The sequence below is a fragment of the Lycorma delicatula genome, chromosome 1 (genome assembly GCF_047948215.1).
Source record: "Lycorma delicatula isolate Av1 chromosome 1, ASM4794821v1, whole genome shotgun sequence".
NCBI lineage: Eukaryota > Metazoa > Arthropoda > Insecta > Hemiptera > Fulgoridae > Lycorma > Lycorma delicatula.
This window is the reverse complement of record NC_134455.1, coordinates 45545611-45785172: the sequence shown is the minus strand read 5'-3', so window position 1 is coordinate 45785172 and position 239562 is coordinate 45545611. Positions and strand designations below refer to the sequence as shown.

Below are 239562 nucleotides of genomic sequence, written 5' to 3'. Positions count from 1 at the left end.
AGGTGGGCAATAACAACTGATCAACAATTAAGTTTAGTGTTTAGCATTTGAATATTTATTTGAACAGTGTTTGCGCTGTTATTGTTCAGTAATCATTCACAATGGGTGAATTTGTTTTCATTTGGAGAGTTGACAGACGTGGGTTAAAGTATATAAAAGTGAATCAGCTGCTGTGCATAAATACCAGGAAATTATCCAGATCAAAGAGTACCAGATCGTAAAACATTTGGAGGCTTTGGAGAGGCAAGTTCAAGAAAGAGGTATGTTTAAACCACAATGATTCGATGCTGGTCATGAACTTTTTGTGAGAAATGCCAACACTGAAGAAACAATATGGAATGTAGTACAAGTAATTCCCACCTCGAGGACTAGAAGGTTGTCTCTTTGATTTCATGTTTCACAACCAAGTTTGTGGTGAACATCACAGGGCAACAATTATACCCATTCCATACTATTTGTGTACAAGAGTTATTACCACCTGATTTTGATAAACCGATGAAATTTTGTCTATGGTTAATTAAAAAATGTGAACACCATCCCGACTTCCTAAGTAATATTCTATTTAATGATGAAAACTGTTTTACAATATATGACATTATAAATTATAACACTCACCCTTGGGCAGAAGAGAATCCCCATGAGACTTCTACAAGTCATTGCCAACACACTTTTTTGTTTAATGAGTGAGGTCTTCTTGGTGATAATTTCATAGACCCTTTTTTCTTACCGCCAATGGAGAGCAGTACTTGCATTTTTTGCAAACAAATCTGATGGAACTCTTGGAAGCTATACCACTTGCAGATAAAATCCAGATGTGGTTTTTCAATAATGGTGCACCTGCTCACTACTATTGTGATGCGATGAATCATTTAAATAACACATTTAGTACCAATGGATTGGTTGAAATGGACCAGTAAAATTGCCACCTCAATCTCCTGATCTCATGCCAGCAGACGTTTTCCTTTGGGGTTGAATCAAGTTGTTAGTCTATTCTGCTCATAATGGCACACAAGAAGAATTCAGACACTGTATAACAGAAGCTGGAGCAACTATTAGGAGTAATAATGACACTATTAGACATGCATGACTAGCTTAAATTCGCTAAGCTGTACTATGCATTGAACAGTATGGCGGCCATATTGAGCAACTGCTTTGAAGAAATGTTTGCAGCTTTATCAAGTAATCATTTTGATATTTAATAATTTTTAGAAAAAACAGAAAAGTATGTGAGATTTTTATTTTCTAAATATATATTTTTTCTGTAATTTATAAGTTTTCTATTTATTTTCATTTACATTATGTTATTCAAACAATGATAATTGTTCTGTTTAAAATCATATCACTTTTCCAATCATGTTTATGTGTTTTGTTTCTAATTAAAATTGAACTCAAATTTGTGTTTAATTTTAATTTTAATTCTCTACAAAATTAAACTAGAAATTTTTATTTGTTTATTGGTAAATTAGCAAAGTTATTTTATTCCAAACCTAAAAAAGAGCATTTTCAGAATGTTTTTGTATTTTACAAAAGTGGGACACTTTTAAACAATTTGTTAGATAAAAAACCACAAATTTACCCCTTAATTTGTTGTGGGAACAGAAAGCCAAATGTTTTGTAAGCCGAAACATAATAACTCACTAATGAGCCATTTTCTGACCTGTGTTTATACATTTTTTTTCTTGTTTTTGGCTATAGAATCATCTCCCAAGAGATTTTCGTGCAATTTTGAATCACTCTGTTTACACAAAATATAATTTCAATAATATTAAAAAATAAAGTAAATTGCTATGCTAAATTTGAAATAATACAAGAATTATTTACAATAAATTTTACCTAAAATTAAACACAGATGGCTGCAAGGTGGCAATCACACCAGAAACTCTAAACAAAATGGTAATTTGTGAAGAGTAGTATTTGAATAATAACACACAAATACATAACTGCTCATTTACAAACCTTGAATTGATAACATGCTTCTTATTTTTTAGTTTATTACAAAACAAATTTTGTTAAAATGAAGGTTACACTGATTTCTTTTTAACATGAAAAAGAACACAAAAAATATACATAAAAAACAAGTGGGTTTAATTTTGTTCTATTAATTTTTTATTTTTGTCAAGTTATCTGAGTTAATGCCAAAATTTCTTTTTCATGGTGTGATTCAAATAAATATTTAAAGTGAATAAGTAACAGATGGATAAGAATTTGAATTTTAAATTATTGTAATAATACATGGAATGAAATTGTATTATAAAATATTTTTTAACAACTTTTTTCAAAACATTTTCATTTTTCAACCATCTTTCAGTGCTGCTGTTTTTATGTTAGTATTAGAATCAGCATAATTTAATTAATATATTCAGGTGCATGGTGGTTTTTGTGATTGGTTCTCTAAGTAATTAATTGTTTTTTGTTCTAAAGGTGACACAGTAAAGTTCCGAGCTATTTTTTTTTTTTTTTTTTTTGTATTGTTTGCTAATAATTTGATGTATTTTATTGTTCATGTTTGTTTCCATTCTACACATAATAAAAAATATACATATAAATAAAAAAACAAAGTATTTTTATTTTCAGTATTTTCTTTAATTTTATTCTTTTGGCTTTCTGCCAGATAAGTTGTATCACAAAAAAGTGCAAAAGAACAAAAGAAGAATTGCTTTATATATAAAAAAAACCAATAAAACAGCATAAAAATTGACTATCTCCATGAATATTCAATTAAATTCTGCTTTTTAACTGGGAAAAAACATTACTAATCAAACTGCATTGGCCCTACCTTACTACCATCACTTTGGTAAAAACAATAGGTAATACCTTCACTCCAGGTAACTACTAACTCCCCAAAAAATTACATCTAAACATTTTTAAAAATTATTAATGTTTGCTTTCAACATATTTTTATAAAAAAGCTAGACACTGAGAAAGTACTGTGTACAATACAAAACCCACCACACCATATTGTACTAACTTGACATGTGAGAACATTGAAAATTTTCCACATGAAATGGCGCAAAGGATAATCTAAAACTTCCAAAATCATAGTTTTCTATGTAAGCATTTGAGTAATAGTATTTAAGCAATTTTTAGTAATTAATATCTTTATCTTCAATGTAAATCAACTTTGTTTGTAGATTATTATACATAAAGCAATTTTCTTTAATTAATATTATTGCCTCTATTTCATTTTTAAACTTGCCACACATTTCAGCACTTCAGTCGTGTGCAACGTTCCCTAGATACTGAAATGTATTGTAGTATAGTTTACTGTGATAATGGTTTTCCTCGCATGTACGAAAGGTCTTAAAATACAAATATTTTAAAAATCCGCGATCGGCACAACTCTGCGACGTTCAGCTATGTGTAGATAACAAGCAATTTTCTTAATATATTGTTTATTAAAATTTAAACTAATAACGTTATTGTTGTAAAATAGGATTTTAATATCCACTTTAATTATAAAGTGAAAACGCTTATTTATTAAAAATAATAAATATTGAAAATAAAGCCACCATTAATAGCTTCATTATATTATATTACAAATAAAATAATATCTAAGTGGCAGAGTGAAATCCTATCACGTGTTCGTGTGGTTGAATGTCAGCTTGTTGCTGGAAGTAAGGTTAAATTTTGATTTAAAAAATGGAATATGTGTCCACTGACAATTTTATCACAGAAGCTACAATGTAAGTATGATTGAAATATAACGAATTATTTAGTATTGTTGTGTCTGTATTCTTGGAATTCTTCTGGCATTGGTGTTAGTTAAACTTTGAAGACTACCTAATCCACGCCATAAGGTAGTTATTCTATCTTAGCTCCATCACCCCCAAAAAGTAAAAAATTATTTAATGAATATTTCGCAATCCCCTACCCCAACCCAGTTAAAACCTGTTAGCTGCGTTGATAGCGACAGATATGAACATGCACGTATGAAGTGTACAGACATCAGCTTATGCCAACTTATTGTGTAATGTTCCTTTTAATTTAATATGCTTGCATAATATTCGCTTGAAATTTAATCACAGAAGCATTAAAAATAATAATTCCTTCACCACATCGTACCCCTATGAAAAGAGTTTTTCGTTTATGGTTGTGCAAAAAACTAAATTTAGGAATCGTTTTTTATCACCTGAAAAGAATTTGTTTTTTTGTGTTTTTGACATAGATCCATGTGTGGAGAAACTTTTAAATGAAAAAACGCAACTATCTCATTAATTTATTTTCTTTACATTTATACTTATAAATTTAAATAAAATGTTTGTAATAAAAGATTTTCTTTCACGTAAAATGATTTCATTATTGTTTACATGTAAAGTTGTAGGCTAATTTTGTGACCCCCTCCATGGAAGTCACAAGCCGCAGGTTGAGAAATGCTGCCTTAAGGTAATACTTATTGTTGAAACTTGATTATGTTTTCTGTTCGGCCGTTTTAGTTTGTTGTCCCATTTTTTGTGTTTGTTAGCATGTTTTGACATAGATCTTACTGTTATGCAAATGTTGTTTAATTTATATGTAATTGGAAGTGTGCTTGCTTGTGTATTTTTATTCCTATTGTGTATGTTGCCTTCCATCTGTTCAGCTAGTGAACAATAAGCAATCCCCCATTCCCCAATGATATGAGAAAGATGTTTATGACTTGTAATTTAGGTGTAGTCTTTATAGACTCTGGCCAACTATTCCTCAAATGTGAATTTCACATCCATTTCAATTATGGACCCCAACCACCAAAGTATACTGGTATCCTCTGTCTAGCATTCAAATCCATATAAAAGCAACCAATGTTTACTAGGCTTTGAACCTCAGAATATTTGACTTCAAAAATCAGCTGTTAAACAATTGATTTGCGACTATGAGTTTAATCACCAGACTAGACTGGTGGGCTATGTATATGAAGAACAAAATTGCCAACATTTTCAGGATAGAAGTTAATGAGTTATTTCAAAACTACAGACCAAATATGCTAGGTCATATGTCTAGTTAACAAATGATTATTGATAAACCACAATAGCTCAGTATTATACTAATGGAACCAAAGTAAATACTCTAAATATCATGAATTAGATGCTTTCCTAACCCCCAATAGAAAAAATACAAGCTCTATAGAAAATTAGGTTTATAAAGTTAATTTTATCATTTTATATTCTACACCTCATAGATACAGGACTCGCGTGAAGATATTTACCTAAATGTGCAATTATTATTTGTTGTAAGTTTATTTAAATAAAGTAAACTTTATTTAAATGTTTTGAAATGTGAAATAAACAAACATTCTCAATTTGATAAAAAAATAATTTTATAAGAAAAAATATACCCAGAATAAAAACACTATTCAACCACTTGCTTAAGGAGTCTCCTAACCTCATTGAAAATTGTTGCCATAAGCAGCAATGCAACAAACACCACCACGAGTGAAGAACCTTTTACTGTAATTCCCATAACATCTTCTGGAAGTATGTCTACACATAATAACAAAAAATGTAATCTTTTTTATATATATTAATAAATAAATATTTAAATCCAAAAATACAGTTCAATAAAAGCTAAGAACAAAAAATAAATGTTAAAATTTAAAAGCATTTAAATCGTTATTATGTATGTACTATTGTCATATTTAAAAACTTCCTGTATCAATCATGGTAAGATAATGAATGATGATTAAGATGAACCATGGTAGTATGATTCTTTAATTTACCTTTGTGGATAATAGGAAGTTTTTAAATATATGGCAATACCTAACAATTTTAACTATTAAAAAGAAAAATTATGCACTCAAGTATTACAGCAAGTGTTTATTAGGTATATAATAATCCTTTCTGTATCTACTGATACTGGTAGTTTAAAATCAAAATATGCATGTAATTATAGGATTTTTATTTCAAATTATGTTTTAGTCTTTTCTGTGCAGTTAGTGGAATTATTTATGTTGCATTATGTCACTGATGATTAAATATCCCAGTAATCATATACTTATAAGATGGTAACATTATGAACCATTTATGATGATAAAATGACAAAAAAAAATTAGACTTGCTCATATACACTGTCAGTCAGTTTTCAATAGCTAAAGTGTTTTCAAATTCTTATTTAATTCTATTTTCAGATTATGTTGCCAGTGTGGAACTTCAATTAAGCCAAATCCTGCAAATATGTGTGTTGCTTGCCTTCGAACACAGTATGATATAACTGAGGGTATACCTAAACAAGGTACACTTTATTTTTGCCGTGGCTGTGAAAGGTATATTTATTTGAATAAATTCTTTCTTTTCAATTTTTTTATTATATAAGAAAATAAGGTTATAATTGAAGACAATTTCCCATAAAGTTTTCCAATTTATGTAATAGGGAGAAGAACAGTTAATGAGAATAAAAATACAAGGCAAGTTCAAAAGTTACTGGAATTGCCTCATGCAGTTAAAAATAGCAATCGTAATTTTAAAAAAAAGCTGACGACAAAGTTGTAGGACTTTCCCATCACACAGCTAAAGGCGCGTTCTGTGAAAGTCCTACAGTTGTGGCTTGTTTCTGATGCACGGCTTACACACACAACTTAATTAAAAATGTTTATGATTTTATTTAAATAGTATTTTTTTGTTAATAATTCTAACTAAAACGTGCACACATACCGTATTTAATTTGCACAGGTGTGGCGGTACTGGTGGTGATGGTCGGCACTAACTGAACTAATTAATTTCATAACTTATATAGAACAAATTTTGCTTGTATGGTCAGAAGACTGGTATAGCCGCAAGGCTTAATCATCAGGTAACAAGTCAACTGAGCAATCAAGACCCATCCGGGCTGAGTTACTTTTTTATACTTTAAATATTGTTGATTTATTTAATTCATAATTTCATATCGCTTATTTAAGTCACAACGTAGCAGATGACTACAACAACTGTACATTAGTGCTACCAACCTTTGTAATATTAAATAAAATAATATTTAAAGTGTAAAAAATAATTTGGTTGGCAACCCTGTGGAATTTCATATTTACCAGTCCAAGAGAATGAGGGAAAAGGGAATTTATCACAGGAAAAAGGGAGATTCCAAGATGGCAGACTGTAACAATAGTGCCCCTTGTGCTGACAGAGGGTACTATTGACACTATATGCCCCTTAGCCATTAGTTAGAGCATTTTTTTGGGGTGGGAGATGCGACTTTGTAAAAAGACCTATTTGCAAATATTGTTATTTTTTAATAAGGTGATTTAGAAGCCAGCACTGAACACACACATGTACATACAAACATTAACATCTGGGTTTTTGGGTACCTTAGTAATCAAAACATCAATATCCAGTGAAAACCATTTATGACCAAATTGGATTACAATACTTTCCTTCTAGAGCTACAATGCTATCTAGATGGAAAAGTAAAAGTTTTAGTTCTTATATTGGCAGCATTCATGATGTCATGATATGCCACATCATGTGTTTTCCATTTTGAGTACAACAAAACTAAAGCCATGTGTTTATATTGTGCATGTAATACTAAAAATTGTCCACCATTGAACAGCATACAAATAACACATTTTGCGTTTGCTTAAAAAAATATCCATCAGAGACATTAATGCTGCTTGAACAAGCATATGGAAAATCTTTTCAAAATAAAACATCAGATTTTGATACTTAGGATATCTATTTTAGGTTGTGAGGACCTATAGTTACTGGTAGAGTTAACAGAAATTTTTACAAAATTCCAAAGAAAAACTAGTTTAATGATGATTAATTAAACTGAAGACCATCCATAGTTATAATATGTTTACAGCTAACATGTCACAAATGTTGTGCAACCATGCATGAAAAGATTTTTCAGAATTTGAAGGAATTTTTTTCTTTCAGTGCCGGTTTCAATATTTTGAAACCATGAAAAAATCCTACTAATTTTTTATCATAATTTAATTAAATTTATATGTAGTAATTGTATTTATGTATAAACAATATATATTTGTTTGGTTTAAAACAATAACAAAGTTACATACAATTATGATACATCTGTGGGGTGGTGATTGATAAGGTGGAGTGGTGTGTACAGTGTCAGTGGTCAAACTTATTCTTTATTATTACTTCATTTCTGCTTATTATTATTATCACTAGTCAAAGCTTGTTTATGTTTTTATTTGCCATTATGACTAATCTACAGATAAAACAAACACTTTTATTTTTAGTTTTTTTTTATCTTCAGTCATTTGACTGGTTTGATGCAGCTCTCCAAGATTCCTTATCTAGTGCTAGTCATTTCATTTCGGTATACCCCCTACATCCTCCATCCCTAACAATTTGTTTTACATATTCCAAACGTTGCCTCCTGCACAATATTTTTCTTTTACCTGTCCCTCCAATATTAAAGCGACTATTCCAGGTTGCCTTAATATATGGCCTATAAGTCTATCTCTTCTTTTAACTATTTTTTCCAAATGCTTCTTTCGTCATCGATTTGTTGCAACACCTCTTCATTTGTCACTTTATCCACCCATCTGATTTTTAACATTCTCCTATAGCACCACATTTCAAAAGCTTCTAATCTTTTCTTCTCAGGTACTCCGATCGTCCAAGTTTCACTTCCATATAAAGCTACGCTCCAAACATATACTTTCAGAAATGTTTTCCTGACATTTAAATTAATTTTTGATGTAAACAAATTATATTTCTGACTGAAAGCTCGTTTTCCTGTGCTGTTCGGCATTTTATATGCCGAACATATAAAAGATAAAAGATAAAGATAAAAGATCGGCATTTTATATCGTTCCTGCTTCGTCCATCTTTAGTAATTCTACTTCCCAAATAACAAAATTCGTCTACCTCCATAATCTTTTCTCCTCCTATTTTCACATTCATTGGTCCATCTTTGTTATTTCTAATACATTTCATTTTGTTTTGTATTTGTTTATTTTCATGCGATAGTTCTTGCGTAGGACCTTCATCTATGCCATTCATTGTTTCTTCTAAATCCTTTTTACTCTCTGCTAGAATTACTGTATCATCAGCAAATCGTAGCATCTTTATCTTTTCACCTTGTACTGTTACTCTGGATCTAAATTATTCTTTAACATCATTAACTGCTAGTTCTATATAAAGATTAAAAAGTAACAAGGATAGGGAACATCCTTGTCAGACTCCCTTTCTTATTACGGCTTCTTCCTTATGTTCTTCAATTATTACTGTTGCTGTTTGGTTCCTGTAAATGTTAGCAATCATTCTTCTATCTCTGTATTTGAACCTTAATTTTTTAAAAATGCTGAACATTTTATTCCATTCTACGTTGTCGAATGCCTTTTCTAGGAATATAATTGCCAAGTTTGTTGGTTTGTTTTTCTTTAATCTTCCTTCTACTATTAATCTGAGCCCTAAAATTGCTTCCCTTGTCCCTATACTTTTCCTGAAACCAAATTGGTCTTCTCCTAACACTTTTTCCACTTCTCTCAATTCTTCTGTTCAGAATTCTAGTTAAGATTTTTGATACATGGCTAGTTAGTTCTGTATTCATCACATTTATCTGCTCCTGCTTTCTTTGGTATCATGACTAGAACACACTTTTTGAAGTCTGATGGAACTTCTCTTTTTCGTAAATATTACACACCATTTTGCATAGTCTATCAATCGCTTCCTCACCTGCACTGCGCAGTAATTCTACAGGTATTCGGTCTATTCTAGGAGCCTTTCTCCCATTCAAATCTTTTGAATGCTCTCTTAAATTCAGATCTCAGTATTGTTTTTTCCCTTTCATCCTCTTTGACTTCCTTTTCTCTATAACACCATTTTCTAATTCATTTCCTCCATATAACTCTTCAATATACTCCACCCACTTATCGACTTAGCCTTTTGTATTATAAATCGGTGTACCAACTTTGTTTAACACATTATTAGATTTTAATCCAAATGTACCCCAAAATTTTCCTTAACTTTCCTGTATGCTCCATCTATTTTACCAATGTTCATTTCTCTTTCCACTTCTGAAAACTTTTCTTTAATCCACTCTTCTTTTGCTAGTTTGCACTTCCTGTTTATAGAATCTCTTAATTGTCGATAGTTCCAATTACCTTCTTCATCACTAGCATTCTTATATCTTCTACGTTCATCCAACAGCTGCAATATATGGGCTTTGATATCCAGGGGTTTCTTCCAGTTCTCTTTGTTCCGTCTAAGTTTGCTTCTGCTAATTTAAGAATTTCCTTTTTAACATTCTCCTGTTCTTCTTCTACATTTTCTACCTTATCTTTTTTACTCAGACCTCTTGCGATATCCTCCTCAAAAATCTTTTTTACCTCCTGTTCCTCAAACTTCTCTAAATTCCACAGATTCATCTGACACCTTTTCTTCAGGTTTTTAAACCCAAATCTACATTTCATTATCACTTAATTATAGTTGCTATCAATGTCTGCTCCAGGATAAGCTTTGCAGTCGATGAGTTGATTTCTAAATCTTTGCTTAACCCTAATCTATCTGATATCTTGCAGCATCACCTGGCTTTTTCCATGCGTATATTCTTCTATTATGATTTTTAAACTGGGTGTTTGCAATTACTGAAGTATGCAAAACTCTATAAGTCGGTCCCCTCTTTCATTCCTTTTGCCTAACCCGTTTTCATGCACTATATTTTCTTCCTTGCCTTTTCCAATGATTGCATTCCAATTTCCAACTATTATTAAATTTTCATCTCCTTTTATGTGTTTAATTACTTCGTCAATTTCTTCGTATACACACTCTACCTCATCATCATCATCGGCACTTGTAGGCACATAGACGTTAACAATTGTTATTGGTTTAGGTTTTGAATCTATGATTATATCGCTATGCATTTTGAAATACTCTACTCTCTTCCCTATCTTCTTGTTTATTATGAAACCTACTCCTGCCTGCCCATAATTTGAAGTTGAGTTATTTATTTTAAAATCACCTGACCAAAAATCGTTATTCTCTTCCCACTGAACCTCGCTAATTCCTACTACATCTACATTTATCCTATTCATTTCTCTTTTTAAATTTTCTAACCTACCAACCTTTTTTAGACTTCTAACATTCCACGCTGTGACTCTTAGAATGTTATTTTTTAATCTTCTGGTAACCCCTTCCGTAGCAGTAGTCCCCACCTGGAGATCCAATCGGGGGGACTAATTTACTTCCGGAAAATTTTACCACGGAAGGCGCCTCCATATTTGTTATATGAAAATGCAGAGAGCTACATTTTCTTGGAAAAAAGCAGCTGTAGTTTTCCATTGCTTTCAGCTGCGCAGTACTCAGAGGATTGAGTGATGTTGATATGGCCATTTAAATCGTCCTTAACAACTATTGAAAGAGCTGCTGCCCTCTTCCAGGAATCATTCCTTAGTCTGGCTTTCAACAGATACCTCTACGATATGGTTGCACCTTTGGTCCAGCTATTCTGTATCACTGAGCATACAAGCCCTGTCACTATCGCCAAGGTCTCATGATTCATAGAGGGAGTTTTTTTTTTTTTTTTAACTATTACACAAAATACTGTTACCCAAAAAAATCAAAAATACATAAAATTATAGATACATAGTATTATTTTTATTATTTATTCATTATGTTCAAAATTCTTCAAATTTTTTATACAAATCCTAATTAAAAGATTGAATATAAGAATTAAAAATAAATTTAACCATTCTAATAAAAGTAATGAATCAAAAAGTAAACTCACAAAAAAAGTAAATAAAATTATTGCCTTATTATTAAAATGTGTTTTTTGTATGTATAATTTTAATTTTGTAAAAGTTCGTATGATAATGGTTTGAAACATTCAAAACACAATCTGGGGAAATCTTTGCAGGTCTTACAATAAAACATAGCATCTTTACGTTGATTATTTTTTGCACAAAAGCGGCATCTTTTACAGAGAGTTTGCCCTTTTTCACTTGCTTCACATCTGCCCATGTAGTGCATCCCTTTAACAGCTGGGACTGCTGATTTTTGTTCCTGTGAAGCATTCTCCGGCAAGAGTTCTTCTATAACTGTGAATCCGGAAATCATGGCATGGTATTTTCAAGTTTCCAGTTTTGCTGTAAAGTTTGAATGCATTGAGCATCATCATATCAGTCATATGAAATGCTAGTTTTTTTATATGAGCGGATTGTTTTTCTCTCACATGGGTAGTAAAATAAGAATTGATCTTGGTAATCAATACTGAACTTATTATAATTAATCAAAACTCCCAAAACAATAAAATTGTTAAGTTTTCGGCTAGAGTTTGCCCCGTCAGTTGAAAACATCAAAAATCGAAAATCAGAATTCAACAATTTATTTATAGTTCTTCAAAAAGACATTGTCCGAATCAAAAAAGTACAGATATGTATGAAAGGCGAGATAATAATTCTTATATATTTTTCATACTTAATTTTCTCAATTACAAAAATATGCACTGTTAAATATACAAGGGTTATTTTTTTCAAGGTCCAATTGGTCGCGAAATAAAAACCCGCCCAAAAATTGGCTGAACCTTTTTGCATATGTGTTGCGCAGCGTCTCTAGTCTGGCCTTCAATCATGCTGCGTCACTTTGTTTAGTTCTGAACACGTAGCTAGCATGTAACACCCACCGGGTTGGTCTAGTAGTTAACGCGTCTTCCCAAATCAGCTGATTTGGAAGTCGAGAGTTACAGCGTTCAAGTCCTAGTAAAGCCAGATATCTTTACATGGATTTGAATACTAGATCGTGGACACCGGTGTTCTTTGTTGGTTGGGTTTCAATTAACCACACATCTCAGGAATGGTCGAACTGAGAATGTACAAGACTACACTTCATTTACACACTCATACATATCATCCTCACTCATCCTCTGAAGAATTATCTAAACGGTAGTTACCGGAGGCTAAACAGGAAAAAACATGTCTACAACAATAGCATCTCCCGCCAAGTGTGAAATGCATACGGTAATTCGATTTCAGGCTGACGGGTGTAATGCAGCTGAAATTCATCGATGAATAAATAATGTGTACAGTGAAACTTCAATGAGTGACAGCAAAGTGCGATTGTGGTGCAGGAACTTTAAAGCAGGACATACAGATGATCATGATGCAGGCGGTCAGGGAAGGAAGCGAGTGTCAACTGACGATCTCGTTGAGCGAGTGGATGAGGCAATTCAAGAAAATCGTTGGTTCAGAATTTCTGTATTGAGTGATTTGTTTCCTAAAATCTCAAGGTCAGCTCTCTATACCATTTTGAGTGAGAGACTTCAGTACCGCAAACTGTATACAAGATGGGTTCCCAAGATGCTGTCCGACCATCACAAAACAATGAGAATGGACTCCTCCCTAACATTTCTCCAGCCCTACCACAATGAAGGAGAAGATTTTGAGAACAAAATTGTCACAGGGGACGAGACATGAGTTCATTTTGAAACTGAAGAAACAAAAGAACAATCCAAACAGTGGATGCATTCTCATTCTCCCAGTAAACCAAAATAAGCAGAGAGGAATATTGTCATTAGGCATTGTCTTTCTCCATGACAATGCTTGGCCGCACACTGCAGCTGTAACAAAGAAGCTCCTGCAGCGTTTTCATTGGGAAGTGTTTGATTACCCACCATACAGCCTGGACTTGACTCCATCCGATTTTCTCCTCTTTGCTCACATGAAATGCTGAATGCTGGCTAGAACAACATTTTGGCACAGAGATTGAGCTGCAGACCAGCGTAGAAACATGGCTGAAAACACAGGCGGCTCCGTTCTATGACGAGGGTATTGGAAATTTGGTACCACCCTACGACAAATGTCTAAATTGGAGTGGCGACTATGTAGAGAAATAGTGTAACTATGTAAGTACTTGTTACAAATAAAAAATTTTAAAATTTTATTTCACTGTGGTTTTAATTTCATGACCAATCAGACCTTGAAAGAAAAATAACTCTCACATTTTCTTCCTGTTCTACTAATATTGTAACTAAATGATAGAACTTTTTTAATATAAAACAAATATGAAATCATCAAGAAATAATTGGATAAACAATTTTTTAAATTACTTGTATATACTTAATAACACAATCACATAATAAAGAATTCGTCAAATTTTCTCAAATATATTTAATGAAAATGCAAAGGCTCTTGCTGGCCCAATTTCATTCTTTAAACAACTTAATAAATCCTAATAATTCACGATTCATAAGTGAGTGTTCTACTTCTTGACTTGCTTTTGAAAGACGATAATTCACAATGCAAATCATGAGTGATCATTCTCTAGTTCTAAATTATGACAGTATCAAATGATTTAATCATTGAATATAATTAATTAATTAGCTGAAAAAATATTAACAGTTCGTAATTTTCTTTGCTCCAAGCAAAACAAAACGTGAATTTTGTTCACAAAATTGAACTATGTTTCAATAATTTTTTTATTCAGTAAGTTAATTTTTTCCAAGCTAATTAATACACAGTTAGAGGCAGTAGTGAAACTTATGATACTTTAGAGTTAAGGTGACATTAGAAGTGATTTTGTCACTTTGAATTTTCAAAATATCAGGGAAACAGTTTATTAAATTACATATGATTAATATTGTGTGACTTTTTCACCATTAGGAACATGTGATAAATATATCAATTGAAACCTGCGAATGATAATTAGTTCACAAAATAAGGTGTGTAACATTCACTTCAAATTGTCACCACAACCCATACTGCCCCTAATGTTGATTTTTGATCAACACTTGATCTATTCATTAAGTGATTTTTTTTATTGAAATCAGAAATTGACTGTAGTTCTTTATAGAATTTTTTCACTGTAACAGATAAAGTTGAACTTATTGTTGAGATCATAATGCATTTGCGTAGAACAATAAATAATAATGTTAAGCTTATAATATTGAAGTTTCATTCAAATTTATTCTTAAAAGTATGAAATTGGGCTGGCAAGAATTATTGCATTTTCAATCAACATATTTCAGAAAATTTGACGAATTTTTTATTATGTGATTTGTGTTATTGAAGTACATTGTATAAAAAAATTGTTTATCTCCAATTATTTCTCGAATTTCGTATTTCTTTTATATAAAAAAACTGTCATTTAGTTACAGTATTATTAGAACAGGAAGAAAATATTTAACAGTGTATATTTTTGTGTTTGAGAAAATGAAGTAGGAAAAACATATAACAATTATTATCTTGCGATTCAGACAATGTCTTTTTGAAGAACTATAAATAAATAAATTGTTGAATTTTGATTTTCGATTTTTGACATTTTCAATTGATGGCAAACTCTCCCTGAAACTTTTAACAGTTTTATTATTTTGTGAGTTTTGATATTATTTATTTTTTGTTTTCTGTTCATTCATTAAATTCTATGAAATTTTATAGGATATATCAAGTCTAGTCATCAACTAGACATCTATTAATAATAAGATTCTTATTTTTATGAAAAAACAACTTCAAAATTCTCATAAAATAAAGCACTCGATCTTCATAAATGAAAATCTTTATTTCACTACAGTAAAAATGAAATTAATACTAATCTAGTTCATATCAGTTTCTAGTCGATATCTAGTCATCTATTAGTATTTAGGATTTTATTTTCATTGATTTGAGCAATTACAATAATGTGAAAACAGTTCAGCACTATTAAAAAAATTGTTTTAATTGTGTTGACACAAAGTTATCAAAAATATACAGGTTTGAAAACTGTAAAAAAGTTGAATATTAATTCTAAATAAATATAAAGTATATCTAAATATATGTTTGTATAGACATATACAGGGCCGCCCCTAGCTTTTGCAGGGCCTGGGGCAAATCTGAAATTGCAGAGCCCTTTCTAAAAATAAACTAAGTATTAGTAAAAAAAACCTATCGAATAAAATAATTAACTTTAATTTTAAAAAAAATTATTTAAACAAAATTGTGGAAATTATAAAACAAAAAATGTAAAACATTTTTTGTTTTAAAATTTTTTGTTTGTAAAAATTTTTTTTAAGATTGTATGTTTGTAATTATTTATTTTTATCTTAATTTTTTTTTAATGAACCTTTTGTACTATTTTATAAAATATTAATTTTGTAAGCACTTATTTGCAGCAAAATGTGTTATTAAATCAGCAATTTAATTTTTCTCATTATGTGCTCAATAGATAAAAGTGTTAGATTTTTAATTGTTCCTGTGTCTGTAAAAATTGTAAAACTTTAATTGTCTGTAAAAATTTTTAATTACGTTTAATTTAGAAAAAGTTCATTCTGCTGATGCTGTTGAAATAAGAATTGTTAATAATATTCTTAAACTAATGGCCAGATTTGGAAAAAAACTCATGCATATTTCTCAGCATATTAAAGCACTGTACTGGTGTTGCATTTTCAAGATTAGTGCAGATCAAACAAAAAATTTTAATTTCTTCGTTTAAATCAGCTCCATTTATATCACAATTATCATCTTGCCTTAATTTTAAATCTAAATCCGTGCAAAATTTTTTAATTTGGTTGTCTTCCATTGTTCATAATAGTGGAATATTGTAAAGAAAACTGAAAATATTAATATGATTTTCAATTTGTTCAAATCTTTCTTGTAATGAAGATACTTAATCTATTATTGCTAAGAAATAATTTCTGTAGAGGTTTCTTTCTGGATCATTTACACATTCATCTGCTCCTCCTCCTTCATAATCAAATAAATGCTTATGTTTTCTTATTCTTATGATTTTTAATTTGTTTGAAGTATTAGATTTTTCTAAAATATTATTTGCTTCCATCTTAAGATTTTAAAAAACCGTTCTCTCTAGATTCTTTAAAAAATCCATCAATCTTTTTAAAAGCTTAGTTACTAAACTTAAATCACAATTAGGTTTTTGTTCAGTTTTACTTACAGTCAATACTTACTATATTGACTGTCAATAATAATTCATACTAAATAACTATAGTTAAAATAAATTCAAAATTAATTGCATGCTCCAGTAAGGAATCTGTTTCACTTTTCACACTAGAATCCTCTGTCATGTCATTTAATTCTTTTTATCTATATATTTTCATTATATGTACAATTTTTCGAAATATCAGTACCCCAGCACTACCTAACAGGTCCATTTCTTGCAAAAATATTTCGTTCTCATAAGAAATATATATTCTGAATACGAGCCAAATGAGACCATAAAAACAATTTTTTGAAACATCACGACCCCAGCACCACCTAGCAGGTCAATTTTTTTGCAGAATTATGTCTTTTCATGTAACTAAAATATATTCTGAATACGAGCCATGGTCTGAATCAGACCATAAATACAATTTTTTGAAATGTCATGACCCCAGTGCCACCAAATAGTTGTAATTTTAGAATAAAAATTTTACCAATTTATTTTTGTTTTATTTATTCCTTTTTTAATAAAACTGGTATAATTTCTTCTAAAATAATATTTTTTTTTTTAATGAAATGATGGGGCTTAAAAAATTGTTTCATCTTCAGTACTTTCATTTACATAAGATTATTTACTATTAAAACAAGCTGTAATGTATTTTCTTTTAAAATTTTATTATTTTAAGTGTACATTATCAAGTTTCAGTTCGCTATCTAGTACTATCAAGTACTGTTATCTAGCGGCGTGATTTGTAAATGAGTTAAGAGAAAAAATCAGGGTTAGAACAAAAATGTCACTTTTTAAAATTAAGAAACGTGAAATTATGAAGATTATCACATATTTATAAAAAAAAAAAAACAAAAAAACTATATTCATTAAGAACATACGTTTCTGCGATGATATGTAGCTCTATTTCATCAAAATTATTATTTTTTTTAAATATTTTAAACAATCTTAAAAATTTTGAAATGTTGATTTGCAAATTGGTCAGAGTAAATAAGTCTTCGGTGTTTCTGCCGTCGGACAAACTTGCCGGCGTCATTCTACCAAACGACTTGATGATAGGCACTGGTTTAATTTTTGTCTGACCTCTTTTATTTTTTGTTTCTGCAAGCTTATTTATCCTGCCACTTCCCAATTCCTACTCCTTGCGAATATTGGTGTACCGTTCATGCCACTTCCCAATTCCTACTCCTTGCGAATATTGGTGTACCGACTCACGATTTTCAGTTTCGCTTTAGAAATATCAGAAGGTGTTTCTTTTCTATTATTGCGGAGAGTACCAGTGGTGTATTGTCCAGTTCCAACAGTTTCTTGGGTATATGGAATGAATTATAAAAATTATCCATGTACAAAGAGTGCCCTGCCATTAATTTACCACCCATTAAATGAAGTACATTATTTGCTGCATGACCCTTTCTCCCCATATCATCCATAACACTAGTGCACACGTTAAGTTTTAAAACTGTACAATCAGGTTCGGTTAGAAGATACAGTTTTATTATGTATGTATGCTTTCTATTTTTTATATATTGTCTTATTACTAATCAACCTTGCCATAACAACATTGACTCGTCTATGCATAATTCTGTACCAGGATAATTCAAAGTGTTCATTTTATTATTAAAAATATTAAGCAATAGTTATTTTCTATAAGCGGTCAGTAGGTCTATAGCCAAGATCCTCTGGCTGATTTTGACAAGAATGGAGGCATCTTAAAATTGTCATAAATCTATTTTGTCCCATAAAATCATGGTAACATGGTATATTACATAAACAGTGAGTAAGCCAGTTTTCCTTCAATCCATTCAGTTTAATGTTACCCATGTGACTGACTAGCCCTAAAAATATTTGTAGCTCATCTCTGTTCAGCTGTTTTTTCCATAAGAGCATATGTGACTTGGGAGAAACAGTTTTGACTTTCACATTGTCCGCATACCAATTTGCTTCAAGCAACAGAAGATTAAAAAATTCATCAGCAAGCAATTAAAAAAAATCAATTGGCTTACTTCATTAGGAATCAATATACATAAACCTGGATTTCTGGTAAATGGGATATTTTTCAAATTTGGCGGTACTGATACCCACAAAATATTAGAAGGTAAATCTGTAGCTGTTTGGTTATTAGGAACAGAATTCTTTGTTTTTTAATTCAAACTCTGACATTACTTTTTTTTACGTTTAGTCATTGCCTCTTCGGTTGTGAAGGTATTTTATGGTATTTATGGTTGTGGTATGGTTTATGGTATTTCATCATCTACCTTAATAAGTAATTAAAAAAAAAAACTGAAACCAAACACAAATTCATGTTGTTTATGTATCAAACGACACGCTTCTAAAATATAAAGGATGTGAGTGGAGGTCTGACTGCTACAACATAGAATGTAATGACTGCAGTTAACGCACACATGGTGCATGCGGGCTGGGACTGAACAATAAGAAGCCATCACTTATGTGTCATTGGCGCCAAACATGTTAACTCCTCATCAGTATTTAGATTCTGGTAATACTAGTATTCCTTCAAATTTTCCCATAAAAGAGATCACAAACCATAAAATCTGGCAATCTCTGGAACAGCAAGATGCAGGATAATATGATAATTTAGCTCATTTTAACATTTGTTAAAATGAGCTAACATGAGCTGACATGTTGTGAGACAAAATACTATTACATAATTGTTGATATTATTATTAAATATTGGATTATCTTTTGATTTATTAAATTCTGTAAATGTAAAATTTTTCTTGTAGGAATATAGGTTTTTAAGTATAATAATACCTTGCACATACCATTATTAACCAACAAAAGTTGTTAGATGATATTATTAAATGAATAAACTGCTTTGTAAACATATTATATTTTTGAGTGAACATCACCTGTTCTTGTAAAAAAGAAAACACTGTACTATATCCGTATGCAATTTTTTAAAACGCAACTTATTTGCCAAGAATGATTTTATAACTTATAGCTGTAGATTTACTTGCTCTTGTTTTATTTTATTTACTGATCCAAAATTTTATCCATATAAACAGGATTATTCCTGTTTGATGTAAAAATCTGCAGCTTTTTATTATTGGTAATAAACTGTTTTTCTGTCATGGTAACATTGAAAATAATGAAATTAAATGTAGAGCATGCATAATTTAGTTCCTGGGTGTAAAGTGCTTTCTTGTTAGAGATAACTTAAAATTTATAATGAATATGTTATGAATTTATAAATATGAATATTTATAATTCAGTAGGTAAACTGTGATGTGTGAAAAATGAAATTTTATTATTATTATGCCAAATGTTCATTAAATAAATTATGTGTTTGATATACTGATATGTAAATAATTGTGTTTAATAATTTTAAAACTAATACTTCATTGATACCACTCTTCATTGATTGTGTGTGTTATTAGTCTATTGCATTGAAGGCTATGAAAATCCTTATAGCTTTTACTCTCTATTTGTGATTAATGATCTGTTGTAACATCTTGGCCACCTTTTTAGTACAAAAACAACCTTAAAAAATACTTGTAATCATTAAATGGTGTTAGATGGCAAGAAATTACTTAAATATTTTTACAACAAACTTGTTTCAATCTAAAAATCATAAACTATTAATGGGGCTAAACATTAAAATATACTCTTTTTCTATTATTATGTAAATGTACTTGCAACAGCCCCATATATTTGTTCCTTTTTTATTGTAATTAATAACATTGTTTTTTAATTAAGCTGTTTATTAAGAAAACTAAAATGATTGATTGGTCAGTATTTATGGATACATGATTTATATAGGTACCTGCAACCTCCAGGTGAATGGGTGAGGTGTTCATTGGAATCTAGGGAACTTCTAGCACTGTGTTTGAGGAAATTAAAAGGTTTAAATAAAGTCAAATTAGTTGATGCAGGTTTTGTTTGGACGGAACCACATTCAAAGAGAATAAAGGTAGTTATTCATAGCAGTCAATGATAAGAATAATAATTATTTTTATTGATATGATTAATTAATGTTAATTTCATTTTTTGTAGTAAAGACTTTCAACAGTAAGTCATAAAACCCTTTTATGGCTGTCTTTTAAAGAGGTATTCTCTGTGTACTTATTGTATTTTACTGCTTGCAATTAAGTGATATTAATTTGTAAATGTTTCTTTCATCCTTAATTCTCATTCAAAATGTTTGAAAAAAAATTTTTTTCATCGAACAGAATTGTAACACACAATTCTGTTAATGTAGTCATTAACTAATTGTAACTACTAGAGTTTTTCTTGCTTGTTTTTCTGATTGTTAGAATCGTTATAAATGTTTAAATAAATAGAAAACTACCAGAACTGCACAGATTAAATCTTTGACAATTTTTTTTTGTCATATTTAATTATTAGAAAATTAAAAGACTGGAAAGTTCAAGGAGTGAAGTAATGTAATATAAAGTGAATTTAAACATAACATTTTATTTAATTGGAATGTCTACTCAGTCAAAAAGTCAAGAAATTTGAGCAATATTCTTAAATGTCATCAAAAGTCTCAAAACTTTAATTTTGGGAATAGAAAATAATGACCTAAACCCTAAAGTTGCATTCACAGAAGATTCAATGTGTTTTGAATGAACATATTTAATATTGCTTTCCCACTCTTTTCCCCTCTTCCTAATCAATAACTATATCATTAATTGCTTTGTGTTACTAGTGTTTTTGAAAAAATAATTAATTACGTAAAATTAAAATTAATAAATTTTTCATTAAAATAATATATAATAAAAAAATATAATAATATGAATAATGTTAGTAATTTTCCACAATAATGTTACTGTACAGTGCAGATCTTCCTTTTCAAACAAGGTTAATTGACTTGTGCTTCTGGAATCTCAATGCTTGTGTACAGAGCTGTTACATCTGTTGGAAATACTGCCTGTGTAAAAATTTCAATGAAATGATTTTATTGCTAAAAACTATTTGGTTTAACATAGAAAACCTTAACCAGTAAGAGAGCAGAAAGAAATGTAAAGAGTAAAAACAAAGTATACATTGGAAAATGAGTTTATGAAAAAATATTTTAGGTGGAACATATAAAAATACTAGATGGGTAAGTGTAGTAAATTTTTAATATGTGAATTAAACAAGAAAGTTCATGTAAGTGATAAACATCATTTTAACATTATATTGTTTGTGCTTGTTTTGTAACAATTTTAAATAAAATTTGTATTACAATCCCAAGTTGTACTTTACTACAACTTTTGTGATGACTTTATTGTATTAAATTGTATTTTTTAATAACCACAAAACTACAGTTTAGTGTTTATTAAGTATTTGTTTATAATTTTGATAATATTATGATTTATTGTTTGAGATTATGATTTTATTGTTAAAAATATTAAATCACTTTTCTAGCTATCTGAATAAAAGAAATTGCATCAGCCTTTTTCACTTATAAATTGTGTATTAATTTTGTTTTATTAGTATGTGTCAATTCGTTGTGTTCAGCAGTTTCATTCAATATATTCAGTACAGCGATTCATATGGTAAAATTTAATTCATAATACATACATAAAGCATAATTTACATTGTGCATCTTTTCTGAGTGACACAGATAGCATATAAAGAACTGTAAATATTTAATTTGTTTGTGGGTATAGGCTTGCTTAGTATATATACAGCTTTGCAACTTTATAATAAGGCATTACAGATAATATTGTTATATGAGGTACATGATTTTGAAGGTCATACAATAAAAATTAAATTCAATATGCCATTGTGATTCAATGGCATATTTATATTCCAGGCCATTTATCTCGCAAACTATGGAAAAGAGCATAAAAATGACTAAACACAATTACAGTGTTTCTCAACCTTTTTTTATGGTGGACCAGTAAAATTATAGAAAAATATACAGGGACCAGCAGACCCTCAGCTTAGATTTTTTGATGAGCAAAAAAAAAACTTATCATATTATTATTTTATTAGTAATTAAATTTACATATATATAATATAGATTGATATAATTTCTGTCTACAAAGAACAAAACAATATATAAATGAAAATCAAAAAATAAATAACAAAACTAAATGTATGTTTTATTTAAAAATAGGAATTACAAACTAATTGTAAGTAATGAAAGTTAGTGAAAGATTTGTTTTTGCTCATTTTGCACAATTGTTTCAATGTTGGGTTGTAAATTACTTAAACCTAATCAAATAAATGAATTTATTGATAAGCAATTTCTTGTTTTGGTTTTAGTGTCATTGCTGAGAATCTCTTCATATAGCGTTTTCCTCATGGCTTTGTTATGTAAATTTTGATATTCATTTTTTATTGCAATCCAAAATTTAATTAAATTCATTGTTGAAAATTTGTTTAATGTTCTGTCTAAACTTTCCAAAAAATTTCCTTTGTATTCATTACTTAAATTTATATTATTGTAATTATTCTCAATAAAAGGATTAGTTTTATCCATAAATTCATCTCTTAAAGTTTATATTTTAGGTAAATATTTTTCAAATCCATCATATAATGACTGTAAATGTTGACTTATTACTACATTCAGATATCAACTATTCCTTTTGTGTAGTAATAAAATCGTAATAAGAATTAAATACATCAGAATTATTTTCTTCTATTCTTTTTAACCAAAATTTATTTTTTTTTTTAAATGCATCAATTTTGTTAAATAAATTAAATGTAATTGTCATACTTCCCTGCAAACTTTAATTTAAGTCGTTTATGTAAGAAAATATGTCACTTAACTATGTCAGTTTCGCAATCCAAAACATATTGGGAAAACATTTTGATAATGGAGATTGTTTTTCTACCAAAAATATCTCCACTTTCGTCCTTAATTCGTAATGTCTGGTTAGCACTTTTCCTTGTGAGAGCCATCTTATTTCAGCGTGAAGTAACAGATGTTTGTGTTCTGCTCTTACTTCTTGACAAAAAAATGGCAAATAATTGAGAATTAAGATCAATTTTCTTTACGAAATTAACAATTTTTGTCAATTCCAGGAGAACATCGTCTAATTCAGGTGACATATTTCTGGCTGCTAATTGCTGGCGATGTATTATGCAATTTTTCCAGTGTAAGGAATGGGTATTAATATATGAATTCAATTAATAAAAAATTTTGTAACTTGTCTTGTGGGGATCTAAATCTTTGCAAAATAATAATTCTTTAATTTCTTAAGAATAGTCAATGTACCATTTGTAGCAAAGGGGTCAAAAATAAGTTATTCCATTTGAAAAAAATTGTGTTAACCTTGAAATAAGATCAGGGTCAAATTAAAGGTCAAATCCAAGGTTACCGTGAGGTGTCCCTCTCTAATGTGAGTAACTTTTGTTTAGGTAATTTTTTTGTATTGTGCATAGTTTACAAGGAAATCGACTGAGCCTATTAACATGAAACACCATGTTTATTCCCATACACATAGTCATTTTCAACTAAACAAATTTTTATAAAATTAACTGATGAAGTATTTTTTTAACATTCAATCGTATTTGTATGCAAATAAATGTCAGTTATGTAAAACATTGAAGATTCTGGAGGGTGAAAGCTGAAAGCAAAAGAGAAAGAGGAAGGTTTGTGATGCTAGTGAACATTGACAATTAGAAGGTACTAATTACTAGTAAAAATTAAGAATATCCAATTGACAAATGTTGCTAACTTTCTGGTGACAAATTATTTCTTCCAGGTAAATAAAATAATCTATACGCTATATACTACTATAGTTATTTTATTGAATAATTAATTTATTTTCAGGTTAAATTAACTGTTCATGCTGAAGTTATTGGAAAAACAATGCTTGAACAAGTCTTCATTGTGGAGTTCACTGTAAATCATCAGATGTGTGATGATTGTCATCGTACTGAAGCCAAGGATTACTGGCGTGCTTTGGTATTTCTATATTTTTATACAAATTAGAATATCTATATGTGTGTATGTTTACTTAAACTGTAGAACTGATAGGCTGATCCTAACCGATTTTTTACCAGTGTTTTTATTAAAATTTCTGGTTGGTTTTAGGAATGTATTTAACTCCATTTTTAGGTGAACAGTAATGTTTAAATGAAGAGCATGTCACTTGATAGTATCACTTTTCACATCACATTTTGAGTCCTCAATAAAATGTGTTTTGTTAGAGACAGATATATGGTTCCTGCTACAAAATTAAAAAAAAGAGTGGGCTATTATAAACTGAATTTATAAAAGTCAGGTAAATTGAAAATTAAAAAGAGCAGTTCGCTTCATTGGCCTGGTCCATTTCAATCTATGGCTCATTATTTCAATTTTTATTTGTTTTGCTGTTTGTGTACGATTAAGCATGAATGATATAATTTATTTTAATTTAACTTGAACTAATTTGTTTTAATTAGTTATATGCGGTTGACAAGACCATGATATATTTTAATTAACATCTTCATTTAAGAAATTTAATTTAATAATAAAGATAAATAAGTACGAGGGATGTTCAATAATTTACAAGACAAATTGATGTAGAGAAAAAAGAATTTATTTAATTGCAATGAAACTTACACTACTTTTCAACATAACCTTCAGCAACATTTAGACACATCCCACCATTCTGTGAGATTTCTGATTCCCGCAGCATGGAAGTCTTTACCTTGCTTTTTGAACCATTTGTGTTCATTTTTTTTGACTGCTTCATTGTTGTGGAACTTCTTGCCATGTAAAAAGACTTTGAGTAGGCTGAACAAATGAAAATCAGATGGGCACGGTCTGGGCTGTAAGGGGGTGTGGCAACACCTCCCGACCCAAGTTCTCAAGCATTTCTCCCATTATCTCTCTGGGCTTGAGTCAACTGTCTTGGAACCCATCATGAATATATTTTGTGATAATTCAGCATGTCGTGAATGATTGAATGCATGGTTCCAACATTAATATTACAGAAACTAGCAATTTGAGAAATTTTGACTCGCCTGTCTCTGCGAATAATATCATTTATGCGATTTTGCAGCAGGGTAGTTGAAACTTCAACTGGTCTTCTAGAGCAATGGAGATCAGTCACACTTGTTTTGCCTAAATTAAACTGTTCCACCCACTTATTCACATTAGTGCAGTTTAAACATGTTTCACAATACTGTTTCAACATTCTTGAGTAAATTTCCACCAGTTTCACACCTTCTGATAGCAAAAATCTTGTTACTGAATGTTGCTCTTCTGGCCAACTGAATGTTGTTGTTCTGTTTCAAGCCAAGCTGACATTCTGAAATCAACAAAAGAGGTTATGTTTAAATTAATTATAATCAAACAGCTGATTAAATGTGTTGCCAAGGTTGCCAACTTGACCTTCAAAAAGTTTCATTGTCATTGAATGAACTGTTCTTTTTTCTCTATATCAATTTGTCTCATTAATTATTAAAAGTCTCTTGTATTATACTGTTAATAATATACTGTTTCTTTTCACATAACTAATTCCCTTAAATATTTTGCATAATGCACACTGTTTAAAACTGTAATATCTCTTCAGTTTTAAGTAAAATTAGCTAATTACTTCAGATGATATTATACATTTTCACATCTTGTCTTTTACCTATGTTAATTAAAAACAAATTTTAATAAAACTTGACAACGTTTTGTCTGAGAATGAAAATACGTTATCAGCCTTATTATTTACGATTATTGATATACATTACAAAAAAATACTACTACCAATATACTAATACTTAACTGTATATGATCTTTTTAAAGTGTCTTAACACATTTTAATTAATTTATCATTTTCAAAGTTATATTAAATTAATCTGAGGTCTGCTTGACATTTATTTTAAAAATTCTTGTTTCTGAGAATTTTTCTGAGGTAGGATTTAGTCAAATTTTGAATGGTTCATATAGACAAGGTTTCTAGTTTAAATCTCTGCAAAAGCTGTTACTTTTTAAATAACTTTTAACTTTTCAAGGTCATACAGTATTTTATCTTTTGTTGATGTGTTTCATCAATAGTTTTATTTAACAATAAATTTTTATTCTGGTAAACAAACCATAATATCAATTAATTACACTGGTCAACATAAAATTTGGAACTGAAATGGGTGATCTATATAGTATTTTATATGCTGAATCTGATTATGTATTCTAAAATAATCCGTCATGTAATGTTCTAAGTTACAACCTCCTTAAATCTATTTGTTCCATCATTCATGGAACAAACAATACAAATAAGTTAGTACGTCTGTATGTTTACTTATTCACATCTGATTAATATTGTGATGTATACTGTAGACGTATATTTGATACATAACAGTTGAATGATGTCATTTCATGTCAAAAAAAAAAAAAAAAAAAAAACCAGACATGTATAGACACATCAGTGAGTGAGTCAAATAATGAGTAATTCAACGTGATGAAATTTTCTTCAGTATGAGTTCAGCTCTTGGTATAAGTTGCTGTATTCTTTAGTTGGAGTAGTGTTGTTATCATACACATATAAAGATTGTTTTACAAGTGATGCCATAAATTTAGTGAAAGATTTTTTTTGACAGAACAACTTTTGGTATTTTATTGAACATCAAGATTTGTTAAGGGTGTGGTGTGCATGTGTGTTTTATTGCACTCCATGGTGAAACAATTTTATGAAGTATTTTAATAAGTACTTATAAATTAAAATGTCAGTTATTTTTATAATTAAATAAGTATTTCTGTAATATTTCAGTTTACTTTCATTTATTAAAACATTTTGAATATTAATAATGAATAAAAATCGGGCTTATAAAAATCTCCTAATATTTTTTGTTGCGTTTGCAGAGAATTCATCACGAAAAGTCCACTAAACCAGTATCGAATCTACTGAAAACTGCTTACAAATATTTTGACTGTCCCTTGGGAGACCAAGATAAAACCTGGGCTCCACATATAGCATGCATCAAGTGCTACTTTAAACTAACACAGTGGTTGAGAGGAAAAGAAAAGCATTTGTCATTTGGCGTACCTATTATTTGGTGAGAGCCTACTAACTATTATGATGACTGCTATTTTTGCTTAACAAATGTTACTGATTTCAATTCAAACATAAAAGCAGGATTGTATACCAAATGTTTGTTCAGCTATGAGCCAGTGCTTCATCACCTCATCAAACAAGTAGAACTAAGCAACCTAATTTGTGATTTGTATTTGTCAAAACAACATGCAGAACTCCTAAGTTCATGTCTTCTTAACAATGGAATTTATCAAACAAGGATACTAAAATTTCAGTATATAGAAATTTAAACAAAAATTTACTTTAGAAATAATACTTTAGAAGAGATGATTCAATTTGTTCCTACCATGATGTTAGGGAGCTACACTGAATTGGAGATTGAATATGTTGTTCATGATTGGTGTTTATTTATAGACTCATAAAAAAAAACTTAAAGGTAATGTTGTTGCATAACTTGATAAGTTTTGTTCTATATCGGTAGCATATGCTATAGAAATGAAAGAAACATGAAAATATGTCAAAAATTTTAAAAGCTATTAAGTATGATGAACAGTCATGGCAAATCATTGCTGGCTGGAAAGTGATAGGGCTTTTTCTTGGTCTCCAGGGTGGCTTTACAAAATATATGTTTTTCGTGTGTTTGTGGGATTGTCAGGCTATAGATAAACACTATGCAGTTAAAGGATGGCTAAAAAGAAATCAGTTTACCCCAGGAAAGAAAAATGTTGTCAATATTTCCCTTGTTTTAGCAGATCGTATTATTTTACCTCCTCAACACATAAAAATAGGCCTGATGAAGAATTTTGTAAAAGCACTAGATAAGATGGAGATGGCTTTAAAAATTTAGCTGAGATTCTTTCACAATTAAGTGAGGATAAATTAAAAGAGTGAATATTCTTTGAGGTACAAATAAGAAAATTAATTTGTGAAAATATATTTGATAGCAAACTGAATCCTAAACAACTACTAGCAGGGTAGTCATTAAAGATATTGTTACTGGTTTTCTGGAAAAAAAAGACTGAAAACCATGATCAGCTTATAAGAACTCTTAGTGAACTACAAAGATTTAGGCTGCAGAATGTCATTGAAAATTCATTTTTTACATTCTTATTTGGACTTTTCCTCATTAAACTTGGGGGACATCAGCAATGAACAATGAGAAAGGTTCTACCCATATTTATTGCAGATTGAATGAATCTATGATGATTGACGACTACTGTTGGGTGATAAGACTTCACTGAAAACAAAAGGAAAATAAGAAAAAAGAAATTAAGATAAACCTAAAAAATATCTGTAAAATAAAAGTAGGAATTTTAATTATAATTATTTATTATCCTTGTATTCTATTATTTAAGAAATTTTGTAAGGTCATAGCTAAAAATCTAAGGATGATGAAAAACTGATTTCATTTTAAGATTCAGTATAAAACATATATTCTAATTCTCTTCTTATATCTCAGTTCCAAATTATTATTATTTTTTTTTTGTTGACCTATTGTAATTTGGAACAATCTGAGCTAACTAGTGTTGATTTCAAGGATTATATACATCCTCTTGTTAGATTTAAGTACTTGTATCTTTCATGAATAACTTTAGTTTAGTCCTAAAAAAAGGAAAATATAAATTTAATTATCAGTGGTGAAATTAGATTTTATATCTAAAAAAATCTTGTGCTAAGGATAGTTATTGCAGGTAAGATGGATATAACTATAGTGTTAATTAATGTAAATGAAAATTATTTATTTCTACTTCATCTTAGGTTCAAGTTCGCCAAAAATCAGAGAACAAAAAGACATTTTATTACTTGGAACAGCTGATATTGAAACACAAAGCACATGATCAGGCACTTGGAATCAAACCAATTCATGGTTAGTAGTTAAATGTATTAATTACTGATAAAACTTTTTGTATTGTACAGAGGTTTCTTCAGAGTTTGTCTTGGCATAACTTATTATGTTTTATTGGGTAAAAAAATAGTCCTGAGGTATGGTTTGCTGGATACCTGGGTAACCCTTTGGAGATTTTTTGCTCTTATTATGTTAACTATTAATTGCTATTAGAAATTCTAAATGAATTAGTTCCAGGGTTACTTACTTGACAGCAATTAGTATTCTTATATAATATGTATGAAAAGAAATTATTTGTTTTTCTGGGGTAATCTTAGGAACTGCAGCATAGATTGTAGAATTGTAGATTCTATTGTAATAATACAATGGATAATATACAAGTGATTGTTGAATATCTGTTTGCAAGTAAACTATGGAGAAGTTACATCCTCTGGAAACCCTTCATTTAATAGGGAGAGAAGTTCAATTAACAGTATTGAGTTATTCAAACTTCATTACTATTCAATATGTTCTATTTAAATCCATTCTTTTCTTTCAAAAGAGATGGATTTCAAAGAACTTCTTTGAATAAGTTTCCTTTTATTTATAAAAACTAACTATTGCAATATGTACAAACGGAGTTATTATTTAAAAGTGAATTATTTCAATTACTTTTTTTATATGAGTATGTATTTCTGCAGCTACTCTTTATTTCCTTACCCAAACAATGAAGGTTTAGTAAGTAGTACTTCAACTGTATGTAATGTTTTGATTTCTCATTTAATTATTTAGAATCTTTTAAAAGGTGAGCCTGATATTTTCAGTAGAGATATGTTCTCTGTGTCATTCAAGGAGAGCATACAAGGTGGCAAATTAATTTACATGGAATATCTAAGAATTACTTCTGGCACTATGGTTAATTGAGTGTATTGTACATCAGTTGAACATGTTAACCTGATCTTTTTACTTTTGGTTGAATTAAAATTTTTACTGTTACTTTCATTATGGTTTGAAATATTTTTTGTACTATTTGAATCAATTCATTTCTTATTCCATTTTTTTATGAAGATGTATACAACATATTCTGAAATATTGCTAAAGAACTATGATTTTGTGAAGAAGAAACTAGTTTATTAACATAAATCCTCTTTAAGCGACTACCATATGTACTGCAAGATACAGATACTGAATTTGGTACAAGTATGGTTATAGTAATGTGAAAACAATTTCTAAAATTTAAAAGTTAAAATTTAATTCCAATTGTTAATCTTGGAAAACAATCCTTGAAAAATACAAATATCCTCTTGAATTTAAATTAATTAAAGGAATTACAGACCTTTTCTGAGTGAGTTTTAAGTGTTTTTTAATTAAGTTTACCTCAAAATTATTTTTATTAGATAGCAATTAGTTCATTCTCATACTAATTCTAAGAAATGAAACTACTTTTTTTTTATGAAAATCTTCTCATTAAATTAAAAAATTATTAAAAGTTTGAACCGAAAAAAGCAAAATATTTTATTAATTTCTTTTATATTTTATTTATGATTGTACGATTAAGAGCTGAGAACCGTTAAACTTGTTTAAAAAAAATTCATTTGATTTTGAAAATATTTCAATTTTTTTCTGGTGAAAACCTTTTTTTATATACATAATTCTTGCTTCTCTTTTAGAAAAAAACTAATGCATTTTTTTTATAGTTTCATATACTTTGTATTTTGGAATATTGAAAAAGGCAATTAATTCTATACAACTACATATTTGTCAAAGTTTTTGTGTAGTGTTTCTATGAAAGGCTTGAAGATTAGTATTCATTTTTTAGGGAAGTTTTTTACAAAGTTCTACTGAGGTTTCTAAAGATACATATTTCAGTTTAAAATTTATTAAAGACAGGTTTGGCATCCTGGCTTCTTGGCTATTCTTTCTGTGATAATGCAATACACTTCTATGCAAGTTCTTCTTCTACTACATGAAATCATTTCTAGTGGTTTGTGCTTTGTAATTGATTGGGTATATTTGCGATAAAATTACATTTTTTTGATCCTATTTGCTGATTTCATTAAATGTATGAATCTGTGCAAATTATTGTATTTTTCTGTTCTATAGTAATGTAAAACATTTATTATATTTAATCTCTACTGTAAGCCTAATTTAAGAAAAACCTTTAACATGCTAAAACATTAGTGGATAATGTTGATGGAACTGTAATTATTTACTGTATTTGATTAATTTTGATTTAAAGAAGATTTTTTCTTTTGTTTGTAACTTAGTGTTAGGTGATTTAATTTATATTTATATGTTTGGTGGTGGACAAGTGTAAGGTGCCTTCAGAAAAGTTTTTTACAAATGAAAAAGAAAATGTTACAAATCAATGTCATTTAAAAGTGTATTCTGCATAATTTGTGAAAGTGCTTATCACCAAACTGGTTTTGATCAATTAGATAATGGTTTTAATGTTGTGTAGTTACATGCAGATTCATATATTATTATTAAAAAAAAAAAAAAAAAAAGTAGTAAATGATCTATGTAGGACATCAAAGATGTAGAGCAATTAATGATCCTAACATTTCAGCAAATAGTGTACAAATTGGTCATAATGCAGAAAAATGCACTAATAAAATTAGAAACATCTTCCTAAAATACAATGGCAAACATAAAATTAATGACTGCTAGCAATTTTTTGTGATGTGTCACTGCAAATACAGTACTGATACTGTATTGTACTGCAAATACAGTAATGATAAATAAATAATATTACAAAACTTTTTAAAAACTTGCTTTACACTTTTTATACATACTTAATCAAATTATTATCATACATTGCATGAGTTTAATTAGTAGGTTGTTTGGATTTCAAAAGATAACATCTTATATTGAAATTTCTAATGCATTTATAAAATATCAAACAAATTTTCAATCAAACTTTTATTATACAGGGTCATTCACGGGAACTGGATGTTTTTAAAATAATCATAAATAATTGAATATTTACTTTAAAAAAGTTTTATTGGTAATGAAACACTTGTTAAATCAAAGCATTTGTTACTTACTCACGAACGAAAAATTATGTCCGGCAAGTGATGTCCATTTCGGGCAATACATTGTTGTAGCCTTTCACGGTAACTGGCCTCAATTCTTTGCAGCATGTCTACATCAATCTGGGTGACGTGATGACAAATTGCGATCTTTAGGTCCTCCAATGTACGCGGTTTATTCTGTTCGCAGTTCCGTACACATGCGATTTCAGAAACCCCCACAGAAAAAAATCACAACTACTCAAGTCGGGGGACCGAGGGGGCCAAGGAATGTCGCCGAATCTGGAAATGATCCGTCCCGGAAACAAGTTACGGAGATCAGCCATCGTTGCCCTCGCTGTGTGTGCTGTAGCTCCATCCTGCTGGAATAACACATTTTGAAAATCGATTCCCCAGTTTCGTAACTCAGGTATTCAACTTCGCAATGTAACGATCAGCTGTTACAGTTACGGCGTCATTTTCTTAAAAAAAATATGGTCCAATAACACCGACCTTTCCTATTGCGCACCAGACAGTCACCTTTGGGCTATGAAGTGGTCTCTCGTGAAGCTGATGTGGGTTTCTTTCTGCCCAATACCGGCAATTCTGTTTGTTGACAAGCCATTCAGATGAAAATGGGCTTCGTCACTCATTAACAAATAACAAATTTTCATTTTCTTCAAAAACGGTAAGCATTTGTCGACAAAATTGTAATCGCTGTGTGAAATCTTGCTCGTTTAACTGCTGCACAACGGCTATCTTGTAAGGATGGAAATGCAGGTCTGTATGCAGAATTCGTCTTACCGTACTTGTGCGCTGCTGAATGCCTCTGAATAGAGTGGCGTGGGCTTCTGACAATGGCTTCCCTTGTCAACTGCTAGCACTCCGGATGTTCTCCGGAGTGCTAGCAATTCGTCGGGGACCCGGTGGTTTTTTCTTCAATATTGAACCGCTTGTTCGAAGGTTGTTTACCCATCGCAATATTGTATTACGAGAAGGGACACTTGCATTACGATGGATATTAAACTGGCGGCGGAAATCTCGCTGAACAGCAGTTACGGATTCATCATTTCGCACAAAACTGTCATACGCGTACAGGCGTTGGTCTAGCGTCCACGGCTTCATCTCAACTACTAAAAATGTAAATGCTATGAACAAAGGAAACGTCAGACACCAGCCACGTGCCCCTCCCACCACGTACGCCCGAGTACAACCCACTTCAAAAACAACCGGTTCCCATGAATGACCCTGTACAAATTAACAAAATAGTAAGGTTTTTATTTCATTTACTTAATTAACTATCACAATTTTCAACTAACGTTTTTATGAGGTTTTATAAAAGATTTCTCATTCAATCCACTTCTGATAATGCATTATTATTGATGCTAATTAATTGAATTATTAAATGCATTATTAATTTCCACCCTGAATTTATCTCTGTACAGGGAAATGTTTGCAAAATAATGGTGGAATGTTGTATTGTCACCCAACCCTTAGTAACTGCAAAATTTCATCTGCAAAAACATTGTGAGTTAAAGAAAAGCAAGTAAAAATAGAGACAATCATACTGCTACAGATGCTGCAAATTGTGACTGGTTGAAATGTAATATAAATAGATTGATTGAGTTGACTGATTATCCAATGAGACCTGAAGTACCAAACCTCCAGGTTTTATCAAGACAAGTAGTATTTTATCTGATATAAAGCAGGTGACATTCTCAAAAGCAACAAGCTTCCTTGACAAATATGCAGTATACAGTAAAACAGCAAGAGAATCAACTTCCTGCTACCAAAACTCAACCTAGTGTGAACAGTTAATGATACACAACTGGACTTATCTAGCAAGATGTTTTGAGATGAACAAGAAGATTTCATGGATGAGATTATTGAAGAAGAGATTGCAGCTGAAAGTTTAACTCATTTAAATTCATTAGACAATGTACAAAACATTACAATTTTATATATAAATATAGAGTCTGAAACATAATTTAGAAAAATTAGAAACATTGCATATTCTTAAATATACGTAAAGCTCTGTGATTGTATGTTTGGAAACATCTGAAAGTTTAACTCATCTAATTCATTAAATAATGTACAAAACTGTACAGTTATATATAAATATAAAGAGTGTAAAACATAATTTAGAAATATTAGAAGAATTATTGCATATTCTTATTATAAAGCTCTGTAATTGTATGTTTGGACTCCCTTTTTTATTACTGGTTCTTTCGCACGCTTTTCGATTATTACTGTTGCAGTTTGGTTTTTGTAAATGTTAACAGTTGTTCTTCTATTTCCATTCTTAAACCCTAAATATTCTAAAATGCTGAACATTTTATTCCAGTCAACATTATCAAATGCCTTTTCTAAGTGTATAAATGCCATGTATGTTGGTTTTTTCCCTTAATCTTCTTTCTATTAATCTAACCACTAAAATTGCTTCCCTTATCCCTATAATTTTCCTGAAACCAGATTGGTCTTCTCCTAACATTTCTTCCACTCTCCTCTCAATTCTATACAGAATTCTAGTTAAAATTTTTGATGCATGACTGTTTAAGCTAATTGTCCTGTATTCACATTTTTCTGCTCCTGTTTTCTTTGGTATCATAACAATAACATTCTTGCAATAAGGATTTTCCGATGCTTGCATTTCAATATCCGACTATTATTAAATTTTTGTTGCCTTTTATGTGTTTAATTGCTTCATCAATCTTTTCGTATACAACTTCTGCCTCATCATCATCATCATAGCACATGTAGGCATATAGACGTTAACAATCATTGATGGCTTAAGTTTTGATTTTATCCTGATTACAATGATTCTATCGCAATGCTTTTTGAAATACTCTATTCTCTTCCCTATCTTCTTCATTATGAAATGTATTCTGCCTGCCCTTTATTTGATGCTGAGTCAATTATTCTAAAGTCACCTGACCAAAAGTCATTTTTCCTCTTCCCACCAAACCTTGTTAATTCCTACTACATCTACATTTTACCTACCCTTTACCCTTTTTAAATTTTCTAACCTACCAACCTTTTTTAGGCTTTTAATATGCCAAGCTTCGATTCGTAGAATGTTATTTTTTAATCTTCTTGTGACTCCTTCCTTAGCAGTCCCCACCCGGAGATCCAAACAGGGGACTAGTTTACCAAGGAAGGCGCCTCCATCTTTGTTACATGAAAATGAAGAGAGCTACAAACAGCTGTAGTTTTCCAATGCATTCAGCTATGCAGTACTCAGAAGACTGAGTGATGTTGATGTGGTCGTTTAAGTCTTCCTGACCTGCACCCATAACAGCTACTGAAAGAGCTGCTGTGCTCTTTCAGAAATCACTCCTTAGTCTGGCTCTCAACAGATACCACTCTGATATGGATGTACCTTCAGTTCAGCTACTCTGTATCATTGAACACTCAAGAGTCCTCACCATTGGCAAAGTCCTGTGATTCATAGAGGGGGCTGACTAGTTTAAATAATAGTAAAATATACATAAGTAGCTTATATCGTTCTCATGCACATAACAAAAAGGTTTTTAAAAATTATTTACATAATTTCTTAAACGGAAACCAAAATTTAAAAATTCATATTGTGCTGGTGATTTCAACATAAACATAATGAAGATTAATCAAAACAGTGAATTTTCATTTATATTTTTAAAATGGGTCAAAACCATGCTTTAAAAAGATTTACTAGATTGGGTCTTACACTATCCACTTTTTTTTTTAGATTTTTCAAATAATATAAAGCAGTTCTTTTTTGCAATATTCTGAAACTAAATTAATTAATTATAAAAAGTTTGCTAAACTCAATAGTGAAATACACTTTCATATCATATCTAATCATTGCATGACATTAATTTTGCGACAAACATTTTAATAAACTCAGTTGATGAAATTATAATCAAGTCAACCATCAGAGTAAAAAAAAAGAAGTAAACCTAGGAAGACTTGGATAAGCAAAGGTCATATTCAGTGAACAAAAACTAAAGAAAAATTGCATAAAGTGGAAAAATAACCATAATAATAAAAAATTGAAAAATGAATGCAGTATATATAAAATTAAACTATACAAACTACTTAGAATTGTTAGATTTAATTATGATAAAAATAAATTAAGAAGTTGTACTAAAGATATTAGAAAAATCTGAAAGTTTGTTAATAATAAAACTAATTTTTTTTTTTAAGGCAAAACATAGAGCTGAATTAAATAATGTAATAAATTATAAAAACCAAAATGTACATATGACTATTAATAATGAAATAACTATTTTAATGATTATTTTGGAAGTGTTGGTAAAGAGATTGTGAGTAAAGTTAATTAGATTTCATCAACCAACTTATCAGTGAAAACAAATATAACATTAACAAATAGTATATTTTTAAAACCTGCATCTGCATTCAGTAAAATATTAAACAGAATTCTACAATTAAAAAACACATATGGAGGATTAGATGTTATATATGCAAAATTATTGACTTAGAGATTTTGCTGTATATTGTTAAACTTTAATGTATATAAATTCATATTTTTGAAACTGGGAGATGTCCAATTTATTTTAAATTAGCTAATTAGCTCAATCTCCTTAGTTTCCTTAGTCAATCTCTAATTTTTTAACAGAATTGTTAAATTCTTGGATAAACAGAATATTTTCTAAGTTGCAATTTAGCTTCAGTAAATGTATAGGACTAAAGATGTAATTGTAAAATAGTACAATATGTTATTGAATGTTTAGATGGGAAAAAGTCTGTTGCTGCTGCATTTATTGGCTTAAGGTCTTTGATACAGTCAGTCATTCACTTTTACTTAAAAAAAACTTTATAAAATTGGTATAAGAGGAGTTACTCTAGAATTGATAAAGGATTATTTTTTTTAAAAACCGACAAAATGTATTAAAAATAAAAAATACTAAAAATGAGTATTACAATGAACATTGGAGTACCTGAGGGCACCATGTTACTATTTATTATTAATATAATAACATATGTTATATATTATTATTTATTATTCATATAGATGACTAGTTTATTGTAAACTGATGATGATTACATAATTACTTCCCATGCAGATGACAGTAGTATTATGCTCATTTAACAACTGGAATAATCTAAAATATAAGTTACATCTTGTATTTCTTGAACGGTATAAAAATTTGGTTAGTTATAAATATGTTATCTTTAAATGTAGATAAGACAGTTTGCACAACTTTTTCCAATCACAATAATCTTTTACTATTAGATTTTAAATTAAAATAATTTAGGAGTGAGTTTTTGTGGATCAACATCTGAGATAGGACTTTCAAAAAATAGCAAGTATATTACAAAGGGCAAAATACAAAACTTATATAATATATATTATATAGGCTAAAAAAGATAATTAATACAGATAAGTTTTTTTTATGGTCATGTATGGACTTTAATATAGCATTGTAACATTTGGGATAATTGCATGGGAAAGTGCAACCAAATCATTTTTAAAAGTTTTATGTAACGTACATGTCAAAGTTATCAAAACAATATCTGAAGTAAATACTACCAATAGGATTATTCCTCCATATCTTAAATAAAAATAAGCTCTTGAAGCTTTATATCTTCATTATACTAGTTTGCCTAACTTATATCTACAAAATATTTTTGATTACAAGATATAAATCTTTACAGTTACCTAATTTCTACTGAAAAAGGAAAAAAAGAAACATTGTATTATTAAACTTTGATAATATTAAAAAAAGGTTAGAGAATTGTTCAGAATAAATAAAGTATTTGAAGAATAGCTGTGTTTTGTTAATTGGTAATAGATAATTCTCATATTCAACTATCTAATAAACTAGAAAATTATATTTTGTTGACTTCACTTGTATGTAGATTAAGTATTAGTCTGTCTTTATTTTGTTAAGTTACTTGTGATGTTATTATTTTTTTGTACATCAGTCTCCATATGATGCTTATTGCATCTCTGCAGGATAAATATGTATGTTTATATGTGTACTTATGATCTGATCTAATAAATAAGTAAATAAATCTTAAAAGTATTTTGGGTGATTGTAATTTCAAAATGTTCAATTGAGTTTATTTTTTCTTGCTGTTCACTGAATGAATGACTTTTTTTTTTACTTAGCAAAACTATCTTTTTAAATTGATAAGATGGTATAAATAATAATGAGTTATAGTAATGGAATATTAATTATCTTAAGATTATTGACATGTAATAGTTAAGGCTATTTCATACCAATATTGAATCAGTTATTTTCTTTCTTTTTTTTTATTATTTAATAAGACCATTATTATTACTTGTATTATTATTTATTTAAATTCTGACTTTGCATTGCAGAGGGACTAGATTTCTTTTTTGCCACTGAATCACATGCTCGGAAATTTTTGGATTTTTTATCAGCAGTTTTGCCTTGCAAGTACCAACACTCAAAGAAACTTCTTTCTCACGACATTCATAGCAATGTGTATAATTATAAATTTACTTACAGGTAAATGTTTTTGTAGATTATAGATTAAATTCATCGTTAATTTTATTTGCATGCAGTGAAATAATTAAAATGTTTTTAATGGGAATGAAGAAAAAATTAACAAAACGTTTTAAAAAATTTATTGTATTAAGAAAAAAAATTGCATATGTTTGGATTATTTATTCTACTTAGTAGTTCTTGCACTGCTGCTGTTATTTGTAAAAACTTACTGTCATCATGATTAAATGAATTTTAAATATTGTTAACAGTTATTAAAACAGGCATGATAATTTAAAATAATAAGAAGCCTGTGAAAATAACATCAATTTTTTTTGTCCAAAAGATTTGTACTGTGACAGAATTATATTTTACCTCAAAAATGGGGAAAAGGTGATCGTTCAAAACATCACAAATTGGTAATTCATCATGATCAAAATTTATCTGTTTATTCATTAGTTTGTGTTAATGTTTATATTTGTAAATCCAATATATATTTTTTATTATTCAGTTTTATTATTATAATTATTTACTTCTAATATTAATTTTTTTTTGTTATTGTGTCCATGTACATTCACAGGCTGATCAGAACATTTGAAAAATGTTTCATATTTGCACATACTTTAATGTTCTTAAAGCTATTTTTTTTAAAGAACCTACTAGTCTTAACAAAGTATATTTATTTAGAATCATTAATATTCCACAAATACCACTACTTTCGAGTTTATATTGTGATGCAATTTGTTTTGATTAAAATATTTCATAATCTTATTTAAAGCTTATAAAGTGTTTCTAAAATGGTAGATTGTCTATACTTTTTCAGTGTGTACTTGTAAAACTAAACAAAAATTATCCTTAGGAAAAATGGCAATGTCTCCTTTGTTCTTCCCCCTGTTCGCCACTTTGTTATTTTTATATTAAAATTTATATCTCAGGTTTGGATAGAGGAATCACATTAATATTTGGTAAGCATCTTGGTAATAAACTTTAAAAATATCAAAAATCAGGACTTAAATGCCTTTGCAAATTACAAAATGGTGGCCATGTTTATTTTTCAATCCATAATATCTCCATAAATATTAGTTTTATCAAAATGTATGTTATTGATAAAATATTAACCCATTTATTTTGAACAAAATGACATTTCATGTTTTTAAATCTGTTAATAAATAGCCAAGTTATGGTAGGAAATTGATATAATTTTGTGTCTGCTTTCATGTCCTCTACTTTACATTTGATTAAATTTTTTATTTATTATTAATTCTAGTATTTTAAATTAGTATCAAATTAATAATTTTCTAAAAAAAAAAATTAATTAAAAATAATAAAACAATTGATATTAATTTTTCACTTTTGAATAATTTTACACAGCGACTATTACTGTTGATCTTGTTAGCAATTTAAAAATGCAATGCACATTATTTAAAAATAAAACCATATAATTTTCAAGTAATTTAAACTCATTATTTACTTGTGAGTGTTTGTTTAAAATTCAGTGTCATTGGTTTATTTTTTAAGTTTTGTTGTATTATCATCATGGAGTTTGAATATACTTTTGTGGCATGTGAGACATGCATTTAGTATGTGGCTTAGCAAACTGTAACAAGACAGAAGCAAAAATACTGTATGAAAACAGGTTTCCTAATAGACGTGTGCCAAATGAAAACAATTTTAACACCAGTTCATTTACAGCAGGTAATCATGATCATGGTAGACTAAGGAGTACTAGGAATATTGAATTAGAAAATGTGTTCTAAATTGTGTGGAAGAATCTCCTGATAAAAGTACATGTTTTCTGGCAATACAAGAAGTTGTGAACCACGTGACTGTGGTTGATTTTAAATGGTAACTGTCTTTACCCTTATCACTTGCAGCATGTACTGGGGCTGACTGCCGATGATTTTTCATGTAGATTGGCTTTCTGTAACTAGTTTCGAAGGACACTAATTAAAGGCCCTTTACTTTTGACAAGGATTCTGTTCACAGATGAAGCTTCTTTCAACAGGAATGGTGTTCAAAACCATCAACATGCACATATCTGGAGTGACAAGAATCCGCATGGTATCTTCCAAAGTAGTCATCAACAAAGATTTTTCTGAAAATATGGGGAGGTATTTTTAATGACTATCTTTTGGATCCTGTCATTCTACCAATCGTTTAAATAGAGAAAATTATTTTGCTTATTTGACCGAAAATCTTCCACATTTGTTGGAAGACCTACCTCTACAATAAGAGAAAATATGTGGTTTCATCACACTGTAGCTCCAGCACATTTCAGTCACATGGTATCAAATTTCCTGCATGAAACTTTCCATGAAAAACGGATAAGCCACGGAGGGCCAGTGCCCTGGCCTGACTTAACCCTTTTGTCTTTTACCTGTGGGGCCATTTGAAGCATATTGTTTATTCAACTCCAATATTCAACATTGAGGATCTTCAACAAAGGATCCAAAATGGATTTCAAGAAATTAGGAATACTCCTGAAATTTTTGAACGGTTAAGAAATCTCTCCAAAAAAGACTGGAGACTTGTGTAATTTCTAATGGTGGACACTATTGGGACATATTTTATAACTTTTAACAATTGTTAACTGTTTATTTAAAAACAATAAAAAAATACATCTTACATTTTACAATAAGTAACATAAAATTGTCACAGGTAGTTATTTTAATTATTAGGTTTATTACTGTGAGAAAATTACTAGTTAAATTGATACTAATTTACAATACTAGAATTAGCAGTAAATAAAAACAATATTTAATCGAATTGAACGTAAAGTGGAGGACATGAGTCTCTTTGATTTGTGGAAATATTTATTTATAATGAAGATAATACTGTCGGGAAAAAGAAAATCAACAAGTGTACATAGGTTATTTTATTGGTGTGTATGTGTATGGTGCCACAAATCAAAGAGAGGTTTATGGTACTTCTCAAGGCAAACAAGACACAATACACTGGTCAAGACAAACACACAAGACACATTTATACAGTTATTTTAATAAAATTTTATCATAAATTACGCAGAAATATGTATCATAGTTTTAAAAAAAATTTTATATAATCTAAAAGTAGCACACTTACTCTTTAAACATAATGCACCTCGATGTACTTTTGGTATTAAAAATGGTTAAATTTAATTTTGAGATATTTCGACGTGAGTTTCAGATAGGATTTTAATTCAAACAGATTTTAGATCTATGTTAGTGTTCAAATACAGTCACAAAAGCCATTTTTGGTGACATTTTAGTCAGACCTATCAGTCCTGCAAAAGCTCTGTGTCAGGGAGCTAAATTTTTTCAAATAATTTTGAAAGTATGGATGATAATGAAGTTAATATATAATTTTATAAATCAGTTGTAGAACCTTTCTTATAGAGGAGAATAACAATGGAAGTCTTGTGAAATAGGATATTAGTAGAAGGTCCTTCAGCCCAAATTTTAAGAGGAACAGTAATAACATATGTTACTTCTTTTATTAATCTTATCAATACCAACTGAATAATTACTTTAATATTTAAAACAAATTTTTACTTTTTATGGATGAACATCAACCTGAAACAAAGATTCAGTAAAATTAGTTAAAATAATAAAACTTGTAATTAGTTAAAACTAGTAAATTTGTTAATCAAATAAAAAAAATACATTCCAGAATAGACAAGGATTTCAAATACAATTAGGAAATAAGAGTTTTATGGACACATTCTCAGAATGGACAGTAATAGACTAACAAAAAAAATCTTTGATACAATGAATAAACTAAAAAACAGTTCTATATGGGTGTTTAAAAAAAATAAATTACAGAAGTAAATTTTATTGATGAAGTGATTAATGACGGAGATTCCTTTAGTAAACATATTCAGAATTATAAAGGTTTTCCAGAAAAAACCAGAAGATTTGGTAGAGAGTGGTCTGGACATAAACAACTACAGTCACAGAAAATGAAAAAAATACTGAGCCAAACATAAAACTGAAACATCCAAAAAGAAGAAACTAAAGAAGTGACTATTCTCTGTTGATTAACATGGCCTCTTAATGGCTTAATAAAAAAAAAAGAATTAGTTAAGGTGTGTGATGAAAGCAAAGTATTATGCAATTTTAAGTTAGGATAACCTGTAATAAGTTCCCAACAACCATCTCTAATAAAACCTATTTAATTTTAGCAAGAACAGTTAGATGCAGTTGACTGTTACTTGACTATCAGTAGCTGTGATAAGAGGTTTTATTAATGATTATTGAATTACTCGTCAAAAGTTTAGAAAGCTCATTTGACACATCCTGTGGTTGGAATAAGTTGCTGGACTGGTAACTAACTTCTTGCTACCTGTGATGTTCCATCATGGTACACTATTTCACATTGTACACATTCCACATTGTACAATTGAAGTGATTAATACTATTTCATACACCCCAGGCAGAACTACTTGGCAAATATACGTTTATGCGTTATGTATTTTATAAACTTTGACAGGTAATAATAATGCATTAAAGAAAATTTAAAGAATTTCCTTTAAATTTAAGATATTAAAGAACTTTAAATTTTTATATTTTTTTTTTTTAAATTTTGATCTGATAATTTTAATAATTAGTTCTTTAATAATGATAATAATTATCACATATTATGTGTGGATAAATAAAATAACCCTTTTGCATTTTCTGTTTTAATGTATGTTATTTTTTCTAATACAAAAATTACTAAGAGCATGTATGGAGGTTATATCTCATGATTTGAATTCATGTTTTTTATTTTTATTATTATTTATCTATGTTATTCTGTTGCAGCGTTGAAATAGTTCCATTGTCAAAAGATAGTGTTGTATGTCTTCCCAAAAAACTTACTCAGCAGCTTGGAGGTATAAATCCTATTTGCTTGGTTCATAGAGTGACCAGTGCTGTGCATCTCATAGATCCTGCTTCTGGTCAAAGTAATAATATAATTTTTTATCTTTTAGATAACTAATTGGTTCTTTTTTTTTTAAGCTCATAGACTACTAGGTTCAAATCCCGTAGTAAATGCAGTTACTTTTATACGGATTTAAATACTAGATCGTGAATACTGTTGTTCTTTGGTGATTGAGTTTCAGTTAACCACACATCTCAGGAATGGTCAAACTGGGACTGTCCAAGACTACACTTCATTTACATTCATACATATCATCCTCATTCATCCTGTGAAGTAATATCTTACAGGCTTCCAGAGTCTAAACAAAAAATGGAAAGAAAAGATAAGATGGACACACAGTAATAGTTATTGTTTTTTAAGAGAAAAACTATAAGTTTTATGAAAAACTCTAATTGGGGAACCTTCCCTAAATTTTTCTGTTCATTAAAAATACAATAATATCATTTTTTAAATCTTCGCTCTTTTTCTAGTATGGCACCCAACTTTATTATTTCAACTGGAAACCTCTTGCTTTTATTGCATTTTTAGGTAGAATATAGTATTTTAATACATTTTTATTATTGGATATTTTTTCTCTAAACATATCTGTTATGGAGCTACTGGCTGAAATTGTAAAATCAAATATCTCAGCCAACATCATTATTTCAAACAGAAACCTCATGTTTTTATTGTATTTTTGGTTAGGAAATATTTTAAGACATTTTTATTCTTTGGTATTTTTCTCTAAACGCAGCTATTACGGAGCAATAGGTTGACAGTTGTAATTTTACCAAAACAATAAATATAATTTTAAATCTAAATAATTAAAAAATTATTTCATTGTATTTTGTATTTCTGAAAAATTTATTGAATTTCACAGTATACTCATTGATGGTTGATCCTCTTATTCATTAGTTAGAATTGTTACCAAGAAGTTAATAAATATTTTAGTTTTTAATAACCCTTATTTGTATCACTTTTTTAAGTTTTATTTTAATAATGCAGTTTGATAATCACGAAAGAGTGGATATAGTAGAAATTTATTTTTTAAGTGACAGGAATTCAACATTACCAAGAAATACATATGTAGAGTGTTACCCTGATTGACATCCACCTCGCCTTAAACTATTTGAAAAATTAGTTGGAAATCTACCAAGTATTGGATTTCAGAAAAAAAGATGTCAGGACAGAGTTGTTAATGAAAATAATGGGGCAGACATTCTAGCTTTCTTTGAAGCATATCCTACAGCTTCTGTAAGAGAAGGAGCAGAATTTCTACCTGTATCTTTTGACTCAATAGCAAGTGTGTTGGGGAAGCACAGTTAATATGCATATAAACCTGCGGTTCTTCATACTATGATGCCTGGTGATTAAGGAAGAAGGCTTGAATTCAGCAGCTGGATTGCAGAACAGGTTGTAATTTATCCTAATCTTTTGTCTAAAATTATTTTGTTATGAAACTGGAAACGACTTCCTCCAGTAATGGAATGCATAATCAAAAATACATCCATTATTGGTAAAAAAAAAAATCCATCAATTCTCAGAGAAGGACACAGACAAGTGAGATTTTCCATTAACTACTGATGGGCCTTCATCAACAATCAAATTTTGGCCTTGGATTTCTACAAGGAAAATGTTGTGGGAGCTCAGCACCATCCATTGCTGGAAGATTTTTTACTGCCACCTATTGATGACTTGCCTTTAGATTTGCAAATGCAAATGTATTTCCAACAAGATGGAGCTTTAGTACACAACTATCACGAGGTAAAGGAGTTTTTAAATGCTCATTTCTAAAGCAGGTGGACTGCTAACCAAGAAGCTATTGCTTGTGAGAAGTCCAGACCTTTCCCCATTAAATGGTCTTTCCTCTTGAAAGACCAGTTGTATATACTTTAGTAGAAGAAATAACAGCTAAGCTAGTCAAAATTTTGTACAACATCCATCACAATATATTGTCAAAAGCTGTTAATACATTTTAACAGGAAAGCGACTGCCTGCATTTTTACTAATTGTGGCCATTTTGATAATCTGTTATAATTGACACTACAATTCTGTTATAATTCTTCCTTCCTAATAAATAAAACTACAACCACACAAGGCAAAAGTTTTAATCTTATTTTTACTTTATTTTCCACTTTACTGATTTTCAAGCTTTGAAAATATTATTTGACAACCACGTACTAATACATTAGGTTTCCATTTAAAGTAATACAGGTGACCACCATATTTGATTTTACAATTGTCAGCATATAGCTCCATAACAACTGCATTTAGAGAAAAATACCAACGAATAATAATGTCATAAAATAGTATTTTCTACCCAAAAATGCAATGAAACCATGAGGTTTCAATTTCAAATAATAAAGTTGGCTGCCATATTGGTAAAAGTGTGAAAATTTAAAAAATGGTAAATTTTTTTTTTTTAATTTGGGAAAATCTAAAGGAAGGTTTGCACAGTTTATCATAAAACTAATAATTTCTGAAATCCCAATGGTGTGCTCCATTTTGATTTGATCACTTTGTATATGAATTATCTTTTACATCATTATCTTTTACTGGATTCTTAATATTAAATTTAAGAAGCTGTATCAGAAAAAGGTCACCTTTTTAAATTTAAATGAATAAAAGTAACTAAAACTACTAAAAATGCTCAGAATCCAACCTCAAGAGGCAGATAAATATGATTCTGATATTACAAGGGTTGCCTTAGTGTAATGTATGGTTGCTAATAACTCTCAAATGACAAATATGATATAAAAGTACATTTTATTTGCTAAAAAAAGTTTACATTTATTTTTGTTTCCACATAGTCACCATTTACAGCTACACTTTTCTTCCAATGGTGAACCAGATTTCTTATTCGTTCAGTGAAGAATGCTGGCAGTCTTTCCTTGATCCACAACTTCACTCCATCAAGTTCCCATATTATTCTTGTAAAACCACAAATAGTAATAAATCTCAATGGGTTCAACATTTCCATCATAATATCATCTTCTTTAAGTTGCTTTTTTTATTGTAATTTTTGTTTACTATCCCTTCTATTTTTGATTCACTTAAAACTATCTTGGTTCGTTATTTATTTCCCTTTTCCTTACTGGCTTTAGAATTATATAAAAAGTCTATGAAAAATATTTCTTAACTTAATAATATTTTAGATTTAATTAGTGTAAATTTTTAATTAATTGTTGCTGATTTTAAAAATCAACTACAATAATGTTTTTAAAAAGGGAAAATTATAGAATTCTTTTCCTTTGCTTGAGTTGCTGTCACTGCAAATTAAGCTTCTAATATAAGTATTTACGTGTAATAAACTTAAGATCAGTACTTGACTATAGACTTGCAAGATAAAAGTATTTGAATGACTTTTTTACAATTATTTCATTTAAAAGAGTGCATGCAGTGGATTTTTAAAAAACTGGACTTCTAAAGAAACTGGGGACTAAAAAAGTGTTTGTGTGTGTGTGTGTATATATATATATATATATATACACGAGGTGCTACCCAAAAGTTCAGGGAATTTTACCATACAAATAAAATAGCCTTACCATAACTTATAATTTCCACTGTTTCCTTCAAAGTAATCCCCTTGGGCATTGATACAGTGATCCCAGCGTTTTTTCCATGATTCCATGCATCCCTGGAAGTCTGCAGGTGTAGGTGTTCGAAGCATGTTCTGCATTTCTTTCTGAATCTCCTCAATTGTGTTAAAACGACGACCTTTCAATTGAAATTTTATTTTCGGAAAGAGAAAAAAGTCGCACGGGGCAAGGTCAGGCAAATAGGGTGGGTGGGGAATCATTACCGTCTTTCTGGAAGCCAAGAAATTCCAAACGGCTTGCGGATGTGTGCGTTGTCATGGTGCAAAACCCAGCTGTTGTTACCCCACAGATCTGAACATTTGCGCCTAATGCTTCCATGTAACTGCTTCAGAACTTCACAATAGAACTTCCCATTGACAGTATGACCAAGAGGAACAAATTCCTTATGGATAATGCCTTTGATGTCGAAAAAAACAATTATCATGGACTTCACGTTCCTGCAAACTTGGCATGCTTTTTTTGGCCGCAGTGAACTTTGCGACTTCCACTGTGACGACTGCTGCTTAGTTTCAGGGTCATACCCATACACCCAAGTCTCATCACCTGTTATAATGTTGGAGATGAACATAGGGTCATCTCTTGCAAAATTTTTCAATTCACTACAGACAGACAGCTACGCGATTTTGTTTCTGGTCACTGTTCAACAGTCTCGGTATTTTGCAGCAATGCGTCTCATGTTCAAATTGTCCGACAAGATACATTGCACGGACCCACGTGACATTTGTACAATTGCACAAACATCATGGATTGTTTGTCTACAATCTGCAACAATAGTCTCTCGCACTTTCGCGATGTTTTCCAGTGTTACGCTTGTTGATGGTCTTCCTGAACGCTCATCGTCATCGACTGTTGTTTGCCCATCTTTGAATCGTTTGTACCACAAAAAAGTTTTACTTTTACTCATAGCATTGTCACCAAATGCTTCCACAAGCATGCGATGGGTTTCTGCACCAGTTTTTTTAAGCATGAAGCAAAATTTGATGCAGATTCTTTGCTCTTTAAATCTGCCATTTAGAACTTTGCCGAAGCAGTACAACACAACGTTACACAACCGCACGAAAGTCAAATTTAAATTAAATAACAAAGAGTACTGTTAGCCACATCTAGCGGCAGCAGGTCGTACCAGCAATGGTTCGTGCGTGAAATTCAAATTCCCTGAACTTTTGGGTAGCACCTCGTATATACATATTTATGTTTTATAAACCTTAAAATAAATTTAACTTTAAGATTGTTCAAGTATTAAGCACTTTTACCTTTTGTTTCTTCTTTATTGGGTGTGAATTCCTCTTCTGTAAAATATTTAATCGTTGGAAAAAAAAATCATAAATTTAATTCTTATTCAGGATAAGAATTAATTTTTTCTTAAAACTCCCGATAGATTCGTGTAGTCTTTATTTCTAGTTCTATTGTCTTATAGATTTATCTGTCTTTACCTTGTAAGCTGAGATTTTTCATCAAGTAAGAAAAAAAACCAGGAAAGTAATCAATTCTTGAAACTTGTTTTGAATCTTATAAAATGTCAAGAAGGGGTGCGCTAATTTGATATCCAACAACTGAAGAAAGAGGACAGTTTCCCACCTAAAATCCTATACAGTTTGAGCATTTTTCTTGTACGCAGCATGGGCTTAGGAAGGACTGAAAATTCTTATTTAATTTCCCAAATAGCTTATCATTATAGTTAATGCAGTGATAAGGGATGATGTGATTTTTAATTTTTCACTTCCTGAAATTAAGACAAAACGTTTTTCAGATAAAAAATAGAGCATGATTTTTTTAAGAGGATTTTTTTGTACAAAATTCTCTTTATATTATATTTCTAAATTGTGTACAAAAATGAACAGATAATGGGAATAGAGATGTAAATACACAACTATAAAAAGTAATACAGGACTATCAAAAAAAAGAAAACATAAATATCAGTTTGGGAAAATAATTTTATTAAATACTGTTAGTATATTCTGATGATCCCAAAGAAGTTGAATAAATCAACCCAATAATAAGTACAAAAATAAAGCCAATAAAAAACCTCCATACACAAAACTATAGCATTAAGTTTCAAGTATTTTAAGATAATTTTAATATGTTTTATAAAAATTGCTCAAAAATTGAAAAATGAACCACATATTAATATAAATGTCACTTAATGAATAAATAAGTAAATTTTATTCAGTATATTAGCATTAAATAAAATACATAAAAAATATTGCTTTCAAACCTGTATCAAATCTGGCGTAAGAACTGTTTTTATGTAACTGAACATAATACTTTGGCTTTTGAAAAAGGGTCATATTTTGCTTCCCTTGCAACTTTTAATTAGTGACCAAACCATTTTAAAAAATCTTTACCCCAATTTTCTTAAAATGTCGTTAAAAAATTTAGTAAAAACATTATTACTCAGTCAATGAATTTTAAAATTATAATTAAAAAGTTTAAAAACCTTGAATTTCTTCCACATCCTGTTTATTTTGTCCATAATTATGTGCTTCAATAATTTTCATTAATGCCTTATGAATTTTGATGTAGCTATTTTTTATATTTTAATATTTTATGCTAACTTTTAACATTTATTTTTTATTTATAATTATGTATCAAAATACACAATCATCCCAAATGATGTTGTTCTTACCAAGGTCATACCAGATTTTCCCTTGATCCATTCAGGCAAGAGGTGAGTAGTTTCTTTTTTTATTTGTAGAGTAGCATATTTTCTCATCTCTGATATGATTTATCTAATGAATTATGTACCAATCGGAATAAAAGATTTCTTTATTCTCAAATATGTGGAAAAATCTAAAATAAATGTAGAAAAGAAAATAACTGTTGAGCTACTATATTTTTAACAAAAGCTAAAAGTGGCTGGCTGTTTTGATAAACAATATAGAGCAAAAAACAAGAACCTGTTGCTACCATTTAGACCAAAAGTGTATATATATAATCAGATATCCTCACAAGTAGATATTTGAGTAGTTAAAGTGAGGAGAGTGTCTTCAGTGTGTTAGGGTATGAAAATGTTAATAAATTTTCTTGTTCATAATTTATTTAATGGTTCATTATTTTGTGTTTGAATTTAGATTTGTGTTTTCTGATTATTCTAATCGGTTATTATGTATATTATCATTGTTCTTAACATTCTCAAGTATTTATAAAGTATTTTCTGTATTTTTTGTGCTTACAAAAAAATTATTTGTTTTAATGTGATGAATTATTTTAAGCAGGCATTTGTAGATTGTGCTACATTCAGAGAAATATTGCTTAAAAAATCAATTTTCTTAACCTTTTGTTTATTTCTTTTTTTTCTTTTTTTTTGTATTTTTAGCTATGTTTTATTTATCCCTGTTATATGCATTAATTCATGTATTAACTTTATTATTTACATATTACTTTAATTAATTGTTTTTATTCATAATTTTTTTTCTTTTTGCAGTAGCAGAAGTTAGCAGCAATTTATATTGGAGATATCAATTTAAGACCATATGTAATCCAAAACAATTAGTAGAATTTATTGTTATGGACATTGAATCCATGAAAAACAATGAGCGTTTGGTGTTTCCTGGGCAAGGTTCTATTTCAAATAAGGTAATTCTCCACTCCTACTAACTTGTATATTATGTATGACTTGTAAATTTGTCATTCCCTGATCATGATTGCATTTGGAAATTTGATTATATGTCTAAAATTATATACCACTACTTACTATTGTCTATTGTCTAAAACAGATATTTTGGAGTGTTTTTATTCACAACTTCAATCCCAAACAAAGAAGAACAATCGTACAATCATTTTTTAATCTAATCACTAAGAAATTGGCTTGTGCAATACAAAAAATAAATATGGGAATTGCAACTTCTGGGAAAATGTGCAACATATCATGGCTTGTCAACAATGAGGATTTATTTGGTATGCTGAATTGCCAGACTCAAAGGTATGTTGTAAAACAGTTGATTTAGCGGCCTCAAGTTTCTTCTCTTTCTTTGATGGATTGTTGCTATTGTCATGTCATTTTTGTTGCTGCTATGACACATTCCTGAACTTTGATAGAGGAGTTATTAGCTTCCCTTGAACTACGTCTTGCATAAATTTCAATACTCAAGTGATAATTTTATAGGTTTATGAACGTAATGTTTTTACATTATTAGCAAAGCTCATCCTGTTAGTTTTAATACCTTAGTAACAAACAAAATATTCTGTATTTATACTTTACTGTAAAAAAATATGTTAAAATATAAAAGTGATAAAACAGTACTTTACTAAAATGAGTTACTGGTAGAAATTAAACTACTGCCTCCACTAGCTGAATTATTTTAATTACTTTTTTGAATAATGATCTACTTCTTCACTTGAGAAGGAGACTGTGATTCAACCACTACTTCTCACTGTTGACTGAATCAGTGTCACTTTACAGCTATTAGCAATATTAAATCATTCAGATTGTAGTAAATAATAGTTATTGCCATTTTGTCATTCGAATGTAATTTAATGCAATGAATAAGAATGTTATGTAATTTTCATAACATTTTGAACAACTTTAATTAAAAAATTTGTTAGATAAATTTGATTCTTCCCTGTTATTAATATTGTGCTTTTCAAAATTGGATATAGTCCTTCAATCCTGACTCACACTATAATTGTGTCTAACACATCTGAAAAAAAAGAAGACATATTTATTTATTATAAAAAAAGAGAAAATAGAAAATTATTCAACTTTAATTAAATTCTACAGTCTAGTATATTATTAGAATCTTCAAATTGTATATTCTTAATAGTAAACTTTTTTAAATTGTATTTTACAAGTTTTCTGTAAATTCAATACCAAATACTCACTATATCTAAACTAACAGAATTTAGAAAAGAATGCTTTATTTATAAAAATTAATAATTTTGTAATAACAATATTTCTTAAACGATTCTTGTATTATAACATAAGTTGAGGTAATTTTCTTGTTTGTGTGTTCCAATTAATAATCCATACATCTATTCAAAACTGTCATACTCGATCATATTTCGGCAGTCGGTTATTAATAAATCTGAACCTGAATGCACTGTTGGAGGCTATTGGTACAGCACCTACTGAATATCTAAATATTAAATTTAAGAAGGATATATATATATATATATATACACATACAAGGTGTGTGAAAAAAATAATGAGATTGGTAACACTGCGTGCGATATAGCAATGCTGTGTCTACAACCGGTAGACACTGCTTTGTCAGATCGCTGGCAACGAGTTTCAATTCCGTTCAGCAAACTCATTATTTTTGACAATGCCATCAGTGAAGTTGTGTTTTTGTTGTGTGTTATGAAAATGGAGCATCGGAATTTAGAGCGACGTTGTGCAATCAAGTTTTGTGTTGGGGAATCAACTTGGGGAATCCACAAGTGTGACCTTTGAAAAGTTGAAAAAGACCTATGGGGAACATTGCTTATCAAGAGTACAAGTTTTCCACTGGCACAAGTCATTTTTGGAAGGCTGAGAACACATTGAAGATCAACCTTGCTCAAGGAAACCTTCAACTTCAAAATCTGACAAAAACGTTGAGCGTGTGAGGGTTCTTGTGAGATCAGACCATCCTTTAACAATAAGAATGATGAGTGAACAGTTAAATTTAAACATTTCACCATACATCAAATTTTGACAGACAGTTTGGACATGCAAAATTGGTGCCGAAAAACCTCACAACGGAACAGAAGGACAATCGAAGAAACGTGTGCGTTGATCTTCTTGAGAGGATTGACAATGACCAAGAATTCTTCAATCGTGTGATCACAGATGATGAATCCTGGATATTTGAGTACGATCCTGAAACAAAGCGGCAAAGCAAAGAGTGGCACACTCAGTCATCTCCTCAACCGAGAAAAGTCATATGAGCAAATCAAAGATCAAAACCGTGCTGATTTGCTTTTTTGACAGTAGGGGTATCGTGCCTAAAGAATTTGTTCCTCCAGGACAAACTGTCTATCAAGTGTTTTACAAAGGTGTCCTTGAAAGGCTCAGGAAAAGAGTGATTCGCATGAGATCAGACATTGCAGACATGTGGGTGCTTCATCATGACAATGCTCCATGTGACACAGCCATTTCCATCAGGGAATTTTTGACATCAAAACGCATTCCTACAGTTTCTCAACTCCCCTGTTCACCTGATTTGAGTCCTTGTGACTTTTTCCTTTTCTCGAAATTGAAACATGTCTTAAAAGGATGTCATTTTGGAACTCTGGAGAACATTCAAAGACTGTGACCAACCAGTTAAAAGCCCTACCAGTTGAAGCATTCCAGCGCTGTTACCAGGAGTGGGAATGTCTCCGCCGGTATATAGCTGCCCAAGAGTACTACTTTGAAGGGGATATTATAACAACTTTGGGGGGATATTGTTATTTGTTGAAAAAAATAAAAACTTTGGTAAGTGCGAGGGTTATTTTTTTTCAAGGTCCGATCGGTTGCGAAATAAAAACCCGCGAAAAATCAGATGAACCTTTGTGCATATGTGTTGTGCAGCGTCTCTAGTATGGCCTTCAATCACGCCGCGCCACTTCTTTTAGTTCTGAACACGCATATAGCACGTAAACATGTCTACTACAATAGCATCTCCCGCCAAGTGTGAAGTGCGTGTGGTAATTCGATTTCTTCAGGCTGAGGGGTGTAATGCAGCTGAAATTCATAGACGAATAAGTAATGTGTACGGTGTAACTTCAATGAGTGACAGCAAAGTGCGACAATGGTGCAGGAACTTTAAAGCAGGACGTACAGATGTTCATAATGCAGGCGGTCAGGGAAGGAAGCGAGTGTCAACCGATGATCTCATTGAGCGAGTGGATGAGGCAATTCAAGAAAATCATCGGTTCACAATTTCTGTATGAGTGATAAGTTTTTCTGAAATTTCAAGGTCAGCTCTCTACACCATTGTGAGTGAGAGACTTCAGTACCGCAAACTTTGTGCAAGATGGGTTCCCCAGATGCTGTCCGACCATCACAAAACAATGAGAATGGACCTCTCCCTAACACATCTCCAGCGCTACCACAATGAAGGAGAAGATTTTGTGACCAAAATTATCACAGGGGACGAGACATGGGTCCATTTCGAAACTGAAGAAACAAAAGAACAATTCAAACAGTGGATGCATTCTCATTCTCCCAGTAAACCAAAGAAGTTCAAGTGAACCTTCTCCAACAGAAAGTGTATGGCTACTATGTTCTGGGACCGGAATGGAGTTCTCTTGGTGGAATTCATGGAACATGGCACGACCATCACTGCAGCCTCATTCTGCGTGACTCTTCAACGTCTATGAAGGGCAATTCAGAATAAGCAGAGAGGAATGTTGTCATCAGGCATTGTCTTTCTCCATGACAATGCTCGGCCGCACACTGCAGCTCTAACAAAGAAGCTCCTGCAGCATTTTCATTGCGAAATGTTTGATCACCCACAGCCTGAACTTGGCTCCATCCGATTTTCACCTCTTTGCTCACATGAAACGCTGGTTAGGAGGACAACATTTTGGTACAGACATCGAGCTGCAGACCAGCATAGAAACATGGCTGAAAACACAGGTGGCTCCGCTCTATGATGAGGGTATTGGAAAGTTGATACCACGCTACGACAAATGTCTTAATCGAAGTGGCGACTATGTAGAGAAATAGCGTAACTATGTAAGTACTTGTTACAAATAAAAAATTTTTATTTTCACTGTGGTTTTAATTTCATGACCGATTGGACCTTGAAAAAAAATAACCTTTGTAAAAAATCAGCCTCATTACTTTTCTCACACACCTCGTGTATATATATATATATATATATATATATTCTAGGTGTGTTTTCCTATCACAATTATCCGCGGTTGATTAGCGTTCCACGAAAATATGTTGGTATCTGATTGCCTCCCTTCATAGTCTTATGCTACCCTCTTGTGAAAAAAATTTCAAAAAATTACAGTATATTAAAGAGATTTAAAACAGATTTTGACAAAAAAAATCAGTATGATTGGATATTTTTTATGCCTGTAACAACAAAAAAATTGAAACAGTACAAAAATTACGATAATTTAATTGCAGATTTTTTTTGCACATTTCTACCGCGTTTTTTATTAGCGAATTTTTTTTTATTTGCTTTGTGTTTATGAAACATAGTTTGCTGATTTTAAAAATAATACTTTTAAGCAAATTGGTTGAAAATTGGGCAAAATATGATGAAAAAGCCGTGTCATAAATCACAGATTAGTAGCATATGTTAGTATAAGTGAAAGTAGATTCAGTAAACTACGTTTTATAAAAATTCCCACCACGCAAAAGCCTATTCAGATTGTCAAAAAACCATTTTTCCTGTATACTCTTATTCATTACGAATCGATATGTGTTACATGTTTATCAATATCATTTGTCAGAAAAGATATTTATAGACCTCAAGTAAAAGTGACGTATTTATGACCACAAATTCCTTTTCTTTTTTGTGTGCCATATATCATAATTTATTATGTGTTTCAATACATCAATATGTTGCTAGTAAGATAAGCTATTTTTTTAAATAATAAATAAATCTGTAATCCTCATAGCAATTATAATACACTAATCACACACACACATACACACACACACACACAAGCACATTTCTGAGAAAAAATGGTCATATTCTTTCTAATCTAAATAAAACATTTTACATCGTATAAACGTCGTTCAAATTGTTTAATAAAACTGATTCCTTTGTGAATATAAAACAAAATAACAGACTTAGATGCCATATAAAATGATTTTGTAACAGCGTTTTAAAACTGACGCCGTACATAGCCAGTTCCAAGGCTACATGATTTGAAAAGGTTAAAGTAACGAGAATTTTGAAATTTCACAGGTTATATTAGTTCGATTCTCTGGATTTTTTCATTGTTGTGTTGGTAAACATGTCTAAAAAATATCTGTACATTTTTAGCCATATTGGATGTTTAGTTTGTTGTCAGCTGTCAAAAGGATATCATGTGTTTTGGTATGATCGGCGATTTTTTATTTTATTTAAATAATGGATCAGAGAATTTGTATTAAATTTTGTTATAAGAATGGAATAAAGTGTAGCAATGTTTTAAAAATGTTAAATATTGCTTTTAGTGAGTCTCCTGTGAGTAATGCAAGGGTTTACTAGTGGTATAAGTGTTACAAAGAAGGTCATGAACACGTTGAAGTTGATGAGCACCCTGGATGCCCCCGCACATCAACAACCAATGAAAACATGGAAAAAATGAAAGAAATGATTATGAATGATCAACGAATCACAATCAGAGAAGTCGCTGATGATGTCAATTGGGATATCAATTGGCTCATGCCATGAATTTTTTTCAGATGTTTTGGGTATGAAACGTTTGACAGCAAAATTTGTTCCAAAATTGTTGAATTTTGAAGAAAAACAGCGGTGAATGGAAGTTGCTCAGTAGTCACTAAATGAAGTCAACAACGATGCAGAACTACTGAAACTTCTGAAACAGGTGATGAAACATGGGTTTACGGAAATGACATCGAAACTAAGTCTCAGTAGTCCCAGTGGAGGCATTCTGGATCACCAAGCCGAAAAAAAGCTCGACAAGTACGGTCAAATGTGGAAGTTATGCTCACCTTGTTCTTCAATTTTAACAGCGTAGTGCATAATAACGATCAATAAGAAGTATTATCTACAAGTTCAACGACGTTTGCGTGAAGCAATCCAAAAAATGCCTGGATTTGTGGCAAAACAATTCATGGCTTCTGCACCACGATAGTACGCCTGCTCACACTTAATTGCTTGTTCGTCAATTTTAGCCAAAAACAACACTGTAGTGATACCCCAGCTGTCATATTCACCAGACATGGCCCCATGTGACTTTTTTCTATTCCCAAAAATAAGAAAACCTTAAAGGGCTGTCATTTTACAAGCATAGATGAGAGATTAAAAGCAAATAGTTAAAAGAGCTAAACACTATTCCAAAGATCGAGTTCCAGAAGTTTTTTGGGGATTGGAAAAAGCGATGGCATAAGTGTATAATATCTAATGGGAACTATTTTGAAGGGGATAACATTAATATAGATGAATAAATAAAATTCTTTCCAAAAAACAAAAATTCTCATTACTTTTTGAACATACCTCATGAATATATATAAAATTATACAAAAAAAGATACACAAGTAATAATTTGTATCCTTTTAAGTTACATATTATTAATCTGTAAAATTATATTTTAAATTGTATAATATAAACCACCTAGTACAGAAGATGGAGATAAGATGTACCTTGCCCTAATTTTAACATGAAAGTATTTTCGCAGGATCTGTGTATCCTCAGTCATGATTAAATTACACATTAAAAATACTAAAATAAACTATGTACATGGTTAATCTGCAATTTTCATTTTAATATTACAGTAATGTAATAAACATTTTATCATGTACATAGTTTATTTTAACATTTTTAATATGAAATTTAATAAAATAGTTCAATCATGACTGAGGATGAAGGATCCGACAAAAGTATTTCAATGATAAAATTAAGGTAAGATATGTCTTATCTCAATATTCTATACAAGCTGGTTCAAGCACTGATGCATGATTTTTGCAGATCTTACTATAAGAGGTCCTTGATTTAAATTTCAGCCGTAAACGTTTCATCTAAAAAAAGTGCTCTCTTTTCAAGAGACAACTACTGACTCTGCTTTGCTTATATAAGCAATCTGCAACTGCTTTGTAATATAAGAATAATTTATAATAGGTAAGTGAATCCTACACGTTTTAAGAAAATCAGTGTGCTGTAAGTTACTTACTTTCTTTTTCTTTACAGCATGTGTTAGCAGATGTATGGTTGGTTAAATCATCTGAACTTGGAATGACAGAGAACACAATTCACACTCGAACACATCTAGGACATATCCTGAAGCCTGGTGATTCTGCTTTAGGGTAAATTATATTATTATTTTGACACAGAAGAAAATTGTATTAACTGAAGATTAATGATTTTTTTTTGTATCTTTTAAATGGTTCAAATTAAATTTAAACTGATTACTTCATAGCTTTACGTAGCTGTATTCCACTATAGAATACAAATTTACTTTTATTTGTATTGTTAATTTTTTTCTTTATTTTTTGCTCGATGTGTTAATTCACCGCAGAAGGTTATACATGAAAGTATGGAAGTGAAATTTTGTAATGTATGAAAACTAGCATGCCTGACCAGAATTCGAACCTTTGGCCCCCCTCCCACCAGATGAAAGGACAAGACGCCTCACCACTTAGCACTGGAGATCAGCAATTTTATTTATTTACATTAAAATGTTTATTTTACATCCACATGTCTCAGGTGGGATCACTCTATACTATGCCTGTTATTCTGTAGTCTTGGGTATTTCTGTTTTTATCTGCCTTGGTTAAAAGAGAGTCATTTCTCGTATGTTATAGTGCTATTTGTTTCTAGGGTTTTTATATAATTTTGCAAGTTTTTTAATTTGATTTGATATTCTTTACTAGTTATTTTTTTTATAATTTTCAAGTACTAAATTTAATTATTTTTTCTCAATTTTTGCTGTATTATAAATTTTAAGTGAGATTTATTTCCTTATATTGTGGATTTATTCTTGTTTAGTGCATTTTACTTTGTAAATTTCTCTATTTCCATAAATAGTATATGTATACTTTGTAAGTAAAGTATTTACCTATGTATTTATGAAGTAAATTTTCAAATATTTTCTCCTAAAGATTATTTAACGAATTAAAAGATTTTTTTTTGTCTTCAGTCATTTGACTGGTTTGATGCAGCTCTCCAAGATTCCCTATCCAGTGCTAGTCGTTTCATTTCAGTATACCCCCTACATTCTACATCCCTAACGATTTGTTTTAAATAAAGATAAAATCTCAATAATTATAATTACTAAATTACGAAGTGCTACCCAAAAGTTCAGGGAATTTGAATTTCGCAGGCGAACCATTGCTGGTACGACCTGCTGCCGCTAGATGTGTCTAACAGTACTCTTTGTGAATCAGTGTTCCAACAGCTGTGACGGTGAGAGGCTGCATTGTTTACTTTCGTGCGGTTGTGTAATGCTGTGTTTTACTGTTTCGGTGAAGTTCTAAATGGCAGATTTTAAACAGCAAAGAACCTGCATCAAATTTTACTTCACGTTTAAAAAAACTGGTGAGAAACCCATCGCATGCTTGTGGAAGCGTTTGGTGACAATGCTATAAGTAAAAGTAAAACTTTTTTGTGGTACAAACGATTCAAAGATGGACGAACGACAGTCGATGATGATGAGCGTTCAGGAAGACCGTCAACAAGCGCAACACCGGAAAACATTGTCAAAGTGCAAGAAGCTATTGTTGCAGATCGTAGACAAACAATCCATGATGTTTGTGCAATCGTACAAATGTCGTATGGGTCCGTGCAACGCATCTTGTTGGACAATTTGAACATGAGACGCATTGCTACAAAATTCGTTCCGAGACTGTTGAACAGCGACCAGAAACAAAATAAGCTATTTTATTTTTATGGTAAAATTCCCCAAACTTTTGGCTAGCACCTCGTATATATTTTTTATAGCTAAGTAAATTTTTATTTTATGTTTTTTATGTAAAATTGAGTGAGTACACAGTGAAATTTATATCATTCAAGTACAGTATAGGAGTTTTCTTCGATCTCTTACTCCAGGTGGTTGATGAGATATACATCCAATATTTGCAGTACTTTTTTGTGTTTACAGTTTTGATTGTATTTGTTTCGTTATTATTTTTGTGAGTTGGTTGTTTAGTTTTATTGTTTCATTTGTTACTGGTGTTATTTGTTCATTTTGTTGTTTATTTTATATTTTTTATGTGAATTTGTAGTCTAAGAGCCTGTTGTTTGAGGTTACTAGGGTTACCTAGCAACCGTTTGTAAGTACCACATTTCAGGTTGTTCAAGTGTTGTTTGGAGTTTTTGCACGGTCATTTGACTTTTATTGTGTATTTTGTACTGGGGATTATTTATTTGATATTCTCTATGGTAGCTGTATTTGTTCTGATACATAAATTACATTTGGCTTGCAGTTGTTTCTTTACATAACATCAGCTGATCCTTGTTTGTATTAACTTACAAACTTTTTCTTGTTTTTGGCTTTGAATTTTTGCTGTTATGTTCGGCTCTGGTGGGTCACGGGGAATGACCCAACTTGCAGGCAAAAGATCTCTCACCCCCATTGGCAGCAGGAGGACATGTGGGGAAGACTAGGCAGTCTCAGGGACACATTCTGGAGACAATGTGAAGGACAATCTAAAGCCTCTGGATGAGAGGCGAGTCAGTTATTGGAGTCTTCACATCCGGAATAGGAAGTGAAAAGACTGATATGTGATGCACTTCTTAAGGTGGCAATATGGGGAAGCTATCTCCACGCTGACTGACAGTGACGATTCAACTGGTGCTGGGAGTGATTTTTCTGAGGAGATGGGGCCTGCCTTGCCCCCTTGGCGAGTCAAGATATTTGGGGTGAGGGGTGGCTGTTGGACAGGTCACTTGATTAGAGATGAGCCAGTCGGGAAAGATAAAAGAAAACATTCACTGAGTGATGAAGAGGGTAGAAATAAGAATGGGGATGAACTAGTCGTGCTGATCAAATGGACAGGTCACTTGATATGAGAGGTGAACCAGAGTCGGGAAAGCTGAGAAAAGAATACATACACTGAGTAATGAAGAAGTAAATGATAATGAGGATGAACTAGTTGAACATGTTGATCGAATGCTTGAAGAGAGTTAGTGAGCACTTTGGTAGGACAGCTGACAAACGTACTAAAAGGGAGATAAAACGCATCCAGGTAGAGATGTCAGAGTCGGTCAATAAGTTTGCTCGGCACAAGGTGGATTGACAAGTTGGGCAGTATTGGGGTGACAATGGATTGGCCTCAGGCTGATGGGCTGGCACCACAGACGGACTGTGGTGTTTGCAGAGCCGATGCTCAGTCATGAGTTGACAGGGCTACACAGACCATCAGGCAAGTGGATGGTGATGAAATAATCAGAAAGCTGGATGAGGGAGTCATAGTTGAGGAGATTCCTAAACTGGTTACCACTCATTGAGTGGAGGGAGCATTCCAGAAGATAAGGAAGATGGATGGCTCCTTTCCTGGTAAAGAAGAAGGTAATGTGATACTAATTCATGATTTGCATGCTGACGTGGTTGGTTTTAAGGCAAGCTCTACAGGTGGGCTCCTGGGGTTAGGAGGCTATCTGAACAAAGTAGGTTATGGAGTGGACAGCTTCTGATAGATGATCACGGAACCAGAAACATTTTCAATGAGGAAATAATTAAAGTCGCTGGCTTAATTTACACAAGAGTTGTAGATTCTACCAACGAAGAGGGCTTGATTTTGAGCATATTCAAGTGCATTCGTAAGCTCAGTGATATGGACATTGATGCATCTTACGTGTCATCTGGTAGGAGAACAGGTGCAATTTTGAAGAGATTACATGAATGTGATTGGAAGAGAGTGAGCAAGGAAAGGCAACTTTACCTAACCAACACCACCTTGAAGCAGAAAGAAATGGTTTGATGAGCCGACACATGGTGTTGGTTAAGGTGGAAGGGTGTAGCTTTGCTCAAACTCTCCAAGGATGTCAAGGAAGAGGTAAACAAAGCTGTTGCTGCAGTGCTATCTGTTAGGAAAGGTAGCAATAATGAAGTACACATAAGGTGAGAGCAAAGTGTGCAGAGGCACTGAAGCAGGAAATTAATCAGAAAGTGGAGGGAGTTGTGGTCAAAGATGTTGGTGGTTGCATCCGTTTTTTTCCCCATATAGAGGACCTGGCGAAGGGAATTACCTCTGACAAAGTTGCTGCAGTGGTAGTGGCAGGCTGCACCACTGGGGAGTTACGAGTAACCTCCTTGTGGCTGGCATATGGGAACACTCAGAATGCAACCATGTTGGTTCCCGGGGCAGTGGCTCACAAGTTGGCTTCACTGAGAAGGATCTGGATTGGCTGGGTTAATTGTTGGGTGATTAAGCGAGAAGATGAATTACAATCCTATAAATATGTTGAGGGTGGCCATATAGCGATAAGGTGCAAGAGTCCAGACTGCATCAAACTGTGCTTTCAGTGTCACGGAGAGGGCCACAAGAAAGGAGAGTGTCCTCAGCGAAGCAGAAGCAAGGAAGACGAAGCAGACTCGTGAGTCAGGGGTAGTGGTGTCGGAAAAGGAAAAAGCTTGTCACACTGATGGGTCTGCTGCACTTCAACGCAATCTGAAGTAGTGTGGTGCTGAGTGTCCGTAGGGAGGTGACCTCTAGACTGGCGGCAGATATTATTATAGTCAGCTGAACATATCACATTTTCATGTAATAGGTGGAGGAGTCTGAGGGCTCTGTCTATGGTCCAAGATGATATACAAGGTGGGAACATCATTGAAATGATGTTCCTTCGAAGAACGATGAGCCTGAATTTCTGAGGCAGTGACAACCATGCTCCAGTCCAAAGCAGCAGAGGAGAGGATTGGACAAGCTGGCAGTTTTTCGGCTGCTTGAGGAATACCGGCCCCTGGGCCAACACAGATAGCTACTGAGGGATGGTGGTGGATGGCAGAGGCTCCTCAGAGTTGTCATCTGTCTACTGCCTCCTGGGAACATCATCACCGCTTGTTCTGAGTTAACGCAAGTGTGCCCGAGCAGTTGTACAGGGACTGTGTACATGCCACAGGGATTAGGTCCGACCCCTGTGTGACTAGAGGGGGAGATTTTTTAGTGGGTGCAAGCCCCACACTGCCATCAGAGCAGGCCTGGTGGCAACTGGTAGAGCTTTCCCCTCCTCCTATAGAAAAAAATTACAGTATAAATAATAATATACAAATGAATAATATATACGTTAATTATAATTTAATATTTGTTTAAAATGAGAACTGAGCGAGTAAAGTAGGGTTACTCTTAATGCTTTTTTATTATTTTCATTATAACATTTATATCTGTGTTTATTTACTTTAAAAAGAAGGATTTTCCTTTTCAGGATTGTTTTTATTTTGTCTTCGGTGCTGTTGGTGTTATGCTATTGCACTTTCTCACCAATTTGCCCAAAAACACTTGCCTATGTTTCATTTGGTAGCTCTGTCAGCATAAGGCAATATTGCTTTCCTTCATCTACTCAGTTGAGTGACTAATTTTTATTATTGAGCTAATTTTTATTATTGTTTTTAGGGATTAGAAAACATTACATATATGGTATCCTTCTTTTATAGTAGCAGTAATAAAAATAGTGTCCATTTAAACAAAAAGAAAACATTTAAAATTATACTGTTTGTTCTATTTTACAGAATAAAAAGTACTCTGTAAACAACAAAAATATTCTTGTGCGTGCATAATTATCATAATTCAAAAATACTTTTATACAATAAGCAGTGTTTAGAATTTTCAGGTATTTCCGTAGATGTGCAATGTATGAAAAATTAAAATTTTGTAAACTTGTATATTGTTGTTGTGAGTTGTATATTTTTACAATTAAAAGAAAAATTTATATCATCTACATACATTTATTTTCTTGTAAGTGTACATATAATAATACATGTAAATCTAAAAAAAGTAACATTTGTTTATACATAGAGAATAAAAATATAATTATATTATTCTTCTTTTTTTTTGTTAATATAACTATTTAAAATACAACTTTTTCGAAATAAAAATATTTGTAAATAGATTTATATAATAGTGGTCTAGATTTCTTGTTAAACATGTTTTAAATCAGATCAATATGCAATTTAATTAATAAGTTTACTACATAGGAATTTTTTAACAAATAAAATTCGTCATTTATCTAGGCAAACTTTACTACTGAAAAAATTTATAAACATTATGAAGAAAAAGAAATTTAGAAAGACTAATTAAACTGTATAAATATGCTAACAAACAAATCTTGTTAAGAGAGCTAAGTCAAATCACTTAAAGATATCAATACAGAATAATCCCATTTTATTTTTTGTAACATTGCAATTACTAAGAAATAATTACTAAGATGAAAAAGACAACAGTAACTTTAAATGTCATATAAAAATACATTTTAGAAACAGATGATTGTTTTTCCATATGTCCTTAAAAATTTCTGAGAAGAATATATTAACTACAATCTATCTCAATCTCAAAATTTGTAAAGTCCTGTATTTATCAAGTGGCATCGTAAATAGACTGAAGCTTAGTGAAATGACTAAAATATAATTAATCAAATTCATAGTGGTAATAAATATTTTTATTTTAGTTTTTGTTTTGTCTAAAATAAGAATTTTAGGAGTTTAATTACTTGGATTGTCATCTTCCAGGATTTAAGTAGAATGATACGTAATACTAATTAGAGAACTTTCAAAATTTGCATTTGAAGGACTTTGATAAAAGTATAGAGAAGTAAATGAATCATGTAGATACAGTGTAATTTATACCATAGCAAATATTTTACTGAATTATAAGGTTGATTGCAGAAATTCTGCGATTGGAGTGTTTTATTAAGAAACCCTTACTTAAAGAGACTGAGAAATTTAAACTGTCAGTTATTTAGAATATTTGTAATTAAGGTGTGCATTAATAGAACTTCATTATATCTATATATATATAAAAAATTATACCAATTCTGTCTAACTGCTTTATGGTCGCATTACTAAACATATATTAATCAAATTTTACAGGGCCCATATCCACACTTTCAGAATTGTTTTGAAACAAAAATTCAAAAATTACTACTAAAAAAAGGTCAAAAATGCCCCTTTTTTCACCATTTGGCAAATCAAGGTATATATATATATATATAAAATTATCTCCTCTATGTTTGTCATCGCCTAGCAGTCGCATTACTTACCATCGAAAATCAAAATTTTAAAGGGTCATTATTCAGGGCTACAAGTTGTATATAAGTCAAAATAAGTTTTAATTAATTTGATTTTATCCATGGCTAAAAAATAAATTAAAATAATCTACACTTAGAAATTAAATAAAATAATTGGTAAATTAGTTGGCAACGGACTTTTTTTGAGAAGCAGCCATCTGCAGTCACCTGGTGCAACAAAATATATATATATATATATATAAATTATATAAAGTTTATCAACCAAGTTTCTAACATTTATCTTTGCTGTTTTATGTAATGCATTATATTAAACAGATGATTAAAAATTAAATGGTCAGACGTGTCAAAACAATCTCTATCAAATGCTTTGGGTTACCAGCTTTTCTTATTATAATTATTTACGAATTTAGTTCCTCTGTTCTTTATTATGGTATAAGTATGATCATCTTTAAAGTTAAACAGCAAAATATTGAATAGCTTTTGACAGTTTTCTTAGAATGCCAAGAAGTCAATTGGTTATCGTAGTAGCAGAACAGCTGCTAAAAGACTAGGTAACTTCAGAATGGGTGAAGAGGGTGGAAGATCGGCTTTGCACATCTTCTCGGCAAGAGCATCAAAAAAGAAGTAAAAACCTTTTTAAAAGTGCATTTAAGTACAATTACAGATACAACTATAAGGATAACTGAAAAGTAATAATTGGATTAATGGACAATGTTTGTGATTATTGTCAAGCTCTTTGATTCGCAAATGAATCTGAAGGAATTTGTTGCAACAAAGGATAGGTTATTTTACCAACTCTTGAGACACCTCCAGAACCACTTAAATCATTAATATTTGGAACTGACCCTCATTCAAATCAGTTATTAAGCAATATCAGAAAGTACAATTCATGCTTTCAAATGACAACTTTCGGTGCAAAAAATCAATTGTCAGCAGAATTCCAATCAACATTTCACATTAATTTATCAGTAGATGGGACCTTTGTTCTTATAAGTGGTGAAAATTCAGATTTTTTTTTTACAGATTTACTCTATTGGTGACCTTGAATTACAAGCCTCAAGAAGATATCCAGACTCAGCAGAGAAATAGTAATGTGCTTACAATCTTTTCTTCATGAACATCATCAGTCAGTTCATTCATTCAAATTAGCTTTGGAACAAATGACGTCTGATTCTTTCCAAGTAGTTATTCAGCTGTGAAAAAGGTTCAATGCCCCAACAGCAGACAAATGTGTGATGGTAGCAATTGGAAATGAATGTAAACCCAGAGATATTGTTCTACATTGACAAGACAGAACTTTACAGCAAATTTCAGAAATACACACATGCAATTTTCTGCCTTAAACGCACATATTTTCTGCCTTCAATACCCATTAATTTTTTGGAACGGTTCTGACAGATACCACTTCAATTATGTTCAAAGTGACCCTTCCAGTGAATCCTTCAGTGAATAACAGATGTAGAAAGCGCTTCCCGCGAATGTCTTTAAATTCAACAAAAACAGGAACAGATGGGAACCTGTTATATCGTTGACGCTGTCATAATAATGGAGGGTTTATGGCCAAATTACATACCTGAATCAGCAATGTTCATTAAAATTGAATTGTAGATAAAAAGTGATTGTACCATATAATCCACTATTATCAAAGATGTCTAATGCTTATATCAATGTGGAATACTGTAACTCAGTGAGATCAATCAAATATATTTGCAAGTACATGAACAAAGAATAAGGCTGTTCTTCAAATCTTCAAATACGTAATGAAAACTTGCATGATGAAGTGCTTCATTATCAGACAGGACATTATATAAGCTTCAATGAAGCTTTTTGGTGTATTTTTGGATTTCCCATTCATGAAAGATATCTAGCGGTAACCCATTTTAGTGTTCACCTTGAAAATGGTCAAAGAGTTTACTTTTCATTTGATAATATTCATTGTGTTTTAGAAAAACTGTCAGATACAACATTTAACGCTTCTTTAAACTATGCCAGAGCAACAGTTTTGCAAATCCTCTATTAATATATTGCCAAGTACCCACATATTATACATGGAGTAACTCTAGGAAAAAATTTTTACAACGCTGTAGAGGAACACTGGTACCTGTTTTTTCAAACATTTTTTCATCCAACAGTAAGTCATGTGTTTATACTGTACATCCAAGTCAATCACAGTGTTTTTATTTGAGGATGCTTCTTCATCATTCAAGGACCTGGAAAATTAGCAGACTTACATATTGTAAACATGAGAGTTTGGTGTATATTCCAAGAAGCTTGCTTTAAACTGTGACTTTTAGAAAATGATGACCACTGGAAAGAGACAATGATTGAAGCCATTCTTATAAAATCCCCTTCCAAACTTCGACAACAATTACTTGTAATTATATTAATATGTTGTAAACCAAGTGATCCACAATATCTATGGAATCCGTTTAAGGATAAACTTTCAGAAGATGTTCTGAATGAAAAAAAATTCTTAATCCAGATGCATTTTTTGACCGTGAAATTTATAATCATGGATTTATTTTGTTGGAAAATGTTTGCAGTGATGTTGAAAACATTATTGGCTCTAAGCACCTTAATGTGATGCTTTCAGTGTGATAGTTGCTAGTTGATATTGACCATGTAGAAAAAGTTACATGCAATATTTCTAAATCATCAGGAAGAGTGAAATTATTGAAAGAATGCAGTCTTATTGTTTGGGATGAATGCACAATGTCTCATCAAAAAGCTTTAGAAGCACTTAACAAAACCTTACAGGATTTTCAAAATAACACATCTCTTTTTTGAGAGAAAGTATTATTACTTGCAGGAGATTTCCGACAAACCCTTCCTGTTATATACCAAAATCAACAGCGGCCGATGAAATTGATGCATAAAAAGTTCATGTCTTTGGAAAGAAGTTATGGTACTACTGCTTACAACTAACATGAGAGTTCATCTTTGAAATAACTGTGAGGCTAAATAATTTGCTGATTAACTACTAAGAATGAAATATGGAATTTATCTGTTTGATAATAATCCTATCACCTTTCCCAATAATTTTTGTGTTTATGTATAATCATCAAATAAATTAACTAAAAGAGTTTTTCTGAATTTCACTGAAAACTACAAAATCATCACTGGATTCGAAAAAGGGCAATTTCGGCACCTTACAATAAAGATGTAAACATTATAAATTTTAATATTATGAAACTCATTCTGGGACCATCAAAGAGTTTTCTTTCTATGGATACTGAAATGGGCAAGATGAGACAGTTCTACATCCAACAGAGTTTTTGAATTCCATCATCAACAGAATGCTGCTGCCACATCACCTGCAGCTAAAGATAGGAACTGTTGTTACGCTCTTGCGGAATCTGAAGCCACTGAAACTTTGCAGTGGTACATAACTATATATAAAAAATTTCATAGAAGCAACATTTCTTAATGGGGAAAAATATAGGAGATGTTTTCATACCAAGGATTCAAATAATTTCAGTCAATCTTCCATTTCAATTTAAACATTTGCAATTCCTTTTAGAATATCATACGCAATGACCATCAACAAATCACAAGGACAGTCCATAAACACTGCTGGATTACTGTTGGAAAGTAGTTGTTTTGGTCACAATCATGTGTGACGTGCTCAAGAGTTGGTTTACCAAGAAATGTATTCATTCAAGCTGAGAATCACCAGACAAACATCATAGTTTACAAACTGCCTAATTAACTATGTGGGATAATAAACTTTTAATCTTTTTCTACAATAATGTATTGTACTATATTTTATTTTATTTTTTTATTGTTTGACAACATTATCCAACATCCATATGGTGTCGCTGGTAACATGAATATAAGTCAAAATAAGTTTTAATTAATTTGATTATATTCATGGCTATCGGATAGAATATCAATAAAAGAATCGTATAGAAATTAGAAATGAATCTTATAGAAATTAGAAAAGAATCTTATAGAATTATTGTGGTTTAAATTTTTCTTCAATATGTAAATCATTTACTCCACAAAAATAACTACTGCCAGGACAGCAAAGCCGGCCCAGTCAACTTTAACAATAAAAATATAACCCTTTCCCTCTCCAAAGGCCTATCGACCAGGGCTAAGTGGCCCAGGTGCCTAGTATATATAAACATATTAACTACAGTGTTAATAAAATTTGTTATTATAAATATAAACCACCAAAACATAGTAATTACCTAAGTTGAATGTACCATATTATCATCTCATATCATCTCATATATCATCTCCAAGAACCAATTTTCACAGCTTCTTGCATATTCAGTTGTGTTGAATTCTGTAATTACATTATAATTCTATTAAAAAATGTATTTTAGTTTTATTTTAGATTGTTCTTTATTTTGAAATTTTGAAGTGTTATGAATGCAAATTTTGCTGCCCAGTACTGGAAAAACGTAATTTTTGAAATGTAGAATTTTCCTTTGCTTTATTGTCATTATTGCCAACTGTTACATTGTCATTTTATTATGATTTTAATAAAATCATCATCTTTGAATGTGATGTGGTGGTTTTATATTTTTGTTTTTATTTATATATGTAATATATAAATTATTATTATTATATATAAATTAGATATATTTCTGTATATTCATTTTTTAATGAATACCTCTAAAGTCTCTAAATTGTTTTTGCAATCAGCAATACTAAATTTGTATTCTAATATATGGTCAGCTCTTTTTTTTTTTGTATGCTGTGTAATGTTATGTAAATCTTTCTTTAAATGATCTATTGGTTTTACCAATATAAGTGTCATAGACAAGTGATTGGATTTTCTCTGATTGCTTGTGTGTGCGTGCGCACGCGAGTGCATTTTTTGTAATTAACTAAAACCAGCAATGAACAAACTAAAGTATCAAGCTTAAATGTAAAATTAATAATTTATGTAAAAAGCTTTTCATAGATTTAAAATTATTTTTATATAAACTGTTAAACTTGTTACTTGGCTGTATTTATAGGTGATTTTTATAATCAATTTTAGCATGTTATGTATATACTTAATAAAATTATACAAATTAAAATATTTTTTTATAGTATATAATTTATGTACAATAGAAGATTAGTACATTTTGCATTGTAAATAATTGTGGCACTAGATTTTTGTTTATTTATTTCATTAAATAACCGTTGGCAGAAGCTTCATTGAATATTTATTTTTAATATGTTTCTAGGCTTAATACAGGAAGTGATGCTGTTGTAGATTTTTTTTATAAAACAATTTCATATAATCAGGTAACTCAGAGAATTTTGCATTCTATATTTTTGAATTAGGTTTTAATAGTTTTGTTTGAAATTTTTGTAATGTATAATTAAAGTTATGTTTTCATCAGTATATTACATTCTTCAGGTATGTTTATTTGCTTTAATCCACGATACGCTTATCTTTTTCTAATTTAAAAAATACTTTATTAGGTACACAATGAGGGATAGCAACATTAATGACAGCAACTTTGATAGTTTGAATCAGGAATATGTCCCTGACGTGATACTTGTAAAGAAACATTATGGAGATCGTGCAGCTCGTAGAAGAGCACGAAACTGGAAGTTGAAGCACATTGCTGCTGATAATGATGTGGATTCTACTAACAAGTATGCTCTATTATATTATATTACATCTTTTCCGTATGTATTTTATTATTGGAGCCTTTCAGTTTCTTGTTGAACTTTTTTATGTTAAATTGTGTGTTTCATTGGAAAATACAAAAAACGTTAATATAAAATTAATTATAAGCTGATTTTTAATTTGGCACATTAATCTATTACAAAATAACTAAATTTAGCCAAAAATATCTTATATAGTCTCATTTGAAATTGCTTGCTTTACAACAATTTTTACCCATTTGAGGTATTGATTTTTTTCTGTCTCATATCAGTCGCTCTATAAATAATGCCCAAATTGATTTTCATTGAATCAGGTAATCTGATAATTATAACACAGGTAGTCAAATTCAGGAAGGTTAACAACATGTTCAATGCCCAACTGAATTGATGTCATTGGTTCATATAATGAACTGCTACATATGTGCTTTCCAGAAATAAAACGGTTTTTTCTTATCTTTTACCATTTTTCTTTTATTAATCTGTGAAATGTCAGACTCCATTTTGCTACACTTTGTATTTTCTATCCATACAATATTACACAAATGTTTTTATTTATTATGCATGAAGTAATTAACTTAATATTTAATTTTATTGTATTTTGATGTTTTATTTTAAGTAAAATAATATTATTTATTAGTTTACTTAAAAATATTTTTACTGGAATGAATATTAACTGGATACTTAACTGGATGTCAATACTTAACAATACTTAACAATACTTAACTGGATGTCCGGCCCAGTCACGTAGGGGAAAACAAAAAAAATAGAAAAGAATATTCTGAACTACAGTGAACCAGAAGAGAGAAGGATATAAGACTTGCTTTGAAATTAGAGGAAATATATTTCTAAACTACCTTTCATTGCTAATTTGAAACAGTACAACACTGTTGTACTGTTATTAAACTAGCAAAATACTTGCTGACTAACACAGCCACAGTAAGTATATAAATTAAAATCGAATGGTTGCATTAAATGCTTCAGAGGAGAGAGTGGTTTTACCATCACGAAAGCATGAAACAGCATGCAGGCTAGCGTAGTACACACTTTTTTTTGTAAAGTATGTACGCTTTTTCACGCTTGTGCAAAAGCATGTAAGCACAAGCCTGCACATTTAATTCTTTTACTACAATATGTCCTATTCAAAGTATAACACTTAGTCTAATGATGTTGTATCCATAAGTTATCAACACCAACACTTTGTTAACATCATATGGTATCTGCACCACTTAAATCTAAAGGCTAAAGGCGTTAATACCACATGGTATTTGCACCAACTAAAATTTACAAATTTCACACCATAATCCACACTGTTTTTTTAATCACCTTTGTGGTTGATCTTCTCGCGAATAGTAACTCTGTTATTATTTGTCAAACGCATGCTCTCACCAAAAACTGTTCTCTATTTATACTCATTTCTTCCCTTCCAACACATCAACACCTGACTTCTAGTCTGACATTTGACCTTGACTGATGTTGCCTTTCAAAATACATGTGACCTTTGACCTTGTCCTGACTTTTTGACTTTGATCCATGACTTTCATCTGGCCTTTGGTCTTGACCTGTGACTTTGAACTTTGTCCCAGACTCCCCACTTTTATCCTACTACTACAACAAGTTATTTTTTATATGTATCATACAAAAAACAAATACGAGGGTTAATCAAATATAAACAGGATTTTTGTTCCTGAGCGTTATGGTTTGTAGGATTGGGCCTGCGCTTCTAGTATGCTTGGGTGGGATCATTAGCAGTAGGGAGCCAGCCATTCCACACTCCCAACCAATTTTTCAGTAACACACGATGTCGGAGCAACAGGTGCGGCTCCACTGCGCAATGCATAGTTATAAAACTTCTTGCTCGTGAAGTAGTTATAGTGATGGAAATCTGGAGATTGACTGTACAGTTCAGGGACCAAACATTGTTAAGAACTTGTGTGTTTGCCTGGCAATAAAAGTTCAAGGAAGGATGAGAACGAGTGGAAAATCAGGAATATGATGACTGTCCTTGAACCAGCATTATAGACAAAAACATTCACATGGTTCACGACATTCTTGAAGACGATCAGTAGTGAAAGTATCTGAAATTGCGGAACAGTTCGGAATAAGTTATGGGAGCTATCAAGAAATCATCACAAACGACCTACAGTTCCGTAAAGTGTGTGCCAAATGGGACCCTCGCCTTTTGACCGCAGATCAGAAGTAGAGATGTTTGGAGGTTTTTCAGAGGCTTACAGCAAGATTTGCAAAAGAAGGTAATGCATTTTTGAGTTGGATCGTCACCTGTGATGAAACATGGGCCCACTACTACACTCTGCAGTCAAAACAAGCCAGTATGGAATGGTGGAGGAAAGGGAAGGCATCCCCAGTGAAAACCAAGACTTGACTGTCAACTGGCAAGGTTCTTTCAACCATTCTTTTCAACCGACAAGGCATTTTGTTTGTTGACTTTTTGCATGAGCAATGCACAATCAATGCCGCTTACTACTGTGAGCTGTTGAATGAGGTGAGGGCTGCTATTGCTGCAAAAGACAAGACAAACCGATTTGAGAGGCTCCTCCATAACAATACCAGGCCCCATAATGCAGCTCTAACAGTCTCAAAATTAGAAGAAAGGCATTAGACTTAACTTGATCATCCTCCCTACAGCCTGGACCTATCGCCCTGCGATTTTCATATGTTTGGGCCGCTTAAAGAAGCTCTAGGAGGACAATGATTTGAAGATGATGAGGGCGTGGAGGGATTCGTGTGCAATTGGCACCTGATGTAACCAGCTTCCATTCTACGATTATGCGATAAAAAACCTTCCTTCTTGCTAGGAGAAATGTATTTCTAAAGCAGGAAACTATGTAGAAAAATAAATTATATTTGCCTTTTCTTTTTAATAAATAAATTTAAAAAAGAAATAAATCCCATTTATATTTGATTTACCCTTGTATTTTAGTACATGTGTTCAATATGAAATTTACGTGCCCATTAAATTTAACAAAAATAATATATTAAATGAACAAACATTGCTTATATTGATAATATATTTTACTTTATAAAATCCAGATCATATAATTTTATCCATTGGCCTATAGTTTTAGATCCTTGACATATGTTTCAAATCAGTCCACATTTTCATTTAAATTTGCACAGTGCCTCAGGTGAGAAGAGTACTGGATTAAACTCACATAGTTAAAGAATCGCCAGGATATCCCCATTTATACAACTATCACCAGATATTCCCATCTACATCTTATTGCATAAAGCTCAAATCCATTTAAGAGATCACCACCTGGATATAATTGTTATGATTTTTGAATATTTTTTCAATACAATGTATTCCCTGTTAAAGGTAGTATTTGCTTTGTTTGAGATTGAATATGTTATATTCAATTATATACAAAAGGGATTTCATAACTTTTCTTAAAACGAGGACCATAAACAATAGTATAATGAATTAATCCACTGAAGCAAAAATTATTAACTAGTTACTGAAGGTCCTTTGCTAGAAAGATTTCCATGTAATTTGAAAGTGAACATTAATTTTAAAAGGTTTATTTTTACAAAAGTAAGTAAGTAAATAAGAATAACGAGTATTACTTTGTAATATTGTTCATCTTGATATAAATTTTATTGTCCAATTAAAATCTCCATGTTAAATTTCAATGTAAAATTTAAATTAGATTAAATGTAATTCTAATCTACATTTGTTGATACAATTTATTATTTTTCATTAGTTCTTGTTTGCCTTACTGTCTTCCTAATTACTTGAGTTCATATTTATCAGAATTTTAAAACTTGTGCGTCTAGCATTTAATTGTTTTTTTTCTAAATATACATAATTTAGCTTAGAGCTCTTAAAATGTACATCTTTAAGTATGAATAACCTGGTCGTTGCCAAACTAACTGATGACTACTCCTTTCATCTATTTATTGATCTGTTTGGGTTAATATTTTTTATTATTTCTAAAAGTTCACACTACAGTGAATATTTAATTTCAAAGATTAGATCAATTAAGAACAATAAAATAAAATGTCAAAATGTTAAGTTGTTTATCTACATGAAAAACTAATACTTGTTCACATTTTATGTTTAATAATATTTTGGTTGCTGTTTATCATTTAGTTTTTTGGCATCAACTTCTATCAATAAAAATTTAAAGAAATGAAAAGTAGTATTTTTTAATGTAGTCTTGGTTTTAATTTTTTTTTAAGTAACTAAGTTGACCCCAGCGGGTTGGTCTAGTGGTAAACGCGTCTTCCCAAATCAGCTGATTTGGAAGTCGAGCATTCAAGTCCTAGTAAAGTCAGTTATTATTACACAGATTTGAGTACTAGATATCGTGGATACCAGTGTTCTTTGGTGGTTGGGTTTCAATTAACCACACATCTCAGGAATGGTCGAACTGAGACTGTACAAAACTACACTTCATTTACACTCATACATATCTCATCCTTATTCATCCTCTGAAGTATTATCTGAAAGGTAATTACCGGAGGCTAAACAGGAAAAAGAAGTTAACTAAGTTGATGCAGTCAACTTAATTTGAATGGTTAGTATTTCTTTCCTTAACTTTTTCAACTTTGTTTTTTCTTATCCATTTTATATCTTAGATTTGAACTGTTTGTCCCTGAAGTTAGATAAGACAAATAATTCTTTATACTCATCTGTTAAAGTTAGTAATCCCTGCTCTAATGACAATTTAAGTGACTCTTTTATTTATAATTTTACTACAGAAGTAAATTAGTATGGCATTTTGCAATGTTTTTATGGCATTTTTCAATTTTTCAATTAAACAAACTCATTTTGTTGAACAACATGTTGCAAATTATTTTATTTTTGTGTAGCGACTATAATGACTTCTTGAATGATCTGGAAGAGGACCCAACTTATCGTCAGAATGTGAATATCTTTAAGGATTCAAGAAAGCAGATCTCTATTCCTGTAGATTCTGATTGTATTGATGATCCCAATATGCCTCATATCACTCTTGAAGAAATGCTGGATGATCTACATATTGATGATACTGAAATGGCTGAAGTTTATGAGTAAAAAATAATAATTTGTATTTTTTATTGTTACTGTTATCTTTTTTTTAATTTCAGATTAAAATAATTATTGAATTATATTAATGTATTTTATATTAACCTTTTTTCTTTTTTCTGTCTGATTCATTGTAGTTTTATCACTCTTGATATCATTTCAAGGAATAAACTTTACTCTGTTCCTGTTATCAAAATTTCTGCTACTTGCTGCACAGCATTGTTTGTAATCAATACTCTGCAGTCAGTAATATATATGTATTTTTTGTAACTCCAAGATCAGTGATTAAAAAATTGTAGGTTTATACTTGAACAGTTTTAACATTAAAAAGAAATTGTATGATGCATTTGTTGCAACTAATTATTGTAGGAAAATAGGGTGAAGATTTTACAGGATGTGAAACCATAGCCTTTTTATACATTAGTATAACTTTATGATCTTTAATGTTATGACACTGTATGTAAAAACAAAATTATATTAAGTCTATAAGTCAGTGAGATAAACAAGCGAGCCATAATTTTGAAATCAGTCATGAAATAATCTAAGCCGTTTTGCATAGGCTACTGCTTGCTCTGATTGCTCCTTAAATAAGTTAAAAAGGATCCTTTGTAACAAGGGTTACAATTATAAATTATCAATTATCAATTCAAGATAGCTTACCATTCATTGTAGGCTATTGAGTTTATTTTTTTAAAAGGGATTCTTTATTGTTCTAGAAAACAGATTTCGTTAGAATAAAACTATTAGAAATTTTTTTACTCATTGAAATTAAATAAATGAAGAAAGGGACTTACAGTCTCCACAAATTATTTTTATACTGATTATGTAAATTTACTACAAAAGATATTTTATTATTTAATTGTCTACCAGAGAAACACAGTGATTGTACTTCTTTCCAATCAGTTTCAACAAGGAAATAAATTTTATGGGTAAAAATAAAATAAACATAAACTCCAGTCCTTCATTGCAGCTATGTATCATTGCACCTTCTAGTTCATATCAAGTAAGCTAGAACACATAAAGGTATCATTAAGCCAATTAGATATAGTTTTTATGGAGAACAAAATTTAGGTTATAAATTATCTAATATGTCTGTCCAGTTAGTTTAAAATTGTTTCACCTTTTGTGAAAGATAAAAATTGAAGTTAAATATTTATTAATTTTACTGATGTGAACTGGGTATTTCCCAGTTCAGTTTTTTTCTGAACTTACCTTTATTTTGGGTTTATATTAATATTTTTTTTGTAACTAGGATATTTTTCAAAATAATTTAGTCATCATTTTAGAAGAACTTATTACAAGAATATTTTATTCTTTTGAGTAATTTACTAATATTAATATTAATTTGAATAGTAAATATACCACAGGTTTTGAATTATAAAAATCTGTAGCCTAAAATTTGAAGGAAATGAGTTTACAAGAATTGTTCCATCCTCCAAAACTAACTACATTGTATGATAATTTTCCAGAAACTGAAATTATTATCAATGATTGTTGGATCTCATTTGGGAAATATTATAAAAAAGTGATATAAACTTATAATAATAACAGATGTAATTTATCTGTATAAAATAATGAATTATTAGTAATCTTTCATAAAGAACTTGGTTTGGTGTTTACAAATCTATCAAGATAAGATTTTAAATAAGAAATATTTTTAAATACAGTCACATAGAGTTTACAAGATTGCTACCCAAATACTGGGATTTGAATTTTTGAACTATTCATATATTTATTTTATTATTTTACAAAAGATGTTGAGAAGTAATTTTGTGTAATCTGGATGTAGGTTTTTACCCATTTGATATTTGTAGACATCCTTTGTAATTCAAGTTTGTGAGGATTGTTCTGAACAATTTAATTTGCCATCTAACTTAGCTGTAATGTGAATGACTTATGATATTCACTGATAACAGAGATATCTCCAGAGGTATTAAGAAATGCTCATCCTTTGAATACAACATGCTTGACTTAAGCTGCTGCATGCAGGTAACCTTTGTATAGTTATGCTGTTTGAAAAATAGAATAGTGTAAAATTCACTCATGCAAAAGTTATACACCCTTATTTTAAGGGTTCCATTTTTTAATGCTTGTTGTTTGACAAAATTATTAAAAGTAGAAACACAGTTGGTGATCTCTGAGCTAACAAAGAATTAAATAAATAAATAAAAATAATCAGCTAAACGATTGCAAGTTAAAAGTAAGTATACAATTATAAAAGTCTTCAATGGCATTGAAGATGTGGAGTACAAACAAGAGGTGTAAATAAGATGTCAGGATGAGAAAGAAATGAGAATAGTGGATGTCAGGGTGAGAATACTGGGTACTATTGTAAAGAAATAAAAAAAGGAAAAAGAGAAAATTTCTGTCACCTATTTGAAATAAGTTACTTTAGAAAAGTCCTTCAACAAACTTCAGATTATAGCATCTGTGAAATTTATAATCTTAATCTTAAAATACTTTACATTTAGGTAGTATCTCCATATCAGTTCTTAAAATTTTTAAAAGATTCTAAATTGTGCTTTTCTCTATTTCACATATATTTCCTTTAATAAGGAAAAATATTCCGATAAGCTAAAGTTATAAAAAAAAATTAAAGTATCTGAAGTCAGAAATTAAAGACCATAAACTAGATACGAAGCTTACTAAGATACAATTACCTCATAACCCTGTGAATGGATGGATGGTTTCAGAAAAGTTTGGCGATGATTTGTTTGGTAGAAAATATACTTCAAGTTTTAATCATTGGAGTTAAAACAGTTTGAGTGTTATTAAATCTTACAAAAAAGATCTTTATGAAATCTTGTGAAGATCTTGATGTACTGATGAAGAAATTAAGATCAGTTATAAATGCTTAATATAAGTGATATTCAGTACATTATCATCAGGTGCTTTTCAGAATTATTTTCCTCTGTATATGTGAATATACACACACCAATACAGTTGTCACAGTTAGGATATAATTATTATAACAATCTTCTTTGTGTCCATTCAGTTGACATAATTAAAAAAGGTACTTTTAATAAATTTGGTTCAGTTTGTTAAAAAAATGATGATGTTTTCAATAGATTAAATACCTTTCATTTCAAAGAGTTTAAAATTGATTACTTGCCTGCTAACTTAGCTGTAATGTGAATGACTTATGATATTCACTGATAACAGAAGTTGATTGGGCATGATCACTCTATTTCTTGCACTGTGGTAACTGATATTTGTACAGCACAAGGGATTTAGACCACAACTCTGATATCCGAGAGCATCTCTTCTGAGCATGATAGGTCACGTGACATTTGTATGTTAGTAACTGAAAAATAACTTGCTTTTTTCCCTCATTGCTGAACCTAATTGTCTACTCATAAAATATAGCCTTTTGTTTAAGGAATAACCTGTAAATTTGAAGCTGATACTGAAAAATTACAATTATTTTATTTTATTTCAGATAATAGAAAAATTTATTTACTGTTGGTAAATAAAGTTGGCAAATAGTAATAATTGCAGTAACAGTTATGTTAGCCAATTATCTTGTATCTACTCTGGAAGAACGAAAAGTAAATTCAAAGAAGTGTTCACATCTTATTTCAAACTTTTTAGTCAGTTTATGAATCTATCAATATTAAATTTTTTCATAGCAATTCTACTAAAGTTTAGCTGTTAACATAATATGAATTTTACATTGTGATAATATTCATGAATAAATATTAATTCGGCTACTGTTGTTTAAATTTAATTGTGTAATTTACTCATTAGTATGGCAACAAAGTATAGATAATATCGTCTACAGAATGACTTGGCAATATGATTGACATGCAGACATATTTATCATTGTTTTAAATGATAAAAAATGTGTGTTAATATTTTGTAATTGTTAGCTTACACCTTCTCTGCATAATTTTTTGCTAAAATATTTAAGTATTTGTTATTCATTAAAACCAATTCTTTTTTTATTGAACTTAGTGTGTGTTAATTCTGAGCGTATTTAGATCAATGATTGCATTACTTAAATGAGTTTAAAGTTTGGTATGGTTTTCATCAAATCACAGTTTATTGCTGTTTCCCTCCATTCACAATTATATTTATTGATTTTTATGGATATCAGAAATCAAATGGGTATCATCTGAGGTTGTGTGTTGAATTTAGAAAAAAAGTAATTGTAACGTAATTAGTCAGCAGTAAACAATATAATCATAATGAAATAATGGTTAAGGAATGAATATTTTAGGAGAGGGTCAAGGGTCAGTTGCCTACAGGATCACACAGAAGCATAGTATTAAGAAACAGTTAAGTGGGAAGAAAATACTCAATCGTGTTTATTCTTTTGTTCTACAGTTAATATGGTGAAAATGTGTGGTAACTAGGAGGAATGTTAGTGATTTTTTTTTACTATATTTTAGGAGGAATATGTAACTTATCACTCTGGAGTTTGGGACTGTTGTTAGAGTATAGATTTCCAATATTTTTTTCTCTCATCAGCATGTTGTGGTGCAAAAAGATTCATAAAAGGACTGTCTTTCATGCACAGTTATTGTATGTAGGCAATACATTTTAATGTAGCCCATTTCAAAAAGACAGATCTTAAACAAATCACAGAATGAGGAATATATTGCTCATTCTTCCACTATGAAACAAACTAGGGATATCTCTAAAGTAAAAACCGCTGGGAAATTTCTGTCCTTAAGGTTGGCGAACCTGTATCATTCATGGTCACACTAGTAATGTACATACTGCATTGTTGTTTGTAAGTTGTAGTATCTTTGATTATGTGTGAGTTATTACATTAGAAAATGAATAGGAAAATTGATGTTGCCACCAACGGTGAATTATGTGGAGTCATATGTTTTTTAGTCCATCAAATCATTAAGCCGGCTGAAATTCAAAGGCAGTTGGTTGCTGTGTAAGGTGACATAATGGTTAAGGTAATGAATGAAAGAAAAGTTTGAAAATGGTGTGAAAGGTTTAGAAATAACAGAATTAATGTGCATGATGAAGAATGTTTGGGGAGGCCCATGATAATCACCGAGGACTTGTTGAAACGCGTTGAGATGAAATCAGAAAAGATCGTCACTCAGTGATTTCCAACCTGGCCCTTCTTTTTCCTGATGTTTCAAGAGCTGTAGTTGCATCATTCAAGACCATTTAGGCTTTAGAAAGGTTTGTGCATGTTGCATGCTGCACGTCTTAACAGAACATCACAAAAAAATTAGAATGTGATCTGCTTTGGAATTTTTTATGTGCTACACAGAAAAGTGTGATGAGTTCCTTAATTCAATTGTTACCGGTGATGAAACATGGATTTCATATTACACCCCAGAGAGAAAAGGGCAGTCAAGTGAATGGCGTCATCCTCAATCACCAACCAGACCAACAAAGGTCAAGCCACAGCTATTTGGATGCAAACTGATGGCCATAGTCATTTGGAATCGGTTTGGCATACTGCTGATTGATTTCATGTCACATGCAATGACTATAAATGCAGAAACCTACTGCAAAACTAAGTTACAACGTGCTATTCAAAATCAGTGACATGGATGGACGACATCATCCTGCTGCACGAAATGCACGTCCAAATGTTGCGGGTCTGACATGTGATTTACTGAGAACATTTAGATGGGAATTTACAATCACCCACCGTATAGTCCAGATTCAGCTCCGTCTGATTACCATTTGTTTGGGAAATTAAAAGAAGTTTTGAGTGGTAAGCAATTCACGAGTGACGATGAACTTAAAAATGCTGCTAATAAGTTGCTACATGGACTGGCAGCAGTAGAATACGACGAGGGTATATTGAAACTGGTGTACCGCTATGATAAACATCTTAATTCATTTGGCGATTGTATGGAGAAGTAGTATAAGGATGTAGTTTAAGAGAAATAAAAAATATTTATAAAGTTTCCAGAATAATTTTTTTTTCAATGAAGTGGTCTTTACGTTAGAGATAACCTCTCGTAGATTCAATTAATAAAATTTCTTTGAATACCAGTAAAGAAAAATAATCATCTTATGATTTAAAGCAAATAATTTTGACTTCCTATAAAAGTAAACCCACCACTGTATTGAGGATTAGTTTTTCTGTATTTGCATATATTGATTATACAAAAAACTTCATCTAATATCTTGGAATTTCTCATATCATTACAAGAAAAAGCATTTTATACATGTAGTTATGAAAATACTTGTTTTTTTTATATCTACTGTATGTAGATGAAATTACTGTTCAAATGCTTAACAAGATCATCATGGGAATATGGAAGATGGCTTTAATTCATCCACTTCATAAAAAAGGTGACAAGAAGGATGTTAGTAACCACTGTGGAATTTCACTGTTACCTGTTACATACAAGATACTTTCAAAAACCTTGTTCAGCAGACTAGAAATACAAATAGACCCATACATAAGAGAATATCAAAAGGGGGGTTTAGGAAAATTAGATCTTATGCCGAACAGATTTTTAACCTGAAATTGATAATTAGAAAATATAATGTTGCAAGCAAAAATATAGTGATTGTCTGTGGATTTTATGAAGGCATATGATTCTATTGACAGAGCATCATTGTTCATCATACTCAGAGAATTTGGTGCAGATGAGTAAACATTGAGCCTTGTAAGGCTAATCCTAACAGGAACAATATCAAAAATTAAGTTCAAAGAAGAAATGTTGCTGCCGTTCAGCATTGAGACAGCTGTAAGGCAAGGAGATAGTCTATCCCCAGTTCTTTTCAATGTGGTCTTGGAAAAATTCATTAGGGAATGGAGGAAATTCTGCAAAGAGAAGAAAATTAGGATTTGTTAAAGAAAAATCTCGCTTTTGTAGACGACCATGCAATCCTAACAGTGGAACTATTGAACATCTTGATGGAGACACCTGCAAACAGATCTAAGGATATCAATCAATAAAACTGAGTGCATGACCAATATTAGGCATTCACCAAATTATTTAGTAACTAACCTTGGAAGAATTGGAAAGACAGGAAAATTCAAACATCTTGGTAAAATGATAAAACCAAATAGTTAGATAGAGAGGCAAATAAGGCTAGAATAAAAACTGCAGAAGGCCTTTACAAAAAATTTATATAATAAAAAGAGGATATCAAGGATAGTAAAGAATTGACATTACACCACAGTAGTTAGGGCTGCAGTGCTGTATGCTACAGAGTGTGTAATTTTAAACCAAGGAGAGATTGATAAATTGGAGTTGGCTGAAAGGAAAATACTAAGAAAGCTAATCAGACCATGGAAAACTGATGAGGGTTGGAGATGGAAGAATGAAGAATTCTACCTCCAACAGACAGACTCACCTATGATATTCGAAAAAGAAGATGGCATTCTATGCGTACTTGGATGGAATGGATGAAAACTATGCTAAAATGGATGAAAGATTGACGAAGATGATTTTTGAAAAAAGCAATAGACACAAAATTATCATTAAGTGATCTACACAACTGAAAGAAGATGTCATGATTGCAGGGATAAATCCAACAGATGTAAGGGACAGAGATATATTTAGAAAGAAGATACAAGTTTGTGAAGGTTTTCAGAAAGGAACCAGAGAGTAGAGCAATAAAAAAGTGGTCACAAGAAAGGAAGGAACAACATAGTTTGAAAATGAAGAAGAGTTGGAAGAAAAGGAAATCAGCCAGGAATTAACTATTAAACGTAGTCCTATTGTGGTCGGTGATGAAAGAAAAAAGTATAAATTCAATTAAATTAAATTTCACCAAATAGCACAAACATATAAAGTTTTATCTCATGCTGAATTACCTAATTAGTGAATTGGGTTATTCAGCTAATCTTTATTAGGTTGTAGCTTTAGTAAAATATCTATAACAGTGTAATGTAAACACCATAATAGAGAAAAAAAAATTAAAAATATTAGTGCTAGAAAATACATATGTAAACATAGTTCTACCAACATTCTCAAATTTGTAGCATTTTCAGGAAAAAATTATTGTATTGTTACAAAACAAACACAATACACAAGTATAAATATATCAACATATAACACAATTTAAAAAGCACCTACTGCACTAAATATTGAAGTGAATAGGCTGGGAACACATCTGTTCACAGATACCAAATTATACATACAAGCATTACACACAACAGAATCAATCTTTCCATATCACTTCATGGAAGCAAGACACAAATATAAAGATAATAAATGTGCATGTAAATCTCACCCATACTACATAAAAGCTATCATAATTAAACAAGATTAAATTAGAACAAACAACAAATTAAATGAGAAGACATAGCATCTATTAGATATACTATATGAGTACTGTTTGTTGCCAACTACTTAACCATCAAGATACTGATGATAAAACTGGCAAAAAAATGTAATACCAGAATTCCACGTACAATATTAACAAAAAGAATGCTATTTTAAGCTTTGCCCCATTTGATCTTGCTGATCAACACATTTAATTATTTAAAAGTTTTATTGCTTTTATGGAAAAACTTATTTAAATTTCAATTTACAATAGTGTACTAATTCATATTCAAAAATATTTCAAAACACTTTAATCATTTATCCTTTATAAAACAGCCATGTTTGTGTTGATATAACTCATAATACTTTTGAGGATATCTTTATTTTGAAAAGTATTTTTCAGTCTCTAACCAAATCACACACATTCTGTACGAGTTAGTTATGCATGTCTGTAAATAAAATTACAGATTTATTTCATGAATTCAAATTGAAAATTTAATGAAGTAGTAACTAGCATCTTTTGATGAATTTCTTAAAGGGAAGGAATTACCATCAGTTGTCTTTGAAGACAAATTGAGGGAAATCAGAATTAAGAGCGATGAAAATAAATTTTAAATGTTATGAAAGAAATTCTGTAAATTAGTTATTTTCCTTTACAATTTTAATTATAAAAAATAATTGTTTGTTGGCAAAGCAGGGGTAGGATCACCATAATGAGTATAAGGGCCTCTAGTTAATTTTTATTTTCATTTAATTTATGAATAGTTGGTTCTGCATTTCATTAGCAAGTATTGTTTTTATTTTGCTTTCATTTGTTTAGCTAATTTGAGAAACTTCTCATTCTTTTCTTTCTACGCTAATATTTTAGCTCAGCATTCCTCTCACAGCCTATATTTCAATTATACTTAATTTATTTTAATCTTTGCCTTTCTTATCGTTTTTACCTCTTGTTCTTCATCTTAGAACCAGATTCATTAACCCCTGGGTCTTAATGTGTAGTTGATTAGCCTTGTTTTTCTTTGTACAAAAAAACATCTTCATTCTTGCAATATTTACCCAACTAACATTTAACATTCTCTTCTTAACCCCACATCTCATAAACATTTGTTTCTGGCTTACCCATTGATCATGTTTTGTTCCAAACAAAATCTTTATTTCAATTAATAGATTTATTTATACCAACAGACTTTTTTCTGCCCAAAAACTCTTCTGGCTTGTGTAAATGTGCTGCTTTACTTTAAATGTGCTATATGTGCTTTACTTTTCAATCATTTGTAATTTTACTACCTAAACAAAATTCCACAATTTGTGTACTGTAGCCTCCTATAAACAATATTTGATTCTTCATTTAATGAATCTTCCATATTTTATTACCTTGTTTAATTTCACATTCAATTTTTATGCTGACAGTGAATTCATACCATTCATTACTTGTAACTCGCACCTGATTTCAGTCAAAGTGACAGACTCATGTAATCAATAAAAATGTAACTTTTTTTTTTTATGGCTTATACTGTTATTCTGTCCTTAATTTTTTTTTTTATTCTGATGATTACTTATGGTTGCACATGAATTAAAAAGCAAAGATGCAAGGATAATTCTTTTTCTCACTCCTTTCTGAATTGCAGCTTTCCTTCAATTTCCAATCTTAACTACCTGATTCTTGTATAAGTACTCTTATTGATATTTTAATCCTACTTTGAAGCTTTGTTTATTCATTATAAATTCCTTTTTCAAGATCTAAAAATAACATATACATAGCTGTTTTTCTTCAACCTGCCTCCTAAAATTAATGTGAGGGTTAAAATCAGTTATTGCGTTTCCATGTTTTTTCTGAAATTGAATTAGTCTTCATCTGGCATGTATTCTACTGCTTGTTCAATTTATTTTTCAGGTTGTTCTACTTAGACATTTTAAAGACATTAAATTAAACTTACATTAGGAAAATTCTCATATTTATCTGCTCTTGCTGTTTGTAGTATAATAAAAATAATGTTTGAAATCTATGTGTGCTTCTACAGTTTACAGTCTACTATAAGTTGCTTATAAATATGTTGTTCTGTTTATTCAGTCCTGCTTATCTGAGAGAGCATTGTAAATAAGACTGTATATCTGTTCTTATAAATATTTCAGAAGTCAAATTTAGATAATAGTAGTCTCCACTAAAATCATCACTAATTTCTTTTTTTCAGTCTACAACACTTTATTAACAACTTTCCCGAAATATTTATCAGAAAACCAAAAATGTTTTTTTTGCCATCCAAAAGGATGACTTTTCTTCCTTGACAGCATCCTAATGTCACTAAGGCTATTAAGAATTTCCCTTGACTATAAATGCAAAACCACTGAAGGGATTATAGATTCTCCTGATATAAGAATACCAAAGCTATCGCTAGTTTTTTCAGCATAACTAGTTTGTGTTTCAAATTTATTTCCAGTTTTACAGAGCTAGCTGCAGTTCTTAAAATTGAGTGTTAGGTCTCAGAAATTTTCCCTGGATTTGACCAAGAGAAATTCTTCAAAGTTTTTGAAGAAGTCAATCCCTAGTCATGTATATTTCACATGACATATTTCAATGCTCATTTTAAATTGCAGAATATTTTCCTTTGCCCTTGCACTGCATTCTACATAATTGATGTGACTACTGTGGTGATTAACTTTAATATTGATGTATTAAGAACCAATGTAAATAAAATTTGTATTTTTACAGCGAACCATTACTATAATGATAGTATGACGTCTGAATGCATGTAATCAATAATTCAGCATAAAATATAATGTGTTGTTTAGATTTTGTGGTAAAAAAAGCAAATTATACAAAAATTTTTAATGACAAACCAAACAGTATATATAAAATGAACAATTTTTTTCAATTTTTGTTAAAATGCTTTTAACTAATTGTACAATTTTAGTAAAAATTGTAATCATACAACTAAAATAAACATTGTTATAGTCAGTATCATATGCTAAAACAGATTTAACTGGAAAAATGTAAAAAGATTTGAAATTTATATATTTTATATAGTATAAAATGATAATTAGTGATATCCTATGAAATTATCTGAATAAAAAGTGTATGTATAATAAGAAAAAGTAAACTACAAATTTAAAAACTTAGAACAACAAAAAATATATTTGATTTCAATGATAAATTATATCAAAAATTGTACAATTTTTAGTAAAATTTTAGTAACAGTTATTTTAGCTAACTAAAGTATGTGATTCTAACAAATTTTAAATAATTTATTATAAAAAGTTTGTTTATAATGAATATTTATTATAATGCTGGTTAAAATTGGTTAATTTTTTATATTATTTATTCTGTAAAATATTAAGGAGGCAGAGTGATTGCATAAAAAGAGCTTATTCTGATACCAGTAATTTTTAAATAATTATCACATTTTTATGTTAATATTATGAATGGAATACATATCAAGGCTAAATGATAGGCAAAGTAGAATGATAATATTATAATTTACCTCAGAAACTAAATTGAATCAAGTCACATTAACAGTAATCCTCTTTACTCACATAAAATAAAGTCTAAAATGGTGCGTCTATTGTTGCTAATTATAGTTCTGTTGCAATGCTTAATTTTTGAACTTGTACTGGGGAAAGTAAATGTAATTAAAAAACCTATTTTATACCGATCAGTTGAAGAAGGTAGATTATATAAGATGAGACATCAAGTTCGATTATTTGGACTTAGTACTGTTTATGGTATGTGAAAAATTATTAGAAATAAATTTTAAATGAAATTTCTTACAGCAATATGTATTTTAAGGCTATTAAGGGAATGTTAAAGTCTCAAATCTCATAAAATCAAAAGAGAATGAGTTATTTTGTAAAAGTAAAAAGTTACTGATAGCATTATATACAAATATATATATATATTTGTTGTATTCTGACCACCTTCTGTTGTTAGGTTCTAACTGATATCCTACAGTCTCCTAACCTGGAGACCCAGTGATACAGTAAGCTACTGGTACACTGACTATACTAACAAAGGATGCAGCTGCCTGTGGACTCTGATTCACTAACCTGCTTCACTGGATAAGAGTTATGTTATATCATACAAATTGGTCAATAGAATGTGTCCTCATAAAAGTGTGAAATGTGTTTCATATATCCATAAAAATTATATGTATGTAATAGTGTATATGAATCTTTTAAATACTAAATAAACTATCTTCTCTGTTTTTATAATTATTAATATCGGTGTTAATAAATGGATGAACTTAATGAGTCATAAAATATAATTGCTGTTGTAGCTATACGTTTTAGTCCTTTTACAGTCTTAAATTTTGACTTTTAACAAATTAAAAAATTTTCTTATTTATCACTATTTAGTTAATAATAATAATTAAAACAAGAAGAAACATGAAAAATACATTTTAGTATCCTTCTTTTTATTACATAATCACACAGAAAATCAGATAGAAACTTTTTTTTTTATTTTTATTTTTTCTTACAATGAGAATTAAGACTGAAGGTGGCATAACTTAATGACTGAAAGATAGTAAGTATTGTTTTATGCTATTTAATTTTTCATTCATTAATACTGATATATAACAATTATTTATATATATATACATACGAGATCTGTAAATAAAGTAATGAGACTAGTTTTTTTTTTTTGGCAGCCAAATTGGCAACACTACAGTAACTAGTAAACATATGGTTACATGAACAGTTGATTTTTTTAGGTATTAATATTTTAAGTCTATTGTTGCCACGTGAGATGTAAACAAACTCTTCGTAAAATAAGTTTTTGTTGGGCGTTACAAAAATGAGTGATACTAATTATGAGCAACATTGTGCAATTAAGTTTTGTGTTAAACTCGATGAGAATGTAACTGAAACGTTTTCAAAATTGAAAAGGGTATATGGAGACAATGCTTTGTCATGAGCCTAAGTTTTTAGGTGGTTTAAAGCATTTTCAGGTGGCCTAAAATCTGTTGCAGATGATCAACGCTCTGGAAGACTGTTAACATCAAAAACTGACGACAATGTTGAGCAAATCAGAGACTTGATACAGTATGACTGGCGATTAACTGTCAGAATGATTGCAGAACAATTGAATTTGAACCGTACCACACCACAATCCATCAAATTTTGACAAATGAATTGGACATGAAAAAAGTTTGTGCAAGATTGGTCCCAAAAAACCTCACTGTTGATCAGAAAAACAACAGGGTGGAAATGTGCCCTGATCTTCTAGGGCGAACTGAAACTGATCCTGATTTTCTAAAAAATGTTATTACTGGTGATGAATCTTGGGTATTTGAGTACAACCCAGAAACAAAACACCAGAGCAAGGAGTGGCACACTCATCAAATCACAAAAAAGCATAAATGAGCAAATGAAAACCATGCTAATTTGTTTCTTCGATAGTGATATGGCATTATCCATAAGGACTTTTTGGTTACAGGACAGACTGTAAATTGATATGTTTACCAAGAAATTCTTGAAAGACTGTGGGAAAGAGCTGCCCACGTGAGACCAGCCATCAAAGATAACTGGATGCTGCATCATAACAACGCACCTTGTCATACTGCACCCTCAAGTAATGAGTATTTTGCAAAGAAAAACATTATTGTATTTCCTCAACCACCTTATTCACCTGACTTGAGTCCCTGCGACTCTTTCCTATTGCCGACTTTAAAAAAACATCTCAAAGAACACAATTTTAGAACAGTAGAAAACATTAAAAAAATGTAACCGACCATCTGAAGTATATAATTATAGTCCATGGATAATAATAGTCCAATTGGATTGTAAATAAAAAGTTTTTCTGAACCAGTCTCATTACTTTATTTACAGACCTTCTGTATATATATATATAAAATATATATGAATAAAACTAATTTAAATTAATTAAGAATAATTTAATGTATTTTGAAAATTTAGATAGAAATTTAACAATAGTTATATATTATTCATAATTTATTTATATCAAAACATTATTTTGTACAATTAATTAAAAGCATTTTAATGAAAATTTAAAAAAAAAGTTCATTTAATATATATTGTTCAACATATATATATATATATATATATTGTTATTAAAGGGAAAAGTTTTGTTATAATTTGCTTTCTTTACCACAAAATATTGAATTATGATTGAATTATTGAATATGAGCTGAATTATGATTTCAGAGGCCATGTTATTAATTCTGCATATAAATATATACAGAATATTTTCAGCTTACTTTCTGCTGAAAATTACTAAACCTTCTATTTGGTTGAACAGTGACATACTTTGGTTATATGAAAAGATAATATATACTTGATATTTGAAAAATAAAATTAAAATTAAAAATTTACTCAAATCGAAAATGAAGAAATATAAAAAAACTATAAAAATATTGAAAGTAAATAACTAAATAAAATTTGACAACTATAGAAAAACCCTCCAATAAAAATTCTAATCATACAACTGAAAAAAAATTTCTATTATAATCTGCATCAAGTGCTAAAACAGATCTAACTGGAAAAAACATAAAAAGGTTTGAATATATTTTACGTAGTATTAAATTATAATTTGTGAAATCCTATGAAATTATCTGAATAAAAAGTAGTATATACATAAAAAGAAAAAATAAACTACAGATTTAAAAACTTAAAACAAAATATCTATTTGATTTCAATTATAAAATTATATATGAATAAATATTTTTAAAAAGCTCATGCATACACAATATAGCACTTAAAACAAATAATTAAACAAATATATAGAACATTACTATAATTCTGAAACAAATAGCTCCAACTGCTTGCAATTACATATAACAGAATGTTAATTTTTAAAAAAAAGTTCAACATTGCAATACTTGGAAAAACAATAAAAACACATTTATCCAATAAATTCAATGTAGATTATGATGTAAAAATAATTTTATTTTTAGCCATCAGATATCATTTTCCTGATGTATGCCTTCTAAGTTTGTCCACCTTGTTCTGTTTTAGGCTATTCTCTCCTAGCTTTTAGCTCTAATATCTTCAGTTGATGTTTTTCCTAATCTACCACACTTTCCCTTTCCTGTATATGGGCACTAGTCCATTTGGCATCCTATCTATCTTCACATGTGCTCATCCATTCTTATTTCTTTAAAATATTATCTTTTCTGCATCCTCAAACCTGTCCCATTTTTTAAGTACTTCTTTATTTGTCTCTCAATATTACTCTCAACAATTATCTTTTCATCCTTCTTTCTGTGTTTCCCATTTTTCCACTATTTCATTATGGTAGTTGTTTTCAGCCATATATCATAACTGAGATTAAAGTTGGTTAAGTAAGCCTGCCTCTGTCTTTCCTAAAATCATTTTGTTTTATTTTTCTGAAAGAATATTAACCAAGCTGATATACAAAATAAAATTTTTTATTGTTTCTTTATATTACATCCAAAAGTTCAGTATGAATTTTATGATTTATGGATGGCCAAAAATGTTGTAAGTATCTTTAAACACTGTTTAAGAAGCGAGTTCTACATCGATCGGAGTTAAACATTTTTTCTCTGACCAGTTCTCAGATTGAGGCAACAAAAATCCCTTCTTTAATTTTTTTGCTTCACATACTTTGTTAATTTCTGTCTTACATACAAGAATCTTTACATACAAAACTGTGAATTATTACATATAAGACTGTCCTTCATAGCTTTTACAATATCTTTTATTAATTCCAGTTTGCGAAGAGGCAGTAAAAATATTTTTCTGATTAGACTAGTGGCTCATAAATGTTTTTTCACCAGGAGTTAAGTTCACAAGTTTCTTCCATTATTTTACTACATAATGCTGATTCCTAGCTCAGCTTCCCATTCACAAAAAAAAAAAACAGTATTTTGAATACCCTAAACGCATACCCAAATTTATTTTTTCAAGTACAATTTTCATGATTTCATATGTTTCTTTCAAAATTTTACATAACAAATTGGTACAGAAGGATATTTGTTACTATTATGAAGAGGAACTTTTAAGCTATACTTGCAGGAATCAATGAAAATATTGAGGAGTGGTTCACTGCTCAGGTTCCACTCCTGAGGATCAAGGTCCTAATTATAACATAAGCTCTCAATATTCATACAGTAAAATGAGTAATTTTCTTCAGCAAAGTACTGAGAAAAATCTTATGAGCTTTGATAGCCCAAAATTTTTGTATTTTTTTTTTTTTAAAGTAATTTCAAACCTTGCAATCTTGCAAGGTCTGTTTAATTATGGAGAAGAGGAGCACCATGCCGTTGAGTGTGTTAAAAAACCAAGGTGTTTAACATGTAAAAGCCCACAGGGAGTTGCAATGCAAAAAAAACCGCGACCCAGAGGAGGACTGGGGGATCGACAACCCTTCAATGAAGCTGATTCAATTGAATCTGAACCATGCAGCTTTGTCACAAAACATTTTGGTGCGAAGTGTTTCAGAGATGGGTGCTGATATAACACTCATCTCTGAGACTTATTGACCCCACTCTTGAACAGGTTGGATAGTATCGTTGGATGGAACTTCTGCTATTTGGGTATGTCTCTCTGTGTGAACATATGTTTGCAAGAACGAAGATCAATGACACCTGTTTCTACAGCTTATATATGTTGCCGAACATAAGCTTGGACAGATATAAGGAGACTATGGCATGTAGCCATATGAGGATGTAGCTGTGCATCGCCCAGCATTGTGGGGCTCTGCCTACACTGATGCACAGGGTAGACTGCTTCTTGAGGCGGCAGCAATTTTGGACCTGGTGTGTCTTAACACTGGGAATGAATTTACTTACCGAAGAGGCATATATGGGTCTATAGTGGGCATCACCTTTGCCACCCCTGCCCTTGCGGCTAAAATTCAAGATTGGTGGGTGTGGAAAGGTTATACAGGGAGTGACCACCAGGCTGTTGTTATGACAATTGACAATGGTAGGATGGAGTATGAAGGGAATGGACCCCTAATTATTCATGGAGGCTCTTGATTTGAGGAAGGTTACCGAGATTACAGTGGCAGAAGAAAAGGTTCAATTATTAGTGGATGTGTTATAGTGAGGGCTTGTGATGATCACCTTCCCTGAAATTGTTACAGGGCTGGTCGTCCACCTGTTTATTGGTGGAATGAGGAGATCTCATAGAAATGCAGTGAATGCCTAATGGCCAGAAGGGAATTCAGCAGACTTATTTCCACTCAGCTAGGGAACATTGTAAGGTACTTTACAAACAGAGAAGGAGGGAGCTACAGAAGCTCATAAGGGACTCCAAGAAGGTTTGCTGGTGCAAACTTATTGAAGAGATTGAAAAGGATCCGTGGGGGAGACTATACAAGATTATTGTTAAGTATGCTGAGACCCTGAGTACCCACTGCTATGGATGTGGAGGCAGCCCAGCACATCATTGATGGATTATTTCCGCATGGAGATGGGGTTCCAGTGACTACCTCAGGTGAGATACTGGATCTACCAATGTTCACGAGGGAAGAATTGATCATGGTGATGGAGCACGTCCCTCGTGACAAGGCCCTTGGTCTTGATGCATTACCAAACCTTGTGATTAAATTGGCAGTCCAAGCTAATATAGATGTATTTCTTGACATTTATAATACCTGTCTATGAGAGGGGGTATTCCCTGAAGCTTGTAAGGCACAGTGTCTTGTGTCTTGTATTGGTCCTGAAACCTGGACTTGATCTGGCGCTTCCATTGTCATATCATCCACTGGCGATAATTAATACATTGGGGAAAATCATGAAGCGTATGCTCCAGCAAAGGCTGGTTTGTGCAGTGGATGATAAAGGTGGTTTCTTGGGAAGACAATATATGGTTTTCAAGCTGGTAGGTCTGCACTTGATGCGGTGGAGGAGGTGATAGGCATGGCTCGGATATACCTTGCAGAGCGTAAAATGTTTGCGTTGGTGGAGTTGGACGTAAGAAACACATTCAATCGTGTTTCTTACGTTGCCATTGTGAATGCTCTCTGGAATCTGCAGGTTCCTGCATATCTGTTAAAATTATTATTGTCTTACTTAAGAGACAGGCAATTAACTTACATGGCGGAGAATGGCACGATTGTTAGGACCATTGATCGGGGTGTGCTTGGATCACAGGGGTTGGTCCTTGGATCAGCCTTATGGAATACGGTATATGATGGAGTACTTCAAATTTCACTTTCGGAGGACGTTGCTGTGGTTGGCTATGCGGATGACATAGTACTCACAATTGATGCTATTACAAAGAGAGAGATTGTGGATAAAATTCAGACTTTATATACAAGGATCAGCACTTGGATGGCTGGAGTTGGCCTTGAGATGGCCCCTGAAAAGACGGAGATTGTACTTATTACCTATAAGAAAGTACGTCAAACACTGTCGCTGGAACTAGCAGGAAGGAAGGTTGATTCCAGAATTGCTATTAAATACCTTGGCATCTGGATTGATGCCCGATTAAGGTATGAAGTCAATGTTATGGAAAGTTGTGAGAGAGTGAAGAGGACTATGCGTGCAGTTGCCATCTTACTTCCGAACACCAGGGGGCCTGGAGAACTCAGGAGGAGGTTATTAACAAGTGTGGTGTATTCTTTCCTCTTATATGGGGCAGAGATCTGCCCCATATAAGAGATGTTCTGAGGTATAAAAGGTATATGGAAATACTTGCTGTGCTGCATAGGAGATGCTGCCTCCAGATTTTGGCAGCTTATCGTATGACCTCAAGAGAGGCTGCAGAGGTGCTGGCTCATGTTATGCCAATTGACCTGCTAATTGATCACAGAAGGAAGTGTAGAGAATTAAGGATGCTTCCTTCTTCGGAGAAGAAGAGATTGATTGTGGCCAATATACAACAGTTGATGAATACTTGGCAAAAACGGTGGGATGTGGGAGAGAAAGGTCGGTGGACTTACCGTCTGATTGGGAATGTAAGGAGTTGATGCAGTAGGACTCATGGATCAGTTGATTATAGTCTTTCACAATTCCTGGCTGGACTTAGTGGTTACAGATCATATCTGTTTAGGTTCGATCTTGACCATTCAGACTGCTGTCTGGCCTGCGATGTTGAGGAAACTCTGTACTATGTCTTTTTCTGTTGTACGAATAACTTGTTCTGTTTTAAGAATAATGGAGGTGCATGCTGGATGCCCTGGGTCAAATAGACATCTTCAGACCTGAGGACTTTCAGCAGATAATGCTTCAGGCTATGAAGCGTGGACTGTTATTGCAAATTATAATTGAAAAGTTTTAGAAGTACTCAGTAAATCAGAAAAACCTCATAGGAGATGGCGAGCATTGGCACGGCCTGCAAGAGAATGAGGCGTTGAAAGGTGCCGGGTTGGACAGGTCTGCAGCTGAGTGCCTTGGGGGGGGGTCACTTTAGTGCGATGAGGCTGTGGACACTCCACTCCCGGTGCCTGAGGGCGTTGCTTACGTTTTTAATGATTATGGCTGAGAGTCGCGCGGGTAAGTGATAAGTGGTAAGTAGTTGAGTTGCATGTGTGTGTTAGTTAGTGCGTGGGTTGTGTGTTTTGTGTACTCTGGGTGAGATTGTGAAAATTTAATTTACTTTTGAGTGTACTTTGGTGGATAAGTTATGTCTTGTGACCATGTCTTCTTGACTCTGGTGCACTTGTCTTGTGTTGGCTTGATTGTATGAATGTATAAATGTGTGTGGTACATCGTAGTACCAGTTAGGTGTTTTTTTTTGTCTGAATGTTTTTCTCTTTAGGTATTCTTATAGTGGTTTGGTATGGATGATGTTTGCTAGTGGAGACCTAATGTGCGTGTGGGCGCTTACCCCCTTCCTGAAGTAATGCTTTATTAGCGGTTTCCCAGAAGGTGGGGTCGCCAGGGGTGGAGGTTTAGTCAGTAGTGTGAAATACATACGCACTTTCTGTAATAGCTTGCAGAGCCTATTAGCGAGTCCAACACTGCTTCAGCACTCGTAAATTGGGTTCCTCCACCTCAAAAAAAACTTTGCAATCTTGAGCCTAAAATTTCAGCTTCATTTTTTAATAAGTTTAAATCTTTTACCACATTATTTAGCTCTCATTGTGATATAAGATGTGCCTCAATGAATTGTAATTCAACGTTTTTTTTGTTTTTTTTTTCCTTTCCACAGGAGCTTAAATCATGATTGTCTTCTATAATGAGTGCTTCTTTATCACTATTCATTACAAAACAAGTTTTCAGGAACCTTGAGAACTGGAATGGATTTATTGTGAGGTACAGATCTGAGTGCAGATGTCAATGAAGAATAGAATACAGGCTTTTAGAAATTCCAGACACATTATTTAAACAGAAATAACAATCAGTCAAGTGATCTTTTTATTCGCCCCAAAACATAGGGACACCAAATGACAAGGTCTTTTATGTTTTCTTTTAAGATGACTGCACAGTTATAGTTTGTACTACATGACTGCACTACAAATAATAGGAAGAGTCTTATACAGATCATCGATTTTAGAATCAAAATACAGTTTATAACCTTTTTTAAATTAAAGGTATAATTTTTTTGTGATATTTTATTGTGAATTCACCATTCACATAACAAAGACTGTTCAAATCATTTACACACCTACGTGATATTATGAGACTTTACTGTTCACTCACTTATTCCAGAGGCTCATCTTTCATGTACAATGATGCTACATGTTAAAAACGCTGTTAAAATTATAATCGAAGAGGTGGTTGCAAGAAGGACATGAGTTACGAAATATAAGTTTTGAGAAAAAGAACTTAAAAGTTTTCCAGTCCATATAACTTTTTAATTGTTTTGTAAAAGAAAAAAGGCAACTATATTAAAAATACTACATATATTTTGCTATTTAACAGAATTTTAAGAAAATTCTGCATACGGTCTGCTTGCATAATTGGTTTTACAAACAATAAAATTACCATTTTATAATTCAGTTTTTTATTTGTTTAGTAAATAAGCAAAACACAATTTGAAAGTAAAATTCTACTCATTTATTTAACTGAGTATTTAATAAAAATTGTATTTAACTATGTCAAATATAAATAAAATTACAAAATAATGGAAAAAATCCTTTTTTTGTATCATAAAAAATAATATTTAAAATGTTCAAACATTAATAAAATAATCACAAAATACCATTACCTTTTTTTTTTTTTTGTTTTTGTTTAACCTCCGGGCCGCAGTTAATCATTACTGTACAGATGAATGATTTGTAGCGTGTGTGAAAAATGCCATGCCTGACCGGGATTCGAACCCCGGGACCTCCGGGTGAAGGGCCGGCCGAGACGCTATCACTAAAATATCATTACCTGCATCATCGTATCCTCACCAAACTGATTCTGAAGTGCTTTGATGTAATTGTGGTTAATATAATATTATTTACTTCACTTTCTGCTTCTTCAGGTTCAGTTGATTCTGAGTAACTGTTTGCTGCCTGTTAGCTGTCAGTCTCCAGCAGTTCTGAGAACCATATCTTATGTTTTTCTTCCGTAAACCTAACAGACTTCTAACATCTCTTTCTTTTGCTTCTTTAATTTTATTTCTTTTTGCAGGCAGCAAAGTCAATAAAAAATAATTATCAAAGTTAACATTCTTCTTTAATATAATGAATGGTGTATAATTTCCATTATATGATGTTGATGTCATGACTACTCCAGAAGTACTGTAAACTATTCTCAAATAGGACTGGATGGAAAATACATACTCCTTTGAAAGTGGTTTCAGGAGTGTAAACTGTTTTAAGGCTTCTCCCCACTGTTTTAGAATGCTTGTGGTAGAACAATCAGCTACAGTGAAAGATTATCTAATTAGTGATAAATATTCATCGCCGGTATAAACATTTTCAACTCTATTTATTTTTTTCACATAAACACCAAAATTTTGATCATTTTGACAGTAGCTGTGTTTACAGTTTGGAAAAATGTGTGTTAGCTTACTTTAAAATACCAAGCCAAAAATATGCAGAAGTGAGTCATTGTTACATTTTTATTTAGTCCTCCAACATTGTCTGAAAAAAATACTATTTCAGAAAAGTTACAGTCACTCAATCTTTTCACAATAAAATCATACAAACATATAGCCACAGTGAATGATATAATTTCATGATAATTTCTGGATAAAAATACATAATGGAAGAGTCATTGTTATGGCAATGTACATTAAAAATAATTAACCATAATAATTGTTTATAAAATTGTGAATTAACGCTTAGTCTTGGTAAAGCCAAATTCTGACCGTAGTCAAACTCCAAAACTAATTGCAGAGAATTTATTTATTTACATTTTGTAAGAATTTCTTTCTTTAATGTTTTATAAAGTTTACTCTTCTTTTGTGATACAGACGTTTTGTTTGTTATTGGGGGTTTCTTCTAGCTCCTTCTCTATAAAGAAACAAAAATCACTCACATCTGTACATGATGTTTAAATGTGTAATGAATGTATGAATGTGAAAATTTTTATTGTACATTGCTTCATTTGTACTTCTTTTTAGTTTTTGATAATACTTTTTAAAGATATGAAATAAGATTTTAGTATTTAACGATGGATTTTCAAAGTACAGTGTTTTAAATTTTCATTTATCTTTATTAATAAATCTTTTTTTACCTGGTTTTACTCCTTATACAAAACCTTCATTGGCTTCACTCAATCTAGAATCATTGTCACTCATTTCTAACCACTTTTATAACAAAAAGTATTATTATTAAAATACTTTTTGTACTTGCAAGGCACAATTATGCAGGTTATGATGACAACCAATTATTTGTTGAATTTGATGCCAACATTATTAGTCTTAAAAAATTGATTTCAGATCAAATAATTAGAAAAAAATAAATTAGTTATTTTCCCTACCTTAATTTATGCAAAAAATGCATCTATAAGCATATTTTATTTTTATCATAACTTATTCAATGTTTAACATAAAATAATGTCATTTACACCATTTTAAAGAGAACAAGGTAGAGAATCTTTTACAATGATTGATGCAAAAAGGGCGGCCACCTCCCCAATTTAAACAGAAAAACAGATCTCATTTAAAAATTGTTATCATATTTGTATAAGGGCTGTCATTCGGTGTGTTATAAAACTTAGACATCACATGGACCATTTTCTTGAAAATACAAGAAAAGATTTTTTTATTTAAAATAAAAAATATTTTTACAAATTTTAATTATTTTTTTAGAAAATGTGGGATAATTTCTTTGAATAAAATTCCAAAAATCGATTTTATAGTTATGATTTTACTTGTAACTGAATTTTATGGCTATTGATATCTTTCATATTTATTGCAAAAATTGTATAACAGTAACATATCTGTTAATTAGCTCTTTATGTTTCAGATTATTTTTCATCCTTTTATGATGAAATGAGTAGTTATGTGTCAAGTGGCATTATTAGTGAAACTCTGCAAAATTTTATTGACAGTTTTGCATTACCAGAATCAGTACAAGAAGGAGACTTAAGTGGTCTTTCTGACTTTTCAAAGAACAGCCTCTGCATGATATGTGACTTGGGAATAAGCAATGTGCTTACTGCATATTATTATGGATTACCAGGAAGTTTTGTTGAAAAAATTGCAATTTCAATTTGCCAGCTATTCAGACTTCAATCACCAGATGTTTGTGAAGGACTTATTCATTTGAATCTGGTAATATTTCAGTTCAATTACATTATTTTAACAATTAAAAAAAATTTTTATTCATTAAATCTAGGGAAACAGAAACATTCTAAACATCCTAAGTTACTTCAACTGTACATTACATGTTTTTTTAAAAATATAACATTCCTCTCAGTGTAATTGTTCACACGAAGTCTGGGTTTTCACTTGTCAAGTATACTACACACATAAGACTCAACATACAAACTGCAAAGCACCCAACTACATATGAACTGCAAAGCAGTTTTTGATTGTTGGGTGTTGGTAGCGGTTGGTGAACTTCAATTCGTTACCACTTCTTATCTGTTTTTCTCTCATTATACTGAACAGTTTTGGACATGTGTGATGCATTAAGTTCGAACTGTAACTGTGTGGATGGACCAGTGTGAACGGTGTGCGTGTGTGAGTTTTTTATGCATGTAGTTTAATTATGTTTGTACATTGAAGTACCATGTATACTTTTGATTAATAGCTGTTCTTTATATTTTTCCTGTGTGGTTATCAGAGGTCAAGGATAGAGATTTTGGTTATCTCTAACGACAAATTTTCAGCCGAGTAAAATTTTTATTCACTTTAGAGTTCAACATTTATTGTGCCGACAAGTAGTGCTGAACTGCAAATCTAGAATCATATCTCTTTCTTTCTACGAATTCACGGCTTAATTACTGAGAGGATGGAGGAAAACCCAAGAGCTTTTAAAGATCGCTGGAGAGGGACAGTAGGCTTTCTTCAGCGATAGATCTTGAAGAAGGATGTCCTTCCGTTGATCAGATGTTATAACAACGACAGTCGGAAATTGATAAGATGGGGGATCGATGTGAAATGGGCTTTGAGAGCCTTGAGGAAGTATTCAAAAAGATGTTCAGGGAAGTTAAAAGTCTCAAGATGCTTATTAAATTGAACCCAAATATTAAGAGGGACATTAAGGAATTCAACACCTACCTCAAAAACAGAAGAAGAGAGGATGCAGGGTGTAATTACTGTAGATTAAATGACACATTTGGCCACACATTCTTTGAGTGTTCCAGGTGGGCTGAAGCACTTGAAGTGATTTCAGTACACTGAAATCACTGGAAGGCTTTGTCCAGCAAACCTCCTGGATTACAGACCAGGAGGTTATAAACCTTCCTGGATTACTTGAGAGTGAAATTTATTGGAAGGCAATTGTTATCATGACCCAGGCCATTTTTAAAGCAAAAATGGCTGAAGAGACCTACCAATAATGAATGCTACTAGGCTGAATGGGAATAAGACAGCCTAGGCAAGTAGGTAGCTAGGGACCCTTAGGTGGCAATACTATTGAGATGTCCAGGACTCTCTGAACCACTCACTGAACCCTGCAGGAAGTACACCATGCTCCTGAATTATGCTGAAAGGCAGGTATCAGGGCATGTTGGACCAGTGGAGGAGTTTCAGTCTGTCAGAGTCCAACACTGCTATCTGTGTGGCAGGCGGCAGCAGGATGAGCTTTTCCCTCTGACAGAAAAAAAAACTGTAAAGCAGCCTAAGGGCATAATTATTTTTATGATTGAGGTAAGGAGGTAGAGTAGTTAAAAATAAAATCAGTTTAGTAATAGTGAACAGTAATGAGTTGTAAAATTATAGGCTAGAGAGATTTGAAATGTGTGGTAGCGTCTCGGCCTTTCACTAAGAGGTTCCAGGTTCAAATCCCAGCCCAGCAAGGCATTTTGATATATTATAAAATTGACATTTCATCTCATTCTCTGAAGCAATACCTAACTAACAGTGGTCTCAGAGGCTAAAAAAAAATAAGATTTGTAATAGTGATTGTTTGGTGTCATATAAATTCACATGCGCGTGTGCGTACACACACACACATACACCACATTCATATACACATACACAAAACAAGTTTAATAACAGATTGCTGGTTTTAATTTGATTTTTTAATACTTAAAAAAAAAAATGAATGGTTGATTGAAGAATGAAATGAACATTGCTAATCATAGAAATGGACAATAATTGAAGCAAAGAGAAAGAAACAGATGTGCCAACAATCAAAACTACTGCTAAATTAGTTGTGTTTGTAATTCATATAATTGAATATTATATTTTAAATTCTATTAATATAAATCATCTAGTACAAAAATATTGAGATAAGACATGTCTTACCTTAATTTTACCATGAAAGTATTTTCGTGAGATCCTGCATCCTCAGTCATGATTGAAATATTTAATTAAACTTCATTGAGTTTCATGGAAGTACTTTCATGGTAAAATGAATATTAATAGAATTTAAAATATAATTTAACAGTACAGAGGAATAATATGAATCTTAAAAAGATTAATTTCTGTAAAATAATTGAATATATATATATATAAAATTATGTATGTATTAATTCAGTAATTGTTCTGCATAGGTTAATAGTATTGTAGCTCCCCTAACAAATTAATTTAAAGGGAAATGAATGTTACTGATAATACCAAAATTTGTTGCTCTTCTCAGTATAATTACATATTGGTTTAATGAAAGCAATAACTTTTTTCAGGATGTAATACTACACATTGCAGATGTAATGGAAAATATGACTTCACTGCAGTTTTGTGGCACAGTCCTAGAAACACTTCAGTGTTATGGACCTCAACCAGTGGTTGAATGGGAAGTAGATATATCCACCATTAACAAAATCAAAGTATCCAACCTAGAGAGAAATTATATTGTCAGTATCTGTGCATCTTTATATATTTATATTGCATATTACTTAAATTTCTTTATAATGTACTTGATTAAAGAGAGTCAGAAGTTCTATAAATTATAAATTTTTAGATATTAAGCTTAAAACAGAAAGTCATTTAATTTATTCAAAACCAGTGTAATTAACTTCATTGTCCCGAAACAATTATCAATGAAGTATTTTCTTCCTTAAATGGAATGTTGCCGACAAGGAAGCTTAAGATATACTTTCATGCTTGCAACATGATTTTATCGATCAATAATATTATACTTTAATGTAATGTTTTCCTTATTTTATGAAAGAATGATAGAATGCCCCACAATAGTAAGAAATATATTATGAAAAATTACTAAAAGAAGTAATTAACAATGATAGTATAAATAAAATTAATGTTGCCTATGTGGTCTCCAACATTGACTCAAAACATAAAATTAACATTTAAATTTACTTCTATTGCCAACTTAAAGAGGAAAATAGTGTTGAATTTAACAAATATCTAACTCAATTTATTAAAAAAAAAATTATATACACATGAGAAAACGAAGGAAATTACACTGAGTTGCAAAAATTCAATTATTTTTTTTTACAATGACTAAAAACTATTTTTTTAGAAATTTATTAAATAATGTAAAATAATAATTAAATTATATTATAAAAAAAAAATTACAAAATTTAATTAAATTCTTAGTTAGACGTAAAGAAATTTCATGTTTTTGTCAATTGTATTTTTTTGCATTTTTTTAAATAATATATTTTTGTATTTTATATCTACTAAAATTAAAGGATTTAATATCTCTATATCAGTGTTTCTTAACCTTTTAAGTGAGCCGCACCCCTTTGAATCTGAAAAAAGGTCTCCGCACCCCATTGAAAAATACATTTCGATTTTTAGGTTTAGAAAAACACATTTTTTGTGAAATTTATTGTTTATTTTTTAAAAATGTAAATTTTTTATAACAATATTATTTTTCTTAATGACTAGACAAAAAACAATTGGTTGATGTCATCGAAAATTCAAATACATACTTTTCAAATATTGCAAAAATAATATATGTATTTTGTTAGAGGCTTCTCCCGCACCCCCAAAAATACCTTCCCGCACCCCCAGGGGTGCGGGTACCCCCAGTTAAGAATCACTGCTCTATATCAATATATATAATGCAAGCCAAAAATACACTACTTAACATATGATTAGACAATCTATTAATTGTTATATCATAAATAAATCTATATAAAATTAATTTGCTTTAAGTTATATTTATAAGGTTTTAATTCTTACTTTTTTTATAGAACTACACAACTGAGTAATCATAATGTTTTGCACTGTGGTTTCAGATTATTAATCTTTTTTTTTTTGTACTCAGAAGTACTTGTAATTAGGATGTAGTTAAAAAATACATTTGACTGGAACTGTGTTCATTAATTCAGGTGTATGTGTGCATTTTATGTATACATATATATTAATTGAACATTCAAATAATTCATCAATAGACCACTGTGATAATAAAATTTAATATTATTTGAAATATAAACCACTAAAATACAGTCTTTAGGTAAGTTAAACTTACCATATAAATCCTCAGTAACTACTTTAATTTTTCTTTTAAAAGATTAAATCATTCAGTACTGGACATATACACTCTTATATTAATCAAAATATAAAACGTAATTTCAAATAAAATAATAAAAAATTAAAAGAATATGTTTTAATGTAATAGGTATAGAATTTAATACCAACGGAAGTGCAGGATACCCGAAAACATGTCTAATTACTGTTTTGTAGTTTATGTTTCATATAATATATACAGAGTAACTACAAATAGTACGGCTATCTCTCAGGAAATGGTTGTACAGCCAAAAATAAGAAAAACAAATTAATTAAATATAGGCCTGAAAACGGTTCGTTAGCGAGTTTCGGCTCGTGAAACATTTAGCCCTGCTTTCAGCTCCCAATGTGAAATTAAACCATACTGAAATTCTTGGGGTGTAAATCGAAGGGTAAATTTGGTGCTTTCTTATGAATTTTTAACTAGAAATTGAATAAAACTGTCCCCTTCTCTTTCACTTAGGTTTAAAAAAAAACCGGATAAAACTCGAAACATGAAAGTGATCGACAACGAAGCCTTGACAGCGATTTGACAACCCAAGAATTTTAATACGTTTTAATTTCACAGAGGGAGCGAAAGCAGAGCTAAATGTTTTGCAAAATTCGTCAATGAACCGTTTTGTGACGCATGTTTATACAAATTTTTTCTTTTCGTTATAAATTATCTTCCGAGAGATAGCCGAGCGGAGGGGAAAAGAGGAAGTGGTAAAGGGAAATAAGGGAAAGAGAGATGGGGGAAGGAAAGGAAAGGGGATGATGAAGGGGGAATAGGGGAAAGGAAAGAGTAACTGGGGAAAGGGAAAATGGTAAAATGAAAATGGCAAAGGGAAAGGGAGTAAGATTAAAAGGTAAAAAGGGAAAGGTTACATTTTGTGATGTTCCATAATGTTCATTTTGTTAATGTTTTATCAAACTTTCAATTGTGTTCATTTAAACTATATTTATATATAGACCCGCTCTGCTAGTAACTAATATTCTTTTGAACTTTGTAGTCCTACAAAACTACAAAATAAAAACATTAAATTTTACAAAAAAATACATATATAAATAAAGTGTTAAAGAAACGTGAATAAAAGTATTATAATTATAATCATTATTAAATTTATTATTAAAAAATTATGAATCATTTATGAAAAAATTATGAATTATGAATGAATAATTATGAAATTATGGATATCTTTGCACAAAGATATTAAGTTCATAGTGTAATAAACATAAAATTAAATTAATTAATTAAAACGTTAATTTGTACTATATTTTATAAACATAAAACAGAAAATGATTTCATAGAAAATAAATTATAGTATAATAAATAAATAACAGATGAAATAAATAACTATTAATTAAATGACAAATTTAAATAAATAAATAATAGCAAAAATAAATGAATATGGTAGAATAAACAATAATAAAAAAAAAATAGAAAATAATAAATGTAAGCAATATCATTTGACGTTTTACTTTTGCAACAACAGTAGAAAGTTGTTTCACATGCTGGGTTATAGGAGTGGTGTAGAGGTGGCAAGTAGAGGTAGCTTGTAGGGACAACTCTCCTTTTGATTTTACATACACTATAAATGTATTATATGAACTTTTATGCATTCACTACATCTTTGAAACTATGACCCACTGGTTCTACATAGAACCTTTTTGCAGAGGTATATTTTAAATATTCCTGGCCACAGTTTTTGGTTAGCATGTTCTGTGAGTGATGGGTGTTACATTGGGAGGTGATTTGTTTTAGATACATTGCAGATTGCAAAATCTGCAATACGTAAAAGTACTACAAGTTTCTCCAAGCAAATAAAAAAATGATCAGAAAAATTCCCTTTGACTAAAGGAATGATGATTGGCCCCCTTTGAACAGAATAATTAAAGGAATGTTTTTTTTTATTAACTTTGCCTTTCTGAGACAACTAAAATCGTAATATATTCAATTATAGGTTTAATTTAATGTATTTGTGTTAGCCTTCCCTGTTTTCATTTTTAGAAAGATTTTCATTTGATTTTCATTTTTAGAAGATTAATATACTCATATTGACCCAAAATTAAATAATTATTGTGAAGTTGAAACTTGTAAATTTAATTTGTGATTGATAAAAAATTTTAAAAACGTAATCATATGTTCATCAGAATTAAAATCAAACATCCATGACCTGACTTTGATATTTTTTCGTTGTTTTGAGTCATTTGACTGGGTTGATGCAGCTCTTCAAGATTCCCTATCTAGTGTTAGTCGTTTCATTTCGGTATACCTCCTACATCCTACATCCCTAACAATTTGTTTTACATATTCCAAACGTTGTCTGCCTACACAATTTTTTCCTTCTACCTGTCCCTCCAATATTAAACTGATTATTCAAGGATGCCTTAATATGTGGCATATAAGTTTGTCTCTTCTTTTAAGTATATTTTTCCAAATGCTACTTTCTTCATAGATTTGCCGCAACACCTCTTTATTTGTCACTTTATCCACCCATCTGATTTTTAACATTCTCCTATAGCATCACATTTCAAAAGCTTCTAATCTTTTCTTCTCAGGTACTCTGATCGTCCAAGTTTCACTTCCATATAAAGTTATGCGCCAAACATTTACCTTCAAAAATCTTTTTCTGACGTTTAAATTAATTTTTTATATAAACAAATTATATTTCTGACTGAAGGCTTGTTTCGCCTGTGCTACTCAGGATTTTATATTGCTCCAGTTTCGTCCATCTTTAGTAATTCTACTTCCTAAATAACAAAATTCTTCTACCTCCATAATCTTTTCTCTTCCTATTTTTACATTCAGTTGCCCATCTTTGTTATTTCTACTACATTTCATTACTTTTGTTTTGTTCTTGTTTATTTTCATGCAGTAGTTCTTGCACAGGACTTCATCCATGCCGTTCATTGTTCCTTCTAAATCTATTTTACTCTCAACTAGAATTACTATAGTTGTAGTAATTGTTAATATTATATTAGTTGTTAAGGGCGTAGGTCAGAACTTTGAAATAAAACATAAATAAAAAAGTGAGTTTGCCTGGACAGCATAAATAGAAAGTAATCCTGTGACAAACTCAGTAATAATTTTTTATTATATTGCTTATTTTTATCATTTTAAGCATGAGAAAACATATAAATAAAAAAATATTTACTGCCAAAAACTAACCAAGTGAAGATTTCTAAATGTTATATGGGTAGTCCAAAAAGTAATGGATCAATTTTCAAAGGGAAATTTAAAGCACAACATACCAGTTCTGTGTGCATACAAGTACCCAGATGTGTTTTCTAGTTCATTTGTCAATTTCAAGTTGATTGTTGTAGTAATTGAATGTCTGTGATCGTTTGCATGAAGTATGTTGAGTATTGCCTGCTATGGAAAAAAATATTGATCAATGTTATGGGATTCAGTTTTGCGTTAGTTTAAAAAAATCAGCTTCCAAAATGTACAAAATATTCCATTATGCCAGCCTCTGTGGCGTGAGTGGTAGTGTCTCGGCCTTTCATCTGTAGGTCCCAGGTTCAAATACCGATCAGGCATGGCATTTCACACACACTACAAATCATTCATCTCATCCTCTGATACCTAACAGTAGCCCCAGAGGTTAAATAAAAAATAAATAACACAATGGATATTCCATTATGATCCTGAGATGAAACAACAAAGCTTCCAATGGAAGTCAACTTCTTCACTACCCCCAAAATATGTGAAAGGAGTATGCAGCAAGGATAAGTCATGATGATCATTTTTTCTGATCATGAAGGATTTATTTACCAGTATCAGGTACCTGCAGATACCACTGTAAATGCTCTCTGGTATATCAGTATGTGGAAAATAATCTTGATCTCAAGTCAGAAAAACTGAAGAATTTTTGTTTCATCATAATAATGTGCCACCATGTCAATCAGTTAGTTTCTACATTTTTGAATGTAGAAAAAAATGGTTCCTCACCCACCAACACCCCATACCTTGCTCTGTGAAATTTCTGGCTGTTCACAGAGGTGAAAAAGGATCTGAAAGGGTGAAAATTTGAGACAAATCTAGAGGTTGCAAATGCCACGAAGGAGAAACTTAAAGTGCTTTTAAAAGATCACCCAGATTTCGTGTTTAAAATGTGGATTTAGTACTGGAATCAGTATATTGCATTTAAGGAAGACTGTTTTGAAAAGGAACATATAAATGTAGATTCAAAATAAAGTTTTTTTTGAACTATAGCTGTTGTCTCATTACTTTTTGGACTGCCCTCATATATTGTATATTTAGAAATTTTTCTGACCAAAATATTTTATTAGGCAGTCTCTTTAATTAAAATTGTTTCTTTCCTTTATTGTTTATTTTTGTTATTTATGATCATGTAGTGTTATTTTAGTCGCTAATGACTAATTGTTGATGCAACTATAAATAAAAGCATTATTAAAAAAATTAAAACAAATTAATTAAAAGTAAATTAAACAAAATACCTTATTAAAGTGTAAGTAATACCCCTTCCTAAATTCCCAACAATATTAGTTCATAAAATACCATACAACTAAAGTTATATGTTCAACTAATTTTTAACCAACTTCATGAAAATAAACCATCCTTATGAAGTTTTTTTTTTATTAATCCCAAAACTGTATAAAAATACTATCCACATCTGGTGGTTGTGAATTATCTCATACATATCATATCTTTATTTTACTCCAAGTATAGTCCTGAATATTTTTCAAGTTTAATTTTAATTTCCTAACTAATATATATGTGCATACATACTCATCAAGACATATGTCTTGATGAGTGAGAAGAATGTATTGCTTTTTTATAAATGAATATGAATTAGTTTTAATTAATACTCCCTATGTATGTAAATAAATCTTATATATAATGTGTATAATCTTATATAATGTGTATAATCTTATATATAATGTGTATAATATAATGTGTATAATCTTATATATAAATCGTAGATAAATACCTACAAATAAGTTGAAGTAAGTTAAAAATAACATTTAAAAATACAATATTATAAATGAAAAACTGAACTGTTACAGTTTTCATATTGAAGATGTAATTGCAGTTGCATAGCTTGTCATTTGTATAAATCTATGAACCTCATAACGTTTGTAACATAAATCTCAAGTATTTAAAAAAAAGAAAATTGCTTAAGTTATTTAAACAAATTTTTCCCCTTTGATTATAGAGTACTGAAGAAGAAGGCAGCCATGTAAATATTGTACAGATTACAGATCTTCATTATGATGAAGAATACATGATTGGAGGTAAAACAGACTGTGGTCAACCATTGTGCTGCAGACATGGGCAGGGTCAAGCTGACAAACCAGATGAAGCAGCTGGATTCTGGGGTGATTATAGGTTTTGTGATATTCCATGGTATGTTGTTGAAGATGCCTTGTCCAACATTGCTTCAAACCATAAGGTACGCAAAACAAGAACAGTAATGTTTAATTTTCAAAACATTTTGGAGATATAAACAATAATGTTAATATTATAACAAATTATAAGTTGTTACAACATATATTAATATTATAACAAATTAAAATATTATTCAGTGATTATGACAAGAGGAGTATGTCAAAAAGTAATTGTTTCATAGTTCAGACATGATCAAAACATCCTAAGATAATCAGTATGAAATTTTTAACACCTAAGTGGGGCATGATATAAGAAGCTGGTTGATTCTTTTTTAATTATGTGAAAAAAAAAATCTTAAAATTTAAAAATCTCAAATTTTACAAATCTTAAAGTAAAATTTGCCATAAGTATTAACAAATAGCTATTTTCTGAAGAAAAAACATTCAAAGTCTACTAAATGATGTTAAATTTTAGACTATATATTGAACAGTTTACTCTGAATATGCTAACTAACAGTTTGTAAGCAGGGAGAAAATCCTTCATGATTAAAACAAGTAATAAAAGATTTTATATAACAGTGTTATCTGAAGTGGGCAGCAAACACAAATTACCTCAATTTAACACTTAAAAAAGAAAGCTGCTCTAGGAAGAATTATCACTAGATGTTTTATTTCATACTCAGATAAGGATTGATAGCAACAAATTGCAATTAGATAACTAAATGGTATGTATATTCAAAAACAAATGTAATCAATGAATCTCATAAATTTTGCGGTCACTTTACTTGAAAGTGAAACTATAGAACTGGTTGGTTGATATAATTTGTTTATTAAACACCGTAAAGCAAAATACGAATCCTGGGTAACATTATTATTTAAACATAATTAACAATGACAGACATTTAAAACTAATTTATAGAAGCAGTAACTAGTAAAATAGTTGAAAACATCATAAAAACAAATCATCTTCATCAACAAGGAGCAAAAACACTGCTTCGTTAATAATGAAGTGGAAAAATTGTAAGTGTTTTCTGGAAAATGAAAAATTAATTGATCTAGAACAAAATAGTAGATTTCAATTAAAAATTTTCTATTTATAAATATTCAACAATTCATATTTTTAGTGATTATTTAAAGTGCACTAATTGGCATATTTGAAACCTCCAAAATATTTTACAAGAAAAAGTTTTGATTAATCACAGTGTTTTTGTGATTGCCACAAAAAATTTTTTTTAATTTTTGATTAAAAAGCTTATCACAATGTTAGATAAAAAAGTAACTACAAAAGTCAAAGAAAAATGTTTTGAGTATATTATTAATGTACTCAACTTTTTAAGAAGTTATTATTCTATATTTTAAGAAGTGTTCATCTGGTGAAGGTATCTGGTATCTCATCATAATCCATTTGAAAAGACTTCTTTTTTTTTCTTTTTTTTTATTAATGTGAGTTGAGGAATGCCATTTATGCACTGAGAGTTGGCCTCACAACAGGTTCTGCAAGATGTTATAAGTGTGCATGTGTGCCTGCGCCCTACCGACTAAACCACCACTTCACGACTTCCCTCCCAGAGCCGGACCCACAATTAACCTTACTCAACCCCAGGGGTGATGTTGAGCTCAGAGGATCAGGAGTTCCTGTGCATCATCACTGTGGCCCATCCTCACAAGTACAGACGAATCACATCTCAGTTCTTGATGCCTAGGTCTTCTTATGATCTTTTTACAATCCTCCCCTCAGACTCCTTGATACGAATAATGCTGCAGACTATGGTGGTGATTGAGTCCCATAACCTTTTGTTCTGCATTATCATCAGTGTGATATTATCTGGTGTTAATGCACCCAGATGGCATAGGGTATCCTTTGTACCTCCCATCTCGGGCAGTGAAAGACCGTGTGTTCTGCGTCATCACGATCCCCGCAGTACTCACATGAATTGTCATTGGCCCTTCTGCGTTGGAACAAGTAACTCAGTAAAGAGCCGTGGCCCATCAGGAACTGAGTGAGCTCGTAGCCAATCTCACCGAATACCCTAAGGATCCACGGCCTGACCTCCCTAATCAACCGACAAGTCCACGCTTCAATCGGTGAGGCATTCCTACGCCCTTTCCATCGTTCAAAAAGAAGGTCATATGCTTCCTTCCTGTTCATACCTGAGTATGTCTCACACCATTGTTTTCAAGCAGTTCGATAGATGGTGGCCCCGAGAAGACGAAGACTGCCTCTGCAGAGACTGTCCCATATGACAAACAGACTCTAAGCACCATGCGTCTCTGAACTCTTTCTAACGTACGTCTGTTCCTCGCCGCGTTCATGGCTTTCTGACAGACGGGGATCCTATAGAGCAGGATTGAAGCGATGAGATGTGAGCAAATCTTACGCTTTGAGGATTTAGGCCCTCCAACATTGGCAAGCAACCTACTCTGGGCTCGGGCGGTCCTATCCGCCTGCACTGTGACTTGACCGACGTGCGCAGTGAACGAGCAACGCCGGTCAAGCCAGAAGTCCAGATACTTCACCTCGTTCTCAGGAACCATAACGTGTTCGTTGATCACGAAACGGATAGGCTCCATCCTTCTTCTACCAGCCACCACCACCGCCCTGGTTTTCAGAGGGGACAAAACCAGACCCTGCCCTGACAGCCAGTAGTCGATCAAGGCAATAGATCGGTTTGCCTTTGAGACTGGCGACGATGACAACGAGCGCCAGATCGTCCGCAAAAGCTATGGTGAACACTCCCTTCGGATATTGTAGGCTAAGTACCCTGTCACAAACAAGGTTCCACAAGGTAAGTCCAACCACTGAACTCTGTGGAACCCCGCACTGCACATCGAACGGAATCTTCTGTTCACCTAGCTCGTATATGACTTTTCTGTCTTGTAGGTATCTCTGTAATATCCTACGGTGGTAGGGGGATTGTCTTTGTTATTAAGCGCACCTAATATAGCCGCCCAGGTCACAGAATTAAAGGCATTCTGGACGTCCAGGAGGATCACTACAGGGACCCTCCTGGTCCGCCAGGTGCCATTTGCCGCCCGCTCCGCCTAACGCATAATGTCATTAGCTACGTCGATTATAGAACGGCCTGCCCTGAAACCATACTGTCTGTCATTTAGGCCACCGTTTGCTTCCAACTCTGATTGTAGTCGTTTGACAAGAAGCTTTTCAAACTGCTTAGGGAAGCTGTTAAGCAAACATAGCGATCTTTAGGCTGTCGGATCCTCAACGCCACCTGGTTTCTTGACAAAAGCCAGTCTGGAATGCTTCCACTCCTGAGGTATGAAGTCATATGTTAGCATGGCTTCATAGCCTCCAACACCGGAGTGGGGGCAATCCTAACAGCAATTCTGACCGCCTTGACCGGGATCTCATCTGGTCCCCGACTCTTGTGGAGATTCAAACCTCGCGTCGCAGACACTAACTCGTGTAGTTAAAAGTGGGGTAGCTCATCAGCCACGATCGCCTCGTGATGGGGTTCAGTCGTTCTCGGGAACAAGGTCGTAACGAGTTCCTTAACCTGAGTTGTAGTAAGCGTCGGTAGACGGCGTCCAAATCGCCTCATTACAATTTTGAAACCATTTTCTCCCACTGGTCTCAATCTATCTCATCGCAGAGAGTCCACCATGAGACCATCTTAGTCTTCTTAATAGCAAATTGGTAGCTAAGTCGACTGGCCAGATATTTCTCCCGTGAACGATCTGTATGTGGTGTGTTGTCTCATCTAGCAGATCTCTGGTAAATCCTTCACAAGACCTCGCATTTCTCCCTGAAAGCACTCAAGTTGGGGAGCCACCAGTAGGCGCGCTGTTTGGTGTGATCGTAAGGAACTGTGACGCCCTACCTCTCACACTCATCTGCTACGACCTCTGTAGTGCCTGCGGGGTTGAAACACCAATGAGACTAGTTGCTATGTTTCTCTCCAACCGCCGGAAGCCGTCAACCAAGTCAAAGAGTTGGTGTAGGAAAGTGAGGTAGACATCCAGATACATGTTGATCTAGCATTCCTAAAATAGTAAATATTAGAGCAGAATTGCTTATTGATTTAACTATTTAACATCTTCAAGATCTCTTTCAATATCTTGAGACCCTGGATGAAAAATGCTTCCGCGTTATCATCGCCTGGATACAAAATATTTGTTGTAATAAACAAACATATATCACATTTATTTCTCAATTAAAATAATACAATTTTCTAGTGCTGCATGGCAATTGGTATGAATAGCTGAAACTCACAACAGTAATTTAAATATTTCAGTATAAATGGACGGCCCTAAGAAACTGTAAAACATAAGATAAAAGCATTTCATTATCCCCTGGAATAGTTTGCATGTTAGCCACCAGCTTAAACTTGCAACGCAGTACCGCGTAACTGATACAATCCACAAGGATGTGGTGCAATGTTAGTCAGCAGTTATAGCAAGCACAAACTGATGCAATTGTTTCAGTCATCAGATATCCATGAATGAGCTTAGTGTGCCCTATTCACAAACAGCAGATAATAACCTCCTCTCGATGGTTAATTCTGCATGAGGAGCACCATGGTGAAACAATGCTCTTAATTGGGTTTGTTCATGGTAGCATTCCAATCACTTTGTCTCGCATCATGAACCACCCTCTTCAGGAAATAGACAAGCTCATTCAAAGTGATGCGATAGGTGAAAGGAGGCTGGAAACAAGATTCCTTTGCTCTACACTCTCAGTGTGCTCATTGCCTGAAATCCCAATATGGCTGGGGATCCAACAGAAGCTCACATTTGTATTATGGTGGGTGATTCATTTGCTAAATAACACACTGAATCTCACTGACAACAGGGTGTCTGGAGTACACACCACTAATTGCCTGTAAGGCAAACATTGAATCCAAGCAAACAAGTACATGTCAAAATGTTGTTAATTATATTTAAGACCTTATTAATAGCGAAGAGCTAGGCAATGAAAATACTGATGGTGGTGGATGATCAAACATGTCTGTTCTATTGCCAACACAAAAGCACAACCCATAGAGTTAACGATTTTAGAGCCATCTGTTTAAATTGTAACATCACGATTAAGACTATTTAAACTATTATAAAATTTGTTTTGAAAAATAACCACATTTGTGTTCTGTTTATTATACTGGCAAAGATCAAAGCAGTAATTAACGAGAGAAGGCCGCCAAGGGGGTACGGATGAATGAATAATGGACTGCATTAGACATCTTTGCAGCGGTGACCCGCGCCGACGAATAAGCCCAGCAGCCGTAGTCTAATCGGGAATGGACCAGAGCTCGGTAGAACCGCGTCATGCACATATGATCGGTTCCCCAACGGGTATTAGATAGAACCTTAAGATAGAGCATGTCTAACATTTTTAGACATTTTACATTCGCTCCTTCAAATGTGTTACCCACGTTTGTCGTTGGTCTAACTACATTCGTAGAAATCTAACCCGCGTGCGTGCCTCAACAGGTTCACCATGTAAATACAGTTGAGTATTTTATATACATGTTCCCTCAACCGGGAAAAGCAAATATACTTGGTTTTTTCTGGTGAAGACGTGAATCCAGTAAATTTACACCACGATTCTAAGTGAGTTATTGTGTTTTGAAGCAGCCTCTCACCAGTAGCTAACGTTTTACATTCGACATAAATTAAAAATCATCTACAAATAAAGAACACATAATTGGTTTTTGCACGTAGTTTATAATACTATTTATGGCTACAGCGAACAAAGAAACATTAGGATATTTCCCTGAGGCACTTCGTTTTCCAGTGTGAAACCATCGTTCCAACTCGAACTCGGAAGGACCAGGGCCGATCCTAGGCGGTAGGCAAGGTAGACGACTGCCTACGGCGGAAAAATTTAGGAGTGGTAAAACCGTCTGAACTAGAACGCAAAAAAAATAAATACAACCCACAAAAATATATTTCGATTACTTGAATCTAGAAAATAATATTTACCATTTATTAGTACAATATTATTATTAAGGTATTAGTTTTGTTTATTGTTTTAAAAGTATATTTAAATTATCTTTGAGAATAGTAGGTACTAGTTTTAGTTTGTAAATTTGTTGTCGTTAGCTTGTTAAAAATGTAAATTTTGTTTTTCAATAAAACGATTTTCCATAAATCCGTTATTAGTAATTATTATCGTATTAATTCAATTATATGTAACTTTTTTGGTAAACATGGTCCTTTTATAATTCTGTTTTTTTTTTTTAATATTTAAGTTTTTTTGAAACTTGAGAGGCGTCATTTTTTGGGTTTGCCTACGGCGAAAAAAACGCTAGGGCTGGCCCTGGAAGGAACGACTACTGAGAAAACCCCTGATAAATGCGAGGATATTACCTTGTACATCCCAGTGTATTATAATGGACCAGTGTATTTAGGATTCCATGCTCAACGCCTTTTGCAAATCGAAAAATACAGCAACCAGGCGTTGGAGAAATAAAAGGCATTTTTAATAACAGCTTCCAGGGCAACTACGTGATGAACAGACGATCTACCCTGGCGGAAACTGCACTTGGGCAATTAGGGTGTTTGTCTCAAGTTACCACATTAGACGACGGTTTGCCATTCGTTCCACCACCTTGCACAGGGTACTGGTCAAGAAGAAAGGACGATAACTTGTGGGGCATAATTTATCTTTACCATGTTTCACTATGGGGATAACCATTGCCTCTGACGAAGAATCTGGAAACACCAGATCAGAGAAATTTTGTTATAGAAACTCAAAAGATGTCATAGTGCAATATTTGGGAGGTGTAATAACATGCTGAACCTGTTATTAACATTTACGGGGGAAGTGTCACGAGAATTATTCAGGGCATACCTTATTTCATTATAAGAAGAGCGTGTTTTAATTCATTTTGCGAGTCCCCAATTACCAACGGGATATTTTCTACCAGCAACTTATATCTTACAAACTCAGGGCAGTACGATTATGTAAGTAAAACTGCCTTAAACGAGCTTCAAAATTAGGTCGTTATATCAACTGGCGTGGTAACAAGATATTCACTACTTTTCAGTCCAGTCGGCTGCGGCGATTGTACCTATCCACGCATGGTTCGAACCTTTCTCGATACAAGAAATGATAGACGAAACAATGTTGTACGAAACATTGATTCGACGTAATTCAGCCAAGAATTCTGTTTGGCACACCTAAATACTCGACAGCAAACAGCCCTCGCGTTGCGCAAGGCGCAGAGCAATTCAATTGTCGGTCTTCGATTGAAATTACGTAAAGCTCTACGCCGATCTCTTTTTGCACTCCGGTAGTCTTCATTCCACCAAGGAATAGCAGGCCGCCTTGGTTTTCCAGGTGTTAAAGGGATGAATTCATTCACGCAATCGAGAATCTGTGTGTAAACGTGGCAAGTTGGTGGATCGCGCTATTGCTGTTGTCATAATGGCCGAAGGAATTCTTGTACCCGATCCAGTCGGCTTTCTGCACCAACCATCTGCTTGGCTGACTCCGAGGCAACTGAGATTACAACCATTCTATGATCGCTTTCAAAGACGATTTCGGAAACGCACCGGCTAAGACGTGGAAATAAGATTGCAGAACATAGAGAAAGATCGATGAACTAAAAATGTTCCTGATGAAGATAACGTAAACGTGTACGATCCATCGTTCCATAAGCAGAGATCTAAATTCTGCCTCAGCCCATCAACTATATTGTCTCGGGGAGAAGAAGATGATGAGCTCCTAGAATGATGATGAACGTTGAAACTTCCAGTTATTAGGCAGGGTATTGGAATTTGGGAAAACAGACTGCACAGTTCATCTTCACTGATATCAGAATTATGCGGAGGGTATAAGTTGCAGATATTCATTGTGAATGGCGCCAATATCTTCACTGCGACTGCAGGGATATTTGACGCTAGCGGAATAGGTGCTATTACGATTTCCTTCAGGAACACAACTACATCTTCATGTCCTCTGCCCTCAGTTTGATAGTCACACCTTTCGCAGACGTATCTGGGAAAGGACACATCATCCTGGGGACGGAGGTGAGTTTCCTGTAGTATTAAAGGATTTTCTTCCTTTATTAGTATTTCAATATCTTCACGGTAAGAGTGGGACCATAAAAATTCCAGTGAGTAATATTCTTGGCCATAGGAAATACTTTACATAAATAAAAACTGCTTGCGAATTACTTGTTAAATACTCTCCGATATTTCTTTTTGGTATTATTGATTTTTAAGAAGATCTTTGCTTCATCAGGCACTTCATCGGCCTCTACATCCTCGAAGAGACCTCGAGATGGTGATGGGATTTTGATGCCTGGGAGGCTGAACATACCGCACCAGGTGACGATTTTTTTGTAGATCCTTTCATTGGGATCTTGGTAGTTTGCTGCACAGTTGGTGCAGCAGGAGTTTTATTTAGTGGTGTACTGACTGAATTGGTTTTTGGTACACAACTGTTGGTCTTTCCACCAGAGCTATCCTTCTTGTTTGAACTCTTAGTTAGCCCTAAAATAATGGTTTTGAACGAGGCTTCCTGATCAGATAACATCTGAACAAGCTGTTTCAATTCACTGCAGGATCTGCACTGTTGATTACCAGCATTTGTACGGGTTTACAGATGTAGCAAAAAACATTCAAAAAACATCTAACCTTCAGGATGAAGGTGAGATGTTTTGAAGGGAAACATCTCACCTTCATCCTGATTGTTTTTAAAAACAACAAATTTTACATTCTTATACTGTGGTCGAGATGCGTCACCAGTTAAATTATTTTCATCAATACAGTCTTTATACTCATCAGACAACGCTGAATGAGGTCTTTTAACATGACTTCAGGTGGTGGTTTTTTCAGATGACCACCAACCATCATAGGGGTTTCTTGAGAATTACTAATTTTGGTCCCACAAGTACTGGGGAAATACCATGTACAAAGTCCATGCATACAGAGGCTAGAGCTAAATACAACTAGGTTCACCCAGGTGCCCAGAGGACAGCATTTGAGACTCACTATGTAGAGCCATGCACCCATTGACACGATAGTTTCCACCTTGGGTTACAGTTGTATTTCGTTAGAAGTCACAACACCATTGAGTGTAAATGTAAGAAGAAACGTGTAAAATGTTGTTGTGTAGACGTGTAAAGGTATCTGTTGTAATCTGTGCAGTGTTCTTGATTTAGTGTATGTGTATAGTGTAAAGTGTTCTGCAGTTCTGTGTGTTGGAAGAAAAGCTGCAGAGAAAAATAAAATCAGAAAAAAAATTGAATCATATAGCAAATAATTTGATATGAAATTTTTTATTTATTTTATTTTTCTTAAGTGAGTTTGCTCTTATAAATTCATTACACTTGTAAATAAATATCTTTCATAAAATGTGGCTTTAACTATAAATAAATCCTAGATTTACCCATTCCTTGAGGTAACGACAAACAATGATCCCTTAACTTTTAGTTCAGAGAGTTCTATAGCTTGAGAATAACTGGATGTAACCTATTGGTATTGGTTTAGTTTGTTAAATTTCAATAGCTGATTATTTGTCAACAGTTACTTCTATGAGAATTTAGCTACAATTAAATTGTTTATTAAATTTGATGATCTATACCATTCCTCTACAGCTTATTTAATAAAAAAAAAAAAAGAGAGAGAGAAAAAAAGAAATGAGGAAACCTTTGTAAATCGATCTTCTGTTGCATATCTAATCACCATAATCCCAATACATGGTAGGGTTATTTTTATTTTATTAAAAGTTTTGATCAGTTGTTTAAAAATTATGATAAAAAATTTTGTTCCTAATAGATTACTCAACTAGGTAGATGGAGATCATTATTAGAAAAAAATTAATAAAAATCATTAGAAGCAATCATGAGTATTTTTTTTTTTGTTATCTTTAGGAAGCTGAGTTTATTTATATGACAGGTGATATAATTGCTCATAATGTATGGAGTACAACAAAAGAAGGTAATAAACGTGGTATAGAATACAGTGGCAAGAAATTTTATGAATTATTAGAGGCAAAAGTATATCCTATATTAGGGAATCATGAACCTCATCCTGCTAATGTGTAAGTATTTCTAGTACAACACTAATTTTTTTTTGCATGAAGCAAAACATGATTAAATGATTTTCTGATAGTAGCAACACCATGAAATCAGTGAAGACAAAGTAGTCACAAATTTTATAAGTTCTGTAAAAATTGTTTTTAAATAATACAATGTATTTTTTTCTTCTATTATAAAGAAGCCATGAATATTTATTTTAAGAATGTTTTCAAGAACTGCACATACCTTTATTTAAGTATATGTTTGACCACTATTTCTTACTTCTTATTTAATAGTGTATAATTAAATTATTATGTAAAACAATACTGCTACTCTGTCTACTACCATGAAATTTGGTCGCATAGTGAGATACAGAAAAGGTAGGAAAAAACTACCAAAATACAAGGTGATCTGCAGTATTTTAATCTAAAAATGATGACTGAAAGCCAGTTTTTCTACAATAACTCAAACGTAGTTATAGATTAAAAAAAACTAATGTTTTAGAGTTTATTAATGTTAAGCACGAAAAAGTAAACATTTTGTATTACTAATATGTTTTTTATATAATCTCAAGTGACTACCATTTGGGATTATATTATTGCATAAATTTGTTTTCCTCAGGTAAAAACTGAAAAGAGTTTCTATGTTTGCTAAAAACCATAAACAATAATTTTCATTTATAGCTGTGTGGTTATTTTTTATCAGTATTTATATTAGATTAATTATGTATAAAGTTTTAAAGTTTTGTTAATCATGTTTGTACATGTACTGAAGTGAATTTTTTAATAAAAACACCATGCCCTTGCATTAACCTTTCAGGTAGTTTCTGCTACATTTGTGGTGAGGTAATGTTAAAGTCTCAGTGGAGAAATATTAACTCCACTGAAAAGAGTATTAACTATATTCTGGATGTAAAGTAGGTAGTCAGGACAGGTCCTGGGCTCCTCATATTTGCTGCAAATCATGTGTAACATTGTTGACTGGTTGGCTGAATGAATCTTGTCACATGCCATTTGAAGAAACCATGACTTTTCTTTCTTTTTCCTGTTTAGCCTCCGGTAACTACCGTTTAGATAATTCTTCAGAGGATGAATGAGGATGATATGTATGAGTGTAAATGAAGCTCATGTCTTTAGCTCATCAATGTCTTGTACATTCTCAGTTCGACCATTCCTGAGATGTGTGGTTAATTGAAACCCAACCACCAAAGAACACCGGTATCCACGATCTAGTATTCAAATCTGTGTAAAAATAACACGGATTTGAATAAACCATGAAACATAAACCTGTGAAAAATAAACCTTGTCACATGCCATTTGAAGAAACCATGACTGAAGAAACCAAAGGGTACTTTACGGACTGCTATTTTTCTATAACAAAAATATATAGGCTATTAAAAAAAATAAAGCAAAAATATAACAGACTATTAAATATCCTGATATTCCCCTGCTATAAGACCATTACTTCATAGTCCACAGTTTCCAATTCCAGTATCATTAAAACATGGGAATTAGATGAAGAAGAAACTGTTAATGTTGAAGGTTGTACAGATTTATCAGATGATGAACAAAGAAGAGACTCAAAATTGTTAGAAAATACATACACTGAACCACACTTAATCAATTAGAACTAAATGATCTCGTTCATGATCTAAATTCATCCAAGAATCAAGCAGAAATTCTTGCATCATTACTGAAAGGGGGAAACATTTATAACACAATATTAAAATAAATGCTTTCCGTGACAGGAAATGTGAATTTGAATGTTTTTTCTTCCAGTACAAGTAATTAGTTTACTGCAACAACGTGGAATCTTTACTGGAAGCTTTGGGACATATGCACCATCCTGATGAATGGCATCTTTTTAGAGACTTCTCAAGGCATAGTTTGAAATAAGTCCTTCTTCATGTTGGAAATAATATCTCATCAATCCCTTTAGCTCATGCTCCTCACATGAAGGAGTCAGATGAAAATATGAAACTTCATATGATACAATATAAGAAACATTTCTGGAATATTCATGGAGAAATGAAAGTGGTAGCGCTATTACTTGCTTTACAACTTAGGATATCTAAAGACTTAGGATAAACTAGAACTTAGGATATCTAGAGGGACATCTAAATACCCCCCAGGGAGAACATCTGCCTTGTGGTATGTCTGGTTGCCATGCCACCCCCTCCGTTCCTAGCCACATTGGCTTAATCTGAAGACATTTTCTTGCCCTCATACTGATCACATTCCAGTCATCAGCCGGCCTTGGTGAGTATATATTGGGACATCCCAATCCCGTAGGGGAAGATACCCGCCTAGTGACGTTCCGGTCGCCACCCCCAACCGTTCATTGCCCTGTTGGGCTTTAACGGGAGTCGTCAAGCTCTGACTTTTTACATCTCATAGTAATAAGTCTGGCCTTGTTGGGATGCCACAGATGTAAATGCCTTGGTAGACATTTGCATTTGGTGATTTAATAACTCAGCTTATTGCCTTCGCTGTAGGCCTCGTCCGGACATCTTGAATGTCCTACATCGTATCCCTCTGAACTAGCTAACCGAGCTCGCGGAAGCGCAAACCCCGCGCCTAGTTCTACTTATTACGAGCCAATTTCGTAAATGTTTCGTAATTTGAGGCAAAAAGAACACAACATACCACCAAACATGTTGATCGCAACAACGAAAATTTAGTCCTAGTTCCCTTAGTGTACTCAACTTAGTTCAAACCCCAGACTTAGGTTAATTTATGGGCTCCGGTCTGGTCCACGAGGGAGAGGCGGACAGACCTCCTATCCCACTTGGCTGCATCACAGAGTCCAGCGTGACATTCACCTCATACACCATCGTCGAGATGCCGCTACACCTCACGGCTGCATGGTGTCTCATGCCCATCGGCAGTGCAGTCGCCATCCAGCCGAAAGTGTCGTCTGCTCATTCTAATCTGCCCTCGTCAAAACGCCGCTACATCTCACGGCTGCATGGCATCCCATGCCCATCGGCAATGCAGTTGCCGTTCCGCCAACGGCTTTTATTATTTAATCACCTCAATTCTAGCTAACCGTGGCTTACTACCTAAGCGCCTACCTTCGGCCAATCAAACTGTCCAAGCAGACTCTAGCCACCCTACTTTACTAGATCCCTTCGGCTTTCCTGCGCAGGGCGAGGAATCGAAGGAAGCCAGCAACAATTGCCCAAACTCTGCGAGTCCTCCAGTTTACCCGCAGATCAAAGAAGGAATTTACTCTCTCAAGTTCCCTAACAACTCTGGTACGCTCAGCTTCGTACCGGGGACAGACATACAGGACATGGACCATACATACATCGACCAGTAGAAGAATCGTTCCACCTAGATTGGCAAGAGTCAAAACCTTGGTCTTCAATTTCTCGCGTACGCCCTGACGTTAGAAGGCCTCCCTTCTTGGAAATATACCGCTGGCTATATTCCATAGTCGAGAGGTCAAGGGGTTTTACTGGCGATCACAGTGACTGCCTCTCGCGATACAGTTCTGTAGCCACCGACAACAGTTAACAGCAGCAGACGCTGGGCTCGTAAAAGAATATCCCTATAGCACTGGAATTGTAAGCGATGAGCCCAGACGGCCGCAGCGTACAACATTATGGTCTCACAGACACCTTTGTAAAGAATATGCATGGTACGATAGTTCAACCGCCAATCGGGATGAATGACTCTACGGACACCGAAGAAAGCATCGATGACCTTATTCACTACAAACTGAAGGTACTTCTTGAAGAGAAGCCTCTCATCAAGGATAACACCCAGATACTTCTGAACGGTAACATACCTAATCAGAAGGCCATCCATCACAACCCGCGGATGACGGGTTGCAGCTAGCCGACCCTTCAAGAACATCATAGTGGTTTCCTCCATACTGAAAACCATCTTATGCTGAAGACTCCACAACCTTAATACCTTACATGCCTGCGTCGCTCTGAGCTCTATCTCGGCTCGCGAATTGCCCTCGACCAGCAGCAGCCCATCGTCGGCGTTTGTCGCCACGATGCGACAGCCACTTGGCATCTGCAATCACATGAGAGAATCGAACTTAACGACCCAGGCAAGTGGACCTACAACACTGCCCTGTGGACAACCTTTAGACAGGGTCTTTCCTACCTCCGAACTGCCGTCACGAAGGACGACAGTCCTGTTGCTGAAGTAACTCAAGAGAGTTCTAATCTCATTTAGCGTGCAACCACGCTGTTGCAGTTGAAACAAGGCAGAGTGCCACCACAAGTTATTGAAAGGCCCGGATATGTCCAAAAAGACACCGAGTCATACTTTCACTCGCTGGTCGAAGCTAAATCCATGACCCTAAGAATCGTGTCCTCTGTGCCCTTACCGGGTGGAAACCATCCGGGTCGACCATCAACATGTGAGTAGAAGTCAGCCTGCTGTTAATGCGGAGGTATAAAACTTTCTCGAAAACCTTACCTACTACAGGCAAGAGCATCAGAGGACGGTAAGAGGAACTGACAGTGGGATCCTTGTCGCCACCCTTGAAGAGCAATTTCAAAACACCACGTTTCCAACATGCTGGGAAGTACCCAGCAAAAAGCAACCCATTGAAAACCCTAGTCAATGGACTAAGAATCACAGGCAGAGTGCGAACAAGGAGTTCCACCATGATACCATCATATCCGGGGGCTTTATTCCAAGCCAGGCTGCAAATTACTTGGCGGACTTCCACCTCAGTAATTTCTGAAGACACAATCTCAGAGCGAAAACCTATAACTTCCTTTCGGACACGTCGATGATACAAGGTCTCACCAACCTCGATATCATCTGGAAGTAGATCGTCCTTCAGATGAGTGAGGACACAATCTTTATCTATAACAACACTATCTTGGGTCGATAGAACCGACAGAAGAATGTCCATTTTCCGCTTGTGACCAAGAACTCTATAGACAACACCCTATGGGTCCTTATTCCCTTGCTCTTGTTCAAAAGAGCGCCAGGAGTCACGCTTTTTTTTTTTGTCTTCAGTCATTTGACTGGTTTGATGCAGCTCTTCAAGATTCCCTATCTAGTGCTAGTCGTTTCATTTCAGTATACCCTCTACATCCTACATCCCTAACAATTTGTTTTACATATTCCAAACGTGGCCTGCCTACACAATTTTTCCCTACTACCTGTCCTTCCAATATTAAAGCGACTATTCCAGGATGCCTTCGTATGGGGCCTATAAGTCTGTCTCTTCTTTTAACTATATTTTTCCAAATGCTTCTTTCTTCATCTATTTGCCGCAATACCTCTTCATTTGTCACTTTATCCACCCATCTGATTTTAAACATTCTCCTATAGCACCACATTTCAAAAGCTTCTAATCTTTTCTTCTCAGATAGTCCGATAGTCTAAGTTTCACTTCCATATAAAGCGACACTCCAAACATACACTTTCAAAAATCTTTTGCTGACATTTAAATTAATTTTTGATGTAAACAAATTATATTTCGTACTGAAGGCTCGTTTAGCTTGTGCTATTCGGCATTTTATATCGTTCCTGCTTCGTCCATCTTTAGTAATTCTACTTCCCAAATAACAAAATTCTTCTACCTCCATAATCTTTTCTTCTCCTTTTTTCACATTCAGTGGTCCATCTTTGTTATTTCTACTACATTTCATTACTTTTGTTTTGTTCTTGTTTATTTTCATGCGATAGTTCTTGCGTAGGACTTCATCTATGCCGTTCATTGTTTCTTCTAAATCCTTTTTACTCTCGGCTAGAATTACTATATCATCAGCAAATCGTAGCATCTTTATCTTTTCACCTTGTACTGTTACTCTGAATCTAAATTGTTCTTTAACATCATTAACTGCTAGTTCCATGTAAAGATTAAAAAGTAACAGGGATAGGGAACATCCTTGTCGGACTCCCTTTCTTATTACGGCTTCTTTCTTATGTTCTTAAATTGTTACTGTTGCTATTTGGTTCCTGTACATGTTAGCAATTGTTCTTCTATCTCTATATTTGAACCCTATTTTTTTTAAAATGCTGAACATTTAATTCCAGTCTACGTTATCGAATGCCTTTTCTAGATTTATAAACGCCAAGTATGTTGGTTTGTTTTTCTTTAATCTTCCTTCTACTATTAATCTGAGGTCTAAAATTGCTTCCCTTGTCCCTATACTTTTCCTGAAACCAAATTGGTCTTCTCCTAACACTTCCTCCACTCTCCTCTCAATTCTTCTGTATAGAATTCTAGTTAAGATTTTTGATGCATGACTAGTTAAACTAATTGTTCTGTATTCTTCACATTTATCTGCCGCTGCTTTCTTTGGTATCATGACTATAACACTTTTTTTGAAGTCTGACGGAAATTCCCCTTTTTCATAAATATTACACACCAGTTTGTATAATCTATCAATCGCTTCCTCACCTGCACTGCGCAGTAATTCTACAAGTATTCCTTCTATTCCAGGAACCTTTCTGCCATTCAAATCTTTTAACGCTTTCTTAAATTCAGATCTCAGTATTGTTTCTCCCATTTCATCCTCCTCAACTTCCTCTTCTTCCTCTATAACACCATTTTCTAATTCATTTCCTCCGTATAACACTTCAATATATTCCACCCATCTATCGACTTTACCTTTCGTATTATATATTGGTGTACCATCTTTGTTTAACACATTATTAGATTTTAATTTATGTACCCCAAAATTTTCCTTAACTTTCCTGTATGCAACGTTTATTTTACCAATGTTCATTTCTCTTTCCACTTCTGAACACTTTTCTTTAATCCACTCTTCTTTCGCCAGTTTGCACTTCCTGTTTATAGCATTTCTTAATTGCCGATAGTTCCTTTTACTTTCTTCATCACTAGCATTCTTACATTTTCTACGTTCATCCATCAGCTGCAATATATCGTCTGAAACCCAAGGTTTTCTACCAGTTTTCTTTATTCCGCTTAAGTTTGCTTCTGCTGATTTAAGAATTTCCTTTTTAACATTCTCCCATTCTTCTTCTACATTTTCTACCTTATCTTTTTTACTCAGACCTCTTGCGATGTCCTCCTCAAAAATCTTCTTTACCTCCTCTTCCTCAATCTTCTCTAAATTCCACCGATTCATCTGACACCTTTTCTTCAGGTTTGTAAACCCAAATCTTCATTTCATTATCACCAAATTATGGTCGCTATCAATGTCTGCTCCAGGGTAAGTTTTGCAGTCAACGAGTTGATTTCTAAATCTTTGCTTAACCATGATATAATCTATCTGATATCTTGCAGTATCGCCTGGCTTTTTCCAAGTGTATATTCTTCTATTATGATTTTTAAATTGGGTGTTGGCAATTACTAAATTATACTTCATGCAGAACTCTATAAGTCTGTCCCCTCTTTCATTCCTTTTGCCCAGCCCGTATTCACCCACTATATTTCCTTCCTTGCCTTTTCCAATGCTTGCATTCCAATCTCCAACTATTATTAAATTTTCATCTCTTTTTACGTGTTTAATTGCTTCATCAATCTATTCGTATACACATTCTACCTTATCATCATCATGGGCGCTTGTAGGCATATAGACGTTAACAATCGTTGTCTGATTAGGTTTTGATTTTATCCTTATTACAATGATTCTATCGCTATGCGTCTTGAAATACTCCACTCTCCTCCCTATCTTCTTGTTCATCACGAAACCTACTCCTGCCTGCCCATTATTTGACGCTGAGTTAATTACTTCAAAATCACCTGACCAAAAGTCGCCTTCCTCTTCCACCGAACCTCACTAATTCCTACTATATCCACATTTACCCTATCCATTTCCCTTTTTAAATTTTTTACCCTTTAAGCCTTTTTTAAGCTTCTAACATTCCACGCTCCGACTCGTAGAATGTTATTTTTTACTTTTCTGGTGACCCCTTCCTTAGTAGTCCCCACCCGGAGATCCGAACGGGGGACTATTTTACCTCCGGAATATTTTACCAAGGAAGGCGCCTCCATTATTGCTTTTGAAAATGCAGAGAGCCACATTTTCTTGGAAACAAGCTTGCTCTTGGAAAACAGCTGTAGTTTTCCATTGCTTTCAACTGCGCAGTACTCAGAGGACTGAGTGATGTTGATATGGCCGTTTAAGTCATTGTGACTAACGCCCCTAACAACTACTGAAAGAGCTGCTGCCCTCTTTCAGGAATCATTCCTTAGTCTGGCTCTCAACAGATACCTCTCCGATATGGTTGCATCTTCGATCCAGCTACTCTGTATCCCTGAGCACTCAAGCCACCAACGGCAAGGTCTCATGATTCATAGAGGAGGGAGTCACGCTTAGAAGACCTAATTTTTTTCCTTCCGACGATAATCCGCTATCAAGACTGCACGCCTATCAGGATCATCCTCACGCTGTGTGGCCCTCCTGAGTTGGCCCACAGTCCGCTTCATCGCAGTCAATTCCCGAGTCCACCATCCAGCAACTCTCTTTTGACCCGCACTTCTTGGGATAGAGTGTTCAGCGGCTTCTACCGCCGCAGAAGAGAAATTCTCTGCCAAGTCGTCTAGTGGGACCTCGTCCAGACTTCGAGTAAAATCTCGCAGCTTGGCCGCAAGAATCTTAGAAAACTTGGACCAATCCTCCCGTCTGTGCGGAAAGCGCCTCTGCTTAATAGGAATGTCCGCCCTAAAGACAATACGCAACCCACCTACCCAATCAAAAACTATAAGTCGTTGATCGCTTTCGCAATCATCGACTACTGACCAATTAAGAATCCTACCAGGGATATCCTTACCAATGGTAACATCAATGTTGGTACCATGGAAGGATATCCATGGTTCATGAATGATATCCATGGACAGGCAAGCGTGGGGCATCACGCTTGCCTGTCTTGAAGACCAACCTACAGTGGTTCTTGAACGAAGCCTCGTCCAAATCGGTGTTTTACTCTCGAAGGAGAGACAAAACCTACTCTTCAGACAGGCTCCGCTCGATGTCATAAATTATGACCCGGGGCTTTCTCAAACGCTTGGGGTCAACCTTGACCTCAAACTTCTTTACAGCCGGAGACTCCGTGATGACTCGGATAGTCTCCTTGTTGTCAGCAACTACGACCAGCCCTTTGTTGGTTTCCTTAATGTCCCTGATACGAAGGTCTTTTCGGTTACCAAGAAGGGCAACCTGAAAGTCCCGTTTAAGCTCTTGACTTGTAGTCTTCGAGCCCTCCACCCTGTTTACGAACAGTACCTCTGACTTCTTTCCCGTTTGTTTTTCAGAACATCAGCGTAGCGCCTGGGATGGGCTAGGGCTTGAACTACTTTCGGAACCACCTTGACTTTCTTGGGCTTAGAAGCCAAGGATTCGAAGCCATCTGCCAATGCCGCCACCGCCTCTTTAACCTTTAACAACCTCAGAAGCATTGTCTTCCTCGTCCCAACGCTGACGCCGCCGGGAAGGGAAAGAAACTCCACAAGGTAATCCAGGTTCTCCTGGACTACCTTACCCAGCGGGGCAGAACTGTCAGGTCTGCCCCTCGCCTTACGAAACTCATCCACAGCCGGAAGTGTTTTGACCCGGGTGGGTGCGCCTGTGTCCATCGCACTCGACTCGTTCTCGGAGGAGGTTGATGGCACAGGCTCCGGCTAGTGCTTCCGCCTGGACTTTTGGGCCTCTTGGAAACCTTTCATGACCGAAGATTCCCTAACCTGAACTACACAAGATTCTCGCTGTCTACCTATCATTAAGATGGGCAAGCTCGCGAACGTGACAACTGCCCGCAGCGAGACGGGCAGCCGGAGACCTTAATATTCTCCTGTCACACTACGCACCTCTTCACCGCTATTGGATCAGCTAAATACCGTACTAAGAAGCACAGCACTAACCACGGATTACTGCCCTTGTTCTAAAAAGAACGCGAGTAGGACTAAAGGCGAACCTTTACTCGTTACGGGGACTTACGACCAAGAGTCGTTGCCACCTTATCGTCACGCTGAGGCGGGTGCACGAACAAATTTGGGTGCACGACGAGTCTACATAGTTTAATGCTACCGCTAATAAAGCCTTCAACTCAATCGCCAGGAACTGCAGAAGGTACACACACAACTGCAGCTCAAAACACAAAAAAGAGAATCAAACTTTGCGTAACTTTGTCCGCATCAAAGGAGACCAAAATTTATATTGGGACATCTCGATTCCCCCCCGAGGGGAGAAGATCCCACCTCGTAGCGTGTCCGGTCGCTACACCACCCCCTCCGTTCCTAGCCAGTAGTGGCTTTAACGGAGGACATCTTCTCACCCTCAAACTGATTGCGCACCACAGCTTTCAGTCCAGGCCCCGCAGAGATGCCACCGATGCAGATGCCCCGAGGGACATCTACATCGGTAAAAATTCACCCCGAGATAGATTTACGTGTTTATGCCTTCAGATTGAAGACAACGGACACCTGCAGCTACCACGTCGCCCTCAGGAACTAAGCTAGAAGCCTAACCGCGGAATGAAGACCTCGCACCTAGTCCTAACATTTTAAAGAGCCAATTTCTGAATGTCTCAGATCCGCACTAACAACCTCTATAACAAACTTTCCCACTAAAGTTTCATACAACGAAATTTAGACCTAGTTCCCTTAAGAACCCCGCTTATTTACCCAATGAGTTTATTTCTGACTCCGCTCCGGTCCGCCCGGGAGAGGAGAATAAACGCCTACTTCCGCACAGCTCCATCGCGGAGTCCCGCATGACATTCACCATCTTTCGTAAACTGCCGTCAAGACATCCCTGCATACCACCGAAGCGGCACCCAGAGACGCCTCGCCGACAGTGTCGTTAGCTCATAAACACCCTCGTCGGAGCGCAACCGCACCCGCCGGGCAAGGACAACCACGCCCGCCGACCGCGGCCGCAACTCCGCCGACAGCTTAATTTCAATACTAGAACACCAATTACATCTAACAGAGGCACGCTGCCTAAGCGCCTACCTTCGGTCAATCAAACTGCCCAGACGGAAACTATCCACCCGGGTTCCCATCCTAAATTCCTTCAGCCGCCCTGCCCTGGGCAAGGGATCTTAGGAAGCTGGCCACTATCGTCCATTCACTGCGAGTCCTCCAGTTGACTCGCAGATCCAAAAAGGAGTGCACTCTCTCGAGTTCCCTACCAACTCTGGTACGTTCAGCTTCGTACCGGGGACAAGTATATAGGACATGGTCCACTGTGTCCTCAACTCCGCATTCCGGGCATAACCCGGAATCAACCAACCTGAACCTCGCTAGACTACCCCTAAAGGCACCATGTCCCGAAAGAAATTGAGTTATGTACCGATTGGAGGGAACCCAACTAATAGCTGGCAAATCCCTAACATTTGGAAAAATACCATGCGTATATCGACCCGTAGAAGAGTCGGCCCACCTAGCTTGCCAAGTGTTAAAACCTTGGTCTTCAATTTCCCGCATACGCCCGGTAGTAAGAAGACCTGCCTTCTTTGAAATGTACCGCTGGCTACGCTCTGTAGCCAAAATATCTACTGGCTTGATGCCAGCGATCACAGTTACTGCCTCTCGCGAGACAGTCCTGTAACCGCCGACAACCGCTAATAACAGAAAACGCTGGGCTCGTAACAGGATGTCCCTATAGCACTGAAACCGCAAACGATGAGCCAGCGTACAACAATATGGCCTCACAAACGCCTTTATAAAGAATACGCATGGTACGGTAATTCAACCCCCAATCGGGATGGATCACCCTACGGACGCCGAAGAAGGCATCTATAGCCCTCTTCGCCACAAACTGGAGGTGCTCCTTGAAGAGAAGCCTCTCATCAAGGATAAAACCCAGATACTTTTGGACTGTCACATACCTAATCGGAAGGCCGCCCATCACAGCCCGCGGATGACGGGTTGCAGCGAGCCGGCCCTTCAAGAACATCATAGTGGTTTTCTCAGTGCTGAAAATGTTGAAGACTCCGCAACCGGAATACCCTACATCCTTGTGTCGCCCTGAGCTCGATCTCGGCACGCGAATTGCCCTCGACCAGCAGCAGCCCATCGTCGGCATAAGCCACGATACGACAGCCGCCAGGCATCCGCAATTGCATGAGAGAATCGAACTCGACGACCCAAACGAGTGGACCTAGCACACTGCCCTGTGGACATCCTTTAGACAGGGTCTTTCCTACTTCAGGAATGCTGTCACGAAGAACGACAGTTCTGCCGCTGAAATAACTCGATAGAGTTCTAATTTCGTCTCGCGTGCAACCACGATTTTGTTGCTGTAACAAGGCTGAGGGCCACCACAAGTTGTTGAACGCCCCGGATATATCCAAGAAGACACCGAGTACATCTTTGCACTCACTGCCTGACGCCAAATTCATGACCCTGATTATCGCGTCATATGTGCCCTTATCGGGACGGAACCCATACTGTTCGTCCATCAGCATATGGTTAGAAGTTAAGCTAGCGTTTATGCGGAGGTACAGGACTTTCTCGAAGACTTTACCAACTACAGGCAAGAGCGTCAAAGGACGGTAGGAGGAGCTAACAGTGGGCTCCTTGCCGCCACCCTTGAAAAGCAGCTTCAAAATCCCTCGTTTCCAGCACGCTGGGAAGTGCCCAGCAAACAGCAACCTATTGTATACCCTAGTCAACACACCTACAATGACAGGCAGGGTGCGAACAAGGAGTTCCACCGTGATACTATCATATCCAGGGGCCTTATTCCTAGCCAGGCTGCAGATCACTTGGCGGACCTCCGCTTCAGTGATCTCAGCGGATGCAACTTCAGAATTAAAATCAACAACTTCCTGACGGACTCGCCGGTGATACGAGGTCTCGCCAGCCTCGGTATCATCCGGAAGAAGATCGTCCATTAGATGAGTTAGGACCCGATCTTTGTCTATTACAACGCCGTCTTGGGTCGAGAGAGCCGACAGAAGAATGTCCTTTTTTCGCTTGTGTCCGAGAACCCTATACACGACACCCCAGGGGTCTCTATTCCCTTGCTCTTGGACAAAAGAGCGCCAGGAATCCCGCTTGGAAGACCTAATACTGTGGAAGTACTCGGTCCTCTTCTGACGGTACTCCGCAAACAGAACTGCACGTCGATCAGGATCACGCGCACGCTGTGCGGCTCTCCTGAGTTGGCCCACAGCCTGCTTTACTGCAGTCAAGTCACGAGTCCACCAACCAGCTACTCTCTCTCGACCCGTACTCCGGGGGATAGAAAGCTCGGCGGCTTCAACCACCGCCGAGGAGAAAGACTCTGCCAGGTCGTCCAAAGGCACATCGTCCAAGGTACGGGTGTAAGCCCGCATCTTGGCCGCGAGAATATGAGAAAACTTGGGCCAATCCGCCCGCCTGTGCAGGAAGCGTCCCTGCTGAACAGGAACGTCCGCCCTATAGACTTTGCGCAGCCTACCCAGCCAATCAAAAACTATCAGTCGATGATCGCTTTCGCAATCATCGACTACGGACCAGTTAAGAATCCTACCAGGGACGTCCTTACCCATGGTCACATCGATGTTGGTGCCATCAAAGGCCCCCCGCAATCCAACTGCACCGACGAAGGTTGGCAACTCGCCGGCGACATTAAATACATCAAAGTGATGCTGCGCAATGAAGCCTTCCAGAAGTTCACCGCTGTCATCCGAGATCCCACTGTGCCAAAGAAGCGATTTGGCGTTCGCATCAACTCCTATAAGAATAGGATAGCCCGCTACCAGCCTGATAATATTATCCCATCTTTCCAAATGAAGTTCAGTGGGATTCCTGTACTGAAAGTACGAACTAATAACAACCAAGTCTACACCATCCACAGCAAGCTTGACAACGACATGATGCGTGTCAGAGGCCTGCCGTATGAAGACACTATCTAATGACTGCCTGCACAGCACGGCGGATTTACTTTCCCCGACATAGAACTTGTTCCAGCCTGAAAAACCTGGCAGATCACCCTTAACCACGTAAGGGTGCTGTAGAAGAACAACATCGAGGCTCCGGAGTTCGACAACTTCACCTAACTCTACTTGGTCCGCGTAGGCCCCCTGGGCATTAAGCTGACCGAATCTAACCATCAAGAGAGTTGAAATAGATCTCAACTGCTCTTAAGTAGCAACCGCACTCCATGCTAGTAACTGAGTGCCTACTATTCTTGCGCAACCTTTTACAGTTGACACAAGCCGGAGCCTCTTTCTTAAGCGGACAGTCATCGCGCTTATGGCCCTCATCACCACAATGCGCACAGACCGACGCGTATCTACAGAATTTGGCCCTATGGCCGTAGCGACAACACTTGAAGCAACGCTGCACGTCAAGGTATTCCTTGACGCGGCAGGATGGAAAATCGAGAAAGATTCGACCCTCGGACACAAACCTCTGGAAGAGACCAGCCCCTAACTCGAAAACACCTTGATACCGTGGGGCATCACGCTTTCCGGTCTTGAAGACCAACCTACACTCTTTTTTGAACGTCGCCTCGTCCAAGTCGGTATTCTGCTCTCGAATGAGAGACAGAACCTCCTCGTCCGGCAGGCTTCGCTCAATGTCATATACTATGATACGGGGCCTTCTCAGTCGCTTGGGGTCCACCTTGACCTCAAGCTTTTTAACCGCGGGAGACTCCGTGATGACCCGGACAGTCTCCTTATTATCAGCAACCACCACTAAGCCTTTGCTGGTCTCTTTGATGTCCCTAATTCGCAGCTCCTTCCGGTCACTGCGAAGAGCGACCTGGAAGTCGCGCTTCAATTCCGTGCTCGTGGTCTTCGAGCCCTCAGCCTTGTTGATGAAAATTACCTCTGGCTTCTTAGCCACCTTGCCAGCTTCCCGCTTGTACTTAAGGACGTCAGCGTAGCGCCTGGGCTGCGCCGACGGGGCCTGTACTACCTTCGGAGCAGCAGCCCTGACCTCCCTGGGCCTGGAGGCCAGGGACTCGAAACCCTCGGACAAAGCTGCTACCGCGGACTTCACCCTGAGTATCCGCGGCAGCATGTTCTTTTTAGCCCCAGGGCTGATGGCTCCCGGGAGTATTAGAAACTCGATCAGGTGATCCTGATCTTCCTGGACCCCCTTCGCTAACTGGGCAGAACTGCCGGGTCTGCCCTTTGCCTTACGAAAACCATCTATGGCCGGCGGTGTTTTAGCCCGGACGGGCGCTCCCGTGTCCATTGCACTCGACTCGTCGCTGGACGAGGAGGAGGACGGCACGGATTCCGGCTTTCGCTTTCGCTTCCGCCTGGACTTCCTAACTTCCTGAAACTCTGTCCTGACCGAAGATCCCCTACTGGCCTGACAAACTAACGAAATCTCGCCGTCTCACTATCCACTGATTTGGGCAAGCCCACGGTGTGACGACTGCCCGCAGCGAGTACGGGAGACTCTTACGTTCTCCTGTCACTCTTTGTGCCTCTTGGCCGCTGCTGGATCGATTGATTGCGATACTACTCGTACGCCAAAAAACCACAAATTACGGCCCTCGCTCTGATAAGAGCGCAGAAGGACTACACGCTCGGCCTGTTTTCTGTTACGGGGGCTAACGACCAGCAGTCGTTGCCACCTTTCAGACCCGTTGAGGCGGACACGCGTCGCAGAAAACTTCCTCCGTTCACTCCCGCAAAAAGTGAAAAGATGTGTCTATATTTAAACTTTGTGCTAGCTGTGTTTGCAATCCTCGATTGGTAGACTTGATACCACTGGAAGGTACACACTCGACCAGCAGTCAAAACACCAAAAGTAGACAAAAACCACAGTACTCTGGACGCACTAAAGGAGACCAGAGTATTTATATTGGGACAGCAGAGATATGAGAAATCATTACATTAAAAGAGTGACTGAAAAGAGAAACATTGACTGTAAGAGAGGAGAATGTTATGAGTCCAGCAGTAGTAAAACCTAAACAAGTTTGCCTTCTCCCATTACACATAAGCTAAGTTTTATAAAAGATTTTGTGAAGGCAATGTATTGTGATGGGACTGGATTTCTCTTTCTCAAAAACAAGTTCCCTAATGTAAGTGATGCTGAGATAAAGGAAGGTATACTTGCTGCAGCAAAATAAGAAAACTAATGAATGCTATTGAATTTTAAGACAGTTTGAATAACTGAGTTTGCTCCATAGAAATTTTTTAAAAAGATTGTAAACAACTTCCTTGGAAACCATAAGGTAAATAACTACAAAGAATTTATAACCGAGTTTCTCAAAAACTATAAAGCTCTCAGATGTAATACATCACTAAAGATCCACTTCTTACATTTTCTTCTGAATATTATCCTTACCGATCTTGGAGGTATGAATGACAAATATTGAGAACACTTTCACTATGAAATGCTGCCATGGAAACACACTATCTGGGAAAATGGAACCCAAAAATGCTGGCTGACTACTTACTGCTGGAATCTCAAAACTGACTTGCCTACAGTAAACTATACCAAAAAATCCAAAAGAAGATTTTAAGCATGTAGAAATTGCATGTATAATATCGTTATGCTACCATCACAATGGTTTTTTCTTACAACAAAAAATGGTAATTACAAAAAAACTATGTACAATAGAAAGAAACCAGATGGAATCAGCATCAAAAATACTAATATAATATTCAGATATAACATTCTTGTAACAACAAGAACAGTTGTTTAGGACTGCACTGCATTTTTTGTTCAGTGTAATTTTTATGGTAGTCAGAATTAAATTTGGTATTTTAAAATGTGTTTAATAAATCTCATGAATGAAATTAAATAGATTGCTATATAGCAAATTTTATTATTATATTACATTTTTGTTTTATTATTATTAATATAAACGCCTTATGAAATTTATAATTATAAATAAATTACTGATTAATTTAATGTTTATTATACTTTTTTATTAAAATATCACTTTGTAGATTATCATTGTTCATTTAACATTATGTGAAGTCTTGCAACATGTAAATGTCACTGCACCAGCTACTAATATTTAAAATTAATGGATTCAATTAAGCCAGAGAGGCCTTACACTTATCAATTTGTAAACACACTTTTTTAAAATGTGTGTAAAAACAAACTTTTTTTTTAAAAATGTACAGTTTCTTTTTTAATTGGTTGTTTATTGTGAATCTTTGGTTTACAAATTAATTTTGATTTCATTTCTGCCTATATTGGTTGAACTTATATACATGAAAAAAAAAAACACATGCAACTTAATTAAGAATAGATCTAAAACTTTATCAGAATCTGCCATTGTTGTAACTCTACTTGATGAGCCCTTAGCTAATAGTAAATTGCTTAATTACTAAGTAGTTTCACAACATTTTGAAGTTTATTTCAAGATTCTTTATCATTTAAAAAGATCAAGATAAGTTCGCCCAATTAAAATCTATGACAGCTGACTATTTAGTCGAAGTTGCAGTGTTAAAAGAATTAAAAATATCACTCTCAGCTGCATAAGTGACTATCTAGAAGAATATACTGAACCTTTTGTCCTTTATTGGAATAAACTACTATTAGGCATGATAATGCTAATCCCTTCCTGTTAGTTTTATAACTCAGTATCCAGATGAACTGAATACTAAAAGAATGAACTGACCACTCAGAAACCTAGATTTGATTCCTGCTGAGAATTCTGAGATGTGCTTCAAACTGTATTGGAGAAAACATACCAGCTACTCTTCAACAGCTACCAGTGATAGCAAAGAAATTGGATGAAATTTACTTTTAGAAAAGAAATAAAGATTTGAAAATATGTTTTTTTCAAAATCGTAGTAATTAGGACAAGAGGCAGTTATATTTTATCTAAATTAGAATCAAAGCTTATAAAACTATTATTATTAAACTAAGCTTATTGAAAATTCCTTCCAAGTTATAAATATACCGAGTGTCTGAAAAAGAACTCTGCAGTTTTAAATTAAAATTAGAATTTCAAATGTACATGTTTTAATACATGAAAGTACAGAGTCTAGAGTTTTTTTACCTCTCAGTGTAACTCAATATGAATACTGTTCACAGACCTACAGACATCAAAGCGATAAGCCAACTGAGCATATCTGCAGAAATTACTTTTATGGCTGCTGTTTTTCTTTCCCACAGGGGTCAGGGGACTGGATTTTTTGTCGGTATATAATGTTTGTTACGTATCCCCAAAAGAAGAAATCCATCAACGTCAAATCAGGGCTTTACGGTGGCCAAGCGATGGTAGCTACTCTTCCTATTCAGTCATGGAGTGCAGTCTGCACAACACTAGCATGATGTGAAGGATTTCCAACTGTTGGAAAATTAGGCCCTCTATTTTTTCAATCTGCCAAACATAAAGCTCTGTAACGTGCTCAAGAACACTATTCCTATAAAAGTGGCTCATGAAAAAAACAAAATGGTCCAAAAATTCAATTATGCATGATACCAGGCTAGACATTCACTTTAGGACAGTTGCAGACAAATTCCACCAATTCTTGTGGGTTTTTGAACTCTGTTAAAAATAAAACTCACTGTAGGTAATTTTAATCAGCAGAAATAAAGTCTAACATGGTTGTTAGATTAAACTCTTTGCGGCTTATTGTCAGGTTTAATTTCAAGGAGTATCTACAGTTTCTAAGCACAAAGTTTCAATCGCTTGTGAGCAACATCATGGACAGTGCTTTAGGAATGTTTAGTTGATGACTAATACTATGAACTGTACTTTTTGGACATCGTTGAAAAAACTTTGAATTGTTTCTGTGTTTTTAGCAATTGTTTTAGTTCTACCCAGTGAGTGCCCTTTCAAATCGCTTGTGGTTTCAAAAAATGTTCACACCACTTATGCATGCTTTTGTCTCTCGAAGAATTTTTACAATAAACCTGCGTATAATTTTTTTGTACAATTGTCACTTTTTTTGTTTCTGCAAACCTGTATGTACACTGTACTGTACATGCATTGTGCTTTCTTTTGTCTCAATACCATACTACTGAGGAGGGGCTCATAACATTTTCATTTTGCCTGTAAAACAGTTTAATGCAGTTGCTATCTGAAGGAAAATGTGTAAACTACAACTTAATTGTCACCACTTCAAGATTACACATAAAACATTATTGAATGTTGCAAAATAAAAACTATATTCATTTTGAAGCCACAGAATTCTTTTTCGGACACCTATTATATAATGAAAAGACAGAGTGAGAATCGTACACCTTTTTTATTATTTTAACTGCTATTTTGTTATTTGGAACTAATTTTTCTTTTCCATATCTTTCATGGTAGATGGGTAAAAACAGCTTAAAAATGATTTACTAAAAATAAAAAAGTTTTAAGAAGGGAAAATGGTTTCACGATCTTAAATTTTTACTGCCAAAATTAAATTTTTAATTAAAATTTATTTTGTTACATTTTCACCAAAATTATAAAGCAAGAGATAAAACTAATTGATTGCTAAAACTAGTTGTAATAAGATCTCAGACTTGATCCAGCTATTTTCATAATTGTTTTTTTCTTTTTTTAATTTTAAGGATATAAATAATTTCACTGAAAAAATTTCTTTAAAATGTTTTTAATTTATTTCAGTTTTGCACCTCCATATATAAAAGGAGATAAATCTACATTGTGGCTTTATGAAACATTTTTTGATGCATGGGGATATGTTCTTACAAAAGAAGCTAGGGAAACATTTCTTACTGGAGGTTATTACACTGTCACCCCGAAACCAGGCTTTCGTATCATAGCACTAAACAATATGTTTGCTTACACATACAATTGGTAAAAATCAATTTTTTTTTTGCATTTTGTGTTCCAATATTTATATTTTATGACTTTTAGTGCATAATCTGTTAAGTTTAATGGGATTTATAAACTTTAAGAGTTCATGTTAAATGTACTGTAGCAGTTGTTGATTTCAACAACACTGATATCAGCTTAAAAAAGCCTTAAATTAATCTGTATGTTGAGATGTAGTAAGTTAAAATTACAATTAGTTTTGCTGAATTAAAAGTAGTTTTTTTAAATTTTGAATTGAAGGTATGTAGTCTTTTTTGTACAGTCTACAGCATATTAGTTCAAAAGTGTAGTTGTTTGTTACTTTTTAAACTTTATTATTACTTAATTGGAATGCCTATTGGCAATCTGTATTTCAGGTTGTGATATTTTATTTCAAAAGTATATTCCTATTTTTTATTTTAAATTGTACAGTTATGACTTATTTCAATTTTAACAATGAATACAATGTTTGGTCACAGAAAACAACAGAAGCACACAGAGAACTGCATTTAGTGTTATTTAATTTCAGTAATCTAGTGAAATCAGTTTATAAAATGTGACATCAACTGCTGGCTATTTAATGTGGACTTCACTCTGTGTAATTTATGTTGAAAGGGACATGACACATAACTGAAAAATTGGTAAATAATTAAATGCTGTTGTAAAATATAAGATTTTACTAAGCTATCAACTGAAGGGTGATTAATGTTTCTCCAGTGATTGGTATCTTTTGTTAAAATTACTTTTAATAAACCAAAAAAATCATTGTAATAAATAAAATAATTTTACAGTACTTAACTTTATAAACATTTCAGTCTTCAACTTACAAAAAAGAGTGGATATTTATATACCACATTGATCATATATATATCAACCATGAAAATAGGTTGACCCCATTTTTGAATTTAATTTTTGGAAAAATGTTTGTAGAAATTTTTATAATATTATACATAATTGTTTAAATTTTATATCTAAATAGCATCACAAAAGAAAATGTAAAATTGTGTACAAAATTTTTAATAAGAAATATTTTTAAAAAATAATGATTGCAATTTTAAAATTTTTATTTAAATTGTTTTTCTATATTTTCATGAAAAAAAATTTCATTAAAAAATTCACTGACAACACATGAAACTTGAATTGACACCTTCATCATCACTACAGCCATCTGAAAATAAAATGTAGTTTTCATTATTTGATTCTTCCTCCCTCAAAATGTCACCTTCAGTTCCATCTGTGCACAGCTAATGCAACATTTTTTAAATCCTTGTCTAATGCTATGTGGTGTTATAAAGTTTCATAACTTTATAACACTACATGTCATTTACATGGCTTTAATCTACTCACATAATAAGCTCAGAGAAAAGTTTTTTATTCTTCCAGCAGGAGTTAGCTGATGACTGTTGCTTCACATCTAACAATTAATTTTCTTTAAGGTTATCTTCAAAAGGCTTGTTTACAACTATATCCAAAACCTGTAACTGTGCCATGAGGTATTATAACAAAATCCCTGATTAATCTTTTTACTTTCTGTTTTACATTTTCAGTCAAGTGACCTACTGAATGCATCTAATATTAACTAGATCACTGTTTTCTAACTTAAGTTTCTGGACCCAACAGTTTTAAGCCAATCTGTGAGCAAAGATTCATGCATCCAACCTTTTTAAATACCTGACCCTCTAATATAAAAGTGACTATTCCAGGATGCCTTAATATATGGCCTATAAACTCTGTCTCTTCTTTTAACTATATTTTTCCAAATGCTTCTTTCTTCATCAATTTGCCGCAACACCTCTTTATTTGTCACTTTAACCACCCACCTGATTTTTAACATTCTCCTAGAGCACCACATTTCAAAAGCTTCTAATCTTTTCTTCTCAGGTACTCCAATCGTCCAAGTTTCACTTCCATATAAAGTGATGCTCCAAACATATACTTTCCTGACATTTAAATTAATTTTTGATGTAAACAAATTATATTTCTGACTGAAAGCTCGTTTCGCCTGTGCTATTTGGCATTTTATGTCACTCCTGCTTCGTCCATCTTTAGTAATTCTATTTTCCAAATAACAAAATTCTTCTACCTCCATAATCTTCTCTCTTCCTATTTTCACATTCAGTGGTCCATTTTCATTATTTTTACTACATTTCATTACTTTCGATTTGTTCTTCTTTATTTTCATGCAGTATTTCTTGCGTATGACTTCATCCATGCCGTTCATTGTTTCTTCTAAATCCTTTTTACTCTCAGCTAGAATTACTATATCATCAGCAAATCGTAGCATCTTTATCTTTTCACCTTGTACTGTTACTCCGGATCTAAATAGTTCTTTAACATCATTAATTACTTGTTCTTTGTAAAGATTAAACAGTAACACGGATAGGGAACATCCTTGTTGGACTCCCTTTCTTATTACGGCTTCTTCCTTATGTTCTTCAATTATTACTGTTAATGTTTGGTTCCTGTAAATGTTAGCAATCATCCTTCTATCTCTGTATTTGAACCCTAATTTTTTTTTAAATGTCAAACATTTTATTCCATTCTACATTATCGAATGCCTTTTCTAGGTCTATAAATGCCAAGTATATTGGTTTGTTTTTCTTTAATCTTCCTTCTAATATTAATCTAAGGCCTAAAATTACTTCCCTTGTTCCTATACTTTTTCTGAAACCAAACTGGTCTTCTCCTAACACTTCCTCCACTCTCTTCTCCATTCTTCTGTATAGAATTCTAGTTAAGATTTTTTATGCATGGTTAGTTAAACTAATTGTTCTGTATTCTTCACATTTATCTGCTCCTGCTTTCTTTCGTATCATGACTATAACATTCTTTTTGAAGTCTGATGGAACTTCCACTTTTTCATAAATATTACACACCAGTTTGTATAATCTATCAATTACTTCCTCACCTGCACTGCACAATAATTCTACAGGTATTCTGTTTATTTCAGGAGCCTTCCTGCCATTCAAATCTTTTAACGCTTTCTTAAATTCAGATCTCAGTATTGTTTCTCCTCTTTCATCCTCCTCAACTTCCTCTTCTTCCTCTATAACACCATTTTTTAATTCATTTCCTCCGTATAACTCTTCAATATATTCCACACACCTATCAACTTTGCCTTTCGTATTATAAATCGGTGTACCATCTTTGTTTAACACATTATTAGATTTTAATTTATGTACCCCAAACTTTTCCTTAACTTTGCTATATGCTCCGTCTATTTTACCAATGTTCATTTCTCTTTCCACTTCTGAACACTTTTCTTTAATCCACTCTTCTTTCGCCAGTTTGCACTTCCTATTTATAGCATTTCTTAATTGCCGGTAGTTCCTTTTACTTTCTTCATCACTAGCATTCTTATATTTTCTACGTTCATCCATCAGCTGGAAACCCAAGGAAACTCTGAAACCCAAGGTTTTCTACCAGTTCTCTTTATTCCGCCTAAGTTTGCTTCTGCTGATTTAAGAATTTCCTTTTTAACATTCTCCCATTCTTCTTCTACATTTTCTACCTTATCTCTTTTACTCAGACCTCTTGCGATGTCCTCCTCAAAAATCTTCTTTACCACCTCTTCCTCAAGCTTCTCTAAATTCCACCAATTCATCTGACACCTTTTCTTCAGGTTTTTAAACCCCAATCTACATTTCATAATCACCAAATTATGGTCGCTATCAATGTCTGCTCCAGGATAAGCTTTGCAGTCGACGAGGTGATTTCTAAATCTTTGCTTAACAATAATATAATATATACAGTATCGCCTGACTTTTTCCATGTGTATATTCTTCTATTATGTTTCTTAATCTGGGAGTTGGCAATTACTTAATTATACTTTGTGCAAAATCGGTCCCCTCTTTAATTCCTTTTGCCCAGCCTGTATTCATCCACTACATTTCCTTCTTTGCCTTTTCCAATGCTTGCATTCCAATCTCCAACTATTATTAAATTTTCATCTCCTTTTATGAGTTTAATTGCTTTGTCAACTTCTTCGTATACACACTCTACCTCATTGTCATCATGGGCACTTAAAGGCATATAGATGTTAACAATCGTTGTCGATTTAGGTTTCCATTTTATCCTTATTACAATGATTCTATCGCTATTCATTTTGAAATACTCTACTCTCTTCCCTATCTTCTTATTCATTACAAAACCTACTCCTGCCTGCCCATTATTTGAAGCTGAGTTAATTATTCTAAAATCACCTGACCAAAAGTCGCCTTCCTCTTCCCACCGAACCTCGCTAATTCTTACTACATCTACTACATTTATCCTACCCATTTCCCTCCTTAAATTTTCTAACCTACCAACCTTTTTTAGACTTCTAACATTCCACGCCCCGACTCGTAGAATGTTCTTTTTTAATTTTCTGGTGACCCCCTCCTTAGTAGTCCCCCCACCTGGAGATCTGAGCGGGGACTAGTTTACCTCCGGAATATTTTACCAAGGAAGGCGCCTCCATTATTGCTTTTGAAAATGCAGAGAGCCACATTTTCTTGGAAACAAGCTTGCTCTTGGAAAACAGCTGTAGTTTTCCATTGCTTTCAGCTGCGCAGTACTCAGAGGACTGAGTGATGTTGATATGGCCGTTTAAGTCGTCCTGACCTACGCCCTTAACAACTACTGAAAGAGCTGGTGCCCTCTTTCAGGAATCATTCCTTAGTCTGGCTCTCAACAGATACCTCTCCAATATGGTTGCTGCTTCGGTCCAGCTACTCTGTATCACTGAGCACTCAAGCTCCCTCACCAACGCAAAGGTCTCATGATTCATTGAGGGAGTTTTCTCTTTAAAATCACAACTGTTGGTAATTTTGATCAATCAGCTAATACATATAGTTTAACAGTTATCCGTACTTTTTCATTTCCATTTGTTTTAATTAACTCAAATTTTTCACCTTTTGCGTTGACTGTTAGTTTGTAGGCATGTCAAGAAAATGGCAGTTTGATTAGCATTCCAATTCTGTCTAGCAGATAATGGTGTGTTTGCCTTAAATTAATAACTTTTTTCTGGAAAGCAATATATTTTTCCTCATAATCATTGAGCTTAATGTTATATGACTTCTTAAGGCTAGCCCATTCCTTTTCATCATGCACCTACACCAAACTAAACTTCCTTTAAAATTTTCTACACTTTTTCTTCAGCAATTTCACAGCCTTTAATCATGATTGTGTCGTGATCCTTTACATCTATTTTCTGAATTTGAGAACTAAATCATTTATTTCTTAAAAACGGCTTACCTGTAGTTTCTGAAAGATCTCCAGAAAGATATTGTGGTCAATAAGAAGTCTTTCTGCTTCCTCCAACAATGTATGTTTTTTTGTTGACGCCATATTTTTTAGCTGCACTACAGTTATTAGACTTTCAGGCTTCACTTATTACTTGTTATTTAAATTTTGCATCAAAATTTCAGCAAAAACCTTTTCCACTTTTGCTCATTTCTGAGGGGAAAAAATTACAATAAATAAGTCTTTCAAAACAGGATGATACTCAAGCCAAATAACTTTGATTGAGAATGAAAACTAAAGTTACATATGCAAACAAAACAATAGAAAAACTGCTATGAATTACAATGAAACCTGTTTAATGGACACCTATATGTAAAGGAGAACACCCTCCGCCAACCCCTCTGTTCCGAGCCCTAATGGGCTTTCTATCATAAATATAGAAATGAAAATAAACTACAAAACAACTTAAAAGCCTAGTTGAATCCAAATTGTAAGTTGGCCCCACATGTAGGTAGGAGGGACCTGCCCTCTCTTTTGTAGGAGAAACATAGGAAAGAACCTCTACATAAATCAGCGTAAATATGGTATTTACTCGGTTTGTAAAACACATATTAATTCACATGATGTCTTTGGAAGTTACTTATTATCAACAAATTAATTTTATGAAGTATAGAGAGTCGAATAAGTTATTTTTGTAAGAATGTTTATCCAAAAAGTGTTTCTTTGAAACACTTTCAGAGAACTACTACCTACCTTATCTTCCTTTGGAGATATCATTATTGCAGTAGAAAATGGAATAATTTTAATTGTGGCTAGGTTGAATCAGATTCTACTTTGATTTCTTCTTTTGATTCATAATAGTTACTCTTAGTTAAGTGGATTCTAAAAATCAAAGACTATACAAAAGCCTTTACATTGACTAATGTATTTGTCTTTACTGAATGGGTTTTATTAGCTGACTAATAATATATGATGATTGAAGAAAAATAATGCTTAATTAAGCCTACAAGTTGAAACTGGTTTGTATTAAATTACTTCGACCTATCTACTGGTAGAGTAGATTATTTTTGATAAGAAAGAATAAAATTATATGATCTCTGATTGTGAGATTCTCTGCTTATAAATTGCTCACAAATACCAATTATTCAAAATAATTTTCAAATTGATATAAATGCTCTGTAATACTGATAGAATATAAACAAAGAATGGGTTAGCATCTTATTATGAGAATTCAAAATGTTTTAAATGAAAGATCATCTTCCAAACTAGACCATTTTCCAATTATTGATCTACATATGTTTATAACACAAGATGAAGTCGTCTTCTTTCTTTTGTTTCTCTCTTACTAATATTAATTTTTAATATGAATATTATCTTTTTTTTAAAAATAAAGATCTAAATTTATTTTAATTATATTTGATACACTTTTTTGATTAAAATTATTAAATGTTAAAAGAACCACTTTCAAAATAATTAAATTTTTTCATCTATTCATCATTCTTTTATTGACAATGAAATTGTTTAGTATTTAATGAATTTAAGGTTTTATCAGATTACACATTATGGTGTTCAACAAGTTTCAGGATTTTTTCTTATGAATAGATTTTCCTAATTTCTATAAGGTTTTTTTATAAATAGTGTATTATTTCTTATTCTGCAGTATTTTCTTATGTATTAATATTTAAAACTTAAAATCCTAAATATCTATTTGATATCTTATTTTTAAGCACTTTTTGATATCTTATGAACTCTTGATGAGTTTTAAACAATTTTGATTTTTCTGATAAGAAGAGATTCAATTTTTTTTATAACCATAATATGACAAAATGACTGTTAAACAATCCCACAATTGAGACAATTTTATATTTGTTTAATGAAAAGCAGTGCAGTTCTCCTATTGTTATGAGGGCACAAACAAACACATCACCCAAATAGTAACGATATACCACTTTCCCCCTGACAGGTATATAAATAAAGAAATTAGATTTTGCAATAATACCATATAAATAAGTTTCAGCCATAATATCTGCGGTCATCAATTTATTATCTGAATTATAAATGGAAGAAGAAAGTACTAAAGTATTGAGTGTTGATAACAGTTGCATCAGCATCGCAGGTAATGCAGCATCTTCAAAGTTTCACTGATGTGAAATACAATTACATTTAAGAAAAGTAAATTAATTTTATATGTATAGATTTCAGTAAATAAATTGTTGGACATCTTAACTAAAGTCCTAGAAAAAGTTGTTTGCAACCTCTAGAAAGAATTTATTTGAAGCAGGACAGTCAATAAAGGTGATTTCAATAATGAAGTTATTTAGTAAACAGCTAAAATAGAAAAAAAACATTAACAAATTTATTTATCAGATGTTTAAAATTGAGATATTTAGGTATGGTATTCAATTTTTTGTGTTAATTCCTAATAAATATTAAATGCTTTAATATTTATTTATTTGCAATCTGTAAGATCTCATTAAGATGATGAATTATTTTCATCTATATAATAGTAAAAATTATTTTTATTAATATTGAATTCAAATTTATTTATCAGTAGATTTATGAAAAAAATAAAATAATGTCCTTTAACTAATTAATCTAATTCTTTGATTATTACTGCCTTCTAGGTGGATGATAATGGATCCTGTAGATCCAGCTGGAGAGCTTCAGTGGCTAGCAGAAACACTTTATGAATCAGAAAAAAGTATGGAAAAGGTTCACATTTTAGCACATATTCCACCAGGTACACCTGATACACTTCGAGTTTGGAGCAGAGAATATGCTCGCATAATATTTAGGTAAAATAAATTTGACTATCTAGAAATTGTAAGAAATTACAAAAATAATCCAATAAGACATTTAATGAGAATAGTATTAACAAGAAAGTTGTAATTTTTAATAATTATTAAAAATAAAATTTAAAAGAGCTTTTTTAACTGTTTGGACAATCAAAAAAGTTCAGTAATTTAAGCCTTTTAAAAATGTATATAATGAATACTGGAAAATTGAATTGTTAATTTAAATGTTGCACTTATATGATTCAAAGACTTATCTTTTGTGTAACTTCTTGTACTTAATTACCCATTAATATTCCTTTGAAATCTGTCTTCCAGGATATGATTCTCTAGGTAGAAATAGCCAGTTATTTAAAATATATATAAATATAAACATTTATCCAGTTTCCAATAATCTGAAACTTAGGTCCTGTTAAACAGTATCATTGTTTAGATTTCTATTTACTTGATTTCGCATTCCCACATGGTGCATCCCTTTCGTTCTTGAGAGAAAAACTAATTTCATAGGAAGTCAAGATTACTTTAATGTCAAGGCAATGCATTTTCTTGACAGATATTTCCAGCTATATTTTTTCCTTACAACATTCAGACAATGTTATATTACTTTGTACTGTATTCAATGTATCATCTGAAGGATCCTATCAGAAAACCAACTTATTACCGTAGCATTGTAAGCAAAATCCTCTTTGTCATTCCATAGTTTCTTGCTATTTAATAAAACATGCTTGTGAATTAAAGGAAGCTTGCAAAACTAAAAAGTATTCTGCAAACATTAGCTACAATCAAAGCAGTCAAACAATAAAAGCTTATCAGTTGTGCAGTATCATGCTACATAATTATTTTTGTTTCAATTCATTTTAAAGGATTTTAGACTTACTGTAATTACCGCTTTAATCCTCTAAAATGAAGTAACTTCCTTAATATGTGCCACAAAATATGTAACATAATGAAGGCTAGTGTTAAAGAAAAGAGGAATGCATAAGCAGAAAAAGAACACACTACTAGTCATAATCTCTGTTCATGAGCAAACTACTTTAGATGAATATTATTACTAAACATCAATATAGTGAACAATTGAAAGTTTATGTTCTCAGCAACTCAGTAAATTTACTTTAAAATTAAGTTACTTTAAAAAACCAATAAATATATCAGAAAGATAACAAAAATTTACTGATCTACATATCAGTTTGGTGAACCACAATTTTTTTTATCAGTAAATGTATTTTTGAGAATAACTTCTTCAGACTAATAAATGATGTGTAAATCATGAGCACAGAATGATGTATTTTATTCTGATTATAACATGACCTTATTATGAAAATGTTATTAGATTATATACTGGTACAAAACTGTCATTAGTATTTTTTTTCCCCTACAACCCTGGGCCGGACATCCAGTTAAGTATACTCGGCCCAGGGACGTGTCTTTGACTCTAAGGTGGTTTTCCCACCCGCCGGTTTTACACCCGGTACGGCAGGTCAATCGCCCCGGTACAGATCTTTTTTTTGCCTGCCTCTAATTCCCACCAAGGGGGGCCAAGCCCGGCTATGCCGTTTCCAACCCCCCCCCCCTTCCAACAGGAACCGAGTCTTGGTCTTTATGCCTTTTTGCCTCTAACCGGCATGACCATCACAAGGGGCGCACGCACCCCCAGAACCAGCCCTGCCGGCTGGGTCTAGGTCTTTTCTTTCCCCGCGATTTCTCCGCTGGAGTCCCCGTCCCCTCATTGAAACCCGCACACCAAGGCATGCAGGCTCTCAGAGACGGGGCTGTCCACCCTATCACCGAATATACCCATGGTTCCCCCGTCTTGACTCCTCTTCTTTGGTTCGAAGAACTATGCTAGCAAAGTTTCTGAAAACATTTCAATTTTGCTCGTTGACTAGCGCCCACTCAATTATATTGTTAGCATCCAAATTGTTATCTACAATAAATTGTCTATATTGTCCCCACCTCCAGCAGTCAAACACCAGCAGTCAAACGATGTGATTCACATCGTTTACCTCCTGACAGTAGTCGCAATAAGGCGTATCTCTTCTGCCAAATCTTTTAAGGTAGTGTCCAAAACACCCATGACCGGACATAAGTTGTGTAATATAAAAATTTACTTCACCATGTTGGCGGTCCAACCAAGCATCCAGATTGTGTATGACCCTTCTGGTCCAGGCCACCACATTGGCCCCATCCCACACCTCCTTCCACCACTGTCTGGTCATTGCTTCAGCCTCAGCCCTACTGCGCCCTTCCACTCTTAGTTTCCTACTTCTGACCTGCAGGCCTATCGGCGGAACTGACGCCAAAATACACGATGCCTCATGTGACAATGTTCTATAGCCAGCCACCACTCCTAGTAATGCCGTTTGATGCATACTTCTTAGCTTCTCTTTGTTCCTTTGTACTCTAATTGCCTCTGCCCAGACAGGCACCGCGTACAGCGCTGCAGACATCACTGCAGATGTTATCAGCCTCCTTTTAGATGCCCCCGGTACTGTATGCTCTGTAAATAACCTTCTTATAGCTTTGATAGTAGGTACAACTCTCTTGCACACCTTATCGATGTGCCCACCAAACTTGAGGCTCTTATCTATGGTTACTCCAAGGTATTTAGTGCTGCTGACCTCTGTTATATCTTCTCCACGGATCGCAACTCGAACGCTACGAAGTCTTCTTCTGCCCGTGAAGAGGATACACCTGCTTTTGGCCGGGGACACCTCCATGTTGTTGCTAGTAAGCCATGCATCTATAAGCTGTAGAGAGCGGTTTGCCTTGTTCTCCACATCATTCAACTCTTTGTCTTTCACAAGTATTGCAATATCATTGGCGTAGGTAACCACGTCGACTCCTCCCGGATACGGTAACCGTAGCACTTGATCATAGAAAATGTTCCACAACAGAAGCCCTAAAACGGACCCCTGCGGGACACCTCCAAAGACTTGAAATTTCTCCACTCCCTCCACTGTACGGACCTCCGTCTATCTCTGTGCCAGATAGTTGTCTACCTGATTCAATAAGTAGTCGCTTATGTTCATTTGTCCAAGCGCTGTTATGATGGCCTCCCACGGCACCGACCCGAACGCATTTTTTATGTCCAGTTGGATCATCAGCGGGATCTTTCTGGTCCTCCAGGTTCCCCTCCGTGCCTCCGCAGCCCAGTTAACCACCTTGTTAATAGCGTCCATGGTCGAACAGCCCTTACGAAACCCGTATTGCCCAGGATGCAGACTTCCGCTTTGATCCAGTTCAGCTTGAATCCTAACCGCAACAAGTCTTTCAGCAGCCTTGCCCATGTTATTTAGAAGACTAATAGGGCGGTACTCGCAGGTACCAGGGTTTGTGCCAGGTTTTGGCAGGAATACTGTTCTAGCCTCTTTCCAACATTGGTGGAATGTGCGGTGCTGTATTCCGTGACTCAGAACGTCCGTAATCTCCCATGGGACCCTTCTTGCGAGGCCTTTGATGACCGCAGCCGGGATCCCATCTGGGCCCGGACTCTTCCTGTTATTAAGTTTATCAATAGCAGCCATCACTTCGTCCTGTGCGAACCTCCCACGTTCGCACAGTACTACCTCCTGTCTCATCACCTCCTCCCGCGGGAAGAGCACAGACATCTGACGTGTTGCTTCCTCTCTACTCATCACAGGTACTCTTCTCCCTAGCCGTTTCATTATGATTTGAAAGGCTCGCCCCCACCGGTCAGCGTCAAGCTCACCGCACAATTCCCTCCACTTTGACCTCTTGGCGTTTTTTATCAAAAAATTCAGCCTTTTCCGAGCCTCCCTATAGGCTTCCATGGCCAGTTCACGATGGGCCTCGGGTCCTGGTCTTGCCCTCAGTCGCTGAGCCGTTCGCTTGCATCGTTGTAGTGTTGTTCTTTGTTCAGCTATTTCCTGGCTCCACCAGTACATAGGGTGATGTCTATGTGTTACTTCCGGTATTTCAGAAATTTCGTGCTTAACTATTTCCTGGAAAACCTCCGGATCTAGTCTACTGCCATCTGATATTTTCCTTGCCGCTAGCTCCACCACAATTTTCACCTGTCTGTCGGTGAGTCTCCTTATCAGTTGCGACGCAGCAGAGGGCGCCAAATGACCTTGTACTTCCAAGGAGACCGCAAGATGGTCACTCCCTGTCTCATCTTCCAATACGCGCAGCACAACTCTGTTAGTGTCCACCCTTCCATCCATAATTGCCAGGTCCAATATGGATTCGTGGCCCCTCGCTCGATAGGTCGGAGTCCCTTCGTTTATACATGTAGCGCCGGTAGCCGCCAGGAAGTCCTCCAGGACCCTTCCTCTGGCATTCGTGGTTCCTGCCCCCGCTACCATGGTCCTACAGTTAAAGTCCCCCAAAATAAGAACTCTTTTGGGGGACTGCATCACTAGTCGCTGTAATTGCATGATACTATGTTGATATTCCTCTATTAACACATTGGGGCTAATATATACTCCATATATTATATAATCTTCAAGTTCGACGGTTACCGCACCCTCTGCTCTGTGATATAGGCAATAGTCACGACTGCCGGTAGCCCGCTTTACTGCTACTTTCCCTGCCACGTCAGGTACCCATTGTGAGTGAGCGGCCGCGTACACGTTCGGCTCGGTGGCCACTTCGAAGTCGTATCTTCCGCGACTAGCTATCTCCTCTACTAGGTCAATGCTGAGAAGGCTCGATTATTATTTGTTAGTAGAATTCTTAACATGTCTTTTTACATTCAGTGCTCCCGGTTCTGTGTGTTGAGCTTTTACAGTCGAGACATTTCGTGGCCTCTCTACATTCTCGGATGAGGTGCCCCGATCCACCACAATTATAACACAAGTTACCCCGGTCAGGGCCCCTGCAATTCCTACTACCATGTTCCGTAGCCCAGCATCTGTAACATCGTTCGTTCTCCGTCCGGATGTAGCCCCGACAGTTGACCCACCCTACCCGGAGCCTGGAAGCCACCAGCTTAGTCGCCCCTCTGTGAGTAGTAATTACCGGGGCGTTTTTCGTGTCACCGTATGCTCCTCTAATAGATGTAATCTTATAATCTTCATCTTTTCCAAGGACTCTGTCTAAAGCCTCTTTGATCTCGTCTTCTGTGGTGTCATAATCAAGATCCTTGATATGCACCACGGTCCTTCTATCACCTCTTGTTTTTAAATCCACCTGGAGGTCTGCCGCTCGATCCCTTAACATGCTGCTGAATTCGCCAGCCCTCTGTGTTCTCTGAATTCGGACCTCCAACTCTTGATTGCGGCCTTTCCTTATTGAAAGGACTTCGCCAGCCTCCTCCTTAGTGACTTTGTTTTTGACCGCCCTTAGGAGGTCCGCATAGGTTTTCCCCGGCGCCCTCACCACCACTGTCTTGCTATCATTGACCGGTGGGGTGGCCCTCCGCGCCGAAGCCGAACGGGACCTGTCACGTGCTTGATCCCCCGTACTGGGTATAATCATTTTCGGAGGCACCTGTTTTGCACGGGACTAATAAATAATTATCTTCCTTATTATCACACCCTCTGGTCCGGATGGAATGACAAACACAACCTCCTTGCCGACGACTCTTCGCATGGCTCTAATTATCTGCGCCGCAGCTGCTTTTTTCCCTCCTCCGTACTGTACACAACCGTGTATCTCGTGCCTCTTGTTGTGACTCTATTGTCCTCCAACACAGTAGAGTCCTGAATCATCATGGCCCCAGGCTTGGTGCCATGGAATTGACTACAGGGTCTAGTTTTAGTTAGATTTACGTAATGACACAACTGTCCTCCCCGTGCTCTAAATTGGTTATCTGGGTGATCCTGTTCATTGCCCAAGATGACCATCTTGTTGGCAGTCTTTCTAACAATTGATCGTCAATCAAGTCTATATCCAGTATGTCATCCTCCCTACGAGATTTGTCCGTTTGGGTCGCTTGGGTTTTGGTATCCACCTCTGATGTTTCTTCCTCTACCGATTGGAGCTCCCTATAGATATCTGTTAGCTCCCGCTCGTGAGCCTTTATAAATTCCGGGCTGGATTTGCCCAAGCTCTGTCGCAGCTGAAGTAAGGCGAGTCCCAACCTGCATGTAACACTTTTAGGATTAAGCGGGGCATCTTCCTCCTCAGATGATCCCGCCCTAGCCCTTTTAGCACCTTTGGTCTCCACAATCTTCCAGGTATTTTTTTCTTGAGTCTTAGATGACCCAGGGCCGCTTGTCTCCATCCCCTCCTCCATGGGGTTGAAGTAAATCGATTATTTTAGTATTTCTGAGTACTCTACCCAATTCCTATTAATTTGATATCCCACAAGGGGGGGTTTAAAATTTTTGGGTTCGGGCCCCCCAAATTTGGGAAAAAATTGTAGTAGATTGTCATTAGTATTAGATTACATAACTGTCACTAGATTAAGTAGTTACCCAAAGCAGCTATCTTCATAACAAATCATTAAATTTGCCACCGAGCATGTAAAACAAAACAGGAATTATTAATTATTACATTTTTAAAATTATTTATGAGTATTTTTTTTTAAATCTTGGAGTCCAAGCTATCAGAAATGAAAATACCAGTACTTAGTAAAAACAGTAATTACCATAAAGCTTACTTCTGAGACTTATAATTTAATTTTATACTAAGAACATAAAACATTACTGTAATTTTTTTAATCAGATTTTCACTCCACCAGAGTAATTATTAGACTAAATAAAAACAAAGAACACTGCTAAGTAGCTATTATTAGAGTATGCTGGAAAACAAGATTGCACATGAAAACCATTAACGGAAAGTTTACTTAACATTTGAAGTAATTGTTCAATTAAATAATTCATTTGATTGTTAATAATCAAAATGTACATGTAAGTTTAGATCTTAAGCAAAATTTGTCTAAAAAACCCTTGAGCATAATCTTATTTTCTAATTTATTAGCCTTGCTTTACTTCAAAATGGGTTTTCGTTAAAAAATTAATTGCTACAATATAGCTATAAAATTCTTTGAATAATATTACAAAACAGTTTTATAAATAGGTTCGAAGACATAATCATGGCTCAGTTCAATGGACATACCCATAAAGAGCAATTTAATGTTTATATACATGAAAATCAAGCAAGAAGTATAGCTTTCAATGCTGGTAGTGTAACACCATATGCTAAAAGTAATCCAAATTATAGAGTATATACTGTTGATTCAACTACTTGGGTAAGTACTAAAACTTTGTTAAAAATAATGTATACCAATAGTATTCTTATTTAAGAATACTATTAGGTATTATCAGTTTATTTTATATTTAAGTACTAAAAATAATTTTTGTCAAATCATAACTTTATTGAAAACTTAATGAGGTAAACATATGCAGCTGTACAAAATAACTCAATAGAGTAAGAACTATTTGTTTACAATATGGTGCTTCTACAATGACAATATCTATTTGCATCACTTATGAACAAACTTGATAAATCCATGGGTGTCAGTACTGTAGACACTTTGTCTAGTGTCTGATAGTAGTATCTTCCAACTAACTTACATAATCACTCCACTACCCGAAGACTTTTCTTTATCCAACTAAATCAGAGAAATGGTTTAAGGTGCCGGATCTGGTCATTAAGGTAGATTTGGCACCACTGATCATTCCCTTTGTGCAAAAACATGTGATGTAGCAAAACAAATGTGGCATGGGATTGTACATGTGGTTCTGGTCTTAACTAAATTGTATTTAGCTGTTTCTGCTGGTTTTTCTTACAAGTGGTTTCTCAAAGTCTACATAGCGACATTCATTTATTCTCTTAATTAGGATTGAAAGAAAATTAACTTTTGTGTCCTAAAAAATTATTCACTATATTCTTAAATGCTAAGCTCTTGCATTTTATATCCATCAGATGAGAAAATGTGGACCGTCAGCATTTCATGGATTGATTCTCTGTATCTTTAAGTGAACTCAAGTTTCACCACCAATCCAACATTTTGAAAACTGTGACCTCCGAACTTTAGAATCTACCAACAATTTTTTTTCCATGTTTAATTTTTATTTCCATTTTGGTAATATGATTACAAAAAAATAATTATAAGTCAATTTTGTTTAAAAATTAAGTTTATCACTTGGTAATTTGTCTGAATCACTTTCACCTTCTTTTCATTTTTTATCCATTATTGAACATTGCTCTCAGCAATTGTTGCTTTAGTGTACATTTATGACCATGCAATGGATATCAGTAACAGTAAAGTTATGTCCATATTGCACTCAATTGCAGCCTTTTGTTTTTGCTCCATATTGGAGCAAAAACAAAATAAAATATTAAACAAAATAAAATATTGGAAGGTAATGGAATATTAAGAATTAAATTAACTAAAAGCCATATAGCAAATGAAATTCTTACTGTAATACAAAAGCATCACACATAGGATAATAGTTTCACAAAAAAAAATGCTAATAGGCATTAATTTCAATCAATCATCATAGAAAAGAGAGGAACACCACTAAAGCAACAATAAAAATTTTACAAGTATTATTTAAATACTTAGAGAAATAATAATTCTAATTTCTATTTCATGATCTCTTTGTTTTAAAGCTTAAATGATCAAAATCATTACTTTTAGAGATGAATGAAAGAGAAAAAAATATTGACATCATTTTTATAATACTAACAAAACTAAGCTAATAAAGTAAATTTTTTTAGAAAAAAACAGTACTTGTTCAGTCTTCTATAAATTTTGATTAAAATCTGTACCAATTTAAAAATCAATTACCCCTACTTTGGGGGACTTTAAAAATTGAAATTTAATTGAAAAAGTACAATTTTTCTCTTCTACCCTTTTTCTTAAATGGGTTTTATTGTTTTAAGAGCAATGATTAAATAAATATAAATTTTATTCTTTGCTCTTCACGAATTATCTTGTTTGAAATCATTATTGATATTGCAAATTGCTAAAGGTATAAAGCCATTATAAATATTCTAATTTATTTGAAATCTTACTCTATATTTTTTTTATATCAGTAACTCAGATATTTTTCATAAATTTGAGATGTTTCTTTGTCAACAGTATTTTAAAACCTCTAAGAATAATCCAAATTAAATCTGTGATGCAATTTGCTTTTTAAATGTAGCAAAACAATTGATATAGGATTGAAAAGGTTCTTTGAACCCTGCAATCAGTCTAATTTATGTATTTCTTGCCACACTATATGTCCATACACTACACTGTCACTGTCCATACTACATATAAACAAACACAGAGTGTGAGTGTTATGATTTGCACAAATGATTATCACTAGCTTTTTTTTTGGGAGGTTGATAGTTGAAGGCTATTGATATTTTATAAATTCTTTTTTTACAATATCTGCAATTCAAATTATAATGAATCACACTCATGCATCTACTAAACCAGTAACCGATAAGGTAGTTGGAATCTAATGTTATTACTAAGTCTGTGTAAATGAAGTCTTAACGGGTTGAGAAAAATTAAAATTTCAAATAAATTACTACATATCAGATAATTCTTTTGAAGTACAGATGCTAAGGCAAGTTCGTCATTAAAAGATGACTTCACATTTGTAACGTATATTTATTGAATGAGGTAGCCTGTAGCAGTATTTGTTTTTTTCTCAATACCAAAAAAATTTAACTGCTTTTATTACCTCCAGAGGATTTCATTAGTAGCAGTATTTGATTCAAGGAGTAACTGGTCTCTATTTTACAGGAAATTAAAGATTATGAAACTTATGTATATAACTTAACAGAAGCCAACCAGAATGGGGAGAATTCACCCAAGTGGTATAAACTCTATTCTTTCAAAGAAGCATATGGTGTAGAATCTTTACACCCTGAAAGTGTAAAACTTCTAGCATACAACATGGCTAAGAATAAGACATTGTTAGAAGCATACAACAGGTAAATTGCAGAATATAATTTCATAAGCTTACTGCTACTTCACATAGGATAAAATATATATATATATTTATATAGAAATTTATTGTATGTTGATAGTAGTACATGAGAGTGATTTGGTGGTCACTGTAATGAATGCTATTTAAATTTTTCTTAGTTGATACATACTGTGACACACCTGTTGAAACAACATAACATATAAAATGTTTTGTTTATTTAATATTAAACAGTCCTAAGAGTTTAATATTAAAGTTCTTTTACCAATTCACTTTTAGAATTAGTGAATAAATTTTCAAAAACAAAATGGTTTGTTTCAATAGTCTCCACAAAAGTAAAATATCATTGAGCTAAATATGTCAGTTCCAATAGACTGAAGTAACTATAAGATTGCACTAGAAAAAAATTTTTCTTTCAGAAAAAATTAAGAAAATAGCAAATTAAATAAAAATATTAATTATAAACAGAATGTCTAGTTGAAGTTATACATCAATAACATTAAAATTTCTATTATAAAACAATGGTACTTTTTCCATTTGGTACTACACTCAGTTTTATGGCATTCAATTTCTATTACCATATTTCTCAACTATAATGCATAACCTAACTTTGTTAAATAGTAAACCTAAATTTGTAAATAATAAACAGAAGGATGGTTAAAGCTAACTGCATGGATTTAAAAGTAATTTTTACACACACACATTTCTGTATTTGCAATTAAATAACCATGATACCTAACAAATATTTTATCGCTATTAATATTTTTTTTATAAAGGGCCATTATTTTTAATTTGACAAGCCACATGAGTTTAACTTTCCATGAACTGCATGGTTCAGCAATGCCTTCTACTGTACCACTTATCAAATCCGCACATCCTTTTGATTGTTTAGGTGTGAGCACCTGTATCAGGATCTTTGTAACTGTAACTGTGATTCACTTTGAAGAGCGTAAATCTGCTTCTTCTATCTCACTTGTTATGTATTCGCCCAGCACTCCAATATTATAATTGATTCTTCCTCTCAATTTTCCTTAAATTACACTGAATGCACGCGATTATTTTATTCATTATTCCCTGTCCTCATTGTTAAATAGCTGATGCTGTTACCATTGAAAAATGACAGGCTTTATTTCCATTATGATGCTGCCTCAATAAGTTACAGAAGTTTTTTGAAATCAAAAATCATTGTAAAGTAGTGTGATAATAAATACCTAAGAGTTAGTCGTTTATATTACCCTCAAATACATTTAAAAAATTCAAAATTTGGAGTGGCACTATTTATAATGGGAAAGTACCCAAATGATGGAATTTTTCAGTTCCAAAAATGTTGAACTCATTAAGGCAATTCAAAACCGAAATGTTTAGGAGAAATAAAAGTTTTAAAATAATTTAATAAGTTCTAATATGTGCACTGTTTATGGCTTTGAGAATATCAAAACAATATTCAGTTTCCTGGCATATCCACTGAATTATTTCTAGGATAACCATAATAATGCATTATTGATAGCAGATTACAGTTTGTACATTATATATTCTTTTTTTTTTAATGAATCTCATTCTACCAAACTTATTCATAAAACAGTTTTCCTGTTACATAATATTATGGGTAAAGTTTAAAATTTTTTATTAACTGTAATTAGTGCTTTGGAATACTTCCACACCAACTATTTTTTGTTAAGGTTTGCTTTTAATTATAAAAGTTGATTTTTTGTTTTTTATAGACTTTTTTTACATCAATTTTCTAAGAACTAAATTCTCTACAAGTTTAAAATTTACGTTTATTAGTCATTTAACAAAGTTAGTCTACTAACTTTTTTATACATAAAAAAGTGAATTTTAGACACCAAATTTTTCTGCTTTTTGAAAACTATAGGAGATACAACTCTGGGACTAATTTTATTTTATTTTTAGGTCAAAAATCACAAGAAAACATCAAATTTTCTCCCTCCTGTAAACTTTAAAAATTTCATTATGACCTCATTTAATCAGGGGAACTCAAATACAGATAAAATTTTTTGCTTGCTCTAACTTGATGACAAAGCATTTTCAGACAAATTTTGTATGAACTTTTTCCCTTATTTCAAGCTGTAGAATCAGTTCCCAAATTACTTCCCTTTTCTTCTGAATTACTCTGTATAATTCAGCACAGTTTACACACTGCATATTATAAAAAAAGAATCATAAAATAGTAAGGATTATACGAACATCTTCAATAAATAGAAAATTTATATATTATTAATTACAGTGTGATGTGATAGATGTAGGGTTAACACAAGACTACTTAGTGATTTTCAATGATTTGTTTATATAGAAGGAGTAAAAACACAAAAGACCCAAGTTATGAATGAATTATTAGAAATTTGTTAGACAAATGGGTTTTCTTAATATGCTGAAATGAAATGCATAGAGAGATTATTTAAAATCTATACCCATCTCCAAGGCGGAATAGTAATGTCTCGGGTTTATCCAGAGGTCCCAGGTTTGAATCCAAGCTGATGAAAATTGCTCTGCAATTTTCATCAGCTAAAAATTCCAATTCCATATACAAGCTTCAAAGTAATTTCACCAACCAAAAAGTAAATAAATAACATTAAAATAAAAAATATATCATTTATTTTTACTTATATATATATATGCTTCAAATTACATATAGATAAGAGCGCTAAATTTCCAGTAAGGCACAATATTAAAGTAAATTATTAGTAACAATGATCCCTTTCAGTAAGCAAGTTTTACAAGGGCATTTTAATTTTGGTTTTGCACTATTTTCTTTCTTTTGTTTTTAAGAGAAATTTTAATTTGCATCAAACACAATAATGGTTATTATGCTTACTTCACACCTTTCAGGTGTTATGACATCATCTGTTTGTAAGGAATGCTGTATTTTCTTTTAACTCAATTAGTGAGAAACTTTACAGAAATAAAAATGTGAACATGTAATGATCAGGTTATTTTATAACTATTTAAATAAACCACCAAGTACAGAATATTGGGATAAGACAAAAAAAAAGTGAAAAAATATTCATAAACATTTATACACTAATAATATCATTAAAATCATTACTAAAACTTACAATAAAGAAATATGTAAACTAGCATACAAACCTAATAACCATATAATAAAATATTTTTAAAAAAACTAATAATAATAATAAACAATCTGTGTGAAATTTATAAAATTAAATATGATTTTGATGGTATTTTTATAGGAAAAACAAATAGATCCTTTAAAACTAGATTTCTTTAAATTTATATCACAGAAATTACGAAAATAATAAATTTGGTTTACCCAATACAGCAGAAACACTCTTTTTCTGATATTAATACAAATTTAGAAATATTAGAAATAAACATAGTTGACATAAAATTAAATATATTAGAAAACTATTACATATATAAATAAAAACAAAATTTCAATTTGATAAACTATCGGACAGTGTTTGAGGGAGACGGCCTTATAAAAACTACATCAGACAGCAGCACTTACTTAAATTAATATGCAATTTTCATTATTTTACTATTTTTATTTTAAAATTTTTATTATGCAGTAACATAATTATTTCTATCACAACTGAGAATGCAGGATCCCACAAAAGTACTTCCATGAAAAATTAAGGTAAGATATTTCTTAACTCAATATTCTGTACTAGCTGATTTATTTAATATGATTTAACAATACAGAGTAATAATATAAATCTGAAAAAGATTAATTTCAGGTAAATGAATAATATATTACACTGTATATATATTATATACATACATACACAAGTAATATATATTACTGTAATGCATGTGTGTGTGTACACTCATCACAACAGGCAGGCAGTAAGTCCACTTATGGCTTGATTGTTGGTTTTGTTTAATTTCAGAACAATGATTCTTGAAAAAGATCATTAATTGTGCACTAACAACGACAAAACCAAAATAGGCCACTAAATTTAGCAGATAAAATCAGTAACAGAAAAAATTAATATTTCTTTGCTTTAATTTAAATTACAACTTGGAATTTTACATAACAGCAACTGATAACAATGTTATCAATTATGTAATTGAGGTGTTTTTTTTACATAATTATAACTGTTCTCATGAAATGTTGTAGAATATGTTAATCTGAAATAATTAATGTAAGGGCAGTTTGGAAAATTGAAAAATTTAAACTAGTAAATTTTATAAGATAAATAACTTATAGCATATTGAGGACTATATATCGAATTTAATAAAATTAGTTTTACACAAACAAAATAGATATATATATATATATATTTTATACTTTTAGAACCGTTACTTTTCGTTTCTTCCTAAAAAATGGCAATTATTTCTGTCTTATCTTTCCATTAATACATTTCAACAGCTTATCCTTGTAACTGATCTTCATTCAGAGGTATTTTTTTTTACAGATGCTCATTCTCTATCATAATAAATTTTTAATTTCTATAATTGTACTTTGTGGTCAGCCCCAACTTCATTTCCTCTTTATTTGTAATTTCTATAAATGTAAACAAACTTGTTATTTTATTACTGCCATGATTATCAGTTGTTTGTACTTAATTATGTTAATATGTGTAATTAAAATGAGTATTTCTTTATTTATCAATGACACACATCACACTCACAATAACACATACATATAAAGGTTAATAAAGAATTTACTCAAAATATGGCTACTTGTATATTTAATTGATATCCATGAATTAGTGCGGGGGTGAAATATAATGTAAAGAAATTCTATTAGGTGAATCTACATAATATCACTTCCACAGACTGAATAAATTTTTGCAATAGCTGCCAGAATCATAAACAACTGACTTGAATTTTCTGATAACTGGGCTCAAGCAAGTATGTAGGTAGAGACTCAATGAGAAAATATCCTGGAGTTAAACGCTCAGGATCTCTATGATCTATAGAAACAGAGAATAAGGAACAGGAGTTAAAGCAAGCTTCAACCTGCATTAAAATTGTATATAATTCCTCAAAGTTAAGAATCTTTTGACCGTAACACAACGAATGTGATATTTGACACCTTTAATTGCACTTTCCCACCAAAATGAGGATATGTGGGAGGAATGAATGACCAATTGAAATCTCATTTCATTGAAAATGATTGAATGTTTGATTTAAAATTGTCTGATTAAAGAGTTGATATAAGTTATAAAGTACCATTAGTCAGTTAGTACCATTGTCAGAAAAGATTTGCTTAGGAATACCTCTACGAGATATGAATCTTTTTAAAGCTGCAATGAATGATTGTGACTGTATAGATAAGTCAGGGACTAGTTCTATATGTATTGCCTTATTCGCAAGACATTTAAACAGCGCAATATAACTTTAGTGAAAGACTTAGATCGCTGCTCGCCATTGCGTATCATAATTGAACTGCCATAATCCACTGCACTAGAAAATGGTCAAGAAGGAACTACTCTATAACATGGTAGTTGACCAAGTTGTTGAGTTTGAGTTCTTGCATTAAACTTGAAGCAAGTCAAGCATTTATTAACAACTGATGAAATAGTTCTTTTGACATTTAGTATCAAATACTTCTGATGCAGTAAATGATGTGTTAACTGAGTACCAGCTTGCAGAAGCCGTAAATGTTCGGCCTTAATGATTAGTCTTGTGATGTTAGCATCAGGATGTTTTATATGGCAGTGTAATAAAGAGGGTTGCAGTCTGCCTCCTACACATAGTAAACCTGAGTTATCCGAGAATGGATCCAAAGAGATAAGTTTACTATGTTTAGCAATAATTTGATTATTTTTAATACTATGTATCTGATGCAAGAAGAAAGTAAGCATGTGGTTTAATTCCTGTCAAAGGACCTGAATTTTGTTTTAACTGATTAAGACCAAGGATTGTAAATGAATCTAAAACAAAAACTAAATATGCAGAGTAGCTTGTGAAAAGATGAATATTTCTGTGTAATCAGGTATGACAGTGAATACACATGACAATAACATAGATTTGTGTTTTTCTACTAAGCATTCTGGATTCGAATCTCAATTATTATTAAAGGTAAAATTATTATTAATTGGCCAGTAGGAAGATCGTGAAAGCCAATTCAAACCATGCCACCAGAATAACGTCAATTAATTTGCTTGGAAGACAACCCCTAGACAGTACATCAGCAGGATTATAAACGAAATTTCAAATAGCATTTGCGGTGTTATGTTGCATTTCCAAAACTCTATTCCTAATAAATATCTTCCAAGTACATGGTTGTCCATGAATCCTGTACAGTGCAACCATAGAATCAGTATACAAGTGTATTTCATTAAAATGTATCTTTAATGCATTAGTTACCTTTACTAATAAGTGAGTAAGTAACAAACAGCCACATAGTTTAAGTCTTGGAACGTTACTTGTTTTAGAGGGCCAGTTTTGTTTTTGAACACAGTAAATTAGATGAAATTGTATTGTCAACAAATAATGCTTGTATATAAATACAGCAACTGTAGTCCTTTTTTTAAGGTATCAGAAAAATCATGTAATTGAACCGACTTAACCTTAATATTATTAGGAATTATAGATTATTTATTTTTATAGATTCAATTAAATAGAACTGATTGTAAAGAGCCAGCCATTGAGATAGTATTGTTTTGGGTAATGTTTCATCCCAATCAATTTTAATAATTTGCCATAATGACTGAATAAAACATTTATGAGAAAATGTGATAGGATCAATGAGTCCCAGTAGATCGAATATACTAGCTATGATGAAAAAAATGTTTTTTTTTGTATAGGTGTTAGAATTATTGGAATGAGTAAGTTGATAAAGTAATATGTCTCAAGTATTATTCCAAAGGATTCCTGAAATTTATATATACTGTTCTTGATTGGACAGAAAAAAATAATTATGATCAAGGGAAGCACTGATGGAATTGTTTAAAAACCACAATGTAACAAAAAACTATACTGTTATTTGAACCTGTAATAATGTCATCAACATAGAAGTCATTTTGAATAGCGTTACAACCTCATGGATAATTAATTTCATTTTTCTTTGCTATTTATATTAGACATCGTGTGGCTGGATATGGTGTAAGCAGTTCCATAAGTTACCGTACGTAGTGCATAGTGTTTTATTTCCTGATCTGGAGAATCATGCCACAGTATACGATGCAAGTTTGAATCGCTGGGTTTGACTAAAATTTGTAGATACATCTTCAGTATGTTTGCTGTAATGACATAATTATATATTCTAAATTTAATCATTATAGAAAATGTATCTTGTTGGACTACTGGACCGACTAGTAAAGTGTCATTAAGTGATAGACCATTGGAGGTTTTAGCCAAACCACCGAAAACCACTCCCAAGTACAGTAGTTAAACTAGATGATTTAAGTACTGGATAGTAGGGTAAGTAGTACACATTAGCTCATTTAGTTAATAAGTCATCAGAGTTAAGTGATGACATGTGACCCAGATCTAAGTATTCTTGGTTGAAAGTAGAGTGATCTCTTTTGAGCTTACAATCATTAGTTAACCTTTTTTCTAAATACAAAAATCTATTCCTAGCATTAACAAAGGAATCACCTAATTGGATGTTATCATATTTACATGGTAATGAAACCACAAATTTACCTTGATCATTTTGTGTTAAACTGAAAATTTTTTCGCACAAGGAATTAAGTGAAATATCAGTACTGATTTCTTCAATCTTCCAAAATTTTTCAATTATATTAGAGAGATTTGAAGAATCATTATAAGAGAGAAATGATGTTGTGGAATTATTGCACTTAACATTAGTTGGAATACAACCGCTATTTATCCTAGTTTAGTCTCTTGGAGATTAGGATCATTAAAAGTTTAAATAAACTTCCCAGGGAGAATGAGACTCAGTAGTTTATTTAACTGCAGTTTAAACAAGGAATGATTATTGTTTTCAAACCCTTTGTCCTTTGATGTAGAATCAATACTCCTATGCATATGGACAAGAGTATTATGTTTTCTAAAGCAAATGTTACATTCACTGAAAGAATGACATTCATTAACAAAATGGCTGTTATACAAACAATTAAAACAATAATTATTATGTTTTAAAAGGTTACTTCTATCATCAATAGATATCAAAAATCTTTACATTGTTGTAAATTATGATTTGAATTACACAAGACATTGTTGTAAATTAAATTCTGAATAACCATTACAACTATTTCCTGTAACGGTTTAGTATTTGAAGTAGGCTGTTTACTTGCCTTTAAATACTGGAAGTTAACTGGCTGTAGTTGGATTTGGTTAGTCTGAATTTAAATTAATTTCTTGATTCACTGTTTTTGACTTTTTTTTAATCAAAAACTGCAACTTACATTCAATAGTGGCTAAATCATCTTCAACTTAAATGCAGTGTGATGAGAGAACATCATCATTATCATCAAATTCAGTCTCAAGGTGTGACTGTATAACACCATATTTTCTGTGTAAATCTTGAAGATTTCTCAACTTAATTTCTAAGGTATAAATATCATCCATTGATATATTAAACTTATCAGCAAATGCACATATTCTTGTAATGGCAGACTTTATAGTCTTTCTTTGTTTTAACAATTTCTCCTTATCCATAATGGATGAAAACTAATAAATAATATACATCCTTAACATTACAAAATTAAATAAATAAATGATATTACAATATTGATGAATGAATGAATGAAACATATCGTCCAGCCCAAATCATTGCAGTCAGCAACTCTTATCAATTCATGTCACTGTATTATTATAAGTTGTTGAAACTTTAAATATAACTAAGTTTTATAATTTGAAGTTAAAAGAGTATCACATTAAACGTTTCACATATCCCTTGGCCAGAGGACCAAAAAATATTAATAATGTAGATTCACATAACAAAATTTCTTTACATTATTTTTCACCACAGCACTAATTTATGCATTTCAATTGATACAAGTACTCATATTTTGAGTAAATTCTTTATTAACTTTAATACATATTTGTATTATATTCTGAGCTGCAAATACAAGCTTGATCACTATCACATCACTTACTACTATATCAGTAAATAACAATTTGGGGTAGTTTTTATAAACTTGCAAATTTTCAGATATTTTTTGCATTAGTGGGAAGTTCAGGTTATTGCAGTTACAGACTAACAAGATAACACTGTCTTTGAAAAAAGTACCTTATTACTGTTTTATCTCTATATCCAGAATAACCATTTTAAAACTACTTGTAAATAAAGTTATAAATAAGTAAATAAATTATCAATATATCATATAATGTGCAGATACTTCATAAAAGCAGGTGATGCAGGATTAATGAAAGAGTGCAACTCTCACTGTCAAGAAGTACGACTGTGTGAAATAGTTACAACAGTTAGTGGAGATAAGAAACACTGCAATGAATTAGTTGACATTTTTAAAAAATCCTAACAGAAATGTTATTTTATTACAGTAAATTTAAAGAATACAATCATGTATTGATTATAAAAATAAAATCCAGTAGAGCAACTAAAATGATGTAGTTTTAATGGTGAATTTCCTCAATCCTTGGAATACCAACTCATTATGTCTCTAACAATGCATTTCACATGCCAAAGAGGAAAGATACTAAAAGAGATAATATATATACCAATAGCACACACATTTCTATACATAAATACAGTAAATCCTGATAATAAAGTTATCACTTCTATTTTATCTCTCCCCGTATGACTGCAACTATCCTTCTTAAAATGACTTTTTATCAATGGGTTTTCATAATGATTACACTGATTTATGAATTAATTATTTTTCTGCAGCATAAATCCCCCAAAAAAATAATACCAGGGCTGTTTTTTTTTTCAATCTTCAATGGGCTATAAAAAAAAGACACACTGACAAAATGACTTTATTACTAAAAGTTGAGTAGTATCTAACTTATTTTTCTAATAATTGCCAAAATAATTGAGGCATTTGTTGTATCATGACACCAGCTTTCCAATGTCCTCTTCAAAGTTTCCCGCCAGCGAGGTAAGGTACGTCTTGACAGCCTCCTGAAGTTCTTCGTTAGTGGCAAAGTGTTGTCTGCCCAACCATGCCTTCAATTCTCAAAAGAGGTGAAAATTGCTAGGTGCTAGATATGAACATACAGTGGATGGTTGAAAACTTCCCACTTGAATTTTTTGAGGTCTTGCATCACATTGGTACAATGCAGTCATGCATTAAAACCACGCTGGACAGGAGCAAGCCTCTTCGTTTGTTCTGGATCACTCTGTGAAGGTGACGTAACGATTTACAATAAACTTCCTTTGTTACTGTTGTCCTCTGCTCCATGACGTCCACCAACAAGACACCTTTATGGTGCCAAAAAACTGTAGCCAATGTTTTCCTGTTGCTCAGTGTCTGTTTGAACTTTTTTTGCTTGTTTGGAGAAGTGTGCATCCATTGCTTAGATTGTTCATTGGTTTCTGGATTTTCATACTGGATCCAAGTCTCATCACCAGTAACGATAGACTTTAAAAACTTCCCCCTCATTGTCATCATACATGAGAAACATTAGGCTGACGCCATTCGCTGTGTTTTGTGATTGTCACCCAACATTTTTGGGACCCAATGTGCACAATTTCTGGTAAATTAAGTCTTTAGTCACAATTGTGTACAGAGAAGACCTTGAAATTTCTTCAGAAAATTCACTTACCGTAAACCTACACTTGTCATGGAGAAATCAACATGCTCAACCAGGCATACAGTAGTGACAGACTTGCATTCTTGCCCACCTTCATCATGGACATCCACTCAACTTCTTTAAATTTCCTACACCATTCCCGTGCACTAACATTACTCATAGTGTTTTCACAATATACTGGGCTCACCCACTAAGTAAGTGGTCAAGTGGTGAATACATCTTCGCAAATCAGCTGATTTTAAAGCAGAGAGTTTCGATGTTCAAATCCTAGTAAAGGATATGGATTTGGATATTAGATCATGGATACCAGTGTTCTTTGGTGGTTGGGTTTCAATTAACCACATATCTCAGAAATGGTCAAACTGAGACTGTACCAGACTATACTTCACTTACACTCATACATATCATCCTCAGAAGTAATACTTGACAGTGATTCCCTGAGGCTAAACAGGAAAAAAATACACTAGGCTCATTCTGCGATGGATTTCAGCAGTGCTACATCCTTCTGCTTGCAGAAAATGTATCACATTTTGTAACTTACACTTTGCGGGAGCATCGATCGTAGCAGCCATGTTCAGGTCATGGGTGAACATGTTCAGCATCGATGTTGGCCATAGCTCAGCTCAGACTGAAGTAATGAAGCTGGCAATGGCAGAGGTTGTGGTGGAGGGGTGGCACAATCGCATGATGTGTCTGGCTCCCACCTATTTCTTGTTTTCTTAAATGCACGATCAGAGGTTGCAAGAAACAGCCCTCATAGTAGTTTTCATATCAAATTGTACGTTTTTTTTCGTTACAATCAAAATTGCTGGTAAATTTAAATTCTGTGATCTCAATTTTTTACAAAGTGAAGAGTAGAAACATACTTATTTAATATAATATAAACTCATCACCTTATGACATAAATTTGCTTTGCTTATATACATTAATAAAATTAAGTCAAAATATTAACAGATAACCACTAAATATTTTCACCTTTATTTATATTTTTTCCTTATGTTTTAAAAATTGGGATCAACCTTAACTAAGGACTTAATATGTCCTTCTGTGTCCTTTACTGTCTTCATTTTGTAAAAACCAATAACAGTCTTAAACCACCCAACCTCATACAAACCAGATGGTTTGTAAAGCACATGCTTTTAAAAGTACGATTCACATACTACTCCTACTAATTCTAATTTAATAAATTTATAGAAAATAATAAGTTCAAAAAACTAAGGATCCTTCAAACAAAATTAAAAACGATGTAATTTCCAACATTAAAAAATATAAATATATTTTCAGGGCTGAATATATTAAATGAAGCTTAAACTAACTACTATAAAATTCCCTACATTAAAAGCACTACTTAAAATACATAAAACTGATATGTCCATGAGACCTCTAATTAATTGTATTAATTCACCTACATATCTAATACTTTGAAAGAATACATTGAAATCGACAATAAATATAATCTAAAAAATGCATATAAACTGGCAGATATAATTAATAATATAAATACAAATAACACAACCAAACTCATAACATTAGGTATAAAAGACATGTGTACTAATATTGATACCAACAAAATTATTAATATAATTAATTAATAATACTTTAACTAAATTAAAAATAGACAGTAACATAACATACAAAATAATAAATTTATTAAGATTATATATTAAATATAATTATTTCAAATATGACAAATACTACCAACAAGAGAAAGGTCTCGCTATGGGATCACCACATCAGCTATTATGGCTAAAATTTTTATGGACGAATTAGAAAACAATAGTCTACATGACATTAATCATATATAATCAACAATTTAATGATGAAGAAGATAAAATAATCGAAGAAATGAACTCTAGATAATAACATTAAATTTACCTACGTCGAGAATACAACAATAATATAAATTTTTTTGTAAATAAATATCAGTAAAAATTATAATAATAAATTTGATATAGACATATATAGGAAACCTACTAAACAAGATAATGTAATTCATCATAACTCATTTCATCCTTGGAATCATATAGCAAATCTTAACACTTTAATTTATGGAGCGATAAAATATTTAAAACATATAAAATTAAACAATGAATTAAATAATGTTAAATATATCGCTATAAGTAATGGATATAACAACAACTTAATAAATAAATTATATACTAAAATAAAATATATAGGAGATAAAATAAAGTTAACAAATAATAATAACAAAAATGAATATGTTAGAATTGAATATATTATAAATTATAGAAAATTCAATAAAATCTTTAAATCATTCTAATTAAAAACAGCTTACATAACAAACAATAAAATAATAAATTATACAAATAATAGAGATCCTTCAAAAACAATGAAAAGTAATAATAAATTTAATTTAGATAAACAGGGTGTATACAGTTTGAAATGCGCAGACTGCAATTTGGAATACATCAGTATGACTAATCGATCCTTTTCAACTAGGATTAAAGAACACATCAACTGTATAAATAAACGACACAAAGAACAATCTAATTTTGCCAAACATATTTTAGAATATAATCATAATTATAACCCAAACTATTTTATAAATATTCTTGAATACTCTAATAATCTTTATAAAACAAATATTTTAGAAAAATTTCATATATACTTAAATAACAACAATCTAGTAAACAAACAAATTTTGACAACGATATTTTATTCAAACAGATTTTAAACAATAATTGTTGATTCTCATGTAGTCCAAGCTGATTTCATTTCAATAAAAATAACAGTTGAGACTCCTTTAATGACAAGATGCACATACATCTGACTTTATTTTACTTACTTGATGATAAATTGTTATGTTTTACATAAATTTTATTTTAAACTTATTAAGTTTAATATGTGAAGTGAATTTATAACATATATTTAATTAACATATGTTCCTGAAGATGGAAAGAATATTTTCCAAAAGCACTAGATCATAATTACTACTAATAATACAATTGTTGGTAAGCAGAAATTATAATTTATACAAAAACTTTTTATATATTATATATACCAACGGGCCATGTTAAATAAATTTAATACACATGATTATAACCACAACAGACCTGCAAAAAATACATCACATTAATCTATGTAATAAAGACTGAGATAATATCCTATTAGTTTAAAAAATTGTAGCTTTCAGAAAAACAAACAAAACAAATTAGAATACGTCGAATATAATCACTGTTGAACACAATACCCATGAAGTATATAAACTTAACTTAAAGAGGTGGTCAAATAAAGTGTAGTTTCAAATAAATAATGAATGTTTAAAAGCTCTCCTCGCCAACCATGTCATAGATACAATCCACTAATTGCCAACATTGCTAATAACTCAAATATTTTATTTTTACATAAAAAAGTTCTCATCTTAAAACAGTTTTATTACATTTCTGTAGCTTAAATTATTATTAAAAAAAACTATATAAAGATTTTTCTTTAAAGAAGAGAAATTATTTTTTATAAACTGAGTAATATTTTTTGGAGCCTACGACCAAGAAATGAACTCTGTAAGTTTCTTGCCTGACACTTTTGACAGTAGGTCAAAAGTTTTCAGAAAATTAAATGAAATCTCTTCCATCAGATTTTTTTTCCTAATGTGTACAATGTATCTGTTCAACTAAAGCAACCCCCCCCCCCCAAACCCAATGAGATGAGATAATATGTATGACATGTAAATGAGGTGTAGTCTTACACAGATTCAGACCAACCATTCCCGAGACATGTAGTTAACTGAATCCCAACTACCAAAGTATACCGGTATTCACTGTCATTCATCCTCTGAAGTAATACCTTATGGTGGTTCTGGAGGCTAAACGAAAAAAATGAGTATCCTCTGCTTAGTATTCAAATCCATGTAAAAGCAAATAGTTTTTACTGATTTAGACCTCAGAACCTTCCACTTCAAAAATCAGCTGTTTTGGGACAACTGATTTGCGATGACAAGTTAACTACTACACTAGCCCATTGGGCTTCTTCATCAGATTTGAGGAAGTTTTTTTAAGTATTTTTTTTTTTTTTTACCAGTAATAATGGTATACCAAGGTATGGGCAAAAAGAATAAAACAGCAAAACCTAGCCTGAGTGAGGACTCAGATGCAACAGTTAGAATCAGGCTGTTTCTTTTTTATCTGGTTTGAATACTAACATCCAGGGCCTCTGGGATGTTAGCATTCAAACATGTACTTGTAGAGACTACGACTTCCTCACTCATGAGCACTTGCACTGTGGTCCATGTCTAATCTCATAAACTAATTATAAGACTACTTTTATAAAACTAATTTCAAAAACAAAATACAAGGCCTCACAAAATAAGTCACATCAGCTTTACCAAATTTAGGCCGGAAATTAACCTTCCAAATCTAAGTATGTGATCATAACTCCCAGATAATTTTCTGCCATATTAACTCCCATAACACAATTTTTCTTTGATGTTTCACAATCTTTATTTATGAAGTTTTGACTGAAAAATTGGGTTATAAATATTACGTGCCAATGGGTGCCAAGGATGTTAGCAGACACACAAGGAAAAACATCTTGCTGCAATGCATGAATTTTTACAGCATTATGAAAATGAAGGTGTTAAATACAGTAGTCTTAACTATTACCAGAAATGGAACCAGGATTTCTTATTCAAACATAGGGACAAAGCAGTAGTCTATGTGATGGTGGCATTCATCATCAGTTTGCTATTGTTTTATAGGTCAGAAAGGAGGTCTTTACGTTGTATTTAGGAAAAGTGTAACACAAAATGTTAAAAAATCTTAGAAGAGCTATAAAAGATAAACAACATGAAATGGTACCCTGTCGGTTTTTGTTTTTGTATGACAATATCCACCCACATATGGCATAACAGACAGTGAGGCAACTGGAAAAATTTCAATAATCCTCCCTTCAGTGCTAACTTGGCTCCCAGTGATTTTTTTTCTTCACATTAAACAGTGGCTTTTATCACAAAGGTTTGACGATGATGACGAATTGAAAAATGATATTACTGCATTGTTTAATTTACTGGCGTTGGAATTTCTTAAAGAGGTAATGAAGAAATTAGTGAAACACTATGAAAAATGTGTTGAAGTTGAAAACAGCTATGTAGAACAGTAGTAAATAAATGTAAGTTTTATGCATAAGTAATAGTTTGTTTATATTTTTCAGTTATGTTTTTATTTCAAAACAACCTTACTTTATAAAGATAATGTTGTGGGATAATGTTTTGAGTATCATTTGGGTGTAGCTTAAGTCTATTTACAGTTTGAATGAAGACTACTATCAAGGTTATTTACTCTCTAATTGTAGATCAAGAATCCTCAGAGATAGTCTCTGGTTCCATCCAAGTGAGGTTTTTGCAATTTTTCATTTATCATTACATCACCTCATACCATTATTAAAATGTAAATGTGTGTGTGTGTGTATAAACACACACATTTACATTTTTACTAGTGTAAACACACACATACATAATATGTATATATATAGAGAGTAAGAGCGTTTATCCTAGATTATGATAATAAATAAATTGTGTTACATTATTATTGAAAAAATGTACAAAATACAGATTTTTCTTTAAGAAAGAGAAAGCAATAATAACACTAACTGAGGAGAAGCTCTCTTCTTAGCTGCTTCTCAACAGTGCAAGAATTTTATGGATTATGGAAATTTGGTCCAGGCTTGTCGCTTAATGGCACTTCCATGAATTCAAAACAGAAATGTATATTCTTTTTCTGGGTCTCTTACTTTTTTAATAAACTTTAGTTTTTTAGTTCACTGCAACCATCACGTGAATTTTTCACGGTAAGGTGTCTTTTTATTATCTAAAACATATGAAAAATATCTAGTGAACTAATGTCTCCCTCAAAGAAATTGAGTAAAGAAATGGCAAAAATTTCAACCAAGGAAGCTGTGTCAGCTGTAATATCTAGGGAAAATTCTCCCAGTTGGGATTTCCTTATCCTCTAAATATCAATGCCTGAATCAACTACTTCTTCAGAAAAGAAAAAGGAATATATTAGATAAATATAAAGTGGAGTTTGTCTTCCATACAAAAGGTTCTGGATTGTATCTCAGCTTTTTTGATTTGTTTTGCATGCTACAAAATTTATCGTTCATTACTATCAGTAACTATATATATAAATAGTACAGTGAAATTTATTACACCGAGGTACATGTTTAGAAATATGAGATCTAAAATTATTACTTCAGATTATAACATATTAACCTTGTACTTTTAGAAGACACACCTCGATATACTAGATAAGTTTGTAATATTAAATCAGTGTTTTAATATTCACCAGATTTTAATATTAAACCAGGTTAATTAATCTAATTCATGTTTGATGAATCAGGTAATAATAATATAAGACATCTGTTGTTCACATTCCAATAAAGCCATACTCACATTTTTTTAACTATCAGGATTATTGCTCAGATTTTTCAATCTTCATACTGCAGGCTCTACAAAAATTAATGCATACTAACATGAGAAACAACTAATTACCCTCCATTAAAACAGGACTGCAACAATTACAGCAATCACAGTCATAGCAGGGAAGTGAAGTGGAAGTGTAAATTCCCGTACAAAAGTTAGATGACAATAATATCCATAACAAATATACACATTTTATTTAAAATTTAAAAATATGAACAATTATCAGTTCTCATTACTTCAACATATCTGAGTATAAGTTGTTCTGTAATGTATATAGTAATGTATATATTAGAGGTGATTGCAAACTGCATGGCAATCTCCCAGGAGATGATTCTGTAGCCCAAAATAAGAAAAAAGTTCATATAAACATAGGTCAGTTTTGGCTTGTGAAACATTTAGCTCTGCTTTCTGCTCCCTCTGTGAAATTAAACTGTACTAAACTTCTTGGGATATAAATTGAGCAGGAAATTTGGTGCTTCCTTATGGTTTTTCATCTAAGAAATTGAATAAAAGTGGTCCCAGACCTCTATCTCGCTTAATAAGAAAACCAGGGTAAAACATGAAAACTTTTTGTCAGAAAATACACTTTTTTAGGTTTAGAATAAAATAACTTTGCTAATTTAACAATAAACAAATAAAAACTTCTAGTTAACTTCGTAGAAAATTTAATCCTGACAAAATAACTATAGAGTCATCTCTCAAGAGATTGCTGTGCAATTTGGAATTGATCCTGTAAGCATTATATAAAATTTTACAGAAATTTTTTTTAGTTAAACCTTTCTTGTAAAAGAAACCTTATCAATGTGTATCCATGAAACTGTATTACTTTGTGTATTTAACACACATGCAGTATACTTGAATATAATGGCAATTTGTAAAGGCATGGGAGAACACAGATGACAGAGCAAAGTGTAAAAATTATTTTTCAGTGTCAAGTATACAGTTCATAATATACACTTTTCTTAAGATTAAAAAAATGAAAATAACAATTTAATTATTAATAACAATAAAGACTCACAGTAAGGCCAAATCTATAAATCTGTGGAAAAATAATTTTCTGAAAAAACTGCACTTAACACCGATACAAAAGACAATTTTAAATTAAAAAATTTCAGTCATTTACAATAGTTTTATTACAAATTTTTTTCCAAAAATATTTACAGTGACATATTAAATGTAGCAACTAATCTTCTTCATGCAAATTAAGTCTTCCTTGAGTTGATATAGCCACTTCAAACATGGTTTCTGGTACCAGAAGTTCAGAAACCTACAAAAAAAAAAATCACAATATATTAAGTAACATTAAATACTTCAGTAACATTTAGTACTGAATTTTTATTTGCATTTCTTTAACTCACAATGTTTTTTTTCATGTTTGTCCTTAAATCTTACATCCTTAATTTAACATACTTCCTAACAATGCTGATTGATGAAATTTTGCACAGTTACTAAGGTCAGGTGACAATACAATATTCCACCATTACTTTTGCAAATATCCTCTCATATGAGGGTAAATTAAGGGTGCAGTTGTAAAAAATTGCAAAACAGATATTTGGGGTTGTTAGAGTTGCAGATGAAAAATCTGATAGTCATTTGAAATAAAAAAATGACAAAAACTTGGTACGGGAGTTTTTGTGGTTTTGAATTTGACATTTTGTCATCAATCATATTATATAAATATATATCTATATATATATATACATACACAGATTATTTCTGGCGGGCAGTATGTTGGAACACAGCTCCTGATGATTCATTCGGCTCCAAATTAACAGGAAGAAAACCTTGCAATGATGCATTATCAGAGATGGATCGAATGGGTAATCTTTTATAAAAATGTTTGTAGAAGATTGTGATATTTAATTAAGTAAATGAAATAAAAACTTGACTCCTTGTTATTTTGTATAGTAAATGTTTGATTGAAAATTTGTTTGATATTTTATAAATATATTAGAAATTTCAATATACGAGGGCTGTTCAATAAGTAATGATAATAGTGACATTGAGTGAAAATGTGTTGCGAATGCTGGTAATACTGCATACCATCATGTAGCCCATTATTTCAGCCATCTATAATGATCAGTTTCAAGCTGATTGGTGCAGTAGCGAATGTAATGATTCGCATAATGTGTGTTATACATTTGCCTACCATGTCCAGCATGGATAAAAAGTTAGAGCAGCATTGTAATGTGAAATTTTTAGTGAAACTTGGGAAGAACCGAAAAGACACATATGAATTATTAACTATGGTGTATGGTGAAGATGTTATGAGCCAGGTGACCCTTTACCTTGGTGGTGACCGTACCTCAGCTGACCCAACCTTGGTGGTTGGGTTTCAATTAACCATACATCTCAGATATGGTCGAACTGAAACTGTACAAGACTACATTTCATTTACACTCATACATATAATCCTCATTCATTCTCTAAAGTTATACCTGAACAGTAATTCCCGGAGGCTAAACAGGAAAAAGAAAGAAGGTGACCTTCTGCAAGTGATATAAAGCATTCACGAAGGGTAGAAAGAGCATCGCCGACGAGCCGCGCCCTTCAACATCTCGCACTGAGGTTGTAAAGAATACAGCTGCCTCTATTGTCCATGAAGATTGATGGATTACCATTAGGGAGCTTACCGCATGTCTAGACATTTCAGTTAGCAGCGCATTCTCGATTTTGCACGATGATTTGGCCATGTAACACGCGTCTGCAGATGGCTGGTGTGAGCAGGCTGCACCTGCTTACACCGGAGCAAATGCAACATTGTGTCTCTGTGTGTCAAGACCTGTTATTGCGGTTTGGTGGGGAAGCAAATGAAGAAATGAATCGAATCATAACCGTAGATGAATCTTGGATGTATCATTACAATCAGGAACTGAAAGTTCTCAATGTTAAAGGGCGTAGTCGCCACCTCCAAAAAAAGCAAAGATGAGTTGCAGTGCCAGTAAGGTTATAATGATAATCTTCTTTGATTCTGGGTTTTTTTGTACCAATATTCTGAGCCTCAAGGCCAAACAGTCACGGCAGATTATTACAAAAGTGTTTTGATCATAATGTTGCGTCATTTAAGAAAAAACGGCTGCACAAGAACATTAACAATATTTTACTGCATCATGACAATGTGCGGCCCCACATTGCTCGCACTGTAGTTGATATCTTGAATGCTTGTGGCATCGCAACAGTACACCACCCACCATAGAGTCCAGATTTCGCCCCTTACGACTTCTGGCTGTTCCCAGAAGTCAAGTTTTCTCTCAGGGAATGGAAATTCAAGACCAATCATGAGCTCATCAAAGCTATGGAGGCATGCTGCAAGAAGCTTGAGAAAGATGGTCTAGTGCTCATATTTAAAAAGTGGCAGGAATGGTAGGAAAAGTGTAATAGAACCGAGGGAGGTTACTTTGAAAAAGAGCATGTAGATTTGGAAGACTGAATAAATATTTGTTTCTGTAGAATGTTTTTATCATTACTTTTTAAAAAGCCCCTGCATCCAAATTAACCTTCTAATTAAACCTGCTACAATCCAAATTAACCTGCTAATTAAACTCAAGCAATGTATGATAATTGATTAAAGTATGACTAAAAAGTATAAAGAAAGTTTTTAAAATTTTTGCAATATTATTTGTGTAACCTCAAACACAAGAAAAAGAATGAACAACCCCAGACATGAAAACTAACTACCCACCAAACTCAAAAAGATTTGTCACATTCTTTCCTCAGGCTGGCAAATGGCACCAATTCAAGTGGCACTCCATGATACCAAACAAGGAAATATAGGATCAAAGGGAGTGAAAACACATAGATGGACAAAAGGTATGACTAACACAAAATAAAAAGCAAGCCCCTAAAAAAGATGAATAAGCCATTTTAGTCTTTCCCAGAACAAGTTTACAGCAGCCACTCTGTTATACCAGCACAACAAATTAATTTACAGTTATATTTTTTAGTGTTATTTACTTCGTAAATACATAACCACATTTTATACAACAAAATAATTACATCTTTATAGTGAAAAATAAAAACATTTAGAAATGAAGTAACATTACCATATATTTCTGAGACACCTCATAAGCATATAGTATACTTGTGTCAAAAAGTAACATCTTACTGGCAGCCAATGCTAATATACAGTTCCTAATACGAGCAACAACTTCTCTGTACTCTGGAGAAATTTTCTGTAAAAATAAAAACTTTTTTCAGAGTCCGAAGATGTAATTTAATGATAAAAGATAAATGTGAAGTATATAAATTATCTTTTTAGAATACACTTTTAAATAATTTAAGTGTGACAAGCAATTTGATAATAAAAATCCCAGATTCTTATTTATCCCACGATAGTCATGATAAAACTGACTGAGATAATTAGCTCAATAGTTAAACAATTTAACAAAAAGTTCTGATTTTACTCACTTTTTTAAGTAAGAGGAGATTCTGATAAAAAGGAAAAAAAGAAACTTTAAATTTTTATTAGCAGGTTTATAAGAATATTGAAATTTCAACATTCTTATACATAAGCATATATTTTATAAAGGGTGAGCAACATAAAGCTGAACCCATAACGTAACCGCTGGAGAATTGGTAGGTTATGTTGGAATAAAATTTTATGAATGATACAAATAAATAAGAAAAACAAAAAAACGTAATTTAATATATATATATATATATATATGTCATATTTATTTACCTTGTTGTTACAAAAGATGTTCAATGCACCCTAGAAAAGATGTCCACCCTAGGCATCAATGCCTCGACTGATCATATTGAGAGTCGTCTGATGCAAAACTCTGTTGTCAATTCCGTTGATTTCTCCTTCACCTTCACAGTTCATAAATATTGTGAGGGATTAGATGCATAAACTCTCTGCTTTAAGTAGCCCCAAAGGAAAAAAATTACAAGTAGACAACTCTGGCGAACATGAAGGCCACCATCCTCTGCTGACAGCTCGTCCACTTTGTGAAAGCTGCATGAACGCAAATCAGTGAAACGTTATATGTGTGACACATTGCTCTGTCTTGTTGAAAAAAGCTGTAATCTTTTTTTATCAGTTAATTGCAGATAGAATTCTTCAAAAATTATGAGGTAAACTTGTGTATTGACAGTCTGGTCAAAAAACATTGGTCCCATTATATACGATTACCAGAAACAGTACACAAACACTAATTTTCTCATCATGAAGTGGCCACTTGAATATCTCGTGAGGATTCACCATCCAATACCTGGTGTTCTGCGAATTAACATGGCTGGATAAATGAAACCATGCCTCGTCTGACATGAAATATGATGTCAGCTCTATCTGTCCACCAACAATGTTTTCGAGAAGCCAGTTACAATAATCAAATCATTTCGGTTTGTCTGTCTCCTTCAGTTGTTGCACAGTAGTTGTAATGCAGTATAGTTTCAATTTTAATCTATGAAGAATTTTACGACAGGATGTGATACACATCCTGTCATCCCACATTTGTTGGGATAAGTAGCGTAGTGATTTTTTTGAACTGGCACTAATTCTCCTTTCAATATCGGCAATGATCTGTGGAGTCCTAATGGAAGGTTGCCTATTTCGTTTTGCATTTGAAACCAAACCTATTGTATGCCATTTTTTAACTAAATCGTGTATGCTACTCTTCACTGGGATAAAAGCATTCAAACATTTTTCTACAAATACTTGACGTGATTCTTCAAATTACCCAGAACAAATATAAAAATCAACAACTATAGCTATCCCCTCCTGGATTGAGTGAGGCATTTTTCACAATCACAACTGCACTCACAATACTGCAATGGAACAAAACGAATACTGCATCTACACGTAACCACCTGACAAATGGCAACAACAATCAGTAGTAACACACATCCACTAGTCACACTAGTTGTGTGAGAGTCCTTCATAAATAGTGTTGGGTAGCGGTTTCATTATGGGTTTGGTTTTACGTTCCTCACCCTGCAGAACACACAGCACTGAATGTATCACACATAACAGTATAATGCTCCAGAAAAATAAATCATGTACTGTAATGAGAATGGAACCCAGAGTTGGTTAAATAATAGGACACTAACTTTACACCTAACAAAATTTTTAGTTAAATAAGTTAATATTTTATTCACAGTATTAAGTTGATTTTATTAACAGTATTTACAAGGACCCCAAAATAGAAACTTTAAGACAATTATGATTACAACAGAATCTTAACCAATTGCAGAACAAAAAATACACAAGCAATGCACTAAAAAAAAGTTATTCATACAAGAATTTTAAATTTTAGCAGGACAAAAGGAAAATTACTTTTATTAGTATGCTAATACTATTGGTTTAAACTATTACACCTGTTACAAAAAAAAATTTGGTTCGCAAATTATTTCACCAAAAACAGTGAATATTATATATAATCTTTAGTTTAATTATTATTTCTGCCATTAAAAAGTGAAAAGGTCGCAGATTTTTATTTCTTACAAAAAAAATTTATCAAATTAATTTAAAGGATTTTTTTATCGTGGAGCACCATTTTTTATAGCAATCTACCATTTCATGTTGTAATGAATATGTTTCATAGAATAGTAGCATTATCCAAGTTTATATATATCCGGCCGGGTCTTAAAGTCCACACCAGAAAATCGTTTTTTAAAAAGGGGGTATTTCTTTCAAAATTGTCACCACTCCTGTACACAGGTGCCCAAAATCACACTGCATATATATAAACACATATCTTCTGCCTACCCTTCCAGCAAGCAGGCTCCTAACCCTTCTCAGAGATGTGTTGCAACTAGTTAAATCAAATACTAACAACCGCACCAAAAAACGCTAGTGCCATGAACTCCAAAATCATTTCCTTGCCTTCATTCCATCCCTAAGAAGAAGAAGGAAGGAAGAAAGAAGATCCAAAGAAGACAGTTAGTTCTCTCTCTCTCCCACCTAGCTTTTCTCAGAACAAGCGGGTATTTTATATGGTTAATCAAGAAGTGATGAGACAAATGTGAGAAAATCACACTAAATTCTTTAACTGCCATCCCAATCCAACTTTCCCACTGACTGGGCTAGCTCTGGACACAACACCCTAGAACTGCCCAACCAAATCACATTTTCTTTAGAAATAAATGTAATGAAGTACAGCCCCAAAATCGTCTCCAGCAACCTCTCCTTACAAGAGGACGACCTCTTAAACAAAGAATTTTAGCCACTCTGAACAGAAAGAGAGAGCGTCATGGAAGATAAGCTCATTAGCGCATTGTTATGCCAGGACCCTACTGTTAAAAACCACCATTGGATCATAATACAGTCCAAATTTCACCAAACGAATCAACACCATATTTCTATTTATAACTCACCAATCCATTACAATCATACAGCAGCAAAGGACGCAAGTTCATATACTGTGATTAGTAGGAGGGTATTGCACTCTCAGATATCCTTGCGTTACATTCCAAAGTAGCATTAATTACAAAAAAGGTTTTAATAAAACTAAAACTATATTTAAACAAGTGATTAGTTTATAGGCAACATATACTATAAAATTGTTGTAATTAGTGAACGACTGTTTTCAAAATCTTTTAGAATGTTTATTATCCAAACATATTCTCTACACAATGTCTTTAATATTATATGGAAATTAAAAAAAAAAAAAATGTATATATATATATATATATATATATATATATATATATATATAAATATATACATATGTATTAATCTATTTAAATTAAATTTTTTGTAGGCCATATTTCCTCTGTACTTAAATTCTAGCTAATTATATAACAAAAATTTATTCAGCCATTCCACAAAGTACAGAATTAAAGAACGCTCTTACCTTAATTTTCTTCATTAAAGCACTTTTGAGCCTATCCCCATCTTCAGGAAAGGTTTTTTAAATTCTTTCTTTTTTACATTTACAGATTAGAATACATAAGATACGTTAAAATTTTTAGAACAAATATTTGTTCACTCAATAAATTTTTTTTTTCTTAAATTTAAAACATTATATTTAAAATTGCCTTTAACATGTCAATATGTTAATACAGTACTCAATTAATATTAAATATTATAACATTTTAAATTTAAAAAAAACTTTTTTATTGACTGAAAAAATAATTATTCTAAAAATTTTAAAATATCATACGTAGGCGTAAAAGCGTTAATGACAAAAAAGTAAGGTAAGAATGTTCTTCAATTCTGTGCTTTGTGGAGTGGCTGAATAAGTTTATATTACATAATTAGCTAAATATATACATATAAAACATTTTATTCAATTATCTTATAAAACTGACAATTTTAAAGTATATTTGCAAATGTTATATATATGTATATTTATTTATTTTATTTCACTTTCATCTTTAGTAACTAGTAAAAAATTTAACAATTAATTGATTTATCAGTTACTGATTTTATAATTTAGAATTCCTTTTCTTTTCAACAGATTGAAGACAATAAGAAACACCAGAGCACTCTTCTGATTAAAATTAGCTTAGAACAACAGGATCTATGTTTGTTCCTGAGACACATTTAAAAGCTCTAAATCATTTATTTTTTTGTAAGGTAGTCAAATTTGTTTAATTTTTATAATTAGTAACTTGTAAAGAAAATTATTACATCCATCACCTGTACAGAGCTTTTACCTATACCAGGAGTGCAATAAATTTCTTTATTTACTTATTGTCAAAGTGACACTGCATTTTCTTCTGTATTTTATAAGAAGATTCTGATCAGAACTTCAAATCCAGGTCTAGACCTGCTTCTAAATGTATAACATCAGCAAGAAAGAAAATAAAAATATTGTTTTTTATTAAAAACTATTTGTACCACCAGTGACACGAACAAAACAAAAATTAAGAATTTATTGGGTAAAAAGAAGTCAAACACATTTGCTTCAACCTTTACAATAATATTTACAATATTTTATGCATTTCTGAAATTTGTATTTCCCTCATTCAATTCCTGGGAAATGGTCATAGTCATAGTCATATTATGACTAACCACTAGAGGATAAAATATGTTTAGTGAATGCAAAATAATACTAAAAATTGCTGCTCATTCTTATAAAAAGCTACATAAAAAAATACAAACACTATTTCTCAAAACTGATTAATGTACAAAGAGTAATGAGATACAGAAATTAAATTATTGCAGTTATAAGAAATTTAATTATTGTATTTTATTAATTTTTATTTTTATAATTTCTTACTGATTTATTTATGCATTTATTATTAATTATTTATTTTCAAAATAAATGTTAATTTAAATTAAATAATAACGTATAACTTACTGGTAAGTACAATTTATTGGTATTTGGTTATTAAATTTTTATGAATGTCCCCACAGTACTGTAAGTTTTCTCTCTTCTATGACAAATCATCATCATTTTCAGTTCCCTTTAAACCGAATTTCCTTTTGGATGGGCCTTCTACACAATGTCTCCACCTGTCTTGATCCATGAACCATCTCTCTTTCATTACTCTCACTACATCCCCTCTCTTACACCCTTCCTCCATTATCATATTCATCAATTTCATTCATGGTGTACCCTTTGGTCTTCTACTTGTTTTCTCTGCATGCAGCATCCTGTTTGGTAATCTTTCCTCATCCATCTTTTATCCATCACTCATCAATCTATCAATATACCCCCAAACCATCTGAGCTAAGATCTTCCAGTTGACTTGACAAGGTTTCACAATTTCAGTTCCTCTCTAATCATACTGCACTACTCTATCCTTTCTTGTCTTCCCTAGCATGCTTCTGTTGAATTTCATTTCTGCTGCCTGTACTCAATCCTTCATCTTTCAACCACCTGTACAGACTTCTGCCACATATTTAAGAACTGTCTCAAAGTAGGCTTGATACATAACTCTCTTGCATTGCATAATACTTCTACATTGCATAATAATGATATTATATACTTTTAATATTACATATTTTTAAAAGAAAAATTTTAACTGATGATGAGGGAAACCTTCAAAAGCGCTATTACAAAAAAACAATAAACATAATGTAAGAAGCATTATTGAATTCTGAACTCTTGGTGGTCAATCAATGACCATCAATGTTATCCTTAATCCAGACTTCATACACTCTGATAAAATTCACTTGGCTTCTGTACTCCTGTACTTATTACCTTACTCTTTCTCCCATCCTCAGAAAAAACTGTTCCCAAATAACTAAATCCTTTTACCCTTTCAATTTTTCTGCCATTTACAGTAATGTCCAATGAATTTACCTTTTTCTATATATTGCACAATCACTTTACTCTTCTCAAAAATAAAATGCATGCCATATTTCTGAATTTCTTCACTTCAATAGTTATTACACGCTCAACATTCCTTTCAAACTCCCTCCATGTAACCAAGTCATCTGCAAACAAGTTGCTTGTTCCTTCTGCTACATCCTTTTTAACATTCTTGAAGATTCCATCCACACTTATTATAAACAAAAGTGAAGATTGCATAATAATAATAATACGACACTTATAATATCACTCTTCTTTGTCTCAACCCCTCTATCACAAAACATCTGACCTTCCCAGCCTTGTCTTGACACAACTCTAGCTTCCTTCACACATAGCATTAACCATCTGGATGTTCGCTCTATCCATATTTCTTTCTTCTGGCACCTGACATACAACTTCCCTATCCATGTATCATATGCCTTAACTACTACCATTACTAATTTCTTATTATAACCTCACTTCTTCTCACCCACTTGTCTCAGAGCAAATAATAATAGTAGTGTAATACTGGATCTATCATACCTGAATCCCCCATCATCTTCCTTCTGATGCAGTTTTCCAAAACCCTTTCAAACAATGTTGCCATGTGTGGGTGTAATACCTCTGTAATTACTGCATAACATCTTGCACCCTTTTTTAAATATAGGGATTATTATTCCCTTTTTCCAGTCTTCTGGAATCACCTTCATTTTTCATATACTTCTGAATAGTATGTATAGCCACTATAAACCACAAACTCTTACAGTCTTCACCATCTTGGTGGTTATCTCAATTAATTCTGGTGCTTTGCCTCCTTTCCTTTTTCTTAAAGCATCCTTTATCACCTTCATTATTATGTAATACTTCTGGCCCTGCTTCCCTCACCTCTGTCCTGTTCTTTTCCACCCTTCTTCCTTCCAATCGATTTGGATTAAGGATTTCACAAAAATATTCTTTCCATCTACAAAGTATTTCTTCCTCCTTTACTATCACATGTCCTAGATCGTTCTTACTAAACTTTGTATCTTCTCTCCTTTTCTTTTAATTTAATGACAACAAAAAGCAATTTTTTATTTCTTAGTCTAATGACACTCTTTAGTGAACTCTTTCCAACATTTGCTCTTCTTTCTGCTTACAACTTTCTTACATCCCCTTTTTCATTCTTATGGTTTTGTGACCACATCTTCCATGCTATCATTCAACTGCCATCAGTTGAATGCTTTTCAACTGCCATCATTCCATCACTTTGTTTCGTTTACTCTTCCTTTTCCACTGCTTCTACAACATAACCATTCTGCTATATCCACCATAGCCTTCTTCAAGCATCCCCACTCTTCCACCACCTCTTTTACTTCTTTAGGTAAGCATTCCTTTATTCCTCCACTGTAATATGGAGCACATCCTTCCTAAGATCTTTTTCTAAGTTTTCCCTTCTATTTAGATTCATTTAAACCCAAAATCCTCATTCTTTTCTCTTTCAAATCTACCAGTAATAGGAAACTGTAATACTTGCTGCCCCTATCCACTTATCATTTTTCCCTCTTTCCTTTGTACCCAATAGCTCCCTTTTCATGCTCTTGCTGGTACATCCAATTGCTTGTTGCCTGCAGGAAAACAAACTAGCTCTTTCTTATCTACTGTACCAACCTTCATTTTTGGTTCATATATGATGAGGTCACCACCAGGTAAAATAAACTTACTGCCAGGTCTTTTTACACACTACCCCTGATTTAATATATTTGTCACTGCACTTCACAGAGATGTCGGCTTATTTACTGGTAGCCGATACCATGTCACAAGACTCTTTTCAGCTTAATGGTATTTTAGGTGAACTGCTCCGCCACCTTAGCAGTACCATTCCAACCCCGTAGGGGAAGACACCCACCTTGTGACATTACCGGTCACCACACCACCCCCTTCTGAGCCCTGAGAGGCTTTACCAGAGGTCATCTTTAGACCCTCTAACTAATTACACCTCACAGTCATCAGCCAGGCCTCGGTCAGGATGCCACCGATGTAAATGCCTCGGCAGACATTTGCATCAGTAAAATACACATCAAATTTTGCCTTCACATAAACCTCAAACGAACATCTTCACATCCAATCTAACATGATTCCCTCAAAGTAACTGACCGAAAGCGCGATTGCACGCCTAGTCAGATTTGACAGCATCATTCATGACTGTCAATGCCTCAGAAAACAAACGATTTTAAAGTTAAATCAATGCTACACTCATACCAATCAAAATTATGTTTTATGCAGCATAGAAATTCAGACCTACACCCAAATAAGTTGACCAATTTAGGTCACCTAACAAGAGGAACGTAACATCTTTCCGGTCCACGCAGACGCCGGGGACAAACCCTGCACACCTACCCAGTCCCATCATGGAGTCTCGTGTGGCTTTATCAAGTCACAATCAGGACCGCCACCAGTGGAACGAAGCCACACTCCCGGTTGCACGGGCTACCATACCCTAGCGGCACAGCCAAACCCACAAGCAGGAGCTCCAAATTGAATCACAAACAATACCAATACAACCATGACACGATGCCAATGTGCCTACCTCCAACCAATTCAATGCCTAGGCTAGAACCCTAGCCAACCAGGGTCCTACCACAATCAAATACCTCGATTAAACTCCCTCTGCAGACCTACACATCGCAACGACATGAAGAAAACCAACCATAATAAACCACTCCTCACGGATCTTCCAGTTAATACGGAGATCCAGAAAGGAATGTATTCTCTCAAGTTCCCTAATAGTTCATGAATGTTGTTCGACCTCATATCGGGGAAAGATGTAGGGGACATGGTCCACTGTACTATCAGTCCCACAATCCGTGCATTGAGTCAAATCCATGAAACGAAACCTAGCCAAACTTGCTCGAAAGGCATCATGCTCGGAAAGAAACTGTGATATACTGATTGGGGGAGACCCATCCAATCACACCTAAATCAGATACTACAGGAAATATACCATGCGTGTAGTGACCTGTGGGGGATTCATCCCACCTGACCTGCCAAGACGCAAGGCCCTGGTCTTCAATTTCCTGTTTTCATTCTGACGTCAATAGGTTATTTACCTTGGAAATATAGCATTCCTTACGCTCATTAACCAAGATATCTATTGGTTTGACTTCGGCTATAACACAGACTGCCTCTCGCGAAACTGTTCTATAACTGCCTATAACAGCCAGCAAGAGGAGTCGCTGGGCTCGCAGCAAAATGTCTGCATAATACTTAAAAGCCAAGTGGTAAGCCCAAACAAGTGCAGCATATAGTATAATAGCCTAACTGACACCTTTGTAAAGGATACGCATGGTGCAATAATTCAACCTCCAATCGCGATGAATGATGGATTGATGGATTCCATAAAAAGCATCAGTGAACTTTTTTGCCACATACTGTAGACGTTCCTTGAACGTACCGAATGGAGAGACCAGCCTTCTGAACCCCGATTTGTCAGGAAACTGCCAGTCTTAAGCAACATCATCGTAGTTTTTTTTTGGCTGAAAACCACAGTTCCCTTAGCAGTACCCCACCACACGTCAGGTCCTGCTGCTGCCTACCCACAACTGCTTATTCGGGATACCCCTTATTCACAGCTTCCCACCATACTAATGGCCATTCCACCATCTGCAACCTGGGGGATGTGCCCTGTTGCCTGCAGCTAGGCTCCCAATCTGTAGAGCACGGACAAACATAGCATTTAAAAATCAATTACCTCATTCATTAACACAATACTCAACCATAAAAAAATCATATAATTTAATCAAAGAATTACAAATGAAAACAGTGACTCAATTCTAAAGAATTATACAAATAACTTTTCAATGTAAATTACGTAGCAAAGTTTTATGATATCAAGTGTGCTGTTTAAAGCTGACATTATTAAAATACTTCTAAAGAATTGTTACTTTTACTTTGCATCAGGTTAATAACTGATGCAACATTTTTTCAAAACATCCAGCCTACATCTTAAAAATATTAGTCATAACTTTTAATTTTATACAAGTTAATTATGTTTCTATATTTTTGTGTTTGTGGTTTTCCGATATTGGTGTTTTGTGTTTTAGATATGATTTATGTTACACTGAATTAATTAAAAGTCCCTTTTAAGAGTTTTACGTATAGGTAACCTTACTGGTTGCATAGGTTTCTGAGTTACTTAAGTGAGTTTTCTTTGTTATAATAAGTGTATTTTGAATTGTTTTTATTAAACAGGTTGCTAATTGAGTTTGGTGGGCATTTTGGGGGACACACCGCATTAATGATGAATCGTTTCTTAAAATGTAAATTTTTGTGGTTAAGTATTCAATTGTTATGGCCTTTGCTTGGTATTGATACTAAGGTAGTTATCTGGATTATTTTTTTCTTGGGCCTTGTTAGTTTATGTTTAATGGATATTTTTATATATATTTGAGCATCAAAAATATTTTTCTATTTATTTAATTGATGTTTTGGAAACATTTTGTGGTTGCTAGAGTTTGTTTACCTGGATGTTTGCATTTCCCAATGGAAAACAAGTCAAATGTATGAGATAATGCTACCACATCCGAGGTTATAGCTGATATGCTGGAACTGTCAGATAACCGAGGTCAGGGTGCTGGTGTAAAGTGCAATACTGGCCAACAAATACCGAATCAGATCACTGATCAGATCATCACAGGTCAGAAAATCAAAATAGCCACATGGAATGTGCACACTGCCCATCTTGTTGGCCAAAAAGAAATCACTGCATGAGGATTAATACGTTACAAAATATCCTACACAGAGCTTTCAGAACTCAGACTTATGGGCTCTGGAACAATGATAGTACAAGTGCCAGATAGTGATGATGTGATCACATTATTCTACTCTGGTGGTGAAAAACACACCGAAGGCATTGGTTTTGAACTTGGATCGACAAATGTCCAAGAGTGTATTGGCCTTTCAACCCTTTTCGAGCCGCTTGGCTGTTTTAACACTAGCTGGAACAATCCATACCCATATCACCTCTGTGTGTTCAGTATCACATGTTATTTCATCTATAAATAAATAAAAATAATAAGTAATGCCAATGATGTTCATGGTGATGTTCCAACATGTCAGGGTAACAGCACACTGATTACTGAAGGTATCCAGCGCCGTGTCGCGGCAAACTGGGTCTGGCGTGGTGTCCAAAAGGGCAATATTAATAAAGAACTTTCAAAAAGAGCTAACCGGTAGGCCGACCTGCCATGCCGGTAGGTGGGGAGGCCTATTTGAGTTTAAAGACACTCCCTGGGCGGCGTAATACCAACAAGTCGGTATGGCCCAGGGGAGCTGAGAGAAAGAAAAAAAGAAAAGGTCTTGTTAGATGAGTTGAGTGGGAGAACTCGGACTGTTAAGACGTGCTATTTTCGCTCTGCTGTTTTTTGCTTTTTGATCGGGTTTTTTCGGCTTTATCTATCAGGAAAGTGCTGTTTAACATTGTGATTGGACTACTGGACAAGTCTAAAGAAAAAATAGAATTTTTGGTTAACGGATTACTAAGTTTTTAAAATTTTTTTAAAACTTTTTTGTTTTTTTTAAACGGAAATTTTGGATTCACATCGAGGATGGATATACAAATATGTGTTTAAAATTTTGTGAAAATTAGACAACGGACAACTGAGTTATTTCTGTTTTTTATAGTGGACATTTCGTGCAAGTTAATACAGGAGAGTGACGTCACTGTATTTAACGCAAATAAGGACTTGGAAAATTTTCACTAATAACAGTAGGTATACTGAATTTTTTCTAAGTGTTTACAGACTTTTATAGGGGTAACTTTAAACGTTCATATCTTGTTACCCGTTGGTCGTAGACCAAAACTGTTCAGGATCTATACGAATTGGGTCATTCCCGATTGATTGACCCCCCTAATTTTTTTCGATTTTGGGGGACCATTGACCCCCCCTTATTTTTGGCTACCCCACGTGTGGGGTATCAAATTAAAGGGAATTACTTGGAGAACACAACTGCTACATAGTTGTTGAGTTTATTTATCATCCATGGCGGATAAAACAGAACAAAGTTATGCTAGTGGACAGGGATCCTCAGGCCTTCCGCCGCTGAAACCGACTGATCCCAAGGGCAAAAAACGAATTAGACAATCCTCCTCTGAAGAAGAGGTCTATACTGGTGGCTTAAAGGAGGTTACTCTTCAACTAGGACAAGCGATGATGCGTTACAAACAACATCCGGGAAAAAACATGTTAAATTATATGTATGACCATAGTAAAGAATTAAGAGAAATATACACTGCTTTAAAACATCTGCAGGAGACTACGACTACTCCAGAGACCAGTTCGCAATATACACAGACTGATGTGCCCCCTGGTGCAGATCAGAAAGACATATTAAGTCTTGAACTAACTGATGAGGAACTTCTGGATATGACCGCTAAGAGATGGTCTGCCTGGACAATGTCTGAAGCCAAATTAATTACCTTGCCTGCAGAGGGCGTTACAGATACCTGTGAATTTATTGATATCATCAAGTCCAAAAGGGCAATGGCAGAGGGCAAGAAGCCTGGAATGATAGCTGTAGACACTTCTGTCATAATGGATGACGAATACGATACTCAGACCAATAAGTATACTGTTTTCTACGACTCGACAGAGGGTGACAGGGCTGCTGCTGGGTGTATACTAGGCGCGGTCAAGAAGATCTTACTAAGGGTCCCTAATGCGGCGTTCGTTCTGCCAAGTGGTCCTACTGGTGTCATGATTAAGAAGATGGTTATCTATCTGTTCAGGACTAGTGAGACGCCTGCATTAATGGTAGCGCCGAAAAAGACTGAAGAGAGTAGGACGCGTTCTAGATCCGCTTCTGCTCGGCGATCAACACCTCCTGTGGAAGGCAGCAAAGTGGTGGTTGTCCGGTCACAGGGCAAGTCGTATGCTGATCTACTCCGGACTGTAAAGGATAAGATCTTTAAAGACGAGGCAGGGGAAATCCTGTCCCTTCGCAAAGGTAGAAATGAAGACTTGGAAGTCAGAATTAAAGATGATAAAGATGATAAAGATGCGGCTCAGTTTACCGCAACATTGAGAGACAGAGCTTCTGACCTTCAAGTGGATTTTCGTACTAAGGGCGACTGACGCGCAGTGGTACACGTTAAAGACATGGAAGAGAGAGTACCACAGCGCAAGAATTAAGCGAGGCTATTACGGCTGTTATTGGAGACACTGAGTCTTTCAGAATTACCTCATTACGGCAGGCTTATGGAAATACTCGAAATGCGACAGTAATAACCAATCAGAGGGCTGCAACTAAGTTAATTTCCAGTAGAATTAAGGTCGGCTGGGTTCACTACCGGGCTTATATCAGGACTGATAATATGAGGTGTCAAAGATGCTGGGCCGCTGATCACATGAGTACGGTATGTAAGGGCCCAGATAGGTCAACCCTTTGTTACAACTGTGGTCAGAAAGGCCATGTGATAAGAGACTGCAAGGAGGCCACTAAATGCCTTGACTGCAATGGCACGGACCATCGCACGGGAGGAGTGCAGTGTGGACTACCTAAATAATGGCTAAAATAATACTATCTAACGCCAACAGGAGCATTCTTTCCCACGATCTGGTGGGGGAGACTGCGAACGATCTTGAGGTTGACTTTATAGTCACCACAGAGCCCAACCTGAGAACGGCGGCCAGAGGTGATTGGTGGGCTAATGCGGTTGGGGATGTTGCTATCAGTAATGTCTCCGGCCGTCTTGGCTGGCATCTACTTCATAGAGGTGAGGGAATTCTGGCAGTAGCACTCCTGGACTTTGTCCTTATAGCCGGTTACGTAAGTCCAAACATTAATATCAGGGACTTTGCGCAGTACATCAACGATTTGCAGCGAGTCATACAGCGGGCACCTAGTAGACTTATACTCTTAGGCGACTTTAATTGTAGGTCCATTTTAACTGGCAGCTCTTATACCAATGCAAGGGGACGAATCTTCATTGACATGATGATGACCACAGGGCTGATCTGCCTGAATGACTGCACATACCTACGAGGCAAGTGGCCATAGATCAGTGCTGGATCTTACACTGGTGGACGGCAGATGGAATCCTTCCGTCTTTAGTTGGAGCATTCTTGAATCTGAAACCGGAAGCGATCACTTAGCAACTATGCTTGTTATGGAAGGCGCAAGACCTTCAACATCAGCCACTGCACGATTTAGATTTAGTCCAAGACAAGTTGAGGTGGTGGTTAACAAGATTGCCAGGACCCTATCTGATGGAAGAATAGTAACGCCGCAAGTCCTTCAAGAATCAATTATTACAGAACTGTCTAGAGTCCCGCAGTTTGGAGGGGGTCGTCACCCAGTATACTGGTGGACGTCTGAAATTGCAGATCAGCAAAGAGTGTTACAATTTTGGCATAGGAAAAAGCAAAGGCCGCGCCCCGCTGGCGGTGCGCCATATGACCAGGCGAAGGAAAGATTTGTGCAAGCTAGGCGTACTTTGAATCATCTAATAAAGACTAGTAAAAGAAACTGTTGGAAACAGCTGTGTGCTGACTTGGATTCAGACCCGTGGGGACGGGCATACAAAATAGTAATGAAGAGACTAGGATGCCGCTTGCCTGTCCTAGTTACAGAAACGGCCAGACTGCATCTTCATAGCCTCTTCCCTGTTCAAGACAAGGGACATACGGACATAATAGACTGTGAAGCTAAACGCTTTACACAAAACGAGGTCGCTATTGCCGTTTCTGGTCTGAAAGATAAAAAAGGTCCGGGTCCGGATGGAATCCCGGCTGCCCTCCTCAAAGGATTAATGAAGATAATCTCCTGGGAAATCACTGACGTGGCCAATTATGGAGTACAAAACAAGACTTTCCCCACATGCTGGAAGGAGTCACGTACTGTTTTCCTGCCTAAGAAGTCTGGCAATCAAGAAATCATTAGCTATCGGCCGTTGAGTCTCATCAATAATATGGGAAAGGTTGCCGAGCGCTTGGTAGCGAACAGACTTACCCAAGAATTAGAGTCCAAAGACGGGCTTCATGATAACCAATTTAGATTCAGGAAACATAGATCCACGCTGCAAGCTCTGGAAAAATTACCAACTGGGTATTGTCTGTCAGATCTGGTACGTGGCGTACCAGAAGAATCCCGTTGCTTATTCTGTTAGATATCAAAAATGCCTTTGGATCGGTCCGGTGGGATACGATTATGGCAGCTCTCACGGACAAACAAATTAGTCCCTATATCAAAAGACAAGTACGAGAATATTTGACTGATAGGTGGACTTTGGTCGAGGCGCTCGAAGGTAAATTTAGATATCAGCTTCATGGAGGAGTGCCGCAGGGGTCTGTGTTAGGCCCCTTGCTTTGGCTAATAGTAATTGATGGAATACTCAGACTGAGATTACCTGAAGGCTCGGAAATAGTTGCTTATGCCGATGATTTGGCTATATTAATTGAAGCCAAATAACTGGCTCTCGGACCGAGAACTATCTTTGTCTTTAGATAAATGTCACTATATTTTTCTGGCTGGAAGAAGGCGACTCAGAGACATAAATCTCCGCGTGGGTGATCGCAGACTAGACCGTGTGGCAGCAACAAAATATCTTGGTGTCATTATAGACGCAGCTCTAAAGTTTAGTCCTCATCTCGCACAGAAATGTAAAGAGGTCGAGAATACCACAAAGGCTTTAACAAGATTGTTGGCTGGACATGAAGCTCCACGTGCATCTAGGCGGCGGGTCATTGCCTCAACTTTAATCTCTGTATTATTGTATGCTGCACCTATATGGGAAAAAGCACTTTGTGTTGCAAGAAATGTCTTAGAACTCTACATAAGAGTAGAGTACTTAAGACTTAGAACTCTACATAGGCGAGCTCTTATAAACATCACTTCTGCATACCGCACCATCTCTTACAATGCGGCTTGTGTATTATCATCGGTTCCCCTATCAACCTCTTAGTTAAAGAGCGATCACTTAGGTATCGTGGCATGCCAAAACAAGAAGCCCAAGCCAACATCAGGCGCATATGGCAGGACAGATGGAATCATTCCACTAAAGCTACCTGGACCAGGAGATTGATACCCGACTTGGGCATGTGGCTTGATAGAGAACATGGGGAGGTTGGTTATTATCTTACTCAAATACTTTCTGGGCATGGTAGCTTCGAATATTATTTACATCGATTCGGTAGAAGACCAGCACCTATTTGCATGTTCTGCCAGGATTCGGATACTGCCGAACATACTCTGTTCTACTGTAAAAGATGGACTATAGACGACGTGCAGGGCTGCAAGAATTAAATCCAGAGAATCTGCTTCTTTTTCTCCTGCGATCCACTGACAATTGGAACAAAATGGAGGAGTTTGCCAAGATAGTGCTAAAGGCTAAAGATGATGTAGCCCTTTTAAAAGGCCATTGAGGCCCCGTGGTAACTTAGTAGTTTAATATTTTCGTTAAGGCAAGCAGCTATGAGGAGAAGATCATTCCTTCGTTTGGGGATCATAACAGCTGGGTAATGAAAAGACCGAGACCCGGTTCCCTCGGCGGGGGCTAGGAACGGCTATGTCGGGACTGGTTCTCTGTCGGGGGGGCTTGAGGCAGGCACATTAAAACAAAAGATCCAACCGGGGAGGCTGACCTGCTGTGCCGGACGTACAGCTGGCGGGTGGGGAGGCCTCCTTTGAGTTTAAAGGACACTTTCCCGGGCTGCGCATACTAGAATGGATACCTGAGCCGGGGAAATAGGGGAAAAAAGGTCTTGTTAGATTCAGGAAGTCAAGTGAATTTTTATACATATAATTTTGCCCAAAGGTTAGGGCTTCCGTTTGTAAAAATTAATCTTCCCATTACAGGAAGAATAAATAATTCACTTTCTCAATCTCAATGCAGTGTTGTAATTACAATGCACTCTTTACACATGGATTTTTCATTTAAGGTGCAATGTGCTGTTCTTACAAACATAACAGATTGTCTTCCACCATACACCTTTCACATATTAGTTTACCTAATAACTTATTTTTGGCAGATCCTGATTTTAATGTAACAAATGGAATTGATATACTCATTGGAGCTCAATTTTACCTCAGCCTTATTATCCCTGGGAAATTTATGCGAAATTCTAAATACCCTATTATACAAAACACCAAATTAAAATATATTCTCAGCCGTTGTTTTCCTATTAATGTTAAAGGCAATAATTCTCTTACATCATTCTTTTCTTGTAAAGATTTTATAAAAATCTTTCAAATATAATTGAAAACTTTTGGAAGATCGAATAATATTGGCATTTCACTTTATGAAAACTCTACATGTGAAAAACATTTTCAATTCAATTTTACACGAAATGAGCAAGGCACATTCATAGTGTCGTTTTCAAGAAAATCTGATAATGTTTAATTGGGTGATTCTTTTGTTGATGTTAAGAATAGATTTTTATGTTTAGAATATGACTAACCAACAACTCCAACCTTAAAAGAGACTATTCCACTTTCATTCATGAATATACTTAATAAATAATTAACCACAATTAACATGGTTTACTTAATAATTAAATCATCAGATGTGTGCTATTTACATCACCATTCAATATTTAAACCATCCAGTTTGACTACTAAGCTTCGTATTGTTTTCAATGGTTCGGCTAAAACCTCTAATGGTATTAAAGCATGATTCTCCAGATCAGGAAATAAAGCATTACGCATGACGTACAGTAACCTATAGAACTGCTTGCGCTCAATTCTTAGCCACAGAATGTCTAATATAAGCAGCCAGTGAAAATGAAATTGATTATCCACCAGCCTACAAGGGTAGTCGAAATGACTTCTACAGGAGCTTCTTTACAGGAGCAGATTACTTAAATTTCTAAACTATTACAACAATATTGTTTTACATTTCACAAATGGTTTTCTAATAGTCCCATCAGTACTTCCCTTGATTATAATTCTTCCATTCTGTCTCTTCAAGAGCATTATATACAAACGTTAGGAATTCTATGGAATAACACCTCAGATGCGTTACTTTACCAAATTACTCATTTCAATGATGCTAACATCTGTAGTAAAAGAAATATTTTCTATTCTATTTTTTCTGGTGTATTTGATCCACTAAGACTTAATGGTCCTATTATATTCTCTTTCAAACATTTTATGCAATTACTATAACATCTCTCAATAGCACTTGCTATCTCAATGGCTCTCTTTATATAATCAGTCATCTTCAATTTAATCAATCAAGATAAATTGTTAATCCCAACAAAAAATTTAAGGTTGAGTCCCATACTAATATGTGACTTTCTGATGCCTCTGTAAAAGCCTATGGTTGTTGTATTTACATATGAATAGTATTTGCCAACAATACAATCTCATCAAATTTACTATGCTCAAAATCAAGATTGCCCCCTCTTAAACAGATAAAGTTACAAAGACTGGAATTATGTGCTTGTTTATTACTTTCTCGTTTGTTGGTAAAGATAATTAATGAGTTACAGGTAAATGTTGATGAGATATATCTATACACAGATTCGACAAATGCACTCCATTGGATTCATGGACAGCCACCTATCTGGAAGATATTTGTAAGCAAAAGAATACCTGAAATTAAAGAAAATACAGCAGTTGCTAACTGGCAGTATGTCAAGTCTTTGTACAACCCCGTTGACGTATTATCTAGAGGTTGTTCCCCAAATAAATTAATTGACATGTCGCTTTAGTGGCATGGTCCAGTTTGGCTTTTACAATCTTCATTATCTTGGCCAAATAACATAATTCTATTTTTAATAACTACAATTTGAACCAAGATTGTTTACTGGAAAAACTTAATTTCACTGTCATATGTGTCTACTGTTCTACTTGATTATACCCAAAGGTTCTCAACTCTACACACTTTATTCTGTACATTTAGTTTTTGTTTCAGATTTATTCATAATATTAAGTCAAACCAATTAGAACGAACTTTTGGTTCATTATCTACAGAAGAACTAAATCATACTCTTACCTTTTTCTTATTAAAATCCCATCTATATACTTTGGTAATGAGAAGAGTAGTCTTAAAAACAAGCAAGCTAGTGTTAGATAAAATAAACTTGTCTCTATTATTCCATTCTTGAAAGAATAGATTTACTTCGTGTAGGAGGCAGGCTGCAACATTCTCTTTATATTGTCATGCAAAACATCCTGTTATTACACATCCAGATGATAATGTTACCAAATTAATCATTAATGCTGAGCATTTATGAGTTATCATTCTCAGCTAACACACCACTCTTTATGTCAAACGTACTGGATATTAAATGCTAAAAGAATTATCTTGTCAGTCATTCATAAATGTTTAACTTGCTCTACATTTACTGCAATAACCCAAGTTCAAAAATTGGTCACCTTTGTCGGCTTGTGCAGTAGATTACAGTGGTCCAATTATAATACATGGCGGGCAGAGATCAAAGTCCTTGGGTAAGGCTTATATTGCTCTTTTCATTTGCCTTGCTACTAAAGCCATACGTTAAGAACTGGTAACTGATCTCACTTCACAAGCATTTATTGCAGCCTTAAAGAGATTTTTATATCTCGTAAGGATATTCCTACTCAAATCTTTTCTGACAATGCCTCAATTTGTGCTGTGCTAGAAATATCCTCTACATTTCATATCAACTCTTTAAATCAGATAAAACAGACATACATTCATTTTCAACTAAACAAGGTATACACTGGTCATTTAACCATTTTCCACCGGCTTCCCCCTCAATTTGGTGATTTATGGGAGAGCGCAATAAAGTGTTGAATTTCATCTGTCATGTAATTGGACAAACAATTTTGAATTTTAAGGAATTATATACAATTTTAACTCTGATTGAAGCTTGTCTTAATCTAGTCCCATTTTTTCTGTCTCTACAAACCATAAGGATCCAGAACCTCTCTCCAGGACACTTTCTTATTGGATGTCCTCTTACACAACCAGTTATCAGAAAATTGAAATTAATCATTTAGGCCGCTGGCAACTTATTCAAAATTTTATTCATTCTATTTGGAACAGATGGTCTAGAAATTATCTGCATTACCTACAACGCAACAAATGACGTTTTCCTTCCTGTAATCTTTCGGCAGGAGATCTAGTTTTTATTACCGAGGATTCTACTCCCATGCTTTGGAAGCACAGAGTTGTCACCCAGGTTTATCCGGGCCCTGACAAGTTGGTAAGGGTTGTGGATGTAAATACTGTAAAAGGTAAAATAAGAAGACCTATATATAAATTATGTTTACTTCCAATTGCCAATGATTAAGTTAATTAATATTTATTTAGATAAGTAATAACATATTTTTAAGGGCATAATAAAATTTATATTCATTTGACTTGATACTCATTGTAATGGATTGTTATTGTAATTTCAGTTGTTTGTAATCTCTTAATGTATTCATTAACATGTTTTATTGTATGTTATTTATAACCTTAGATGCATATTTATGTTAATGTAATTGTATCATTATTGTCATATTGCTCCTATACACTTGTAACTCCTTACAGAATAATTATTATACTGCATTTACATATACATACTTACTACACACAGGCACATACTCAAACAGTACATACAACATAGATACAATACATAGATACAACATTTACATATTACAGTAAGATTATTTATTAGGTGCATAGAAGCACCTAGATGGTTTATTCATCAATTCATGCGGACTAAGTTTCCCATGACATTTACTCATACTCTTATGTATCTTCAATGGCATCACAATTGCTCTGGCCATTGAATACACCATCACTCCAATGGAGCTCCAGGAACAACACTCTAGAAGAAGCCCTAGATCCATGATGATGCTAGGAACATGATACATATATTTATTATAAGATTATTTAACATATATTTATTTATGATTATTTCTGGAATACCACTTCCAGAAGGTATCTGGAATACACCAGAAGGTGTATCACCACTGAATACACCTTCACTCCAACGGAGCCCACGAACGACATTCTAGAAGATGATGATATCCAATGAAGATGAAGATATCCAATGGCATCATGATTGCTCCGGCCATTGGATAAATCTTCGTGTAGATTCACAAACAACACATCACATAAAAACACATTCTTTATCTATTTGATTTTAGCTATCAACTGATGAAAATGATCAGATTGTGGTTTGATTAATTTATATGATCACTTAGAGATATGCAACACATTATGGTTATAAACAAACTTCAATTTATTTGAGCATTATGATTATTATTCATTTATTGTTGTACAATATGTGTTACATGTGATTATTATTCGAGTTAAGCATCGATTCACATTTATTTGCATTATAACACAATAGCAATATGTGCATTACTACTTTATTTATTTTATAACATTATATTATTTATTTTGTATAATTATACATTCTAATTCCTCCTCTATGAATCATGAGACCTTGCCGTTGGTGAGGGGGCTTGAGTGCTCAGGGATACAGAGTAGCTGGACCGAAGGTGCAACCATATCAGAGAGGTATCTGTTAAGATCCAGACTAAGGAATGATTCCTGAAAGAGGGCACCAGCTCTTTCAGTAGCTGTTAGGGGCGTGAGTCAGAAGGATTTAAACAGCCATATCAACATCACTCAGTCCTCTGAGTACTGCGCAGCTGAAAGCAATGGAAAACTACAGCTGCTTTTTTTCCAAGAGAATGTGGCTCTCTGCATTTTCATATAGCAATGATGGAGGCGCCTTCTTTGGTAAAATATTCCGGAGGTAAACTAGTCCTTCGTTCGGATCTCCAGGTGGGGACTACTAAGGAAGGGGTCACCAGAAAATTAAAAAATAACATTCTACGAGTCGGAGCGTGGAATGTTTGAAGTTTAAAAAAGGTTGGTAGGCTAGAAAATTTAAAAAGGGAAATGGATAGGATAAATGTGGATGTAGTAGGAATTAGTGAGGTTCGGTGGGAAGAGAAAGGCGACTTTTGGTCAGGTGATTTTAGAATAATTAACTCAGCTTCAAATAATGGGCAGGCAGGAGTAGGTTTCATAATGAACAAGAAGATAGGGAAGAGAGTAGAGTATTTCAAAACGCATAGCGATAGAATCATTGTAATAAGGATAAAATCAAAACCTAAACCGACAACAATTGTTAACGTCTATATGCTTACAAGCGCCCATGATGATGATGAGGTAGTGTGAAGAGATTGATGAAGCAACTTAACATGTAAAAGGAGATGAAAATTTAATAATAGTTGGAGATTGGAATGCAAGCATTGGAAAAGGCAAGGAAGGAAGGAAATATAGTGGGTGAATATGGGCTGGACAAAAGGAATGAAAGAGGGAACCGACTTATAGAATTTTGCACGAAGTATAATTTAGTAATTGCCAACACCCAATTTAAAAATCATAATACAAGAATATACACTTGGAAAAAGCCAGGCGATACTGCAACGTATCAGATAGATTATATCATGGTTAAGCAAAGATTTAGAAATCAACTCGTTGACTGCAAAACTTACCCTGGAGCAGACATTGATAGCGACCATAATTTGGTGATAATGAAATGTAGATTGGGGTTTAAAAACCTGAAGGAAAGGTGTCAGATGAATTGGTGGAATTTAGAGAAGCTTGAGGAAGAGGAGGTAAAGAAGATTTTTGAGGAGGACATCGCAAGAGGTCTGAGTAATAAAAGATAAGGTAGAAAATGTAGAAGAAGAATGGGAGAATGTTAGAAAATATAAGAATGCTAGTGATGAAGAAAGTAAAAGGAACTATCGGCAATTAAGAAATGCTATAAACAGGAAGTGCAAACTGGCGAAAGAAGAGTGGATTAAAGAAAAGTGTTCAGAAGTGGAAAGAGAAATGAACATTGGTAAAATAGACGGAGCATACAGGAAAGTTAACGAAAATTTTGGGGTACATAAATTAAAATCTAATAATGTGTTAAACAAAGATGGTACACCAATATATAATACGAAAGGTAAAGTCGATAGATGGGTGGAATATATTGAAGAGTTATACGGAGGAAATGAATTACAAAATGGTGTTATAGAGGAAGAAGAAGAAGTTGAGGAGGATGAAATGGGAGAAACAATATTGAGATCTGAATTTAAGAGAGCATTAAAAGATTTAAATGGCAGAAAGGCTCCTGGAATAGACGGAATACCTGTAGAATTACTGCGCAGTGCAGGTGAGGAAGCGATTGATAGATTATACAAACTGGTGTGTAATATTTATGAAAAAGGGGAATTTCCGTCAGAATTCAAGAAAAGTGTTATAGTCCTGATACCAAAGAAAGCAGGGGCATATAAATGTGAAGAATACAGAACAATTAGTATAACTAGTCATGCATCAAAAATCTTAACTAGAATTCTATACAGAAGAATTGAGAGGAGAGTGGAAGAAGTGTTAGGAGAAGACCAATTTGGTTTCAGGAAAAGTATAGGGACAAGAGAAGCAATTTTAGGCCTCAGAATAATAGTAGAAGGAAGATTAAAGAAAAACAAACCAACATACTTGGCGTTTATAGACCTAGAAAAGGCATTCAATGACGTAGACTGGAATAAAATGTTAGGCATTTAAAAAAATTAGGGTTCAAATACAGAGATAGAAGAACAGTTGCTAACATGTACAAGAACCAAACAGCAAGAGTAATAATTGAAGAACATAAGAAAGAAGCCGTAATAAGAAAGGGAGTCCGACAAGGATGTTCCCTATCTCCGTTACTTTTTAATCTTTACATGGAACTAGCAGTTAATGATGTTAAAGAACAATTTAGATTCGGAGTAACAGTACAAGGTGAAAAGATAAAGATGCTAGGATTTGCTGATGATATAGTAATTCTAGCTGAGAGTAAAAAGGATTTGGAAGAAACAATGAACGGCATAGATGAAGTCCTACGCAAGAAAATAAACAAGACGAAAACATAATGAAATGTAGTAGAAATAACAGAGATGGACCACTGAATGTGAAAATAGGAGGAGAAAAGATTATGGAGGTAGAAGAATTTTGTTATTTGGGAAGTAGAATTACTAAAGATGGACGAAGCAGGAGCGATATAAAATGCCAAATAACACAAGCGAAACGTGCCTTCAGTAAGAAATATAATTTGTTTACACAAAAATTAATTTAAATGTCAGGAAAAGATTTTTGAAAGTATGTGTTTGGAGTGTCGCTTTATATGGAAGTGAAACTTGGACAATCGGAGTATCTGAGAAGAAAAGATTAGAAGCTTTTGAAACGTGGTGCTATAGGAGAATGTTAAAAATCAGATGGGTGGATAAAGTGACGAATGAAGAGGTATTGCGGCAAATAGATGAAGAAAGAAGCATTTGGAAAAATATAGTTAAAAGAAGAGACAGACTTATAGGCCACATACTAAGGCATCCTGGAATAGTCGCTTTAATATTGGAAGGACAGGTAGAAGGAAAAAATTGTGTAGGCAGGCCACGTTTGGAATATGTAAAACAAATTGTTAGGGATGTAGGATGTAGAGGGTATACTGAAATGAAACGACTAGCAGTAGATAGGGAATCTTGGAGAGCTGCATCAAACCAGTCAAATGACAAAAAAAATGAAAAAACATTCTAATTATACTGTGTTCATATTGTTAATTAATTTAACATACACAATTGTAATTTATGTGTTATTAACATACATCATGATGTAAATAATTATATTATATTATTTATTTTTTGTTTACAACTTTGAGATTGCAAATCAAAAACTGCTAATGTTGTCATTATGTTATTACTTTTATTCCATTATTGGAAGAACAAATCATATTGATTTTTTTTCGGGCAGTATATTCACTATCATATGTTATTTCCTCTATATTTCTTATAAATATTTTTATTATTTTTCACTGTATTGTTCACTCTTGATTTTAACTTCAGACAGTCATGATCATTTCATCTCATACACCATAAACATAACACAACAATGTAATTATGTATTTAATTCATATTAAGTGTAATATACACAAATATGTTAACAAGAAACATTAAAACATTACTGAACAAGTGTAACCGGTATATTTTATTTCATATAAAATAATCCTGTGGATTTCAGTATTAGAATAGAGGAAATTAATGTGGATACTATTTAATTTACACTGTGTATGTGCCTACTGAATCAGGTTAAGATGATGCCAATGATATCTTTTTATACTTAATAAATTAGATAGTGTAAGATATACACAAATTAGAAGTGTTCCAAATGTGATGCCTACATTGAATGCTAGGTGTATCACTGTGATCATCTGCAAAATCACACAACCAGGCTCAGATTTAATGAACAACCTACTATTGAACTCGAAATACAAAAGCACAGGCTGCGGTGGTTTGGAAACATAAGCCGAATGCATAGGAGACTTCCATACCATCTCCTATGGAGACAACGACCTGCACAGTGGAAGATCCAATGAATTGCACCAAAGAAAACGTGGGTCAAGCAAATTGAGGATGACCTAAAATACCAGACACTAAATGTAGCTGACACAAAACTTGACGCTACCATCCAGAAACAATAGAAAAATATTGCACACAATGTTCATTTTCCAGCAGCATCCACAACATACTGGCTCCAAGCCCACCCATAAGTTTGTTAAGGGATCAAAGAAGAAGAACTGTAAGAACTGAGAATGATAAATATTAAAAATAAATAATAAAAAGAGGTTAATAATAAAGCTACTAATATCAATTTAACACAATCTATTAACTAAAACTAGGAACTTTTCTTCTATGGCCCCGTTCAATGTTTAAAAGTTGTTATTCTATTGATAAAGGTATGACTGATTGTTATATCAATAGTTAGTTGTGGGATTATTATGAAGATTGTCATTCTACTAAAGCCATCATCACTGATCCTGAAAACTGAACATAAATAATATTTTATATGACACCTAATTTAGAAAGATGGACTATGTGTGTGTTGTGAACGATCTTCAACTATTTTAATTTAAGCTGGATATCAAAAAAGTGATTCTTTATAAATATTAAATCTATAAAGCAACATGACATATAAAAAAGTGCAGTTTATTTGATTCCAAAAACAAAACTTACTCATTCTTCTCTATATACACTTAAATATATTTTAAGGATTAATAAATACAGGAGCACAACTGAAAAGACCCTAAAAAATTGTAAAACACTTCATAATTGACTCTATTGTAAAAGACTTCACTTGCTGCAAAATATCAATAGAGAATATCATTGTTATTGTTAACATTTAGCCATTAATTTGGTCTATGTGATCTAATTTTCACACAAGAAGTGAAAGTTCTGAAATGTATCTTTACATTTCTGAATAGATGTTCATTTAATCCAAATTTCAGTAAGTCATTTCTACACTCCACCCTGAACGATGTATCTTTCACAAAAAAATTAAGTAATGTAAAAAGAGATTAGCAGTGTTTCTCAACCTGTGGGGCGCACCCCTTAGGGAAGTGTAATAACACTAAATGGAGGCACAAGCATATTGAAAAGGAAATAATATTAAAAAGATTTATTAATTTACTGAAAGAAAAGCAAAACAAAATACATTCTGACATGATAAATAATAAAATATAATTTATACTGATATAATACACTTATAAATAAGATTGTATCAGTACTGCACAATGTATTTAATAATTAACTTATCAATAATAAATTAAAAACAAGTTTAATAAATATTAGTGCCTTTGCCAGCATAGCTAAATGATTCTCAGTGGTTACAAAAACAACTTTCACATGTTTTTCATCAGCCTGTAAGTTTTAACACAGTCATCCACATTTGCAGGCATTTCCAGATTTTTTGCTTAAAATTTCTGCTCCATAATTCCAATTTTTTAGAAAAAGCATTTACTTTATCAATCATATCCAACATATGTGTATTTGCTCCTTGGAGTTGAAGATTCAAGGTATTTAATTTCTTGAATATGTCAACTAAGTAACTCAATTCCATCACAAATAAACTATCTTTAAACTTCTTGGCTTCCAGTCAGTTTTCCTCTTCTAGAAAAACGGCAATTTCATCTCTTAATTCACAGACACGTTGCAAAAATTTCCCATGTGATAACCATCTTGCCTCGCAATAAAATAGTAACAGTGAATGTACTGTTCCCATTCCTTTACAAAGAGCAGAAAAGATTCTTGATTTTAGGAGTCTCATTTTTATATAATTTACTATGGTTACAACCATCATTAGCACAATATTCAGACCTGGACTTATTTCTTTGGAAGCCAGAACTTATCTGTGGATCAAGCACACATCTACATGTCCAGACACACTGTGGAGATTTTTGTTTCACAAGTGCTTGTATATTTTGGAATTTTACAAACATTGAACAAGCACCATTGGTGGATATTCAGATGCAATTTTTCAACTCTATGTTTGCCTCATTTATAAAATCATTTAAGATCACAAATAATCCAAGTGCTATTGTTCTTGAGTTCTATTTGTTTGCAAAAAATGTAGTTCTTCTATTGCTGATATACAATCACAAAACTCAACACAGGTAATAGCATCTTTTTTGCTATCTGTTGCCTTGTCAATCTGAATTGAAAACAATTTGTCACGCAACTTCCCAAAAAACTGATGCTGTACACCTTCAGCTATATCACCAATTTGATATGCAACAGTGTCATTTGATAGAGATATGGACTGCAATTGTTTCGCAAAATTATCTCCAAACATAGTTTCTTCAACCTCAATTGCAGCTGGCAAAATAAGTTCTTCACCAATGGTGTGAGGCTTTTTACATCTGGCTATTTTATATGAAACTTTTTCATTCACAAAGTTTTTTTTTAAAAATGTGTTTGCTTTATATATAATTTTAATTTTAACTGGAAGAAATTCTCAGGGTTTGTTAATAAACTCACTAAGAAGCATTTCCAAATGTCATTTAATAGGTTTCATGCAATGTGCTGCCAAAATTGTTGAGCAAATGACACACAGGAGCTTTCTTTTTTTTATTTATTTCAGTACTGGTAAACCCAACATTTAAGTATTCTTGAGAATATTTTCTTGATTTTGGAACCATGCTCATTTGTGCACTTGTTAATGCTTCACTATTGTCTAAAGCAAACTTACGCCCACTCAAAAATTTATCCATGATTCTGTATAAATATACTGCTGTGTATACTTAATAGCGTGAATTGAAATTAACATGTAATTTACAAGATACATTCACATTAGATATGATAGCGATAGAAGGATCGACTCTAATGAGACTGGCTGGAATTGAACAAGGTGCAGCATTTATTCATGTTTGTGCAGACGGTCACACAGAAATTCCAGAATGTTGAAAACAAATTGGAACTTCTTCCAATTTCACGAAGCCACAAGAATGTCTGATATGGTGGACGTAAAAGATGGAGGGCAATAGAGAAGCATCAATTCTGGTTTTATGGTGAATGCAGCAAATCTGTGTTGCCAAATATCAATAAATTATGATAGAAAATTGTGTTGCAAACACAGTAAAGTTGAGGAAGACTGGATTACCACTTCAAAAATGTTACATTAGATTATATAAAATTTTCATGATTACAGTGAGTTTGATAATTTAAACCAGAACATCCAAGATGGGAGAAATAATTAACATATTCACAACACAGAAGTAACAAACAAGAAAAGGCAGCTTGACATCCTTCCTAAGAGATCCAGATAAAACAAAATGGTTGATTGATAAGAACAGAGTAAGGCTCCATCTTATATTCTGTTACTTCTACATTGTAAACAACCCTAAAATGAGATGTAAATAAAGTTAAGCAATAAAAAAGTGTCTGATTTTCTTCTCAAGAAGTCATGGTTGCAGGAAATAAAAAAAAAGTATTATCTATTGGACCAGTATAAAATATACAAAGCATGAAAAATATATATATATATATAACTTCAACTTCAGCATACTTTTAAAATGTTAAAGAAGCATGTTTCTTTACGCACCTTATCTAAATTCTGGACAAAACCACCACCTTCATCTTCGTTACTATCTGATGTTGGGTAAATCCAAATAAATCCATTGTTGCCCAGAATAAGACTTACACCACAAGCTAATTTCTGAAAATGTGTTTTACACCTCTTGATCAGTCCTGGATACACTTTGACTAAAACGCCCTGTGATAACTAGAAAAATAAACAAACAAATACTACAACAGCCCATAAATAAAGAAAAAATAAAAATTTGTATAATCTCTTTAAGAAATACTGCAGTCCATTGCCTCTCTTTTGTGATATATAGGAGAATAAATAAATAAATTTAGCCTTCAAAAACACAATAAAATAAGTTACATACTACCGCAAAGTAAAAAAATTACCTTTTTAATAGTATATCATCAAAATGGCTGCCATTAGAATCAAATTTTACAATTATAATAAAACAATATTTTGCGGTGTAACACTGATAAGTATATTGGAATGACTATAATTTGTAATTTGACTGAATTTATAACTTTACTTTCAAAAAACGAGAAGAAAACAGACTATAAGTATTAAACATATTTTTAGAATAGAATACTTTGAAATATGTATTGAAATAATATAAGTGAAATTAATATCATTAAAACTAACAAAATATTAAAAAGTATACACTCTGATAATTTATATAAGTAAAACACATAGCATTACATCAAATGTTAAACAGGATTAACAGAAAATATTAATCATCATTGAGTAATGTAAGCATTATAAGCGTATCAAGACAATACTTAAAACTACATTTTAATCTCAGATAAAATGTTTGTATTCCAACATAAACCGGAATTTTGCCATGCAGACTGAGGAAGGGCAGTGAATGTGATGGGATGCTGAAGGTAGTTAGTTGGATATGTGTGGGGAAGGAGCAACTGGCCAATCATGCCCAAAGACATTCCCATGTCAGTAGCAAAATGTCTGAGCATCATCGTTGAGATCTTGCCAATGAAAATGTGAAATTCTCTGAAATTCTGACTCAACTCCAGGCACAGTTTGAAGATGCAACCCTGTCAAAAACTTAAGTGTTTGATTGAGCCAAAAAATTCTGAAGTGTGATATGCAGTGGAGAACAAAAATCACAAACATAGTCAAATAACAGTCGCTGAAATTGCACCAGAAGTGGGCAAAAATGTTGAGAGGTGCATTCAATGTTGTCAGAGAGACTTGGATACAGCGTGTTGACAAGGGGGTTCAGTAACTGTCAGCGGCTTCTGAATCACTTTGAGGAAGAAAGAGAGGCATTTTTGAATCATACAGGGACCTGCGATCACCACAGGGGTTTCCCTGTGGTGATCACACCCCAGAAAATAAGAGAATAGGTTTGGAATGGTACAAACGTGGAGAGGGGGCACCAATCAAGGGCAAGAAACACTTGTAAGCTGGAAAATTTCTATCAATTGTGTTTTGGGAGTCAAAAGGTGTGCTGCTGATTGATTTCTGCATGAACGAAGGATGGTAAATGTGGGATACTATTGCCAGTTGTTGGATGACATCAAGGTTGCTTATCGTAACAAACAACAGAGGCAACCAATTCACAATGTCCTCCTTCTCCACAATGCACAGCCGCATTCAGCAGCTCAGACTCGAGATAAACTTGTTAAAATTCATTGGACACCTCTTGAACACCCATCATACAGTCCAGACTTATCACTGTGTAATTTCCACATTTTTGGTTTGCTGGAAGAACCTTTAGAAGGAGAAAGATTCAAAGATGATGTCACAGTTGAGCATTACGTGCACAAATAGTTGTTGGGACAGTCATATTTTTTTGATTAGGGGATCAGGAAGCTATCCAGTGGAAAAAATGTATTTCTGTTAAAGCAAACTATATATAAAAATAAGGTAATTTATTTGTAATTTTAGCTAATATCAATAAGACTATGTAAACAAATTTTGGTTTACATTTGAATGACCCTTGTATATGTGATGAAGTTCTGCAATTTAACATTAATTCAAATGGCATTTCTACTTGAATTCCTTGCTAAGTTATGAAAGGAGAAAATTTGGCTCAAGAGAAAAATGTACCTACAAAACAGTGAATTTATGTATACTATGTACTTTTAGCCACACAAAGAAACAATAAGTAATTTCCTTACAAACTGGAAATTATTTGTACACAAAAATGTTCAAAAAATAATAATTTATGTTTAAAAATACGGTAAAGCCTTCATTCTTCATAAAGATCATAATTTTTATTTAAAATTTAATAATGCATACCAAATGAAAACATGATTACAAATAATAAATCTGAGATTTTTCTTATGCATCACACATCAGTATTGTACAACTCAACTTGATCCACCCAAGTACAGAATTAAAAAAGTAAAATGATACGCACCTTATTTTTTCATAATGTCTACAATCGTACACATCAACAGTTGTAATTCTTCTTTATAAAATGTTTATTACCAAATTACATAAACTCAAAATGATAATTAAAATATATATATAAAACCTATTATAAAAAGATTTAAAAATTAAACTATGATTAAAAAGTTAAAAATGTTTAAATTTATAATTTTTAAAAAGAAATATAAAAAATGTTAAAAATTAAATATATATATAATCTAGTTCATAAAGATTAGACAGTATGTAAATGATATTCTATAGTATATTACTTACTACTAGGATATACTTACTAGTATTGTACATTAGTATATCCTATAGCATATTGGGCTAAGCATAATAAAGCAATTCAAAGCACTAAAAGGATTAGTTAATCTTAAATCTGTGAAAACAACTTCACCTAATTCATCTGTTTATTTAGAAAACATAACCTTTCTTTAAACAAGAATAAATAAATACTACTTTGGATATTTTTTAAGCATCCTGCAGCATCTTTCAGTATACAATACTTGATTTTTTGACACAATTTAAATTGTTAATTATGTTCATTATCACTCACAGGAATAAACTTAGAGCAGTTACAATATACTAATTTTTACATTTTTTTTGTACTCAACAGACTGATAAATTCTAGTAACTAAATTTTTTACAGTTGTGTATTTAGAAAGAAAACATGTGAATCAGACTAGAATCTATGTATTAGAAAAACTAAAATTTAAAATACTATCAACCTTATCAGAAATTTTTCTTTTTCTTTTTATTTCTTGAATCATAGGAAAATATCTTACATTTAGAATGTACATTATTACTAAACATTTTAATTCGTACAAATTTAGAATACAGACATTGTTGTTCTTAGATGAATAATAAAAACTTAACTGACAAAAGATTATATACAAATAATCTTCATCAACTTTTTTTAAAATTAAGATATGAAATGATGGAATTCTGGAGGGCTTTTTGTACAAAAATTTAATTGTAGTATAAACTTTTTTTTAATTTTAAGTTTAATTTTTATAAACTTCTTAAGTCTTTTCATGTCTTACCAATGTTTATAAAACAGATGCAAACTAGCTAAATACATACAATTTTATAAATAACTAACAATCATTAATTAAATTTCTAAATTACTGAGGATTGCAACTATGCTTATAAGGGTTACAAGATTCACTTCTTAACTTATTTCAAGACCTGTCATCACCTCTCAGTTTTTACAATACTTGAATCAATTAGAGTTTGAAAAATGAATGGTTAGAACATCACTAATATCTCAATTTCCAATATTTGAGAGGGCAAAGTGGCTTGTGGTAACAAGACATTCTGAGACACTTTAACGTCAGCACATTTTGTATAACATGGTAAGTACTGAGAAATGTGTATTAAAATTTTAACACTGATTTGTTTTGAAAATAAAGTGTGAACTTTTATTGCTACTTTTCCAAATAACTTCAACTTCTATTAATCAATAAGAGGGTTTGCAATATACAATCAAAAACTGAAAGTGTTTATGCCACAGTTGCCTAAAGTTTCAAGATGTCCTAGTTATTAGGTATTACAAGTACAAATTCTTAGTGGAATTCAGTAAATATAATTATTTTGATTAATCTTTTGATCTCTTGTAATGATGGTGATTGTTTGCCATTGTGTCAAATTATGACAAATCACAGTCCTTATTATTTTACAAGATGTCAAAAGAGTTCAATTCTAACAAAATAGATAGAAACTCTATATACAAATACATTGTTACCTTTATAATTATTTTCATAGAGTGTAAGATTATTTACTTTAATTTTCTATAATTTTAATCTACCCATTACACTAGATTATATATATGTCTCACTTTCTCATTGAATGATTTTTATTTTTTACTTTATTTAGTACATAATTTATAAATGTGATTGGTGAAAATAATAATGGATACTTTATGACAATAAACAATTATTAAATGATACTGAATTACTAAAAATGTTGAAGATATTTTTAATTGTCTTTACCTACTAATGGTGAAATCAAGTGCTCATTATATTTTCATTTTGCTATAAGAAAAATATCGGCATATTTTTACTTTGCTAAGTATAGATTATAAATGATCAGTTCTTACAACTATCATAAAGCTAAAATATTTATATTCACTTCCTGTTTTTAAATGAAAGTCATATTTTATTACTCTCTTCCCTCAATAAATTAACTATGCTCAGTAGAAATATAGATGCATAATAAAAGGTAGCACTAGAAATGTCCCAACATATGTTTTGGCAATAATTGTTTAGGTTAATAATTATTAATGTGTTTTATGTTGCAGTTCATGAATATTAGTTTCTTCTCTTTCAGAGTGCGCTCTTTGTGTATTGTTCCAAGATGGCTGGCAAAGGAAGACTGACTGTCGCGTAAAGACTGTGTTGTGTTTAAATGAAACGAAACGTGTGGTGCTTACACAAAGACAATTTCATTCCCATTTTCCAACTCGGTGATCGACCTCATTTAAAGCAATATGTAGACTTTACAAAAATTTAATAGTAGCGGTTCAACATTTGAGAGTAAGCGCAAATGGCCTGCCGATGTTCATTTCACAGAATGAATATAAAAGCAGAAGCTGTTGAACAAACAGAATGTCAAAGCTGTCAGAGCAACATTGCTGAGGAACCCGGGCAAATCAACAAGAACAGCAGCACAATTTGAGATTTCTAGCAATCTGTGCAACGAATTTTAAAAATGATTTGCATTTTTAATTGTAAAAAATAACAGTTTTTACCTAAATTAATGGTTGACAATAAACATCAAAGAATGCATTGCTGAATGGGCGGTGTTCCAAGACATATTGCTGAACAATGTTTGGTTTTCAGATGGGGCACATTTTCACCTACATCAGGTTGTTAATAAACAAAATGTGTTTTTGGGCTTCCAACAATACACACGTGCTTCATGAAAAGATGCATCATGCTCCAAGAATTACAGTACAGGCCGCTATCTCAAGTCATGGGGTAATAGGGCCATTCTTTTTTTTGTACAGTGAACATTATCTAAACATGCTGCATAATAATTTTGTTACTCAGCTTATTGCAAAAGGATTTTGATCAGAAAACAAATGGTTCATGCAGGATGAAGCCAGACTGCACACAGCTAATGTTGTTTTAGACTTTCTGCATGAATGTAATGTCATTTCACACCAATTTCCTAATAGTTTTGCACATGGACAGAACTGGCCCCCGAACAGTCCTGATTTGAATCCATGTAATTATTTTCTTTGGGGATTTCTAAAGGAAAAGATTTTCCCTGAACATCCTCATAAAGTAATAGAACTGCGAGAGCTATCATTGAGGTGTGCAATGAGATAACCAAGGATATGTATCATCAAGTTATTAACAACATAGGAGTTAACGTTGAAGAACTTGCTAGACTTGATGGTGGTCATATTAAAAATGTGACAAGCAGAACATAATTACCAGGTATATAGTAAACACGTATTTTACTTTTCTGTATTGCGATTCAAATAAATATTTTTTAACAAAACCAAATGTTGGATCATTTCATGCGCCACCCTGTATATAATATGTCTGTTCATTATTTAAAGACGCTCTTACATATGCATAGCATGATGTATACAGTTACCACATGGGGCATGGACGGATTCAGTATACTGAACCAAATCTATGTTTCCCGCATTTAAAATTAACTCATGAAATAATTTGTTTTAATAAACTTGACTATATAAAAAGCATAATTTCAAGAGATGTAATTTTTATATTTTTTTTTTTTTTTTAGCAAGTTAATTTTAAGTAAAAATATTGTTAGAGCTGAAAATAAAATAATTTATAAAACTTCAATTTCTTTATTAATCCCCCAAATATAACAATTAATTGAAGTAGAAAATACCTGGACAAACAATATAATTTCTATGCGTTAATAGGTAGGTGTACTTTGCATTTATTTTTTATTACTAAGTAATTATTTTGTCAACTATATGCCCATTATTTTTCCATAGCAAAATTTATTATTAAACTGACATAGAATGTATTCTCAATTTTTATACTGTTGTCTTCTACTGTACATTACGTGTAATATATTAAAAAAAATTGAATACTTAATTAAGGAAATCAATAATTTATAAAATGCAACATTATTACAACCCTTCTTAAATACAGTGAAATCATACTAAATAAAAGATATTATTTATTGCACTAACCCAGAGTAAAAGTGTGCTTTAAATATCAATTTAACTCTGTATTACCTTGCCATACTTAAGACTCCGAGCATGTAACAACAATGTACCATCGCTGGAGTGTATCGTCTGCACCTCTGCACTAACAAGATCACCCTCAGTCAAATATTTGCGCATCATCTTCTCATCTTCAACAGATCTCCGTCTCTAATAAAGGTTAAAATAATATAGTAATAGAAATTCTTATGTTAATAAGAGACATATTCTCAAATGAAAAATTTTCAATTGGCTATTGAATATAAAACAAACCAGTTCCCATAGAAACATGGCCCAAGTAGAGTAGCCACTAGAAATAAATAATAATACAATTACAGAACCAACCTGGCATTCTGTTCAGTACCAGAAAAAGCAGCAGCTAACTGATTAATTAGCTGGCAGGTTTCATGTTTATGAAATCTGCCATTGTTGCTTCTTTCAACTAACTATGAGGAATGCGATACAATTTGTTTTTTTTTTTCAAGCAGAAGCACATATTACTTCTAAGATAGATTGAAAATTGTGTTGTGGTAATGATTTGAGGCAAAGTTGAGAGAGATTACTGCCAAAAATTTATTGCCATTATCCTCGTAGAATTTACCTGCAAGGCTACCACGCTGAAAACTGAAAAAGGCTACAGTGTTTTAGATTTACAAGGAAGATTTTCTGACAGAATTTCTAAAAAACTTAGGCTGGAATAACAACAAAAATTTATTGTGAACTTCTAAAAGGGCTGCAGACATTAATCCAAAACAAACTGTGCAGAATACTCATTAATGTTGTTCTTTAACAGGACAATACCTGGCCCCAATCTGCAGAGCTCACAGACTTGACCTAAACAGTTCATTCAGGAGATTTTTTATCAAATCCTGAAGCTTGGACTTTATGCCGAGTGACTGCAATCTCTTTAATAAGAAAAAGGTCTAGACGGTTACCCAGCATTTGAAACCAATCATGAGGATTATAAACTGGCTGCCACCTGACAACAAAGTACACAGACAAGGGTCTTCATGACTGGTTATTTTCAAGACAACTGCCTCAGAGTGGGTGACAATTATGTCAAGTGTAAGTTAACTTACTAAAGTAATAAAAACGTTTTTCGTTATTTATTTTTTTAACAGCCAATTGTAAGTCAATTTTATATTAACCCTATAAATGAAACAGATTTATAATGCCAGTTTTTTAAATAAGCGATTTATCTCATCATTCTATTTACCTGGTTTTCTGGCAGATTGTACGTGAGGTCACACAACTTTAAGATCAATTGAAAAACAGTGGAAATTATTCTGATGTTAACTTCTTTATAAACCAATAACATGTTTTATTTTAGACAAGATATTTCAGTTTTGCTTTACATCCTTCAGTTTTTAGCATGCTAGTTTTTTCAGGCACTCTAGATTTGCAGAACTATTATATTTTATTTAAAAGTTGCAGTTTACAGTCTTATCAAAATTTAATGTTTTATCTTTGTTTGTTTATTTATTTTGTGTTATTTAATTTCTTTTACATTAAAATTAATTTTAATTCATCACATTTTTTAATAAAGTTAGTATTCTGATGAGCCAAACTTATTTACTTTTGAAATAGTAATGGAAACCTTCTTCCTCATGATTAATTTTGCTTGTCAAAAACAAGTATTCTGTGTTACTATTTAGAATGATTTTGCTGTTACTATAATTGTAGAAATTCTAAATAAATAAATAAATTGTAGAAATTGTAACTGTAGAAGAAACATAATTTTATTGTATGTGTAACCATTTTTATCATTTGTTGTATATATTTAGAAATTTAGTATCTATTTATATTAGATATGATTTTGATTTCTAGAAACTTTTCATAAGACATTATTTTACTCATATCTTTCTCATTAATAAATGAGCATACTCATATCTGAGATATTTGAAACAAAAAAATGAACTTATTTGATGGAAATAAGTTGGAAAGATAAATTACTCCATCACAATTTACTCTGACATGTACTATACTCTGAATTACGCCAACTTCATTTTATGCAATGTTATTAGTGAAGAAAGCCTTATTTATTAGTAACCAAACTCTTTTTTTTTTGTGTTTGCAGCTATAAATTTCTACTGTTAGCTATTTCAGGCACTTATGGCTAGTGTTGGATTATGTTGATTGTGATTATTATAATCCTTAATAATGTATTTTTTTATTAACCTAGAGCTAGTAGCTAGAAATAAGAATATTTAGTACACAAATTATTGTTAAAGCAGGGAACTGTTTTTTTTTATTGATAGCATATGTTTCATTTACAGGGTTATTCCAATTGGCTGTTAAAAAAATAAATAAGAGAAAAAAATGTTTATTGTATAAGTAAGTTAACTTACACTTGACATAATTGTCACCCACTCACTTAAGGCAGTTGTCTTGAAAAACCCAGTCAATGGAGACCCTTTTCTGTGCACTTTGTTGTCAGGTGGCAGCCAGTTTATAAATCTCATGATTGATTCCAAATGCTGGGTAGTCGTCGTCCAGATCTTTATCTTAGGTATAAATTTTAAAACCTTTAAAATTTCTTCGTAAATTCATAAATTTTTGTCAATTTTCATCTTTGAGGAAACAAACATTTTTAATTATATATATATATTTTTTTTTATAAATAAACATCATGCACTATACTGTTCTGACAGTAGACAGTAAGTTCAGCTGTTAGGTAATAAAAATATTTTTTTCACATCAGTCTCTTGAATAATATTTCTTGAAAACTGACTGACTGAGACTGACCCTTGAGTTTGAACCTGTTCACCATTCTTTTTTGTTCTGTGATAATCTTTAATCTAAACATGTTTACCAAAGCCTACATTCTCAATTATCTGTTTATTATAGTCCAATCTTTGTCTTCCTCTATAGCTCTTATCTCTTCATATCCTTTTATTACTAAATTAAATAAACCTTTGTTGTCCAATAGTAATTCATTTCTTTAAGATCTTTCATAAATTTCTCTTACCTCCTCTTCACTGTGAATTTTACCTACCTTCCTAATTTGAACATACCTGAAAGGCATCTATTCTTAGCTTTCTGTTTCCCTTCTGCCCATGTTTCACTATCATAAAGCTATACTCTGTAAAAATTTATTTTTAATCCTTAGATCAATAATTGATACTAGCAGGTTCCTTTTGTACAACATGAAAACTCTCATTGTTTGTGACAGCCTGCTTCTAATGTTTGCATCTCTTTACCTACACATTGAAATTTTACAAACTAAATACCAACACTTGCAATTATGGTATACATGTTCTCCTATCTTAATATTTAATTCCCTACTACCATCCTTTTATTTTTATGCTACATCTTACTTTTATTTTACTGTTATTTATATTCAAACTGAAATCTTTCCTAGCAAATTCATGCCATTCAATATTTCCCTTAATTCATCTTGGTTTCTGCCAAAAGAATAATGTCACATGCTTACAAAAAAACAAGGATGATTTATTTTAAAAAATCTATGTAAATAAAAATGAAAGCCAGTTTGTTATTTCAGGTATAGTCTGAATGATTAATTAATTTTTAATGAAATTTCAGGTTGATTTAGTTTTTGCCATAATTCAAACTTAGGCTACACAGCATTCAAAAGTATTTTATGAAAAAGGGCAAATATTCTTGTTAGTCATGCTGCTTAGTCTTTTTCTAACGTGAATGTAATTTTGTTATAATTTATTTTTTTGTTAATTTAGGACAAAATTTATTTATTCTTAACAAATTTTGAGTAACTTTTGACAAAACAGTTTTCTCATAATACAACACTTTTTCTATAACATGTTTTATATTTAAGTAACATATCATCTCTTATGGCGATGTGTTATCTACTTTTGGCATGAGGCGTATCCCTACAGTGCTATACTTTTCCTTAAATAAGTTAGCCAAATTTTTTAAAAAAATTTTCTTATCGACAACCTTTCTAAATTTTCTTTTCAATGATGAATGTTTATAAATTCTATGATAAACTCAAAATTTAACATTTTCTACACTTTCCAAGAAGTTATAGCTTTATTGGATTATTTTTTTTTTAATCAGAAAGTGCTCCTACTTTAATACTTTATCAACAACGATTTATAAATTTTTTTAATGCTTTAATTTAATCCCTGTCTGTCAATCCAGATCAAATCTAACATTTTTTCATGGATTTTTCAGTATCTAACTTGAAATTTCATACATTGGTTCAATCCTAGCAACAATATAATAATTATTTATTATTATTATTCTGATACATTTCCTCATCAGAGGTTGGCTAATCTAGTACTTATCTCGTCTCTATTCTGAGCTAGCCTCACAAGAAAATCCAATGTCAAAATATTTGATGTTCCCAATCTCTCACCTTCCTTAAACTTTCCCTTCAACTAAAGACACCATGAGACCACACATAATACTCCTAAAAATATTAACAAAATATCTTGTTTCTCTCTTTTTTACATTAATTAACAACTACTGAGTCATATAATTCTTAGAAGAACCTCTGTATTCATTACCTTATCTCCCCAAGAAATTCTAAGAATATGCCTATGAAACCTACCTTAACAAAAACTCTATACAATAATACTGATAAGATATTATGTAATAAAAATTTCATTGTAAAGAAACGCAGCTCGGAGTAACACAATACAAACTCATTATCGCAGTCCCACTGCTCATTAATACTTAAAATGTATTATTCTTTCGATGTTCTGGCCCTCCAAAACAACTTGAAGCTCATTGTATTTCTTTATTAATAACAATCACTTTAGTTTTTCTTATATTTATCTTAAGCTCATATTTTTTTTATAAACTTTATTCACTTCAACAACAGCTGGAGATCATTATTATCTGCTAAGAGAATGATATCATCAGATATCATAAGTTGTTAATAATTTTCTCATTAACTAAACACCCAACTCCAGTTTTTATTAGTGCCTCCTGAAATATGGCTTTAGAATATAACCTCGAATAACTTGAGATAGATCATTTTCAAAACAGGATCTCTAAAGTTACTTAAATTTATCCTGTTTTAGATGCAACCACAGATTTTTTAAAAACAATTATTTTGTCCAAAAGTGAATTATGGTCCAAACCAACATCAAATCCAGAATACAATTTGACAGATATTATTGTATTTCAAAACTTACTATTAATCATAAAAAAATCTATTTAATTTCAAATAGTAGATTCAAAATTATCTTTTATAGATTTTGAAGCATACAAACTACTAGACATTAAACTGAAAACAAATATTAGTCACTATCAAAGAATTTCTTGGCAAAATTGAGCTAATCTGTCTTCTTTTTCATTTTTTTATCCAAGACCAAATTTATCGACAACATCACCAAGTTCACAGTACCAATTTTTGTCATTAAAATCTCCCATAATTACAGTTACATCACTACCTTCAATATTCTGGAATATATCTTCAATCTCCTGAACTGCACTTCTCTTCTTCTTAACTGTTGGAGCATATATCTATTCTAGATTTGTATTAACCAGAAGACTACCTACTTGAAATAGCATCTGTCAGACTAAGGAATAAAATATTTCACATATTTATTCAACTTATCATTCAACATTAGGCAACCCTATGAATAATGTCATGTATCTTGTTAATCATAAACAGAATAAAATACTCTTACAATCCTTACATTTACAATTTCCTGTCATTTTACCTTACTCCTATCTGAAATGCCAGTATTCAGCCTCTTCAATAGCATTAGTAGACTTTCCAGTTTGTTAAAGGGTCCTGATATTTCATATAACTAAATTTGCAGGGGTACATTTCTTCCTACTGACCAATTGCAGCAATTATGTTCTATTTCCATATTTTCCATGAGAATGGATTCAACATAATATTGAAACATTGTTTAATTCAACAAAATTTAACTGTTCTTCAGAGATTCAACTGAGAAATAAAAATACCAGAATATTTAATTTTACACTCTGTCATGATGAAGACACACGGAAGTCTAGGGTTCCTTAACGTAATGGTTTCCTTCCTGCATCAAAGGGTATATTCAACTTCTGCATATGTTGACTAATTGTTCATCTGCTTTAGGACCGATTTCTCAGCCCAAGGCCAAGAGATTGACCTAAACTCTACCTGGTCTTCTGCCCTCCAAAGAGGCCATTACCACTTAACAGAGGGAAATTCCTTATTCCGGAAATCACTCAGCTGGGTAACTACTCAGCTAAGTGATCAAAAAATAGAGTGCTGGCATTACCACATCCCTACACCAACTATCAGTTTTTACTGACATCAATCAATTACTGAAATAATAACTGTAATTAGAGAAATTACAATAAAATAAATGTTAATATGGAGAATGCAGTAAAAGTAAAAAATGCATAGTATCTATTTATGCCCTTTTTATAGTTGTATCATTAACATTATTTTTACAGAAAATGTGTTCTACTATTAACTGGTGCATTTTAAACAAAAGCATTCTTTAAAAAATATAATTTTAAAGATACTGTGTGTGAGAAATGTTTTTTACAAATATTCAAAATTATTTTCTGTCGACTGGAAAACGTTGGTAAACGAAGGTTAGACTCATAAAAACAGTTCAAGCTATTTGTATCCTACAACTGAAAATAGTGCAAGGTTAGGTTTTCTTTAAAAAATTAAATATAATTTTTTTTATCAAAAGAAGAGCTTAGATTCATGGATCCATCTTTAGCCATTTCAATTTTTTTGTATCAAAGTTATACAGATTTTCATCAATATTTAAATATAACAAGTATACTACCTAAATTCTGTAATCAAGATCTATTTTAATATATTTGTTAAAAATAATTTTTCAATAAATTACTATGACAAGTGTGCCATAAACTAAATGGGGAATTAATTATCAGAGTATGTGTCAGTGCATTTGAGTTAATAAGAATGAAACTGTTATTTTAGTTTCATTAAATATAATATTGAGCCTTTTAATTTTTCAATCTTTAAAAGTATATTATAGTAGCGAGAACAAGCAAACACTGTTTTTAACACTTTGTTACATGGCTTCTAATAGAATACAATTATGTAATACAAAAATAAAGATTTAAAGAAATCTAATGAAATTTATAATGTAAAGATGATAATGAAAGAATACTTGAATGTGGAACAAGAATGTTACATTTAAAATGGTTTGTTTCTCATCAAAGTTAGAATCCAAATAACAATATTATCTGAGACATCTTTCAGTAAACCATAAAATTAAAACAGATACTCATGAAATATTTGATAACTCTCCTAAGAGTAAAAACTAGTGAATGGCGTTTTTACAGTAGATACAATTAACACAGCAAGATATTATACCTAAGGTTCTATATTTTTTAACTCACAAGTCTTGATGTTCTTTACATTTTCTAAAAACAGTTAAGATTTATAGCCCAGTAGAGATTCACTCAGGCAAATTTGAGCATTCTATTCTAATCACTTTATCATTCTTTATTCTATATTATTCTATTCTGATCGGGCTATATCAACATTAACAAGAAATAAAATAATTTCTAGTCTATTAATTCAGTAATAATGACTTAAGTTTCCCAGTAACAATATCCAAGCTATAAAGCCTTCAAAAAATCACAAAGATTTCCAGACATCTCACAAGTTATCAGAAGTAAGGAGAGATTATTAAATATAATAATCTCTCCTTACTTCTTAATCAATAAACTAATGAAATATAATGTTATGAAAGGAATGTATTTAAAATTCTTGACTATTGAAGTCTTTCTTACACAAATGTACTTTTAATTATACAAGCCTCACTGGCTAAACCAGAAAATAAATAAAAACACCCTTAAAATATTTAAGATATGATGAAAAGATTACAACCAAAACTGTAGGATAATAGACTTACTTACACCAAATTCTTACCTAAATGCCATTATGTAGTTTAATTTATTATTGGATGGTTTAATAGATACCACAGGGGCACCCACAGCGGCATACAGGCTTAGGAGTCGAGTCGATTCAATTCAAACGCCAGCTAGGCATTAAATAATAATAACAATAGATACCACTATTAAAAAGATTTCCATAGCTTGTCCAATAAAAAATACAATGAAGATTATTAATTTAGAGGATTCCAGGTAACTCATATAATGTATAATCTGTGATGATTGAAAAGGTAATTCACATGATACAACGTAAAAGCAGGTATGCTGTTACGTGATAAGGAGGATAATTTCCCACATATTTACAAGAGACCAATCCAATTATTAAGATGTAAATCAATATTATGACAACTAAGTACATAATATCCTCAATTACAGCAAAAAATTATCAAAACCAAAGTCTGAAAACATGCTATAGGTAATACACTAAAGAGTCCAAAAATTAACATAAAGAAAAAATAATAAATTAATTAAAATATTATATATACATATATGATGCAAAAGAACAGGAGCTTTGAACTTCCTGTGCGTACCTTCCAAACTAACATTAGATTTGTAAAATATTTATATGGCAAAAGCCACACTGTTGATTTTAGATTATAATTAGTGAAGAATATACTAGTGGAGGAAGATGGAGCAGTTCCTCCACTGCTTCATGTTGATTGCATGGCAAGGCTGCCTTTGCATAAAGCAGTGCTGCCAACTGAACATGGCTGCCATTACACATTTCAAAGTTTTCCGATTTTTGTTCACTTGTATATACAAACATACATTTAGAATATTAGTTTACAAGTAATTCAATGTAAACACTTACTAATTCACCACCAAGAAGATTAACTGATGATAAAAGTAGCAGAGAATCTAAACGAGAATTTGTATCCACTTTCCATCGTTTTTGTTGAACTTCTGTAATCCGACCCACAACCACATCCCCAACTTCTCCATAATAGCGGGCTTTCAAGGGTTTCACTAATATTAACTTGTTCACACGTTCCATTACTCCAGCCACTGAAGCCCTCAATTCTGAAGGCTCTGCTGCTATACTGTGCTCAAAATATGTACCGTGGCCACTGTAATAAAATAAAAATCAACTTACTTGATCTAATTTAAAAAAATGAAATATTGAGAAATTAAAATATTATGAAATATTCAGAAAAAATGTACATCTAGTGAATAGCCATAAAATAAATTAGTAATACTTACCTTTTCTCTCTTTTTCCTGTTTAGCCTCCAGTAATTACCTTTCAGATAATACTTCAGAGGATGAATGAGGATGGTGTGTATGAGTCTAAAAGAAGTGTAGTCTTGTACAATCACAGTTAGTCCAGTCCTGAGATGTATGGTTAATTGAAACCCAACCACCAAAGAACACCAGTGTCCACGATCTAGTATTCAAATCTGTGTAAAAATAACTGACTTTTCTAGGACCTGAACGCTGGAACTCTCAACTTCCAAATCAGTTGATTTGGGAAGACGCGTTCAAGTAATACTTACCAAAATAAATTTGATCAATTTCTACTTTTTGAATTTAAAATTTTGGATTTTTTTCCCAATACAAACATAATAAAAAAAAGGGTGATAATTTATCTCCTAAATGCTTGCTGTAGTACATTTCAGAAATACACTCGCGCAACAGAATGTTTTCAATACAAAGATGCTTTCATGTATGTATAAGGAGGGATTTTTTGTTATTCCACAGTTTAACAAGGCTGTCCTTTGTTTGTAAATATGTTTGTTCTATTTTTTCCACATTCTGATGTTGCGTAGCTTCAAAACAACTTTAATGAATAAATTTAAACTTCATTGTAGATTTACCCATACAGAGTATTACATTGTTGAGTAAAAATATTTTAATTTTAGGACCTGCTCTTTTTTAAATATTATATCTCAAAAAGTGATCTATGAGACCTTTGTTCATAAATACAAAGGGAGACTCAAGTTTCAAACTATGCGTAATTGTTCATGTAGACACATTCAAAGTCTTGAGTCAAGACTATTATCATTCTTAAAACAAAGTTATGCTATAAATTTAAAATTTGAGTCAAACCACTAAAAGCTCTATTAGTGCAATTTCATGCATTTACATTAAAGGTAACTGAGAGATAGTTTCATAAAATATACCTAATGTTCCAAGCAGAAAATGGCATTTATTTAACATAATAGCTGAAACAGAAAAAGTAATTAAACCCCTTTTGCTCCATAAGCGCAAAGGATTAAAAGAAGAAAAACCAAATGAATCAGTATTGTTGAAGGTCAAAAAATATTTTTTTCCTGGTAATATATACACAATTCCTTTTAATTTGAGTAAGCCATTTGTTGATCTTGAAAGGATCTCCCAGAAATCTCTGTGACCAAAACTATGGTGTTAGAGATTTCTAAGATGATGAATTTACAAGATTAAATAGTGATTTTTTAAATTTTAAAACAGGTCTTGTTATTTAATTACTTTGATTGCACCTTTCTTTTTCAGTACAACATGAACAGTAAATTTAAGGCTGTCAGTAGTACAATTCAACAATTCAAGAAAAATAAGGCTCACATTGATGTAAAAATGAAATTGTTTAAAAAAGATGGCTACCTGTATGATTTTTTCCTGTTTAACCTCCAAACCACCGTAAGGTATTATTACTTCAGAGGATGATATGTAAATGAAGTGTACCTTGTACAGTCTCAGGTCGACCATTCCTGAAATGTATGGTTAATTGAACTCTATTAAAATCTATATAGAAGTATCTGTCTTAACATCTGTTTAAATCCTTACTAGGATTTGAACCTTAAAACTCTCAACTTCAAAATCAGCTGATTTGTGATGACAAGCTCCCCCACTAGACAAACCTGGAGGGTTGGCTACTTGTACCTATTTCTGTGTATGGCAATATGTAATGGTTCCTTAAGAGATATTTATGACACATATAAGATACAAAAGTACAGTAACAAAATAAATGATAATACAATTCCAAGAATATTTTTGAATAAAGCATCAAACAAACGGATGCATATAGAAAAATCAATAAAGGAAATAGCTAAAGAGGTCAATGACCTACACGATGAAGAAAAAGTAAATTGCAAATCAAGAAATTAAATCCTAAATTAAGTCCTATGTCCACATATCAACATATTTGAAAGTATACACTCACATAGCGTCTAACTTAATAAAGATATCACTTTCTAACATTAAGAGCCTTCTTCAAAACATTTTAGCACAGTTTAATCTTCTTTTTACAGAATGCTTTCCTTCCCCAAAAATTTAATTTATGTGGTAAAAGTTTTAGTTAGTAAAACGTTTACTACTTACTCTAGTTTTAATTTGTTCTACACTGAATGCAAAATAACAAGGCTCTGATAAAAAAGTCAAATAAAAATATAGTTTACTATGTATACTGTAAAGGTTATTATGACCAATATTTCTAAACAACTAATATAGTATTAATCACAAAAAAAAATACCAACCTCATACATCCTTCCTGTGGTATGACTTGACCGGGCGTATATAGCATAGGAGGTTCATTGCCGCTATTTAATATACTATTAACTCTAGCACTAGCTAATCGAATTAATCCGCTCTGAGACATAGTAAGATGTTAACAATAATGTTTAATAACGATCACAATCAAACAACGGTTTAAAAACAGTCATAACCCCTAAACACGATATTAACTGCCTTCAAACGCTCTACTTTGTATACTAACAATCGCTACATACATAATCGATATAATTTAATCGATGTACTAGCAAACAACTATCGTATTAAGCCTAATTTAACCATAGAAAAACTATAACGGTAAATGCCGATATATTTTACTTATTAATGGTAAGGGTAGTTCGCAAGCCAGTTAAAATGTTACAAATAATAGTGAGATATATTTTGTAAGAAAAAATGACAGAAAACATTATTCTCTATAGTAGTTGAACAACTTCATATAAATTTTAATCGTACTAGTTAAAAATCGAAAACAACAAACTGTGTCCATAAAACTATGATGAAAGATTCGGATAACAAATTAATAAAGATATGGCTAAATTAAAATTTAAGAAGAGTGTGACAAACACTAAAAATTAACCCAAAATAATCATTTAGAGCAATAACAAACCCTTTAGACGTAAATGAATTAAAGCAATGAGCGAGAATTCTACTGATGTAGGTACTTCATTTTCTTACCTATACAGCGTAGCTACTTTGGTTGAAAACCAAAGTATCTATTTAATAAGTAATTGGCAGAATGGAAAAGGGGGTTACAAATAGGCACCTTAATTTTGTTTGGCTTGTAAGGATGAAGTGGATCAACTCAAGCTGCTCAAAAATATAGTACCGTAGCACCAATTTGAAAAAGAACACATCATTCCTCTTTTATCTGAAATCTATTATGTGAAAGCAAGTTGTGATGTAATATCGTTTACCGACTGTGTGCCCTCTTAATTTTTAACCACTCAACAAAATTAATCCTGTACTCTGAAGTTCATGGGATCAGTAGTGTAATGACGATTCCAAACAATTTCACTCTCTTCTAGTGACTGGCGGTAAAGCGACATATATAGAAAAGTAAGAGTTCGTTCATTAAAGATACCTCTTGATATTCAAAAGATGAAACATAATTTGTTTGGCTTTCGTGCAAACTTTATGAACATGAGAGATGCCCCAAAGTAATGCGTATGCGCGCCAAAACAGTCGGAACGTGTCGTGGGGACCAACAAAGAACGATTCGTGTGTAGTCAGAATTGTCAGGAAACAGACCATATAAGTTGTTCGCGGTTTATTAATGCGTAACAATGTCAGTTCAGTTCGAAGATAAGCAGAAATGAACTTGGGTCACATAACACAATTCAAGCAACGCGCATACATCAAAATCGAAACTTTAAGAGGTAACACTGTGCCAAAAATGTATCAATTGTTACGGGAAGTGTGTAGTGATTGTACTGTATATCGCAGCACCGAACAGTGTTGGCATAAAAATTTAGGGAGGTAGGAGTACAGCAAATGAACCACGTCTGGCCAACTATCTACTGCTATAAACAACACAAGCATCCCTACTGTTACCATGGTGATCGACAAAGACCGTCACATTACGTGAGAGAAATCGAAAATGAAACCGAAATTTTCCCAAAAACTTCAGTTCACCGCATTTAATGGAACATTTACACGAAAAAGGTCGTAGCGTGATGGGTACCATAACAACTGTATGAGCAGTAAAAAGCGGCGCATTTTGAAATTACACAAGAATTGCTTACACGTTATGAAAGGAAAGGCGAGCAGCTTTGAATAATTGCTATTAATGAAACATGGAAATGTGATTTTGAACATGACTCAAATCTAAATTTGAAAGATATGGTTTCTCGGAGAAATCATTCGCCGAGAACAAAATGTTGCATGCGTTCAAAAGTGAAGCAGTTGATCATTTTCGCTTATGATGAAGAGGGTGTTATTGCTACGGACAGAGTGCTAAATAATATGACTGCAGAAATGCTGTACTAAAAGTGTGTTTACTGCAGAAACTTAATTCGTAAGATTTTGCGACTTAAAGTTCGAAAATTGCGTCCAAAAAAATTGAAAGTAGTACGTCAGTAGTTTATGACGATGCTTGCTCGTATATTGAGAATTCTATGGTCGAATATGGTTCGGAAAACCTTCGCTATCCACCATACCGCCCTGATTTGAGTTTACCGGATTTTTATATTTTTTCAAACCTGAAAAAACCACACCAAGGGATTTGTTTTAGTAGTTTGAGAGATTTATCACCTGCTCTGATCCATGGAATTCAAACACCTTAACAAAGATCATCTCCTAACAGGAATCAAAAAGCTGCCGGACCATTGACAAGCAAGCATTACACACGAGGGAGATTATATTGAAAGGCTGTAAACTTAATTTGACTTGAAAATAAATTTTCTTTGAGTTCTGATAAATTGACCATAATTTTTGTATAATCCTTGTATGTTCCTCAAGTGTCAAAGTTGAAGTAAAAAAATCTCTGGTGCTCAGTCAGAGAATTTCTTGAGACACAACCAGAAAGTAGTGAAATTTAGTTGGCACTTTTAGTCTGGCAAGAGTGATAGAGCACTTTGACTTGGTGTCACAGAATTTTCTCAAGTCTTTGACTTGAGAAAAGGAAAAAAGCTCTAAAAGGAAAGGCAATAAGTTCACTCTATGAATCAGTTGATAAAGCTTAATGCTGTGAATACAAACAAGAGATTAGAAGGAAAATTCTCAATTGTTTTTTTATAAATAACATTAAAAAAATAATGGTCCATTATTTGAGCAAGTGGGGTATCAGCTGTAATGCAGAACTTAAGTGTGGTTTCCTAAACTGATCATCTGTTATCATCAATATTTGATAGATAAATTTCATATCACTTCCACGACAACCTAATATTACCTTAGTACAAAATAAAGAAAACACATGTATGTGGCTAAATTAATAAAAGGGTTTGCTGATGTCCAAATGGACACCGACTACTTGGTGTCGCCATACAAATACCAATAAAAAGGACAGTCTATCACATAACTAGATTAGTTTGAGTGGGTCTGCCAGGGCTAAAACACCTGCCAAGTATTATGATACTGCTTTTACGTATGGAAAAACATGATACAGAATCATCTTTCAAGATTTTCCCCAAGATTGTGTAACAGTTGATCTGTAGTTTGATACTTCAACAGGATTAACAGAATTGTATATTGGTATAACATTGCTTGTGTTCAAAAGCATTGGACAGATCATTGACTAATACAGTCCAGTTACAGTAAATGTAACTTTAGAATAGTGTTAAATTTTGAGGCAAAAGAGCTCTTACTTTAAATAATGAGGCATATTCTGGCAGTAACTGTTACAGTTAACAGCAAGATCCATTCGGTGAAGTACATATATATCCATTAGCTAGCAAGAGCAAAGATGAATTTAATTCCATCAACAAAGATGAATCTGATTTCAACAACAAAAATAAGCCAAGATATGTAGGGTCTAACTGCTGCAAGAACACTATGTCATTCTTCATTTAACTAGTGTTTAGGGTTCTATCAGCCCCATAAATTGAATAATCATAAAATTACGTTCATTTTAAGATTTTTCATTGGTAAGATTGATCACTGACAGAATAATAAAAACAAATTAATAGTGTTAAGACAAGTAGAAGCATTCTATCTAACTTGAAGAATATTTGGTCCTAGACCAACTGGCATTCTAATAATGCATGCTCAGATTTGGAGGCTGATCAACCACAAGCTTTTTGGGTATCTGATTCTTGTTTTTCAGAAACTCCATGATTATATTTTTTGATTTAAAAATCTATTAATTTTTTTCCTTTCCCAGAAGAATTAAGTATTTTATTTTGAGTTTTCCTACTAGGCTGTTAAATAAATTCTACATGAAGATGTGGATCCATGAAGTTAGTGCCCTGTAAAAATCCCTAGGACTATTTCTAATTAAATTTAAAAATAAATATTCATGGCAAGAAATTGTTCTCCATAGTTCATCTGCCATCATAATATTTTCCTTATTTTATTCTGAAAACTGCCAAAAATTATTACATTATGAAAAGTCTTGATAATTCACTGTAGTAGATTTTAGAGTGAGGTTGGGCTGTATGTTCATAGGTGATGAATGAAGGCAACACCTTGTTGCTCATTGAATAATGATTTAATGAATTGCCGACTTGACAGTTAATGAAATGAATTGTAACATAACGTATAACTTGACATAAAAATGAAAAATATAAAATTAAATAACATTTAAATCATCGGAGGAATTAATGTTAGTTTAACATTACTAATGTTGATTATCTGGGAAATGCCCTTAATTTTAATGTTAGCTTTAACATTAAAGTTAACGTTCATCCGAACAAAGAATGGAGTCCATCCGGACTAAGAGTATAACGTGACCACCTTGGATCAGATTCGAGCACCGAATGCTAGTAAATATGACTAACACTGATTGTCCATCTTAACGAAATGAAATATGCGACTGCACTGCACGGGATTCTAATGTAGAATGCTAGTACAGCTAAACTTTCCGTAGAGCACTAGCACCCACTAGATCACAGCACCGGACGGCTTGACATTTATTTTGTACGGGGCTCTCTGTCAACACAACTAGAGAACTCTTCTTGTTTCCTATAAAGTTAACTCTTGTTTTACGTTAAAGTTAAATTAAAATAATCATGTCTGTTTTGTAAGAGTGTCACAATTTTTATGTAGATAATGTGAATTTTATAAAATTAATATATTTATTCTAAATTATTATAAATTCCTCCTGAAGATGACAGAAGAGCCAAAAAAATGTTAGAAAATCAAATAATACATTGGTAAGTTGTTTTTAATATTATATTTATAATAATTATATTTTACCAACAGTGCCATGTTTGAAAAACATAAAGTTGTATTGCTCTGTTTGATATTCTTCTTTTGTGTGTAATATTTAATAATTATTTTTTTCTCTGTACAACTCTTTCATTTTCATACTTTAAAATATATGTATCTTGCACAGTTATCATTATTACTAGTAAAACTGAAAGAGGAAATCAATGCGAATATGCTGGAGGTGATTAAGCAGTAGATTGCTTCTTTAAATATTACCCCTCTATTCCAGGTATATAACAAATGGTTAGAAGATTTATGTAGAGAAAAGTTCTGGTTACAATTATATAAATAAAATAAAATGATTGATTCCATAAGGTGGAAAACAATTTAATATTTTACAGGGTTTCTGAAAATGGGAAAGAAGACAATGGGAAGCTAAAGGAAACAATGTTGGATTTAGAGTTACAGTGGTAAACTTAAGAGATTCTGAAATTAATTTTGTGAGAAGTTGGGTGCTGTATCTGGTAAGAATCACCCTGTTTCATTGACGAATTTAACAAAAGCTGCAATTATAAAGAACTGTGCAAGGCAGTAAATATTTGTTTCCATGGACATCAACTAAGAAACAAGAATCATCTGAAAAGCTTGGCTTGAAAAGAAGAATTCCTTACACAAATCATGTCATACTGTATTTAATAGAAAAAATGGACTTGTGATAGATGGTAAATTCTAACTTCACAATGATCTATGTGTTAATTGCTTTGATGAACATGTTCAAGAAATTCGATTAGAAGAAGGAAAAATTGCCAAAACTATAAAAGGTACTCTGGTATTGCCAACTTTTATTGTTCCCGAAATGGGTCAGTTTCTCCCAATAGGTTACCACTTAAGACTAAAATTAATGATAATCGTAAATCTAATACAGAAACAACAATAGCTGTGATAAATAAATATTATTTATTTTAATGTAGTGCGTATTTTAGGAATATTACAAATTGTAGAATTGATAGATTGTTTACCTAAGCACAATATTTTTTTTTAAACTTTCATTTCTGATGAAGCAGACAGTTCAAAATTTAAAAAAATAGATTTTTGAATTATGAAATAATTTGGCATCTGGCTGTTAAGACGTTTTTGTTCAAACGAGCAAGTGGAGGCTTTATTTACGGTATCAGAAAAATAAAAAATAATGATAAAATCATTAGATTTGGTAAGACTGCCAATAATGGTATTATAGAATTGAATCTATTGTCACAAATAAGTTATCTAATTCCAGTATACCTGAATTGTACAATTGGTCTCAAAAATTTAACACATTATATGATCTGGTATTAAAGTATGAAAGTTCAAATTTTTTATTAGAGGGTGACTTTAATGGCAGAATCGGAGATAAACAGGTCATCCCGGAGTAAACTGTCTGTAGTATTCATCACTTAATAGGAATTCTAGGGATTAAGTTCTAAATGCAAATGGAAAAGCTTTGTTGTCTTTTTCTGATGATTTTAACCTGTGCTTACTGAATGGACAGATAGTAGGCAAGTACAGTTTCACTGGCTCTCAGGGATCATCTGTAATAGATCTTTGTGCTATTTCAACTGATTCATTGCCAGAGGCTGTTTCACTTGAAATGTATCCCAAAATATTCTGAGATCATTTGTCAACTAAACTGAAGTTAAAATTAACATTATCGAATGATGAGACCTGTTGTGCTTTGCCACTTCTTCCTAAATTAAAGTGGTATTCCAAATATCAAGAACATGTCAGTGCATTTATTGCGCATTGTCAGTCATGTAATTCTGATGAAGATGAGTATTTAAATTACCTGCTTAGTATAGAATGATGCAGAGATGTATACCTATTTTGGAATGAACCACACACTGTTACTATTACTCCAACCTGTAATTTGTTTGTTATAACTTGTGTGTAAACTGACGTCATTTATTTCAGTTACCATGCCTGAGTGGTCAATGGAACATTGCATGTTCACGTACGATGCGTATGTGAGAGGCGGCGATTCGTTTGTGGCAGCTCAGAGATCATTCCACTGTTATTTCAACGTCGACTGACATAAAGCAGTTCCAACATGGAAAACCACACTGAAATGGGAATAGCATTTACAAAACACAGGTAATGCGATTTTGAAAACACCACCAGGAGTTGAATGTACGGAAAGAACACAAGAAAATGTGGAGAGTGAGAGCAGCAGTTCTCCACAGTCCGCAACGTTCGGCACGGCGCCACGCAATAGCATTACGATTGGGACAACAATCAGTAAGGAGAATTTTGAAAACCAATCTTAAATTTCATTCATACAAGATGGTCTATGTGCAGCAATTGCTTCCAAGAGATTATGAACAGCAGAGAGATTTTGTTGCAATGATGCGAGTCCTTCACGATGAACCAGATGCACACGTGTTTATGAATAATGAGGCACATTTCCATCTAAGCGGGTATCAACCAGCAAAACTGTAGGTACTGGTCATCAGAAAACCCAGGACAGGTGTATGAACAACCTCTGCATTCATTCTGTGTGACAGTTTGGTGATTACTAGGCGTTATGTTGTCAGTCCCTAATTTTTTGAAGAGGAGGGTGTAGTAGTGACAGTGAATTCTCATTGGTACCGTGAACAAGATTACCAACTTTTTCCAGCCAGCACTCCAGCACTTGGTGTGGTTCCAACAAGATGGGGCGACAGCACACACTACCGCTCATTCAATACAACCCTACGACAACTGTTTCCTGGTCATGTGATTTCCAGTCCAGGTTTGGAGATGTTTCTTGGCCCCCTCGATCTCTTGACCTGAGTATGTACGACTGACTTCTTCCTGTGAGTATACTTAAATGAGCAGGTGTATGTCGAGAAACTCTGTACATTACAGCAACTGATGGCAGGTACTCGTAGGGTGGTACAGCAGATCATACTGGAACTGGTGTGGGTCAGTTTCATTTCTTGATTTGAAACATTTGTCGAGTAAGATGGTCATCACCTTCCAGATGTAATTTTGCCACCTAAGATAAATGGCATTTGTTTCTCCACATGTTCCAGCCGAAATAATAAAATTTGGTGAAAAATTACCTTTGTCGTGTTCATTCCAAATTGAGTTTGCATCTCTGTGTCATCTGTATAACTTATGATTATGAATCTGCTGAAAAATACATCTAATAATGTAATACATCTACTATTTTCACCAACTGGCAAGAATGGTTTGATCGTGAATGTCAACAGGAAAGACAGGACTTTTAGACTGTTATTGATGTGTAGAAAGGCTAATTTAAATGTTGTTAAGGATCAATTTTTGGAGACTAAAAGTAACTACAAACAACTGTGTGAAGAAAAGTAAAAAAATCTTTGAATAAGTATATTGATTCTAAGGCAATTTTATATGCTAAAGATTTGTGGTCACTGGTATAACATTTGAAAAAGAAACAATTTTATTAGGCTCTCATTTAGTTATGGAAGACTAGTTACGTCATTTTAAACAGTTGTTAAATTCTGTTACCACCTTTGCTGGAATTTAGTTTTGTAGAATCATTTATTAAGGAAGAAAGAATGGATCCACCTTTGTGAAGCAAGACTTGGGTAAGATTTATGCAAAGATTAAAGACAGAAAGGCTCCTGGAGACAACACAATTTCCTACAATTTTTTTAAAAAATATGCTTCATATAATTTGAAAGAAAAGTTGGTGAAAGTTTATAATCAGTTATTCTCTTTAGGGTTCACCCCACAAAGCTTTATAATTTTACAACTTTATACATCAATTTATAATATTATTGGGAAGATATAAGCTCGCCTGATAAATTTTGTACACCTGCTATACAAAGACAAAAGATACTATTGAGTTGGGTGTGGTAGCACATGATAATTACAATGCCCATTTACAAACCTGCGATAATGCATTGAAATTCATTTACCGGTTTGTTTTCAGTAGCAGTTAACAAGAAGTTGAGTACAGCCAATATGTCAACACGGTTAAAACAGTGTGCAGTGATAGAATTTTTAACAGCAGGAAATGTGAATCCTACTAATATTTTTCATCGTTTAAAAGCGGTTTACGATAGTGAAACTGTTGACAGGAGTACTGTGAATAGGTAGGCGTTGAAATTTTGTGAATGTGAAGCTGGTAAAGCGACAATTGAGGATGCACCTCACAGTGGATGACCAGTTTTTGTGACTGATGAGAAACAACAAAAGGAGGTGGACCATTTGCTTCGAAATGACCAGCGAATCACTCAGCAACGCATTGCTATTCAGTAAGGCATATCTAAAGAACAAGTAGGCCATATTTTCGAGCAATTGGGTTACCGTAAAATCTGTACATGATGGGTACTGCGCAAACACTCTGATGGCTCTTCGCAAGCTGAAGTATAGCCTATTCCGCATCTGCCATACTCACTGGATTTGGCTCCGTGCTACTTACACTTCTTCCCTCATCTCAAAGGTAATCATTACATCACTGATGATGAGGTGAAGGAAGCTGTGGTCACTTGGATCTGAGAAAGACCGCTAGAAGTTTTTAGTGACGGAATCCATAAACTTGTCACACTGGGAAAAGTGTATCAGTGTAAATGGGAATTATGTTGAAAAATAAATGCTGAATTTTGTAGCTAAGGTATTGTAATTTTATTCACTTTTAATTTCATCCTAATATCTCTTTTCATTTCCAGCTACGCATATATGTACAAAATTTATCAGCTGAGCCTCGTATTTATTGGTTTGCTGTTGGATAGATTTGAGGACTGATGCTATCGAAATAATGTTTTGAAAGTTTCAAGTTGGGTTCCATAAAACATACTCTACCATCGATCACATCTTCAGTCTGATGAGTATTATGAAGTTAAAACTTAATGTTAAGAGGCAGAAGGCATATGAGATGCCCTTGTAGATGCCTTCTTTGTTGATATCTCTGCTGCATTTGACAGAGTGGATCTTCAAGTACTATTTTTTTTAAATTGACAGAATTGGGCTTATTGTTCAAAATGATAAAAATACTCAAATATATCTGTGTACAACTGCCAAGAGGTGAAGCAAGTAAGGATGATCTATCTATGTATTTGAGACAATTTCAGGAGTAAAGTGAGGTGTGCTTGTTGAGTCCAATTCTCTTTGCATTATTCAGAAACAATTTAGACACTTAAATATACGTGGACCATATTGATAAGACACATTTAAAATACATTTGTGGAGCATGTTGAACACAACATTTATTATCAACTATGTGGAACACATTGCCAAAGGACGGGAGTTTGCACTGTGTTCAGTGTTTGAAGATTACATCCCTTAGATGGGCACCACTTTGATGAGAACATTCTTTGGCACTAACAATCATGCTCAGCATAGTTTGGCACAGGAATGGCTGCTATCTCCCTTTGGATCCTGTCCTTCAGTTCATTGATGGTAGTGGGCTTTTTGGTTTACACCTTCTCCTTTAAATAACCCCACAAGAAATAGTTCGGTGGAGTTAGATCGAGGGATCTGGATGGCAATGGATAACACTGAATCTGGTGATGAGGCATCCAGGGAAGTGTCATTGAAGGGTTGTCATTGACCCTACTGCAGTATAACTGGTGGCAGCATCCTGCTGCATCTACATGTCCCTTAGACCAAGCCATCTCATTTCAGGAATGAAAAATGTTTGTAATATAGTGTTGTACCGCTCAGCAGTGACTATTAGTGTCATTATGTTTGTTCCCAAACAAAATAGAGATGACACAGGCACGATTCACCGCACACTATACAGTAACCTTGGCACTGTTCAATGGAGTGTTATGCAGCAGTTGCAGATTTTGTCTAGTCCAGAATTGATAGTTTTGTTTATTGACATAACCACTGAGGTGGAAATGAGCTTCATTGGACATCATAAGGTGTTGCATGGAGTCATCACTTTGGTAGCCAATCACAGAATGTAGTTCGTTAACCTTATCTTGGTCGAACAATTTATGCACCACCTGTACCTTGTATGGATAAAATTGTAAGTCCTTTTTAAGGATTCACTGCATACTGGTACGTGGAATATGCACTTGACGACACAATTGCCAAGTTGACTTCTTTGGACTTTGGTCCATGGCATTGGGCACACGTTCACATCTCCCAGGTGGACTGTTTTTTGTTCGCATTTGCGGTCTCACAAAAGGTGTGAACAGTACGCAGAATGATCTTTTGGCATGATTCTACACGTTTATTAAAATGTTGTTTGAAATGAAGTTGTACTGTGATAATGGAGGTTCCACTACTGAAGAATGCCTCTACGATGTACAAAATTTCAATGGCTGTCCACATCACAATGATTCCCTGCCACAATGAAAGAAACTTGTATCAGTAATTCCCATCCTTACACTTCCTATTAAGCTATATGAAAAACATGCATGACTGTTATTGCTTGCGGTATTCAAAATATAAATATGTCCCACCCGTTAAAAGTGGAATTAATTTACACAGTAAGCCTACACAATTATTAACATATGTAGATGATATTGTTTTAATAGCACCTGATGAATTTATCTTGAAAAAAATTATTAAAGATTTAGAAGAGTATTGTGGAAAATGGAATCTACTTGAATAAATCGAAGGTAGTTGTGCTAAGAAATGGCGATAGATACGTAAATTTGAGAAATGGTGGTTTAATAATCAAGAGAAAGTGGTTAATTATAGAATAAATTTAGCTTCATACTTATCTTTAACTGACCACCTTAAGGAAAAATTTCGCCTGTGGAGTAGCTTTAAATAATTTACTGTTAAATAAAATATCTCATTTGTATGTAAGCTTCACATTTTTAATGCTGTCTCCCAAATGATACTATGTTATGGGGTCCCACTTGGGATGCCAAGCTGTACAAAAGTGTTGAAAAAGATTTTTGTTTTTTTCTTAAGAAGGTTTTTTGTGTGCCCAGTAATATCACAAATTACTTTTTTCCTTGAGACTGGTCTATCACCAATTTTTATTTACACCTTAAACATTTATCTAAAAAATATTCTTAGGTGTATGAATGCCATTAAGCCGATATCCAAAATTACTTGTAAATGAATTAATGAAAAAGAAATTGTTTATATATGAAGATTGGAAAAGTCTTGAAAGACTATGGCACAACTGGGCTGATGAGTCATGAAAAATGTAGATATTACCAAGACTCTGGTTACAAATGATAACACTGGGGAACAAAAAAGAATTTTTTTTGCCTCTAGAAGAAAAATATGTGATTATGATAGTATTTTTTCCCCTGAATTCAAATATGCATTGATTTTTCCCAATCATGAAAGATTTCCGAGAGACAGGCATATATAATTTCAAAAATTTTAATACTTTTTGTATTTTTAACTATACAAGATTCAAACATTTGACTCATCTACAAAGTAATAAATGACGATTGTCTGCTATATTTCGCCTGTGGAGTAGCCCTCTTGATGGTCCAACAATAATCAGCCAGCATATTAGGATTACATTTGCCTTGATACCTCGTTTACATAGCTGAAATCTCCTGATGAAAGTGTTCCCCATGCTCATTGCTTACTGTGCCAAAATTTTCCAGAAAGAAATCTAGGTGTGAGTGCAGGAAGTGTACTTTACAATGAATTACAACCCAAATTTTTATAAGATGTTGACAATATCACCATAATTTTTTGCATTTGAGTTCTCAAAAAAAGTCTGAGTAAGTAACATTTTTGTATGCTTGCCAAACTGCTTTCTGCAGTGGATTCAATAGTTCCTCAAACTTTTCATCGTGCATTAGTGATCATATTTGTAGACCCATAAATATTCCTTCTTTAATTTTTGCATCACTAATTTTAGTTAACTTCTATTTTATGTACATGAAACCAGGAGTATTATCCATGGCTTTGATGAAATTCTTCATTAATCCTAGTTTGATATGTAATGAAAGTAGATACACATTTTAAGGATTACAGAATAGGTCATGTTTCACATTTTCTGTTCAGGAATGAGTGATTCACGTTAAGCCATTCTTTTCTAATGAAATGGTTTTTTCTGTCCCTACTATCCCATTCACACAAAAACAACAGTACTTTGTATAACCAAGCTGCAGACCAAGAATAGGTGCTACTACATTCAAATCACCAAAAATATTCCATTCATACACTGCATATTGAAGCTTTTCCAGTATAAATTAAAACGTTTTTATAAGTTTTTTTCATACTAGCAGAATGAGCCACAGGTACTGATAGGAATTTATTGACATTATACAGAAGCACAGCTTTTAAACTAAACTAACTTTAAAGGGATCAATGAACAAGTGCCATTCTGTTGGGTTATATTCATTACAAATTGTCTCCATAAGAGAAGAAATGTTATTAAAAAATACTAAGCCATTTTCTTCTGAAAAGTAATCTTTAAATTTAGAATGACGATTATGGTAAGTATATATCTTTGTATTCTTTTGAAGAAGTTTCCATCCTTTTACCCGGGAAGCAAGCATTCAGACTGTTTTTTTAGATAACTTTAAATCTTAGAGATCTCAAGATCGTTAAGATTTTCTTGAGTCGGTAAATGAGGCTCAGATGAACTTCTTTGTTCAAAAGTTGTATCACCAGAATCTGTTTCTGAGCATCACCACATCATAACAAAAATTGTTAGGATGATTTAAAAAACCTCTAGGAATTTTGTACCTAATGACTAATTAAAAGAAATAAAGTTGTAAATATATAATACACAATAAATAAGACACACAAAGTACTTACAATGACATGTTTACTGGTTCACTACTATCTCACAACTGGCATCATTCTGATGAATGTGTGCTACACTAAATCACATCTATACATGTCTATACTCATCTGAAACTGCACAACAGTAACAGTGCTACTCTTTGAGTCAGCTCAAAGGGAAATTTTGTTCAATCATATTTACAATGATCTAGCAGCTTTTACTTGACAATGGACAAATCTACTAAAAAACGTTTTAAAATATTTAAAAAAAAGTAAAATAACAAAATACTGTGGGTGATGGAGAAATTCTGAATACATATTTGAAAGCAGCATAAAAAACTCATTAAGTATACCTTTCTTTCTTTTTCCTGTTTAGCCTCCGGTAACTACCGTTTAGATAATACTTCAGAGGATGATATGTATGAGTGTGAATGAAGTGTGTAGTCTTGTACATTCTCAGTTCAACCATACCTGAGATGTGTGGTTAATTGAAACCCAACCACCAAAGAACACCGGTATCCACGATCTATTATTCAAGTATACCTACTGGTACTCGTGAGACAAAAAACATGTTGATCAGTGTAATAATGTTTGGTAGGAGTGGAAGATTAGTTTAATGAACAGCCAAAAATGGACTTTTTCTCTGGAATTATTCAAGTTTAGAAGCTATATTTATTTACATAAATACTTGTTTTCCAATGGTATAAAATTATGTTCTCTTTGCAACGTTAGGGAAGGAAGATGTGACCCATTTTTTGGCCAGATGTCCAACCCAATCTGAGTTTTGATGTAATATGTTGGAAAAAGGACTTTATCATTAGATGAACTAAAAAAAATAACCATTAAATGTAATATAACAATACAGACCTCTTAACAGTTTATGTAAATTAAAATATATAATATACATTTAATTAATATTGTAATAATGTTAATATATATATGTATATTAATATTTTCTGTCTTTTTTAATGATATCTTGATGCCAATTTTACTTGCAATGTTTTGAAGTTCTAATATCTGTCATTTGCTAGCAGTGCCAAGTTGTCGTTGAAACCAAGGCAGTTTGTTTTGATTTTTTGGTCTATTTTTATTTTTTGGGGAGCATTTTTTGAGCCATACCCTCATTACCATCTCCAGAGTGCAGTAGAATAATAGCAGTGATAGTCCATCACCTAGGCACAGTCCTGTTTTGATCTCAAATTATTCAAAGAGTTCATCTTTGAATTTCCCTTTTGACTTAGTGTTTCTGAGGATCAGTTTTATAATGTTTATTAATTTGGGATGTAGTTCATTAATATTTATGTAAAAGAATTTAACTTTTTCTAAATTAACAGTTAAAATTTGAAAACTA

The 239562-nt window shown here is 33.0% G+C and overlaps 3 protein-coding genes across 4 annotated transcripts; 2 read left to right on the top strand and 1 right to left on the bottom strand.

Annotated features, from left to right (window-relative positions):
- Positions 1 to 3557: 3557 nt before the first annotated feature.
- Nmd3 (60S ribosomal export protein NMD3) lies at positions 3558 to 75948 on the top strand. The gene is made up of 11 exons (XM_075354397.1): positions 3558 to 3683; positions 6101 to 6235; positions 20562 to 20712; positions 24511 to 24645; positions 29444 to 29552; positions 38847 to 38997; positions 43752 to 43894; positions 50875 to 51026; positions 58232 to 58347; positions 70649 to 70825; positions 75668 to 75948. Exons 1-11 carry the CDS (start codon positions 3640 to 3642, stop codon positions 75870 to 75872), a joined length of 1518 nt encoding a protein of 505 aa, XP_075210512.1. The 5' UTR covers positions 3558 to 3639; the 3' UTR covers positions 75873 to 75948.
- Positions 75949 to 94676: 18728 nt separating this feature from the next.
- Positions 94677 to 166187, top strand: LOC142317497 (sphingomyelin phosphodiesterase-like). Its single transcript, XM_075354058.1, has 10 exons — positions 94677 to 94920; positions 99339 to 99646; positions 102166 to 102309; positions 109120 to 109356; positions 119128 to 119297; positions 138695 to 138886; positions 146731 to 146901; positions 153883 to 154054; positions 156551 to 156741; positions 165970 to 166187. Exons 1-10 carry the CDS (start codon positions 94677 to 94679, stop codon positions 166112 to 166114), a joined length of 1974 nt encoding a protein of 657 aa, XP_075210173.1. The 3' UTR covers positions 166115 to 166187.
- An 8715-nt stretch (positions 166188 to 174902) lies between these two features.
- Positions 174903 to 224955, bottom strand: Rrp4 (exosome complex component Rrp4). 2 transcript variants are annotated; one of them, XM_075354383.1, is made up of 6 exons: positions 224717 to 224954; positions 222081 to 222336; positions 213437 to 213574; positions 206836 to 207015; positions 177828 to 177956; positions 174903 to 175051 (listed from the first exon to the last, which is right to left on the bottom strand). In XM_075354383.1, exons 1-6 carry the CDS (start codon positions 224836 to 224838, stop codon positions 174968 to 174970), a joined length of 909 nt encoding a protein of 302 aa, XP_075210498.1. In that variant the 5' UTR covers positions 224839 to 224954; the 3' UTR covers positions 174903 to 174967. The 2 variants fall into 2 exon arrangements, with proteins under 2 accessions (XP_075210498.1, XP_075210502.1); XM_075354387.1 differs by lacking the exon at positions 177828 to 177956 and having other exon boundaries at positions 224717 to 224955.
- Positions 224956 to 239562: the final 14607 nt, after the last annotated feature.

Coding starts and splice junctions, on each gene's coding strand:
- Nmd3 (XM_075354397.1), top strand. CDS start 3,640: ATGGAATATGTGTCCACTGACAATTTTATCACAGAAGCTACAAT. Junction 6,236..20,561: donor TTTTGCCGTGGCTGTGAAAG/GTATATTTATTT, acceptor TGATTTATATAG/GTACCTGCAACCTCCAGGTG. Junction 51,027..58,231: donor AAGGTTCTATTTCAAATAAG/GTAATTCTCCAC, acceptor TTTTCTTTACAG/CATGTGTTAGCAGATGTATG.
- LOC142317497 (XM_075354058.1), top strand. CDS start 94,677: ATGGAAATACTTGCTGTGCTGCATAGGAGATGCTGCCTCCAGATTTTG. Junction 138,887..146,730: donor TTTGCTTACACATACAATTG/GTAAAAATCAAT, acceptor ACTGCCTTCTAG/GTGGATGATAATGGATCCTG. Junction 154,055..156,550: donor CTGTTGATTCAACTACTTGG/GTAAGTACTAAA, acceptor TCTATTTTACAG/GAAATTAAAGATTATGAAAC.
- Rrp4 (XM_075354383.1), bottom strand. CDS start 224,838: ATGTCTCAGAGCGGATTAATTCGATTAGCTAGTGCTAGAGTTAATAGT. Junction 213,575..222,080: donor ATCTTCTTGGTGGTGAATTA/GTAAGTGTTTAC, acceptor AACCTTTATTAG/AGACGGAGATCTGTTGAAGA. Junction 175,052..177,827: donor AGGTGTCTCAGAAATATATG/GTAATGTTACTT, acceptor TTTTTTTTGTAG/GTTTCTGAACTTCTGGTACC.